This window comes from Dendronephthya gigantea, unplaced genomic scaffold (genome assembly GCF_004324835.1).
Source record: "Dendronephthya gigantea isolate DGI-Jeju-01 unplaced genomic scaffold, DenGig_1.0 000000F, whole genome shotgun sequence".
In the NCBI taxonomy this organism is placed as follows: domain Eukaryota; kingdom Metazoa; phylum Cnidaria; class Anthozoa; order Malacalcyonacea; family Nephtheidae; genus Dendronephthya; species Dendronephthya gigantea.
This window is the reverse complement of record NW_021163010.1, coordinates 642,198-881,784: the sequence shown is the minus strand read 5'-3', so window position 1 is coordinate 881,784 and position 239,587 is coordinate 642,198. Positions and strand designations below refer to the sequence as shown.

The following is a 239,587-nucleotide window of genomic DNA, read 5'->3' as shown; positions in this document are numbered from 1 at the left end:
TATACATTGTTGCTGAAAAGCCCTTCGCAGGGAGCCTCAATAAAATGTATGTATGTATGTATGTAAAGACCCGTTCACACTTGCGATTTTTGCTGCGATTTTTCTCATGCATTTGATAGATGTGCATGAAGGAGTAATTATCTCGTTCACATCTATCAAAACGGAAGAAAATCGCCGAAAAATCGCAAGTGTAAACAGGCCTTAAGTCTGACTTACCGACTGACTCTCTTCATGATGTACACATATGTCAAATCAGTAAAAATGATGCATTACCACTTGACCGATGGTGCGTAATCGCGGACATGAAATACTCCAACATATTTATGAAGATATATAAAACGTACTAATCGAATTCGGTACAGACGCTACAGAATGTTTCCTTGCAAATTGAATTAGGCCAGTTTATTTAAGAAATGTTTATCTATCGCTTTCAAACACACGTAGTGAAAGGCAGGATTCAGTTTTTTCGTGCCGTGACAACCGTGAAAAATGGAATGGTCAGTTTCAGCGGATTAAAAAACTGAAGGAAGTTGTGATGTATTTATAAATTTCCTGCATTTGAAGGGTCATTGTCTTTGGGACATAAATCTGGTCATATTTGTTGTAAAACATCTAACTTAAATATCTACGGCCAAGTTCAATGCGGTGAATTTGCATGTCATCAACTCCAAAAAAACATCTTGGCCTTGACGTTAGTCTTTGACCATGTCAGCCATGTCTACATGTTCCTGGTTGTTTAATTTCATATAATATATTACATGCTTAATGCCTTAATTAAAAGGTTACACCGCTGTCACCATGCCAGAAAAAAAGATAAAATAACCGAACACACGTCAGAGGATTAGCGCGTTTAGTGCTGTTAGCATTATAGCATTAGCATTAGGATTAAGATTAACTTTGTTTATAAATTTGACCTGTTACTATGGAAATAGTTCTTATTATATATCCATATATTGTGTATATTGGTTCCCTCTCTAAGACTAAGATGTCTTTCAGTTTTCAGGGGAGTCTTTTCTCTTTGTTTTGTTTTATTTTATTTTATTTTATTTTATGCAAAAGATACACAGAAAGCAGTAATTTTAAATAGTATGTAAGCTGCTTTTGATATGCTTTGTCCGTATTGATAGTTCCGAGTGTATATTCTATATGCTAAATACGCTCTCAGTTTTCAATTTTACAATTTTATCGTGTCTTTTGAGACTGGAAGAATAAACTAAAGCCAAGAAACTGAAGAAAGCCATGTGGTTTCTAGTAAGCTTCTAGCCAATTTCTTTCCGTATTCTTTTTATAAAATTCCTTTTTTCCCTCTTTTTGGAGGACGAAATGAAATAAGTAGAAAATAGAAATTGCGTCCAGGTATTGCTGACGAGAAAGAGCATGCGCATAGAGCGAGAGAGCATGTGATATCATGATGACACATGATGACACTGACCATGTCCACTTGTAACAACAGATCTAATATAGCAACTACATACATATCAATAAACACCAGTTAATGAATCGTGAATTGTAGAAAACAAACGGAACTTCGAAATAGATTCGGTGTAATATACAGTTGCAGTTATTGCGAGTATTTAGCCTGTATAAAGCCATAACAAGAAGATTTCTTCTGTATGATGCTGGGAAGTTAATCTGTCTGGTGCACGGAATTGTCTTTCCTCTACTCCTTCAACGTACGCACGTAAGTTGATTAGTTTAATCCTTTGTGGATACGTTTTGCAATATTCAGTAGCAAATTATTTGTATTGAATCTATATTGATCTTTCTCACATTTTTATATTGAAGTTTATATTGCTTTTATCTGTTTGCATATATGTACATATAGCGGGATCATCAAGATGTTAGCGCGTTCATACGATATTATGTTTAGAACCATCTTACGCGCAAATATGCGTGTTGACGAACGTTTGACACGTAAAATGCGCATGAATGTTGCACTGCATGGTGGTGCATGCAAGATGTATGTTCTTTAAAAACGCCTAACGTGAGATTGAGTTAGCTTAGAAGCATCTTACTATCAACAAGCTGTTATACTGTATCCTATATATGTACCTGCAGTACGTTCACCGAGGGGGAATCGACGACGTTATAAATCCTAGGAAGTGTTTGTTTGACTGATCCAATTTGATGGGAAAACAAAGCAAATTTTTCTACGCTTTTTTTCATTTGAATATATTGAACATTGCTGAAACAGTCGATGTTATACTATACTTACAAAACGTCTGGCAAAAAGTACACCTGTTTGTATGTTTATACATATCTACACTTCCATCTATGTCCATGTCCATGGTGGCATAGGTATATAATGCGGAAATTTGTGATATGATAATTGCCTAAGACACTGCCCGCACAGCATGCATGAGAATCTATATGGTGGGTTTTTGTTACCGCTAAAATACCTGTGTACTGGAAAGCTAATGATCATGTTTATGGAATGTATGTTGTAAACACTTATAGCAAATAACGTAAATATATGTGAATATGATATGAATAGATCGACGAGCATTTCTCTCAATGACAAAAATTTCTTGCATGTCTGTGCACATATCGTTAAATACTTTATGAAGGTGTTATCAAAATATTCACAAATATAGGATTGATATAAGTGAAAATATAGTAGCTATATGTGCGACTTTCCTGAATGAAAAATATTATTCTATATTTATCAATATTCCTGATCACATGCGCGTTCATTGACACTCGCGCCGGCGTCGTCAGAATAAGGGGGGAATAGTTCCAACTGACCAGTCTATATTCACAAGCGTACATGATGCACTTAGAACTTAGGAAAATAATTAGAAAGAATCATTGAGTGAATCTCGCCTACAGTGATCCTAGGATGAAGGATCAAAATGCCTGAAGCAAAACAGGTCGAGCTGAGGAGGATAATGTGTATACTTTATAAGTGGAAAACCTGAGTCAAACTTGTATCGTCTTGGTGGCGCTTACATTACGTGGTTGACAGAAAATATTTCAGTGAAAGACGCCTGCGAATTTCTCGGGATCATGCATACAGTATATATATACTATAACAGTCGGCTTATAGTATATTAGTAGGAAAGGTTTCTCTTTAATAGAAAACATACGGTCGAGCATATATATGAAAGCTTCAACTGTCTTCTGTTTCGTGATGAAATCGTTTAGAAATATAAAACACTGTATGGTATTTCCTTATTTTATATACGAACTACCATTCATAGTTTTAGTATGCCAATAGTTTAATAATACTTCAAAAGGCGCGATATATGAGCTACTAAGTATACGACCTCTTATCTTTTCATCACTGCCAAATAATTGCATAATTGTGACGAACATTTTTGGGAACGGTCCAAGAATTTCGATACTTTGATTTAAGCAGATTTTGGGAAACATATAATTTATAGCATTATATGGCTCGATCATGCACGACTTCGGAATTTTGTGATTGATTTCGAGCTTTAGTCTGAGTTTTCAAATTTTCGGAATTTAAGGATTGTACAAACCTCATTCGAACTCTATAAGTATACAAGCTCTTATCTTTTCGTCACTGGCAAATAATTGCAGAATGACGAATATTTTTGGATTTGATCCAAGGACTTGGATATTTTGATAGCTATAAGCAGATTTTCAAGGATATTTTATTTTGGCTCGATCGCGATTTGAGGCGTTTGAAATCTTTCTATACGCCTGGAGGTTTCTTAGACGATATCTATATATATATTCCATCAGCAATTAATGTATTTTTTTATTTTATTTATTGTTATTCATTCAATGTACTTTTTGCTTCATATCGGCTAGTTTGGTTTACCTTCTAGACTTCCAGTCTTTAGTACACTGGAAAACAAGGGAGTTTTAAGCGTAATACCTGATGTATGGTGTTTTGAGGTGGGCTTCTCAAATCTTTACATTTGTGAAAGACACGTAATTCTATATAGCGTAATATTTCTCTCCGAATGCAATGAATGAAAAGAGATAATGCATTAATCGCATAAGATACTGAAAAGATCCGTCATATGACTCTTCCCGCTGACACGTCGTTTTTATTGAACAATTTCAACCACTCTATAATACTCTCTACAAACAGAAGGATCGTATAGAACAAATTTGCGGATTTTTTTGCATGCAGACTGACCCATGCATAAATGATAGAAAATTCATTCACAAATTCATCATGATGCGTGATGCGTCACGCTCCGTCTCATACACCTGTCTAGGAATATTTTTCAACATTAGAATATTTTGGAACATTGAATCTTTTTGCAATAAACTATAAAATATTAATAATAATAAAATCGCTCTTTGCTTGACTCAGAAAGTCGAACAGTCTTTGGATTTCCGTAGATAATGTAGAGGTGCGAAGGATATGGTAATTTGGGTACAAGACTGTTATCGTTCATGTTTGCAAATGTCGCTATTGCATTTTCTATTGCTTTTAAACCTTCTGGTTAGTGTGGTTTGTTTCCTTAAGTAATTAAACCTATGTATAAATATATCCAACACTAGGCGCAAGTGCAACCATTTTTTACTGCCTTAGAGAAAACAACCATGATACTCTCTTCCTTTAATTAATTAATTGATGGGGATCAACTAAGATTTGCGGAACAAATCAACCAAAGGAGTTGACATATTTATTTATCTTATTCAAAGCCAGCCAGACTACCTTATGGGTCAATAAGCTCTTTAAAAATGAGCATAGCCTGAAATGGTAATAGAATAAAATCGGGCTAGATAAACCGTAAAAAACTTATAGTTCTATACATGCTCTAGCACTTTCTAGAAATTATCCAGGTATGACGGAGTTGTACCATCACAAAAGCTTCCATTGTATATATATATTGATACGGCGTGTCTGATCGTGAATTACGAACATCGACGAGAAGAATTGTGCTACATAATAGGATCGAATAATCGATATATAGGATTTCTTAGAAATATATATTAAAGAATTTTATTATGTTTGATAGACCAATACTAATATAGAAATCTATGTTAGTCAATCAGAGTATAGAATTTCATGAAGTTATTTCCTATCTTCTATTTTTAACAAGTTTTGTTGCTGTTTTTGAATGCTTATTAGATCGTGAGGTAGAGCACTTTACTATACATATGGTAGCATACTATCACCGATACAGATAGATCGGTACCAGTAAATATACCATTACAAATCAGTTCCTGTTTGAAGGAGCCACTAGATGATATCACATGAATATTTTGTTTATTTTTTTTTCACCTGACGTGATTCTGGAATTCTCTCCCGAAGAGGAATTTGTGAACAAATATGCTAACTAATTAGTGAAAAATCACTATTGTTTAGTAATTTGTCATGCTAATACTCAAAATTCAAAGGCCTGATTCTCATTAATTACCGAAAGTCGGAGATGTATTGTTTTGTCGCCGTTGACAAAAAGAATTTACTCAAAATAGCAACGCACTTTATTCCCCAGTGATTAATGCATGACTATCAGGCTTAGTGATTTAGTAAAATAGTTTTATTGTTATGTTGATTGTTATAACTTGGTATTAAATTTCGCCGCGCTAAGAACAATAGTAACAAGACAATGGTTCATCATCTCATTGAAGCAATTGACGTCATGTTGTCTGTTGATAACGCAAAGCATTTCACGATAAGAGTTTTGAGAACTTTTAAACTCATGTCAGCATGTACAGACATTATTCATCCCGTCTCACTATAGACACTATTTCGTTTTTACTGAAAAATATAAAAAAGTATGCTTGACGTGTATGTATATATAATAACTCTGTCAACGCCGGATCTACTTTAGCACACCCAAAGCCGGAATACTGAAACGAACAACCGTCGTGGGTCAGGGTCGCGAATTGGAAATCGTGAGTCGAGAAAAATAGTCGTGGTTCGTGCATGAGTAAAATGTTGTGGATTGAACCTCAAATCGTGTGGTCGTGGGTGATTTTTTTTATATACATGCACAGGCATGAATTAATTCATTAATAAAACTCTGCTGAGGGTGGTTTCAAGTGTAAACACGCTTACCCTATTAAGGTTCCTTTAAGCCGTGCAGTTTTCAAGGTATAGGTTGATCAGGGTCAAACTAACTGGTTAAGCCTGTTTACGATTGGAAAATATCCTAGCTTATACAGTAAACTCAGGTTGAGACAGAGCTTCGGAGCTTTATATCTCCAGCTAACTTATTGAAGTTGACGTGATTCGTTTGATGGTGACCATGTAATGAAAAGTGCCGACTCTCAGACCGAGTACGGTCAGCACCGTGTGACTTTGAAGAAATTAGAAAGTGTTAAATATAGGAATTATACTAAGTCTTAGCCGGAACAAGATATTCTTAACAGTTATTACTAAGAATTAATTTTCTGTCGGATAAAGCCTTTAGAGGTGGATATAGCTAGCACAAAGGGAAGTACCTCGTAATCTGTCTTCATTTCTAAACATGCAACTGAAAGTTTCTCAGCGCTAACGTTCAGAAGCTTCAGTCTCCGGTTTCTCGGAAACTATAATCTTGATATGTTGTCGTTGAATTCGTTTAATTTGAAAAATTGAAAGTACCCGTGGGAAATAATTTTTTTTCATGATAGGCGATTTTATATAGTCTAGTCATTCTAATCAAGATATAAAAGTGCTATAGAAACATTTCTGTAAGTGACCTCCTGACTCGACAACCTGTTACTTTGGAGATATATGACGAAAGGACAATTCAATCCTAGTCGCGCTTCCAGGATCTTTAAATGAAAGAAAAAGTGTTGGAATTATGCTTTGTGGAACTTTGCAGAACATCGAATAAGGAGAGGAACGTAAACTTACTTCAACGTTTAAATGCTTGAATCGTGATGAAAAAATATTCACAATGTCGTTGCACGTAAAATTTGATGTTTAAGTTAATGACCTAAGCTCTTGAGGTGCTGCGGACTATATTTTGTTTTCTGTGCCGGAAAGCAGCAGTTGCATGGGCGGTTAACTGGAAGACGAGCTTTTCTTTTTATGAATCAAGGAAACCTCTCACGGGTAACTTGATATGGGCAATTGTGACAGGAGTTGACAGCAAATGTTATTGTTTTCGGTGTTTAAAAAAAGTGCAGAACAGATTTTTTGTGTTCCCAAGTCTCACTTTACCGCAGGAGCAATTAAGAAACAACAATAATGCAAATATTTTTAGATAACTAATCTCGTCTTTAAAGTGTCCCTTTTCAGACCTAAAGCAGAGCCCAAAATATAGTTACGACTTTTGGTCAAAACATCGACCTTTCCGACAACCTATTTAAAATAGTAACTCTATATATCTGGCGGAAAACAACGCATTCCCAAGTTTGAACAAGGTCAAATTCAACTCATCAGCTCATTTTCCCATGACTTAATTTAAATTGTAATAAAACGACTATATATGGGTAGTATATTACTTGATTATACTACTCAATTACACAACTTAATCTTAAATGGCAATCGTATCCCAGTTTTAATTATACCTGAGGGAAAGTATATATATACGTATTGTTATTGTTATATAAGTCATTTGATACAATATTTTATCGGTATTATATTTCATTCATTTCTGAGAAATGAGAGGTGTCTGGATATTTGTATATGTTCGTTGGCGGAAAACGAAATTGAAACAAATTGAATCTTTGACGAGTTCCTATGTTAAAAAGTTTTATATCATCAATTTATGAAACATTTCCTTTGGCTGGCTTTAAAAAGTCCGAGCGCACATTCAGCTGAATAATGAAACAAAGGGGTATTAACATTGATATAAAGTTTTATTTTGGTAAGTTATGCTTGGTATTTAGGATTTTTTTCACAGTCAAGGTTAATACAACAATCTAAGGCGCGGATCACGCAGAGTTCCTGGTTTACTCATCGTAAATGTTACCATGTGTGTTGGACTGTATATAGTATTAGCTAAATATATATTTTACCTTATTACTGAATGTACTATACCTTAATTCAATCAAAATAATTTAATTAAGAGGCTGATGTGTGATTCCGAAGTCGTGAAGCATGATATATATCATAAGTCCATAACGATTTATATATGTCAAGAGGGGCGATCTAGTTTGGAAGCGTACAAACTTTCTTAATCTTCTCAGGTGCATTGTAAAAATTGTGGTTTCGGGAACTGAGATGAACATACTTAGGACGAACACACAGTCTCAATTTAGAGCGTAGCCACGCACTTAATTTGGATAACTGAAAAATCATTCTGTATTCATTTTTTAAGCAAAACTAGTTGGAATAAGACATTCATATGAATACCACCCCTTCCTTAATTAGTGTAATCCATTGTACATATATACATATATTCAGTTTGCCAGACTGGAAATTCGAGAAGTTTCTAGATCAGTAATATCACTCAGTATTAGCGAAATCAGTGATATAACTTATCGTGGAGGTTGGGGTAATGGTATCCTGGGTATCTGAGGAGCAAACAGGGCTTTTCATCTTGTCTCATGGCTCGAATGTTGGGTAGATCGTCGATCATTGAAATCTTACCGCCCATATCTGATATGGTTGAAAATGAAACTCGATGAGTGTGCGTTTATGATGTTTATAGTTGTTAATTAATCCAGTTTTCTTTACGATCGATAATATACACACGCTTCAAGTGATAAACCTACCATCAAGCTTTTTTTCATTGCCCCCGTGATGTACCGAAACAAGCACCGTATTTTTTTGCAGTCTCGAAAAAAATGCCAAGCTTAGAGCCGTAATAAATGGAAAACACTCAATTATCTTAACTTGATTGATTTGCTATGGCTTCCAGTTTACTTTATTGACTTTAATCTTTATTACCATGGAAGTCACTAGACCAATCAGCAGACTTTATAATGTTGAGAGTGCTTTCGTGTTTGGTGTTTGAGAAATTTGGCGGCGAGCCATTAGTCTGTCAATGCTGAAACATGACGCAGAAATGTAAAATCACATAGATAGACAAATCGCAGTATTAAGGCTAGGGTCGACGTTCTTCTATGAAAAAAGTTTCCTTACAAATTGCTACAAAACAGACAAACTCAAGGAATTCCATTGGCCGAGAGCTGCTACTCTGTGACTATGATAAACACGCCCTGATTCGTTCATTAGAAGTTGTAGTAATAGTAAGTAAAAACTATTCCAATGATTGGAATACACGAATTTCTTGATATCTCGATCCGGTAACGATGATACGACTATAAATAAATGTTACTCTTATTGCTACAGTTTACAGCTGCATTGTTTCATTTTGTTACTGTCGTCTGAATTGTCGTTACATTTGATCCGTCTAAAAGTAAATGTATTAATGTGTACAAACGTAGATACGTAATCAATGTTGGCCAATCCCTGATTTGTTATTGACTTATCGATCATTAATAGTATTTATGTATGTCTGCAGAAGATTAGTTATTGCGCTACAGTTCTGGCAGCCTACCAATTGGCTTTGGCTTTGAAAAATAGTTAGATACCAATTAAATGGCGCGCCTACACAATTCCGATAGTTCCTGTTTGCTTTCATTGAAAAACAAGTAACATTTGTGAACTCGATACGTAAGTTTTTAAACATTAGTTACATTACTATATGTAATTGTAGCAAAAGTTAGGAATTATTTTTGAGAAATGTTCACTGGAGCACTTTTCGTGCCGCAATATATTTTAACCGTGCACAGAAATAAGTCATGACTGGATTTGGCATATGCCACTTGGAAAGTATTTTTTATTTAGTACCATTATAGTTTTCTGCCCTTTGAAGTAGTATCCTTCTGGCTTTCTACCAGTCAGCTACGTCCACTTTCAAGTTAATTATGTTTGTTTGTTATACTGACGATAAGTATATATTAAGTTAATTGATCAATAACAATTTCTGCTAAGAATCACTAACTCTAACAAGCCATTTTATGGAAATGAAAAACGTATCGAAAGCACGTCCGTCATATTTTGTTTTGATAAAAATACGAACCGTGTGGTTTAATGTATTATCACATAATTGAATTAAATGGAACTTTCCAGAGGTTTATTTCTTCACGTTTTATGTGGTTGTATTTACGTGTCAGTACAAAAGAAAGGAATGTTATCTTAATATCAGTTGTCTGGCTGACCAAACGGAAGAAATACTTTGGAAAATATTTGGGTGCTAAAAACAAGCCAGGTTTTCCAAACAGATATAACTATTTAACGTCGTGATGTTTTGGAATTTTTCCTACGCATGAAGAAATATGCAATGTAATGAGAGTAGAAACACTTATAGATTTCGTTTTAATCTACCGAATTTCCTTGTTCGTACTGTGGTTTCACCGCCATGGTTATATTTCAAGTGTTTCGGCAAGTAATTATTATCATTGATTTACCTAAGTTGGCTTTGAAACAAAATTGAGCATGTCTAATAACATTTTAGCGCACATTGCTTTGTTTTTTGGGAAATGCCTAACATTCTTCATCATCTAACGCAATAAAGACAATGACAGGTGTCGCATATTTGACACACTAGGGTGCATCACGAATGAACTTGGCCTCCTTATAATCGCAGTCGCTGTCTAAATACTTCGCCAGTAAAGAGTAGGTGCGGTTGCATAGAGACAGTGAGAAATACAAAAATAAATAAATACTAAGACGATTTAGCCAACATCATACTGCCTAAAGACACATTCACCAGACGTCGAAGAGAGAATAACATTTTAGTAACTCTTGTATTTTTATCAGGTGAGAACATCAGATTAATGTCTTTCGATTTTACGTTGTTTTGACATTGTGTCGCAATAATATGTCAGCCATATGTGAACGAAACCGGAATTATTCAAAATGTACACTAGCTTTACGCTACAATGAAATGTAAATCTCCCTAACAAGCCATATAATTATTTTTTTTTTGTTGTCTGGGTGCGCAGATATTTTAATGCGCTTAATATAAATGCACTCACAAACGGAAGCGGGAAGCCACTGTATGTTCAAGTTAATCTCTATTTAAGCACAACTACAAGTGGTCGAGAAACACATGCCTGTCTATTAAATATGAACAATTTTGTTTGACCATTTCTATAGGTTTTCATTACGAAACTACGTACTGTACTGGTACTATAACCATCGGAGCACATACCAAATATCTTTGCGCTAATTACGTAAATTCCATCACGCGATATAGTTCAATTACTTCATAATACGATTCGTCAAAAGTCTTTCCCTTGCGAAAAAAGGACAGCGCAATATCAAATGAATATTGAAATGAAATTATTTAATTAAAGAGGAAATCATTCATATTTCTAAGCATCATGCTTTACAAGACCCGCGTATTTAAATTTGCGGTTGATGTCAGCCCAATGAACTATAAATATTAAACAAATACTTGTCAGACTTCACGATGAGGTGAAAGTTTTTAGTGTAATCATTTGTTAAACAATTTTCCCTTATTCAAAATACTTAAAGCTTGGAAGGCCGGATAAAATGAAATGCAAGTTGTCCACTAGCTACTATAGTCAGATAATACAATTATGATCGTTTGAATACTGGAGTTTACCAATGAAAGGTATTGATTATAAAGGAGTTGATCACAAGATTGCAATCGTGTATGCTCTGAGCTCGCGGGTAAATAGCGTGCGATTAATAGCGGAATGACTTGGGGCGAATATCTCTGTCTTTTGTTACGATGTGTTGCCCCTTGATCTTTTTTTAGCGATTTCTCTGACTTATTTAGTTTCTACGAGAGGGTTCACAGGTCATATTGATTTGAAACAGAGTTGTGATTTTAGTTTTATCGGGCGTGCATGCACTAGCTGCCAGTGTAGGGTTGGTCAGTATTTTTTATTCCGAGGCTAATTTGCGCAAGACACGCTTGTTCCACTTTTATCTTCAAATTTTCAACATAGCAAGAAATCCTATAAGGTTTCGGAACGTAGCTTCAACATCTTACGGGGAAGCACATCGTGGGAGCGTTCTCTCTTAGAGGAGTATATCAGTTCCTATACAATACTCACATTCCTGTGTATAAATATACCTATATATTGTAAAGTTATTATAATAAATTTTTCCTGTGGAAATTCTTACTTTGTGGCAATACACTCTTCAAGCTTAGAGGATCGTTCACTATACCGAATTCCATTTTTCACAAATATACCTACATATAGTACATCCAATCAGTTCAATGAGAGTAAAGATGGGGTAAAGTTGTCGTTATAGACTGTAATTAATATTTCTGTAAGCTTGATAGCAACAAAAATCGTTTGTGATTTAAATTAATATCAGAGTTCAGCGAACAACAGAATATTGACTGCAGGAGCAGGATCAGATCTTCGTGTTTGTAATGAGCCACTGTTCTGCCAACTCGGCGTGATGGGTTACGGGTTGACGGTGTTGTAAGTAGTGAATGTAGAGTTAGATTTTTTATAAAACAATTCAGGCTATATATTTATATATATATATGATTTCAAAAACAAAGTAATTCAATCTATGTACGAATTTTCATTTTCATTTTATACTTTTTTCTATTTAGGTGCATGTGCGAAATATTTTCGTGACGACTTTGTGTTTGCAGAGGCGCTATGTTTCTGTTCAGAATAATCCTCTAAATAAAAAAATAGATTTTAATCCAAAACTGCGGAGAACAACGAAAAGTATGCAGCCACATGAGGCCGCATTTTTTGTGTTTTTCCTCGCTACTATTATATATGGAAATACTATATATTCCGCGTAAGACAGATTTTTTCGCATTCCTCAATGCTGGATTAATATGGCGAATGTTGTCTACCGTATGTCTTCAAGGATAATTTTAAAACTATTTTGATTGCGTTAATTAAGTCATTACTTTCAGAATTATATACTGTAGTCTGTAGGTTTTGCCAAAAGAATACGAAGTGTCACAGGTTAGTTAAAATTTAATTTCATATATATTTATAAAACCAGCATTGCTTAATTCATTGACGTAGGTACAGCTTTCGCGTCTTTATAACCTTTATATAAGAACTCTACGTCTTTAGTCTAGTACGTAAAAATTCCACTAAATCAGTAAATGTTCTTATATTATTCTTAAATGACGATGCTTGTGGCTGTACGTAGCCACTATGGACACGCATGCAATCTTGAAAGCTCTTTACGCGGTGATGAAAAATGGCCATTGCTCAAGGCTTCTAGATGCTACAAATTGATCGTATTTCACGCAGATATTTCTCAACACTTTTATATAAATATCTTCAATCATCTTTACGAAGCATGCTTGCATGTCGTCATATCATACCTCCAGCTACTATATAACTGCAGGAAAAGCAAATTATCTTTCTATCGTACAGGTTTTTCTCATGACTTGAATAATTTGAATAACATGAAAGCTAAAAAAGTTATACGTAGAAGTCACGAAATATTTATAACGACATGCATGTCGACATGAGAAGTATTTTCTGTAACATCTTTCACGGATGGTTTCCATAGGCGTAATCATATTTCTAAGGTGAAATTAGAACGAGGTTCTTAAATGGAAAACCACTAGTTCTCCTTGGTTTGTTTTGGATACGTATTTTGACAATGAGCCAAGTGATTAACATTGTTATTCTGACCATATAGTTGAATATTTATGGTAAATTGTTACTGTAACGAACTCGTTAGGTTTGTGTTCACCGAACGAAACACTTATAGCTACTGTAATTTTGTTTGCCAGCCCAATCAAGTATAAAGACGATCCACTTATTAATCGTAACTCATTCGTATTTCTGTACTCTATAGTTTAATAGTTACCTTTTATAGATAAGTCTTAAGGGTTCGTGACACGATTTTGCTCTGTGAGGCAAATACAACAAAAGTGAAAACAATGAAATCCCTTTTTTCAATAGGCAAGAATAATACTTTTTAATAGCGAAAACAATTAAGTCATTGTCGATGGCGTCGGGAACACCGAAAGGCCTATAAAAAAAGGAGATATATGTAATATATTTGTGTCAACCTTGGCTATAGTCCTGCAGGAAATTATATGCGTTGTTTCCGGCATTTATTGGTTGTTTTGTGAATGGTGACCAAGTTTCAATAATCTATCCTCGCGCGTTTGACCAACTTCACTGACTTACGACTCTCATGCAGGCATCATATTCTTGTAACTAAAGCGCCATTGAAAGACTTATATAACCTTGATCGACACTGCTTTAACATTCTTTGCATTGCAAACGTGCATGCTCATTACTTACTCAAATGAGTTTGCCAAATTAACTTAGGCTATAGGGTCAAACGCCGCTCTTCTCAAGCGCCGAACTTAATATACCTACATCAGTTTTGATTCGACCCTTGAGCAATGTTCGTACTATGTATGTTTATACTACGTGCCCAGGCCTGACCCGACCTAAATTTGAACAAGATTTTCAGTATAAACGTCGTATTCGATCGCGGCGATGTGCTAGGATTCATTGTTGGTGATCATTGAATGGGTAATTTAGACGCCGATGTTACATTAAAAATCTTTTAGATTCAGCACATGAATAAAATGCTCTGCGAAATAAGCCTATTATGACTGATCTGATCCGTTGAGGATGTCGTATCGTATACCTTGATACCGCAAAGACTGACGATGGGAATTCATTGCGAATGGCGACATGCATAAGTGAAACCCATATCAATAGCAAACTAACTGAGCCTGGTTTTCATATGACATAATTCAGTTGTCGTAATTCACATCTCGTCATTTGTTGTAATTTGGTTTTCATATATGTCGGATTTCGCATAACAACGAGTTACGACTATTCAAAGACATTTTTTCCAAAAAAAACGAAAGCATTTTATCCGCCAAATAACTAGCAGACATGTATTGCATGAATCAACTGTGTTATTAACCAGGTCTTGATTTCGCTGATGCATGTTTATGATCAATGGAGCCGAAACAAATTTTTATACAGACCTTTTTATAAAAGCTATAGTGCTATAGACGTATCATAGTTTGTGGGCGAAGCATGTTTGTGACGATGAATCATCTCAATGGTGTCTGCAGTTGCTCAAGAATAAACATGCAGGGAATGCAGGGCTGAATTCAAACTCGCTTCCAGGCTTTCTCCCTCTAAAAGGGAATGGGGGGGGGGTATAGTGCCGAATCAAGGCACAGCGCGGTGGATATGCAAATTCACAAATGGGTCCGAAGACCTTTTTACGCGAATTAATGTTTTAGAAAGAGAACTTTAGAGGCAATGACATGTTTTATTTTATTTCAAACTAATACAAGTGCTCACATTACTTTAACAAGTTTTCTTTGTTGACTCAGACACACGAGCAAAATTTGTACTTTGCCGGACAATTTTTTCTGTGACAAATACATCAGTTCAGAATCAAATATGCTTGATTTTGAATAAGTGTACTTGTCATAGTGAACAAGTGTACTTGTCATAGAAAAAAAATGTCAAAGTTGGGCGTAGAGACGAACAATTAAAACTTGTCAGATAGAAACTTGTCATAGAAAACTTGCTCGTCTGTAAGATGCTTTACTTGCGTCGTTTGCGATTCCAGAAATCCCTTAATTTTTCTTAAAGCAATACATGCAGTTGGTTCCTTCTTATATATAGATAACTCGTTTTATTCTTGCATCAATAAAATCAAAATGTAAAACAAAACATCAGCTATGTAATTTTGCGGATATAGTGGTTTTTCAGCCGTTGTAAAAATGCTGGAAAGTAATAGAATTACAGCTTTTGAGCTAACAATTGTTAAAGAGAATTTATGACATGTCATGCATACATGTTATTTACCGTCTACGACGTCCGTAGGTGATATTGTGATCGTATATAAACGCAATTCATATACGCATAGCAGGCCTGTATAGCGCAGCGAAATACAAATCTATAGCAACCTGATTGCCTAGCCCGTACTCTCGCAGATAAAAAGTAAGATAAAATTATGAATGCGTTCCAATATAACCTGGGAGAAGCGTGGCAGCGTCTTCAAATAACTTAGCATCAAATGTGGTATAACAACTGCCTAAAATAGACAAAACACTTCTCGACGTTTCGACCTGAGGGCCTTCGTCAAGAGAGTTAGTATGACTACTAAGTTAATTAGTATGACTACTAACTCCTACTAATTTTCCTGACGAAGGCCCTCAGGTCGAAACGTCGAGAAGTGTTTTGTCTATTTTAGGCAGTTGTTATACCACAGTTGATGCAAAATTATGAATATTTTCAAAGCCATTGTAGAAAATTATTAAAATATTACATCGAGTGAAGTGCCACAAAATCTTAATTTATTTCATTTATAGGTATGAAAGACTAGCGATCGAAAGGCATCCTATAAATCACTCCAAACAATTTACACATTTATTTCCAATGTACTGATATAATATTGTTTTATTTCTATTTTAGAAAAACCCTGCAAGTAAAATGTCCAACAATACGACCGAAAAACCAGATGAATTCGCTATTTTAACAGAAGGATTTCGAAAGGATCAACTTGTTGCGTTCTGTATTATCTTTGTAATTGGTTTAGGGGCGAATTCTATGGTGCTATTCAATGGAATACGTAGACGAAAGCTGATCAAACACTTCAGTAACGACTTTGTAGTAAGCATGGCTTTTGCTGATTTTGGCGTAATCGTCTTCACAATTCCTCTGATGTTTGTTGAGTATCTGTTGGGATTTAAAGGGATGAATACTTTCATATGTACTTATATTGTACCAATACGTGAGACCTTTCAGGGCGCTTCTATCTTCAGTGTTGTCACGTTGGCCATCCTACGAGTTCGCCAAGTAACGACCCAACCTTTCAAACAGTTTTCAAAGAAGACAAGCAAAATTCTTGTTGTGGCAATATGGATCATAAGTGCTCTGTTTTTTACCTTCTCGTTGTATGATGGTATTTATATAATCACGGAGGATGGTATTTGCGATCCTAAATGGCCCAATCTTGTAAGATTGAGGATTCACATCACGATAATCAATTGCATCTTCATCTCGCCGTTAGTCGTGGCGACAATCTCGTATGGGTTTATCATCTTGAAAGTTACCAATTTGAATATTGGGTCAGATCCTGAGTCCGAAAGGTTGACAAAAAGAAATCGAAGTATTGCGATGCTGATGATTGTGTTGATTCTATCCTGTTGGATAACCTATACACCGTTAACAATTTATCTTTTTTTGGGTATCTACTCGGATATAGAGCAAGACCCGCAGATATGGCGAATTGTTTCAGTTTTATTTATTGGTGGTTCGGCTCTTAACCCTGTCCTAGTGTTGCTGACGATGCCTAAAGATTATCGTTTTGACATCGAGTGTAAACGACAACGACGTGTTGGCGTTGATGAACCGAACGCAGTACAAAATGAGATTGTAAAGTCAACTATCCGTCTTCAAGACCGAAATGGAGTCCTACCATACTGAAGACATTTATCCTGCGTGTCTGCATTTTAGTAATTGTCTTTGGGCGAACCATTTGTCTTTGGAGGGGGGGGGTTAATTCCTTAGCCAATTTTTAGGGGAGTTGTTACCTTTGCAAACAATTGCGGAAGAAAAAATGAATAATGAAATCAAAATTTCCATACTGATTCCTATACTGATTAGTGGTATTAAATTGTCGGGCTGGCTACACCACTGACCCTTTGTATAACATACAGCGTTTATCGCGTATTATTTTTTAGTATTTACTGCAAACTATTTTTCCAAAGATCACCTCCCGTAAAGAATGGTTCGTCCACAAGGCAATTTCAAAACCTGGTCCTGATTTTTTTGAATCTATGTTGAAAAAGGAACCAGGTTAGAGATTAGTTTCACCAATTTTATCACCGAAACGTTTTCACCCACACTCGAATGGTATCATTAAATTATCAAGTCCTATCTTATCAGGGATTTTGTCTGAAATAATCTAAATCAAGGCTCAGCCGGGTGGAATCATGGACATACCATCATAGTTATGAGGTCAATGTTTATTCAATTATTTCAGAGCCTTCCACCTTTTTTTCACTTTCGTATTGTTCCCTACCCATGGATGGATATGCCATTCTTAAATGCATGCATGGTGACCCAATTCAACACAAATTTTTTGTCCATTGCTTGAAAATTATATTCAATTATATTTGAAACCTAAAATCTGAAGATGAGTTCAGAATGTATCGCTATTATAAAACGTAATCATTAAATATAAATTAACCACATATAATATGTAAATATATCAACGTACACAAGTCCTAATTTTCATATCAGTTTATTGCGTATATGGACCAAACTATATATCTTGTGTATTTTACATTATATAAATATATTATAAGTGCATGCAAAAGACAACAGTCATGTATATAGAAATCTGCTTCATAAAAATGAAGTGACTATGTATTTATATCGATCTTCTTAATATATATAATATGTATAAAATTCAAACTAGACGCATACTTCAGACACACGAACAAATCTCACGCCTTTTCAACAATTATTCAATTTAAACTGGGTCTGTATTTGACTTGCATCAACAAGAACATTTTTTTCCTCTACTTCAATTAAACAAATTATTTTTACTTTCCATTTTCCTTTTGAATGTTCCGGCTCACTTTACGTGGCCTGAAATGAATGTTTAATATAGCTTGTTGGTGTCTATAACCGTAATACCTATTAAACACTAAGTTTTGTTAAAATATAATTCTCACAGCACTTATATAGACTGTGCTACAAGTTCAACTTACAGTCACACCAACATGCGACACGTTTCGAGTGACTTAATTAAGCGACAGAAAAGTAAAAACAAATATTACTCAGTATTAAATCTGCACGATTTTTCGTGTGTATGCATCTATCTTACTCAATCTCAGCAACACAGTTTGATTATAATTTGTAAATAGATTTATCACAATTAAAATTTATGAAATGATTCGTAAAGACTTGTACATATATATAAAACAAATATCTCATTTCTGTTAACTTACTACATGCTATGGCAGCAAAGTAAAGCGGGACTGCGCAAGCCACGTAGAAAGTTTTTGTATATAATATATATTTATACTATGTATAATATAGATGAGAAAATTTCTTGATGCTTGTGCATTTTATTGCAGTCTCCATTGGTTTAATCTAAGTGCAAATATAAATTGCGAGTATATATATTTTTTATGCTCGCTACTGCCTATTGGAGGTTAAACTGCCCGTGATAAGCATACTTATACTAATTGCGCTTAGTTAAGCCAATCAGCATCAAGAAATATTTAGATCTATATCTCATATATATAATTTGAATTCGTTGAACTTATATAATTTTGATGATGATATATAAATATATGAATGATATTAATAAATGTCCCTTATAATAATGTCTCTTATGCGTTTTTCATGAATCATTCGTGTTTTTATCTGCAATTATGCCAAAAACTTGAGCTCTGCTACCAAAGCAACTAATTTTGTTAAAGTTATGTGAATTTTTACGCCAATTGATCCGAGACAAACCTGGGATAGGCGTAGAAACCCCTTAATAGGTTGTGAGAAGCAATGGCAACTGGAAGGAAAATCAAACTGGAAAAAAACACGTCAAAAACTTGGTCAAAAACCAACAATATCCTGCCAATATCCATGGAATTTTGTCAAATTGTAAATTTGTATAGCTTTAAACCATGAAGTATAGCATCGAGAGGATGTAAATATACCCCGGCCTGGTTTTTCACTTGTAGAAAAAGCTCCCTTAAAACGCTGGCTTATTAACCGATTGAAAAATGTTGTTAGTTATTTTTCACCATTTGCCTTTTCCTTTACCCCAGCCCATATTCATTTACCCAATATTTTATCTTCAACCCTCGTCCGCTTATAAATATATAAGAACCTGCATGGTCAATTGTTAAGACTTGGGAAAAAATTCTTGGAAAAGATACCAAATAAAACACAAACAAAAAGTTGAGAAACATTTCTTCGTATTTTCTAATCATACATGCAATTTTCTATAACATTGGCAATCAAAGTTGAGAACACTCACAATAACTTTGCTAAATATTTTTCTACGTTATTTGTCAAAAAACGTGACTTCAGCGACTTTCGTCGTCGACTATTCTTAGTTCTACATTACTACAACCTGGAATGATCATGCACTAATATTACCTGTGCTTGACAATGTAGAAAACCTAAAACATATTTACACCAACGAGTTACGCTTACAAATTCCCATTAGGATATAGATATTTCTTATAAAAAATACACAGCTATATATGATTTATTTAAGAAAAGGTTATCCTTCAAAAACCTTCCTTTATATTAGGACTCCAAATATGGCGTTACGCGTCATCTTACCTATGGTGGCACAGACCGTGAACTCATTTTAGTTAACTAAATTAATATGACCTAGAAATTATGATCAGAAAAATGAGAAACGTAGAAAATTTGGCCAATTTCGTATCAAGTGGCACCGTTTCTGTTTCACCCGCGCAGGCAAAGTGAATGTATATAATGTAATGGAAAGCTGCATGTCTTTATGCGATGGGCATGCAAAGAGACCGCTTTCCTATTCAACCTTTCAAGGCGTTTGTGAAGGGCAACCATTTTTGAATTACTTTTTATGACAGATATATTGAAATTTTTTATGAAAATTACAAAGTATGCCTAACTTCTAGTTCTAGTGTTATTTAAACACGTATATATATACTATACACTGGCTCAGGTTGAAACTCCTTCGTGAGCTCAAATATAGCTATACTCGCTGTCTATTTAACAGTCAGATTGCAAGTGTAATTTTTCTGCGAAACTGACAGTTATAACGAGAGCGAAGCTTGAATTAATGAACATTGAAAACAGGAGCGAGTAATCTCACTGTTTCAGTAAACTGAATTAGTAGAAAACGGCATTAAGAATTTACACAGGTAAACTTTATAAAACCGTTACAAAAAGCATGTACAGCAGTATAAAACCGTTGTATTATGTACAATGTATAATGTAACCATGCAATTATACATTGTTAAAAATGACATTTACTTCGAAGCGACAGTGTTTTACAGATCTTTCATATAAAGTCTCCGTTATTACGTAGTTTGCGGCCAAAGCCTGCATTGGGCGCATTGGCCAATTAGAAACACTTTTGTCCGTTACCTCATGATTGAAATTTCAAAGTTTGGGTACCATTCGTCTTATTATATTTACTGGTACCACTGATCTGATAACAAACTGGATATAGTAACTATGTAGCTTTAATAATAAAATTACACTAGGGGCGCTTTCCATTTAGCGGTCAAAATGCATGGTCAGACCGGTCATATTTTGAATTGAAATAGAGTATTTCGTTAAGAATATAACGATGAAACTATATTTCCCGTGCTATAGGCATGTAAACAACGATATACTTGAACGTATGGAGAGTTCTTGAAACACTCTAAAATACCAGTAATCTGTCTGTACTGAAATACAAAAGGACCGGTCTGGCCGTTTTTTCTGTATGAAGGAAAGCGGCCTAAGTTTATTTCTACAAATATATTCTACCATGCAGTTTTGTATTATCAGATCAGTGACTTGTTCAAAGCTGGTTAGTTTGTAAATGTACATTACAAATGATCTCTGCAACAGTACTTTTATCAAGTTGAACCGGTTGTTTCAGAAATCGTCTCTGGCACAATGAAATTTTGTTTTCTAAGATCTTGAACAGATCTGCGTATAAACTACAAATGATCAGGAGGTTAAAATTTTAATCTGGGATAAGTGCTAACAGGGCTACGAACAAACTTCCCCTGACCATTAGGTGGGGATAATGTCACCACGTAAACTTTTGAAAAACGTTTTGCAAAATAGAGGAACTGAAATGGAATTTTTTTGGAATACATAAAGAATAACTTTCATTGCTGACAAAAAGACATTTGCATTATATGCTGACTTTATTTGTAGGCAAGCAGAAACAAGGAAATAAATCACAAAAACTGGGAAAATCTAACTAGCTGTAAAGTTTTGCAAGGCTAAGTTTTCAGTATTAACAACATTTCGCAATTATAGCTTTGCATTTTCGCTATTGCTGATATATAGAAGCTCTTTCTAAGTGGAAACGGGTTTTGTCAAGATAGAAAATTAGTCCAAACTATATAATGCAAATCATCTATTATGTGCTTATGTGTGTTTATACAACTGATTTGCTGCATGTATCAGTCTCTGGAACTGAGTCTCTACATGCATCACGCAATATAAACTCCGGTTGGCTCTGCGGTCGGCGGTCAACACGCGCGTTACGATTGCAAGTAATACCATATTCCCGAGGCATGGTCAGCAATACAAGCACAGGATTAATAACTGAACCACCAACAAAAAATATCGACGCAACTGACCAGACAAACAAACTAAGATGGACATCTGTGTGAATTGCAAGCATGAAGTAAACAGCCATTGGAACGTAGCTCATCCAACAAGATAAAACCAAAAAAAACAACAACAGTGTGACATTTTTTCTCTTTGCCAAAGTTTCGTTAAACATGTTTCTGATCTTAATCATGACGTAAGTGTAGGATATTGTAGCGACAGCCATCGGCAAAAGCAATATACAAAACAGCAACGTGATGTATGCTTTTTTAAAAGCTTTGTTCCTCCAATCTGCATCACAGCGGCCATCGGGAAAAATTTTGTAGACATAGTACATAGGCAAAGTACACAGGCAATAGCTTAACAACCATATTCCCAGCACTACTAATACGCATGCACGCTTTGACATTTGCTTTTTTGGGTATGACATCATATGGCGCGCACGGATGAGAGCCAAAAAAGATATGCTGAAAATGGCTGCCCCTTGAAATGTTTCACGCATCTGTAATATGTACTTGCACGTAAACTGACTGATTGATATTCCCAAAGTGAATTCAAAAATAGAGACAGGGACTTGGACAGCGACGACTCCGAGATCTGCTAAAGCCATGCTTATAACGAAGTAATTACTGTAATGCTTAACTGTATGACGTCTTCTTATACCATTCGCTATGACCAATATATTCGAAAAAATACCAACAACCATTATGATACAGAATGGGACAAGTTGAATCTTTCTGAAGTGATCCTTTAAACTATCAACATCATGATCCACGGTGTTGTTCGACGTTGTATTATTATTAAACATTGTTACGAATTGTCTCTGAAAGCAAAACGAATGAAAAATGTCTAGTTTCGGATTTAATTTGAAAAAATTGAGGTTATATGATAAAACACTCAAGGTAATCAATGCATAATTGGAACAATCTCATTACATATATGCTTTATTTATCGGCATAATTACTTGTCCAATATTGTTGGAGGTTAAATTTTGATATAGAGCTATGTTACAAGAAATAGGTCCATATATGGACGACAGCACACACCCAGACCAATAAAATTCTGTTTCTCTTTCAGCCAACAGGAGGTAAAATCCTATATAAAGCACGATGATATCTTGCGCCAGATACTTGAACGCTTAACGTACCTATTCTTTAGTGAACACAAAGAACCGCGTTTACCACGAATATTTTTAAAGGAACGTTTTTCGTCTGTGTTTTTGATGAAGAAGCTACAGCGAAACGCGTTTTCCATTGGAATATTTGAAACTGCGTTTACCACGAATGTTTTTAAAGGGACGTTTTCTATCAGTGCATTTGCGGAAGAATCGTGTTTCCTGCGAATTTTTGCTTCACGCGCACGGGGAGTAAGTTAGCTAAAAAATTACAAGTCAAAAACGTTTTGCATATAACATGCCGGAGAATTATGAATATACATGCCCCATGCATAGAGATTGGGGAGGCGAGCCCAAAAACCTTTAAAATTTACGTATATAATTCTGTTGTAAATTCTTGTAGAGACTGATTTTGTGTGTACTTATTTAGCAACTTGAAAGACAAGCTTCTATAGACAGCAATATCGGGAATCTTGTCTTCTTGAAGTCTCAAGATAAGTGGAGTGCTTCTAATGTTGAAGTTTCTTTTCTTTTTTTATTTTGCAAAGGTCACATGATCAAAAAGATGTCGTTTTATGAATTGATGTGTCACGCTATCCCCGGATTTCCTCCGGGGAAACCTCGATCTCATCAATAGACCCAAGGTGATAATTCAGTTATGAGATTTAAACGATCTATAAAATACTTCAATTATGCGAAAGAAACGCACGCACCAGTTATTTCAGTAACAAAACTGATTTGATTACTCAAGGGTTGAGGTTTGTTCTTGGTACATGTTGCATGAGCATCAATAATTAGTTGCATATTTAGTTTCAAACTTTAAAAATGGGTTGTTTCCTGTAACCATTAATTCACGCAGATATAGTGTTTCATTAAAAAACGTATACTGATATATTTCGAGACACTCGGACGAGCTTACATTCATCTATTCCTAAAGTTTGCAATTTTCGCTTTAGGTTGGGAATGTTTTGAATACTTGCGCGCTCAAAGGTGTTTATTTAGGAACATTTGTTGGCAACGTTATCGTTGCGAACCAGGCAGTCAAAACAGGAAAACTTTAGTCTTCTGAGCCTTCTTGATCTAAATATAATCAACTCCCCAACCCCAAGGAGGACGTTGTTCTGAACATTGCTGATATTTTGAATATTTTTGTGAAAGGAAAGACGAAACGTCAATGCACTACTCAAACATGAAAAGAAGAGCTCTAGCAGGCGTAAATACGAAAGTGAACTGACAAATACGACATTGCCTCGTGTGTCTTAAGCAATTTAATTTGCCAAAGTCATTGTGTAAAAACGTCTGGGATATGACGAATTTTTTTTAAAGAAGACAGGAAATGAGTTTCTAATTGCTCCTTCCTATGTAATGTACTATCCTATTTTTGTGACCATAGTGATCAAAATCATCAAATTATACTGCCAGACGCTTTCTATTTTATCAACTTCATATTTAACCAGATACCCACGTCACCGAAGTGCTTTTAAGTTTTTCAATTTGACGTGAAATAATAAATATAAGTCTGTAAATACACAATGCCATCGTAGCTGGAATATTGTTGGCAAATCCAGAGTGAACAAATATGGTTCTTTCTTCCACCTCAGCAAATTTTCCTTGGTAAATTATTCGTCAACGCGTATGTTCACAGTTGCAATTTCGTATTTATAAATCCAAATTTTTTGTGAGAATATATCTTTCAGAAATAGCTCCATGAAGGATGAAAGGTGTTTTTCCATAAGGAGCTGATTTCGTATAAAAAAATGCAATTGAAATATTTTATGGCCTACTTTTTCTGATTTCAGGTTCCAACACATGTCTTCACTATATGCAAATACTAAAGTGTACATGCAGCCAGTGCTGATGCACAAAAATAATCGTTGGAACGTTGGCTTCCTCGTGTTTGGTGGAAAACTGTTCTCATCATATATAGTTGAAAGACACAAGTACCCACTTACATTGTGCATGCATGACCGCATTGCATGATTCATATATTTTTCTTCTCTCGAGTCTGTGGTATGCAACCAGTATGCCAGTGACAGCAGTTTCAAGGGTGTTTATATTGCAAATATTTCTATTCTATTCTCTCGTTATTTCTTATAACGCAATATGACTATAGATGGAAGAGTCTAGAAGACAAAGTGAATACGCGCCAGTTTTTAGAAAATCGGAGAGGTATTTCTAGACAGGAAAAAAAAATTCTAATACTGTTGCAATGCGACAATCGAATTATCGGGGACAATCGAGGGTCCGGGATATTCTCCTGACGTTCTTAGTTAAACAGCATACAATAAGATGTCGGTTGGCTTCATATCTGCTTATGCAATGCAATACAATATGATTCTAAAGAGCTATTAAAACACCAACTGACCTTCAATAAAAAAGGCTAGAGCACAAATTATACGACTAAACTTTGCTAAAGACGCTTGCCTGCATGATATTCATTCTCAGACATATGAAAATATATATCATGAAGAAGTGAGAACAGCCAGCTTGCAAGCACACAAGCATTGGTGATACGAACACGTATATTTACACCGCACCTTCAGTTTTGCATTTATACCCCCTCTCCCCTCTAATTCCTTCTTTTCTGATAAAAACAAACGCAAAATATCATTAGGGGCTGTCACCGTAGCAGAGATGAATCCGCTCTTGCAAAATTTTTAGGACGAAAACTTAGTACAATATAGTACGTGTATACGTGTATTATAATATTTCGTTTGATGGTTAAACTATTTGATTGAAAAATATAGTAGTATCGTTATATAGAGATTTGCAGCTGATTTTATAAACGAATAGTTAACTTCTACCTATAATAATAAATATAATTGGGTTTTAACCTTGTCCGCGATGGGTTAGGGGAGGAGGCTGGGAGGGGATTCAAACAATCGCGGATAAAGTTTGCGATGCAAGATAAAATCTACTTGTCGACGACCTCTTATTCATTGCTTCAAAACAACCAAACAACATACCTGATAATGGACAAAAAATGATTACCTTGGAGGTCCAAAAAAACTTCCGAATTTCGTTTAGTTATTAAGAGAAGCCTTTATCCAGCAGCCGTGTACTAGTGTCATTGAAGTCGCATGATAATGCAAGTATTTATTTTGATTCTTCTTTTTTTATTCGGAAATTGTCACGCCTAATCACGTGACAAAGTGTTGCATAGTGTTGCATGTCGCATTATGAATTCATGAGTTAGTTAAAGCCGGATTTGCACCGGGACAAAATCTCGACTTACCCAAGTTGATATCAGTAAGAGATTCTTGAAATAAGATGACTGGAATTCACATGCAATATCAGTATGTAATATCTGTGGTTGAAATGAGTAAATCAATAAATATAGCCGGAGAAACACACAGTTATGCCGCTCATGCGTTGGTCTGATGCATGGTATTTGAGAAAACCAATCTATAGCGCCTGGAGATTATTCCACTATTTAGCGGTCGAAGTGAAATCGTTTGTGTCCGGCTGAAGGATGTCTGGCGCATGCTGCATGCATGCAATATCTTGTCGAGTATAAACTTTAACAGTAATACTGTCAATAGTTTGATCGGTAAGATCTGGGATGACACCACATGCTGGCATTTCTGAATTGTGGTAACTGAAAGAAAATTCATGCTTATTTGAGTTAATTCAGCGATTTTTCAACTGCCTAAAATATCTTTGGTATAAGACAATGATTATTTGGAACAAAGTTGATCCTGCGAATAAATATTTCTAATCATAATTATACAATAAATCAAATGATTATGTGACTGTAAAGCTATATAATCGAAACTGATAACCTTTGTCTTACAAATACAGGTACAGCCTGTATTCTTCGTTAAGCCTATCTATATGGCATAGAAAATGGTTGGAATACATCTTCTAACAGTTTTTGTGGCAACGCGTTGTTGGAAACATTTTTCTCGTGAACCAGGCAGTCAAAACAGGAAAACTAAAGTCGAGTCAGAGTACAGCTGAGCCTCACTGTCATGCAGGTCTTGCAAATTACGAGATCTGTCAAAATTCCAGCAATAGGAATGTTGGAAAAGTTTGGGCCAAGGTTTATTGCAGTGGTGTTCATGTAACGGAATTAAGCCATAAAATTACCTCGGGCTGTCCTAAAAGTACCCTTCACACCCTTTTTTTTATCGTAGCGTTTGTTATTCTTTTATCATTTAGTTAAATTGCCCCCTTTTCTACCTTTCCCAAATGGCCTCTAGGCCACAAGAGGTTCTTCAAAATCAATCAATTTTTTTTCTCCGAAAGCAATTAATTTTTGTAAACAATATTATAGGCCGTTTTTTTTTTCAATTCGCCGACAAGAGGAATGCATTAAACGAGTTTCTAGCAAACTTGCTGAATGTTGCATATTCTGAAAAATATTATTTCGACGCTGCATGCACGAAGTTCTACACGTAGGATGTTATTTTGAGGAATCTTTTTTATTTAAGCTGACGACTGATATTATTGACTCGCCGTTTTTGCCCATGCATGGTACCGCTGAAGTCATGCAATATTATGTTTTATTTAAGTCAACGATCTGTGTCGGCTATAATTTGATGCGGTTTTAGTAGCTATATATTTAATGACCTACGGAAATGGACAACTTATGCCAAATCATGGAAATACCGAATTCTAATAATTAACTGATGAGTTTAAAACAACAATTACAAAAGCTTAATCTTCGTCATGCAGCGTTGGTGAAGCTGGCATTCTTCCAGCCCAACAACGCGAAACCTTTAGGGGTTATACGGCCTGACGAACACATAACAAGTGACAACTCGTATATCCAAGACTAATGTGCAATGGTTTTGTGTTATAATAAAGTATTAAGCAAATATGCGAGTTTTCATGTCGCTAAAATTTAGGATACCTGTTAAATCTATTTAGGAACAACTTTTATATTTCGTCAAGCTTTTATATCAGATAGGGTGAAAAACTATTCCTAAAGTATACTTAAAGTTTTTTTATTAGCAATTAAAGCTTTGTAACGCACATGCAACCTTTTTATTCAAATTTTGCACATGCATGCATGTATATAATCACGGCTTTAATATTTTTACAGTCCTTATTCGCATTCCTTTCCGAGAAATGTCCCCCAGGATTTCTAACGTCAAATGTGGCGAAGTCAGGCTTACAGCTTACTCGATCTGGAGGTCTAAAACAGCCATTGTCGGCCTAAGATAGTGAAATAGTATTTAAACGGTGGCATGGGCATGTAAAGGAACGATCGATGATTATGAATGCTCTGGTGCTGTGGACTCCGTTTACACAAGACAAGTTTAGACACCTGAAATTTGAACAGTTTTGTTTGACTGGACGAAACTTCGGAGTTCAGTTCGGCCACTCTCAAAGTCGTATCGACTTCAAATACAATTGGGAAGTTGAGCTCGTCAGATTGAGAAAATGTTCCTGCCAACTTGCAATGGACTTCTGTTCTCGTTTGATCAAGATTTTTTGAAAATATCGTAACTTATTTCTTTGTTTCAATGGCATACGTTCTTGCCAAGTGGTCGGGAGGCAAAGCGGTCGTTATTATGAGATTGTAACAAGCTTGCGTCGAGTTTTAGGCAAACTATTCCTTGATACGTCACGAAACACAATATCTTCATCATCGTCATCATCTACGTCATTCTCATTCTGAGGCCCGCTATCACTAGCATCAGCGGCTGATCCTAACACTCTAAGGTTAATCAATGGTATATGTGCTACGGCTGAGGCGATAGTTTCTTTCGAAGGTTTCTTTTTTCGGGTACGAGCTTGAGTGTAGAGAAAATAAAAATTATTTCCCACAACAGATATCGGCAGCGCTATGATAACAACACCGCATAGTGCACAGGTGACCCCAATCAACTTGCCTAGTCCGGTGACTGGAACCTTATCTCCATAACCTAATGTTGTCATGGTTACGATAGCCCACCAAAATGATTCCGGAGCATTGCCGAACATCTCCGAATTCGCATCTCTTTCAGCAAGGTAGATAAAACACGAGAACATGATCACTGGAATAATTATAGTTCCTAAGCCAAGAATAAGCTCATTGACACTTGCCAGAATTGCCTTGAGCATAATTTGAAATGATATTGAAAGACTAAACAGTCGATATAAACGAATTGTTTTGAGCGGGATAAGCCAAACTGTTCTTGTATCTTCTAATAAGAAACTTAAAAAATACGGAAGTAGTGTTACAAAGTCTATCCAGTTCATAAACGATTTGAGGAATTTAATTTTACTGGGACAAAAGAGGACTCGAACGAGAAATTCTAGTGTGAAATAAAGAGAAGATATTTCAAAGATTTTGTCGAGTATGTACACACTGGCCACGTCGTCAAGAAATCGAGGCAAGCTACGCAGACAAAACTGTAGCAACATTAACATGATGAAGATACTAGAAAACACTGCGAAAACCTACAAGAAAAAATTATTGAACTATATTAATGCATTAAATAGGATGAAGATAATTATTTATTTATACACTGAATTATCTTAAACAATATATGGCAAATGCTTTAGACTATATAAGGCGATGGAAGCAGACGTCCTCCCCTGTAATTCTCCTTTCATACAAGGGCAAGTAATCCGAAAGTTCTCAGTTGAGGTTATTTAGTTTAGCTAGTGTAAGCATGTATGCATATAGATAATAAAATAACCTTCGATGCGGTTGTTGAGTTCGGCTTTTCCAAAACTGTCCAAGCTATTTTCTTGTACTTCTTCCACATAACAGCAACTTTATCAACACAAGCTTCAGTTGAAGCTTGCGAACTTCTTTGATGGACGTCAATTACTGCTGATTCTGTATTTTCTTGTTTTTCCTTAGCACACGACTGTAAAGACTTTTCATTTTTTATTTGATTCTTGTAGTGTACCCAACAACACGACTCCATGTTGTGTGTATTGATTCCCCAAAAGGCCAGCTCCTCCGCAAACTGCGAGGCACAAATATGAGTTGGGCAGTGGAGTTGTCCCGTGCGGTAATAATTTAACACTTCGTTGAATATCACAGAATTACGATCAAAGAAATATTCTTTATTTGCGTGATCGTACTCGGGCGAGAATGGATGTTTCTGGGCCAACCAACATAACCGTGTATGTTCTATAGCAGTGAGTGTGCCAAAATACGTCTGAAAACGTTGACCGCCAACGTTTATCACAACTCGTTGACTCAGTGCCATTGTATTCGTGGAATAGCCTTTAACACTTCGTCTTCTACCAGTTGCCGCCATACTGTGTTAAGCTGCTGTATTTCTGCTGATAGTTCAAAACAATCGCTTCATTAATTAATCCTGTCTGAAAACAATTTGTTTATCTAATTAAACCAACATCAAAACTTTTATTGGCGTTAAAGCCCAGCGTTAGCTTCAAACTTCCAACAGCGGAGCCGGAGGTAATCTCTTATTCATTTATACCATGTAGGTGGACAAAACATTAATCTTTTGTATTAAGTCTGTTAGCACGTCGCTCTTTTGTCATATATGTGAACAATGATACGTTCAAGGTTACTCATTATATACAACATAAATTGTGCCAGTTTTCGTTGATAAAATGATAAACTCGGTTGTACAAGTTTAGCAAACAATATAAAAACCCTTTGTGCCATAAAATCAGTTGATCTCATCGATATACCGTGAAAAAAAACACGCAAAACGGGTAACAGACGTCTGAAATCCATTGAGACACAGGTTGCTTTCAAATATATAGAGATAACTTTTTCGTTCGCTATTGACCTCATGCATTATCATGCGTGGGAATTACATTCGTCATTTAAAAGGAAATAAGATAAAATAAAAACTTGAACATGCATAATTTCTTTTCAAAACCAATAATAGTAAGTGTAAATTTTATCCAGAAAGATGGTAGCTATGGTAAAGAGCGACGGTATATACTTTTTTTTATCAACCTTGTCGTCATCCAAACCCCTCAACACACTATTTAACACTTCATTTGTTTAAAGAAAACACATTTGCTTTGGTGTGATAAGAGAATGCGATAAAATACCACATAAGCGGGTGAATATAGTTTGCTGATATACACTACAGCCAGACAGAAGGTTTTGTATGTTCTGCTAGTGGTGTATAGCAAGCGGTCATGCTCTAAGCGACATGTGTGGCCGTATCAGCGCATGATTTAGTATTTGAGATTGAAACGTTTATAATTCACGCATGCGTCCGCCACAGCTTTCGGCCCTTGTTTGCGCCATCGTTTAATAAACCGCCGTATTGAATTTGAAAAATCAAGCACCGAATATAGCAAGACGACAAAAAAGCGACGCAGCCCGGAGCTCAAGGTTCGTAACAGCTAGCAAACAGACATATTATACCACAAGTCGCTTTGCAAAAAAAACAAACCAGCATGATTGCATCTAAACAAGCAGCCTGTTCTTTAATTTAGGCAGATAAATCGTATCATAATACATGTTAGGAAACAATAAACGGGGGGTTAATTTCACCTAAAACAACCCGAATTAAGAACGACATATAGGAGGCATGCAATAATTGATAAAACTCTCCACATGATTAACAGTTATATTGGCGATACATCCAACAGCTTATTGTTTAACACACAAAATATCCTGTAGAGAGCTTGCAATTCTATACCAATTGAATAATCAAGCAAAGGGATGTCAAAACGGTTAATATAAGTCATTCATTTGTTCGCGTGCATGTTCAAAGTTCCTATATTTGGTGGACATATCCAATATTCCCAACTTAGGTTTGATTATTGTTTATCGGTCATTAGCAACAAAACTTCATTAGTGTATGGAGTACTGAATGATATAGTATAATTCTTAAACAAGCGATACTTTCTATTTAATCTTAAAATTATTATAAAGCTGCACGCCTATATTATTATACAGTTAAAATATCTTTAGCACTGTACCCACTATGTTTGTCACTATGAATTCGGAGTTATAAGGAGTCATTACCTCACTTTACTATATGACAACATAGCTATAAATACAGCAAATGTAAGATGTTTTGAGCAATGCCAACTGCTTCACCTTCCTTTATACGCCCCTGTATTAGAAACCTCGTGTTTTGAACCTGCCTTCTCCAACCGCATTTGATCCAGCAATGTTTGTAGATCCTTCAACCTACAAATACAAGAACACAAGCTTTTTTATTGCTTTAGGGTTGTTTAAAGATGATGTCACTAACATGATACAAAACTTACTCTGCTCCATTCAACATGTCCAAAAATGCATGAAATTGTTTGAAGGAAGTTTCAATGCTTTCCAACACATTGTCATCTAAGAGGTCTGTTCTTGAAACTGAAAGGAAATTACCATGCATATACTTTGTAGATACATTATATTTAGTTTTCTACTAAAACGTTCTTTCTAGACGTGTTTTTAACAGGTTACGAACTTGCAGCGCCACATTCAGGTGCATGTTCTGAGAGAGCGTAATCATGCAGAGAGCAAACAAACTTCCAGCCATTTGGGGAATATGCCCAAATGCAGAATTAAATACTGAACTGAATACTTACTTCGGCGTTTTCCCCATACTTGTGGTTGACGAGAAGAACCTTGGTCGTCAGAAACCTGCCAGAGAAAAAATAAATGCGTGGCATTCATTATTTAAATATTCCCAAAAAATTCACATAAAAAACATTGATTTAAAAAAAACAGATGTTGATTTGGAAATTTACCGAGCCAACAGCTTTCAAAAATTCAATTTCACGCCGAAGCCGCCGATTTTCCAATTGTAACTGTGTGTAAGAGATAATACATATATTAGACGCTACAATTGTTTCATATGCATATGAAACCATGGTTAGATGCAACGTGAACGTTTAGGAAATAGTAGCAACCTCAAGAAGTTGTTCTGATTCTACTGTCCTAGTGTGGTTCTCCTCTTTCAGACGATGTTTAAGATACTCGACCTCAATCTGAAACAAACATCATATTTGTCAAATTACAACAATAAATATTCTATATAGATGACGTCATTATGATAGAAATGGATTTGAGTCTTAATTTTGATTAAAATTTTTTAAGACGTTTTACGTTTTAGTACCTCTAATTGTCGAATTCTTTCCGGCGTATCGTCCTGTGACTTGTCTGGAAACAAAGTTATTTATATTTATGATGGTATAAAATTTTTAATTCAAATTATAATTTTTGCCTGTATGTATATTCTTATTTCAGATTCTCTGATTTTTCTTCATTTATAAGCGAAAACTAAGAGGTACAATCTTTCTTATCTTCGTAATTGACGAGGCAAGGTGACATGTACTTAGAGGTCAAAACGGGGAGTCTAAAATTTGTTGAACACAATGAAGTGTTCAAAGTCAGCATATATAACCAATCCAACCCTCATAATTATATATACAGCTTTTTATTTGCCACATATGTACCTAAGCTGCTGGTAGGTCGTTCTTCTTCAAGTTCTGATTTTTCCGCTTCTGTTTTTTCTTCTTTTTCCTTCAGCCCTTCAGTATTTCTGTCCTATATTTATGTAAATAAAAATTGATTTACGGTTTAACACATTGCTATAAAGATAATGCGCATGCGCTATCATCCATTAAACGTTAGTTATATACGCAAGTAAAAAACTTGTGACAAAACTGACACTCAAATTTAAATTAGAGCAAAATCATTGCTAAACCTGTGTTCCAGTGAACGGCCAAGTTCTTGTATTGTTTTTATGTCTAAAACATAAAAAGAGATTTTCTTTCGTTTTGCAAACAAGGATCATGGTAAAAGAAGGCAAATTTTACTTTTTTTTCAGGTAAAGATATTTTGCCAGGGAGCTAAAAACGTCAAAACATTTAACGAAAACAACCCTGATTACACAGACCCGCATGGATATGTTAAACCAATGAAACAAACAGTCAATGAGATGCATTATAGCCTACACACGTGTTTAGAAATGAGTTCAAATGATAAATAACAACAAACAAATTACAAAAGAGGAAAAGTTCTGACCTGTTTGTCCCAACCCTCGCAGCGGTTCTCCATGGAATACCATGACCTCTGGTAGTTTTGATTGATATACTGGATCTCTTAACTCTACAACAATAAAATATGTATGTTTTCTTACCAAAATTCTCGAATGGGGTCTCGCAGTTAAAAACATCAATCATGTATTGTCAGTTTTAATTGTCTAAATTGCCGTAATATACATGCATGCATGATAATCCATTCCACAGAAATGAAATCACCCCGCCACACAGTTGAACTGTTTTACGAAATTCAAGCGAAGGTCAAATAAATTACTGTTAAAAGCTGTTCCCAAAATAATTTACTTTGACACTCCAGTTTTTGTCGCGCCAGTTTTTGATCGTCTCCGTTTTGTCTTCTTTAATTTACTTCCAGAAGGACTTGTTTCTTGAACACCAAGCCAGGCATACTGTGTGGATATAGAAGATATACAGTATATGTATGGTAAGCATACTGTGTGGATATAGAAGGATATACATGTATGTGTATGGTAAATATCGTGTATTTAACCAGAGACAATTGGTGATAAACACAAATATTTAGCAGTTGTCTGATAGTTACGTACTTCTGTTTCTCCTCGACCAGCGTTAACCAGAACATGTTGAGTGATTGACGTAATCAAATCTCTTTCTTTAAATAAAAATACAGGCTAAACACAAGCTATATTATCACAACTGCAAGTACATTTTATTATCACAATATCACTTCTTATCGTAATTTGCTGTAGCAGTGTTAAACAAGATGTGACCAAAATATAAAACAATCACAAGTCAAATGCACCAACACAATTTAATCTAAATATATTTTTAATTCATCTTTATAAATCATCATCATTATGGAGCGTACTGATGAGATGATGTATATATTTGACCAGCATGCACTTCATTTGAAGAAGCCAATCAAGTTTCTCAACAGAAAAAAACTTCAATATTCATCTTACCAATCAACGGGTTTATTCTTAAATCAAGAACCGCGAGTGACTTGTTACATCTCAATAATGACTGGAGTGCGAGGGCACCTCGATTGGAAATGCCACATTGTTGCAAATCCAGAGCTGTGGAAAAGATTTGTTTACATAGGTGAGATATGTGCCACCAGCACTATTTCAAGGTGTTTATTAGTGAAACAATATAAAACAGGGTTTTTTCCCTCCTCGTACGCATGAAATGTCCATAAAATGTCCATACAGTCGTGCAGTTAAATGATAAGCCAGGTGATTCATAAAGAACTATTGATAACATCATACTGTAGCATCTAATAACATTCAGTGACGTGCGTTAATACATGCATTAATGCACATCAGTTCTACATAGTTTTCTGTCATACAAACTCATATACATACAAATCCATGCACATACCGAATGAATTTGAATACTGAATGACATTACATGTACATATTTTGTCTGATATGATGTCAGCATGGTTACCAAAACTGCTTCATAAGCATGTTTTACATATTACAGCCCACCTTTAAGCCATAGATCATCTTTTAGAGCCTCAGCAAGTGATTCAACACCTCTGTCACCCAATAAACTGTTCTTACAAACTGTAATTCTTCGCAGTCCAGACATTCTATCTAAGTCAGGCACACGATATCGTAAACTGTCTTGCCACGCCAAACTATGTTTTTTTGTTGCTTGATACTGTTTGGTAAAAAGTAAAACACATCACACGTACTAAATGCAGCGGCACAGTGTAAATTGCTAATCACACACAAAAGAAGTTCCGTCAGAATATTTTGGTACGATAGGGGTTCACGCGAGTACTACCTTAACTAAGGACTATTTTGACTAAGGACTACCTTCAGTTGGTCTAACTAGAACCTCTTTACAGTTATAGGTACAAGATACATATACATATAGTCTCCTGGTCTTAGGGAAGGACTTTCCTTCACTAAATTTATGTTAGAAGACAAGAAGACATTTGTAGAGCGAGCCACCGGTCAAAGGTGCAAACAGGGCCATGTACCAGTAAAACACAGTGTTTTGCTACGCCCTGGGCGCAAACGTTTGTGGATCATGCGTTAGATCGAGTGTCACGACCTCTCACGAGGCAACTGTATAAACTGAACTAATCAAACTAGCAAACAATGTCAGTGAACTGAAAGTACGGAGATAAGTTACGTTGAGAGGTCGTTCAGAACTTTACGCTTACGCCTTATATACCGAAGTATTCCCACACAGTGTCTGTATTTGGGATGTTCAGATGCTCAGTAAAACGTTTGCGGCCAGGTTAGCATTGTGAAACATATATGAAGCTGAACATGGAACGTACATATACGAGGTAAATTACACCTTAATAATATATCCATATATATCCATATATAGCTGCAAGAAGGTCGCACAGAGGACGCAAGATACCAGTACATAAGTCAATTTAGTCCTTCTTTATTCGTTCTCTAAATACTTCTCTGTCACTTGCAGTGAAGATTGACTGAATTTGAAAGCTGTGGTGAATATTTGTTCCTGACTGGTCTATGATATACATGACATACGTATAACTCTACCTTAATCAATTTTGCTAGCGTTTCTGCCCCACGCCATGTTAGGCAGCAACCAGTTAGATTTAAGGACTGTAAAGAGTAACAACTTCTGATAGCCAAGCTTATGACTAAAAATTAAATAGTGATTACTATAAGAAATTATCGTGTTTATTCTTGATGGGAAGTTTACTGGGAAGAAGACAATCAAACATGGTGTATTGATATAATTTCATTCCATACCTTCAAATCCATTGTCACCAATTTGACAGTTTTCAAATGAAAGATGTTTAAGGGTCTTGTTTCTAAACAGCCCCTGATGAAGGTACACAGAAAATTAGTGATATCTAATGTACATGGGAAAATTAATTTAACCATCAATGTAATCCAATACCTTGGATAAACAATTAAGATCACGAGTTCTCAAAGGAACATTTTGCAAAATCAAAACCTCTAGTTGTTCTGTTACACTCAGACAGTCCTTCAAAGACCTAAAGTAATCATGTTAATGACATTTTTACAATGGTTGCATTACTGCTCTACAATTCATCAACTTTATTTATACCTGCATAGTTTATAAGTGACATCCTTTGATCTAATTGGTGGTGCTTTTTTTCGACACAAGTTCATACCACTGACAAATTCTAAACATTGAACCACACAAAGCACATCATCCTCTTACAGTATACCTCAGCCAGGTGTACAGTAGTTTGTCAGTTTAACATAGTGTGGTAGTCACACCAGAAAGATCTTTGGCATAGAGTAAATTGGAAATATATTTTACATATAGTTAAATCTGGGCTATTCTTGTATACTGCCTAGAAGGTATGCACATTGCATTAAGGGACCGTTAACAAATAGCAGGATCTAGTGGGCATATAAATCGCTTCAGGATTTTGCAGTTGGAATCGATTCTTCATATAGAAGACGTCATGCATTTATACCTGGTTGTCCATTGTTAATTTTTTCTTGCCAATAACTCTTCAAAGCAATAACTTTCAAGTTCTTATTTATTCTAGTTGCGTTAAAGATGGGATTCCAGTCTTGCAGGGGAATCCTGTCCGCATTACAGTCAACAGATTCGTCCGCTAGGTTTGCTGTTACGATACTCAATGGACAGGAACCTTGTAAAGCACAGAGATTCTCGTAGCAGCTCTTAAAGTCAATAGCATTTCGCTGTCTTTGACGGACAGTTTCAATCATTTCCTTTGTATAAATGCAAAAATTGCTTAGTAGATCATTTCTCGATCTGGAGAAAATAAGAATACAATAAAAAATGTTTTTTGTTTTGTCAATATTTTCAAAAATGGCGCTGAGTTGTTCCCAGAGTTGTTCCTGTCGTGCTTTGAGAATGGAAACTAGTCGTTAAAGAATGATATTTCAATATGGCGGTCCGTAGAGGAGTGGGAATATACTTCAGGCAATTCTTACTTCAGGGAAGGAACAAGCGAATAAACACGACCTCATTTATTGCCGCTTGTTATAGTACTGAAAAGGACGAGATTACATCGAATCCCTTTTTTGATAAATATGCAGAAAAAATTAAGCGAGCCACAAGCAGTCAAAGGTACTAGATGTCTAAATAAATAACTGAAACTGCGCAATACATACAGTGTAAAACTATAGAAAAACAGAACTTATAAGTGTTAGTGTTACTTTTTACAATGTTTGTAAGTACATTGTTGATGAATACAAGCTGTTAATTTCATTAAACTATATATAGCGTTGAAAATCAAAAAACCAAGGCTACATCTTCAACTTTCTATGAAAACGTTTTGAATCGTGAAATTGAGGATTTTAAAGCAAAATCTCAAAAGGTATTGAAGAGTGAAGATCTCTTTTTATGAGCCTTATTACGCAGGAGACAACAAGCAGTTGGACTGCAGATTTTGAGTGTTCATCAGTTTGTTTTTTGCTACAAAGTAAATGCTTGGGTAAAAGGAGTGATTTGAATGATAAAATTATGGTTGCTTTTCAACTTATTTGCTCTGTTGATAAGAAACAACACACACTGTACATTGATTTGTTATAGAAAAGTTCGATTAGTCCAAACTCTCGAGATGGGTCACGTTCACTTTATGGGCAAAAGGTACGTACGTATAAATATATATACAACGTTTTTTGGTGTGGCGACAACGACGACGACTGGTTCAGTAACGCGTAACATCAACCCTAACACTGTTAACAATAGCGGCATCGTAACATTTCGCAACATTGAACTGCTATATTTCCATCCAAAACACTTTAGGGACTGGATGCCATAATGCATTTAGAGAAAGTTAAGGATGAAAGCGCTGGTACAATAGAAGAGGTTTGAACAGAATCAATCTTTTACTTATTGTTGTGTAGTACATACCATATAATACATTGTCAATAAAGGATTCAGACTGAGACGAGATTTTCACCAAAATTCACTGTAAAATCATTCATTTTTAGTCAAGCAGAATTTGTTTCAAGTGCTCGTAATAGAGAACCATTTGAAAAAAATAAATATATACACCCTTTTAATAATTACGTCACGAATACGTTTTGGGCCAGGTAGCCTCCCTTTCAATCGTTTAAAGACGCAAGTTGATTGGCTCACGCAGGCTAGACCAGATCCAGTAACGTGATTTTCGAAAGGGTTGCATTCCTAAAACTTGTCATTTCCTACAATTAAGTTTTAATAGCAATATTTACCTCGTATTTGTACGCTTTTAACATTGTAGCTTTGGAGAGAGCATCACAGAAACAAGGATTGTGTTTCCGCTGTTATACCAGTACGTTGAAAACATCTTTTTAGTCTATTCTCGTTGAATATTTTCTAACTTTGAATATGATCCCTTTTTGCTGTAAAGGGTTTACATTTTCTGTAAAATTCAATCTTTAACTTATTATTGTAGGCAGAAATGTATGATAAAATACAAGAAAAAGCTAGAGAATACCCAATGGTACGTGGGTACAATGCAGTATCCCCTAGCAGGACATTGCTGGACAGTAGGGGGTGCAAATGAGACGATCCCTCGTATAGTATGAGGGTTTTTTATGAAATTATAGGACGATTTCAAAAGGACTATTTGTAGGTGATAAAATACTTTGTACAATACTTTGAACTTAATTGGTTTTTTGTACAACCGTCCATGATGAGTTAACAATTTTTCAGTTCGTTTACCCCGTTCCGCGCAATGAAGGATATGAATTAATGGTTGGAGAGTTTTCAGATGACCAGTTTTACCTAACATCAGTCATAAATTATCAGGTATGATCCATACATAATCTGTTTTATACCCTATAATATTTAAATCCTCTCAAAGGCAGACTTGTAGGTGTTTAATTTATAATCTATATATGTACAGTATGTAGGATAAAAGGCCAGGTTTAGAAAACGAGGTATCCAGGTTGGTTGTAACTGAGGCTTGTTTATTCATTTCATTTTTAGACGCTTGGGGAGAATTCACCGTGGCTTGTTGCTTTTACACATTTTACTGAACTAAAAGAAAGCAAAGGTGTTCATCTTCATTTTTTTCAATACATTATCAATTCATGCAAACATGATCTATCACGAATTTGCATCATCACTATGAACGTTGACAATCGACCTTTTTTTAGACCCTATACAAATCAACGTGATTTCTAATGGAAATGAATTTTTTTCATTATAAAGGAATTGTCCTAATGGTTGGAGAAGTAGATACAAAACAACTTGTAAGTTTACCATAGTGAGCGATCCTTTACCAGCCAACACCCTGAATACATTGTATGTATCATGTTTGTATGACAACTGGGAATGTGACCGGAAAAAAGTATATCGAAACCATTGTGGACCTTTAACAAAGATGTTGCCAGTCAGTTATAAAAATATTCTTGACGCATGTTTTATTCTCCAGGCCACCCATGAAGCGATGTTCATAGCAAATCTAATCCAACTTTACTATGGCACAGATGATGGACAGAAACTGTCTTTACTGAGGACATTTAATAAAAATCCTGATCAATTTAATCACATGTCTGTGATAGAAGAAATGCAAAGAAGTACCGTCCAGTCCCCAGGCGACGAATGAGATTGACAGAACTAGTTATAAACTGTACAAAGACTGTGTTTCTGTTCACTTAACATTGAATACAGTATAAGTTATTACAACATGTCACTATAACAACTTGCACACACCTCCTCTGTTTTCGAGGTGCAAGTGAGAGTGATATCATTGAACATTTCATGATCCATGTTTAACTTGAAGATAATATTTTATTTTTGATCTCAATAAAATATTATGCATGTGCATGGATATGACAATATTTGCCCACTTTCCAATCAGTGTGTACGTTTCAAAAGGTTTTCAGTAAGTTCTACTAAAGCATCTCTTTCTGGAGTTTGTCGAAGTTTTGTGAGTGTCCGTATCGCTTCCCGACTGTGCTGTCTTGCTAAACACATTGTTCTTTCTATACCAGTGCTCTGAATGAAATTACAAATTATTAGCTCAATTCATGATAGAACCGCCAAGTGGATTGCTGGATATAGTTGTTTAAATCCGTCTCATTCAGGTTTTTGTATTTGAAACAATCCTCAAATAACTACATGATTGGTGTATGGTGCACTGTAAGCATGTGTGTTCAATAATAGCGTCGCATGATGTTCCGATTCGAGTGAAAATAAAGCTAAAAATACTTTAACTTAACTTTTAGATCTGGTACATGAAAAACCTTTGCCGTCTAAAGCGGGTTGACTTTCCAAGTTATGAACACCGGGGTTTTTTTCAGTGTGAATTAAAAAATAACGTTTGATTACCTGTCTTACTAATTCATATGTTTCTTCCACATCATGTTCTCCTTTAAATCTTCGCATTATGAATGCAGTTATCTCTGGGAACTGTTGTAAATGAAGATACACGATTGTATTAAAAATATCGGGTTGCTGTTTGAAAATTCCCGCCTTAACAGGTGAAGAATTAACTCACTTGTGTGAAACGTACTAAATATAGTAAGATTCATGTCACCTTTTTTGAATTTAAGAACCATTTAAGGTGTTGTTTATGCTGTTTATCTTGTACACGAAGTTATTATTAATTATTGTACCTCTTCGCTAGCAAATAAAACTGGTCCAGTTGCAAGACCCAAACGTAGATCTGCAGCTGCTGGCTTTCCTAGAATCTCCTGAGTAGAATTAAAATCTAAGACGTCGTCGACCAACTAGAAATAACGGGAAAAGATTGTTGAATCTGGAATCCTGAGAACTGAGAGGAGACAACTTTTGTCTTTTGAAATTAGAAGCAATGGCGGGTTACCAGTTATGCATGCACGCTGGTTACAGCGTGTTTGTCACCTCGAGCAGCAATTTAAGTATAACCTTGGGGTGATCCGCGACTTCATTTAACGAGAAGGGGTGGTGAACACCATCCCAGTTCGCATCAGTAGGTAGAGTATATGTGAAAACTTTTTTTCGTTTTATGTGGAAGCAGAGCGGTTTTAATTTTTTTCGTATATATATAGAGTAATGACCGTCACGGCTAAATGGGAATGGTGACATTTTCCCTGCACAAATAGTAAAACGACAGCAAAACATCAAACATATATTGTACATGTTATATCAAATAAATAAACCTGAAAAGTCATTCCAAGGTTTCTTCCATATTCGAAAGCAAGATCTTGTACTTCTTTAGAACCATTTGCTAGTAGAGCAACCTGGATAAAATCATCAGACAGTCATATAAGTTTATAATAGTGCTAACTCAGCAAGTAAATTACTGTTTGTTTTAGTCAGTTGTTATACCACATGTTTGGGTGTATTTTAGGCAGTTTTTATAAAACATTTAATCAGAAATTATAACTGTATTCATTCACATTCTCTGCATGATGTGTCCAGGGTGGTAAATATACTTTTACTTATAATAACTTGCACAGGAAAAACTCAAAAGTGCCATGTTGCAGATGTTATGGTCAATTTTACAAACAGAACTTACTGATTTACATGTATAGGCCAATAAACTTGCAGTTTTTTTAAAAGTTTTATCTAAATAATGTGTAAATCGTTCATTGGGATCTTCTCGTGATCCCATTTGCATAAATTCACCTGAAATACAAACTCAATATTAGACAATTACAACAGCAGACATCCTGCAAAAAAGTTATTTAAGGCTTTCAAGAAATACTGATAATAATAGAGTATAAGACACCATTGCAAAGCACTCATATTGGGTATGAAAATTTATTCATTTACAGATTTGAAATTAGTGTGCATGTCTCCCCACTATACGTACCTCTTACTAAATCATCCAGAACTTTGGACAACAGTTTAATAACTTCAGTATTTCCAAGTTTAGCTAATGCTATGGTTGCTCTTGACATTATATAGTTTCCTGCTAAAACTGCTTCTTTCTCCCCCCATATATTATGTGTTGAAGGTTTCCCCCTCCTGGATTCAGCTAAATCAATAATATCATCATGAACCAGACTAGCAGTATGGATCATTTCAGCTACTCGAGCTATTGTCTTTTGAGAATTTGATGGCAAACTGTTAAAAAAACCAACAAATAATAGATCATATTTAGGGATTACATAGCCTAATGGTTTATTTATTATCACCGATAACCTGCACAAATTTATTAATTTTGCACACCTGGAAATTCATGGTACAAAAATGAATAAATTGATCATAAATTACCACAAAAGATGTTAAAACTTTACCTTTCTGGGTTTTCATATAAATGTTTGTTGCACACAGTAGCCATAAGTAGAATTACCGCAGGTCTGAACATTTTACCTTTACTGTCGAAATAATAATGTGTAATGGTTTTAAGAGGTTGAAGCGATGTGTTTAACTCCTGTAAAAAAAAAGAGAATTTAGAAGTTGTAGAGAGACATTTTACCAGAATTGAAATTCAAGTGTGAGATCATATTTGTGGATGGCAGATAACAGTTCATTTCAGTTATAACCAGGCTGGGAATTTCAATTCTTATTCATACAATATTACTGTACAATGTCCATTATTTTGACAGTATAAATTTAAGTTATTAAGCAAAGTTATTATAATAATATTATATCCTAGTTGCAAAGCAGACACTTAGCTTGCTCCGATTATAAACACTACTAGTCTACAGCACTACTTACTTTTATTATATCATTATTGACATTTTGTAACTCATTCTTTATGAATTGATGGGGATCAAGTGGTTTTGCATGCTGTTCATAGTTTGTTTGGGAGGAAAATCTGTAAAAAAGCAAGCATGTATTTTTCTACTAGAGCCTACAGCCTACTGAATTAAATATAGGAAAAAAGTTCTTTTAAATAACTTGTAATAAAAATTTTGACTGTTGATTTCTTGAATGTAAATTATGCATAGTACACTACAATATCAAGAAAAAATACATTTATGTTGAAGAAGACTACAGTTCTCCAGGTAGTTTCTTGAACACTTCAAGCTTTGCAGTTGTACAACATCATACACACCTCAGATAATTATGATGAGATATATTTCGCCGGGGAACAGTATTAACACATTGCAAGCAATGCCCTATCCTCTGCATACTTTTACGTCTTCCCCCATATATCTCCAGTAACGTTGCCGATTTCAAAAAGTGTCCGCTAAACATATCGACCACTAAAATATTGTCATTGTTACCACCATAAAACTACCACGCACCACCACAGACCCTATCACAGAAAACTCGTGTTGTTAACTGGTGTTGCACTCTGTAACAGATTACATAACAATTTCTCGTTCGTTGACACTTACATGAAGTTTTTCAGTCACAAATTATTAAATACTTCACTTCACTTTTCGATTATTCAAAAAAAATAAAGAAAATTATTACAGTGACTATGACTGTGACTGGTTAAGGACACTCCGTAAGGCTTTATTGAAAATTATTCATATAGTATTTACAGAAATCAGTTGTAAAAAATTATTAATGAAAACTGCATCACCTGCATGTTCGTTGCGCCGCATCACTTTGTTTGTTGGAATCCCCAGGAAATCGGATTTCCCACAGGGCGAATATGATAAAACACGCCTTCTTGTGTTTTTAAAATACTACTTAATATACTACAATTTTAAAATACTACATTAAAATTAGATAAAAATGCTGTGATTATATGTACAATGTCTGTGAATGTATAAATTATAAAAATGTCATTAATTTCGATACTACTGATACTACTGTCGTCATCTTCCGTTCAGTCCACCAATGGGTCCTAATGGCGGTCGTTGCCTAAATGAAGGACATTTTAACACCACTTAGAACTCAGGAACGATCCATTTCTTAATGTAACTTAACTACATATATATTCTATAATAATGATAACTTACTTAATACTTGGTGAGACATCATAATAACCATTCTCCATCAGCACACTTTCAACGATGGCCTTCAAAATGAAGAATATTTTTTATTGTTTGAACATATACTTGAAGTCATAGTTACATGACAAAGTAAACACAATCATACCTGCATCTTTTCGTACGTTATACCAGAGTCATGGGTATCACCTTCTACCACCTCTGCTTGCATTGAATTTGCTGAAATATGTCATATTTAGAGGATCTCATGTTGGTTTTATACGCTTACAAAGCGTGACAGTGCTATCCTCGAGAAAGAATGGTATTCTTTTGCATCATAATTCTAACTGCTCACCTTGAGATACAACAGAATTTTGAGAGGAAAGATAAGAAGGTTGACCAAAACCAAAACTTAAATCAATTATTTCCTTAGATCCTTCAAGAACCTAAGAAATGATATGATATATGTCCACGTCACCATTGTTTACAACAGAATTTTAGTTAGAAAAAAATCACACTTGACCCTTACTTTCTTTATTTCACTTTTTAAATTAAAACCCGTTTGCTGGGAAAACAACGCTCGTTTAAATTTCTCAACAATCCTTCTATTAGCGTTACTCGTGAATGTCGGAGGAAGCTGGAATAAAACATGAATAAATTTTCATATTAAAATTTTATCTCAAATATTAACGAGAAACCAAGGATAACCCTCATCTGGGGACACCACTTTCTGCATATATTTTCAGTGCATTAATTATGTAACACGGACAAGCATATTAAAACTGACAGAAACATTTCTAGGGCAATCAACCTACCTGGGTAATGAATATAATTTTGTGGAGTTGGTTTAAAATCTGTAAAATTGGATCGTTGATCTGGCGAACTTTCCTTGGAGATATGCTTAAGGTGGCTGCTGCTGATGCTAATAAAAATATATCATCAAAATATAGTTAGGGGCGCGTATTGCCAACATGCATCCAGTTTAACACCGAAGAATGATTTAGGTCAGATGTTCTTGAAAAGGGAAGATAATGTGGAGAGTGACTAGCTAATAGAAATTATACATACGCGGTCTTGGTTTCGGCTGGACACTTGACTGACCACGTCGTATCATCTCCACAGAAGAGCTTTAAGAAAAAAATGATTATTACTTTCCCCAGGTTTACCATTATTTCAATGCCTATAGATATCGATAGAAAACTATACTTTTATCAAAAAGAAAGCATATCCTTAAACGCGGCTGCAGATGTTATTGCATTATTATTATACCTGGATTGCGTTCGTCGTTTTGTTGGATCTGGAGATAACGTTGGTGAGTGTAAACTAGGAACAGCAGATTTCGCCTTATTTTTTGTACTAGGAATTTCCAACTCAAGTTGTCTTCTGGCTGATTTATCTCGTAATTGCCGTGGTGGTGGATTGACGGTGGAAAAACGATCTTCAGTTCTTTTTGGTGAAACATCATTCTTTTTTTCCAACTTTTTAAACAGAAGATCTTCATTAGCATCAATTGGAGGTGTAATCTCTGAGGATGCGGCACATGATAATCCACTGTCCTAAAGAGAAAAGGCAATCGAAATTTATACAAGGAACTTTAGATAACTTAATACAGTCCTATACATCATAATCTTAAGATAGAATATCTTAATCGCAATTCGTATAATTTTCACGTAATTCAACAAATTGCATGCTGTGACTGCAAACGTTAAAACTGTTAACAATATACGTTAATTCAACAAATTTACAGAAGTTATATACAGAATATTATAGTCAACAAACAACACAGCACGTACTTGATCACTTTCTGTCATAGTTCCTGCTTTATATGCTTCCACATCATCAAACAAAATATCACTATCATCACTTCCACCGCCACTTTTCATGCTGTGGTAACCAGCACTGGTATAGACACCACTCATTTTATCTGAACGTTCTTGATTAGCCCAGAATAACCGGTGATAATTCTGCATGTTTCGGTTCGCTTCGTGGTAATGCCTACGAAAATACCAGGGTTATTAAAACGACTCAGGCAAAATGTACGAGTTACTATTGTACAGTACTCGTACAGTTTATCCGTGATCATCAAAAAGTGTGCGAAATATAAAGTATGGTTCCAGCTTTCGAACGGTCTCATGCAATCATCAGGCCACCCACTCAATTTTGTTGTAAAACTAATTGAAGCAAAGCCTAGTTTGATCTCACACGAGATGCTGAGAAAAATCTCGTAAATTATTAACATACTTTTGTGTTCTTTTTCGCTCCCGATCCAGTTTCTTTTGAAGGCCGTGCTCCTTGACGCGTAACTTGTCGGTGTATTGCATCATCACCTCGCTGATAATTGCACCGACCTAAAAATCAAGAGATAAGCACGATAATGAATGAATGAATGCAAATTCATATAAAACAAGATGTTTATAATTGTAAAATCTAATTTATGTGAATGATGGTTTACCTCAACTATATCTGGTCGAGTCTTGGGATCGTTTGTTATGCACCTGAATGTGAATCAAAGTTACAATATTTTTGTTTTTTACACCAATAAACTAAATAACCTCCAGTCCATAAAACTTGAATATTCCGCTGCAAATGTCAACAGCAAATCCTGACAGTTCCAAGCACAACTCCCTCTATTTTTATGCTACGTGATAGAACTGTCATTAATCTTGCATAAAGCAGCCATATGACTAGGCACAACGTAAAGTTTAAAAGACAGTAATTATTCACCAGCAGCAGAACGAAATATACAAATGAATTCTTTAACAAGAAAGATTTTGCGTGCAATACGTTAAACATGCAACAGCTGGTGAGACTATAACCATGCTGAAAAATATTACCTTCTGACAGTTTCAATGAGTTTCTTGGAGTACATCTCATCTGGAATTTCCTCATAGTCAGCATCGACAATCTATGTGCATCGTAATAAACAATAATACAGTATCAGATCCTCTCAGTCCAGCGGCAGAAATCGTCAACAACGGCGTTAATGTATTAACGCCCACTGATCTCATAACAGTGCGGACGCCGGTCGGAAGTAAATGACGATTATCGACATCCAGGTGCACCAACAGCAGTCAGAGTGTTGTTACTTACCTTAGTTGCAAGATGAAGAAGATTTGACGAATAAAAAGGCGGTCGTAATGTTGCCATTTGATAAAGTAAACATCCAGCAGCCCAAACATCAGCTTTTTCACCATACGGCAAGTGCTGCAGAATTTCAGGACTACAAACGAAACCACAGGACGATAAGTAAATGACTCTACAAGAACTCCCAACGTTTGTGTAATAAGAGGACCTTATAGCTTCACTATATCTGCAAACCGTGGCTACACCGCACAAGAAGAGCACACACCGTGTTAGCCCCCCCCCCCCTAGAACAGAACATACACAACAACGCTATCAGTAAATTTACTCACCACCAGTACAACATGGTACCAACAACAGACGTAAGTTCACTTGCCTCAGGGAGCTTCTGTCTCGCTAAGCCCAGGTCGGCTGTAAAGATCGAATATATTGCAAGTTAGTCATGATTATAAGCACGAAGTTTCTCAGTGTTGTAGGAACTTGTCAATAATCGTGTGCGAAGTATTCTACCAAACACATGCTATCACGCCTGTTTTTTGAGAACTTACTATAGTACTTCTCTAGCGAATGAACGCGAATATCATATACATGAGAATGCTCAATCATTGTAAAAATGATAATAGCAAGAGACAACTTACTGATAGTTACTTTATCTTCAGTTCCCAACATGACATTATTTGGTGTTAAATCACGGTGAATAATGTGTTTCTCTTTGTGTAGATATCGTAAGCCAAGCACAATCTAGAAAATCAATATGACGATTAGAACTTTCATCTTGACAGCATACGCGGTACCAGTGTACGAGGTACGCACTTCAATATACGATTTTTGGGACCTTCGGTCTTACCTGAATAAATATGTTCCAAATCCTTTCTTCTGAAAACAGGTCTTTCTTTTCTTTCAGAGAATTGAAATGTTCGGTAAGCGGAGCACCTTCGATATACTCCATTATCACATACAACGTATTCGCTAAAAACCAAACACACATTTTTGGATATGTTCATTCAGTAGGTTTAATACCATATTCATAAATATAGCAGACGTTTTGAAATAGATGGCTCACTTTGTTGAAATGCTTTGATGTATTTAACCACATTCGGATGGTTCAACTAGATGGTTCAACACATAAAAAGATCGAGTTCATTTCAAGTACGGCTTGCATTCATGAATACATTTATAAACCAATCGATATACATACAATGTCAATCTACAGTATGCATAGGTACTTAATGTCAATTTTATCACAGTATACTCTGAGTAAAGCTGCATATACTAAAAAAATCGTAATAATATATAATATATAGTACATGTACCTGTTCTTTTAAAAATTTAGTTTCTTGAATGATATTTCCACTACTTTTGTTTCTTTCTGAAGTTGTTTTTCCAAGGTTTGGATTCGTAAGTGAAATTTCTTTCATGGCAAAACATGTTCCATCTCCGTTCTTTTTACAAACCTGCAAAACATGCACGTGTTTTACACATAGTTACGTACACTTTACACACACTTTATCTCATACCTTAAAAACACTGCCAAACGCGCCAGAACCAAGCAGTTCCAAAATGGCGTAGGAACCCACTGTACGTGATGGAGCTTTACGCCTGTTTGTTGCTTCAATATTTGAACTAATCAGGGTTACTTGCTCTTCCTAGATACAAAGAAAATGGTTCAATCTGATAAAAATTTCATAAAAACGTTCTAAAAGTGAAAACACATGCAGTGTATATACGAACCGAAAGATTGTTAATCTTTTCAGCTAAGAGTTTGTAAGCGTTAAGATCATGAACGTAGTGGCCAACATCAATAAACATCTCGAAAACGTCAGGAGGAAAAAGTCTACATGAAAACAATTTTAAAACTTGCATGATTGTAAACTTTCAAGTTTTTCATAGAGCGGGTTTTATAGAAAGTGCATCCAAAGGATACATTGTTTGATCTCGGAAAACAAACTTTTCACAAGTGTTGCCTCATGCAAGTGAAGGGTCTTGATTGGTTACCACCATCCATATAATATTAGTAGCCTGCATGAAGGAGAATGACCATGGATAATATGAAACTTTAAACTAATCTAAGTTTTACGTACATTTTAAAAAGTTGTCGGTTTCTTTCCATGCTGAATAAATATCGTAGCGCTCTCAACGCACTTTTCTATAAAGACAGAAACAGAACTTTAAACTATACAGTATACAGCAGCTATCATGTCATCTCTCATGACATGAATTTGTGTTTATTCTTGTATATTCAAACTACACCAATAATATACATATATATGGTATACCTCATTGGGTCTAGTTAAACCACGTCGCCACAAATAAAATGCACGCCGCACAGTATAGCTACCTGAAGATTCTCAATTGCATTTCCTTCGTCTGAAGAAACTGTTTGACTCGTCTTTTTTTGGAGAATTAACGAACTCAATAAATAGATACCATTAGCCTAAAGACAGAACAATGTGTAAAAAAAACATGATTATCTATAATTGGTCAGAGCCAAACACTATTCACTCGCCGCAATACAGTTCACTGCAATACTATTTAACAATAAAGCTCGTCTATACTATAGTCAAAACACACGCACGTCTACGATAGGCATGCAGGCATATTACTGCACATTGGATTGCAAGCATTTTTCGCACCTGAACGATTTGCTGAGCATTCGTATCATTGAGAACTAATTCAGTCAGGGCAGTACAGGCAGCTAAATGACAATAATGAATATCAGTTTTTATGCTAAAAGGAACATAATATGGTGGATTTGCAATTACGTTTGCTAAAGTCTAATTGCAAAACAAGTGTGAAAATTATAAGACGATTTTGTCGCTCGATTCCTATTGACATTTATACGCAAGTGTACACTCACCAGATTTAAGCGAAAGCAATTCCATTTTGTTGTCAATTTCAACCTAGATATTCCAGATCATAAAACAGTATAAAAATCTGATTATCTTTCATTAAAACAGAAGCATAAAAGATAACATAAAAACGCCAATAGTCTTACGTCTGTTGCAGCTTTTGTAGCGCAGTCACTAGACATCACCAGGATGTTTTGATCAGCATGAAAAACTCGATCTTTGCTAAACACACGCAAGAAACATTCTTTATTACACAATTACTTACGAGAAGCAACACCTGGACAATAGATATAAATATAGTACTTACTGTATTAGAGACAATATGAGAGGAATACCACCAAGTAATCGAACTTCTTCGCTGGAATCCTTATCTTCTGATAACTGAACGATAACCCAAACCTGAACAGAATTGGAACACAAAAAATCAAACAATACTGAAAACGATGAAAAATTTGATGCCTTTTATCCGTGAAACGGCTGGGAGGGATGTAATTCAGGAAATGACGTAAGAGATATATAAAGGCGTCATACACACGCAGCCTTGGAGTATAACACAGAAGAAAGAGGGCAAAAAAGGTTAAAAATTATAAATAGTTTGTGATCTGTTAGCTCCCCCATAGGATCTATACGTACATCATAACTGACTTACCAAATGCCATAAAAATTTGATATTGTCAGAATCAAGCAGACTACAATAAAAGGATACAATTATTAACAATATCTAACTGCAGCTATATCATGAAGATGCCATGCACGGCACTACGAGTGCTGACTATATTTCTTCAATAAATACATTTCTACAATTGACCTTGCATGTATGTATCATCTGCGAGATGAAAGTTAGCTACCTTAAACATATTCGGATGCCTTCGTATACTTTTATTTGTTCTCTGATGTTAATATCAGAACAAAGGTTCTTCAATAAATTTGCAGCAGGTCTACAGATGAAAAAAAATCAGTTTGAAAGTCAACAACCACAGTCAGGTTATTGTTTTGCAAATATAGCTTCAGCAAACTTTTAGAAATGTTCATGAGCCATAGAGTATATTTACCAAAAACGACCCCACTTAGATTTCGTACTTACTTCTTTGAAGGTATATCATAGTGTTCTATAATATGGAGAAGTACTTCGGTACAGTTTAACTCTCCGATGGCGATTTTCGCTTTCTCGCTGCAATATGAAGACATTTTGACGTTTACTCGATCGTTAACATGTAAATGCAGATAGTAAAAACATGAGCAACGATACATAATAATAATGCAGATAATAATGCGTGAATGCAGATAATGAAAACATGAGCGACGAGCGTGAAGTACAGCATATCAACCTGGCAAACATTGCTTACCTTTGAGATAAACCAATCAGGGCGTAAAGAGAACAATGCAGTACAACAATATCCGTTGTATGAAGTAACATCACCAAGGGCTATATTATATTCCATAGATAAAGTATTCATACGACAAATAATAAACTTGAAATGTGCCGTAATAATGGAGTCAACTATAAGTCTAAATTAGGCAACAGTCTACACGCCTGTCGATTGACAGTTATAAAAGACACTGCAATCATCTTCCTTATTTCTCTATACGCTTTATGGCGTATCGCTTCACGGAGAGAACATTCATTCATTTCTCGCTTTCTGCCATTTTGGTCCGAAAAGGATAGAGCAAAAGAAAGAACTCCATGACACTGATGATTGTTACAAACATTTTTTACAAAAACTGACAAACCTTGTGGATACCACATGCGACAAGCCATTCGCGCTTTTCTTCATCAGTTGGTAACTTTTGGCAAATATCTAGCACATGAAATACAAAAGTGGATATATAAATAATAAGTAACTTTAATTTAATTAATTTAATTTAATTTAAAAAATTTCTATTGCGCGTGTTACATAGATAGATGCTCACTCGCGCATGTAATGCAGTCTTATGGTAGCTATATCTATGCATATGCAATTACTTGTCATCTCCTTCAAAATTTCCAGTGTATATTGGCCTTCTGGATCTTCCTCCGTGAAAAATTGCAAACGCTTGAAAGTAGATTGGAATGTAGATTAGTTATAATTCGTAGTTTGTAATACATAGTTTAAAAGGAGACAACAGAGATAACAACCCAATTACCCAATTGTGGCTAATGCCATGGGCTGAATTACTGTTTGTGGTGTTGTGAGTGATTTGTAATGAAATAAACTAGAAAGCTTTAAGCCTGCCACGCCCGATGACTCTACACCGAGCTGACCTATTAAATCTGGAGACAAGAGGAACTTCATGGGGTTGTTAATGTAGAAAATTGCATCTCACTTGCAATATAACTTTGTTAGAAAAGCTACATATGTTACCTGTACTAGTACCCTCACACCACCAAGTTTGAAAAATTCTTGCTGAAGAATGAAGAAGAAGTCAACTGATGAAGTAATATTTTATATATACAGTGTAATAAATAGTTCATGTTAATATCTGTTAACATGCATGGTATGGACTAGAGGGTTCTAAAAGCATATATTTCTTTACTTGATAACTTGGGTCTCTCATCAGAATACGAAGACATATAAATGCTCCCAAGACATCTTCTCTTGCAGCAATAGACACCCATTCTCTGTAAGCAAAATAAAATAAAAATCAAAAATGTTATTTGACTGTTGTTAATATACTGAATAACTATACATACTGGACAGGTTTTGTTAAGAATTTTTTGGCATGTTCTATTGAGAATTTTCCTATTGTTTTGTGTGAGAGTCAATCCTTGTAACACACTGGAGTACTGGTACTGGAGTATTTGAGGGCTTAATTTACAAAAATTTAGCTCAAATACAAAGCTTTGCCTTAAGCTCGTTCTAGTCTGGGCTCATAGACATCTAGATGTATTAGACGATTGTAGACACTACTTTATAAGCCAGTTTTAGATTATACTTACGTGCAAGCCAGTCGTTGCTTCAATAATGTTTCAAAAATCTGTGAAAGATAGATATTATTATTATCACAACATTATGTACTTTGGATACTTTCAATAATATGATTTTAATTCATTATAGATCACATCATAAAACAACACATTACCTGGCCAAAGTAATTGCCATATAAATGGGTTGAAAATATCCTCACATTGTGAAACAGAGTGCTAATGAAATGATAAAAAGGCAATATTTACTTTTCTCCACTAACGAAGCACTTTGTGTTTTGATATACATTTAAATGTCTTAACCTGTTCAGTCACAGACTTTCCACATTGACAAATAAAATGGTAAGTTTCCTATCTGCTAAAATATACAATTTAATAAAAATTATAAGTTGTACCTGAACTGCTCCAAACATTTTCTTTCAGGAGGTTGTTTAACAACTGCTGCTGCAGTTATTGGTTTAGCTTTTGTATCTGACAAGCCTGGCAGCTAAAAGAATGGCATATATTATGTACTTAAAGAACAGGGCACTCAATTTTTGAAAATTTATATTGAAGCACAGAATTTAAAGACAATGTGAAATTAAATCCATAATCCAGAATTTAATCTGGGTTATGATCATTGAACTGTAGATAAACTAAACCACTAATTGTCTGTACCAGGTTTGTTGTTCAATAAGTTTTCCTAAATAATTACTAGCTCATCATCATTGAACTGCATAGTAACTAATTTTGGGTAAAATCTATCGTAGACTTGATTGTTATGTCTTAAAAAAGATCGACCTCTACCTGTGGTTTCTTGGCAGGATGATTAAGTATGCCTAGCAACTTCCTTAATAGTTTTTCTTCGCTGCAAAAGTAAATTATTTCAATTTTAGTCTTGTCAAATATTTGCTATTTTGTCAAAAAAAAGACTATATTTATATTTTGTAAGAATAATCTAATACATGGACATTTAAGACTGCTTCAAGAAAAATTTCAGGAGAAAAGCACTGACAATAATTTTTGAATTGGTTTTAAAATCACACATAGGAATTCTCATGTACTATCATAAGCTGCATCAGAACTCTTTATGGCTGGGGATCAACTTCCACTGAAGGACCCAAGGCTTGATTACAATCCATATGTGTTTTCACGCAGAAAACAAATGCAAACACTATGAACTGATGTATCATTTAAAATTACTCTCATTCACCTGCTTGTAACTTTTGTAGGCTTTCCTGGCATCTTGCCAATGACATTGTTACTTCTGCATTGTTGCTTCTACATGAGACCTACAGCTAGTAGAAAGAAGTCTAGGTAATATTGGTATTTAGTGAACAAGCAGTTAATGATCATGAATGCAGAAAAATGATAATAACCAACAATATACAATAACTTCACAGTTCACATCCTATCATCATGATAAATGCTTTAGTTAACCAATTGGTGAATATTGTGCTAGATTAGAACCACTGGCATTCTCACCTAATTTAGCCACCCCTGGAGGCACAGGATGCTCCATTTTCTGTTCTAAAAAAATTAAAACATAGTGCTGATGATTCTATGCCAGGTACCCATGTAGTTTTAAAATTAGCATTGTTAAGCAATATCAACCATGAATCCAAATCACAATTGACACAAATAGAATTCAATAAATCCATATTATTCTGTTTTTGAACTTTGAAGCCCATTGCCCAACAAACATGTAGAAATTAGCTGAGGTGTCCCATTCGGTATGTGGTAGCAATTTAGGCATGTTAGCCCCAGTATATGCCATTGCTTACATAATAACGAGGACAATTTTAATTTAAATTAGTGTAATATTACTTGCGATCAAAAATAGAGTTCTAAAGTAACGGGCAGTGCTTTACACTATAATTCAAAAAGTGCAGGTTTAAACGCATTCATGACTAGTCTGTCACGGTTTAGGACACCGCATATTACAAAATATTTCTTTTAATCACTTATGAATACAGTTGACGACTTACCAGAGTAAAGGGACAAATTCAAGGATCTCTACCACGCAATATATGTTTGTTTAAAAACAATTTTCTCCTGAAAATCCATTTTACAACGCAGGAAAATTGTAAACAAAACGAGATGACTTCGGTCGCTGTTGACAATAAATCGCTAGTTGTCTTGAAATGGATCACCCATATTAGCCAATCAGATCGAAGAGAAGCGAAAAACTGGATGATAGCGTACGAGGCGCAAATCCTGGGAGAGACGACCTTCAAGTATTGAGGGGTTAATTTATTCGGGGGGTCGTTGTTAATAGTCGATATAAATTTTTTCGCACCAAATATATGTTTAATAACCGTGTTTTCTGTATGAAAAAATGATGTATAAGAAACAATATCTGGGAAAAACCCAAAAAAGATCATCGAGCTCTATGCCGTCGTCTCCATCCGTGAAATTCAAAATATAGCAGACCTGCAAATTCGAGATAATATACGACAGATGAAAAACATGAAATAGTCTCGCAGTAGCTGCAATGTTTCATTGGACGATGTAAAAGCCTGGAAATAGAGATTATAACATTGAACTTGATAAAAACGATTCAAAGCATGGCAGCAAAACTATCAGGGTTTGCTGATACAACGAAATTGAAAAGAGATACCGTGGAGCTACCCTTCCAATTATTCCTAATTCGGTTCTTCAATCCAGGCGTTTAAAAGATTATTATTCCTCGTTTCCTTTGAATGACTAATGTTTCAAAATAATTATTAAAAATCATGCTGTTTGTTTGCTGTTCGATACATTTTCTTACTAACATACAGTTCTGTCTTTGGATGACTTCATGGATATCCGCAAGTGCATCATTTCCTGTTATGATTTTGGCTCTATTTAGCAAAGATTTTAAACGCTCTTTTTGAGTTCGAGTATACGTCAGCTTAACTGGACCAGCATAGGTCAGAATTGGAGGATACCTCTTTGAAGCTGGTGTTACGGTTTTTGTAATGCGATTATTGCTTCTCAATCTAACACAATGTTTGTCTAGACTCAGTCAAATCTGCAAAAAACAATAATAATATACAATAGCGTAATATACTTTCTCCGCTATACGGCTGCAAGTTTCACGGCTCAGAGTTTCAAAATTCAAAGTTTCCGCTCATCGGACTCACAGAAATAAAAAAATATTTTAGTAAACTAAGCCGTTGAGTCATTTTATTAAGTTTCCTTTCGAGAATCATAGCTATTTTGATGTCAACCCTTTTCCGATTGTTTTTGAACAACAAATCATCCGAATTTAATGGTATTTACCAGGAAAAGCTTAAATACGTTAAATTTATCTTCGCTCTCAGGGCTAGCCACTGTAGCTGATTCGTCTATGACGCGCTAGGCGTGTGGCAATGCATACTCTGTTTCTCACTGAGACGTAACGGTTAGGTGCACATACATCATGGTCTGGGGGCCGTAGTGCATCTCCCCCTTAGACGGCCGTTAAGATGTGAGTTATGGGGGGGAGTTCTTCCTATAGCAACTGTCCTTGCACCTTTCGTAGTTGTAATCTATGCTGGTATATCGCAGCTGGTTGTAATATCACCGGTTAGATTGTGGCATAGAGCTGGATGATCTCTTTTGGGTGCTTTTAGGTTCTTTCCAAAATTTTTTTTTCTTTTCAAATTTTTCTTTTACATACAAAAAACACTGTTATTAAACATATATGGAACGGATATGGTTCGAAAAAAAATTATATCGACTAGAAACCACCTTAATTAACCCTGAATACTCTTCCCAGTCTCTGCATGATATAGGAGCCAATGAATTAAACAATAGCAGAGTTCATTCATAAACATCAAACTTTTACTGTATTATCGGCATTTTGATCAACCTTAAGGCAGTAAAACAGCAACAAAGACATTCAGACAGTCAACTCTGCATTCTCGTTAGTGCCTTCAGCCTGAGAACTGTCAATCAAAAGCCTGGATAAATCTCCTGGCTTTCCCTGCGAGTTTTCAAATTCATATTTCAAAATACAAAGGCAGAGTTTATAAGGCCCTGTTAAAATTTTTAATGCGTTTAACGTCCGTGCACTGTAAGTCGCATTGAGCCTTTCACTATAAGTAGAGCGGACTTCCATTGGTTTCGAGACAAATGACATGAGATATTGCACCGTGAAACAGAGTCTTTAGTACAATATTGGCATTGCATGAGTCTAACAACTTATTTGTCATATAATTTTAGCCTATAACCATTGATCTGTTGTGTACAAATTTTCTTGTTCATGTGTTGCAGAAGCTCGCTAATTTGAGAGCTAACCATAAACATGCACCCAATATAGCTGTAATCACCATTTTACTTTTAATTTGGCATAATAAGAATGTTATTTTCATACCGTATGATCAATTCAGTTCGACGAAAGTATATATATACACGTGAACGAATAATGTGCATGTGGATCTTGCTCAGGTGAAGTAAACTGTAAGACATCACGCCGCTTCGTCGCTTCCAAACTTTCATTCCTAATGGTTGGCACTAGTGGCACATCTCATCTCTGCCTATAAGTTCTTCATTCATATAGTTTACCTTCAAATTGTGGCTAGCCGCTTTTTTCCGTATCGGCCATTGACCGCAAGGTGACGATTTAAGATTCATATTGAATTTGATTTACTTTAAACCTCGTGCATGTGAGTGCATTAACAACAATGGGTAATGAAATGTCCATTGTTTATACGTGCATGCATGTTATTAGCACGTATGAGAAAATAGCTGCACCAACCTCCAATAAAATATTCTCATACTTTATGATATCGCAAGTTATTCGTATCACGATAGTAACTTGTATATAATCGCTGTTTGTATAAAGGCTGCACCTACTCCTTCAAAAAGGTTGGCACAAATACCCAAGGCTACAATAAACTGGATAACAGTCTACGGGAACTCGTGTTAAGTTTTCAGACCTTCATTTTTGTAAACTAAGCCGTTCAGTCATTTATATTGACTTTCCTTTCGAGAATGATGATTATTATTTAAAAAACAAGGATTGTTTCAAAACAATAAATTTCTAAAAGAATATCAAAACACTAAAATTTCTCGTTAAAAACACTTAAAAAACGTTTAGGCGTTTAAATCATTTCAATCAAGCGTGTGTCTTATTAGTCGTTTTCTATATGCATATACTTGTTAGGGACCGCCCCTCGAGACCAGGAAAAGCTTAAATACCTTAAATTTATCATCGCTCTCAAGGCTTGCCACTGTAGCTGATTCGTCTATGACGCGCTAGGCGTGTGGCATACAGCCCACTCTGTTTCTCACTGAGACGTAACGGTTAGGTGCACATACATCATGGTCTGGGGGCCGTAGTGCATCTCCCCCTTAGGCGGCCGTTAAGATGTGAGTTATGGGGGGGAGTTCTTCCTATAGCAACTGTCCTTGCACCTTTCGTAGTTGTAATCTATGCTGGTATATCGCAGCTGGTTGTAATATCACCGGTTAGATTGTGGCATAGAGCTGGATGATCTCTTTTGGGTGCTTTTAGGTTCTTTCCAAAATTTTTTTTTTTTAAATTTTTCTTTTACATACAAAAAACACTGTTATTAAACATATATGGAACGGATATGGTTCGAAAAAAAATTATATCGACTAAAAACCACCTTAATTAACCCCTGAATACTCTTCCCAGTCTCTGCATGATATAGGAGGCAATGAATTAAACAATAGCAGAGTTCATTCATCAGTAAACATCAAACTTTTACTGTATTATCGGCATTTTGATCAACCTTAAGGCAGTAAAACAGCAACAAAGACATTCAGACAGTCAACTCTGCATTCTCGTTAGTGCCTTCAGCCTGAGAACTGTCAATCAAAAGCCTGGATAAATCTCCTGGCTTTCCCTGCGAGTTTTCAAATTCATATTTCAAAATACAAAGGCAGAGTTTATAAGGCCCTGTTACAATTTTTAATGCGTTTAACGTCCGTGCACTGTAAGTCGCATTGAGCCTTTCACTATAAGTAGAGCGGACTTCCATTGGTTTCGAGACAAATGACATGAGATATTGCACCGTGAAACAGAGTCTTTAGTACAATATTGGCATTGCATGAGTCTAACAACTTATTTGTCATATAATTTTAGCCTATACCCATTGATCTGTTGTGTACAAATTTTCTTGTTCATGTGTTGCAGAAGCTCGCTAATTTGAGAGCTAACCATAAACATGCACCCAATATAGCTGTAATCACCATTTTACTTTTAATTTGGCATAATAAGAATGTTATTTTCATACCGTATGATCAATTCAGTTCGACGAAAGTATATATATACACGTGAACAAATAATATTCATGTGGATCTTGCTGAGGTGAAGTAAACTGTAAGACATCACGCCGCTTCGTCGCTTCCAAACTTTCATTCCTAATGGTTGGCACTAGTGGCACATCTCATCTCTGCCTATAAGTTCTTCATTCATATAGTTTACCTTCAAATTGTGGCTAGCTTTTTTCCGTATCGGCCATTGACCGCAAGGTGACGATTTAAGATTCATATTGAATTTGATTTACTTTAAACCTCGTGCATGTGAGTGCATTAACAACAATGGGTAATGAAATGTCCATTGTTTATACGTGCATGCATGTTATTAGCACGTATGAGAAAATAGCTGCACCAACCTCCAATAAAATATTCTCATACTTTATGATATCGCAAGTTATTCGTATCACGATAGTAACTTGTATATAATCGCTGTTTGTATAAAGGCTGCACCTACTCCTTCAAAAAGGTTGGCACAAATACCCAAGGCTACAATAAACTGGATAACAGTCTACGGGAACTCGTGTTAAGTTTTCAGACCTTCATTTTTGTAAACTAAGCCGTTCAGTCATTTATATTGACTTTCCTTTCGAGAATGATGACTATTTTGACGTTAAAAACCAACAAGGATTGTTTCAAAACAATAAAATTTCTAAAAGAATATCAAAACACTAAAATTTCTCGTTAAAAACACTTAAAAAACGTTTAGGCGTTTAAATCTTGACATTTCCAAGCGTGTGTCTTATTAGTCGTTTTCTATGCATATACTTGTTAGGGACCGCCCCTCAAGTCCAGGAAAAGCTTAAATACCTTAAATTTATCATCGCTCTCAAGGCTTGCCACTGTAGCTGATTCGTCTATGACGCGCTAGGCGTGTGGCATACAGCCCACTCTGTTTCTCACTGAGACGTAACGGTTAGGTGCACATACATCATGGTCTGGGGGCCGTAGTGCACCTCCCCCTTAGGCGGCCGTTAAGATGTGAGTTATGGGGGGGAGTTCTTCCTATAGCAACTGTCCTTGCACCTTTCGTAGTTGTAATCTATGCTGGTATATCGCAGCTGGTTGTAATATCACCGGTTAGATTGTGGCATAGAGCTGGATGATCTCTTTTGGGTGCTTTTAGGTTCTTTCCAAAATTTTTTTTCTTTCCAAATTTTTCTTTTACATACAAAAAACACTGTTATTAAACATATATGGAACGGATATGGTTCCAAAAAAAATTTTACCGGCTTGCCACCACCTTTATTAACCCATCTGAGTATTCGCCACAGTCCCTGCGCGGTAAAATTCAAAATGGTGGCCGGGCGGCGTTGTTGGCGGCTTTGGTGAAATTCACTGGTGAAATTCCAGACGTGCAAATTTGAGACATGCGAAATTGCGAGTGATGCATGCATGGGTTAAAGAAGAATGTTATTCATGTTTGCACATATGCTTGTAAGAGTAAAACTTGAAATCCATCTCATTTAAGGTGGTTCTAAATTTATATTAAACTGTGATATAAAAGTGGTCTATAATTTTAGCGCTGTCGTTTGTTGTCGGTAGTGGTCGGCATTTGTCGGTTGTGGTTGTTGACGGTTATTTGACTTATTTATTTCTAAATTGTAAAGTTCCAGGTCGTGATATTTCTGAAGAATTCAATGACTAGATAAAAATGAAAAATTCTGGAAAAGTGGTTGTGAACAAATTCCCTCGAGAGATCGTTTCAGGCAGTTGTAGTGGATCTAAAGTATGTCCAATATGACAATATCTTAATTTATTACTATGGAGATTGTATCTATATTTCTCTGTAGAACATGCATGTACATACCTGACCTGAGCATCCCATAAAGAAGAAAAGTGTTAATATGATTAGAGCAACAAACCAAGCTGATTTAACACTATGTTAGCTCATAATTTGGACAACCAGCTCTGAGAATGCTTTGTATGACACAATGAAAGAACAATGTCACTCGGGATGTCACATTTTTTTTTTAGCTCACTTTTTTTTCTTTTCTATGAATGCTTTCCTATAATGGTGCAGTCAAGGTCTGTTTTGAATGCAGTGGCTTTGCAGGATCATTTGGTCAGGTCTCTTTCTCTTCAAGATCCAATCAAAATAAGAAATGAACATGTATCAAAAAGCAATACAAAAAAGAAGGCAAATTCAGGAAGAAAAACTAAGACACACATGGATGGTAATAGGGAATATGTTCTTGATGCAAAACCGAAAGCATTAACATTAGGTATTTACCTTGAGTACAATTCAATTAACCTAAGTCAAATGTCCCATAGTGTACCTCTTTGTTTGAAATATTTGATACTTCTATTGACTGGTTACAAAACAGAGAAATACACTTTTGTTAGATACAATTGTAATAAAAAAATGCGTAATTTGTTGTCAATGAAAACACAATCATTTCGCTGACACTTTTAATACTGTATACTTCATATATTTAATGACACAATTAAAGCTCAAAGGCTTGGGCTGGTTGATGCACCCTCTGAGCCACTAAATGACAAGGAATGGCAAGTTGTCAAAAATAAATCAAATCAAAGGAATGATTCCAATCAACCATGTGTTATTTGTAAAGAAGAATTTGGAACACAGCATCAGGTGTGATTTATTGTTAAGTTAAATGTCTTACCCAGTACATTATAGTTAACTTATGTTGTACAATGTACCATACTATCTTAACCTGTTCACAACCAAAGATGTACATTAATGGGTAATATGGTGGGTAATATGGTGGGTTTGTCTTAGCTTTGGTAGTGAACAGGTTAATGACAATACAATTTTTCAAGAAAACTCCTTAAATTTTTGCAGGTATTGTTATCATGTTCCCACGTTTTTCATCGGGTAAGTTTTCATTTGGAGAATGAGCATTTTAAATTAAGAACACTTTAAACAGCAGTCATGAATAAACTCTATGAATGCCTTCATAACAACTTTCTATGCTTCTTCAAGGTCTGCCTTGAAGCATTTGAGAAATTTTCTGGTGGAAAAACCTGTCCATTGTGTCGAAAAGAACAGTACGAAACACGAGTTATACATGAGGGACGGAAGATGTGGCAACATAAATGTGCTATAAAGTAAGTTGTTATATTTCTGATAACGTTATTGTTTGCAGTCAGTGTCATACGTAAAGAGTTCTTCGTTGGCTGGTGAGTTTAGGTCGCCTATGCAAAAGTAACTAGCCTGAGTTGCAGCCGCTTGTATGACGGAAGTGCATGTAATTAAAAGTAACATGCTTGCCGCCAACAAACAATATTTAGACCCATTTGAGCTGGTTGAAATTACACACACAGCTGGCATCGTTTTAGAGAACGTCTTTGACATATAAATGTATCCTATTTTTGCGTGAAAACGCAAATAAAAACGCGCAAAAACGTTTTTGTGTGTAGTAGTAGTCCAAGGACTCGGGGCAGGTGGATCAAAACAGTTTATGTTTAATAATTGCCTGTGGTTTGGATGTCAATGTTTACTCATCACACCTGTATGAAGTTTAAATATTTTTGTTTGTTTTTTGTTTGTGATATTTATTTTAGAATCCAAGCAGCGTGGCGCGGTTACGTTGTAAGGTCCTGGTATCTAAAGCTCAGAGAAACAGTTCCCCCAAATAATCCAAGGTTAAGGAGAAAGTTTTATGAAGAGAAGGTAAACACAGTATTCTGATGAATACTAATTAATCAGATTAATTTTTTGAACTGAATTATTGTGTTCCAAACAGTTTAGCACCTTACGACGCTAAAATGTAGATTAGTATAGATAATATTTATATGTTGTACACTGTCTTATAACCAAATTAATCTTATTTTTTTTGTTTAGCTTCGTTCTATCACAGACCGATTTGTTACTTCAATGTCAAATGCCGATGTTGACTCGTTTCTTGCGCAAATTGACGAGTCGGTGGAAGAGAGTCGACGAGTGATGAGGTTAGTAATTACTGCATGTAGAGATCCCCTCGTCTAGAGGTTTAGTGGAGTCGTGCTTGAAGGTTTGTTGCTCTGTTTATAGATTTGTGGGAGAAGATAGTTTCAAAACAATGTCCGACGCGGATTGGGAATCTGTTTATGAACAGGTGTGAGACTAATATGAATTATTTTAAGGTTGAATCCACAAAAAGAGAAACAATTACAGGCAGAATTAGTTATTTTGTTGGGACACTCTAGCCTGGTTGCTATATTCTTTATTTTCGCTTGCAGGCAAAAGATCGACTTTCATCTGATTGTCCAATATGTTTTACAATATTATGTTCTGGCATAACTGCGCCTGAGCTCCTGTCACGACCTGATGTTCGTCCAGTTGTGTTATTGTCGTGTTCTCATGTTTTTCACAAGAATTGTGTCGATTCTTTTGAACAACTTTCACTGAATTCATCGCCCATCTGTCCTGTGTGTCGATCACCATATTATAAGAAAGATATATAAGTTTTGATCGGTGCGACTTCTCCGTTCAAAGGCTGCAGCGATAATATGTCATTTTTGCAAGTGAAAACATGCAGTGTTAAAAGGGTTGCGATGCGTTTTTTATTCATATATAATGTCAATGATTTAAAAATCCTTCTAATATTTTTTCCCATCGATTTTTCGCTTGCTCCTTTCTTTTGGCCCCGCAGTTAGTCGCCTGAAACAAAAGCAATCGAATCTTTAGTATTTCGTGAAGTGCAATATATTCCAATCCAAGGACGATGGAGCCTGTTTAAAAGTGGATGAAACAATTCCTCAGTACAAGTCATAGCACAGACTCGCGGTCCATTGCACAGACTAGTTCAAGTTAGCATTCCTTTTGGATACGGACTGGAGTACGATAACACTGCCCTTAGATGAAGTTATACAAGTATTTTAATCGGCATTTTACAAACCAATGTTTTGAAACAGGTGTATCGCCTGCTTGGCTTGCAGTATTGGTTGTCATAGTGACCTAAAAACTTTCCGAATTCATACAATGCATGGATGAAATATTGCTTAGTCTATAAAAACACTGTCAAAAACAAGAAGTTGAACTGCAAGATGTCATTGTATGCAACAGGGTACAGGTACGAGGTGATGAAATCACAACCAGTAACGAGAACGTTTTCTGACAATCGAGACGCACAACAGGTATGTGAACGAAGACTGTGTATCTCAGTGTCACTAGAAGAAATTATCTACGCCCATACGATGATGTTTGCAAAATTATCTAGTACCTTTGGTCGTCAAAATGAATTGTTAGTCTCAGTGCATGTGCTAAAGTTTTTTGAAACGGTTTGTGTTTAGAAGTGTCCAAACCTTCCAACGGGAATCGAACCCATGTTTCTCCATTGCCGGGATAGATGATTGTTCTATAACTTTATGCTGCAAAACTACAGGGTTTCAGTTATATTGAAATGAAACCTGATTCTCATTATTGATCGACGATCTTAGGTGATGATCTAGTGGTAAAACAACCTAACCAGCATTGGGGAGACACTGGTTTGATTCCTATTTTAGGGAGATACCACACACTGTCAGTCTGTCACTGCATGGGGTACACATACACATTTTCACATATACACATTTTCAGGATATACAAGTATATATAGATTATAGATCAGTTCTTAAATACAGCAACTGCATGTTCATATTTCGTTTCTCATGTTCAGCTAAAGAAAACCTTTCACATATCTTTATATTCTAGCATGAATGGAGCGTAAAGACCGCCAGGTAAAAATACTATTAACCGTCCACAATTGTGAACCCAAGAGTGGTTGTTATTCTGCATTTAAAACACAAGCGTTTTAAATGACGAAACGAGTGATGTACCTATCTATGGATGTGCCTGCTATACGTTTTATGTATGACCTCTCTTAAATCCATCTGCTTAACGTGAAGTCACGTACTAAGACAAACACGTTTCATCCCCTATAACTAATATCAGTATATATCTACTTATCAGATAATATCGATAATTGGGGAAGATTGTTTGATATAGAATAGTAAATAAAAAATGTTAAATGAAAAACACCATTTGCCTAAATCGTGCATTCCGGCGTAATTGTGACATTTCTCCATAACAGTGATCACGCGATCAGAGAAAGAGAGAAATGGAATGAACGACTTGACGAGGTTCGTCAGCCAAAGAAAATATAAGTTTATCCTCGCATGGACAGATCAATGGATTATTTGCATCTTAATTTGTGACGAAAACGAAAACGGCTTTCATTCGCATTTTTCTTTAATCACAGGTTTGGTGGAGGAAAAGAGTTAATAGAGACAACAAAATAAAACAACAAGAAATGACGTTGGCGAACCAGGAACTTTGTTTGGTAAATATTATCTAGTTCAGGGCATTCGTATAGTGCAATACTGCATGTATATTAAACCTATGTTTTATACTCAATATCAGGTGCGTCAAGAGAAAATGAGACAGTTATATAGAAGTGAATATTTGGAGTATGAGAAAGAGCTCAGTGAACGACATCAAAAAACATTTTATAAGAAACGGATGTAAAAAATATATTTAACACAGGAAAGTTGATCAATTACAAAACATTGTCATTGATTTTCATATCTCATAAATAATATGATGATTTGCTATGTCATTTTTTACAGTATTCATGTCTTGCGGTATCGTTGAGAGACTATCACAAGCAGCGATACATTTTGAAATAAATAATTTTTAGCATATAAATATATCTTGTTTACTGTATACACGAGCGTTTACTCGTTTAGTTTTTTAGTTCTACTTGACCTTCTTGGACTTGGCGAATCAGGAGAATCAGGAGCTGGTTGATGACGACGTAGGCCTTTCGAAACCTACGAAGAACGCATTAATAATCATGAGCTATGCATACACTTCAGACATGTTCCTGTTTATGGAAAAAGGGGGATTTGACCCGGCGTAAGTCGTGAGGCGTAAGGCACCCTAAGCACCATTTATAACAGTGAACCTGTTTAGGCTGACAGTTAACTTGAAAAATCTTATTTAATATACATCAGGTTTTTATGTATTTCGTTTGACATTGCAGTCTGAAACGCAAACGACTTCAACATACTTGCACGACTGTTTTAAAGGATCGCTCTTTTATTTCTTTCACAACCTGGGATCTAGAGAAAGACTGAAAGTAAAACATTCTTTAAGTTAGGATCAAAATAACATGCATTTGATATAAATGCTCGGCCGCTAATTCCATATTGTACATAATCAACTTGGTCTAATCTATACTTTATCTGGTTGACTAACTTCATCATCTTGTCCAGATTGTTGTTTTTTAGACTCCATTTTGCGATCTTCAGGTAAGCCAAGTTGCGGACGACGTTGCATGTTTTTCACCTTCGAATTCTTCTGTTCCATCTATTATCGTATCAAAATATTGAATATATAGTATATAAGTATCGTACTAAATGATAAGTTAATCTTATTACACAAATGGTATGAACTCCTGCAACTCGTTGCAACTCCACTCTACAACTTGTCTATAAAATTTAGTCAGCGAAAAACTGCTTTATAATACCGTAACAGCAAAATGTTATACCTCCTGTGCTTTCCACGTTTCAAAAGTTTCAACATCGCTTTAGGGAAATAAAAAAAATACAATTGTACTGTATTTAGATTGAAGTGGATTGAATCTGCCAAACCCCTGTGGGGGAGGGAGGAGGGTGGTGATGGGTCAGGGGAGATCATACTGGGAAAATTTTATCTCAAGGTTTGTCGTATTGATTCTGCATGTGATCAAAACTTACCTTTGTAAGTTTGAGACAAGATCATTAGAAGTCACTCTTAATGTGACAGGATCGACTAAACGTTCGCCTTCTTCACGTGAACAGAGTTCCATCTTTGCTGAATTATACAATGCATCAATTTCATTCACTTTCTAAAGAGAAGTAGTTATTGTAAAACGCAAGGGTCAGCAACCAGTACTTACCCCTGATACGTCTGAAACCTGTGATGAGAGGGGTTTAACATGATAATATTAATAATCAGCCTGCCCATGTTTGCCAGGCATTGAGAGACTATTTTTTGTAAACAGCCCTAACAATTAAGGCATGCCTAGGTAATGATGTTCTGACTACAAAGACTTTGCTTGAATAAATGTATGGCCCTCTTGCAAAATGTGTTCATGTAAGTATGATAAAAGAACGAACCTGGATAATTTCCTGTGTATTTTGTACAATATCACTAGATCTGGTTCCTTTTGCCTGATCTCTTTCGTATAAGGATATAGAATCACGTGAACCACATGCAAGCTGTAAAAACAACTAAATTAGCACTGACTGCTGGATACTGTCATAAGCTAAGCACAAGCAAAGTGAAATGTGTGCAGTTTCAACTAGGATTGAATTCAGTCAAATGCTCTTTGCATTGCTGAACATGTCACAATTTAACTGAAGAGTATCTACCTGAATTGGCATGGCCACAAATAGAAATGCTTTGTCTGCTCTTAATGAAGTCATCACATAATAAATATCATAATGCTACAAAGCAAAACATAATCATAATTAAATTATTATACATAGAGTATCGATGTGATTATTTTATATATAAATAAAGCATTTACAAACACTTGAATACAGTGACAGTGTTAGCCTAACAACAGATGGAGGATTAATTATTATACCTTCTGCTCCCTAACATATTCTTGAAGTTTTAAAAAATCATTCCACATTGACAATGTCATTCTTATCTGAAAAATATAATTGCCAATTATAATATTTGTCATTAATTAGAAAAAAGAAATTTGAGACATTACGAGGTTAAAGATGCTTTGATTACATGATTATATTGATAATTTACATTGCATATCCTATGGGATTACATTTATTCACCTTGACTTTAGGCTTCACATGCTGGGTGTGATAAACTGAGTAAATAGAATATATTGCACCAACTTGATATTGCAATGGACAACTTGGTGTTAAATAATGCCCCAAAATACGATAAAGACTTTCAACAATCTAGGAAGCAAGAGGAACCACCAAGTGGTGGTTTGTCATTTGTACCATACTATGAATGGGAGAATAATTTTTTCTTTTCAGCCAACTGAAACAATCCAATGGCTGTGTTTGCTATGGTAAAAAATTGGGTATAATTGTTCAGGAAAAAAAGGAGGAATATTGGTAAGGATGAACAGGATGGATGGTGGCCCAGGCCCCAATTAAACCATACATCTTTCTAATTGCAACATTACATCACCTGGATTTTTTGCCATTCGTGCTCTCCGGCGCTAAAAAACATAGGTAGACATGTGATATTCTTCATAGGTAAAATAATCTCAATAAATCGAGATATAATTAATCCATATTGTTGTCACGGATTTTCAATGAACTCACTGATGAATAAGTGAAAATTTGAGTTCTTTCCAAACTTCACAGAAAGTTTCAAATCGAACGTTCTGTTTCTCTTCAAAACGCGCAAGCAACACACGACAATCTGATGTCAAATCATCAATAAATCATCATGTACCTATACTAATGGTTGTAACGCCACAAATTTCATTGTCAAAGAAAACAGATTATAAAACTTAACGATTATCATTTCTGTAAACGTATTTATACTTCATGTAACACTACATAGAGTTTTCATGAACTTGACCAGCACTTGCTTCACTTGCATACAAAAACTCAGGAAGTGAGCCGGTTTTAGATTTTCTTTGCCAAATTTATGTTAAGTCCGGGTGATTGGGGAACTTTTAAAATCTGTTACGGCAAATGCATTTAGCGAAAAGTTGAATGCTAATTTCAGTTTAACACTAGAGCAACGTCTGGTGTGGTCGCGTGGAAAGGGTGACAAGGGACCACAGCGTCTTCGTGGTGTTGTGGTAGCCTAAAGACGTGCCTCCGTTCACAATTTTGCTATCCACACGAGAAGGCTTACTTTAAAAAATGCAAATTGTATTTGTCAGAGAATTCCGGATTTCTCTAATACAATACATCCGATTAATTAATACAATCTAGCGTGACCGTGACGTGTCAGTCTAATGGCCTGACTAGGGGTCAAATTAGAAAAAGTCACAAAAACGTGATGACCCCAGCGAAAGTTTAAACAGTGAATTAACCAAACACGCCTTTTCACCATGTTATAGCTCAAGACTGATATTGCTGCAAGTCTGCAACTCATTTTTCTCTTCACAATTTTTAAAGAAATTTATCACAGCTGACAAATGATCGAATGCTAATTTTTTCATATCAAAGATAATTTGCCAAAGATAATTTGCTTGTGTATTAAAAACGGGCTTTACTTTTCCTGAGGGCAAAGAACTTTTATTCACCAATGATAAAGCACAATGGTATGTTGTTAGAAGCATGATAATTATCTGACGCTTCCAAACGATCGCATAAACAATTTTTGAAAGCTAGTGAGAGCAGGCGCCCTGATCACAGTTGCCCTGATAGAGAGCGACTTTAAATATACGACAGAAAGAATGTGAGGAATGTCGTGCTCGTAAACCGGAAGCCTGTCGGAAGTTCACGCCACGACAAGTAAAACCTCCCCCTTGGGTCAACTAATTATTCATTACTAGCAAAGGTTAAAGATCTTAATATTTCTTAGTCATTTTATAATTCCCAAAGTTAAAACTATTAATCGCTGTTAATCTTTAAACATGCGTACGTCAGACTATCATGATGCACCACAAATGCAGAATGTCGCGTCATTGTGTTGTCAAGGCGTCCCGAGTCATTGGCGTCGTCTAGTCTTTTCTTATTGGTCCCATCAATCACGTGATCGTATTTACATTACATTGTACGATGAAAATATTTCAAATAATATTGCCAGAATTGTATACTAAACGCTGCAAACTTACGAAAGTTTGTGGTATATTCTCACCGGTGTTTAGTTCAGAAAGATACACCGTTATGGTGGAGATGTTTATAGCGCATGAATGCTCGAAGATATGAAAATTACAGTGTGTTTTGGAACGACCAAAATTATCGTTCCTTGTGGAAGTGAACTACCTGTCCGTGAACTTGTACAGCAAGCTATTGTCCGGTACCGAAAAGTGACAAATAAAGTAAGTATCCCCAAGTTGAAATCACTGAATGTTTTATTGTTAATGAGAGACATAAATCTTGTCAAGCTCTTACACTCACCGATCCTCTTTGTGTACTGAAATACGAACTACGAAGTATTTCGCAAGCTATACATATCTATTGTTTGCCCATACTTTGTTTGACATAAATGTTAGTCACTTGGCTGTCGGATTTAACATGAAGCTGTTTAAAATAAATTTTAAGAAATTATAGACCAGGATGTCTGTGTAGACTATTAAAACTTTTCGATTTGATATAACAACAGCCAACTCCATACACATGTTACAACTTTGATTTTAAGTTTATTTAAAATGCGTTAAAAGAAATAATAAAGTTTTTTGCATATAATATTATGAGAGCGTTTAGGCCACAAGATGGCATTTATTTCTTTAATGTAACGATTTCCAACAAGTAAAACAGAAATTTGAAAACAGCCTTGAGCAGTGTATCGCTTCCGTTTTGTTTACTGGCATCTAAGTCTACGTTTTACAAATTATAGCTATCGCTGATTGATAAACCTATTTGCAGGCAATATTTTCGATTATAAAAGGCAACAGTAATCTCCCTATCTTTCATTTATTAGCAAAATGTTGATAAAATAATATACTTTTCTCTGTAGCATACGGATGACTATATACGCGTGCATTGTTTACAAACATGTGATGAGGGAGCCATTTTAGACGAAGATGATACAGTCGGGGATGTTCTTGATGATAAAGACAAGGTAGTTCTTTTTTCCACTTTGGTTTGATTTAAAACAAACCTATAGTGTTTTACATGAAATTTACTATTTCTGAGCACAAAGTTACAATCTAAAACAAACTTGAGGTTATTATTGAATTCTAATTGCAATTTACAAAGTGCGAATTTTTTAACCATTCGTACGAAACGGTATGTGCTGTTATCATTATTCCTTTTCTTTAGTATATTTTATCCTAAATATCTATTACAATGAAACAAGCGCGTATAATTTAAAGTCAAGTGGACTTTTTCATATAAAGCACTGTAATAGTTCTGAAAAATCTTTGAAGTTGAAGTACCTACATCAAAGGAAAAAACTTTCTCATGTTACTTTGGCATTATTGTTATCATAACCAACAAAATATGCAGCTCAAGTTTCAAATATGCCCAGCTTTCCTTTAAGTGACAAGTGTCAAATTTCAAGCCTATCAGCAGATATATCATCTCAAGGAAATTCGCATTTTTTGAAAGTTGCAAATACATTTGGAAATATACTGTGAAATAACGTAGAATTCATGTGTTCGGTGATCTACACAAGTGTTTGATGTAATGCTTCAGTTGACACACATATTTTAGATATTCTACGGTGTTGTTTTTATGCCCTTGCTTTATTCTCCTTTGCCAAAACAAAGCTGAATATTTACTTAAACAGTCTTCTGTTGCTGTTTGGATTTTATTTTCGTATGAGTGTCGTATACAAGGTAAGAAATGCTTTTCATAACTGATACGGTTGATACGGTTTAGTATTTGCGCCTCGGATTAATCTTATTCAGTGAATTTCTGGCTTTTAAATTGTTCAGAAACGTGCGCGATGATGTTTGCATGCTGTCAAGGTATACCTTGCTTGCCGCTAATTATCCGTATTTTATGATATTTCCATGTTGTATCACACTTGAGAACAGGATATATTTGATCCTGTGTCACAGCAACAAGCCTATCTATTGCTTATTGTTTTTCTTTAGCATACTTCAGTCCCAAATAATGCTCATACAGTATTCTGTTATAAAATAAGCATGGACCAAAAATCTATTATTACAGCTACATGCTACAAAGTTTACAGTGTGCAGTGCAGTTCATTGCTTCTAGAATGTAATTGCTTCATAGTAATTGATTAGTGTTTGAATCCAGAATGAATAATTTGAAAGTGCTAACTACCTAATTGACCTTAAATTTTGGGAGAAAAGTGTTGAATTGTATTTGGATTGTCTCATATTAACTATTGTTGGCAGCATTTGGCATTTACCAACTAGAGTGAGATTTTTGCAATGATTTTTGCAGATATATATATTAGAAGATATAATCTTTTTGTATTCTTTTAGAATAAATCTACAATCAGATTCCCATGCATGAGAAATTTTGAGCTTGCAAATGATTTGAAGAGATAGAATGAATAGATGGGTAATGAGAAGTCATTAGAATTGACACATAACATTCATCAGAAGACAAAACATTCATCAGAGTCTGCAACAGGATTATATTGACCCTTTCTACTGCTTCGGTGAAGCCCTTGCTTTGTAATAAACATTGCAAAGTCTGTTCTACAGCAGCAAAATATAAGAAATGTTGTTTAAAAAATTTAAAAATTTAGAGCTATTCTAGGTTCCCTGACAGATTATAGAATTCAAGAACCTCTTATCAGACATCTTTATTGCCTCCTTAATATATAATACATCTTACCAATCTGCCATTCATCAATACAGAACACTAATGTTGGTTGTAAACAGTACCAATGTCATCTGTACCCCCCAATTCATGTTGGTCTTTGCTATGATAGAGCAGGGAATGTATTCATTGTGGTATTCAACCTTTGTAGTTCATTAATTTGAAAAACTCACAAGGGTTAAACTCATTTCTCCTAACATCAAGTTACTTGTGAGATGATTTCCAAGTTCCAAGTGATTTCTATTGCATGTCATAATAAATACTGGTCTCTAGGAAGATACAATCTTACTTTTCATTTGTATTTTATTGATGAAATCGATGGTGTCAATCAAATGACTTACCCTAGCAAGCAACTTCAGGTTGAAATCATTAGTGGCAATTACTCTTTTGGGCTTGGATGGTAAATTATTGCACCCAGGGGAGGTAAAAGAGTTCGAGGGGTGAAAATGCTGACTTTTTTTTCGTTCTTCATAAGAAGGTGAACAATGTATGACTAAAATGTCTATAACATAATTAACATTTCACTGTCATTTCAGTGATGTCAATTCATGAAGAGCTTAATTCCTAGCAATCATTGGCGGTAGAGTTGCAACAGGGGTGCAGATAAAACAAAAGGAGCGATTTTGCCACCAGCGTTCGGCCTTTCTTTTCTCATCTTGTACCTTCGCACTTTGTTTTACCCTCTTTGTTTTCTTAATGGCCTTGTCAAAATAATTCTTAGTCTTTTCTGTTGATCTTATCAAAATGATAATAAAGCTTTCTTGTCATACCAACGAAAGCCATGATTCTTAACAGATCAAGCGGTGAAGTTCCGCACGACCCGGGAACTTGCGGAAATCGATTGTGTTGCTTGACCCTCACTCAGTCTTGCCGTCATAATTCGACAAAAACCTCTTCCTAAATGCGTCATTGCTCGTACGTGCCGGAGAAGATGATAATGTGATTGATGATAACTGACGAATTTACATTGTTGCACCGTCAGGTGGGGTGAATGGTTTTGTGCGAATTTGATATATGTCTGACTGTGACCAATATACATACATGAATAGCGTAAGGGCGTGAGTTGCCATGACTTGACTACTGTTATCACCAGTCCTGGCAATTAAATATTGTGTGTGTGTGTGGGGGGGGGGGGAATTTACAGCGGAAACACTCAGTTGAGCTGGTTGTCCATTATCTACTTCTCGAGTTCCATCCATGGTCTTACTCTCTAGAAGTTAGGCCCAGGCTGCGAACGGTTCTTACGAAATGAACTTGGCTGCTGCCTGCTAGGAAGGTCGTTTTCTTCCTATAAAACCGTCTTGAGCGTCTTTTACAGGATTAATGCAACGTAAAACTAGCGCTTATACTATCATGTATTCATTACATTGGTTAAAACTTTGTATTTGTCAATCTCATTGCCACCTTGTCAAGTATAAAAGAACGATTAAAATAACAGTGTAATTTTCATATTTTATTGTGAATTATCTTATTTTGTTATTTTTTCCCAGACCCCTCGACCCGAGTTGACTGTAGGTAGTGTGTCAGCGGCGTCTACAGCACTACATCTTGGCAATACTACTGTCGCTACAACATACTGAGATCTATGTAGTTTAACGTATTAAGAATAATTAAATGTAATTTCATGCAAGCTTTCATCATTTTAGGTAATCGCGTCTTTTGAAGAGAACCCAATAACTCGACCGGGGCATAATGGTGGTGATGGAACAAGTACATCATCTGTAGGGACTGCAAGCCCTGATATATTTCAAGGAGACACTCGTGGGCCCATTGAAGGCATCCCAGTTACCAGCAACCTCCATTCCAACGACAGACAACCACAGAAGATACTAGATGATTATAAAAACAAAAATCCTTTGCAAGTAAAATACGTAGAAGGCTTCTCACCTCACAGCTCACATTCAACATTAACTGGTGAAAGTCATGAGTCTGCAAGAGAAAATGGATGTCGGCATTTGGAAGGCAGATCGTCAGGATCAGATATCGAAGGTTATGAAGGTGTTGTACATGACAATGATGAAACTCAAGTAAAAGATGATATGTCTGCTTTTAAAAGAGAACCTGCAAGAAAGTCTTTGAAAAGTGATCATTTGGATCGATGGATTAACATGCAAGAATTGTATTCAGAGGTAAGTGTTTGTGGAGCAAAGTGAATGGAAATTGTGGTGCTTCGAGAGCTTTACAGAATTTATACTCAATTTTGTTTTATATATTTATGAATATCAATTCGTTTTATTGCTGCTAACAATAGATAATATTTAAAGCAAGATAAAGATTCCCTTAGATAAAAAACAAGATCAATAATCGGAACATTTGTTCTTTGGTATTCATTCTTTTTATGTTTTTTAGTACAAGAGACATGAACCAACCGGAGCTCCACCATCACCAGTTGAGAAATATACCCTTCCTGATTCTAATGCAAGAATTAACAGACAGATATCCCTGACTTTATCTGAACCTGAGTAAGTCAAGTTTGTTGTTTTTGCTGTAAAGATTGTCTCGATTTTCTGCAAGGAATAAACGGTGTTTATGAGTGAAATTTCCAGACAAAATTTGTAAACAATTTTAAATCCATCCACAGTTTAGCTGTTTGTGTTTTTGGAACAAAATTAGGTGTTGATGACAGGTTAAGAGTGTGGTGGGACGCGCCAAGTTATTTTAAGATCAAACCTAGAACGATACGGAAAATGCCACTTCTTCTGCACTTCTCAAAGCTTCATTAACCAACGCCTTTCCTGTCGGAGGTGTAGGTTTCGCTGTCGTAAAATGAATATAGTCACACATCGATAAAACCCAGACATAAAATTATTATAAAAAAAACAATTGCACGACATAATCACTTGTGATCACGATATATCGGAATGCGAATTTTGAAAATTGGTTTTCAGTAATTTCTTCCATGATGCTATTCTTTATTAGGGACTCCGAACATGTCAATGTTGTTTTAAAGCCAACTATGGGGGAAAATCTTGGAATTACGGTTCAAGGATATAAAACTGCTGATGAAAGGTAAAAATATAATAAAGTACATGGGATGTATGTGCCTCTCACTTTATAGTTATGTAACGTTGCTATTGAGTATCAAATGTGGTATAACAACTGCCTAAAATAAACAAAACACTTCTCGACGTTTCGACCTGAGGGCCTTCGTCAGGAGAAGAAGTATTTTGTCTATTTTAGGCAGTTGTTATACCACATTTGATGCTAAGTTGTTTGAAGACGCTGCCACGCTGCTCCCTGGTTATATTGTTGCTATTGAGTATTCTACACTCTATGAATTAATGTACATGGAAAAATTTTCAGATGATGGACTTTTAGTTTTATCCCTGAACATATTTATATAGTTCCAAATAGTTTCCATTGTGTTAATTAATATACAGTAGGCAGTAGTTGCAGGTTTCTTTGTTTGCGGAAGTATCACCTGCTTTTATTCAGTCAATGCGGGGTTCATAACAAACTCATGCACTACATGCATGCGTGATTGCTATAACACACCCATGCAAACTCATGCAAGAATGCTTACACAGCTTGATTTCCTCGTTGTTCTACAAGTCATGATTCCGTCGAATAATTTGCTGAAAGTTTCATTTTATTTCATTTCTCCCAGTCAAGAAGCTTTCATTTCTCCCAGCCAAGAGTCAAAACCCTGTACTGCATTTCATTACTGTATAAATATATATGCCAGACGAAGAAATATGCAAAGATTTCGCGTCTTTGCAGAACTACATATGTCCGACATGAGATATTTTTTTTCTGCAGTGAACTTGGTCTCATTGTGTTTGAAATTGATCCTAAAGGCTGCGCTGCCCGGGATGGTCGTGTCCAGGTAGGAGATTATTACATTGTGTATTGTATTGTGTACTTTGGTATATATGTGTTCAACTAATTTGAAATATCGAAAAATGAAACTTAATAAACGTCAGAAAAGGAATCATTTTGTGCATTTTACTGCATGCATGTACAATTTTACAACCCACGTTGTGTGGGCGAATTCGGCAGTTTGGACAGAGCCAGCGTTTCATTTCCTGCCGTTGTTCGTCGTCAAGTAGACAATACAATCATATTGGCATTCTTGGTTGCATAAATTTTCCTAAGTATTGTTGCACGAAACGTATAGTTTTATATAAAGAGGAGTTTTTTAATGTGATGTCAAGTAAACATAAACAATGTCATTTGTCTATTATCAGGTAGCTGATCGCATTGTGGCTGTAAATAATCAAGATCTCACGAATGTTAGTAACGAAAGGTGAGTTGCTGGGATACTTGTTTATAATATACTCTAATACACTGCAGTCAGTTGCCGTTCACCGTATTAGTTGATTATATTTTATACATGTGCATTGTTTAAATTTACTTATTGTAGTGATATTCAAAAGAAATGAAACTGTTAATTAAATAAAATTATGCAATTTCCTTTCGCTTCTGACCACAAAATCTGCCATTTGATGATTTCTTTTATAAATACATATACGAGCAGAACAATGTTTAAGGCAAGGTTTTGACGTACAATTTCCGTTAAATTATATATAATAACGCGCGACAATAGTTTTACAATCTTATTAAACAATAGAATCATCGACGGGAAGTTTTTCACTCGGAATATAATGCATTAAATTACGGATATCGTCAATTATACGAAGAAATTCTTCAAAGATGAACGTGACTATTTTTATTAAGCAAACTTTGTTTTTTTTATATATTGAAAATTAATTTTTCGAGAAATTTTGCCTCGTCTCTATTAAAATCTTTCTAGTTTTGTTCGACAAAGTCTCATGCAGGATGTTCTTGTGGCTTACGATATTTTTTGAGTATACGCAGTTTTACGGAGTCCTGTGAAACACTAGTATTTTTTGCTAATATTTATTAGAATGTATACATGTAGGATATTAAACAATCGAGATGAATTATATAAAATTAGACGGAAATGCCTCGTAAGTGGCCTGCATCGTGTAATATGATAAGGAGCATTATTCCCACGTAATATCCTGCGATCTTTTACTGATAACCGGAATTATGCATGCACGTTTCCTTACCCAATGTCTCCTTTAATCACCATATACAGCCTTATTGTGCAGTATTGACGTGTGTGTGAATAATGAATATAAATTGTGCTGGTATCGCTCAAGCTCTGAATGTCGAATCTTGTCAGTCAAAGAAGTAACAACTCAGTCGATCATGTTTATTGGATAGTTTGAAGATTTGAGTTAGAATTAAGCAAAAAAGCCCATGAAAAGACTAAAAAGTTAAAATAGTACATGTGAAATATCACGGCACTTGACTCTTAATAGTTCGCCGCCCTAATTAACATAATACCGCAAAGCACTTATTAAGCATACCTGTTTCGCCCAAATCTTTCTCACTTCATCATAAACCTTGGTCGCGGTAGTGTCTGGCGAGCCATCAGAAATTTGTTTTTTAATATTGTTTGTTTCTTTGAATTTGTTGTTCAGAAGAAACGTTATGAGGATGTTGTTTTAAATACTGGCTTCACAAATTTGAAACATTGTTATCATTGGATATATTTTGAAAATATGTTGTATGATATTCTTCCTATCAGGGCAGAGGAAGCGTTTAGTAAAGCTCTACAGTGTGACACCATTGAACTAAGTATTTCAAGATCTCATTCCTTTCTACCTGAAAGTCAATCTTTTCGCGTGATCTCTGGAAATGGTACAAGTTCACCGGCTGAGTCCAGCATTGATAGAATAAGTGATGAAGGTCAGTCGTCTTATTTTACGAAACTGTAAAGGGTAATAACACTAGCCTTATTTATGCCGGATTTTAAAAGACGAACTATCCGTCTGTAACGGAATTGCATGGGCAGTGGGTTAAAATAAACTTCTTATAATTATGAATATATCACTATGATCATAGTGACTTAAACCAGTCGGGCAAAATACACATGAATTGTTGTCTTGTCAAAGATATTTCTCTAAGATATTACGCTGGATTAAGCAGATATTTGTGAAATTATTGTAAAGATATTGTTGCCGCAATACACAGTGTTTATTTCAGTTATAAGGTTATAGAGGCCAGTCTAAGATTGTAGTTTAGTACCGATGTAAGAAAATATTTTATTCATTTATTTTATTTGAACCTTTCAACAGATAAAAATACTTTACCGCCTTTGCCAACCTTCACATCTCCAGCATACAAAAAATCAAGTCAAGATAAGACTGATGTCGCAATCCCAAGAATTGTTGAGAAGACGATTGTTATCGAGTTACAAAAAGGTTAGTATATAAATACAGTTAGACACATTTCTATCACAAGTAAACAGCTAAAAATAATGGATTTTTACGATTTACACTACGTTTTTTCAAAATTAACTTATACCAGAATAAATTCTCAAAAGGTTTGCTAATGTTTTATGTGACTTAATAATACATGCAGGAATGTATTTTGGTACTTTAAAAAACCACGTTGGCCAGGAAACTCGGCCCACTTGATTATATCTTTGTGCATAATTCTTAAGGACTGCTTTTATTAACGCTAATGTAATAAAACAACTCGTTATAATGTAGCCAGAGTATGTAAGAGAGAAAACCAGGCAGTGATCACACGGTGCTTTCATTTCGTTCATAAAAGTAGTTTTGTTGCGCATCTGAAGTGATAATACATACATTTACTTGAGAACAAAAACAATATATTGTATCTCAGTGATCATTAATATTTCTATTATCAAAACTATGCAAAAATGTCGGAATAAATCACCGAATATTTTCAACCTGATAATTTTTTTGAATAGAGATGAAATGAGGCGCATGATGTTGTGCCAAAGATAATTATTCATATGTAGAGAATGTTGGAACAGTTGATGATTAATCCGTTGGCAAAAACAAGTTAGGTTGACACAAGTCATCGCTGCAAACAGTTGTTTTGTTTCTTAAAAAAAATACCGACAAAAGAAATGAATCAATTTTGGCAGAGTGTATGGGAGAGTTACACAATCGGCTCTCAATATCTCAAGTCTCAATATATCATCTCTGTTTATTGTCACAAAAAATTCCAAATGAGAAATCTCGACGAACAGTAAACATTATCATGCATTATGTTCCCGTCTGCGACAAAACTTCACTGCCTGCTTCTTATCTGACATATTTCTTCTCTCTGTTTTTGGTAAAATCATGTTCGAGTTTTTCAAATCGATTGAGGTCACTCAATTATAATTATGCTGATATTAAACTGAACAACCATGACATAATGAATGGGAATAGATTGCTTTTCCCAACCGAACCTGCGTCGGTGTTGTTGTGACAACAACCTTTCGGAGACTGAGGAGTTTCTTTGATAATCTTTATTTAAAGAATTTTAAGATTTAGATAATAAAGACATGTAAGGTATAATTTCTTTGATAGAATATTTGATATTATTTCATAACGGAAAAAGACACAAACTGATATGATACTATGATATAATATTGTTGTAGAATATTATCTCACATGTTCGTGTCGCTTTTAAGTATAACGGAAGTTATAGATACCCACTAAAGCGAGAATTGACGGGATTTAGAAATTCTAGTCCAATTCTGGTTGACAAACGTGAATAGCCAATTGAGACAGGGCGTGATTGATGTCAAATTCTACGGATGTTATAATTTTTTAGGGAGTGATGGTTTAGGCTTCAGTGTGACATCACGTGATAATCCTGCGGGTGGCGCATGCCCTATTTATGTGAAGAACATTTTACAATATGGTGCCGCAATACGTGATGGTCAGTTGCAAGCTGGTGATCAAATATTAGAGGTGTGTGGCTGCTACGTGTACATACTAGTGTTCTGTTCGCTCACCATTCACCACGATTTTGTATATCCTCCCCCTTTGTGTTGACTGCATATTAAAAAGTTTAATTATTGAGACATCTTCAGCTTTCCCATTACGCAGTAAACAGATGACTTTTTAGTGATTTACTGACAATAAACAATCAGTATCATTTTGGGAATGAATCAGTTCCTTGTTATCTTTCTAATATTCACTAGGTCAAAATTGTTATCTTTTTAATATTCACTAGGTCAAAATTGTTATCTTTTTAATATTCGCCAGGTCAATGGGACAGAAATGACTGGAAAAAGCCAAGAGCAAGCTGTCAACGTTCTTCGAAGTACTAAAGGACAAGTAAAACTGTTAGTTCAAAGAAAAGTCACCGTAACATCTCCTATCGGCTCTAAGAAACTCGTAAGTACAGTTAACCAGTAAAATTTAGGCACAAGGTTCCTATTTACCTACCTGATGACGGCAGGTGATGAGGAAAGCCAAGTTTTAAGCGGTCAAACTTTGTTTAGAAAAGAGCTTTAAGTGTAAACGTGGAAATTCGATTTACTGGTAGATATCGAGATATATAAGAAACGAGGACCTGTTATTTGGTGAAATTTATTATGCAAAGTCAATGTAAATATTGTTTTTTAGATTAAAGACCTAGAACGAGCTCCATCAGACAGTCGCGGTAATAAAATCCTCACCTACCAGATACCGCTGCCTGTTTCAGGCACGGCGGGACTGGGCATCACAGTGAAAGGCAAATCAAATATATCGGAACAAAATGAAAGTTCTGGAGATGATCTTGGAATTTTTGTTAAAACAGTTGTACCTGGAGGTGCTGCCCATCAGGTCAGTACGATGGATTGATTGATTGATTGATTGATCGATGCGTTGTAATATACTGAGAGACATTCCCATAATTGCTGCCTTGTGATTTTCTTCTTGATATCATGTCTACATTTTTACCAAAGATGAAAGCATATCAGATTCTTGTGCTGTTTCTTCTTAGAGACCCTTTCAGTTTCAGGTTATTTTAATTTTTTTTTCTTAAAGCAATTTTTTTTATTCTAGGATGGTCGCATGCGACCAAACGATCAATTGATTAGTGTTAATGGCGTCAAACTAACTGGGATGTCAAACTCGTCAGCAATGAAAACACTCCGTTCTGCTATGGAAAAAAAGATCGTAGGATCTGTAGAAGTAACTGTGATACGAAGTGTTCAAGAAATTTTGGACAACGTGAGTGAACTGGAAACTATACAGCAAAAAAGAGACACAAGTGATCGGGCGATTGACGTTGGAAGGACTGGAAATGAACGAATTGATGTTCCTGACGGAGCATTAGCAGATATCAAAGAGATTGGGTCAGATTGTAGCGATGAGAAAATCAATCACCAAGGTATATTTTAAGCCTTAATTATTTTTATAAGCCTCCTCCCCCCCTCCCTCCTCCCTCCCCCTCCCTCCCTCCCCTCTCCTCCCTCCCTCCCTCCCTCCCTCCTCCCTCCCTCCCTCCCTCCCTCCCTCCCTCCCTCCCTCCCTCCTCCTCCCTCCTCCCTCCCTCCCCTCCCTCCTCCCTCCCTCCTCCCTCCCTCCCTCCTCCCTCCCTCCCTCCCTCCCTCCTTTAAGTCAACGCCATCCAGAGTTAGTAATAAGACGCAGGTGATCGTGCCGTTGAATACGCCCGGAACACTGGTGATCACTGAAAACCGAACTTCTGCCCTTTGTCCATCCCGTCTATCCACCAGTGCTCCCGTCTATCCACCGACTAATAAATTGCACATATTCTTAGAAACAAATATCAAGGAAAATTCTCGTTCTAAACTTGACGAGCTCAAACCGTCGAACTATTACGTCAAGCCTGCCTCAGATGACGAACTGCGCCGTGGTGTGAAACAAAATAATATTTTCAGTGATAAAGTACGCCATACTTCACCTCAACGAAGAACTGTTTCAGATGATGAAGTAAAACATCGTTCTACTGACCGTAGAAATCAAAATGAAGAGATGAAGAAGCTTTTTGCTAAACCAGTTCTTAATGAAAAAACTAGGGATGTGATATCCAGTAGCAATCGTGCTTTAAATAGTAATACTGGTAGTAAAGATGGAGGCATATCAAGTAATCATCATGCTAGCAATAAAGATGAAGGAAAATTGAACATTAACACTCCAGTAGAAGATGAAGTCACTGAACTTAGGCCAGGTCGTGGACGAACGGCAAAGTTAGGTAATGGTATTCACAGAAATCCTTCATATTATATTGCTATGAATAGAACTGGACAGCGAACTGAAAGATTGCCTAAAGCGAAGAAACATTTGTCCAAGTCACCGTTTTACCAGCCAAAAGACGAAACCCAAAATAAGCCAGACTCTAGCAAAGAAGAGAAGCCAAAAATAGTAATTGCATCAATTACGGATACTGCAAGGGTATGGAACACCACTCATCCAATGGTTATCACTAATAGACCAACCAGTACAGTCGCTGAACCAACATCAGCATTAAGTACCTCTGCACCAGCAACAATACCTAGGTCATCTGATCACTCACGTGCCAATCTCTCCCCACCACGTGAGAGCAAACGTCCTCCTACATCCATTAATATACCTCGAGGTACACCACCTCCACCACCACCTCGAACACAAAGACCATCACCCTATACAAAACAGTTTCCTAATTACTTATTAGCGACTGCACAATCTCCTCGGAAATCTGATAGTAATTACTCGGACTATTCTGATGGTAGTGATGTTTCCTCTCAAAGCCCGAGAAAGAACTCAGCGACGGTAAGCTCGGCTAAGGTTGTTTCAGCGACCGAAGTTAGGCCTGAAAATAAAAACGAAAAGCCGATTGTATCCGCTCAGGGCTCGAACGAGTCTAAAATTGATGACGTGATAGATTACTTGACGGATGATGACGAGGAAGGTACTGGGGATCACTTTGTCCGAGAAGGAATGGGGCGACAGTCAATGTCGGAAAAGAGATTTAAACTAGCACAAGCTGATATCACTCAGACGGAGTTTTATAAACAGAGAGTTACACGGTCAAGAAGTTTAGAAGGTTGGTGAGGATTTTGTTGCCATCGTTTTGTACAGTTTTCTTACCTTTCCCAGGCAGAGATATGTTTTAAGATTAACCTTTTATCTTCTTCCTCTTTGCAGGCGCAATCAAGGAAAATAATGACCCAGTAGCCCTTCAAACAAGTAAGTTTTCTTAAACAATGTAAAAAAAAATAATATAGTAAAGAATTGTGTATAGACTCGAAATTAAGATCATTACCCCATTAGAAATATCCCCCAACAGAAGCAGCAGGTTTATTTCTTTCCGATCTTCTGTTCTTTTTTAACTATATGCATTCATTCTGTGTAGAAACTCTGCCCAGGCCTAGCACGACGCCAATAGAAAAAAGCCGAAGACGGAAATCTGATGACTCTAATGAAAGATTGATTGGTAAAAATTTTCATGCCATGCTAATACTTGCCAACGAATGCTGATTTTCCTTGAATTAGGAAAACAGAACTGATAACTGATCTTTTTATATTTTCACAGATTTCAACCCTCCAATTCCCAAAGAACGCAGTAAGAAAAATGACAAGGAATCGCTGACTCTTGGTAGTTTTGATCCAAATAGCGTGAGGGGTCAATGGAGAACAAGTTCTGACGGTGTTGTAAAGAAATATGGTCGGCATGGAAATTATGTTAAAGCTTCTCCTTTAGCTTCAATGTAAGTAAAAGTTTAATAAATTTATCGTGTTTCTCGTTTCTTATGCGCGAGTGCAGCTTTAACATGCTGTGTTTAAGTTCATCATGTTCATGTAAAATTGGTTCACATTAAATGTATTCAAGTAGAGAAAGTCAGGAAAAAGAGTTTCCAGTAGTTGCATTAAATATTGATAGTTTTCTTTAAATGTATCGGCGGCTTATGTGATGTGGAGATATTGATTCATATTATTTGAAGGTAGTTATAATTGTATTCCATAATTTCAGGCCTAACAACAATTTTGAATCATCAGTTCACCCTGATGGCTCGCAAGTGAATAGTGAAGATGCTATACCAATCACAATGCAAAGCAATGCTGATTATAATTTAGTACATCCAAAGGTCAAGAAGAAATCAAGTGGTTTCAATCTGAAAAATTTGGGGGCAGCTCTTAAGTAAGATATTTTTTATGTATTTTGTGTGTATTGTTACAGCTCTGCCGATAAAACAATCAAATTGCATAATCTGTAACAAAAATATTGTCAACACGGGGACATAGCTATACAAAAATAGGAAATACACAGGAAATATACAAAACAACATGCTTTAAAAGAAACTAAAGAAATCTTAGGGGTAAAGTTCAAGAGTCAAGCTCTGTTAACAGCGATAGAACAGACATTTCTCATAATGACGTCAAGCGCGTGCGTTTGATACTACAAGATGTTTCATTGGCTCGTTAGTTTTGCTGAGCCAATCAAACGTCTTGTATAATATCAGACTTTCCGCGTTTGAAGTCATTATGGGAAATGTCTATTATTCTGAGGGCTGTATTGTGAAATGTGGTGTCAAACATTCGACAAATCAAAAAAGTTGTCGTGAATGACTTTTTACAATAATCTCTTTTTCTGTGAACTATAAGTTTCCTCAAACCTAATTTCTGTATTATACTGATTAAATTCCTCCTTATTTTATATCCTTGCATTCTATTCTCATGTTTTCCCTCCAAAATTTTAGATATTTTAAAGGCTATTAATTCACAATTATAAAACACTAAAAATAAAATTTAACCGTAGCACTAACAAATTAACCATTAATATAATATAATATATATAGGGAGAGAGTAATGCACAATTCGCAAGCAAACTGTGTAATGTATTTTTCTGACTTTAAAGAATCGTGCACCGAATCAGCACCGTGCTTGAGCTGTTTTAAATGTAATCCAGTATTAATATGTTTAAATTTTTTTCTAATCCAATGAATAAATATGATTTATTTGTTCTTTAATCCCCAGCTTCTGGCACAATGGCAAATAGTGAGCAATAATGGATACGATGAACAAAAGGATGAACAAGAGACGTAGCTAGACTTTTCAATTCCATTTTATAAATTCTGTTTACACAACAAGACGATTAAGAAATCCTCGACATCTTTTGTAAATGGATAGAGTTTTAAAACCGAAATATATTAATAAAATAATTATAATAATAAATTATAAATTAATAAATGTCTGTAGTAATATTTAAAAAATAAGCATCAAAATAATAAACTAATCCAACTAATTAATCCATATCTTAATTGCAAAACATTTTAACCCAAAAATGACTCAAATTACATAGGGTAAGTTTGAATTAATATATTTCAGGCAAACCCACTAAAAATCAGGAAAATAGGAACATACATATTTATATGGCCATGCAAAATATCGCAGCCTTCGCTATTTCGAACGAGATATATTTTGGTGGAGTGTTCAACAGAGATATTTTAGTTTGAGTCTTTTGCTTCTTGCACTCGCTTGCAAAAAAGAAAATTCAAGCAGCGAAAGACTATGTTTGTCAATGTGTGCGAAGGAAGAAGGGCAGAATAACAAGCTCTGTGATTTGACAATATTTCTTTGTTAAAATTTGTTAAGAAGAACAGCAATGTTGAACTGGTCTGTCTTATTAATATGAAGTAATTATGTTAAACTATTTCTATTCGTAGACCAAAAGCGTACAAAGGTAAATATGACATGCAATCTCGCCAGGCGCCTGAATCACCAAGTGAGCCCCCGGTTGATATGGATGAACAGCGTTATCGTCAGCTAGTACTTGGTGAACCACGAGAGCGAAGTCTCTCTGAAACATTGTACACACGTTATGTTTCAGTTAACGATTCTCCAGAAAGCACTCGCAGTCGAAGAAAGAAATCGGAACAAGCTGAGAGAAAGAAATCGGAACGACCATCACCTACTTCACTACAAGACATTTTGAAAAAAGGGAGCGGAGAGTACTCAATTACAGAATCTGCACAAATATAGCCCCTTCTCACTGTCCCAGTTGATTCTCATATCATAACCAATTGAGATATCCTATGGAAATTCACCAAGCGCGTTATCACAGTTAACAACTACGTGTAATAATGACCAGGACTTAATTCCTCTGAAGTTCTTTCCCCAAACATGGTACTTTGTGCTAATATAGGAATTTGTTTTCTCGAAAACATGTCTCTTAATCTGTTCAAGTCAAAACACGAATCCCTCTTCATAAGTCTTATGTATATAAATAGCATCTCGTGTCTCTCTCGATTGCATCTTTCCGTTTTTCGCCTGATAGTTATATCATCACTCGTCATCACAAAGATTGATTAGGTTGCCAACTTGACATTTACCTCTGATCTGTTCTGAGTTGGATGTTTAATTCCCTAACTCTTGGTATCAAGTACTGAAAATGGAAGAGTCAAGTGTGGGTTAAATGTTTTAAATTGTGTGTTTCGTTCACAATTAAACTTTTCATAAAGTACAATTTTTGTTACTTGGATGTGAAGAAATACGACAAACGAAAATGTCTTATAACTTGCGGAGATTAAACATAATTTAAATTCATTTATATTCGATTTGAAACGTAAAATATCTTTAAACGTGTCCGTCTAATATTCTTTATAATTATTTGTCTTCGGCCAAGTCAGGATATTTCCGTTGTTTAAGTTTCTTCACTCTGATGCCAAGGAATGGCAAGATCTCAGAGCTTTCGTGTTTTATAAATATGCATTTACAGTGAGAAGTCTTGCTGACTTTGTAATTTACGATTTTTAAGCTATAAGTAAATATCTTCTTCGACCAAATAAACAATTTTGTATATGTACATTGATATTTTAGTTGATTAATGTAATTTTGTATAATTATATATGATATTAAATAGGATAAAGATAATAGAATATAGCTACCCACAATAAATAAAATATATTTGATGGCAGGTTATTGCCAGAGGAATATATTATGAAAGAAGTATTCATTCTCATTCATGGCCCTGCAACAATGGTGCCATTGCCTAGGGCGCTGCCTGCGTTGACGTGTCCAACGACACTATAAAATGCACTGTTTGAACCCCAGTCGGGTGCTAGCCTGATGATGATCATCGCTGGAAATTCTAAATAGCTTTCACAGTAAATGAATTGACCCATTTCGTCTGTCTGGTTACATTATGCTGGCTACAAAAGAATCGCAACTGTTGAAATCACCCGTCAGTTTTAAACGCGGGATATGCGTGAATACAGGGTGAGGAATTGACTGATGCTTTTTGACAGAAGTTGCCAGACATGCATGAATTATTAATTCCTTTGAAAATAAGTATTGTTCCCTTCGGGAATTAAAATGCATCCCAACCGCGATATTTAGCATTCTGTTGGACCGACCAAATTCAAAAAGGTGTTAAAGCAGGCCAGTCATAAGTTTGCAGCAAATTTGAATAGGGCGGCGGCCAGCGCGTTAGTTTTGCCTTGCGGACAGTGTCTGCAGGTACATGAGCAAAATAACTATTACAGCAAGCTTTATACGACGTTATACACCGCATTTTGGTCGCGTCGAATGCAATCCAAACAATAGATAATGAGATGATAATGAAGCTAAATGAGGTTTATCATCTCATTATCTATTGTTTGAATTGCATTCGATGTGACGAAAATGCGACGTATAACCCGTGGTATAACCTATAGGTCTTAGCTATGTGTACTCGTAACCCACCAGGCAACAATGTCATGGAATGCAGGGTTGTCAACCAAGCCTATTGCTTATTTGTTCTCCTTTATTCCTATAACTTTAATTACTCCTCTACTAGTCAAGTTAGTCAACCAACCGTCAAGTGTTCTCGCGAGTCAAATTATTAATTGTGGAATGTCAGGATGTATTTATAGGATTCTACAGGTAAAACTTTTCACATCGTCTCAACCTTTTCCCACAAGAACGTTCTCATTACGCCATTAGACGACACGAATTGACGAAACCGGCTAGAATAACACCCAGCTATCATTGCCCAATTAACGTTCACCTAGCTTGTCGTGGTCGTACATGCAGCTGAAGCAGTTACCGTGCTGCTCAATCATATTTGTCTTTCAAGAGTCGCGAGAAAGCAGTTTAATTGAAGGAAAAGAAAGTCATCGTTCATCTCTAGGTAACTTGTTAATTCTTATGCTTGTATTTAAAAAACTCACTCATACTCATTGACTGCATGTGACATCTATCCGGTGGATTGCGCTATCCAGCCTTTGTACAATCGACCGTTGGCAACTTGGCATTGTTCCTATAGTCTTGGGCGAGGAATTAAATAGTTATGTAATTTTTTTGTCTTCTTATGAGGCCAAATTCCCATGCTTAATATAAGCAATAATCCACCATACCTCGAGTGCTTTAAAAGAAATGAAATCTGTCAGTATACATGTGTGGGATGATATTAAGACGTGAGTTGGAACCTGAAATGACGCCTAGTTGAAATTACGCCTGCGATATGGACAGTTTTTTAGGAATGGCGCAGTCAAAAGCAAATTTCGTGATCTATATATTTTAACGTTATTGAACGCTTGTCATGCACGATCGCCTGCTCTTGAGGCAAAGTACCATAACGTATTTATGACTAGACTTCAGCCCAAAAGATAACTAAAAAAACTATACTGATATTAGTGATATACGGATGTTTAACTGATATAATCTTTTCCCATCTTCCACTGCTGTTTCTTTTTCAAATTGCTAATTCCAGGATTTCAAAACGTTTTATAGATATCATAATGTAGCTATTATCTTAGCATCTATAGCTATATTGGTAGCATTAACTAGCTATGCATGCATAAAACTGAATAGAATCTTTTCTAATCGTTGAATCATTTTGATCATTGATCACACCATTGATCAAAAAACATAATCTAACACTCTTTGTCGTAAAAGAACAATCTAGATATGGTCAGTTGTAGTATCTTTTTAAATGTTATCATTATCAATGACATGCATACAAGCTTAGAAGTTAGTTCAACTGAACGATTATTACAAGTATCGAATATCACATGCATGCATTATACTCATGCAATTGTAGAAATACGTACGTGAATTCCTTTTTACAGTCTTATAGACGCTGTCGCGTCTTTTATAAGCACGTATACACACGTTCGTGAAAGTAATTTTAATTTATATCATTAATCAATATATATGATTAGGAAAAACATTAAAATCATGCATCTACAGTGAAGCCTATATTCACCTTCAATAGATTTAAACATTTATATATATAGGTGCTTGTCTATAAAAAAATAATATTTTTAATAATATTAATAAAATAATATTATTAATATTTTTGGGTACATAAGGATGATTTTGATACAGTAGGGAATGTTTTTGCAAGTTTATATATTCCACTAGACTTCCCGGCTGTATACCTGATATAGAATCGTTCAAAGCCTTCAATAGCTACATAATTGGTCGGGGTGGGTCAGTTTTGTTTTTTGGGTGTATTTATCTCTAACAATACTTGATTACAGGTAAATATCGATGAGCAACCATATTCTGGCCCTTTAAGGAAATTAGATTTTAAAAAACCCGGCGAAACCTTGCCCTGTTAAAATATACGACAGCGCTATAAACATCCGCTGCCTCCTAACCCCCTGCAGCTGGTACTGAAAACATTTGACCAGACTTTTTTACCATAAATGTCGAGCTAAATTCTAATATTTGCGTGGTAGTATATACCCAACATAAACGTGATATTTTAATTCAGATTATTTTATTATACCATCTCATAATTACGTGTCTTGGGAATTACGTACGTAGAGTTTTAGGGTATTTTTGTTTCTGTTTGAATATATTAAGTTCTGCAAAGCTTTTTTAGCGATGACAGTTTTTTATCCGTTAAAATAACTTATCTTAGTGCTCAATTAATGATGGCGGCTGATGCATGCTAACTTAATTTGTATTAACGTACGAGTCTTGTAACAGAAGGATATTAAGAGCCTCCTTGAGCAGCCACCATCTGGTTGTGACCTCATCGAAAAAAGTACTTTTATTTATAAATATTTTTATGATCAATGACTCAGTATTCCTTGCTACATAGGACGATTCTATACAAGTATTAGACTAATAGGACCACCATGCATGGTTAGTAAAAAGCTTTGCCTCGAAATGCGAGCCATCTTGACCATATTTGGACAGTGTTTAACTACGTTTAACATGCCCAATGAGTCTTTGTAACAGCACAAGTGATAATGTATCTTAAATAAAGTACATAGTAACCGTTTCTAACCTCACCAATGCAGTTATGATAGCAACATGTGAAATGTGCTTTCTAGAACATCCAGAATGAAGCCCCTAGAATCCTGAAGTGTTCTCAAATACAGGAAACATGCATTCCTTGAACTCGCGTTTATTTTGGAGATAGAATGTTTAGGTTAATAATTTTTTTAGGTAAATTGTTGTCAGTCATATACAGAGTCGGCCTGGGACTTGAGCTAACTTGACTTTTTTGCTGTTGAGTAAAATTTATTTTCAAAATTACGCTTTTATATAGTATCTGTCGGTACTGATTAGAGAAAGTAATAATTATCAAAATGTCAAAATGTCAATTCTCCCCAAATGGGGTGTATATCAAACATCATGCGTTTCTATGTAAGACCTTGATTATATACTTACGTGGGTTGAATAGGAAGTACTTGATCAGGTATTTGAAAAGTGAATATATTAATATCATTGCATTCATGTATATATAACAAAAAGTCAGTCTATACTCACAAAACATCCTGAAGTTACAATTGAGCGGACCAACGTCAAAGATAGAGTCATACTATTGGTAAGACTTTAATTTTTTTAAAATATTAATTGCGATACAGGTTTTACGATATAGACTAATCAGGTTTTATGATACACAATTGTGGCAGAACAGCAAAAAAATTAAAAATTACGAACATACTAACTACTATGTAGCTATAGAATACTGATATAGATTACTATAGAATATCTGAAAATGAAATGCCGTTAGATTGACAGGCCACATGACGTGGCCTTTGTTCAATGGTAGCCATATGGATACAGAATGGCTACTGCATTTGAGCCGATTTGTGGCCTCGGTATTTAACCGAGGCCACATCGGCGAGGTAACACATCATCTTTCATTTGCCTTCGTAAATCGATGCCATCTCAGACTGATTGAGAGATCTGACATATTTTTACCGCTGGTTGTTTTTCAAAGCTGCTTGAAGATACCTGGTATACTTCAAACACGTTATCCTGCATGATCAAGACGATTGTAAAACAGTAAACGCGAGGCGCTATAAATTTATTTATTAATTACGCTAATTATATGCAGCTTCACCGGTTTGCCGGCAAACTCAATCAGGAATCATCTCACAGAGGCAATATTTCTATATCTCCAAATACACGACTTTAATTTTAGAAGGGTTCAGTGTATAGCATGCAGTATTAAGGCATATATGTTCAGGTTAAGGATGAAAGTCCGAGATATCTAGTCCTTGACGATAATGTTCTTATCTTTCTGACTTAGTTTGTGATTTATTCCAATAAATTTAGTCAGATAGAGTTAAAGCTTCTTTATATAATGAATCATCATAATCACAATAAATTTACAAATGATGCAACAATATAGAGTTTCCTGCATTGCATTTCTCTATGTGCTGTTGGTTCTCGTTTCCATTCAGTTCATCATGATCAGGTATTTTCTAAATTCTAAAAAATTCGAGGATCTAAAGTTTTTTTAAGTGCACGTACGTATATGCAGTGGACTTCAGCCTTCCGTCAGAATTTTGAGGGAAGTCGAAAGTTAAGGTGGTGACTAGCTTACCTACGTCACTCTGCTTACTTCAGTCTTAAAGGAACCTTTCTTAAGCTCTCGATTAACTTTAGAATATCACAAACATTGGCTCTGACCTCTTTTAAAGTTTATTTTTTAGGACGCTTATTGTTTATTTGGTATAGTCCTAAGTCCTTTCGGCGTACATGTCTAAAGCCTGATCCAAACGCTAAAAGAATGACTAGAAAATCATTCTTTGAATACTTTTAACGCCCTAGTAGTACACGTAGCTTGGATCAGCTAAACTTTTTTCAGAGAGAGAAAACATATTAGATTAACTTTTTTCTGTTTAACGCGTGGGTTTATGGGATTAAGACACTTGTAGTACTTGACTGGTTTGGCACACGACAGATCTATGTATATGTATGTATGTATTGTCTTGTACTGTGTGACTGCGAACAGATATAAACACACAGAGATATGCGTTTCATGAGCAGTATGTAAGGTTAGTTTTTTCCTCGTCCAACCCTCTCATCTTAGGGTCTACTATGGACATAGGTGGATCACCGTGGATGATATAGGATCACGGAAGCACTCAGTTAAAATGTTATAAATGAAATGTCACTAAGACACTGATGCAGAATATTTACGGAAACATGCATGTCAAAAGCTCGTTTAAAAATAGGTTGCATGTGCATTGATATTGAAAATATTGATTTAGAAAACTCGTCATCAAGTCATGATGATTGGGCATTCACACAGATTCACGTTCAGAATATTGGAGTTCCAAAACCTCGGTTATATTTAGAATTTCTCTCTCGGGCAAACTTTGATTATATTTTGCAAGGAAAACTCGATGTTTCGATGCACTTCTCGGTACTTCTTCAGTGTATATTTCTTCAAGCAAGCATAGGCAACTTACAATGTACCGTTGATTAATTACTTTAGCCACCTCTGGTGTGCCGCACGTTCTCACTTGTTCTATATGGTTGCTATGGTAACAAACATTCATTACGGAACATTCAATAGAGCATTGATTGTTATAATTTCATGGAGCATTAAGGTGTATTTTGCCGGTGAAAATAAATCGAAATAGCGGATCGAATTTTATTTATCCCAACTCCGAAATACGTCGATACAACAGTATGGGTGTTGCCCTGTACCAAACGGTAGCATGTGGGGTTAAACCACATCTTCCTTGTTTTACAAACTGACTTTCTGTTGTCATACAGAGTCGTTTACGTCATTTATTGCTGCATACGCTCAGTATGGAGTTTATATTACGTTAGTAACGTAGTATGAGGTACATAAATCAAGCCAAAACTAGCCTAAATTTCACGATTGAATGATTTAGCGATTGAAGGCTCTACGACACGACTTCAAGAAGTTACTCCAAAATATACTCATTTAATAGAAAAATAAAACCATTAATACGTTTATCAGTAAACCGGCATTAGGAAATCGGTTAAGAAAAGTGGGAATGAGTGAAACAAGAAGTAATGCGTGATGGCAAATCTTGAAGTGGTCAAATTGAATGGAATAGTTAGGAAACAACCACTTAGCAGGTATATTTTTTGTCTGAAATGTTATAAATCCTGCCAGTCAACTAGGACACCTAGGTCAGTGAAATATAAATATATATAAGATAGCATAGTGATTTATTTCTGTACGTGGTAGTAACCAGGCATGCGAATATATATATATATATATATATATATATATATATATATATATATATATATATATATATATATATATATTTTGACTATTCATTCATGATGACTGGTAGTCACGAAACTGCAGGGTAACTTTAGGCTAAGCGCCTATGGCGGTTAGAAAAAATATGGTTCATGATAATTGTTTTAAGGCATCACTTCGACGAACCGAGTTTCGTGAGTGAACATCGTTTATACCAACGTGTTTAAAATTAGCTATGATTATTACGAGCCCGTATGCCATAGAGCGGGTCTTATAACTCATACTGAGAAACAAAAAGTGAAAATATCCTGATAATAACCTGACCCAGTCCCCTAAATAAAATGATTGCGCCAGTTTTTGAATCAATCAATTTACTTCCACAATAACAGTAATAATGTTGGTTTTTGTCCTCCATTCCTCGGTATATTCTGTAACTACAGCACGTGTTCATGCCTACCCTTTTTGACTTTGGAGATAATCACTAATCTTATTAGATCAGTTCAGGGATTATCATACTCCGATCAGATCAGGGATTATCATACTCAGATCAGATCAGGGATTATCATATCAGATGAGTGATTATCTCCTAACACAGTGGCTTAGTTTTCTAGCGGACGTGCATGAGATCAAAAACCGAAAAGATTACGTTCGTTATGTCTCAAACACTGCTCTTAATTTTAAGTAAGATGTCTACTGACAATATTGTCCCTACGAGTTCCACTGTAGAGGTTCGACTGCTTTAATCATCGCGGCGAAGTGCTATTGTAATTCCATCATGCAGCTTGTGGTATGCTCCAGGTTCCTTCTCATTCAACTGGTTATTCTCCTAGAGTTAATATCATCCTCACTCTAGTTGATTTCATTGTAACAGTATAAAAAGCACCGCAGTCAGTACAAACTATAGAAAGAAAAACTGGTCCCATTCACCCATTGGCGATACCGCACACGTCGTCAACACTACGTCTTTGACGGAAACTTAACTATTTAACTGAAGATTTAGGGGCCTTCATTTGCGTACCCTACACTGCGTTGCAACGTGTGGGCATTGTTATTTATCACACTGCATGCAACCTTTGGTTTATAAATATAATTTGCCACCCAGTTCACAAAATAAAAACTAAACGAGCCAAGTGCTGATCAAACAAGAGTTTCATGCATGTAAATTTGTAATCAAGCCACCTAAAAGTTGAACGCAATGACGATAGTACAGATAAGTGTCGGTCAAATAATGGTGAAGACTGAAGACTGACTATACACAATGTAAGAGTTTGTTCATTGTGTGGAATATCAAACGCCATAGGAAGTGTATATGAGATTTGTATACGAGGCGCTGATATAAACAGTAAAATATATTCGAGCTTAATATTAGGTTTTGTCCAGGGTCATGCATTCGGATGGACGTGATCCAAAACTGGATAACGTCAATCAAGTGTTAATCGAAGCTGATTTGCCGGGCTGAACTGATTAAATTCTAACTAAACTAGACTATTGAAAAGACTACTGATATACATTGACTGAGCCATAAGATGAAACTGTCTACTGTCCTGGTCAGGAAAGCAGCAATATAGCTATAAGACTAAGTCCTGAATTATATCCGGATATCCTTAGTTACAGGGGAAAACACTTTTGCCGTTAGGCAAAATATGTTCAAATATTTTCATCAACGAAAACTCAACACAGATGCTGTGATGAACGTATTTGTTGTTTGTTTTACAAACAAGCAAAATCAAAGTTGAAGGTTGGATCATTTTCATCCACCACGAGTCATGATTGTTTTTGCCCTGCAAGGACTTCGATCAAACCATGATATCATCAATATATATATATATATTTATAAAGGTAAACAGCGAATGAAAAATAATAGCCTTTTCGGTTCAGTAACTACACTTTATATAGTTATGTATAAGAACGTCTTCTGTCATAAACATTTTGAGGTCAATAAAGACAATATTATTTTTGCCTCACTCGTATCTGCAAGGCAGGATTACTAATTTTAGAATAGGCCGTCGTGTCATGCATGGTGAAATAAGAAATGATGCAAAATTTACACCAAAGGCGAATAGACCGAAATACATGACCATGCATGATCAATAAATACACGACATTACTGCATGTATGTACAAAATAATGTATAGTTACAACTTGGCATGTTGGTATATATGTATAACTTCTTTTATTACAAAATGACTGAGAAATGAAAGCGAAAACCAATCTATGCAGTGCGAGCACCGACTTTCTACGACAGTATACGACAGTTATCTATAACATAGTCATGTAGACGGGCATTTTCATATATATTATAAGTGATATTGCTTTGAAACTAGTTTTCACATAACTACATGCATCAAGGATGGGGATATAACTTTCTGCCTGCCACTGGATTAATTCTCACGTCTTATAAGGTCCCGTCCCAACAAAAACGGCCTAATAAAGTGATAATGCCAAGAATAATAAACGAAAAAGCCGGCAATCACATCACATCTGGATCCTTTTTATGCAGCTATAATTTAGACTGCATGGTTCGTATAAATAACCCCGTAAACAACCATATACAGATTCCGTTCTACTGCAGGAAACTGAGACTGCATGTACCTGAATATTCATTGCATGTTTGCACTGAAATGGCACGTAAATTTGGGTCCACTTTTAAGCATACACTGCATGTGTTCCTGCTTAAAAAATGCTGAAAATGTTTTACATTGGAATATTACAGAATATTGTCAGAAAAACCTTGGTGATTTTTCTATTAGTTTAGTTGACATTATTTATTAAAAAGCGTGCATGTGGCACTCTCTAGTTTCATCTGTATAAATGCATGCGACCCGCATTTGCTAGAAATTTCTCAACAAATTAGTAACGAGGAAATATAGAATGTTGTCGAAATCAAAGTCATTATTTGCTTAAAAAACGTAAATATCATCCGTATATCGTCTATTTCTAAAATAGCACTTGAAGGACTATAGCACTGGGGAACAATTGGACACATTGCGTTATTTTTTGCCTTACTGACGTGAGTGTTTTGGTATTTGACGCGGTGGTTGCACCTTTGATGATGAGCTAAAATTGAGTACTTTTAAAACTCTGCGTCGGCTATTAATTTTCATTCATGCCACTTCTATAAAAAGAGACACAAAACTGGCTGAAATTCCGTCTGATGAGAGGGTTCAATTTTATCGTTCGGGCTGCCCGTGGACCATAACCAAATATAGTCTGAAGTATTTAAAATCTCATTTTCAACCCAATAATATAGTTGAGAATGTTATCTATTTAGCAGGTATATTTCTTTTCCAAACAAATTTAGAAAGCGGCGGAATCATAAGGAATGAACTTCGTTAACAATTTATGAATGGTTGTGTCAACAAACCGTCGTTTAGTTTTTAAACAATACAAAGTGATGAACTTCGTACGTGGGAGGTCAAATACTACATCTAGACCTAGCAAAACTATGATCGTGCAAACCAGAAAGGCGGCGTGCTAATTTTACGCCAACACGTTTTGAGAGAAAAACGTTTTTAAACAAAAGATTAATTCTTTAAGGTTCCGTTCAACATCTTAAATACAAGCAGATGTTGTAGTTATAAAGAAAACTTTGTCTAAACCTTATATGCTACCTTATAGTTTATACACAAATATTATAGTTTGGCAAAATTACTCGCTTTAATGAAAAACATCCGGAATAGCCTCGAGAAAGTGCTTAACCGTAAGCCTTTGGCATGAACGTAGTCTGGAAATTTTAAAACAATTCTTAGTGATTACACGAAGCTCAACCATGTCTCTGCCGGCTCTTGTTTAAGTTTTATAAACTTAATTTGTATATACAGAAAAAAGCGTCTTTATATATAACCTCAAGGCGTTTTAGTTTCAGTTGGGTATAAATATTCCTTATCGTTTGTACAGCATATTATACTGTTGAGAAAATTTGACAGCATGTGAATACTTTAAAAATTTTTAATAAAATTAGAATGATTTGACACTGGCAAAACTCAAACTGACATCTTTTGACTACAGATTTATTAACCATAGATAGTTAAGTAGCTATATAGATATGGTCAGTTGAACGGTGCCGAAATGCAATTTGTGGCTCGAGAGTTCTAACCAACAAACAGGTGCACAAAATAAACTTAGCAAGTGTTAACATTTTGTTAAACCTCAGGAAAAACAAACAAAAACGTAACCTTGGAATTGTAGCAATTCGAAACTGGTAATAAAAAATGCACAATTTTTGCATGAAACTTGAAACCTGGTTGAGGGAAACGACCAGTGCCGTCTAAATTCGCTCGAGATAAACCAAAATTTTAATTAAGCAAAGGTCATCACATGAGATATGTTCTCGTGCTGTTTAAGTGGAATTTTTTACACAAAGCCTGCTGACATATAAGTAGTATGAATCACCAGGAAACTATTTTTTTATTACATAATTGCAATGATTCCTGACATCTTATTTAGAGTATGACACTATAATCTACGTGCAGCTACACGATCGAACACTGGAATAATGCATGCCTAGTCAAAAGCTTACATATAAAGTGTTTATAATGCAATATTCTTATACATTTTTCATTTTTGCGCTGTTCAAACACGTAAATACGGTGTAAAGTTGTTATGATTAAGCTTTTCCTAGTTTGAGAGGCTACAAGAGTTTCTTACGATGATGACGCATGAGAACAGGGTGGAAGGCCATTTTGGTAAACACGAGGAGTTTCTTAAAACAAGGTTTCCCCCAGTCCCCGCACACAACCTCTTGGCGGCGCTGGAAGGGTTATATACTAAATGCTTTGCTATATACTTAAATATGGGCAATTTAGAGGTGAATTGGAAGGCCAAAAGATGCGATTAGATTTTCGAACAAGTTCGTAAACGTATATTATCGCGTAAAATTTGTGCAGACCTATATGGGCCAATATTCATGCATGAATGATTTAATAGACTTAATATGGTAAAATACACTACTTTATTTCAGCATGATACTTTCCGGCTTTTCCACAACAATGATCATTCCATTGAATTCACATTCCTCACAAGAGTGACAAAACAACAATTGACGGAGGATTTTTCACATTAACACATTCAAGGGAATGTTGATACAAATTTAACGGATAAAGATACGGCAGAAAATATAAACAAAAACATAGAAAGGTTACGAAATTTGGGCTATTTAACCTATGAACTGACTCATATTTGGTTAATTTAGGTAAATTCGATAATTGGTAACAGTTAGGGTGTGAAAAATGTTTCAATTTAGCTGCCTGAACATGCCGGGCAGGCAATCTCTATTATCTTTAAAGGAATGCTGGTAAAAAAATTGTAAAAATTAACTTCAAAACTTCTTAAACATGCAGTGGATATTTAATATACACACTGAATCATGCCAAGGGAGGGTTTTCTCAAACAGTTTTCTTAAACCCAAGTGATTTACTGGGTTAACTGATTAATACTTTTACTCGTTTGCATATAATGTTGGACAAAGAAAGACAATTGATCAATGCCCATCGATCTGCGCACTACCGCATGCACACATTGTTTCAGTAGCCATTATTGTCAGTCTTCGCTGATGTTTGAAGAACTTCTCAAAGACGTTGATGTGAACTTTCTACATATTGCAAAGCAAAAAAACCGTGCTTAAGCCTAACAAGCTTAGTGTGGGCGTAAATTACATGTACTTTTAAAGTGTTTAAGCTTTATGTGTTGATAATTTTGGACAAATATTCAAGTGGTTGAACTAAATCTGTAAATTGCTAATATTTGACTGGGAACAAATTTTCATCGCATATATTCACTTGGCTACACTTGCTCTCCTGAGAAATTGATGAGTTTCATAATTTAGATTATAGTAGGCAGCAATTTGACCTTGTCGTAATTGGCTTACAGCTTTGAATTGCGGGGTGTATATGTAAGTTGGCGCGAGATTAGTGCAATTATACAGCGATATGTTGACAAAATAATAACATTTTTGCCAGTCAGTAAAAGCTATTCATGTCGGCGTTTAATGGCTAGAGATTTACACTTATCAACCTGTACTTTGAAATGTGTTGTTTGTATTCTGTATTCTACCACAATTACTTAAGAATATTCTTTGCGGTTTCAGGTGCTTCTATCTACAGCTGTACTCAAGGATTAGTGAAAATCTTTCAAGGAAGGAAATCAAACATTGGCATAAGAGTTGTTCCCGACAGTGTCTGAGCGTGTCAGGAAGTCTCCTAGTTTAACACTGTTTTTCCACATGTCATCAAATCATTGCACAAGGAGCACTGGGTAACAGCATGTGCTTGGAACACCACCCGTTATAAATATACCACAATTTGTCCTATTCACTTCAGTCAAGGCTAAGCTGCTCTGTCGTCAAGATGGACAAGTTGTTCGCTGTTTGGTGCTTATACGAATATCAAAGTCCGCGATCGACGCCAACTGTACGAAGAAAGCAGCGAGTAATAACGCCGAAATTCAAAGTTCCACCGAAAGATGAAAATCAACGACAAGTTAAATTTCGACTTCTCACAAAAGATGACATCGAAATTGTGCGTGAAATCTACCAGCAAGGTCATCAAGGAAGAATTTTCCCTGCGTTTAAAATTGGCTTCGCTCGCTCGTTATCACTACTAACGATGCTAATACTGTTTGCACTGGTTTACCTCGCCACGAGATCACTCCTCGTTTCTGTCGCTTTCGAAATATTATACAATTGCACCGTGCTGGCATCATTTCATAAACTATTCAATGATCACATCTCCAACAGTCTGAGTAAAGATTTGGAGGACATGACAGAATATTATAAAACTCAAGAAACATGTACGAGATATAGTGACTTTGCTAAAAATGGTTCCAGCATCTGGGTAGCGGTGAAGGAAAACGTTGTCGTGGGTTTCGTTAGTTTCACCCACCTGAACGAAGAGACTATCGAGCTCAAACGTATGGGTGTAGCAGAAAAATTCAGGCGGAACGGCGTAGGAGTAAGTCTTTGTCAATTCGCGATCCAGTTTCTACAAGCAACGAACTATAAACGAATTCTCCTTGAGACGACCGAAGCCCACCAGCCTGCAATTCGTCTTTACAAAAAGTTCAAATTCCAGTTAATAAAAAGACAGCAACGCAGTTGTGGTTTAGCGTCCATACATATTGAACATTATGAACTTCCAATCAGTGTAGCAAATACACTAAACATTGCACCTTCACAGGCCATCAAACCCGACTGTTCCCATGCTATTCCGAAACATCTTATCAATTATATTCATTAAATTTAGAAATTAATATATTCGAATTTTGAAAAATAATATAATGTATATATAATATATTTCATGCAACATACTAGAATATCTATATGATAGAGATGGACGATACATTGTCATTATTATATCGAGATTCAATGAATAAGTAACAAAGACTATATCAAGTCGCATTAATAATTCTTAACGTCTTTTATAGATGACATAATATTGTTTTAGTTACGTCGCGTAACAAATACTATTTCGACCATAACATTGTTAATACAACATACTGATATAAATGGCCTACATTAGGTTAATATGGAATTTATATTTATTCTATATTCATGTTCTTTTTAAGAACTTGACTTTTTAACACCTATATATGTTAATAAATTTTTCTAACAAAATTGTGTGTGATTTATTTGAAGGGCAACCGTGCATTGTTTAGTAAATAAATAAGTTTCATATTGTCACGTCATATAATTTGCACCTGATGTTAATGAAACTTGTCCCTGATGCAAATCAAAAACCAAAATTCAAACGCGAAGTAGCTAGAAATGAAGTGATGTCTTTTGAGAGGAGCTAAGAGTTGGGCAAAGATTGTTCATTATAAAGATTAAGGAGTTAGTCTTCGTTAGTGAAAATGTTACGCCTACTTTTGTCTATAGCAACGCAGCATCAATATACAAACTCAGAATCGCAAAGCAGATCATTGTCATACATCATTAAATTAATATAAACCTTGTGGTTTTGTTTTAGAGTACTTGTTCGGCCAGTATGATAAAATACTTCGTCATACGTACAACGACATCAGTCAATATACAAATGTTGTAGAACACTTAGTTTTACATGTATGCATGGTTAAATAGCGAGTATTTGAATTACCAGGAAAAATCTCGAAGAAATTCTGTAGGAGCGTCTTTGTTTACGTTTTTTATCCTTGTGAAGTGACTTAACCCACGCAAGAAAATTAACTTAATTTGTTTCAAGACCATGGCCATAGACACTTGACTATCATTGCAACCTCGTCTGTTAAACTTGTATGCTCCACTATGCATTCACTTCACTGCACTCTAGAGCGGCGTCTTTGAGTCCAAATTCCAATATTATATTTGTCATTGAAGACTCTTACCATGCAGTTTTTTTTGAGAGAAATTAAAAATGAATGCGTCACTAATGATTTTCTCCTTTGTGTCTTTCCGATTGATATAGACCATGGTATGCTTCTTTGTCTATGGTACCATGCAGTCATATATATATATATATAAGAGACTCCTCCAAGATTTCGCGTGCAAGTAGTAAAATGGTCATCATCTTTTAGTTTTAAAATCAATTAATCTTATGTATTCTTCAAGATTACGTAATCTCAGCCATATCAACAAGTATTCGCATGAAACCAGACGAATTCCCGAGATCATAACGAATACTGAACTTTTGAAAATTCAGCTAGCATTGACAGAAATGTTTTGCGAATTTATTTAAGTTAGCGAACCTTTCAGCTTAGATATTATGCAGTGTCAGCATGGATAAAGTATCATGGCCAAAAGAAAGAGATCGTTTCTTGGTAATCTCCTAAAAATAGCTGTAAAAATAGCCAAAATCTCCTTGTTCGGAAGTCAATGAGTATATTGAACTACACTATAAGTTGTCTGTTTACAATAATCATGGCCAATAAACCAAATGCCCTCAAATGTTACAGCGGGAAGATTTCCGTTCCCGGTTGCAACATAAACACTAACTATACACTGATGTTTTTAATAAGAAGGTTCTGTAGTGTGGCTGGCTCATTAAATGAGGAGTATTTACCTCCAGACAAGAAGTTGAATACTGTTAATTTTATAATCCGGAACTTCGGTTTGGGTGAAAACATATTTTCTCCGCAGGTCACCAACTTTTCAATTCGTCTGAACTACCGTGAAAGAATTTTCATGGTGGTCGTTAAACAGCGCTGAACTTCACGAGCAAACCATGATGCCATTGTTTGCACACCATGATTCATTTACCGACATGATTCACGGCATTTTGCAACCCATTTATCAAGTTCTGCGCGCTCTCGATAGGCTGCAATAAGATATCATTTATATCCAGAACTTATAAATCATCAAGATCGCACCATGCAGGCGCAAGCATATAGCCCAGTTCCCTCGTGCTTTCGCGTGCCTTGCAGGTTTTGAGATTTACATTAGAAAAAGAATGAATTTGTCACACATTTGTAAATGTACAGTACATGCTTTATTTTTACACTCATCATTTTGCCTTATATCTCAAAACGGCGGCAAATCTGAGGCTGAGCCTGTTATGACATTCTGGAATCTGGACGATTTCTTAATGAACTAAGTTGTTTGGTATCCATAGCTTCACAAATTAAGGTAATGTTACATGAAACAACTTTCAACATCAACTCGCAACGCAACAATGTTTTGAAAAAGGTTTACGCGTTGAATGTGATATGTATGAGCTAGTTTGTAACACAGAAATTGTTTTGGAAACAAGTTGAAAGTTTATGAACTGTTTTTATCCCACACACAACATTGTTTAGATTTTTGCTTATTGTCGCGTTGCGAGTTGATGTTGAAAGTTGTTTCGTGTAACATTACCTTTACTTCGGTTTGCTAAATCGTGTTTGATTTTCAAGGGCTTCGTGTTTGAAGACGATTAAGTTCACTATGTTTGCCTCGCCAGAATTAACAAAAAAAAACCTTCAAGAAATCACGCTTAATTGTCCTCTCGACCTAGAAACAATTTTAAAAATTTTCGTCTGTCAGTGATATTGTTACTAGTTCCAAAATCTTCGCACGTAGCTTGTTTGAGTTTAAAAAATACCATTCAGCCTGCGGAGAAGACGGATGACATAATCATGTTAATTGGCTTACTGGATTCTCTTCATCGCAAAACAACGAATACGCACAATGTCTCGATAGGCACAGTTTTTCTCGACATGCTTCCATTACGCTGTCTTCCATTTCTTGTTTTTGCTGAAAGTTTCTAAACAGACGATGTTTATTGACACGAATGGACACGTATACATGAATTGAAGGTCAAAAACGGCGGAAGCTGGACTCTTAATTGCGCGAGAAAACAACAGAAGAACTGCTGCATAATAATGTAAGCAGTTTACTGTGTTCGTCAGTCGTCACAGCATGCATGACTGCATTGTTAAGTAAGGACTAAAGATCTTTAGTCTGACATGCTGCATGCATGAAGAAAAGGCACCACGCAGATTAGATGAGTTATATCAAATTATCCATTTTGAATAGGAAAACTCCACGTTATTATACTGTGCTATTCAGTTGTGGTTATACTCACATCTGTCTCTAAGATTTACGTCACTTAACAGCATGCTTGTTTTTCAACGAATCCAAGATGCTCTGCAAACTCACTACTGAAATATCCACCATGCAACGTTCATATACAGTGTGTATCAGATACTAATTCTGGCGGTGGGAATTATGCTTCACTTAAATAAGGGCCTAGCATAACTGAAGAATAAGAACGTTAATTCTACCATTTCTTTCTCTGACTCTTCTACTGTAAATGTGGTTGTACGTGAACAGTTGGACCAGACATAAATCGCTGTTTCCAAAAGAATTAACTGATTATCTCCAGTTTACTACTTCCAAGTAGTTCAATTATTTTTGACAAAGTAGTTCAATATATTTGACCATGGTCGAGTACAGTACCGAAAAATGGTATATTCGACGATGGTCGAGAATACCGGAAAGTATCGAATATATCTGAATATGGTATATTCGACCATGGTCGAGTCTTCCGGAAAATGTCGTATTCGACCATGGTCGAGTCTTCCGGAAAATGGCGTATTCGACCACAAATTCCACAGTCCGCCGGAAAATGGCGTATTCGAGCATGGTCGAGTCCGGCGGAAAATGGCGTATTCGACCATGGTCGAGTTCGCTGGAAAATAGCAAATACGACCATGGTCGAGTTCGCCGGAAAATGGCAAATACGACCATGGCAGAGTTCGCCGGAAAATGGCAAATACGACCATGGTGGAGTTCGCCGGAAAATGGCAAATACGACCATGGTCGAGTTCGCCGGAAAATGGCAAATACGACCATGGTCGAGTTCGCCGGAAAATGGCAAATACGACCATGGTCATATTCGCCGGAAAATGGCAAATAAGACCATGGTCATATATTCGCCGGAAAATGGCAAATACGACCATGGTCGAGTTCGCCGGAAAATGGCAAATACGACCATGGTGATCATATTCGCCGGAAAATGGCAAATATACGACCATGGTCATATATTCGCCGGAAAATGGCAAATATACGACCATGGTCATATTCGCCGGAAAATAGCAAATACGACCATGGTCGAGTCTGCCGGAAAATGGTGTATTCGACCATGGTCGGGTCGCCCTACGCATTTTTCTACGCAACCTCGTATCCAGGGTAATCTCGCCCTACGTTCCCCTACAAAATACCTGTTTTCCGGTATCCCGTACCCCTTACAAGAAGCAATAAAACCCCCTACGCGTATTAGCCACTGAGGTAGCAGCCTGGATTATTTTTCAATAACGATTGACCAGACTGAGTCTTGGGCCCGCTGTGGCGTATGCTACGCATGCGTAAAGGACTTCATCCGGGTATTTCAAACGTTCTTGATTCTTTGCTATTATTAATTTTTTCCAATCATGGCGACGTCTTTTGCGAGACCAGCGCTTACTCGTGAAGGTTTTTATCATGTTTTTGTCACTTATTCTTTTTCCAATCTAATTGTAAAACGTAAATTGTAAACTATTTTATTTCTCAATAGAGATCGAGAGACAAGCTCAAGATATTGTGGATAAAAAGGCTGGGAAAGTACCAACGGACGACACTGACTTGGTAAGAACGTGGAACGTTGATTACGTTAGATTACTTTCAATAACATTTTATATTTTGGTCACAAAAGCTGAAAGAGTTATTCATTAAACAGCAGCATTTAAAATCATAATGGTTATTTCTCCATTGAGTATTTTTCACCTGTAAAATGGAAGAAGGCATGTGCATAATTTGATGGTGTACTCTGGAAGACTTTTCAACTGGAAATGTATATTTAGTTTTTAGACAAAATGAACAACAATTTTAAAATATCTGGATAATCTATCTTCATGAAAGTAGAAATAAGCATATAATTTTACTCTCACAAAGTCTCTAAGGTGTGATGTTGAGAAATCTTTGTATTTCCTGATGCCTCCACAATGAAAGTTAATGACCACCTATGCCTGTCTGAAAATGTGTAATGCATAATTGTGCAATCAATTCTTTCCATATTGACCCCTATGCCAATGGGTTGTATACTTCGATGGCTTTTTTCAAAACACGCTACTTTGTCAGGAGAGTAAGTCTGACTAATGCTCCTGATCATTCTCATTCAACTCTTTTGATGAAGGCCAAAGAAGTTTTATGTAGTTTTTTACCACACTTCATGCAGAAACTAGCTGCAAAAACATGCATTTAGCCTCTATTGACTTCATAGTACGTAAACAACACTATTTATATTTATCCTGTGTCAAAAAATTACCTAAATGCATACTTTTACAATTATGTATTCAAAATGCTACATACAGGTATCCACTTTGGGACCTGATAAATATAATCTATCTTTTTTTGCAGGTTGGTCTAACATCTCAAGGTTATTTTGATACAGATATTTATGGTTCAAGTAAAAGCAAGTGAGTATGAAATTTAATGGCCTGGTCTGTCTGGCAACCAGGGCTCAAATTCCTTACCTATTACCTACTACTCTAATTATAGAGATTAAACAATGTGTTCTTCATAAATGTAGGTTTGAAGGTTATGAAGTATCGATTCCAACCAATGAAGCAGAGGAGGTAAAATCTTCAAACTTACGTGAAGTTGTTTGTTCTGTTAAATGAATATGATTATTGAGATTTGTAGTTGGCTCACCATATTATGGATTTTTTATTTGACAGGATGAAGATGATTATTCTGCCCTTAGCCAGACGAAAAGAGCCACATACACAGCTCCTGTTTCTTTACTTAACGATATTCCTCAAGGAGAACAGGTATGCACATTTTTTACAAAACATTTATCAATCAATTTAGCAACTAACTTATCAAATGTTTTCTTTAGTACAATGCATTTGCTGAACACAAACAACCAACAATTGCTGAAAAAGAAGATGAATACAGAGCCAGAAGAAGAAAGATGATAATTTCTCCAGAAAGAAATGATCCATTTGCTGATGGTAGGTGAAGATTGTGTAGGCTAAATATGAATGGTTGTATTCATTAGCAAGAAGGCAAATAGTTGGTGCAGGTTTTATCCATTTGTGTCCATATATTTGGAAAGTCAGTTTTAAAATATTTATGCGGACCAGCTTGTTTATTTTGCCATTGTTTGAATGGTGGTAAAATGAGACAGTCTGTTAAGCCCAGTCAAGCATCAGTGTTTAAACAGTGCTGAGAAATTTAAAAGTTCAATCAAAATCAAAGTGTTTGTTTAATGTTTTCTTCAATCCCATGGCTGACTAAGCCAAACTAACACAAATAGAGAGAAATGTGCTTGTCTAAAAAGGTTTCTTGCTTGTGTTTCTAACCATGGTTTAATACTTTATGTACATTCTATTTTGTTGTATCATTGACATATACATTACCAACATACAGACCAAGGGAGGAAGAAATATGGTTAAAATTTGGCAAGCACTTTACAAATCTATTGCAAAATCTATGCCAGATTATTCTATATTTTAATGTGAATGCATTTAAAATCTAGCTAGCTATTAAATACTTACCTGATCAAAACAGACAAAACATCACATGAACTCTACTGATAAATTTGTATAAATTTTTAAGCAAAGTACTCATTTACCAGACCTTTTTCTTCTATGTAGTGCTTATGGTAAGGTAGGTTGCTTTGCGATAAAGAAAGAACCTGGATCTTCCAACAACTTGGCAAACTATGTGATGAGAAAACTCTCTTTAAACAGCTCTTCAATGATTCCACAGCCTGCGAACAATAATTTTATAATGTCTTCTGTTAGGGGTTTCACACAAAGCCATTTTAATTATATTTAGAGATTTTACAGAGCTCAATCCTTTCTTCTAATCCATAGTTTGCATATTTCAAATCCAAAGCTTTTGTATACCATACTTGAAAACAAATGGTTTATTTTTAAAATCCATACCCAATTAGGATTTGTCAAATTATATTATTATCTATTGGTGGAAAAAGTTTTGTTTAAACATGCAATAGGCACATTGTTGCTGCAGCAGAATATATTGAAAATGCTGCAAAGTCTATGCACAAACATTTTGGTTTAAAGAATATGTTTAATAACTTATAAAAGAATGTGTAAATTGTTTGTTAGGAAGTTTGAAAATGTGTCTCGAGGGAGAAAAATTTGTTTGCAAACAAAATTTGCCAGAAAGGGAGATATTCCTTCCCCAGTTACTGGTAGACTGATATGTAAATGATAATTTATTAGAAATCTTCTCACTAGTTGATTAACATGGACGTGGAATGGCTGTGGAGCTCTTCAAGTCTCATCAAGTAACTCTGCTCTGCTGGGTTCGTGTTAGCAGCGAAATACCAATGTTGTCTCCATTTATGAATTAGCAATACTTGTGTTGAAATTACTCTTAGCAGGACATTGTAAAAACCTTTGTACTCAGAATCTAACAACTTCGAGTTTTGGGAAAAATGGAACTTAACGATATTAACATGAAGATACATGTTTACGTATGAATTTTTGGAAAGTTGTCGGAATCATAAGATTTTGGTGCAAATTTTACATTGTCCAAACCTCAATGATGTGTCCCCACTGCCCCCCCCCCTCGTCGCTGTTAAATATACTAATTTCTGGTGTCTTGTGTAGAGTGTGTTTTTATGGTAAGATGGTTTGTTACAATCAATGAACGACCAAGCCAGTTAGGATAAGCAATAAAAACAGGACACACGATGTCGGGCGATCTTATTTATTTCCATATCTTACAAAGAAATGTACTTTATTCTTACGAATTTGAAATGTCGGCGCAGCCAGCCACTTAAACCTGCAATGGTGTACATGTGTATCTCCGACATCATATCTTGTATTTTGTTGCTTATTCTCCCACTCTGCCAAGATATCCCTCGTTGTATTTACCTGCCACACTTCAAGTATTCTTGCGTGTCAAAATCTCAAGAAATTATTATAATTTAAAATGGTAGTAAGATAAGTTACGTACTTTCATTATTTTGATTTTACTAACAAGCAGAACTTATTCTGCTTTTTTTTCTCCGTAGCTATGAGTCTAAAGACACCAGACCCGTCTCAGAGGTTAGGAAGAAGCTATGCAGAGATCTTAATGGATCAACGATTAAGAAAAGAGGAGGTAAATTTTACTGTAGATGGTCCGTCTTAGGAGAGACGTCGCGCGAATGATTTTAAGATAAAATTCACCTGATTTTTTATCCTTTTTTATTAGGTTGAAACCAGGAAAGAAATTATGGAGAAGGCTAAATCTGGAGAACTTCAAGTTCAACCTCAACCAAAACCAGCTGCCGGTAAGTTGACCATTTCATTTTCTCGTTCGCACGTAATGAACTTTAGTTATCAGAGCACTGCGCTCTTTACACTCTTTTGTGATGCTTTTCAGTAGTTATCTCAATCTTGCAAACTTTGTTTTAGAGAAGAAAAGACGTCGTTGGGATCAACAAGGTGGTGATGATCCTCCAGCAACAAAGAAGAAAACTTGGGATCAGAGCGAGGTAATGTATTATGTAATACTATAGTTGGATCTATGAATCATTCTCGACACGACTGCTTCTCTCTTTTTTTTCAATGACTTCAGTAATTACGAATATCGTCGTCGTTTCTTTAGGTAGCGACACCGTCTGCCAGTCGGTGGGATGAAACTCCGGGTCGACCTAAGGGTGGTGAAACACCGGGTGGGGGCACACGATGGGATGAAACACCCGGGCGTGCCAAAGGAAGTGAGACACCAGGGGGGAGTACAACGCCACATAAAGGTTCCGAGACTCCGGGTGCTACACCTAGTGCACGAATGTGGGAAGCCACGCCAAGTCACGCCACTCCTGGCTCAGCAACACCTGGTAGTATGACTCCTGGACATTCAACACCAGGTATGAATAGGGGGCTGTTTACATGATTTCTTCTTAGCTGAGATTTAACGACGCGTGAAATGACTTTGAGGTATTGAAATGAATATATATATTAACATGATCCTGTCTGTAGTCAGTCATAACAGTAACATGTGCTTGTTTGGTTTCAAAAATACTTTATTTAATACCTCCAAATCATCTCAGGCTTCTTTGAATCTCGGCTGACACCGGGTTCGTGTAAACAGCCCTAAGATATGAAATATAACCTGACGTTATGGTGTAGTTGCAAAAGCAGAAATCCGTTAATTTACGTTGTATAATGTCAGAATGACGTGTACGGTGGAAATGCCAAGTGATGATAGCAAAGATAGTTTCTGAGTGAAGAAACAGTGACATATTAAACCAGGGTTGTTAACATCTGTAAATCTTGGTAATTCCTTTTGAGATAATAAGGTTTTGCTGTAATATCAGATGGAGAGTAAAACTCATCTTTAGTTTTAATTTTAACGACAGATCTTGAGATCTCTGTTGTGGACTGACGATGAGAAACACGTGTCTTTCGCCCGTCACAATGATACTGTTTATCTTTAGTAATCTGATGGCAACACCTTGCATACTACTGAGTTATGAATTTACAATTATTCTCAACACGATAGAGAGGTTGCTTTTACTTACGTTGCAAATTTTAATAGCTGCAGTTAGCTCTTGGAGCCGACACCTCAATTGAATTACTGTCTGGCCAACACCAAGGTTTCACTGTACGGAATTTTTATATGTGAATGGCAATATATTTTATCAGTCCTCTCCTCTTCTTCATTGTGAACAGGTTTATCAACACGTCGTAATAGATGGGATGAAACACCAAAGACAGACCGTGGTACTCCTGGGCATACAACACCTGGCCAATCTACACCAGGCTGGGCAGAGACACCAAGAACAGATCGCACCGGCGCACAAACACCAGGGGCAACACCTACTCCTGGGAGTAAAAGACGATCAAGATGGGACGAAACACCATCAACCCAGATGGGTGGGGGGACACCTATGATTGGTACTAGTGGAGTTACACCTGCAGGAACAAAAGCCATGCAAATGTCCACACCAACACCAGGTACTGTTCTTTAGACTTTACTAGAAAGATATACTTCTTGAACACAGTGAAAACCTGTTCTTATTTTAGGTCAAATGATTCCAATGACCCCTGACCAGAGGCAAGCATTCAGATGGGAAAGAGAGATTGATGAAAGGAACAGACCATTGACAGATGATGAATTAGACGCTATTATGCCTAAGGAAGGATACAAGGTATCAGGATGCTTCTTCACTACATGTATGCGTAGACACGCTTACCCGATCGCTTTTGTCGGATGTGATTCTGTCGCGTTTGACTTTGCTTAGAGTTGATTAGTGTTCTGTTATCAGTGTGTTATTTATTCTCTATGAATTAGTTATTCCATACTATATAAGAGTTTTGAATGGGTTACGGTACTTGGAGGGTTTTCTAAATATTTTGTATGTTTTCAAACTAAATATATTTCATTCATCAGGTATTGGATCCACCGCCTGGATATCAACCTCTCCGTACTCCGTCACGTAAACTAACTGCGACGCCCACGCCGATGGGTTTCAGCGGTTTTACTATGCAAGTATGAATCTTAAAATATTTTTATTAGGATATTAACAACATTATTGTATATATACCTAACTCTTGTTTGTTTGATTGTTTGTTTGTTATTGTAGACGGAGGACAGAAATGCCAAACTTGTGGAAGATCAACCTCCTGGAAATCTTCCTTATCTTAAACCAGACGACGTTCAGTATTTTGACAAACTTTTGGTAAGCCTGTTTTTCACTTACTGTATGTCCCATTCACGATTCGTATACGGGAAAATGATCTCGGAATAAAAATAACGTTGAAATTTCAGGTGCAATTTATAATTCTAGATAATCTAACATTGTGGGAACATGTGGTGTGTTGTAGGTTGATGTTGACGAAAGTACGTTGAGTGCTGAAGAACAGAAGGAAAGAAAGATCATGAAATTGCTACTGAAAATTAAGAATGGGACGCCTCCTATGAGGAAGGTAAGCGTAAAGTCACAAACACAAGTTTAAGGGGAAAATTAATACCATGTAAAAACCGTAACCGAAAAGGTGGCTCGAATTGTACCATTAATATCTTCCTTTCTTGTAATGTGTTTAGGCTGCTTTAAGACAAGTGACTGACAAAGCTCGTGAATTTGGGGCTGGTCCATTGTTTAATCAGATTCTACCTTTGTTGATGTCACCAACTTTAGAAGATCAGGTAAAGATATAGTTTTAAGATTTGGACTCGTTGTTGGGGGGGGGGGATCAGTTGTCAATACAAAGGTCTATGAGTAGAGTAACGAGAATTACTGCGAAGGGAAATTACAGTCGAGTAATGTTAGAATTAAGAGGTTGTCGAGAGTTCGTACAACCCGTCTCAGACTCACTTTTTCTTTGAGAAGATCATGTCGGTTTATTAACCTTCTGGTTGAATGAAATATTTGTGTAACAATTCCAGGAACGTCATTTATTGGTTAAAGTTATTGATCGCATTCTTTATAAACTGGATGACTTGGTTCGACCTTTTGTACACAAGGTAGAGAACTACGATTTTTTATTTTCTGACCCTTATTGTCTGCTATATCTAAAGAATTTCATGGAAATAAACGATTATTTTCTTGGTATTTATTTTAAGATTCTCGTCGTAATCGAACCTTTACTTATTGATGAAGATTACTACGCCCGAGTGGAAGGGCGGGAAATCATTTCAAACTTGGCGAAGGTAAGCGGGTATTGCCGTATTTTAAAACAAATCAAATTAAACTCCAAGATTCTATTCCACGATAATATTCGATAATCATATCAGTGATACGTGTACTGTGTCATTCATTGCTATAAGTATTTTCAAGATATCCTTTTACGATTTTTTAGGCAGCAGGTTTGGCGACTATGATTTCAACAATGAGACCTGATATTGATAACATTGATGAATACGTTCGTAATACAACAGCCAGGTATGTTTACGTGAATTCTGAAGCATCGTGTTAAACCTCCTTGTGCATTTTATCTGCAACTGAAATGGTGTACCAACATTGCACCAAGGCTCATAATTCCTGTAGGAGAAAGCCGATCATGTTGCAACGTATGTTTTCGATTTTAGAGCTTTCGCCGTGGTAGCTTCAGCCTTGGGCATTCCGTCTTTACTGCCATTCCTTAAGGCCGTCTGTCGTAGCAAGAAATCATGGCAGGCACGTCATACTGGTATTAAGATCGTTCAGCAAATTGCTATATTGATGGGTTGTGCCATACTTCCTCATCTACGTAGTCTTGTTGAGATTATCGAACATGGTAAGTGCGGTGTTTGACACGTGCGTTCAAAACTCTGGTCCACAGGGTGTCAACGTAGTTATGCGGATGCTAAATGCAGTAAATACTTCTGCCTGCATAGTTTTCTTGCAATGTTTTAAAAGCTAATGAATTCAACAATATTTTCGTTGTTAGGACTCGTCGATGAACAACAGAAAGTGCGAACAATTACAGCTCTTGCTTTGGCCGCTTTGGCTGAAGCAGCAACACCATACGGTATCGAGTCATTTGACAGCGTCCTCAAACCTTTATGGAAAGGTATTAGACAGCACAGAGGAAAGGTAAGCTCAGCCTTAATTCTCTAGTTTGTGCTTTGATGTTTATCATTCATATCATGTCTCTATTCATGCATCATCTATTTCCGTGCAGTTCCTCTGACACCTGTTCACTCTCTCCCAGGGTTTGGCTGCTTTCCTTAAGGCCATTGGTTATCTTATACCGCTGATGGACGCAGAATATGCAAACTACTATACCAGAGAAGTAATGTTGATTTTGATTCGAGAGTTCCAGTCTCCTGATGAAGAAATGAAGAAAATTGTATTGAAGGTAAAATACTTGTTTCGAAAAATTACATACCGGGTTTTATAGGAACTCTAACCAATGTATACACCTGCTTTAAAAATGTCAAATGTTATACCATATGATTGTCTTTGTAATTAGGTAGTGAAGCAATGTTGTGCAACGGATGGTGTTGAACCACAGTACATCAAGGACGAAATTTTACCGGAATTCTTCAAACATTTCTGGCAACATCGTATGGCTTTAGATCGACGGAATTACAAACAATTGGTGGACACAACGGTAGAGCTGGCAAACAAAGTTGGTGCTTCAGATATTATTGGCAGAGTTGTTGATGATTTGAAGGATGAAAATGAACAATACAGAAAAATGGTCATGGAGACCATCGAAAAGGTATTTATTATAATTTTGTGAAACACTTTATGTTATAAAATCCTCAGGATATCAGTTGTATTTATGTCAATGTGTTAAATATGCAGAAGAATGATTGCAAACCTAAGCAATGTCTACTAAGAAAACGAGGCTGATTTTTCTTTGCATTTCTAGATCATGGGTAATCTCGGTGCATCAGATATTGATTCTCGTCTGGAAGAACAGTTGATTGATGGTATTCTGTACGCGTTTCAAGAACAGACTCAGGAGGATATTGTCATGTTGAACGGATTTGGAACTGTTGTAAACGCTTTGGGTAAACGTGTCAAAGCTTATCTTCCCCAGATTTGTGGTACAGTGTTATGGCGTCTGAATAACAAGTCCGCAAAAGTTCGTCAACAAGCCGCGGATCTCATATCACGTATTGCACAAGTCATGATGACGTGTGGTGAGGTAAGATCATCTTTGGTATATTAAAAAGAATAATTTTTTGCCGTAAATTGTAATGCGTTGCTATTTTACGATGGCGTCTTTTTTTATGAAAGAATTGTAATTGGTCGAATTGAACCTGTTTCCCAATTACTTACATAAAATCATTTAAAATTTCGTGTTTACAGGAGAAATTATTGGGCCATTTGGGTGTTGTATTATACGAGTACCTTGGTGAGGAGTATCCTGAAGTCTTAGGAAGCATACTTGGCGCTATCAAGGTTGGTTGAATAATCTTGACCATATCTTTCGACTTATTCTGTTCTATCCCTGTTAGTAATTGAAAAGTTATTAGATAATATCTGTATGTTATAATATAGGCGATTGTGAACGTTATTGGCATGAATAAGATGCAACCACCAATCAAGGATTTATTGCCAAGATTAACTCCTATATTGAAAAACAGGTACATCTCCATTTTTTTCAACATATACAGTATACAAAACATTTTGAATAAATTGTCATGTCCTTACAGTGTTTGTGGGCTGCAATATTTAAATCACTTTAGTTGTTCGATTAAATTCTAACAAAAACGTACCAAATTCCTGAATGCGCTTATATTTATGTAGACATGAAAAAGTTCAAGAGAATTGCATCGATTTGGTTGGTCGTATTGCTGATCGAGGAGCAGAACACGTCAGTGCAAGAGAATGGATGAGGATCTGTTTTGAGCTGCTGGAATTATTGAAAGCGCATAAAAAGGCAATTCGTCGAGCTGCTGTGAACACGTTTGGATACATTGCCAAGGCTATTGGGTAATTTTGATATATTTTAATCAGGCAAAATGGAACTATTAATTGTTGAATTGAGGGTTGTTTATACGATCCAATTCACCTGTACTATAAAAGTCGTTAACCGACACTGTATGGTGAATTGCCGCATGATTACCTTGACGATACTCCTCCTGAGTTTCAGTGCAGCAAACAAAATATTTATTCTTTACTACGAAAATAATTACAAAACCATCTGTTTTACTGATTTATATAACGCTCTATTTTAGACCTCAAGATGTATTGGCCACATTATTAAATAACCTGAAAGTGCAAGAACGTCAAAATCGTGTTTGTACCACAGTTGCCATTGCTATTGTTGCTGAAACATGTTCACCGTTCACTGTGTTACCTGCGTTGATGAATGAATACAGAGTGCCTGAATTGAATGTTCAAAATGGTGTCCTTAAATCATTGTCGTTCCTGTTTGAATACATTGGTGAGATGGGGAAAGATTATATCTATGCTGTTACGCCACTTTTGGAAGATGCGTTAATGGATAGGTATGTTTAGTTATGCCTTTTTTGCATATCCCTTTCCTTTCACTGTTCATATCGCAGTAATTTTAATGGTGATGCGTATTTTAATTAAACAGAGACTTGGTACACAGACAAACAGCCTGTTCAGCAATCAAACATATGTCATTGGGAGTTTTTGGGTTTGGTTGTGAAGATGCGCTTGCTCACTTGCTAAATTATGTTTGGCCAAATATCTTTGAAACATCGCCTCATGTTATAAACGCTGTGACTGAAGCAATTGAAGGAATGAGGGTGGCACTAGGTGCCCCGAAAGTACTGCAATATACACTGCAGGTGAGCTCTCCTGTCTATTATTACATTAAAAATATTGAAGTATTGCCTCAGGCGAACATACGGAATGTACAATTTTGCTAACAATATTTTCGTGTCAATTAAGGGTCTTTTTCATCCCGCTCGTAAAGTTCGTGATGTCTACTGGAAGATCTACAACACACTCTATATTGGTGCCCAGGTAACGCATATATGTACAGTATAAGCCTGTCACATACGAGGACAGGTGTTCACCACAGCAGGTTTTTTAGTGTGCATGATAGTTCTTAGTCGTCTTCTTAGCTAAGAATTCTTATGTTTGCCACGCCAGGTTTTTGTGCAAATTTCCAGACGTCAGAGCTATACGAAATACATCAAGTTATAATTCAGAAAATCCTGTTACAATAGGCTTAAATCTTTAATCAATGCTTGATAGTTTGACTACGGGTGATGTTAATTATTCATTTCAGTACCTCAAAGTCATTTCACGCTAAGCCTTAATTCAAACATGTTGTGTTTTGCAGGATTCTCTTGTTGCTGGTTACCCTACTGTCGCTGATGACGACAAACATACGTTCGCAAGAGGAGAATTAATGTACTTCTTATAGATGCATCAAAGAAACAATGTAAAAAGTAAATGATATTGCCAAGATCAAAGTTGCATGTAATCCATGAAAGGGAGCAATTTTTAATAAACTAAGATTTTAAAACCCGATGTTCTTGCAGTGTTCACATGTAGAGTAGTCTAAAATTTCTTGTGTTCATTTATAAGAATTTAAGTGGACAAGTGCACTACATACATGACACTGTGTGAAAATATTGGTAATATTGAAATGTAGGTTTGTTCCTAGCATGTTGTTGCTCAAGATAACTATATTTTAACGTCTTAACGTGCAATGGATGCTCCCTTTGACGTGGACGTAACTTCAGTATCATTTTATACAAATTTTTCCTATTTCGCGATGTGCTTATACTGCAGGTTATAATCCAGACAGGTGTTTCCGTGTAATATTTGCATAGTATATCCGTATGTTCTTGAAAGTTGTATCCATAGTTTTGATCCATAGAATGAAAAATTCGCTTTTAATTCCTACTGTTGTATATCTTTTTACTTTCTGCTGGCTGCCTCAGGATACAGTAATAAAATTAACAAACAAAGTCTATTTCTAACACAGTACAAGCATGATTTTAAAAGCCCACTTTCCCCCCCCCCTTTTTCCATAACATCCAGTTGTAATGTAGATCAGTGACTGAGAAAGATCGCTGTTACCAAGCAACTAAAAACATCGCGTTTCCAGGGAATTGTTGCTTGGTAACTTTATTTGGCTGTGTTATCAGGAGGTCATCTGGTGTTTCTATATAAAGGAAGACGCTTTGAACGTTGACCAGTTTACACGTTTATACAGCAACAACAAGTTACGAATTGATTTTTATGTCTGAAGAAGTTCTATAGTACATTTTTATCCAACAATGTCTACCGCGTTAGCAATGGGATATTATGGAGCAAGAAATCATCAACAAGAAGAAAGCATTTACAATCTTATTCCAACAATCCCACCGACCGAAGCAAAGCCACCAAGGTTTGAATTTTCATCATTGTCGAATAGGTTTTGCGCTTATTGAAATAACTCGTTATTTTTCGTTTCTCTTTTAACGATGCCCACAAAACACGTTTAAACGTATTGTGCTTGGCCTGTTTTGATATACTTTAAAGCTTTAAATCGAAAAAAGCTTTGTCAGTCCTATAGCTTCCCTATTCAGTCTATTCGTGTTTTAATATTTGTCTCTACTTCAATAGGTACAAGTCAAAGTTTGCTCAAACTGTCCGCTATGATATAAAGAATAACAAAACTAATGCAAAGACTATGGTATGTGACACTTCACACTTGCTAGACTGTGGGCCTTGAATGATCGAATCCTCATCGATCAATAAAGTAACAATGATACATTTTATTCATTTTAACATGCATTTTTTTTTTTTTTCTTGCAGGGTCCAGCCAAGGTTCAACTTTCAAAACCTAAAGAATTTCTGGAAAAGCATTCCAAGGATAAAATTATACCAGAAGGTAATGAAAGTGCATTAGATGAAAATGGTTTATTTTTCATTAGTTACATTTATTGCAAGACATTTTTCCTCAACTTGAAACATTTTTTTACAGGAAACATTTCATACAGGAAATCTTTAATTTTTTATAATTCTTATTTCAGGAAAATCTCAATTCCGATATCCTGATGCAGACAGCAGAAAACCAGCAGTGCCAAAACATACGGAAAAACCATCAATCATGGCGGTTAAATCAAACAAGAATTTTGTAACTACAAATGCTGTTGAGAATATCATGTCTATACCTAAAAAGCCAGAAAAGAAATACGCTGATACAAAGATGGGAGCAACACATCAGCTGGAACCCTCAGGACTGACTCCAAAATACAGAAACAAGAAAGATTTTGGCAAGACACCAGAGTATCTAGAAAAAAGGAAAAAAGAAATCGAACAAGCCCAGATTGAATATGACACATATATTAGAGAGAGATTTAGACAAGGAGCTATGAAACAATTATCTGAAAATGAAAGGTGGGTTAAATTTTTTAATTTAGATGCTTGGTAGTCAATAGAATATTGTACTCTGGTACAATCTAGGCTTGTCACAGTCAACCATTTGATATCACTCATTTTATATTGATTATATTTTTAGGGAATCTATAATTGATGGATTGAAAACAAACTGGGAAGAGCTACATCATCAATACCAAGGACTATCGGTTGTCACAGATACAGCACCAAAGAAAGCAAGAAAAGAAAGTCTTGAAGCTCAAATGAAACAATTGGAAAGAGATATTGAGACGATGGAGAAACATAAAGTCATATATATTGCATCTTAACTGGATAAAAACAAAGCAAACAAATATGGATATTATTTTAGTAATAGATTGTCATTCACTTTGAATACAAAAAATTGTATATATATAAATAAATTCTATTTTCCAAAAGTGCTAAATTATTGTCTTCATTGTCTCCGTTCAGAGATTTGTATATTACCCCCTTATCTTCAATCGTTGGTAACAGAAATGAAGTGATTCAGAGATAAGATTATTCTAGTTTTTCATCATCACTATTGATGTAATTGATAAATGGTTGACGACAGAATTTGAGAACAATAAACATGGTGACGGAGATGAATAAAACTAATTTCCAAGCGCTCATTGGAACTCCAGCATACAACTGTTCTACAACTGAAATAAAAATTAATTTAGAGTAGCCTATTAGTGGAAGAGATAAAAAAATTGCATGCAACCAAATCAGTGAACTGTTTTATTCTGCCTATAACCTTCAGATGATTCTGAGTTCATTTACATAAACTATATGTACACTTACCTACATCATATGTGACTGTGAGGTCTTTCAGGTCTGAGTTATTGGGAACACGGCCAGTATGAATAGCTGTTACTTCAACATGCCTATCCTGCAAATAGATTGTGCAGTAATAATGCATTAATTACTGCATAGTTTGTGTTAGATGAATAAGATGATCAAGGTATTAAATAAATTTTGCATAAATCCCGTATTAAATATTGCAACTGTGCATGAAAACATAAAATGTCATCTGAAAAATAGAGAATAAAATACTTTTAGGTGTATTATAGTTACCTCTCGCATATCTGTCCAGAAGACAAACTTTTCTATGCTTAATAATTTTCTTCCAGTTGCTGCGGTAATGTTAAGGTCTTTTATAACAAAGTCAGTGGGTGTCTAAGAAAGTATTTTGGATTTTTCGTATATTTCAAGCAATTTCTTATAACCTCCATGCTTAAAAGTGTCAGTGTCATCTGCATTCATTGTGTATAAATTAAGAAATTAAATTCTCTATGAATATTCTGGTTGATATGTATATCTATGCTCCACATTTTAACTTATCCACTTTATAACCACGTAATCAAATCATTAGTAAGGAACAATAACATATGATGAAACTAAAATTACATTATTATTACCACTGCAGGGTAAGATATACGAAACTCATATCCTGTATTTCTTTGCAGCTTAGTTAAATGATAGAGAGCACTTTCACCACTGGTCAGTTTCTATCAATATATGAATGCATGTACCAAATTAAAAAAACAGAATAGTGATAATTGGCAATCGGTTATATTTGGTGATAAAATTTGGCTTGAAATTATTGTGAGAAGAGAATTCTGCTTAATAACTTTGCCTTCATCCCATTTTTTTTAGCAATACTCACATCACCTTTGGCAAATCATTGTTAATTAATTAGACTTACCAGGTTACAATAAAGTTGATTGGGTTGGATGCTACAATGAGATCATAATTATAACAAAGTCATTAATAGAGAATATGGTGTTTTTAGTTTTAGATAATTAAGTTATGATGGAGAGTGTAATATTAAGATGAACCTTAGGCCTTCAATTTTAGATGAGATATAGGATAACAAGGACTGTTTTTTGAAATATATAAGCAAGACTTTGGTTGCTTGTATATTGAAGAGGTGTTTCAAGGGCAGAACACAGTACATTCTTCCAACAGAGCTTTTGCAACTTGCAGAATGTTGTCAGCCATTTGTTTTCCCTATTATTGCAACAAATTCATACTCCACCCATATCATACGACAATTCATTTATAATTTCACCTTATCTCATACATACGCGATTGTTGCACTGTGTTTAGTAGGAGTTACAATGGTTATCCAGACAAATAAAACAATTATATCACAAAACAAAAACAACATATTTTAATTTCTTTCATTTATTTCCATGAACATTCCCGGGAAATCCTCGCTTCAAACGCCTCATACCCAGGAGATGCTGTCGCGCGTCATGGTGAGTGAATGAAAAGAACTTTGTATATTTACTAGAGTTTAACAAATAAAGTGCACCGAATATTTGGTGTGATTTTGGTTTACGGAATCTTTAAATGAAAGTAACTGATTTACATTGTATAATTGAAGACAGCGACGAAATCGTAAAAATACAAATGTGAACAATGTGAGGTACTGGGTATACCAACTATGGATGTCGAGTTCTGAGTGTTCTGACCATTTTAATAGTGATGTTTGAGTCGTTTTGGATTGTAAATGAATGCTTAATGAACGTTTATCACTTGGTATTGTTTAAATTCAAAGCTACAGTCTGAAATGGCATCCAATTGACGCGTCTGTTATTGTAATGGTCGACTATTAACGACACACTATCATGAAACTTTTAATAATATGTGAGTGTTATTACCAAAGATTTGTCTAGTTCTGGTCGAGCTAGCATTCACTATTGCAGTCGGAGCAATTCATAATACCTCTTCGGACAAGAAAGGACAACGTATGAACGAGCATTGTTTACACAACAAGTTTACACATTGTTTACAAGTATTAAATTATATTTCTGACAAGTTTGCTTTGAAGTAACAATGGCTTTGCAATTGTGGTAAACACTGCGAAAATACACCAAATACTACAATTTCAAGAGAGAATATCATGGCGAGTACTAATAGGGTAAGCCAATATGTCTGTTTATTTTTGTTTTGTATTCGCTCATAATAAACTTACATCACATGCTTTCATTGTGCACAGCATGAGTTTATTACATGTTCTTACACAATGAAAAAAAACAACATCCGACTTCATTTAATCCAACAGAATCTGCATATAGAGTGTTCGTTCCTCAATTATATTTCATTTATATGCTTTCAGATCTGTCCAATTCATAATTCTACTATATTTAGTTTTTCCTCACTGAACTCAATACTATAGGCATGCACTGCTCTTCAAATGAAGTCTAATGTATCAAATAGTTTCAATAAATGGACTGTGAATGCATTTTAATGATCATGCATAATCAAGTTAAAGGACCCTAAGGCTGTTAAAAGCACTCATTAGCCAAATATATCTTGGGACACATTAGTAAAAAAAGAATGTTAATGTGAGGAAGGTGAATATTTTTGAGTAATCGTGGATGTTGGATATTATTTTGTGATAACTTGGTATGAATCTCCTGTTGAGTATGGAATGTCAAAATGGTTTCATCATATTGATTTTGGTAGGCTCATTCCTCCTTTAACCAATCATATGCTCTAAAATGTGAACAGTAGGTTAAGTTACTTGACAACATGTTGACCATACTTTAGCCTGATTTTTGCTTGAAATCTTTGTTTTTCTGGATTGAATTATGAAGATTTCATCTTATACATTTTGATGATCAATGGCATCTAGTTGGTCTTTTGAAAACCAATTGTTGAAAGTAATTTGGCAAAGTATGGATTGGGTAAGGAATGCTATTAGCCTTTGATGCAATAAAATAATGCATGTACAAAGGCACATTCAGTCTTATCTACCAATCTTATGGAGTTATGCTCACAGTTATTTCAGGACTTGACCACTTGGAAATGATGTTATACAGAATGTGTTCTTAGCTTTTAAAATGATCTTCTTAGTGGATATAGCACTGCACCTAGTGAGCAGTATTTAGACATAATCCAAATATAAACATATTGTAATTTCTGGCTGGTAAGGGACATAAAATTCATGCCGTTATTTCAATTCCATTTTGTTGTCATTGTCGAAAATAACTATTGAAGTTGTGCTTGGGTTCTTATTCTTCTTGGGTTCAAGAGAGATGTTTACAATCATTGAGATGACAAGGAATATCTATGTAAAAGTCATAAAACATGTTATAACCTAGATGCCATAGGACAATCCCTGAGTCACACGACCTGTGGAAGTTTGGTTTCGTAGCCTCACAGACATAACCTACAACAGATGCTCAATGGTTTCATTACAATTGGTTATGAACTTACAATAAATAAGTAATAAAAATGTATAATTGCTATCTTGGATTATTAGAGCAATCAAACAGAACAACCTTTAGATATGTGAGAGAAATTAATCTAAACAAACCTAATTAATAACATACCGTTTTGCTAAATTTATGATAGCTTGCTATTCAGACACTTTGCAATTCAAGAGTTAATTGCGAAACGGTAAAGCATATTGGAAAGCAAAGACTAAAGTCTACGGTTTTGAGTTTGTATTCTGATTAGCAACATTCATTCGTTACATTTTTTTTAAACTTATTCAGTGCTTCAATGAGAAATTTCTGCCAAAAGTTCCAAGTAGTGACAAGCTTATGCAGTTAGTGGTCATTCTTTATGCAATTATGGTATTAGGTTCATTTTACCATGTCATGCAATTCGACATGTAACTGTGTTTTTGTGCAATACTTTTGCCTCAACTTCCTAAAATCAGATTAAACACAATTTGGGTTTTTTGGCGTTTAAAACTGCTCCATCTTCCAAGAGGCGCTTTGTTCATGGTTGTATTGACCTTATGAGGAAGTCTGAGGTGTCAATTGTAATTAATCTTTTCATGCAACAGTTTAGAGCAATGTAACCTTTTCGTTGATGTTTTTGTTCATGAACGTTTACCCGTAAATATTGTGTTGATGGAATGTTCGCTTCTCTGTTCGGACTTCGGGTATGAACCATATCGCATATCAAGCTTTTTGTGCATGACGACTGGCGCGTGGATTTGTCAGTCATTCTTTATTTTTCATAATATTGCTGTAGCATTACCATAGTGAAAGGTGTGCCTTTAGCGGGGTAGTCAAGCCATAACTGAAAAGAAAAGTGAAATAAGTTTTGAATCTAATTTGGTATGCATATTTGGGAGGTTGAACGAAATGAAATAAGGTGACAACATTTAGGTCTGGAATTTATATTATGCGGTGTCAAATATCAGTTATATAGTCTGGACTAAGAGATCAGTCCTTTTTCGTTTCCCAGAGATTGCTAAATGGTACCTTAACCTGGCTGTAAGAACCTCTTTTCCTCTCCATGTTTTCGCAACGCGTAATCTTGTGTATAAGATCTTCAACTAGAAGGTAAGCGGGATAAATTGAAAATGTGGCATTTCTTTGCTAGCTGGTCTAAAATAAGCAGCGTATCGTTATTAAATCTTCCGAAAATTGGACCTGTTTTCTTCTGCTTCTAATCTAAACTATATATTGTGATGTAATACATCCTGGTTTAGTAATTATTTATATATCTCTTATCATAAGAACTTTATTTTGTATTACTGTCCATATGCTCTCTGTAATTCTGCTGTGTTTATTGTTTCCAACTTAAAATGTTGTGAAAGAATGCTCGGAATGAAAAGCATCTAGACAAATGCTTTCAATAGGCAACATATAATATTCGTCATCACTTTCTCTTCTCATAATTTCATAGATTACTATGGAAATGCTTCTAGTTATATACTCTATGTAATTGCTAGGAGTATTCCCACACTGCATGCGCTCAGCCCGAGGTCATCCCGAGCAGCATTATTTTACATCGATTATACAATATTTATTATAAATACAGTATTTTAATTATTATAGTTGATTTAACTTGATAAACGTCTACTATATTCACCAGAATTTGAACATAATGGTATGTTTGCGTCTGATTATTGTAAAAAGGCGCGGAAATTCTAAAAGGTTTAAAATAATGGCGTGAAATCGTGGTTTTAGTTTAGCAGTCAATTATCGTGTGTATATTTAGTTAATTCTATTAAACTCCAATTATTTTTTACCATTAGCAACCTATTGGTTTTTGCACAGATATAGGAACAACTAGGGACAATTTCATATTAGGTTTCATTTTTTTGTTACTATTTTTTTTCGCGAGGAACGTTCATATCTTGCATTGTTACCGCTCTGGAGATTTTGAGTTGAAATGTCTGCTTAAGTCTATCGCAGGTGGTGGTCTGGCCGTGAAGACGATTGTCTTCCAAGTGGGCAATTGAAGGGCCATGTTTTCTGATCACGAAATATTTCTTTTAACCCTTTGTCGAGGCCTAATCTCTAATACTAAGCACCTTTTTCGTGCGAAAGATGAACTTTGCAGCATCCAATGACCCCAAACAGGATATTTTAGCTTATTTTACGTCATATTTGCGAAAAAAAAATCATTGGTCTGATAACGATTTGACATTAGTCCTGAATGTCGTTGCGTTTGTGAAATAACGAGATAAATGCATGCAATTTTACTGGTCTTTAATTTAACATAAAAATCGGTGAAATTCAGTGAAAATTCTTTGTTTATGACCACCTCTTTTTAAAATGTTGTCATCTCATTACTGTCACTTTAATCGCGCAATATGTCAAGATATGTCGCTTTGTTATAAATATATCGTTGATTTGTCACCTGGTAAAGTGCTATTCAACCGTCCACCGTCGGGATACTACTGAAAACTGATAAAATGTTTATTGAAGCTAGGTTACACTTTGTTTTCTAGAATGCTGGAAGGCAAGTGATTGCCAAACATATCGTCAATACAAGCAATACCCCAGTGGTGTCAAGTGTAAGATGTGTGAGAATTTATAGAAGAAAATATGGTTTTGGGTTAAATTTCAAATATTTGTACCGAACTAACACAATTATGGAGAAGGTGAGGACGTAAATGCATAAAAACATCATTAATGTTGGAGACATACGTGCATGGTATTTCAGTCGCAACTATTTAATCTCGAAGACTGTTCACCAGGCTGGGTATAGCGTTCGGGAGCGACAAACTCGCAAGCTTTCAATTAAATGGGAATATATATGAATTTGCTATAATGGGACTGAAAGTTTCTCTTTCTACTGAATAAGGAGCTTCATTTTCAATGTCTATGGTTCGTATTTTATCGGATGTTTTGAGACATACTTTATCGTGCCTAACGGTTTAATATACATATGTATTTAATTGATCGAACTGAAGGTTTTTGACATACATCTGCCGGAGAGATTTAAGAATGCAAGCATTAGTATCAGAGTACGATGACATGGACTGCGCCCCGAATCGAGATCCTCCATAATGCCAGATTCAGAAAACTTATTTAACGGGGTTCCTTTTCGTGCGATCATGTTTCGTTAAGAATGCGCATGAGACGTCGAAGAGAAAAAAATATTTTATTTGTTATGGCCACCTGATACTATAAGTGTATACGATATCTATATGTGGCCGCGCTTTAAAGACAAAAACTTAAAACATTTCATTGTAGAATACTGAAGAATAGGGTGAAGACAGGCAGGCTTTGTTCGTAGTGTTACATTCTTGACTATTTCTGTAAATGGTATTTAGACCGTGTCGTAGTACACAAGTGGAAGGGAGGGAGGGGTGGGGGTGTGTTGGCATGTTTTCTGGGGTACGTTTTAAAAGAAATCTTAGATAGCCCTTTTCCTCTCATTTTAAAGAATGGAGTAGGCGTGCTCCTAGAAGGAAATGACAACAAGCGCGGCAGTATATTGGCCTGTTATTCAATAGTTTTGTACATTCACGAGGTTAACAGAGTGTTTGATGAATTATGTAGCGAGAAAACAGAGGATGTGAAAATTTGGGTGATGAATGTGATGTAAGTGGAAGCGATGCTGATATCAGTGGTGAAAGTAGCGATACTTCAAGTAATAAAGATGAAGATGATAAAGTGGATAAAGTATTCGTAAAATGGGTGGCTCCTGGTGGACCTGCAAGTCAAGCTGGTTTAATGAAGGGTATGTAACTTCAGTCGTTCAAAGTTCAATTTGTGAAGTACATGGGATATTTTATTTCTTGGATGTTTGATGAGTTGGTCGTTTAGTGAGTTGGTTCGTTGATCATTTCGTTGATCATTTCGTTGATCATTTCGTTGATCAGTTCCAGATGTTAGGTCGTTAAGTTTTTTGGTTAATCAGTTATAGCTGGTTAGTCATTTGGTTGATCAGTTGTAGATGTTGGTACATCTTTTTGTTGATCGATTAGTTGATTGGTCATCGGCAACCTCGTCTTCGGGCTGTAGACTCTAGAGACGAGGTTTGGTCAATTAGTTGGTTCGTATATCAAGTGATTATGTCATTGCAGTAACCTCTCCCATATTTTATTATCCATTCATTGAAGTTCTTGTGCGTTTCTTAAGGTGACGAGGTGATCAATATAAACAATTCAGCTGTTTACGGAAAACACGCTTCAGATATTGACAATCTTCTGCAACACAGGTAATATCTTCAAAAAGTTATAAATAAAAAAGCCAAACATTGATGGTAGAAAGATATTCCAACTCAATATAGGATAGGAAAAATATTGGGAAACTTTCAACTGCATTCTAGATTTTGCCATCAGACAGACTCGCCGTCTGCAAAACCTAGCCCCTTTTAACCATAAGTACTCACTCAATGGTGCCCACTTAAAATATTATGTTATGACAAAAAATGGTGGTATTTTAAAAACGCAGAGATGTTTGTGCGTCATTTATATAACTTTCATTAAACATTAAAAAAAGATTCACAGGAAAAACGTTTTCACTTTTCACCACCTCAAACTAGGTGGATTTGAACTACGAACTGTGGGTTAATTGATTGGTAGCCAGGACATGCACGCCTTCCATTAACAAACCCATGCAGTAAAGAGGACTTTGAATTTTAACAAATAGATGTGGGAATATTACCAAGGTGTATACACGACAGCAAGGCTACATGCATGATAGGACCATAGTTCATAACCCACGAGCTTCGTTTCTATTCTCTACAATCGCATTCATGCGTAGACCATCGTTGTTGAAGTAACCAGCGGTTCCTACCACAGCTAGTTACTAACGTATGATTGAAATACACGCTGAAAAATATGCATACTGGATCGCAGTAAATTTTTTTCTGTCATTTGTTTCATTCCGATATCTTCCCGTTATTTTAGTAACGCAGTTGATGTTGATGTTGTTGAGGACCAAACCAAACGAAGGGTATGTTTTCTATATTTTGATTCTTGTTTATGTGTACTGACAGTATCCTAGGTACCCCAGAAGTGCTTGTCTCTCGAACGCAGACATATTAAATCAAATTATGCTGAAATTAGTAGGACCTATGCGTGCGTCATCGACCATGATTTGAAACTTCATATAAATGTTTTTAGCTCTGCTTCCCCAGGGCAGCACGCTACTGTAAACTGTGACAATGCGCTACAGTTAAGAGGCGATTGGATTCCTAAATGTACGCACACACACGTATATTTAACTAATTATCCAGCATTTGCATGTGTTTGGTTGTAGTAGCCGGTAGTTGGCCTAGCATCAAAGATACCTGCTGTGTGGCAGAAAACGAGCAAACAATAGCGACTAGACTTAGCGACACTCCGAGCACAGTGTGCTCTGAGTAAACAGAAAAATTGAAATAGCAGAGCATTTTGTTTCCTTTTTTGGTGTGACGTTCCAAACTTCTTAATGCTCTATATGTGAATACCCAATAGCCTTCTAAAGATTTTTTTCCAACATATCTCAACCTCATTTATAATCCGTTAAAATACAATCATCAAATCCGGATTTTTTAATTAAGATCTTTGGAGTATGGATTTTTTTTCGGCGTCTTTGAGGCAACGGTGTACACTTGTTAAAATAAATATGAAATATTAGAATCCAATTTAGATTATATATATTTTGAAAATGCAATCCTAGTGTTGGGATGAAATCCTAGTAAAGGAAAGTAAAAGCAACTCTAAGCGTTTCAAACAGTAAAATATTCCTAACTATTGTTAACAATACTAACACGTTCACTTCTTCTTCTCTTGGGAAACTGATTGCACAGCTCATGCAGTGTCTAGGGCTTTCCACTGAATTCCTTGAGCCAAAAGTTTGAGATAAAACATCTTATTTGTGTAGGGTAAACATTTTCAAAGATACCGGGAAAATGGTTATGAAGTACGTGTTGTTCATCGCGGTAGTCAAGATGATCTTACTGATCATGAATCATCAGATAATGACAATCATTCAACAGGCACAGGAAATCAGTATTTTGTTGTCACATATGGTAAAACGTCTGAAACTAAGGGTAGCAAATCAAAGCTACATCCATTTTTACGGCCAACTTCGTATTCCGACGATGAACCACTAATGGAAAATAAGTCCGTGAGTATTTCTGGGACGAAATCGGAAAATTCGACGGGAAGAATAAGTCGTTATAACCAAGAAAGCGCGTCCGTTAGAGGAAGTAAAGTTCCTGGTAAAACGTCTTCTCTTACCAACTCCATTTCCAGTTCTGTATTAGTTGAAAGTCAGGATCCGAAACCTGATGTGCCTGTTACTGTGACTACTGCTACGTACAGTACGTTAGCTGAGCCGCAATCCACACGAAGTGATATCAGCATTCAGATTACAGACAGCAATTCATGTAATAATGCATTATTGGTATCTCAAGAGAATGGTAACGTATGGGAACTGAGGGTGCCTCAGGCTACTCATATACGCCCCCGATCACCAAGTCCAGCTGCAAGAAGGGTCTCATACTTAATGGCAACTGAAGGTAATGGATCAGGAAATTTGGAATTCAGGTCTATCTCTAACGGAGAAACAAGTGACGATGGTTTATCGCCTTTCGAAGATGAAAATAACGGCCAACAGGTAGGATGTGATAAAAATAATATATTAATAACAATATTATGATATAATAGTATAGTATGGCATAATTAATCTTTAGTATAAAAATGATTTGGTCTCATGCTGCAGCATTAGTGAAAAATTTAAAAAGGTGTCTTGTTTATCATCGTTTTTATGCTTTTTAGGCAGGCAATGAACAACACAGAACAACACTTCACATTCCTAGAAAAACGAGTTTACAGGAGGACGATAATAATGCACAACCCAACGAGGACACAGAGGTATAAAGATATTTATTATTTTAGCATAGATTTGAGTAAGAAAGTTTGAGACGGGGGCTCATTATTGACGCAGTGAAGGAATATATTCTGGACAGGGCTGGCAAACTATTTCTTTATGAAATGGATTCTCCTAAGAGGGGGGCGGGCAGATTTCATTTGCAAGATATCAAACTACCCAAACCAATTGATGCAAATGAAAGGAAACGCCTTCAAGTATTCACATATTTCTAACCATCTTTTTGTTGTCATTTTCGTAGGATTTAAATGAGGAGAAGCGACATAGTTTGAAAAGAAAATGTTCAGCTGATTATGTCGAGGTAGGAGAAAATATAAGTATTGTATTACCGAAAAATGGCTGGCGTCTTGTTATTTCTAGGAAAAGTGCAATTTTCGATAGATCTACATCATCTTCTCAACGAACATCCCCCCCCCCTCCGCTCCTCCGCTGTCGTTCCTTAATTGAAAACATTCTTGTTGCCCTTATCTGATGTTGTTTTTTAAGGTGGATAAAGAAGGTTATCTTAAACGAAAATATGGAGCGACTCATGGACGAGTAAGGATACTGTAGTTATTATCGATTTTGCGTCTAACACTTAGTCTTACCCCTCACAGAGAAAATACTATACAGAGAGAGTAAGAGAGTACTTACCGTTCGAACGATAATAAATATAGTTAATATATAGTAGCTTGCTAAACATGGGGCATCGCTGTAGTATTTCTGTGTGATTTTATAAAATGACCATCTTGTGGATAACAGGCTTACTTGACGTATATAGTATAAGTATAGTATTTAAATTGCTGATTAGGATTAACCAAATGTCAGGCTAGGATATGCGTTATTAGAATTATGCGAGAATAAGGGGACAATGTGTGTGTGTGTGGTAAGTAAAATGGTTGGGATATCAATTTAACTTCATCATTATTGCTTCATTTCCATAGCGATCTTGGAAGCAGGTCTACGTTGTCCTCAAAGCTCATATCATGTATATCTATAAAGAGAAACGAGATCTGGTAACTACACATAAATTTTATATGACTCCCTATTGTGGTAAATCATTCCAATACCTGCACTCAAACCTTCATATCTAAATCCAGCCGGTTTGTATGACTGAGTTGAGAATTGTGACAAAACTTGATAATTATACGTAAGAAAAGTAATAAAACAACTCATATACACTGAATAGAGACTGCGTTTAACGGACACTTCTGTACTGAAGGATTCCTTAAGAGTGTTATAAAGGATAAGACCGCCTGCGGCAAGACATTTTAAATCGATTGACTTCTTCCCTATAGCGTTTGTTTTTGATCGTGAAATTATTGAAATATGTCTGAGTGATACGTCCATCAGTTGGGAAAACAGGCAAAAATATATAAGTTCGATATGGCAGCCATGCATGCATGCAGCAATGAAGAATGAAATTTTCTATTTATATTCATTTATCATGTTCTTTGTGACCACGTGTTTATTATTCCTACAGATGATCTCAAGTGGACAGGATGAGAAACCTATCAGCATAAAATCCTGTATTGTTGATATTGCGTACGACTATCGCAAGAGGGAAAATGTCTTCAAATTTACGACCTACAATGGATCACAATACTTATTTCAGGTAATCTAAATCCTTTTTACCATTCAAGAAATATTATAACTTACGTAAATTGGTTGAAAAGATGTCCTTTTGAGGTATCTCGTCGGAACTTGAGAAGGCTTTGAATAAAATATCATACAGATGACTGACATCACTTTTAAGACGAAGATGTTTAAACAATTTGCTCGGGCATGAATATTGTTTTTGTATTATTTTATTCCTGGTTTGTGCCATAAAATTGCTAAATGTGGTCTATTACAACGGATTATATTCGTAATTATTGCTTTATGTCTTTTGAGAAAGATTCGAGACTGTCTAATTTCGTCTATGCGTATATAATACTGTTGTAATTGTTATGCATGGGTATACATTACGATTACGGCAAATTTGAATACCTGGCAGTCCAGAAAGGACAGTAAATACAGCAAGGTTAAGTACTTGTATCGATTCCTTCGTTTCGCCTTCAAGTTCCTCATTTCATGCATTCTTATCCAATCTTACGTTTTCTGTTTCGAATTGTTATTGTTTTCAATAGCACTGAAACACGCTGTAATAAATTTCTTATGAATGTAGCATGTTCACCCAGAAAGACCACTCAATCGCCAATGCATCGTGCCTTTTTAACAACTATAAAGCTTGTCAGTTTAAGCATATAAACTAGAGCGCTGGCTTGTTGCTTTACGTGGCTACATTTAGTATTCCATACCACCTATTGATAAACAAATACTTATTTGGTAAATGAAACTACATGGTGAAATGATCGAGTTGTTGTTTTGTCCAAACGACACACGTCAACTTAAAAGATAAAGCACTATATATTATCGCGACTGTTAAAAAAATTCGCAGTAGGCAATATGCAATGAATATCTGTCGCTTGACATGTTTGCAACTTTGAAATATGCCGGTAATTTGTACTTTTTATTGTACGAGTCACTTTATTATAATAATTGCAGTAGTAACGTCGCTTTGTTGGGAAAGGGAAGAATACCGAAATACAAAGAGAAAAACACTTGAGCTAGCACAGGAAAGAACGTAAAACTGGATTTAAACACACTTTAGGGTCACTAAACTAAGTTGTTTGGTTGACCTGATGTTAGTGAGGTGGGAAGATAGTGCATTATTCTCATACATGCATGATACCGTCGACCACAGTCAACATAGCGAAGATAACAATGGGTCTTTGGCTCGATTCTTTGTGCATGTTGAATCATTAACATTTATAAGTACAATTTTACGTAATTTGCACAAATAGGAATTTGTTAGATATTAATGTGACCAAATCATGCTTTGAATAACTCGAATATCTGCATACTTGGGGGGAAAATTTTTGCATACTTCGGGGGTAGAATACTTTGGTATATACTTTATTTGTACATATAGTATATACTTCTCAGGAGCCTCGCGATTTGCAATCATGTCTAAAAATCTGAAGCAATGCGAAGTATATGACTTTAAACTGCAGCAGATTGTTAACTTACCAACTATAAGGGAGCAACTAAATTGGATATAGTTCGCGCGCAACTTCGCTGGGTTTCTTGGCGTGTCGCCTGAGCTCGGGCGGAAGCTTCAACCTTACACGTGTATATCATGAACACTGGACAAAAGGCATGCATGTTGTCATACGACTACTCGAACGGTTTTTCTTTGTGAAATCCCATTAAATCTCGTGATTAATCCCGAATGCACCTGCGGACAAAATCCGGATTCTGTAAACACCTGTATAAACACGGAAAGAGTTCCACGATACTAAAGATAAGGATGTTAAACAAAGTAAACGTAAAGACTGGTCACGGTATAATTAAGTTATCCTGTATCAAGCCCATTTACTCTCATAGATGTTGCATGTGAATGATTGAGCCTGCATCTTGTGCATTAAATATATACTTCCATTGAAAATTAAACTATTTACATCGAAATATTTCAGCTCAGTTGTTCAATAAATAGATAATTTGGTTTTCCATTTCGAATAAGTTAAAAATGGAAAATCAAATTATCTATTTATTGAACAACTGAGCTGAAATATTTCGATGTAAATAGTTTAATTGTCAATGGAAGCACATATTAAATGCATAAGATGCAGGTTCAGTCATTCACATGATGTATGAGAGTATTTTTAAATTTTGGCTTATCCACCGTTTAAGCTAAACGCCTTTCGAACAACCGGCCTTTGGACTTTACGTCATTCAAACATGCGGAAAACTTTGTAATTGGAAGATATCCCAAACAGAGTCTCAGACCATAATGAAATGTATTCATTATTGCTAATCAATACGGGTTTATACCAGGATCAACCAGACAACTACTATATTTGCTCTAATCTCCTTCATTTATCCTTTGCCTGGAGAAATTTATAAAAGGTTATACGCGGAAACTGAGGCGGAACCCTTCGGTTGTTAATTGGATTACAGACTTCCTGCGGGAAAGAAAGCAAAGAATTTGGTTGAACTCAAAGTGTTTTTACTGTAAAAAGCAGTTAATAATGCTATACATGTTTTCCACCAGGAACAAAACTCTGTCCATGGATATTTTTCGTAATGATCAATGATCTCAGATAATCAGTTTACAGGCGATATGATTAAATATGCTGATGATGCATGCTAATATTCAGTCGAAAACCTTTCTTATCAAGATTGTGCATACATGGCCATTCAGGAAGTGAATTCACTTATTCTTTTATGAGTTGGTCGTTTGTGATAAATTTAAACCTGACAACCAAAAATGCAAGGAAATGGTCATTAACTTCCAGGTGAATCGGCCTGACTTTGCAGTTTAGATAAAACCTCGGTAATGCACCCCAGGCAGATTTATTAACTTATATACTGGCGTACTACTGCATGCACAGACAGTTGCTTTTTTAAACGTTGTGAGTGTTGTGTGTTGTTTTTATCTGGACCATCCTCTAGGAGGCTGTAGACAATTTGAGTATTATGTGCTACAAGCAACCTACATATATATGCTCATTGCTTTAGAGGAAAAGAATAAAATTGTGCGCTATGCATTTATTCGAAAGCCGGATAGCGAGGAGAATAGAGAATGTGTTTGTTAATTACGATTTTGTTACACTTCGTTCGATTTAGGGTAATTTTGTTGGGTAAAAAAGGGTTGAAGGGTCTTAATCTCGGGTGGAAATCATGCACAACTCAAATTCAAGCCAGGAACAGTTGAGAAAATTGTATCAAGTATCGCTCCTCTGGCAGGAATATAGAAGCTACGTCTTTGCGATGCTTGTTCAATGCTGATGCTAAGTGTAGTGTTTATTGTATTTAAATAGAGAACGACTCTATGTGGAAATTGTAAAAGAACAGCCCCCTCCCCCCCCCCCCTTCGATCGTTGTGTTCTGACGTTCCTGCGCAAGATTATTTATTAATTGGTTGGTCTGACCCAAATTTCGGGAAACCAGTGGTATGGTGTGACGTGATGATTAGCATCGCTGGCTTCATCGCTAGGAACTTATAACTAGTTACACATTGATCTCATCTCTAAAACTTTTTTTCTTGCAATAAGCATGCCAATGTATTTAGCGAGATTACTGTGTTTGTTTTCTTTAATCTATACATACCTATTTTTAATTCAAATGATTGCAACTGTAGATAACTGATTCTGAGGCATGCTTGACTTAATTACGGTGTATGAATGAATATCTTTGATTTTGTTGCTGTGAGATACAGTTATGCGTGGAAGGCCTGGATCACGCGATCTGGGACCCAAATATGTCAAGAATTTACGAATAAATTATTTATATTCTCAACTCCTTGAAACTTCACAGTCTCCGTGTAAGCTTTAAGAAAACATTGCATTTATTTGGCGGTTTTCATGAAGAAATGTAAGTGTTGGCATTTCACCCAAGTAATAGACTCCCTACTGAGTATCTCATATTTTTGACCATTCTCAGCCCAGAATTTTTTGTGTATTTAATTCGTAATTTGTATATTTCTCTCACATGTACTGATGTAGTCTGCAATAATGCTTGCTGAATATACTTTTTGCGCCGCTCAATACTCTCTAGATTTTGCTGGATATTAGCCCATGCATGTGCGGCGATTGTGTTCGATGTATATACACAACTGCCTTGGTCAAATCAATATTTGATTTTGTACCAATAAATCTTTATTAGTAGAAGGTAAACATATAGATCATAAAACATAATGGTAAAAATATTCGAATTAGCACGTACCGGCCATTCCTGCGCATGAGGTATCTCTGATATAAAGAACTGTGCAGGAAAGGATTCTTTTAATCAGTGAAGAACGGGAAGTATTAACGCACTTCCTTTTCAAGCACTAATAGGGTATTCTTGTTCGGTTTATAGTCGAGTTTATAACTCACAATGGGCCTAATGTTGCGGAGAATGTGACAATGTGGCGCTATAATGAAATGTGACATGAACAATATTAAGAAACGACACTACCCATGCTTTCATTATTAGAAATGAAGGAGAAAACGGCGAAGTCTTCAGGAGTGAAGCTTTTCACACCAAATACTCTTTTACAGGCGAAAGACAAGGATGATATGATGTCATGGATTGAGGTTATTCAGAAGAACAACAATCCGGATGAAGATGTAAGTTTGTGTTTGAAAATTTTTGAATTCCAACTAGACTTATGCCGATAGGAGATTTAAAGTTACAGCTTCCTATAGTATATAGCTCTGACTCTATTTGCTTGTGTCATGCACGCGAGCTAGGTCTAGGATGTAAAAGTGGCTAATGTTATTGAAGGTCGATAGATTTTATACAACAACTATATATGCAGATATTGAGCAAGTTAGATACTGATTATTATATCGGTATGCACCGGTCGCAAACGTAATGAGACAGAGCTAGAGTATACTTATATTTTTCAATCCTAATGCGTATAAAGAAAGTTCCTTGACAAACCTGCTATGTCTATGACCTGTGGCATGTCTATGTCGTAACAATTTGCGGATTATAATATTGCGAAAAGCCCGGAGCTAAACTGCCAACCAAGACGTGGTATATATTTATGTATTTTTTTTTATATTCAAAAGCAAAACAAAGCACCAAAAAAGGTACAAAAGATGCGGTTGTGCATGCATTGTGTGATATTTCGAACAAAATGTGTCTCGTCCTGCTAACCTTTTGCAATTTGAACATTCATGATTTTCGTATATTGCAGACTCTTGGACGACTTTATTTAAGCCAAATTAAACAAACAGACGGCATAGTTTTACCCGGAAATTTGGCGAGTATCAGCGCAGAGATCACGAAATGATCAAATATAAAAATATATATGACATTCTCAAAACTATGGGTTTTACTAAATATTTACTATTTAGTATTAGACAGTGATTATAGACAAGACCGCGGTAACAATGGATAAAGCGCTGGGCTATATCATATATTTAAACGACAATGGCAATTAAACTGGTTTATTTTACCCGCGCTTGACTCATCGTAAACGACTAACCACGATGTACACTCACATAGTTTGTTGCTGATCAATCTGTCATCTCAAAGGAAAGCACTCTTATCGAATTTTAACAAGTTCAAGTTGTTGCGCAAATTACATATGCAATCTCGTTTATATAAATATGAAAATGTTGTTTGCGATGTTGTAACACCTCAGGTGATATAGGCCATGCAATCTTCTGAATACATCTGCTAGTAACGTTGGAAAATTCACGCGATCAGCGAATTTAGTCGTTCGTAGCACGTTTATAGTACACGGGTTCATGGTATAAACATGTACACATGACGTAGACGACCACTGCGCGGTGTTCCCTGAGCAAGTATTTATTGCGGATTGTGTTATCTGATACATCGTTTACCCTGTGTCGTGGATGACATCAAGACAACCGCTTCATAACATTTTGGGATTGATGTAGTTTTTTTCTTGCTCACAGTTACCGTATGTTCTTGAGGTAATGGAATTGAATATTTCCTGTGCGATCTTAATGTTTTAAACATTTTCTTTGTTTCATGTGTTAAATGTTTGTTGATAGAGTGATAGTATACAAGTCTACATAGTTGTTATTATCGCGTCAAGTGTGCTACTAGAGCAACACGGGAAGTGTTAATATGTACTGTTTGAAAATCTGTCTTCTTTTTTCTTCAAAATCATCGTTATTCAAAGAGTTGATAAATAGTGCATGTGTATGAATGGGTTGAGGCAAATGTCGTCTGTAACTCTTGCTGCCGCGGAATATCTGAATGAAAGATCTGCGGGCAGATATTGGAATTTTTAAAAATCCTGAGCCTGAATATTCTAGAGTATACTAGTCGCATATTTGGTGATACAAAGATGAGTCCATCATTTCTTTTTCCGGATCATATTTTGTGTTACAACCATTATCTAAGATTCTTCTCGTTTGTTTTAAGCTATACTGAACCGGGTCACGAACTTTCGCTCGCCGAAAACAATATTTCATTAAATTTAAAACTGATTATTTATTTCCCAGACATTCGGACGTACTAGCGAAGACCTTATAGTCAGACGGAAGAAGAATATGGATATTGAAATATCAAGGTATATTGTTTTGTACATATGTAGCGGTTTTGTCTAGAGGACAAAGTTAATAACTTTCTTGACATATGCCTTGAGTTGAAATGTCCGACAGCATGCTGTAAATTGATATCTTTTATTAGGAACGTTTGTCTAACATGGATCGCTAATATGGTATTATATTTTTTACCATTGGTAACTTGTATTTATTCTGATAACATGGAGCTGACGTAAAAATCAACAGCGCATGATTATTAAAATATTGATCATAGATCATTCATCTCTCTAGGACTGCTGTGATTTGTGTTATTCGAAATTTGAGGTGGTTTCTGTTTTAGATTAAAAATATGTCGTTTGTTTCTAATTATTTATCTCATCGCTCGCAATTATCAAGTACTCTAACAGACCATAATCTTTTGATGCGCGTTAGCAATTTATTCCCAGGGGTTTTACGTGTTAAGAAGGTTGGGTCAAGTATTCGTAAACTATAACTATTTTACCAAATGTGCGCAAAGAATTAGAAACATAGGTTTTGGTTTTAGCAGCGGATATGTTTCGTGTCATTATGTGTGTCGGTTCAGAGATCAGGACAGGAAAGATGAACTGGCAAATTTATAATATTTATCAGTGGGGTGATCTGATCATTGGATCATAGATCATTATGGCTAAAACGATTGTCAGGTTTTGATAAAATACTCAAACATTTTGTGGCAAGTCTAGACTTCCTATCAAAATATCCATACAATTACCTGCTTGATAACACTCCATATGTTGTAGCATTCGTGTAGCGTTAGGAATTGTCATTTCCGCGATAGAGAAGGTATTGAGCACATAATTGAATAAAACGATTAGTTTCGTGTTTGTTAAATCCGGAACTAATTTCCTGTATCGCTACAAGTTATTGCACCGTCGGGTTTCTTTATGCTGTAGTTTCTTCAGTTTATGCTGTAGTTTCTTCAGTTTATGCTGTAGTTTCTTCAGTTTATGCTGTAGTTTCTTCAGTTTATGCTGTAGTTTCTTCAGTTTATGCTGTAGTTTCTTCAGTTTATGCTGTAGTTTCTTCAGTTTATGCTGTAGTTTCTTCAGTTTATGACCAGATTTTTCTTTGTGAAACGATTTACAAAACTGAATTGAACCAGGTATCAGGTAACCACCTTAAAATCATTGTAAGCGCTTCAACAAAATCGTATACGTCAAGAGGAGGATAGCAGCCAGCGGGTGTACAGACAATAGAAAACCAGTATAGGGAAATCTTTTTACCCCCTGGAAGATGGTGGTATAAAATAAGAAAAATACAGTACAATACAGTACATGTAAACATAAAATACAAGTAAAAATACAAGTTCAAAATCAACCATTGTTCGGACATTGGGTTTGGTGCAAGTTTTTATTTTCGTATTTTTGACAAAATTTAATATTAATATTCTCGTAATTTCCCATGGTAAATTTGTTACGTCAATCATCAAGTTTATTTATTCGCTGGGCGAATATTGTTAAAAGAAATCCAGTGAAACGGATTTAAAAAATTTGAATGCAGAGAATCCATGTTTTCTTTTTCATCGTCTAACCAACTCCTTCGTTACTTTTACTCAATAATTTTATAACATTTTATACCTTTCGTCAGGTGTTGATGACTTCTAATTTAAGTCTTATCCCTTTATTCCGTTTGGTCTGTGGAAGACGGAAAAAAATTTCCTTTTCAGTTTAGAACCAACTTTCAAATCACTCGAACTTGTTTAGGACCGACACACTTTGTTTGCTTGAAAAAGTACAATCACTTGAATAATCTGACGCCTACACAACTTTAATCCTCGGAGCCTGCACAGAAACCCATTTTCCAACACTTCTACGCGTTCTTTTTGAATTTTTGAAGTAAAAATAATTTGCTAAGAGGAATTTACGTACGTCAAGCAGCCAAGATGAGTCTGAATTTCTGCACGTAATGCTAATTAGTAATTCGATAATAATATTTTATCGCAAGCATTTTTATAATCTCGTAAAAACTCGAAATTCATAATCAATTAATTTATAATGTTATTAAATCTTCCCGCCGCCCATACCATTTTTAAAACTTTTTTTAAACATTCAGTCTCCTTCATTTCTAGTCAAACAAACAATAAAGCCATTCCTCCAACATCGTTAAAAATTGGTGGCTTAAAAAAAAGCTTGTCGTTTAAAAGTAACTCAGGAAGTCAATCTTCGTTTAAATTCAAGAAAGGTTAGTACCAATGTCACATTGTTTTCATCTCTGACATTTCTTCCTGTTTTCAAAGTTTTTGCATAGTCTTTAGAAAATATTGGTGTATTGGACGTGCATATAAAGGCTGGTCGACTTTCATGATCTCAACTCAAAGTATTTTTGTTACTTGGAGTAATACCGTTACCTCTAAATTGTTTCAATAAAACACATCCTCTTAACTTTGAATTCAACTTTTGAACTTACACCACTTCTGTCTTTGTTCCTAGTTTTCTATTGGACCGAGTATAAAATTTTAGTCGTTGTAGCACTTGACAGTACGGTTTAAAATTTACAATTTCAAGCTTTAATCTAGATTAAAGAGTCAAATTAAAAACTGCGCAAGTACTTGAAAATGTTTCATCAAATTTTCCACACAATCGACTATTGATAACAAGCTGAAGAGCCAGATATGTCATTTACAGTTTTCATCCCCCTCGTGCTCATGAAGGGGCGCAAACCCACCCCCCTCATACTCTCAAGTACAGATTTGATTTCCGTTAAAAATATTGCTTCTGTACATCATAATGCAATCAAGTTGAAATTTATGCTGACATTTTTCTCCCTTTGGTGTGTAAGGTCGTAAATTTATTCACACTGGCCAGAGACCCCAGAGGCCCAGACCGAAATATTCCTGTCACAAATATTCTAAACATGTGATATTATCAAGGGATATTCATATTTTACATAATTGTACACACGAAAGCTCTCGTTTCTTGTTATTATCACAAAACCCAAAGTATTGTGCTGTTGATTATGAAGTTGAACTGACCTTGATATTTAGTCGAAACGACGGAAGTATAAAGGACATGTTAAATGTTTTGGTTTGTCACCTTTCTACAGACATATTAAAATGATGAATATTTGAAATATTGTACAAAACACGCTAGGAATGTAACTTTACACGTGGCCTAAAATTTCTGTAAAGTTATATATAGATTGTAGTTTCAGAATAACTTGTACCCAGGCTTAGATTTAATGAACGTTTGATTTTATCAGGTAAATAGTGATCATATGGAGCTAATCTAGAACGATTGCAACCAAGTTATAAAATATCAGACAAATTTAGTTACAAAGGATGTCTAGTTTGATGGCTAGTCTTCATTATTTATGCGCCAATGATGACAGTCAAGTGAATAGTATGACGGATCATTTGTCCCGTATTCTATTCAATATATTTCACGGCTTACTCTGTACTCGAGAAATATTCACTTTATTTCTTCGTTTTCAAATTAGTAAGCTCTACTGATCGTCCATCTTACTTAACAGTGTCTCCAAGCATGATATATTCCTTAAATTATTGTGACTGAAAGTAAATTGTTAATATATTTCAATTTTAGATTGCGGTCGTTTTAGCTAGGTGTTCGTTTAGTTATCGTTGCTATAGTTCTTGGCATTAGGTTTTGCTTGTTTTTTCTTCATTTAATATTCCTTATTCCAACACTTTGCAGTGTCCTTCAGGAACAGATAAATATGCTGTTGAATATATATATATATTTTGTTGTTAGTACCCCCAACAGAGCTAGTCGTGTTGTTTTGAGATGTTCTTTTATAAACAATTGACCCATGTTGATTGGATCAGCTTGAGTGATTGTTGTTCTTCATTCTTCGCTTTTTTATCCGAGAGGCCTGCATCATCTGTCCTCTCTTGTGCCTTTGAGATATGTCTCCTCTTAGTTTGGTTCCAAAGGTTTAGGATCGTTACCTGTGTAGAGTAGCTCAACCGGATTCTCGTGGTCACAAGATTGCGTCTACCGCATTATGTACAAGAGAACATTCTAGCCTGAAATTATCGACACAAATATAATTATGATGTATCCTATAGAACAAACCATCAGCGCGAACTGTCAGACTCTAGAGTTTTTCTAGCTAAAGATGTTGCCTTATTATCCAAAGTAATCTTGTCATATTTAAGACTCTATGTGGACATGTCTTTCACATCAGTGAGATCATTTTGGAATACTGGTATATAGTTGTATTAACAAACATTCTCGGAGAATATTAAACTCATTGGCGCTAATGGCTTTGTTTTTCTCTTCCCGCATAGCGATCGACAGCGATGGCGGCAAAGCAACTTGGCATAGTAAAGTCGTGAACAAAGTGAGAAGAATTGGAAATACTACAAGCAATCCTATTCCTCAATACCAATCACAAGGTAGCCTACATATGTTTGTTGTTTGTCGTTTATCAACTCTCAAACAGAGTGAACATTGTGAATGGTGTTCATACTCGTGTTTTGATATGACTGTATATAATTCTTTCCTGTGATTATAATTCACAAACAGAAATATACAGCATGCACTTGTTTCTGTTGCGAAATCGATCGTTTAATTCTAGCTTGAAAAAAATATTGTAAAGGGATCAATTTGCAACATTTATATACCTGTCCGTGGGCAGACAACTGATCAAATATTATGAAATATATATACATAGATTTCTTACTGAGACGTTTTGTTGATATCACACAACTGGCACGATACACCGTTCTTTAGTAACTTGACCACTTCAACAACCTTTCATCATGATCATGATAGCCCTTCAACTACTTCATGTCTTGTTTCTGAACTGGTTGGTTCAAGGACATCTTGTTAAAAGATGTGATCATGTGAGATGTTGCTGCAGTTGTTGACATTGTGCCCAACCAGCTAGTGCATTGTTTTTGATATAACACAGGAATATCTTTCTAGTTTTTATTTCTCTTCCGACCGTGGAGCGACGTCTCTCTCTCTATGCACGTCACCTTTGACTTGGTTTTTGTCCTAATTTTGTTGAAATTACATGTTTATGTGAAAATCTCAATTATTTTTCACAATGTTTTATGAATATATAAATTCAGTTAATTTCCGTTAAATCGGACATTGGCCTTTTTAAGAACTGTTAAAAACGAAACGGAAATGTTCGGTTTTTTATTTGCACGACTTAATAAAATTAATGTAAACCTGGCTAATAATTTTCTAGTTTCTGATAATTTGTTTATAAAATACAACTAACCAAAGTTTTTAATGAAAACCATGGTTTTATATAACGAACGCAGTTTTGCAATACGTTTAATTTTTGTCTACGACGTCCACGGCATTATATTTTAAAAGTGATTTCACTACATGCAAATATATGCCGTCTCTTATTGTTTTACTAAACTTCTTCATCTTTGTCTTTTTTAGCATTTTCAGCTGTAACTTCATTAGAGCGATGCCCCAAGTCTAAAACGAACTCGGTAATATAGTAATTCATTTTTGTTTATTGTAGATATTAGCACTTTATTTTTGCTGCATGACTAACGCAATGCATGATATAGTTAAGTATCTTGTTGATCATTAAAACTATTCTTATAGTCTCTACCACTTCTTGTTGAACATTGCTGTAATGTCGTGGAGAATAAGGCCTTGGAGTCTATCGGTATTTACAGGTAGGTGTCCGACTCGTGACTACGTGTATTTATCGTATTTTCCTGGTGTGTAGTAAGATATTTCTACAGAACAAATGGTATAAAAAGTTTCGGATTTTGTTATAAAATGGTATAAAAAGTTTCGGAGTTGATAAAGTGGCATCTGTCTGCATTAGCCTTTCCGATCTATTTTTATTCATCACGGAAGTACATGGGAAAATTTTATTTTTAATTTTGTTATTTCCATTTATACCACATTTATCGACCAAGATTGTGTTATTGACGGAAGATATACGGATAGTCGCTATTGTTTATGACTATTTATAAACTACCTGATCTTTTTCATTAGCGCATGCATGCATTGTCTGAAAACACATTAAATACTTAACTGTAGCCTTCGCCAAGGTAGAATTTATAACAGTAGCTTTGCTTCAAACTATTTATATATAAACATCCCATGCAATGATCTATAAATATTACCATTAAAACCATAGGCCCATTCAAATATGCGGTTGTGATTGATTGGCTCGCGAATTTTCTATTTTCTTTGTGTAAAATTATATATCTTTAAGGGATAAAAGCATTCTATAAAATAACTCCCCCACAAATCTTTACCCTTAGAAAGTATAACAATATAACAATAGCATGCGAGTATAGCATACGCCTAATGCTGTTTTAGACTTCCTGCCAACGAGATGAATTTGAGCAAAAATATATATTCTTAAACAATGGTAGACCGTTTTGTCCTCCCAGCCCTGGTATACACACTCATGCACGAGTAATATTCTTTAGGAATCCCAATCCATTTTCCAGTTAACCAGTAATGTCCACTTCTTATAAGTTCGTCAAAAACCTAAATCTTGTGTTATGTTTGCGGTGAATATATACTATAACCTCCCTGAACGATTTACCGAATAGAGCGCCATGCATCGTGGCAAAAGATGTAAAAATGTCTTGTGCAAAAACAGAAATTTACAGGTTACTTTTCTGTTTCTGCAGGGTACCAGGCAATAGTGCTATGGTAACAGCTTTAGAAGAAGAATTAAATATTAAAACACCAGAAGATGTCAATTTTGATGAACCGGTATGAAGAACTCCTGTCAATAATCGATATATGTACAGATAAGCAGTTGTATAGGAATACTTATATTTTAGTCACTTTTGATAAAAACGATTCCGTGACAGTCAACACCATGCACAATTTGGCTGTATTTGTGAATTATAAATTATTTCATTAGGTTATTTGTTCCATTGTAAAGTGAAAGAATATTTTGTTTTGTAGAAATGGAATGACGCCAACAACATGGCCAGCCTTTTGAGGAATTTTTTAAGGAAACTTCCAGAGGGACTGGTCACGTCGGGTAAGACAACAATTGGTCTTTTACCAAAACAGTTGACAGTCACTCTGTGATGGATTAGGGGAGGGGAAATATAATGACAGGCAACAAATATAAAATATTACAATTACACAATCAAAGAATTAAATATCTCGGAATCAGCGTCTAAAATATACAAAACATCGAAAAATTTTAGTATATTTTAAGGCGTTGCTTGACCGTATTCCATATAATTTACAAGTTATAATAAACTTGGTTATTTATTTGTTTATTTATTTATATTTATTATTGATATATTGTATACAACAGCAGGCGTTTCTTCATGAGAGATGACTGATTGACTTGATTGTCTGATAAAAGACTGATTGTTCTCTTGTAGAACTGTATGCTAGATTCATTGATGCCAATCGTATAGAAGGCGACGATAGAATGTGGTCACTAAAACGTCTGGTAAGTAATTTCCTGTTAATTTACTATACCACAAAGATGTTTTGAAGTCAACAGACGTTTCTCCACCTTTCATAACTGGAACTTTGCAAAGACTCTTGATATAGGCATGGAAATAACATTAACTTTATCTTGGATATGAATAGATTGGATAATTGTTATAATCATTTGTAGATCCAACAACTCCCTTCTGCCTATGGTGAGACATTACGATTCATTATTGCACATCTGAAGAAAGTCTCTCAACATTCCGACAAGAATAAAGTAAGTTGCAATACTTCATCAGTACGTTTTGTTTTGCATGTAACTTTCGCTGTGTAGTAAGTTAGCATGTATAGTAAGTTAGCATGTATAGTATTGTTTCGTGATAATAATATCTCGTATTTTTATTAATTGAATAATTTGTTTCATTCAAACGTTTTTGATCTCTTTTCAAAGATGGAGGTTCGAAATCTTGCTATAGTATTTGGACCAACGATTGTTAGAACCGGAGAGGACAACATGTCTACTATGGTTAGCGATATGACTGACAGATTTCGGATTGTGGAGAGTTTTATTAATAACGTAAGTTGATAACTTGTTTCTCTTCCCTCCTATAAGAAATGAGAACCCCAAAATGATTCGACTGAGAATACTTCAACTTTGTTGGGGAGAGAGTTTGAGCTTTAAGTAAATATTCGCCTTGTGTATCTTTACTGTAGTCAGCGATGATTGGCTTTATTTAAGTAACTTTCCCGATCTTAAATTTGGGATACTTGCTGCAACAGCTGTTACCAATCTTGCGGATACTCAAATCTTGTATCCAAGGCTTGAGGAAAACCCCTGAAACAAGGTTGCAGATGACTATTTCACTGCTTATTTAAGCTTTCTTCATGCACGTGTCGACGTCAATGGATCAAATGCAATGATCTCTGCAGCAAAATTACCAACTCGTATTGCGCATCCTAAATTGTAACAACGTGTTTATTTAGTTTGATTGGTTCTTTGACAATGAAGCTGTCTCTGAAGGTGATTGTTCGTCCTCACCGGTAAGGAACAAGCTTGTCTTTACACTTCGATATCTACTGTTGTTTAAATTAGAAGAATTGCTTTTTTGACCTGACAAAAAGTGTGCTAGATTATGATATTAGATCTTTTCTTCCTGTGTTTTAAAAAGTCACATTTTTTTGTTCAGATATCTCCACCTGCGGAAATAACATCTCCTTTGCTTATGTCCAGTAAAACAATGAACTCGATTGAACAAGCGGCTGTTAATTATGGTATGTGATGTAATTTGATTTGATGTAATGTGATTTGATGTGATGTGATGTTATGTTATGTGATGTGATGTGATGTGATGTGATGTGATGGGATGGGATGGGATGGGATGGGATGGGACGGGATGGGACCCATGGATGGATGGATGAATGGGATGGATGGGATGCGATGTGATGTGCATGCTATAGTTATCCATTAACTATCAACTTTTTAATTTTTGCAGATTCAGATCAACCATGGAAAGCCAAGGTAATTATATATCACTCTTAGTTATCCTTTTTAAGATTTGAGGTCTGGATTGTTGCCGACTTGCGGTCATTCTGTGTTTTTTACGAACTTAAGTAATTAAAAAATCTTTAGCGGGATCTTGTCCAACCCTCAGTCTCGTATATTTTTTCAGGGTGGAAGTATGAAATTACCAATGTTTAAGAGTTTCCTAAAACCAGACAGTTCCAAGAGTTCAGAAAATAACAAGAAACATGAATTTAATCCGGAACGAGCAGCAATTCCAGAACCAGTGGATAACAAAACCTCTCCGGTAAACCTCTCTCCTCGCTATGGAGGTAATTCTGAGCCAAGTTCCCCGTCGACCAATCGACGGAAATTCATTAAAAGACATCATTCCAGTACGAATATTTCGATGGACGTTTACGAGGATTTTGATCGATCAAAGTCGGAAGGTGAAGATGAAGAACACGCGTTTTATCCGCGGCCAAGTCATTCTACAAAAGCGTATTCTTACGCTCGTCCTCCGCCGCCATCATATCGAGAATCGCGAAGCAAAGTCCGTGCACCAGCCGGTAGCAACACGCAATCATCCAACAAAGATTCCGTTGTCCCGGAATCGGCTGGTTTCAGTCTTTTGAGTGACGATACAAAAAGGAGAATTTTAAGTTTCAATTTACGAAACAAAGTGAAGGAAAAGAAAAAACAGCAGGACGAAACAGCTCCACATCCAACTACACAAAATGGTGTCGTGGAAAAATCCCGGACGGACTCTGTGACGGTGACTATTCCCAGGAAACTGTCAAACTCCTCTCAAACTGGCAGTAGTACGTCCGACGAACAAATTGTTGATCAACAGTTATCGCCAAGTGAATCGAAACAGCAATTTGAACAACGTGAGAAAGATAACGAGTCTTCTCCTGTTAAGACGTTTTCAAGCGATGCCGTAAGGCGAAGAGATGGATCCAGTTCTGCCTCATCAAGTCGAAATTTTAAGATATATTCCAAAGGTGATGTAACTTTTAGTCAATGCCAGCAACATCAGATTAATGAGTGGATGAGAGATTTAGGTATATCACCCAAGGCTGGTAATGAACGTGGACGTGCCCTGACTAAAACAGAAGATTTGGGTAAAACATTAAGACGATCATCTAGTGTCGCTAGAACATCATTTACACAAGATGACGAGGAGATCATTATGAAGCGAAGAAGTTTATCCTGTCAGAATATAAATATCGGAGACGAAGATGTGACTCGTGGTAGATCTTCAAGCAAAAGTAGTGAGTCGTCTGAGTCATCTGACGAAGAAGATAAATTAGAAAATTCCTCGGAAACATTTGATGAAAAACTCCGTGGCTTAATGCAAAAATGTAAACTGGATAGTAAAAGTAAGACTGAACTTCAACAGGGTAGAAAAGGATCTCTTGCCAGTCGTCCATCAAGTTACCGCATGAGCAGGACACCTGTGCAGAAAATGAGAGATATGGATCCAACTTCGAATATTCAATCCGGAGCTGTAAGTTCAATGAAATCTCTATTTGAAACAGGCGTTGCTCATCAACAAGTGGTAAAATCAAGATCCTCGTCAGTAAGCTCTGCTTCCTCTGGTTCACTACTATCTAATGATACCAATCGAAAGTCGACATCTTCTACATTAAGTGATGCGGATGTCAAAAGACGTGTTTGGGAGTCTGGTGATGGCAAATCAGGAGAGGTGAAGAAACAATGGAAAGAACCAGAGTGGGTTGCTAGAGAAAGAGCGATGAAAAACCTGAATAGTGGAAGTGAATCTTCTTTTAAGGAACAACCAGACAATAATAATAATTTACCAAAGCCGAGAGATTCAAAAATGCAATATTCTCGTAGCACATCACTTCCAATGAGGGATAGTGGTTATGTCGTTAAAGATGTTGTAGTTGAGAGGAAACGACCAGATCTACCAAAACCACAACTGTTGAGAAAATATTCTGCTGATTACTTTAAATCAGCGAATGGAAGTCCAATCATTCAACGTGCGTCAGTGAAAAATGGACCTACAATTAGTAAAATTACTCCTGCTTCCTCTGTGCAATATAAACCTGAACTTAAGACTCAATTAGAAAGTGACACAGCACAAGTATCACATGTACAATATAATCCACAAAGACCTCAAACAGAAAATCATCCAGTGTCTGTATCGTCAGTGAAATATAGACCGGAGCCAAACACACAGGCAGACTATCGATCAGGAGACGCTGACAAGAGGAGTTCTCCTCATAAGATACTAGGAAGAGCACAGAGTTCTCCCTTACGATCAAGGATTTCATCCCAGGAAAGTACCCCACCTGCAAGCCCGACAGTCGTCAATTACACTCCAGATAGTCCAGGCTCCTCAGTTTCTTCTGCGGTCAGCCCACCTACAAAAGATAAGTCGAATCGTTCTCGGCGAAGACTCGTAAGTGATACAACCCATCGTGGCCAACCAGAAACTCGACAATCAGGACGTACTTTCACTGCTCCGATACTTGGCACGATTGTCACTACAACAACTGCATTTGAACTTTCCGCGTTTCCTAATCCTAATCTCAATCCAAATCCTAAAACCAGGTGTGTTCGACGTTCAGAGAGACAGGACAGTGGAGGGTTACAAGGTAGAACGCGGTCTTCTAACGATATGTCAACTATACCACGAGCAACACTCACGATACCAAGTACGTCGTCGTCTCCGTCTCCGTCTCATTACGGAAGCCCGAGTGTTCGTCGAAAGGCGGCACCTGGATTAACAGTGCCAGATATCGACGAATCAAAGCGATTATCAACTGATAGAACATTACTGGAACAAAACGCGCTGCATATAAAAGAACTACTTGACGAGATGAACACCGAACACTCGTTGAAAATGGAAAGACAAAAGTCTGATACCATTTCAATCGACGCACAAAAAGCGGCGAGAAATAAAGCGAGAATGCGAAGACGTTCCCTCGGACCGGACAGAGAAAATGGGGTGGTTGTTTCATCACGCGTTACTTCATCTGGAGCAATCAATGATCGAAACAGACCAGAAACTCAAGCCACAAGAAACGTTAGTACCGTTGAATGGGTTGGTGTAAGTAGTTAAGAGTTTTACATCAAATAATTTCTGTATATTTATATATTTTAATATACATTGTATAGTCGTTTTATATAGTTAACTTAAAGATGAAAAGAGTACTAGATTATAAAATTTTAAGAATTCTTATAAAATGTTGTTGTATATTACTATATTATATACGTTGTATGTTGTGTTCTGTACATAATAAATATTTTTAAAATATTCTCTCTTTTCGTCTTCGTGCAAGCGCACTTTGTCCAACAAACCTCAAATATCTTAATTGCATATTGTGCAACTTTGTACGTTTATAGGATAACTATATTGCCCCAGGTTGATTTCTTTAGACTGTGCATTATTCCCATAGACTGAAAACATCGACAATATTATTTTATTTATGAATAATAACAATTACATGCCCAAGAAACCCAATATTACGTCTATTTCATCTTTGTTGATGACTGTGGTTGATAATTATGGGCTTGTTTTCGGTTGTTGTCAGTTTTTGACGTATTTTGTCGGTTCCCAGTAGGACTGAATTTTTCCTTCTACAATGCTGATGCTTGACGATTATCATCCTTATCCCCAGGGCCTAGCTCCGTTGCTCTCCACAAAAGTTTATATAATCTATTGTATCATCCAAAAGTTAATTGTGAGTAACATAGTTTTTTTTGAGATGAGGCTTTTCCAATAAGTTACGACATAGACTCAAAGTGGAAACAGTTTGTTAATTTAATAAATATCAGTTTATATACATGTCAGCGTACAGACTCTGTACGTGGCAACGCATGCATCAGGTCGCGTATGGTCGCGTGGTGAAAGATTGTAACGCATCCCTTAAATGTGGGAGACGTGGGTAGTCTCGATCTAAAGTCTTTTGTGATAACAGTCTCTCCTATGCAGTCCTATTGTTTAATTATACGAAATATTTCATGACTTTGTTTAACCATCTTTGAAGGCCTTTGAAAACGGCGTTGTCTTAGAAACAAAGACAGAAAATATTCAAATCAGAAGTCAATGCATGCAATGCGCGAGGAAGTTATCCCGTGGAGCAGGCAAACCGATTTTGATTTTTTTCTTTATCCACCCTGAGCCCTTTGCGGAAACTGAACTGTGAGGTTATTAAAATTTAAAAAAAAAATCTCATTTGCATTTCTTAGCCGCACATTTCAATGTTTGTCATTTAGGCACGTATTGTCATACACGACATCTTACGGCGTAAAATGATATCTTGTCATGATAACGATTTATAGCATATGGATAGCAGTATTGGCTTACCGCTCTCTACAAGCACAACAAAAACTTCACTAATCATGCATTTTCCGTATATTTGACGAAAAGAAAGCAACAGATATATCCCAAATTATGGATATTTTGAACCTAATCAAAATCCAGTGGCGTCGGTAGCTACCGTGGCTTTGTGCTTGTATGAAAGTTAAATCATTCTTGGTGCCCCTTCCAGCTGATATAATTATAATACACAAGGTAATTGTGCTATATAACGTTGTATTAATTTAATTTAAACCTTATTACTAGGCCTGCTGAATGTTATCGTTGCAATGCCAGTTTCAGAACAATTTATAGTTGAATTGTTAATTTGAAGCATATCACTTATGGATTATCCAACCTGCCATCTACATTTAATTTGTTTATGTATGATATTTGTCATAGGATAATGCTTTATCTGACAAATCGTTAAAAACAGAGTAGCTTTTATTGTACTTTATGTACAGATTTGATACCGTTCGTTAGAAGATGCATTCATGTTAGATTAGTCAGCTGGCTTGCTGAAGTGTTAAATGCCTCATCAAAAAGCAGTATGAGAAATTAAACCAGCTCTGTGTTTAGCAATGATAGCTGCCAATATGCAATCAAGGACAAATATAAAGTCATATATTAAGTAAGTATCGATCTATTCTGGGTCCCCTACTGGTTGTTATATCGTCAGTGCATTATACTGCATGAGTCTACATTTGGTACAGTTGAAATTCAGGGGAATTCGAAGTATAAGCCATGCCGGTTTTTGCATGCATTGAAGTAATTTGCAATTTTTTTCACAGCTAAAGTTTTAAGTGCTTTTCATAATATCATAATATCGAAGACTGACGGAAAACAAGATACTGCATGAGTGAAGTTTATTATTTGTTTAACAAAATAAATTAAATAATGATCGCTATAATTTCGCTGCACAATGCACGTATTCACTAACATTTATAAGCGTCTAGTATGCGTTGTTTGAATGGGCAATCCTATTCAGTTATAATTGTTTGTTGCATCGCCAGCTTATCTTCTCGAAGGTGACTATTTTACAAGCGAGGTTATGGCTTATGCTAATCAATAAGTGCTTGTATAAGTTGTTTCGGATGCGGATATCTCGTTAGAGAAATACGTGTCGAGAAGTAGTCCACAACTTTCCGGCATTTGTTATGTTATTGTCTATACGCGTATGTTCGTAAAACAACATGTGAAGAGAAGAAATAATTTGTTACTCTTTTGTCACCATAGGTAGCTACTCAGCCATAAGCCAAATACCATGCGTTATCCAGCGCTGTGCTGTGTGTCTCTCTTCATAAATTATTGTCTGGTTATCGCTTTACCTGAGAAAGATTGGTCAACACAGTACAAGAATTATAACAAGGAGTTTCATGTTCTCCTTGAAGCTGAAGGCAAGTGTTAAATTTAGTCATAAATATTTAACTGAACAAAGAAAGTTTACTTGAAAAGGTTTAATCGAGGTTGGTAACAAAAATACACAGTATGTGGTATTCGTGTGAACTTAGTGCCTCGATTAAATTAGTATAACTGACGCCAACATATAAAACAGCTGACATAACTTCAATAGTATGTTTTTCCGTTCTAAGATTAGTCAAAAGAAATTTTAGCTTCAAGTCAGTAAAATACTGAACGACATTTCTGGATAACGTTTTAATTTTGTGGTTGTGCATTTCCCCGTCTCTTCAATATTGGACACAGTTCACAAAGTTTCTGAATGAATTATATATATGTCCTGCTGATTATCCCGACGACCAATCTAAATTTCATGAAGACTTGAAAATTAATACAGCGGTTATTTCTTTATATAATATATATTATATATAGTATAATATATATTATATAATATATATTATATAATATATATTCCAAAAGGTCATTTTAATTATAGTGATCCAGAATATATATTCTCTTATTTTGCTGAGCTACCACATGTTAAATTTTGAAATACATTAATTACTTCCACTGCTCATATATAATCCTAATGTATGTTCGATAATCTAAAGGTCTATCAAGTTCAGATTTATAGGATTTCCATACTGTTCGGTTTGAATGCGGTTTCTGGTTGACCTTCACAGTGTTGGTGTTGTTGCTCTCCGTTGTTCAATTCTGTTGTTGTTGCTTCTCGTTCGACGAGGTCCTCACTCTCATCTGATTCTCTCGCATCACCATTCATCTGTTTAAAAAAGGATGCATTCCTTGTGACTACGTGTCTTCGACTTTCAGCTGTTATCTGAATTCCTTTCCGTTCGATTATTATTTATGGTTCCAGTTCGAAATACTTGTTTCTCTTTCTTTGTCTAAGTATGACTTTGTCCCCCACTTTTAGTGCCGATGGTTTTGCATGGCTCTTTTCATTTGCGTTTTTTCTTTCTTTTGTTTTTGCTTTTGCATCGTTCGCCTTAGTTCCTTGTGTCGGTATCTTTCGGGTTTAACATCAGCAACGTTCCTCGCACAAGTCGGTTGAAAAGGAGTTAAGCTGTTGGAATGTTCGTTGGGCAATGAGGTGTGGTCCAATAACTCAGAAAAAACCTGGAGAGTTCTTGTTGTTCTTCCTTGGCGGTGTCCTGGTGTTAGACGCATTTAACGTTTGATCATCTAAATTTCCTTCGTCAGGATTGAATGGTGGCATTGGAGTCACCGAAGCCATTGTCGTTTATTTTAAATTTCTGTCCTAGTCGCCATTGTTAAATTTTGAAATACATATATTCTCCGCCTCTAACGCGATGTTGCTCTAACGCTCCCCCTAACACAATACTTATTTCCTTCTTTCTATATTTAGCCCCCTCGCCTGACTGTCAATCAGGAGGCGTGTCTACAACACTACACCACACATGCATTCATGTGCGTGGGATTAAGTTATATTGTTAGTTGATGAAAGGAATATTTCTGTCTGGGTGTTTAGTTATTTAGTTTTATTATTTCCTGGATAACAAAAGTTCTTCTAAGGGTGAATTATATAAGTGGGTATATAATTGAGTGAAAAAATTATGCCTTCAGGTATATTTTATAAGAAAAGATCTTTAAACATCAAAACAACGCCTATCCGTGCATGCATGGTACAGCCACTTAAATGAACAATATGATTTCAAGACCTACAAATGATCGGGGAAAATACTCATAATAATCATTTATATATTTTTTTCGTTTTAAGATTTGAAAATGTATGAATTCAATTCAGCTTCAATCAGAAATTTCACAACTTTCAAATTTTACAATGGTTCTCTTATTGTTGGTGCGCGGTAAGTTAATTCCTAAACCCAAGTTTTGTCTTAAACCAAACCAAATGTAATGAAGATTGAAGATGAAGATTCAATTAAAAAATGAAATTCAAGCTTATCAACATGTAATTTATTTCAGAAATTCAATATTAACCATGAACATCACGGCAGCAAGTATTCAGAATGTTACGGTATATATTTTTTCCATTCCAAAATATTTACGCATAGCCACATCAGTACATTTGTAAACTATAACCAACCTTACACCTTTTGGTCTTTATGTTACCATAACTATATATATATATAGTTGTAAAGGTCGATACACCGGACGCGATCAAATAGAATATTTCTAACTTATTTTATGTCAACTTAGGAAATAAATTGGACGCCAGCCCAATCTCAACAGAGAGATTCTTGTATCCTTTCTGGTACTCCGGAGGTACACGTCTTAATTGTTACTAGAAATTTTAAAAATTGATCAGACTATGTAAAATTCACATTTAATTCAATGTTTAGGATGAATGCCACAATTTTGTCAAGGTTTTAGCTTTCTCTAAAAATAAGCTACTCACTTGTGGTACAAATTCACATTATCCAACATGCATGTGGAGAGAGGTAAGCAATAAAGTAACGTTTTCTTTCAAACTACGGGAAGGTCATTGTGCATTTAAACTTAATAGAAGAGTTCTTTGCATGATCCTTTTCAAAAACTGGGTTACCTAACTTCGACAGTTGAAAACTAGCGTTTAGTGACAAGATCCCACGACTGCTTGCCTCGTACTGTACTCATTTATGACTGGTCTAATATTTTAGATCGACACTCTTCAAAAGGTCAGTGGGACGATACCTTTTTCTGGCCAAGGACTTATCGACGCCAATCCCCATGCGAAATCAATATCCACATTTTCAGGTTTAATAAATATCATACAGTTTTTGTTAGAAATATTAAACGTAGAAGTTACTTTCCACTGAAAAGTTTTTTGTTGAAAAGTTTTAGATGCCGTTCTGAATCGGTCTTTTATGTCCATCAATTTCTTTTCAGACGATGGAAGATTGTTCTCTGCTGTCCCAATGGGGTTTGGAGGAAATGACAAACGAATTTTGAATACAGAATTTGACAGCTTTCAGAGTTTCCGAGTGCTCCATACTAAACAAAATAATCCATACTGGCTGGATGGTAAGAGAATTAACGATTAAAAATCTGCCGATTTGGGCGATTTCCTCCGATAGGGCCTTTCTTCGTACTGCACTCCCGCGGAAACGAATGCCAAGTGTTTATATAGATCAGTAGTGAGTAAATACAATAACCGTGTTCTAGATGTTGTCTTCCATCAAAGTTTTTCAATTGGGAAATACGTTTACTTTTTCTTTGATGAATTTGGCTTGGAATGTGCTGACTGTGATCCTCTGCGGTTCTCGAGAGTTGCAAGGATTTGCCAGGTAATACTGAGACTTCCGTCACCTCCTGATATTGTCAACTCTCTGATCGTCTGATCCTCTAACAGTAACTAGAAAACTGCAATCTTAATAGTTTGCATTAAAAAAAATTGTGATCATTTTTGTTTAAATATATTTTCAGGGTGATGATGGTGGAAATACTGTATTGAACTGGGTGAATTTTGTCACTTTTCAAAAAGCAAGATTAAACTGTTCATCAATAGGAAAATATCGATATCAGTTTAATTCTATGAGTAAGTTGTCCAGTTGATTTTTAAAATTATACTCAGTATCATTATTGCCTGTTGGAGAGACGATGATTCAAGACAAAATTTTAAATTTACCTTCTCAGAATCTAAACATCCAAACCCACCCATGGATTCACGCCCATCAAAAAAGAACAATCGCACCTACGATCTGATTTAAGAATGCAATTAAAAATAGGCCTTACCAGCTCTTTACTTGCTTGTTCAGCAAAATCTCTTAATAATTTCTTGCATTTTAGGAGATATATACTGGGATGCGCAAAAAGAAACATTTTATGGGATATTTTCAATGGAAAATAGGTAACTTGTCTATAATATCATCAGTACGTGTTAAGGCAATCCCATTTTTTACGCTTCAAAATGTAGACGTGTGACCTAATTAGAAATGGGATGATTATTACGAACTTGAATCATAGAAGCAAATCTTTGCATATCTAGAAGAATAGAAATTTAAAGTCCTTAGAACCATATTACCATTATAACCACCATGCATATTTCATATTACCTTCAGTCCTGAACAAACGATGTCAGCGGTTTGCTCGTATTCATTGAGCGATGTTGAAAAAGTTTTCTCTGGAGAAGTCAAGTACAAAGATGGGAAGGTTTGGAAAAAGATAAAGAATCCGAGCCACATAAAGGAGGTTTGTAATGTTTTAAAGCCAGGCCTGTTAAACTATAATCTTTACTAACATTAAAAAGGAATTTTTTCTCTAGTGTACTGTAGATCAAAGTGCCCTTAGATCGTCGTTTTCGTCCAGTAAAGATAGAATGAAGACACGGTCGATGACTATGAAAGCCCTAAAGGACCAAAACAAATGTATCTTGGCCTCGGATGTCGTTCAAACACGAACAAAAACAACGCCATTTTATTTGGACAATATCAGGTGAATGATTCTCTTCTCTATACCTACTAAATTTCTACTAATTTAGTTTCTAATTGATTAAATGTTGCTCTATTAGCTATTATAATAACTATTAAATTACTATCGCAGGAAACGGTTACTATATATTCTTTTCACTTTACGCTATGCAATGTATTGCTTGTTTTTTCTATAGTTTTGAAAAAGTTGTTGTTATAACGATTTATCCACCGAGTCCTAACTCCAGCAGGTCAAATAAGACAGATATCTGGTATATAACAACAGGTAGTTATTCTTTGCATGGTAGCGTCGTATCAGTCTCACCCGTTGTGTGCGAGTTACAGGTCCAGTCCCCAACACACGAGATGAACCGAAAACATGACCAAGAGTCAAATTTATTCGGTTTCGTGGTTTTCGTGTGAATTACGAATAGCCGAAACTGAAAAGTTCTAAACAGGTTCCGAAATCGTCCGGTACATGGTGTAAACGTAGCGATAATGTGACATGTTTAGTTTACGTTATATGTCACATAATTAGTTTAGAATATTGAATATTATAATTAACAAATAATTTCATTTTTCTAGATCGAGGGACTATTTTAAAACTTGGAAAAATTCCTTCTGTTGGTGAATTTTGTATTTTTGAAGAGTACAAACCATATTCGGTACGTGTCTGCGTAAGAGAATTAATGGACAGTAAAGTTTAAATATTCTGTTCTGCCCGACGGATTTGCCCCCCAATTATGGCATCCAGTTTCGGTCATGTACTACGCCATTGTCTAATACTTTCCCATTGCAGGATAATGGAATGAATAAGACAGAGCAAATAAAGGAAATGATCCTCTCTCCTGAAAAGGTAAAAGGATATTTAGTGTAAAGATTCACCTGCATGCCGTTCACCACATTTGGATTTTTCTGGTTTACAACCGCGGCGCACTGCCGTGGTGTAGTTATTCACTCCTGTTTCATGTAATATCTATATTTTTAGAATTATCTTGTCATTGGATCAAACAACAAGTTAATTCGTTTATCATTAGCAAACTGCGACAGATATTCAAGCAAAAGGTTTGTTTCCTCTAATTCTAGGGAATAATACGAAATAACGTTCCGGGTCCTAAATAAGTTCCCAAATAAATTGATGACTCATGCAGAGAGTGTTGTTCTATGGTTGTAAACTTTTAAATTGTCTGAAATTTTAGATCGTGTCTAAGTGCGCAAGATCCTATTTGTGGCTGGAGTGCGATCGACAACAAATGCCTCAGCTGGGATAAGGGGTTATATATTATTCTCTTTTAACTTTATGGACTGTTTACGGACGTGTTTTTTTAATTGAGTGTGACTCTGAATGTGCGTTATTTTTTCTTATTAGGAAAGCAGGTGACTGGGAACAAAATTTTACGTCTTGCAAAGAACGGATGCAACGGGAAGGTAACAATTTTGTCAATTTTATAGTAAAAATAAAATTGTGATTTATCAGGCACAGTCATTTGTATCATTTACGGTACTAACTATATTCCTGTTATTTTAGCTGAATGGTCAGCATGGTCTGAATGGTCTGAATGTGAAAATTCTGATGGTAATTTATGTAAATGTCGCAGAAGAACTTGTTTATTTGCTCGATTATCTTATCAATGCCAAGGAGAGGATAATGAACTAACAAACTGCACAGGTTTGTTTTATTATCTTTATTGATTCGTTTGTTATTTCTTTCTGAGTCGCTTCACCGCTACCATCCGCGCGAGAAGAAACGCTTGACACACAGCAAAAAATCATTTTCTTATTTCAAGAAAAAAAAAACTCATTTCAAGAAAATTTTCTTAAAATAAGTTCAAATTTTCTTGGGAGAATAATAAGAAAATTTTCTTACTTTTTTTCTTAAGAATTTTTTTCTTAAGAAAATTTTCTCAAAATAAGAAAAGTTGCACACAAATAATTTCTCATTTTAAGAAAAACTTTTTCTTATGATAAGAAAGTGATATCTCTGATATTTTCTTGAGAAATAATTTTCTTATTTCAAGAAAATGTTTTCTCAAATTAAGAAGAAAAAAATCTTAAGAAAATATTTTCTCAAAATAAGAAAATTATTTCTTGAAACAAGTAAATATTTTCTTAAAACAAGAAAATTCAATTTCTTAAGAAATTCATTTTTTGCTGTGCAGTGCAGGGGGGGGGGGAGGCAACCACCGCAGCTTTCGCATGGTTCGTAATTAGGTAATTGCAGTAAAACTGTAAAACTAACACACATACATTCAAGTATGATAAATTATTCCAATATACCAATATTAATCAATGTAAACCAGATAATTTATGTAAACATTTAGATGTTTTTGATTAATAATTAATTCCGTAGCTGATATATCGACCCTAACAAATAAGAATCAATGGTGGGTATATGGTGCTATACACGGAGGATGGTCAAATTGGTCAGAATGGACTGAATGTTTGCGTGGGTATAAAAATAGAACAAGAACTTGTTCGAATCCAGTGCCGGCCAATGGGGGCTTACCATGTACTGAAACTAACATGGAGTATGAATTATGTGAGCCTACCAGATGGGATGGTAAGTATAAATTGATTATTATGAAATATCACATGTGATGGATATCATGATATGTATGACATGCATTCTTATATTTTTTACACGCGTTTTAAATAGAAATTGAGGTTTTGTGATTCAGTTTAAAACTTGATTAACAATGAACCTTGCAACTGTAGAAACTGAAACGAGTCTCTGGACAAGTTGGACAAGAGTTCGAGGTCCGGAAAGAAGAATCACGAGGTTTAAAATATCTTGTAATTCAACGTCAGTTGTTACGAAAAGTTTACAACTGAATGTATTACGTAATGAAACAAAGAATTGCACCAAAGAGCTTTGTATTGGTAAGTATAGTAAATTTGGTCATGCTGTACCACTTGGAATTTATTGTTACTTTTATTATTTATTATTTTGAAAAAATTCACCCAAAGGCAAGGTGTAGCTATAACAGGACACGAAGTCCTTTACAAGATACTGCGCCTTAATTACGGTATAATAAGAATAGTCTGTAAGGATTATATATAAACACATAACAAATTAACGAGGACATATAGACATAATATTTATACGTAGACATTTAGGACAAACAATTGTGTTGGGCACTTCTGAAGAATTATCTTTTAAAAATGAGCCAGAAACTACATTTAGAAGTTCTAGACTAGTTTTACAACAGAAACATGATTTCTTTGGTGTGAACTATGATTATAATACTGATTCTACAACAGATCCTCCTAAAGTGAAAAAGAGACTTCGTGTTCTTACAAACTGGAGTTCATGGTTGTATTGCAATGCAACAACTGAAAGACTTCGCACACGTCATCTTTGTATTAAAAATATATCAAATCACTATTGGACATGCAATGAATTTGGCGTGGAAAGCATAGATCGACCTGTTACAACTAGAGCAACATCGACTTCCAGGCCTACAACGGATCCATCAACACTTGATTCCACCACTACTACTAAACAAGTTAGTTCCGAATCTACCACAGTCGAAATAACGACAAAATCTCAGACAAGTCCTACAATAACTACAACAAAACCAAGTACATTACCAAATACACCAAATATTGAATGCAAGACAACTACGCCTGGGACAGATCCTACTGGTTCAAAGACATCTAAAGATGGCGGATCCAGTACGACCTCAACTACGCTAATTACAACAGAAAATGCTACCACAAGCTCAATTGAAGATACTACTGGTTTGGTATCAACATTAGCTACTGAATTAACAACTCCTTCAGGTATTGTACCTTCTCAGGATTAAACATCATCAAGCTGTGCCCTTGTCAGTCACTTACTGTATACTAAATACTCATGGTGGAATATTTCTCCTCGGTAGTAGACTACATGGGTATGTATGGCTAGGCACAGAGGCACCCGCAACAGGATGGTATTGACTGTTATTATTTGGCGTAACTTAACAACAGAGTGGAAACAATTTACTCCCCTAACAGAATGTAACAACAATCAATATCAAATCTTGCACAGCCAAATAAGATGATTCTGCCAAGAAGTAAGCGCAATATGTTCAAGTAGATCTCCGCCACTTAGTTCTGGAAAAAATATCAACCTTCGGCCTTAATCTAAGTAACACACACATTTTGACACTTCCACTCTTCTTTCAAACTGGAGAATAATTATTTTGTGTTCATTAAAAAAACAGCCTTCTCATTCATAAAATGAGAATATTATTGTTTTACAGGTAAACCAGATATTTCCACAAAATCACAGGAGTGGTCCCCCTGGTCAGTTTGTTTGTGCAGTCATGACGTCATTTTATCGAACAGATCGCGTGGTTTGCAACATAGAACTTTAGGACAGAAGACTGAAAATTCTCATGCTCAATACAGAAGTTGCCCATGCGAAGGTAATTTTTGTCTACATGAAGAAATGCATATTTATGTAACGATTATGAACATGACTAATGCCGCCAGTAGGGAAACTTTTCCTTAAATTTGCTAAAACTTAACCACAATGGAAGTGTTACTTGCGTTCAGCTTTTCTTACCGAAATTAGATTTGTCTGGAAGCTCGCTTTAAAAGGAGTGTCACCAAGGTTCTCTCACGGTTTTTAGGGTATACCTGGGTTGAGATAACAACATTCGCGACATATGATTGAGCGAAGTATTATATTAACGAATTTAATAATTAAATCATTAACAACTAACCAAAACTAACCTAAAAATAACAATCCGTATTTTAGATGAATCAAATTAACTTCAGTCTACTAATTCAGGTAATGAAGAAGCTATCACATAATTCATAGAATATAAATTTAACCATATTTTTGAAATAACTAAGTCTCCATTTTAAATTATGGCCATTAAATGACACCTTTTAACTAAAATATAACGATAAATCTTAAATTAATTATATCTTTAAAATTATATCTTGTAACCCCCAGGTCTTATGCAGCAATTATGCGCTGTCAGACTAAAAGACACTAAAAGACTTGTAAAGAGAGTGCATGTCGTTTGACTGTCACAAGAGCGCTTTCGTTTGACGTTATTTGTTTTTGAGGAGCTTTTTTATATTAGTAGCTACGAGCGATAAATCACCAAGTTAGTTTTTTGCGGTCGTCTAAATATGTCTAGAATGTAGCTATATTAGGCCAATACTATCAGTATTGACGTTTAACTAGGTATAGCGAAGGCTAAGTATGTTGTGGTGCCTTGACGTCTGGTTTTGTGCATGTTACATATAGGTAAAAACGTTACAATGAATTAAATCCGCCTATATTCAACCATTTTCAGACTCCTTGCATTAAAAGGAGTTGTTCATCTTTGCATTAAAAGGAGTTAAATCAATCAGCTTATAGCCTTAGGTTCATCGGGCTAAATTTACTTCATTTTTGTTCTGTTTTTTCATCAAATTTCTCTTTTTAATTTTAGCTGTTCACGCTACAACTACAATTGAACCAGATATTAAAGTCAGACACAAAGACTCTGGTGAATATTCCCTTACAATGCTAATTATAATTGTCAGTATTTGTTCAGTCATCTGCATTATAATCACTATCGTCCTTGCGGTTGTTTGGCATAATAAAAGAACTAAAAGTAAAAAGCTAAATAACAATCGCAAATTTGGCAGAACAAGAGACAAATATGTACCAGTAAATGGTTATACAACAACTGGCGTGTGACCAAAATATTCCTATAGCCTCATTTACGACTTGTTGTTGCTTCAAGTTCACACCAAGAAGATTTTATCATGTAGAAACTTTTATCTATAATGCACTTGTATAAATTAGCAGGTTTTTTATATACTACTAATAACTGAGTTTCTGTCGGCCAGACTATTCGCTAGATAGCAATGACAATGCCAATTTTTTAAAACCTAATGACAATGTTTTAAGACCTAAAAAAACAATATACTCCTAATATTTTAGGTTTATAGATGGTATTATATTGTATGTAATATGTGAAATCTTCTAAATTTAATTTAAGCTAATTCAGTTTTCTGTTTTAAGAATTTTTATTGTACTTTAGTACAGAATGCATGATATATTTTAAATGTAAATTATGAACAGTTTCCATACAACAGTTTTGTCGCAAGACAATGTATATATTAGTTACGATAAAAATGAATATAATGTTTCCCTATGGCGCCTAGCTCAATATTTATCATAAAGGTAGCGTTGCTGTATCATCATCGTCGTAAAACACGCCAGCCTGAACAACTAACCACCCAATTTTTCATCACGGCTGTCGGGCTGTGTATACAGTACATAGATAATTGATAGGAGATGTTTATTTGAGTTTATATATCAGATTCCCTGGATGGACGAATATCGCCTATCACTGTTTTTCATAGTAACGCTGGCCCTTCAGCCGGCATCTCACATTAATATTATACAAAAAATACACAATATAATATCGCATTATTTCATTCTTTGCATTCCGATATAAGAATCTAGTGTTTTGTAGATGCACCATATTAAACGATCAAGTAAATCTGTTGCAGCATTTAGTAAGGTCATTTAAAGAAGAGTTGGTTCTGGAGATATTCCATCACTTTCAAATACAATAACAAATTGATTGAGAATGAAGAGTCCTTGTTTCTACGTGATTTTGATTTTCCTGTACAAAGGTGAGGTTTTCATTATGGAATGTGGTTGTTCTATAATAGATCGTTTCCCATACAATGAAATCCGCGAGTGGCCAAATCACATGCCCAAATGTTTTTACTGATGGCAATAGGTAATACTTGAGCAAAATGCAATGGTTTGCCAGTAAACTCATCGAGTATTTCATTTATTTGTGGTTTTTCTCACCGTCGATAAAAAAAACAACAACGTATAAAATTATTGTTGATATGAGACCTGCGGCTTTTTCACTCTTTTTGACAATAAATTTCATAGTACATAAAGAATTATTTGTCATGTTTTCCAAAATAATTAGCTACGGTATGCATGTGCTCATACTCATAGTTTATATTTGCTTATAATTTTTTTATCTTGGTTTATTGCCAACAATATAGTCATCTTTCGAGGCGCCCACACAAAGAAAAAGTAACGCCACAGGCACAGAAAAACAAAACTGACAATCGTACAATCGTGCATAGCCGTTCAATCCCCTTTCTTAGACTTGGTAAAATTGTACACTCGAAATTCATGCGATTTTTTAAAGAATTTTTAACCCTAAGGTCATCTAAATCTAGGTTTCGTTTCCTATTGTTTAGCGATCACAGTTTCAGAATCTTTCTTCCATGCCCACCATGTTCACGCATCTTGTTGTGGTGCAAAGATCAACCCCGACCCACATGCCGCAGTTTGCTGTGGAGGAGAACTACTGTACAAGGGAACTGGCCTAACTTCTTGTTGTGGGCAAATCAACTATAATAAAAAGACTCACATTTGTTGCGGTGGTAAGATCGAACCACGGTTACTATTTGAGGAGACAAGCTGCTGTGGAACCAGAATTATCAATCCAAGGGAGAAGGTTTGCTGTGGAGGAGAAATTTTAGATCAGATTTCTGGCAGAGTTTCATGTTGTGGTGGGGTGAACTTCAATCCCAAGACCCATATTTGTTGTGAAAATGCTGTCATAGAGCCATTTATGCACGATAGATCTTGCTGTGGACAAACGAACTACGATCCTTATTTTTATGTGTGTTGTAAAAGAAAACTTCTGCCAATTTGGACTGGTTTAACCGCTTGTTGTGATGATAAAAATTACAACCCAAAGACCCATGTGTGCTGTGGTGGTGTTATTCACGCAATAATTGCAAATCGTACAGCCTGTTGTAATAATAAGCCTGTGAATCCTGCCATAACTATATGTTGTCAAAATAATATTCTTAGTCCGGCCGGAGGAATGACAGCGTGCTGTGGTGGAACTAACTACAATCCTTATACCCATGTCTGCTGTGAAAACACGATTTTGGATGCAAAAGATGGTCGAAGATCTTGCTGTCTTAACAAGAATTATAATCGTTTTTCTGAAGTATGTTGCGCTGGGAAAATCACCTACGTCGGGTATGGTGGTGCAAAGGCTTGTTGCGGAGATATTCCATACGTACCCAGAGCTCAGATCTGTTGCCATGGCAATCTCCTGAGCACTCACGGCGGCTTTACAAAATGTTGTAATAACAGAAATTACAATCCTCACACACATGCTTGCTGTGCAGAACAAATATTGGATAAGAGAATGCGTTATTAGACATTTATGCTCATGGCTTCTCCTTAACCACAAAAGCAATAGAATGTAATCTATAATTATAAAAAAATGAGTATATATAAAGAGAATTTCATTTTACCTTCATTTACGTACTGCTCAGTAGGTCTGTACGTCTGTGCATTCCAGAAAGTTTCGTAATGTTTCATTGAAACGAGTTGTCGTTGACGTTTACTATATATACCACTATTGGTCGGCCAAATTAGGATATAGGTTGGTAAGGTTGCCACTTTTTCATTAATCTTATGTTAAACGTGTACAACGTAAAAGATTTGCTTCAGATTTCATTTCCCTTTGCGATGCACTATTATGCCCATTGCAATGATAAATTCACAATTCAAATGAATTTATTCAAACAGTTAACCATGAAATAAGAAGTTCGCTCCAACCCCCGCACGGGCTCTAGCGGAGTAATTGAGTGCTACAATAATGTATGCATGTTGAGGTTATTATTCTCATCGAAAAGACGCAGGTGAGAACGAATAAGGACAAATAAACAAATGATAACGAAAATAGATGTAAATACAATAGTGGGATAAAAACCATACGCTGGTTGCAGTCTTAGCCTCTTTGGATATTTCACAACCGTCTCCCACTCACCAACCCTGTGCATTTCACGACTGTCACCCACTCACCACTCTCCGTTGCACTCACTCTTGCATTCTACATATTTTATATTGCTTATTTATTACTATTTGTTCGTCATTTATGAAGTAACTCTCCATATTTGTCTTTCCTTAAACATCCATGCAATATGACTTCCAGCTATTATCCCCATTATTTAGAGTGGAGATTTGTTTTGATATAACTCCAAACATTAGTAAATCGTTGGCATCTTAAAGTCAACCCGATTGCCAAACCGGCTGAGCGTACCGGTGACGGTGACGACACGGATATCGCATAACGGCATAACCTTGTATTATTGTTTGCAAAAAAGAAACCAAGTTTGTACTCGTTTTATGAAATTGATAGGAGATGTTTATTTGAATTTATATCAGACTCCCTGGATAGACGAAAATCGCCTATCACTGTTTTTCATAATAACGCTGGCCCAATATAATATCGCATCATTTCATTCTTTGCATTCCGATATAAGAATCTAGTGTTTTGTGCATGCACCATATTAAACGATCAAGTAAATTCTGTTGCAGCATTTAGTAAGGTCATTTAAAGAAGAGTTGGTTCTGGAGATATTCCATCACTTTCAAATACAATAACAAATTGATTGAGAATGAAGAATCCTTGTTTCTACGTGATTTTGATTTTCCTGTACAAAGGTGAGGTTTTCATTATGGAATGTGGTCATCGTGTACACTTGTTCCATAATAGATCGTTTTCCATACAATGAAATCCGCGAGTGGCCAAATCACATGCCCAAATGTTTTTACTGATGGCAATAGATAATACTTGAGCAAAATGCAATGGTTTGCCAGTAAACTCATCGAGTATTTCATTTATTTGTGATTTTTCTCACGGTCGATAAAGAAAACAACAACGTATAAAATTATTGTTGATATGGGACTCGCAGCTGTATCGCTTTCACCAGCCGACTTTAAATAAATTGAAGTATTAATTAACTTCCGTGAGATAGCTACCACGCAAATTTGTAAAGAGTTCGTTGTTTTCTCAACCTGCAGACTCTCCAACAGTACAACTTGTCAAAAATTGCGATAACAAACCCTGCATGGAGCTCAGTTTTGAACCACGGCATCGTAGCTGCGCACTGTTGGGTTTTGCGGCTTTTTTACTCTTTTTGACAATAAATTTCATAGTACATACATTAAGAATATTATGTTTTCCAAAATAATTAGCTACGGTATGCATGTGCTCATACTCATAGTTTATATTTGCTTATAATTATCTTGGTTTATTGCCAACAATATAGTCATCTTTCGAGGCGCCCACACAAAAAATAAGCCGGTAACGCCACAGAAAAACAAAACTGACAATCGTACAATCGTGCATAGCCGTTCAATCCCCTTTCTTAGACTTAGTAAAATTGTACACTCGAAATTCATGCGATTTTTTAAAGAATTTTTAAGCCTAAGGTGATCTAAATCTAGGTTTCGTTTCCTATCGTTTAGCGATCACAGTTTCAGAATCTTTCTTCCATGCCCACCATGTTCACGCATCTTGTTGTGGTGCAAAGATCAACCCCGACCCACACACCACAGTTTGCTGTGGAGGAGAACTACTGTACAAGGGAACTGGCCTAACTTCTTGTTGTGGGCAAATCAACTATAATAAAAAGACTCATATTTGTTGCGGTGGTAAGATCGAACCACGGTTACTATTTGAGGAGACAAGCTGCTGTGGAACCAGAATTATCAATCCAAAGAAAAAGGTTTGCTGTAGAGGAGAAATTTTAGATCAGATGTCTGGCAGAGTTTCATGTTGTGGTGGGGTGAACTTCAATCCCAAGACCCATATTGTTGTGAAATGCTGTCATAGAGCCATTTATGCACGATAGATCTTGCTGTGGACAAACGAACTACGATCCTTATTTTTATGTGTGTTGTGAAAGAAAACTTCTGCTAATTTGGAATGGTTTAACCGCTTGTTGTGATGATAAAAATTACAACCCAAAGACCCATGTGTGCTGTGGTGGTGTTATTCACTTAATAGTCGCCAATCGTACAGCCTGTTGTGATGATAAGCCTGTGAATCCTGCCATAACTATATGTTGTCAAGATAATATGCTCAGTCCTGCCGGAGGAATGACAGCGTGCTGTGGTGGAACTAACTACAATCCTACTACCCATGTCTGTTGTGACAACACAATTTTGGGTGCAAAATATAGTCGAAGATCTTGCTGTCTTAACAAGAATTATGATCCTTTTTTTGAAGTATGTTGCGGTGGAAAAATCACCTACGTCGGGTATGGTGGTGCAAAGGCTTGTTGCGGAGATAGTCCATACGTACCCGGAGCTCAGATCTGTTGCCATGGCAATGCCCTCAGCACTCACGGCGGCTTTACAAAATGTTGTAAAGACAAGAATTACAATCCTCACACACATGCTTGCTGCGCAGAACAAATATTGGATAAGAGAATGCGTCATTAGACAATTATGCTCATGGCTTCTCGTTAACCACAAAAGCAATAGAATGTAATCTATAATTATAAAAAAATGAGTATATTTAAAGAGAATTGTACCTTCATTTACGTACTGTTCAGACCTCAGTAGGTCTGTACGCCTGTGCATTCCAGAAAGTTTCGTAATGTTTCATTGAAACGAGTTGTCGTTGACGTTTACTATATACCACTATTGGTCGGCAAAATTAGGATATAGGTTGGTAAGGTTGCCACTTTTTCATTAATCTTATGTTAAACGTGTACAACGTAAAAGATTTGCTTCAGATTTCATTTCCCTTTGCGATGTACTATTATGCCCATTGCAATAATTAATTCACAAATCACAATTCAAATGAATTTGTTCAACTGACAGTCAACCATGAAATAAGAAGTTCGCTCCAACCCCCGCACGGGCTCTAGCGGAGTAATCGAAAGCTATAATAATTATGTTGAGGTTGTTTTTTTTCATTGAAAAGACGCAGGTGACATCATAACCGACAACTCACTGGGATCAACTCATAGGATCAACTAAATAAAATTTCATTTAAGTTTTGAGTTAAGTTTAATTAATATTATATTCTCTATGTCTGTACATATATTTTCTTTGAACGTTTATCATTTTCCATATTCGGTCATAAAATAGTTTTTATTCTGCATTTGCATGCCATTTTTCATCTTCCATTTCATATGGTTCAAATTCCTTTGCTGTCCTAGTGCCCATTTTTCGACTTTTTTGTAAGAATGATGCAACACTAAAAATTGAGAAGACTGGTATATAATTATTATATAATAATGCATCTATGAAAAAGAGCAATAGTATTTCTATAGCAGTTCTGTAGAAGTATACTTGGTGCTTCCGTCATTTTGAATGAGAAAATTTAGGAATCTTGTCTTACGTAGGTAGGGATATCAGTCACGAGAAATATTTAGAGTCAATAATATTTCAGATAGAGTAAAAAAAATTCAACGCGCACCCTTTTGACTTGATGTTCAATTTTGAAGGAATATTTCTTCGTTTTCCCCAATCCTTGCCATTCCCCCATTTCTCCCAAGAACTGATTGACTCAACTTGAATAACAATCAAAACGATAAGAAATATATGCAAAGTATTTATTAACTTTGGCATCTCGTCTTTCAAGTTTTGAAATCTAAAATGAAAGGTAACTGGTTAAACTCACATGAATGCATATAGGATATGTGTGCATGGCCGCTTTTACAAAACATTTATAAGGCTAATTTCATTGCAAACTTTTTTATTAAAACTTATTTCATTGCATGGAATTCTATCTTTTATATGGTACAAGATACATTCAGTAAACCATTTTATAGTCCATGTGTTAGTAGAGTTAGACAACATAACTTTGAATGAAATTTCAGTGTAAAAAGGATGACGGACATTATCCGGCGCAGAGGGTAGAAAAGTTAACGCTTTGCCAGTTTTGTTCTAAAAGATCCTACTCAGTAAAGAGCATGCAATTTAGAATTCCGAGTAAACGGCAAATTTTATTAGCTCAAGGAACTGTAAGCCCGCTGTGCGCTTATTTTTTTAAGGGGCTTTGTTTATTAAATACTGGGCGTTTATTGCTTAATTCTGATTGCGTTTTTAATTAACCACGCTTTTGTTTGCATCTGTACGTCAACTGCCAACAACTGATAAGAAATGTTATAAGTTATAACTATATATATGACTTATATATGACGTATCCATGCCACTAAATTCCACATGCAGGACAACACAACAAACTAGATAACACCATTACCAGAATCAGTGTTCTTTTGTAAGAATCGTTTTTGCTTTTAAATCACAAATTTATTTGTAGTTCCCTCATTCCTGTTACGGCCCTGTGGTTTGCAGCCGTTGCGAGTGGGCTCTATAGTTTCACTGTTAGAATGTGGGCAGAGTCTAGCTGCCAATGGAAAACAGGAATGCCAGTCAAATTCTTTGTGTCATTTTGAATTAGCCGTACTGAAATTTTCTGTTTTCTAGTGCATTCAAGAGGATTTGTTTGCAGTTTGGCATGCAATTAAATCTTTTGGCAGCCAAAATATCTCATAATTAAATTTCATATAAATAAGAATATCTAAGAAGTACTTTTCTATAATGAAAATCCATGTCTGAATGGGTAAATTTTCAAAATTAATTTTCAAATTGTTTTTGAAGCCACAGTTCCTCTTAATCTTAAAGAGTTATGTTATTATTTGCATTTTTATAAACAAAAATATATTTTTGCAACTTCTTCAGCCTGTTCCCAGTATCACACAGCAAAACCAGGCATTTACGTACCTATTTTTTAGCTCAGTACCGTCAGTACGACGTACCTGACGATACAGAATGACGCATCATTAATAATATCACTGACAAGTTAATGGCTATTTTTGAACTAAAACACGGACTATACCGGCGAATTTAATGACCGAAGTATATATATATATATACTTTTTTCCAAGCAAAATAGTTGAATTTGGGAGGGAATGGGTATATGAAACATTTCATGAAGAATCAGATATTCGATCCTTAATTTGGGTCTGACCAACGATATAATGTTTGGCAGAAATTTCATTTCCTTCCTTGAAGGGAAGACAATATTATCCGAGGCACTCGAAATGCTAGATATTATTGTGTTTTATAGTTTAAGTCGAAACTGTCGAATCAAGAGATCCTGCAGAACTTTTTTAAACTTTAATGAAATACAATAAAGCTAGCGCAACAATTAGGAATGGTTAAGACTAGATTAAATCATTTGCTTTTAAAAAGACTGGAGGCTAAACAGAGACAATCGACAACTTATTTCATTATTGTATAATATTTCTCGGCATATTATTTTTCTAAAATGCCTCGTCTAAAAAGTATGTTGACCGTAAATGTGAATTTTTTTATCATCATGAAATAATATTAACGCAACTTACCTTAAAACCGGCGTTGCCGAAGTCTAAGAAGAGCATCAACGGTTGGTTCTGAATGAAAAAAATCGTGTCTTCCTGCCCACCTTAAATAACCCTTCCCATACTAAATTACAATATGTGCATGAGTTAATGTTTCTGAGTTCATTTCAACTTACATGTCAAATTTGATCTATTAACGTTAATTATATTGCGCGACATTCGCAATACAATATTTCAGTTCATGCATGCATGCATGCAGTATTAAAATATTAAATATAGCAGATAATATGACATGATAATATGACACGATATTATAAGTGATATATTTGCGACGCTAATCCATTAAGTCAGTAAATGTTTTCGTTATTACACCTATGATGATTATACGAAAAACGTCATATTTAATAAAGGCTAAAAGTGACATTGGCAATGAATCGCGATCAGGGTTGTATGCTGCCTGCTACGATAGCAGTTTTTTTTACTTATCACCTTTATGTTATGTTATACAGCCACCCTAGTTCTTTCGATAAAATCTGACTTTTTAACAATGGATTAGATTGACATTGTGTGATTTGGAGCCAATGGGTTCCAAGCAAATTTAGGAAGTATACTATGACGTTATACTTCAAACAGCTCTATTCTTGCATTTGCCCATCACTGAAAAGCGAACAGAGAAAGGCGAATATTATTTTATTAAATCAATTTAATTTGAAGCTGACGTATCATTAAATATACGTATTTATAGTGAAGGCAAATATCATGTTTTTTAGTTCAGGACAATAATTCTCCTCAGTAACGAAGTAAAATTCATTCCTATATAACTATAAGTAAGTACCTATAGCTTCAGAGCAGTTACCTTTTTATATAAGTTGTACTCGAATAAATTCTAGAATACACAGTTCATAAAACAATGTAATAATATAATATACAACCATGCAGGAGACAGATGTTAGCGCTATATTTGTCCAATAAAGTTAAAACAACAAGTATAAATGGAATATTCGAAAGTGCGTTTGTCGAGCGTAATTTTAGGATGTTTTGACGGAAAGGGCTTTGCTCAATCCATGCACTTTACCGAATTGATATATTCTAGATTTTCTGGACTGATAATTGCAAAATGAATAACATGTATATTGATTAGATATTATTATTATGATGTATTATGATTTATAACATGGTTTATTGCACGCCCTATCTGTCCGATAAAAGCATAATGACCGCTCATTACGCCTTGTTATTATATACGCTTGATATGATGAAAGATAAAAGTGATTTTTACTATCCTATAAGGCCTAACGAAACAATTGATAAGAATGAGTTGGATATTTAGTTTCTGTCGAATGTATTTTGTTCATCAAAAATGCCATGTAATGAAATATTTACACCTATTAAGGCAGAGGAGTTCCATTCACTAGTATATAACCTTTTTATTATCATTCAAACAACCAGGAACTTTAGTATAACTGAAGTCCCCAAAGACGTTTTTTTTAAAAATGCAATCACCTAAATGAAAAGCGATATTAGATTTACGCACGATATGAAAAGCGAAATTATTTGCACACGATTCCTCTGGATGAACTAGGAGGCCCTTTTCCGTCTGCCCAGAAGTGCAGGCACGCGTCCATTTTGGAGGAATAAAAATGTTAAAAAACATTTCGATAAAGTCGGGTAAAACTGGTTAAACACTTACAGGATGGTTGAATGAACGCTTCGTCATTGAAGCGCTTTGGGTAAACTGAATTTATGATTGTAAAAAGCATTATTGCTAAAGGGAGTAGTTTCGCTTTGCTTGTGTTTGTCGTTGATAGAATGATGTTATATGTCTGTGCATTTAACCAAAATTCAATTGTCACTTGCAGATGTTTTCATTAGTTTTAAATTTGCCATGCATCAATGTCAGTTTAGGAACCAGCTAAGCCGGGATGGAACCCACGGGAGAGAAAGACATGTTTTCACCTGTTTTATAACTCAGCAGGATAGTATCGACGTAGCTTTCATACATGAGGCGTGTTTCATACATAAAATATATGACCAGAATCCATAGTACCTGTTCGCCCACTAAAATTTATAACATGCATGTGAATTTACTGGCTTCTTTCGTTGAACAAAATGAAGAAAAATTAACGAGACTTCAACATTCAACAAAACTGTACGAAAGTTTTTTCAGAAAACATAATTTCTCAGTCATTTCATTTAAATCCTCTTTCCCGGCAATTTCCGACACGCGCGCTCCCTGCTGGGATGTGAAACTAAAAAGACGTCATTGTAGACGTCACTGTTTCAACGACGGCTGGCACCGAAACATCCAACTATGTGTTTATCTCAATATGTTTGAAGAACTTGTGAACTGCTGGGTCATATCCAGGTATAACATACATGCAGCCTGTGATTATCTTCCTATTCATACGCTGTGGTATCATTTCATAAAAAAGTTAATGTGTAAAAATGTAATTTCATGGCACGGTTGACGAAAGGCCGTAACACAAATAATTTTACGACTCGAAGTCTCTAAAATCTCATGGAACTTAATTCCTTCAGACACTGCGTATATACTGTGGAAACCCCGAAGAAATCTCGGGTTATTTGTAAGAGAAAGAAATCAGAGATTATGCACTAGGCTCGTTTTATATGCCGTATTTTACTCTGTGGAATGAACATTCAAAACAATACAACTTAGTAACCATTACCAGCCAACAATTTAAAAAAGTAAAGTAAAAAACAAGATGTCTTGTTTATTAATGTCGACCTCATGAATTATCTCAGTGGCGTGAATAATCATCCATTGTACATATGCATAGTGTACCAAAAAAAGTCCCCCCATTGAAATGAAGCTTTTGTTGGAATTTGAATGCATGATCAACGCAGTAGTGTGTAAATAGCATTGTTATTAGGTTGAGGCATTCAAATAGAGCGTCTTGCTTTCATGATTATTATTCTAACAGGCTCAATTGGGCTCAATCAGATTCTAACAAAGGCTTGATTTCAACAGAGTTGTATTCAATCATGATTATTATTCTAACAGACTCAATTGGGCTCAATCAGATTCTAACAAAGGCTTGATTTCAACAGAGTTGTATTCAAAATTTCAAAGCTTTTATTTCTAATTCAATCTATCCCGGTTCAGGAGGAGAATTAATCATATTATAAGATTGTCCAATCAGAAGCATTGTTGAGGTGTCAGGCCGGGCGTGTTTAGCCAATAGGCATGGCTTATTTTCCAACACGAGGAGCGGGTAAAATGAAATATTCACCTCTAATTTCAATTTGAAGCATCATTTGGGCACTGGTTATAGAAGAGTAAAGACATATAGCTTTTACACTTGAGAGTTAAACCTGAAATTGCTAGCAATGTTCCTATCCTTTGCAGAAGAGATGTTTAACATCTCTGACGCTCTGTTGTTGCTGTAAGATCAGGTAATTTGCCTTTCTTTTTAGGATTATCTACTTGCTTTATTGAGAGATTTAGGCCACGAATGTCTTTGTGAATGTTGGCCACGTGCTGTGTCTAATTTCACCTGGTGTTGTAATGCACCTTGAGTTGCGTTTGCTTTGAGTATATTCTTTTAACACTAAAGTGTTTTTTATTCATTTCACGCCGGCAGAGTTGTGACGACTGAAGGTCAAACTAGACGATAAGCTTCGTGAATAAGAGATCAATGATGGCTGGAACGGCTGAAAATAACTCCCCTGAAGAGAGAGCACGACTAGCTTTTTCTCGAAATTTATTGGCGAGATGAAGAAGGTAATATAGGCTAAAACATATGTGAATTTAGCTACAGGAGTTTGAATGTCGCGTAATCCAGCCCGGCATTCTGGCATGTAAATTTCAAGCAAATTAAAACTTTGAGTAAATTTCTAACGTTAACTTATCAAAATACTATATATAACGACGCCTTTTGTTCTTTTCAGGTGGAGTTTAAGGGAGTGGAAATCTAGTGGGCAAGAAATTCGCCAGCGAAAATTAAGGCTGAAATTGCCCGAGATAATTGACTCGCATTTGAGGAGACAGCAAGTCCAAAGCTGCTCTTCGACACTTGATCCTGAGACGAACAGGTAAATTGTGTTTATTTGACTCACAAAGGGATGGAAAAGTTTGATCGGGCTGAACTAAGCTTGTTCTCTTAGGGACCGTTTTAAAATCACTGTCGTCTAACAATCATTACCTTTATTTTATTTCATGTAGAGATGTAGCGACTAGCGAGTCAAAGTCATTTGAAACGACGATAAACCTGTTCAGAATAAAATGTAAGTATTAAACCAATTGAACATTTTAAATATAGAACAAACTTTTAATGGGGAGCGTATTCCTTAATAATAGAGACCTTAGCTTGACGTTTACGACAACCCTCTAACGGCAAACAGAAAAATTCATTTCGAATTTTCAAAACAAATGCTAGCTTTCTGAGGCTGAGAAAATTGGTGCATTATTTTCAAACATAGTTGAACTACTAAAACAAATTGTGGCCGAAAAAGTGCCAAAAATCTAATTTTAGATGTTATTTAAAATTAGCGGTTTGCTGTTCGCGGTTTGTCATATTGGTTAAGCTAAAGGTCTCTAATACTAGGCCGGAAACGACAACTGCTGGTATTTCAATAGCTCACAATTCATATATAATAGGCATAAAAATAAATAAAATCCCTGAGGCATTTTATAGACGCATCATTTATGGTCTGCATATACTCAACAACAACAAAGAATGCATAAATAATCGCACATTTTATTTGCCAAGCCTGATACTCTGAGAGTGAGAAAGTGCATGATATGTAACGTACGTAACAATACTCCAAAGCATGAAACTCTCCTTAACCAGTGTAGTTCTCGATTTCCCTGAACCGAACTGTATTAGTACGACTATAACAACGCAACTATAGTATATAGAAGATTGTCTGCAAACTTTATTGAGGTTCGTTTTGTTGCATAAATATACTCAGTCAATTTTATCCCACGTACGTTATAATAAAAATAGTTTGCTTAAAATCATACCCCATATTAAGAAATGCGATATAAAAATCTAGATTGCTTATTTTTATCCTAAATCTTTCTTTAGGTTGATGAAATATTATAAAATCAAAGTTCCGACAAAGCAAAGCGATGCAGAACGAAGCCAAACCATCGCGGGGTTAAAATATACGACAGTCGACGGCAGCGAATAACGACCACAACGCCGGACAAGGTTACAGGTTAGAGTAGCCTGGTGGTCAAAAAATGTGCATGCAGGTGTTGAATGTGATGGTACGTGTAGGGGATAGAAATTCGAGCTCTATATGTAACGGGACTGATTAGTCAATTTACATATTGAGGCGCCGCAGTAACGCTCGCGATGTTTTTCAACCTTAACGCTATTCAGTTACTTTAGTTGTGGCCACCAGGAACATAATTAATGCATGTTGCATGTTGCATGTTCAAATAAACTTGCATGCGAGTAAATAAGTTTCATAACGGTTCATTATAGGATCCGGATTTGTGCTTAGGGCTGCTCTGCTCGCTTGCGCTTGGGCTGCTAAGGTTTAGGTTTATAAATTGTTGCATGTTCAAACTACACTTAATATATATGTCAAAACGTACTTATTTTATACATAAATATTACACAAGAATTTGGCTAAAAGCTATGCACATTAAAATAAATAACAGCCTCAAATGGCAGACATGATCCCATAGGTTCTTCCTTGTTCCATTTCTCGGAACGCTATTATTTCGCGGCTCTGAATGTATAGATTGTAAAATTTATTGCACAAACATTTTGTGTAAATATATAACATACAAGTCACAGCCTCAAATGGCAAACCTAACCCCATAGGTTCTTCCTTAATTGGTTCCATCTCTCGGAACGCCTTTATTTCGCGGCTCTAAATGTATAGATTGTAAATGTGTAGACAAAAATGGGTGTGTACATGCATAAAATACAAACAACAGCCTCAAATGGCAGACATGCATGATCCCATAAGTTCTCTCTTGTTCCATCTCTCGGAACGCTATTATTTCGCGGCTCTAAATGTATAGATTGTAAATGTATAATAGACAAAAATGGGTGTGTACATGCATAAAATACAAACAACAGCCTCAAATGGCAGACATGATCCCATAAGTTCTTTCTTGTTCCATCTCTCGGAACGCTATTATTTCGCGGATCTAAATGTATAGATTGTAAATGTATATAATAGACAAAAATGGGTGTGTACATGCATAAAATACAAACAACAGCCTCAAATGGCAGACATGATCCCATAAGTTCTTTCTTGTTCCATCTCTCGGAACGCTATTATTTCGCGGCTCTGATTACCTCTGAATGTGTAAATTGTAAAATTTGTTAAATAAACATTGTGTGTAAATACGTAACATACAAACAACAGCCTCAAATGGCAGACATAATCCCATAGGTTCTTCCTTAATTGGTTCCAACTCTCGGAACGCTATTTTGCTATATTCTAAATGTATAGATTGTAAATTTTTTAGACAAAAATAGGTGTGTATATTATACATAACATACAAACAACAGCCTCAAATGGCAGACATAATCCCATAGGTTCTTCCTTAATTGGTTCCAACTCTCGGAACGCTATTATTTTGCTATATTCTAAATGTAAAGATTGTAAATTTTTTAGACAAAAATAGGTGTGTATATTATACATAACATACAAACCACAGCCTCAAATGGCAGACATAATCCCATAGGTTTCCTTAGTTCCATCTCTCGGAACGCTATTATTATTATTTCGCAATATTTTTGCTAGGGAAGTAAACTTGAATATGGAGGGTGAGATGTGGGTGATTTAGCTATGACACCGATTGAGACAAACATGGGCAGTGGCATTGTAACTTTATTATTTTTCCAAGTTCTCTGTGAGACTTTCAATCGTTTAGCTTAATCGAGCAGTGCTTATGAAAAGAAAGGCGCCACTTTTCGTCTGTACTGTTTGACCTTGCTGAGTGGTTCGAAGTGTTAGCAGGTATCTTGGGATATCTAATAACGTTGCAGTGTTATTTTCATTGCTGTTACTATAAGGACAGCTTGCTTTGGCTATATGCCTTGGCTCTAAAAATGTTTAGTAAATTTTCAAAGAAAAAGATTTCATCCTGTTATCGCTGTTTCTATAAGGGCAGCTTGCATTGGCTATATGCCTTGGCTCTACGAATGTTTGATGAATTTTTCAAACAAAAAGATTTTGTACTGTTATTGTTGTTTCGCCCTTGGCTTAAAATGTTCAGAGAAAAATATAATTTTTTACTTTGTTGTTTCGTTACGTGTGCAGCCTTGGAGCTTGGGGCTATAGTATAGGTCTTAGCCAAACTTTCATTCCTTTGGAAAATATTTTTAAAGGGCTTGCAGCTTACTCCGGTTGTGCCCCAAAAAATATGTGCGTTTTTCGAAGAAAGCTTCTACTTCGTGCTGTTTCTATAAGAGCAGCTTGCATTATACATGCCTCGGGGTTTTAAGAAAATTGTTATAAAATATTTGAGTTAATCCTTAAAATACAGCTGCACACGTTAACTAAAAAATGAAACTCTTAGGAACACTGCCTATGAATTTGTCAGCGAAATAATTTTGGTTTTTGGACGAAAATCAAAAAATTCCCCGAGCCAGGAGTTGAGAACTCTACAAGAGTTAGTTTGTTCGACTTCGAGATGTACGACTGCTGGGATGTACTCAAATAGTCCCTTTAGAACAAATTATACACGATTGCATTTGCATACATATTCTCATGAATGCATGTATGCATAATTGTTCTACGTACTGTACAAAACAAACAAGTCTAACAAACAAACAAGTCAAAACAAGCAAGTCAAACAAGTCAAACAAAACAAACAAAATATACAAGGTTTATTAGAGAGGGCCGGAGAGAACGGTCGATATTTCTATATTATATTTGCACATATACGTTTAATGAATTTGTCTTAAATATTAAGAGGCATACTGCACATACTGCACATTAAAAACACATACACACTTCATAAAACATGCAAAACGTAACCTGTTTTTCTGTAAACTACAGTGTTATATAGAATTATCCTAACGCACCTGTTTTGTAACCGGTCTTAATGTAATACCCATCAAATCTACATAAGTTGTATTTTAGTGTTATATCTGTATACCAATGTACCATGTAGAGCCGGAAAATAATAATAAAAGTAGGAGAAAAAATAATCGTTTCCTGTCTTGTGATTTTCATAGCTAAAAACACACAAGTTTTGTAACACATGAAAAGACGCACCAACTTTGTAATACAATACATGACGTTGTGTTAAATAAAATCTCAAAATCTTGTGTACTTTGTGTTTGATTCCGGCTTTCGGTGAGGGTTTTCCTCCAGGATCTCTGGTTTCCCTCGTAATAAAAACAGCGTCCGTGTGTTCGGGACCGCGTCTATGGTTGGGTTTCCATTCAAATATTAAATTCTGCAATTAATAAAAATTTCTTCATGAAAACGGAAGTCATGTTAAGCATTTCTATCACTTGATACGTCACGTTTTTTAGGCAAGCTGTGTCCTCTAAAACGTGAACGAATATTTCGCCTAGCAGTTATTTTCTTACTCGCGAAGCCGGTAAAATGCCAACGAATAAAAAAACATTGAATTGAAATTAATGGAATCTGACTGTACACACGGTTATTGGGTTAAATTCCTAATACACTGTTATTTCCGAAACTAATTAGAAAATTCGTCTAAGAAAACAGACGAAGAAAAAGTATCCAAAATCGGCGTGAAATATAGGTACTCAAAATAGTTAACTGAACGGCAGACGGGATACAACCATGAAAGTTGCAATACAGATTTCAACAATTGTTTCGGAGGTCGACCGATATCGATATGCCGCATGCCGCACCAAGATCGCAAACAAACTGTCACTTCTTGCCGACGGCATATGTGGTCCTTCGTTAACAACATCTCGAGGATTTTTTTACAACACACGGGAATACACACGGATCTCTATGCAAAGAAAAGATCTGGGCGAACACTCCTCTTTTGAGTCTCAATCGTCGTTTTCGAAAATACAAACGCTGCCTGACACCACATGATGCCATCTCATCTCATTTGTCCAAAACTTTTCGTTGAATGCAACAGTGCAATTCTACTTAAAACAAAATGCCATCTCATCTCATTTGTCCAAAACTTTTCCTTGAATGAAACAGTGCAATTCTACTCAACTATTTTTAAGTATTTTGACCAAAATTTGCAATTTCCAAAAATTGACGAAAATCAGGGTTTTTCCTTTGGTCTACCGATACTGATTTGCAATAATTTCGAACTTCACCAAAGTATGATTTTTTGCGTTCAAATATATTGTTTTCCATTTAAAGAATAAAATTTTACTTTATTTTGAACAATTTCGATGTATTTTGAACCAAATTTTAAAATTTCAAAAAATTGACGAAAATCAAAATTTTTCCTTTGGTCCCCCGTTATTACCGATTTGCCTAAAATTTTGAAATTCACCAAAGTTTGATTTTTGGTGTTCAATGTTTTTGTTTCATCAAAGAATGCAATTTTACTTAATTCTAAACCATGTCGAGGTGTTTTGAATCGAATTTTGAAATTTCAAAAAATTGACGAAAATCGGGATGTTTCGTTTGGTCCTCCGTTACCGGATTTGCCTAAAATTTTCAAATTAACCAAAGTATGATTTTTTGTGTTCAAATGTTTTGTTTCATCAAAGAATGCAATTTTACTTAGTTGTAAACCATTTCGAGGTAGTTTGAAACGAATTTTGAAATTTCAAAAAATTACCGAAAATCAGGATTTTTCCTTTGGTCCACTGTTGCCGATTTGCCTAAAATTTTGAAATTCACCAAAGTTTGATTTTTGGTGTTCAATGTTTTTGTTTCATCAAAGAATGCAATTTTACTTAGTTCTAAACCATTTCGAGGTGTTTCGAACCGAATTTTGAAATTTCAAAAAATTGACAAAAATCAGGATGTTTCCTTTGGTCCCCCGTTACTGATTTGCCCGAAATTTTGAAGTTCACCAAAGTATGATTTTTGGTGTTCAAATGTTTTTTTTTGATGACAGAATGTAATTTTACTTAGTTCTAAACCATTTCGAGGTATTTTGAACCGAATTTTAAAATTTTAAAAAATTGATGAAAATCAGGTTTCGCCTTCGGCCCCCCGTTACCGATATATTCCTGAAATTTTGAAGTTCACCAAAGTATGATTTTTTGTGTTCAAATGTTTTTGTTTGATGAAAGAGTGCAATTTTACTTAGTTCTAAACCATTTCGAGGTGTCTCGAACCGAATTTTGAAATTTCAAAAAATTGACAAAAATCAGGATGTTTCCTTTGGTCCCCCGTTACTGATTTGCCCGAAATTTTGAAATTCACCAAAGTATGATTTTTGGTGTTCAAATGTTTTTTTTGATGACAGAATGTAATTTTACTTAGTTCTAAACCATTTCGAGGTATTTTGAACCGAATTTTAAATTTCAAAAATTGACGAAAATCAGGATGTTTCCTTTGGTCCCCCGTTACCGGATTTTCCTAAAATTTTGAAATTCACCAAAGTACGATTTTTTGTGTTCAAATGTTTTGTTTCATCAAAGAATACAATTTTACTTAGTTCTAAACCATTTCGAGGTAGTTTGAACCGAATTTTAAAATTTTAAAAAATTGATGAAAATCAGGTTTCGCCTTCGGCCCCCGTTACCGATATATTCCTAAAATTTTGAAGTTCACCAAAGTATGATTTTTGTGTTCAAATGTTTTTGTTTGATGAAAGAGTGCAATTTTACTTAGTTCTAAACCATTTCGAGGTGTTTTGAACCAAATTTTGAAATTTCAAAAATTGACGAAAATCAGGATGTTTCCTTTGGTCCCCCGTTACCGGATTTGCCTAAAATTTTGAAATTCACCAAAGTACGATTTTTTGTGTTCAAATGTTTTGTTTCATCAAAGAATGCAATTTTACTAAGTTGTAAACCATTTCGAGGAAGTTTGAAACGAATTTTGAAATTTCAAACAATTGACGAAAATCAGGATGTTTCCTTTGGTCCCCCGTTACTGATTTGCCCGAAATTTTGAAATTCACCAAAGTATGATTTTTTGTGTTCAAATGTTTTTTTTTGATGAAAGAATGTAATTTTACTTAGTTCTAAACCATTTCCAGATGTTCTGAACCGAAGGAATTTTGGTGTATTTTCGATTGACAAAGAAAGGCAGTATGGTGTTTGAGCATTGATTATGGAGCACTTCCGACTGGAATTTTAGAGTATTTTTAACTGTGAGTTATAGGGAAGATTCAAATATTGTTCCAGAGCAAGCAACTTGAACTTCTTTGGAACGATGCAGATGTTATTCATCATGAGTTATGGGGCACTTCCGAAAGGAATTTTGGTGTATTTTCGATTGACAAAGAAAGGCAGTATGGTGTTTGATCATTGATTATGGAGAATTTCATCAAAGAATGCAATTTTACTTAGTTCTAAACCATTTCGAGGTGTTTTGAACCGAATTTTAAAATTTCAAAAAATTGACGAAAATCAGGATGTTTCCTTTGGTCCCCCGTTACCGGATTTTCCTAAAATTTTGAAATTCACCAAAGTACGATTTTTTGTGTTCAAATGTTTTTTTTGATGAAAGAATGTAATTTTACTTAGTTCTAAGCCATTTCGAGGTATTTTGAACCGAATTTTAAAATTTTAAAAAATTGATGAAAATCAGGTTTCGCCTTCGGCCCCCCGTTACCGATATATTCCTGAAATTTTGAAGTTCACCAAAGTATGATTTTTTGTGTTCAAATGTTTTTGTTTGATGAAAGAGTGCAATTTTACTTAGTTCTAAACCATTTCGAGGTGTTTTGAACCAAATTTTGAAATTTCAAAAAATTGACGAAAATCAGGATGTTTCCTTTGGTCCCCCGTTACCGGATTTGCCTAAAATTTTGAAATTCACCAAAGTTTGATTTTTGGTGTTCAATGTTTTTGTTTCATCAAAGAATGCAATTTTTTTTAATTCTAAACCATGTCGAGGTGTTTTGAATCGAATTTTGAAATTTCAAAAAATTGACGAAAATCGGGATGTTTCGTTTGGTCCCCCGTTACCGGATTTGCCTAAAATTTTCAAATTAACCAAAGTATGATTTTTTGTGTTCAAATGTTTTGTTTCATCAAAGAATGCAATTTTACTTAGTTTAAAACCATTTCGAGGTAGTTTGAAACGAATTTTGAAATTTCAAAAAATTACCGAAAATCAGGATTTTTCCTTTGGTCCACTGTTGCCGATTTGCCTAAAATTTTGAAATTCACCAAGGTTTGATTTTTGGTGTTCAATGTTTTTGTTTCATCAAAGAATGCAATTTTACTTAGTTCTAAACCATTTCGAGGTGTTTCGAACCGAATTTTGAAATTTCAAAAAATTGACAAAAATCAGGATGTTTCCTTTGGTCCCCCGTTACTGATTTGCCCGAAATTTTGAAATTCACCAAAGTATGATTTTTGGTGTTCAAATGTTTTTTTTTGATGACAGAATGTAATTTTACTTAGTTCTAAACCATTTCGAGGTATTTTGAACCGAATTTTAAAATTTTAAAAAATTGATGAAAATCAGGTTTCGCCTTCGGCCCCCCGTTACCGATATATTCCTAAAATTTTGAAGTTCACCAAAGTATGATTTTTTGTGTTCAAATGTTTTTGTTTGATGAAAGAGTGCAATTTTACTTAGTTCTAAACCATTTCGAGGTGTTTTGAATCAAATTTTGAAATTTCAAAAAATTGACGAAAATCAGGATGTTTCCTTTGGTCCCCCGTTACCGGATTTGCCTAAAATTTTGAAATTCACCAAAGTACGATTTTTTGTGTTCAAATGTTTTGTTTCATCAAAGAATGCAATTTTACTAAGTTGTAAACCATTTCGAGGAAGTTTGAAACGAATTTTGAAATTTCAAACAATTGACGAAAATCAGGATGTTTCCTTTGGTCCCCCGTTACTGATTTGCCCGAAATTTTGAAATTCACCAAAGTATGATTTTTTGTGTTCAAATGTTTTTTTTTGATGAAAGAATGTAATTTTACTTAGTTCTAAACCATTTCCAGGTGTTCTGAACCGAAGGAATTTTGGTGTATTTTCGATTGACAAAGAAAGGCAGTATGGTGTTTGAGCATTGATTATGGAGCACTTCCGACTGGAATTTTAGAGTATTTTTAACTGTGAGTTATAGGGAAGATTCAAATATTGTTCCAGAGCAAGCAACTTGAACTTCTTTGGAACGATGCAGATGTTATTCATCATGAGTTATGGGGCACTTCCGAAAGGAATTTTGGTGTATTTTCGATTGACAAAGAAAGGCAGTATGGTGTTTGATCATTGATTATGGAGAATTTCATCAAAGAATGCAATTTTACTTTTTTCTAAACCATTTCGAGGTGTTTTGAACCGAATTTTAAAATTTCAAAAAATTGACGAAAATCAGGATGTTTCCTTTGGTCCCCCGTTACCGGATTTTCCTAAAATTTTGAAATTCACCAAAGTACGATTTTTTGTGTTCAAATGTTTTGTTTCATCAAAGAATACAATTTTACTTAGTTCTAAACCATTTCGAGGTAGTTTGAACCGAATTTTAAAATTTTAAAAAATTGATGAAAATCAGGTTTCGCCTTCGGCCCCCCGTTACCGATATATTCCTAAAATTTTGAAGTTCACCAAAGTATGATTTTTTGTGTTCAAATGTTTTTGTTTGATGAAAGAGTGCAATTTTACTTAGTTCTAAACCATTTCGAGGTGTTTTGAACCAAATTTTGAAATTTCAAAAAATTGACGAAAATCAGGATGTTTCCTTTGGTCCCCCGTTACCGGATTTGCCTAAAATTTTGAAATTCACCAAAGTACGATTTTTTGTGTTCAAATGTTTTGTTTCATCAAAGAATGCAATTTTACTAAGTTGTAAACCATTTCGAGGAAGTTTGAAACGAATTTTGAAATTTCAAACAATTGACGAAAATCAGGATGTTTCCTTTGGTCCCCCGTTACTGATTTGCCCGAAATTTTGATATTCACCAAAGTATGATTTTTTGTGTTCAAATGTTTTTTTTTGATGAAAGAATGTAATTTTACTTAGTTCTAAACCATTTCCAGGTGTTCTGAACCGAAGGAATTTTGGTGTATTTTCGATTGACAAAGAAAGGCAGTATGGTGTTTGAGCATTGATTATGGAGCACTTCCGACTGGAATTTTAGAGTATTTTTAACTGTGAGTTATAGGGAAGATTCAAATATTGTTCCAGAGCAAGCAACTTGAACTTCTTTGGAACGATGCAGATGTTATTCATCATGAGTTATGGGGCACTTCCGAAAGGAATTTTGGTGTATTTTCGATTGACAAAGAAAGGCAGTATGGTGTTTGATCATTGATTATGGAGAATTTCATCAAAGAATGCAATTTTACTTAGTTCTAAACCATTTCGAGGTGTTTTGAACCGAATTTTAAAATTTCAAAAAATTGACGAAAATCAGGATGTTTCCTTTGGTCCCCCGTTACCGGATTTTCCTAAGATTTTGAAATTCACCAAAGTACGATTTTTTGTGTTCAAATGTTTTGTTTCATCAAAGAATACAATTTTACTTAGTTCTAAACCATTTCGAGGTAGTTTGAACCGAAAAATTTTAAAAAATTGATGAAAATCAGGTTTCGCCTTCGGCCCCCCGTTACCGATATATTCCTAAAATTTTGAAGTTCACCAAAGTATGATTTTTTGTGTTCAAATGTTTTTGTTTGATGAAAGAGTGCAATTTTACTTAGTTCTAAACCATTTCGAGGTGTTTTGAACCAAATTTTGAAATTTCAAAAAATTGACGAAAATCAGGATGTTTCCTTTGGTCCCCCGTTACCGGATTTGCCTAAAATTTTGAAATTCACCAAAGTTTGATTTTTGGTGTTCAATGTTTTTGTTTCATCAAAGAATGCAATTTTTTTTAATTCTAAACCATGTCGAGGTGTTTTGAATCGAATTTTGAAATTTCAAAAAATTGACGAAAATCGGGATGTTTCGTTTGGTCCCCCGTTACCGGATTTGCCTAAAATTTTCAAATTAACCAAAGTATGATTTTTTGTGTTCAAATGTTTTGTTTCATCAAAGAATGCAATTTTACTTAGTTTAAAACCATTTCGAGGTAGTTTGAAACGAATTTTGAAATTTCAAAAAATTACCGAAAATCAGGATTTTTCCTTTGGTCCACTGTTGCCGATTTGCCTAAAATTTTGAAATTCACCAAGGTTTGATTTTTGGTGTTCAATGTTTTTGTTTCATCAAAGAATGCAATTTTACTTAGTTCTAAACCATTTCGAGGTGTTTCGAACCGAATTTTGAAATTTCAAAAAATTGACAAAAATCAGGATGTTTCCTTTGGTCCCCCGTTACTGATTTGCCCGAAATTTTGAAATTCACCAAAGTATGATTTTTGGTGTTCAAATGTTTTTTTTTGATGAAAGAATGTAATTTTACTTAGTTCTAAACCATTTCGAGGTATTTTGAACCAAATTTTAAAATTTTAAAAAATTGATGAAAATCAGGTTTTGCCTTCGGCCCCCCGTTACCGATATATTCCTAAAATTTTGAAGTTCACCAAAGTATGATTTTTTGTGTTCAAATGTTTTGTTTTTTTTTGTTTTTTTTTCAATTTACAGTCTTTCGCTAAGGCCGAAAAGTCTTTTAACTGTTTTAAACATTCCAAATCACACCGAAATTTTTCAGGCTAATTTTGTTGCATTGCCAGGAGTTGAAACGTTTGTCCTCGAATTGAGAGACGAACGTCTTAACCACTAGACCACCGCGTCATTTGTCGAAAGCTATTGTTCTCTATTTGACCTAATCCTTTTCGATAGATTTTAAATTAAATAGTAATTTCGGCGGGAAAAATCGAACCTTTCCCATGCAGGATTCGAACCTACCCTTACAACCTGGTAGGCCGTAGCCTTAACCACTGGGCCGTAGGATTGGTTGTTGATAGCAGTCTTAATATATATGTTATTGAGGTAGCCCAGTGGTTAAGGCTTCGACCCACCAGGCTGTAAGGGTGGGTTCGAATCCTGCATGGGAAAGGTTCAATTTTTCCCACCGAAATTATTATTTAATTTAAAATTCATCGAAAAGGATTAGGTCAAATAGAGAACAATAGCTTTCGACAAATGACGCGGTGGTCTAGTGGTTAAGACGTTCGTCTCTCAATCTGAGGACAAACGTTTCAACTCCTGGCAATGCAACAAAATTAGCCTGAAAAATTTCGGTGTGATTTGGAATGTGTAAAACAGTGAAAAGACTTCTCGGACTTTCCGAAAGACTGTAAATTGAAAAAAAATTTGAAATCAAAACACTTAAAAAAAATTATCGCGTTCAAAAGTACCTGAAAATTAAAAGAAAAGCACAAGTAAAAAAGTTTTAAAAACACGTGTCTTCTAAAAAGCCTGAAAATGAAGAAAGTCAGACGGAAAAAAATTAAACAATTTCCCGCTTTTAAAAAACTCATGTTTACTTAACTTAATTTTTTTTCACGAAAATTTGACAGGGTGATTTTCTCGAGAGTGAAAAAATTTAATTTTTTTCACTTTTTTGAAATTCTCTTAGATTTTTTTTTGACGAAGAAGTATTTTGTCTTGGGCTACCTGTGTCTGTCTTGGGCTACCTGTGTCTGGCTTGACACAGGTAGCCCAAGACAAAATACTGCTTCGTCAAAAAAAAATCTAAGAGAATTTCAAAAAAGTGAAAAAAATTAAATTTTTTCACTCTCGAGAAAATCACCCTGTCAAATTTTCGTGAAAAAAAATTAAGTTAAGTAAACATGAGTTTTTTAAAAGCGGGAAATTGTTTAATTTTTTTCCGTCTGACTTTCTTCATTTTCAGGCTTTTTAGAAGACGCGTGTTTTTAAAACTTTTTTTACTTGTGTTTTTCTTTTAATTTTCAGGTACTTTTGAACGCGACAATTTTTTTTTTGTTTTTTTATTTCAATTTTTTTTTCAATTTACAGTCTTTCGCAAAGGCCGAAACGTCTTTTAACTGTTTTAAACATTCCAAATCACACCGAAATTTTTCAGGCTAATTTTGTTGCATTGCCAGGAGTTGAAACGTTTGTCCTCGGATTGAGAGACGAACGTCTTAACCACTAGACCACCGCATCATTTGTCGAAAGCTATTGTTCTTTATTTGACCTAATCCTTTTCGATGAATTTTAAATTAAATAGTAATTTTGGTGGAAAAATCAAACCTTTCCCGTGCCGGATTCGAACCTACGCTTACAACCTGGAAAGCCGTAGCCTTAACCACTGGGCCACCGAACCGTGTATTACTGCTAACTTTATGTTATTATTTATCGTTGCGATAAGTACACAAAGACAAAAAAAAATTCAGTGGCCAGTGGTTACGACTCCAAGAAAGAGTCGATAGCTTAGTATATATGACATTGCTCAATGTGGTGATTTTTAGTGTTCAATGTTTTTTTTTCATGAAAGAATACAATTCTACACAGTTCTCAACAGTTCTCGAAAGGAATTTTGGTGTATTTTCGATTGACAAAGAAAGGCAGTATGGTGTTTGATCATTGATTATGGAGCATTTCATCAAAGAATGCAATTTTACTTAGTTCTAAACCATTTCGAGGTGTTTTGAACCGAATTTTAAAATTTCAAAAAATTGACGAAAATCAGGATTTTTCCTTTGGTCCCCCGTTACCGGATTTTCCTAAAATTTTGAAATTCACCAAAGTACGATTTTTTGTGTTCAAATGTTTTGTTTCATCAAAGAATGCAATTTTACTTAATTCTCAACCATTTCGAGGTGTTTTGAAAATTGACGAAAATCAGGATGTTTCCTTTGGTCCCCCGTTACCGGATTTGCCTAAAATTTCGAAATTAACCAAAGTACGATTTTTTGTGTCCGAATGTTTTGTTTTATCAAAGAATGCAATTTTACTTAGTTCTAAACCATTTCGAGGTAGTTTGAAACGAATTTTAAAATTTCAAAAAATTGACGAAAATCAGGATTTTTCCTTTCAGGTCTCCCGTTGCCGATTTGCCTGAAATTTTGAAATTCACCAAAGTTTGATTTTTGGTGTTCAATGTTTTTGTTTCATCAAAGAATGCAATTTTACTTAGTTCTAAACCATTTCGAGGTAGTTTGAAACGAATTTTGAAATTTCAAAAAATTGACGAAAATCAGGATGTTTCCTTTGGTCCCCCGTTACTGATTTGCCCGAAATTTTGAAATTCACCAAAGTATGATTTTTTGTGTTCAAATGTTTTTTTTTTATGAAAGAATGTAATTTTACTTAGTTCTAAACCATTTCGAGGTATTTTGAACCGAATTTTAAAATTTTAAAATATTGATGAAAATCAGGTTTCTTCTTCGGGTCCCCGTTACCGATATATTCCCAAAATTTTGAAGTTCACCAAAGTATGATTTTTTTGTGTTCAAATGTTTTTGTTTGATGAAAGAGTGCAATTTTACTTAGTTCTAAACCATTTCCAGGTGTTTTGAACCGAAGGAATTTTGGTGTATTTTCGATTGACAAAGAAAGGCAGTATGGTATTTGAGCATTGATTATGCAGCACTTCCGACTGGAATTTTAGAGTATTTTTAACTGTGAGTTATAGGGAAGATTCAAATATTGTTCCAGAGCAAGCAACTTGAACTTCTTTGGAACGATGCAGATGTTATTCATCATGAGTTATGGGGCACTTCCGAAAGGAATTTTGGTGTATTTTCGATTGACAAAGAAAGGCAGTATGGTGTTTGATCATTGATTATGGAGCATTTCATCAAAAAATGCAATTTTATTTAGTTCTAAACCATTTCGAGGTGTTTTGAACCGAATTTTAAAATTTCAAAAAATTGACGAAAATCAGGATTTTTCCTTTGGTCCCCCCTTGCTGATATGCCTAAAATTTTGAAATTCACCAAAGTTTGATTTTTGGTGTTCAATGTTTTTGTTTCATCAAAGAATGCAATTTTACTTAGTTCTAAACCATTTCGAGGTGTTTTGAACCGAATTTTGAAATTTCAAAAATTGACAAACATCAGGATGTTTCCTTTGGTCCCCCGTTACTGATTTGCCCGAAATTTTGAAATTCACCAAAGTATGATTATTGGTGTTCAAATGTTTTTTTTGATGAAAGAATATAATTTTACTTACTTCTAAGCCATTTCGAGGTATTTTGAACCGAATTTTAAAATTTTAAAAAATTGATGAAAATCAGGTTTCTCCTTCGGCCCCCCGTTACCGATATATTCCTGAAATTTTGAAGTTCACCAAAGTATGATTTTTTGTGTTCAAATGTTTTTGTTTGATGAAAGAGTGCAATTTTACTTAGTTCTAAACCATTTCGAGGTGTTTTGAACCAAATTTTGAAATTTCAAAAAATTGACGAAAATCAGGATGTTTCCTTTGGTCCCCCGTTATTACCGATTTGCCTAAAATTTTGAAATTCACCAAAGTACGATTTTTTGTGTTCAAATGTTTTGTTTCATCAAAGAATGCAATTTTACTTAGTTGTAAACCATTTCGAGGTAGTTTGAAACGAATTTTGAAATTTCAAACAATTGACGAAAATCAGGATGTTTCCTTTGGTCCCCCGTTACTGATTTGCCCGAAATTTTGAAATTCACCAAAGTTTGATTTTTGGTGTTCAATGTTTTTGTTTCATCAAAGAATGCAATTTTACTTAGTTCTAAACCATTTCGAGGTGTTTGGAACCGAATTTTGAAATTTCAAAAATTGAAAAACATCATGATGTTTCCTTTGGTCCCCCGTTACTGATTTGCCCGAAATTTTGAAATTCACCAAAGTTTGATTTTTGGTGTTCAATGTTTTTGTTTCATCAAAGAATGCAATTTTACTTAGTTCTAAACCATTTCGAGGTGTTTGGAACCGAATTTTGAAATTTCAAAAATTGAAAAACATCATGATGTTTCCTTTGGTCCCCCGTTACTGATTTGCCCGAAATTTTGAAATTCACCAAAGTATGATTTTTGGTGTTCAAATGTTTTTTTTGATGAAAGAATATAATTTTACTTACTTCTAAGCCATTTCGAGGTATTTTGAACCGAATTTTAAAATTTTAAAAAATTGATGAAAATCAGGTTTCTCCTTCGGCCCCCCGTTACCGATATATTCCTGAAATTTTGAAGTTCACCAAAGTATGATTTTTTGTGTTCAAATGTTTTTGTTTGATGAAAGAGTGCAATTTTACTTAGTTCTAAACCATTTCGAGGTGTTTTGAACCAAATTTTGAAATTTCAAAAAATTGACGAAAATCAGGATGTTTCCTTTGGTCCCCCGTTATTACCGATTTGCCTAAAATTTTGAAATTCACCAAAGTACGATTTTTTGTGTTCAAATGTTTTGTTTCATCAAAGAATGCAATTTTACTTAGTTGTACCATTTCGAGGTAGTTTGAAACGAATTTTGAAATTTCAAACAATTGACGAAAATCAGGATGTTTCCTTTGGTCCCCCGTTACTGATTTGCCCGAAATTTTGAAATTCACCAAAGTTTGATTTTTGGTGTTCAATGTTTTTGTTTCATCAAAGAATGCAATTTTACTTAGTTCTAAACCATTTCGAGGTGTTTGGAACCGAATTTTGAAATTTCAAAAATTGACAAACATCAGGATGTTTCCTTTGGTCCCCCGTTACTGATTTGCCCGAAATTTTGAAATTCACCAAAGTATGATTTTTGGTGTTCAAATGTTTTTGTTTGATGAAAGAGTGCAATTTTACTTAGTTCTAAACCATTTCGAGGTGTTTTGAACCAAATTTTGAAAGTTCAAAAAATTGACGAAAATCAGGATGTTTCCTTTGGTCCCCCGTTATTACCGATTTGCCTAAAATTTTGAAATTCACCAAAGTACGATTTTTTGTGTTCAAATGTTTTGTTTCATCAAAGAATGCAATTTTACTTAGTTGTAAACCATTTCGAGGTAGTTTGAAACGAATTTTGAAATTTCAAACAATTGACGAAAATCAGGATGTTTCCTTTGGTCCCCCGTTACTGATTTGCCCGAAATTTTGAAATTCACCAAAGTATGATTTTTTGTGTTCAAATGTTTTTTTTTTTATGAAAGAATGTAATTTTACCTAGTTCTAAACCATTTCGAGGTATTTTGAACCGAATTTTAAAATTTTAAAATATTGATGAAAATCAGGTTTCTTCTTCGGGTCCCCGTTACCGATATATTCCCAAAATTTTGAAGTTCACCAAAGTATGATTTTTTTGTGTTCAAATGTTTTTGTTTGATGAAAGAGTGCAATTTTACTTAGTTCTAAACCATTTCCAGGTGTTTTGAACCGAAGGAATTTTGGTGTATTTTCGATTGACAAAGAAAGGCAGTATGGTATTTGAGCATTGATTATGGAGCACTTCCGACTGGAATTTTAGAGTATTTTTAACTGTGAGTTATAGGGAAGATTCAAATATTGTTCCAGAGCAAGCAACTTGAACTTCTTTGGAACGATGCAGATGTTATTCATCATGAGTTATGGGGCACTTCCGAAAGGAATTTTGGTGTATTTTCGATTGACAAAGAAAGGCAGTATGGTGTTTGATCATTGATTATGGAGCATTTCATCAAAGAATGCAATTTTACTTAGTTCTAAACCATTTCGAGGTGTTTTGAACTGAATTTTAAAATTTCAAAAAATTGACGAAAATCAGGATGTTTCCTTTGGTCCCCCGGTACCGGATTTTCCTAAAATTTTGAAATTACGATTTTTTGTGTTCAAATGTTTTGTTTCATCAAAGAATGCAATTTTACTTAGTTCTAAACCATTTCGAGGTAGTTTGAAACGAATTTTGAAATTTCAAAAAATTGACGAAAATCAGGATTTTTCCTTTGGTCCCCCCTTGCTGATATGCCTAAAATTTTGAAATTCACCAAAGTTTGATTTTTGGTGTTCAATGTTTTTGTTTCATCAAAGAATGCAATTTTACTTAGTTCTAAACCATTTCGAGGTGTTTTGAACCGAATTTTGAAATTTCAAAAATTGACAAACATCAGGATGTTTCCTTTGGTCCCCCGTTACTGATTTGCCCGAAATTTTGAAATTCACCAAAGTATGATTATTGGTGTTCAAATGTTTTTTTTGATGAAAGAATATAATTTTACTTACTTCTAAGCCATTTCGAGGTATTTTGAACCGAATTTTAAAATTTTAAAAAATTGATGAAAATCAGGTTTCTCCTTCGGCCCCCCGTTACCGATATATTCCTGAAATTTTGAAGTTCACCAAAGTATGATTTTTTGTGTTCAAATGTTTTTGTTTGATGAAAGAGTGCAATTTTACTTAGTTCTAAACCATTTCGAGGTGTTTTGAACCAAATTTTGAAATTTCAAAAAATTGACGAAAATCAGGATGTTTCCTTTGGTCCCCCGTTATTACCGATTTGCCTAAAATTTTGAAATTCACCAAAGTACGATTTTTTGTGTTCAAATGTTTTGTTTCATCAAAGAATGCAATTTTACTTAGTTGTAAACCATTTCGAGGTAGTTTGAAACGAATTTTGAAATTTCAAACAATTGACGAAAATCAGGATGTTTCCTTTGGTCCCCCGTTACTGATTTGCCCGAAATTTTGAAATTCACCAAAAGTATGATTTTTTTGTGTTCAAATGTTTTTTTTTGATGAAAGAATGTAATTTTACTTAGTTCTAAACCATTTCCAGGTGTTCTGAACCGAAGGAATTTTGGTGTATTTTCGATTGACAAAGAAAGGCAGTATGGTGTTTGAGCATTGATTATGGAGCACTTCCGACTGGAATTTTAGAGTATTTTTAACTGTGAGTTATAGGGAAGATTCAAATATTGTTCCAGAGCAAGCAACTTGAACTTTTTGGAACGATGCAGATGTTATTCATCATGAGTTATGGGGCACTTCCGAAAGGAATTTGGTGTATTTTCGATTGACAAAGAAAGGCAGTATGGTGTTTGATCATTGATTATGGAGCATTTCATCAAAGAATGCAATTTTACTTAGTTCTAAACCATTTCGAGGTGTTTTGAACTGAATTTTAAAATTTCAAAAAATTGACGAAAATCAGGATGTTTCCTTTGGTCCCCCGGTACCGGATTTTCCTAAAATTTTGAAAAGATTTTTGTGTTCAAATGTTTTGTTTCATCAAAGAATGCAATTTTACTTAGTTCTAAACCATTTCGAGGTAGTTTGAAACGAATTTTGAAATTTCAAAAAATTGACGAAAATCAGGATTTTTCCTTTGGTCCCCCCTTGCTGATATGCCTAAAATTTTGAAATTCACCAAAGTTTGATTTTTGGTGTTCAATGTTTTTGTTTCATCAAAGAAATGCAATTTTAGTTCTAAACCATTTCGAGGTGTTTTGAACCGAATTTTGAAATTTCAAAAATTGACAAACATCAGGATGTTTCCTTTGGTCCCCCGTTACTGATTTGCCCGAAATTTTGAAATTCACCAAAGTATGATTTTTGGTGTTCAAATTTTTTTTTGTTTGATGAAAGAATATAATTTTACTTAGTTCTAAGCCATTTCGAGGTATTTTGAACCGAATTTTAAAATTTTAAAAAATTGATGAAAATCAGGTTTCGCCTTCGGCCCCCCGTTACCGATATATTCCTAAAATTTTGAAGTTCACCAAAGTATGATTTTTTGTGTTCAAATGTTTTTGTTTGATGAAAGAGTGCAATTTTACTTAGTTCTAAACCATTTCGAGGTGTTTTGAACCAAATTTTGAAATTTCAAAAAATTGACGAAAATCAGGATGTTTCCTTTGGTCCCCCGTTACCGGATTTGCCTAAAATTTTGAAATTCACCAAAGTACGATTTTTTGTGTTCAAATGTTTTGTTTCATCAAAGAATGCAATTTTACTTAGTTGTAAACCATTTCGAGGTAGTTTAAAACGAATTTTAAAATTTCAAACAATTGACGAAAATCAGGATGTTTCCTTTTGTCCCCCGTTACTGATTTGCCCGAAATTTTGAAATTCACCAAAGTATGATTTTTTGTGTTCAAATGTTTTTTTTTATGAAAGAATGTAATTTTACTTAGTTCTAAACCATTTCGAGGTATTTTGAACCGAATTTTAAAATTTTAAAATATTGATGAAAATCAGGTTTCTTCTTCGGGTCCCCGTTACCGATATATTCCCAAAATTTTGAAGTTCACCAAAGTATGATTTTTTTGTGTTCAAATGTTTTTGTTTGATGAAAGAGTGCAATTTTACTTAGTTCTAAACCATTTCGAGGTGTTTTGAACCGAAGGAATTTTGGTGTATTTTCGATTGACAAAGAAAGGCAGTATGGTGTTTGAGCATTGATTATGGAGCACTTCCGACTGGAATTTTAGAGTTTTTAACTGTGAGTTATAGGGAAGATTCAAATATTGTTCCAGAGCAAGCAACTTGAACTTCTTTAGAACGATGCAGATGTTATTCATCATGAGTTATGGGGCACTTCCGAAAGGAATTTTGGTGTATTTTCGATTGACAAAGAAAGGCAGTATGGTGTTTGAGCATTGATTATGGAGCACTTCCGACTGGAATTTTAGAGTATTTTTAACTGTGAGTTATAGGGAAGATTCAAATATTGTTCCAGAGCAAGCAACTTGAACTTCTTTAGAACGATGCAGATGTTATTCATCATGAGTTATGGGGCACTTCCGAAAGGAATTTTGGTGTATTTTCGATTGACAAAGAAAGGCAGTATGGTGTTTGATCATTGAATACGGAGCATTTCATAAAAGAATGCAATTTTACTTAGTTCTAAACCATTTCGAGGTGTTTTGAACCGAATTTCAAAATTTCAAAAAATTGACGAAAATCAGGATGTTTCGTTTGATCCCCGGTTACCGGACTTGCCTAAAATTTTGAAATTCACCAAAGTACGATTTTTGGTGTTCGATGTTTTTGTTTCATGAAAGAATATAATTCTGTTTAGTTCTCAACCATTTCGAGGAAGTTTGAACCGAATTTTTAAATTTCAAAGTATTGACGAAAATCAGGATTTTTCCTTTCAGGTCTCCCGTTGCCGATTTGCCTGAAATTTTGAAATTAACCAAAGTTTGATTTTTGGTGTTCAATGTTTTTGTTTCATCAAAGAATGCAATTTTACTTAGTTTTAAACCATTTCGAGGTGTTTTGAACCGAATTTTGAAATTTCAAAAAATTGACGGAAATCAGGATTTTTCTTTTGGTCCCCCGTTGCCGATTTGCCTAAAATTTTGAAATTCACCAGAGAAAGAAAAAAAAATTGACAGGAAAAATTTGGACACAAGAAAAAGAATTAACCGGAAGAAAAAATATTTTTTGACACGAGTAAAAAAAAATTGACAGATTATGGCGATTATTATTTGTAAACACCTCGAAATTTATACTAAAACAATTAGTCGCCTCAGGCTCGGTGATTCATATTTGTATACAACCCTATACAAATATATTCACTTCACCTTCGGGCTTCGGTTATATACTATGTCATAGAAATATTTCACTGAACCTTCGGCTATATACATGTCATTTAAATTTTTTGCATATCTAGCGACAGCACGAAGGATCCGCCATGCCATGTTTCTTGCCAAACATTTGGAGGATCAAGTCCTCCAGGATTATTATATAGCTCAGTGTCTGTATCTGAATGGTTTGGATTGTATGAGTTCAAAGTCCAAAGTGAAAATGGAGGAACTTCGTAAAAGAGAGTTTCTTACATTGTTTTCTTCTTTCCAATCTTATCTCGATAAAGACCAAGATGTTCGCGAGGTGCGTAATGTGGATAATTACCATTAATGATCATTGGTGTTCAAGTTGGCTATTTCAACTTTGCAACGGTTCGATAGATTTAATCATAGATAATCCGAAAGTCTTTTGGATTGTCAATGATTTAATACATATAAAGTTTGTAATTATCATTCCACTTAACTAGTCATGATTCATGAACTAGCCAACAAACCCCTTTACCCTCTTATGGTTGTTCAAATAGAAAATTAATGGTGCTGTCCGTAATTTGGAAAAAACAACAAGATGTATTTTGGCCATATTGCAAGCTGTTCATCACAGTCCACAGAAAAAAAGTAAGAATAATTAAATTTTTTTCACAGCAACATTTTGACTGAACAAGATGTCGAACATGCTTATCATGAACATGTGTGATGCAAGCTTTTTGGGTTCCACTACTCAAACTAGGAAATGCACTCTATTTGGAATCATGTTCACAAAATTAAAATTGTCAATCAGAGTGGTCTATTCAATTTGAAATAAACAACTGATCATATGACCTAGTTTCAATTTATGTCCGGTATGAGGGAATATGAATTCAAAATTACGCAAACAACCTTCACACACAGTGCCAGGTGTGGGGTTTAACCAAATATAAATATATATATAATTAACATTTAGCAATTTTCAAAATCCTTTCAAAAATCGTTGTGTGAAAATACACCTAATTGTAATCCATAACAAGTCAAATTGGTCATTTCTTGCATGTTTAACCCTTTTGGGAAAAACCTTTTTTCACTCCATAGATATTTCTGCTATATGCCAACAGGCAGAGGAAATGTTTGGAACATTAAAATCACAATTTTCGGAGCTGATATTATTGATACCAGCAGGACAATATTACAGGTACTGAATGGACCAATTGCATAATAGACCAACTTGTGATATAGGTAACAAGAAGGAAATAAATCACCACAGTTAAAAAGAGTGTATTAGAATTAGTATATAATTGCCATGTTTGGCTGCAAAATGTTAGTAGTATGGGAAATATAGCTATGCCAAGTAGGCATTTTTTGTATTACGGGTGGAAATTCTTATACATGTGCAAAGCAGATTAATTTTAATCTATTCCTAATGTGGTCATTTAAAATTCAAGGTTTCATGATCAGTGGAGGTTTGTCAGTCAAAGGGCAGCTTTCCTTGCTTCGTTTCTTGTGTATCTTAAGTCTGATAAATTGATAACGCGAAAAGAACTTGCTGGAATGCTTGGAAGTAGGTTATGTTAAAAACATTATTTTATATCATGGCTATCTTCTATATTGTCAGTTTGTTTTTTCTGTGTCGGAAGACCAGTACAAAACACAGAAGGCTTCAATCTAATATGTAACCCAATTCCAATGATTTAATAATTCATTTTGAATAGTCAAGGTGAATCGTGAAGAAGGATTTCATATTGATTTGGATGATTTTCTCACTGGATTATTGTTGCTTGCCAATGAACTAGTAAGTCTACAAAACAGATTACTAAACGAAAATTCTTGTCCAAAGCCTCATAAATGGACATGGTAAAAATATTCTCGTAAAAATGTATAAATCTGAGACCTGCACTTTTTGGCCTTTTTCATCTGAGTTGATTACAATTCAAACAAGACATTTAAAATGAAAATAATAATGAGTGAAGTTCATCATTTCATAAACTAATCATCTTGTTTCCATGCTATGCCAAATTCGAGGTATAAACCTGGCCGGTTTTGCAACTGGTATTGTATATATAAATATTCTATTATTTTCCTTGTAGTCGAGATTGGCAGTCAACTGTGTAACAGCTGAAGAATATGAACGCCCTCAAAACATTTCTTCGTTCGTCTCAGAACTGGACGCTGGATTTCGTCTGTTAAATCTTAAGAATGACTTTTTAAGGAAAAAATTCGATGGATTAAAATACGATCTTAAGAAAATTGAAGAAGTAGTGTATGATATAAAGATAAGATGTTTAATAATAAAATCTTAATATCTCTTAATTTGTCTACTCCATCAGTAAAAAAAATATTTTCCACACCAGATGCGCTCTCCAGTTTAAGATCAGCTAATGAAGCTAGTAGTGCATATAGCCGGTGTCACGCGAAATTTATGATAATTTAAATATATATATCGGCATAACCATTGGTAATCTTACCTAATTTCAAGAACGCAACAAGCGGTTTTAGAGCATCTCGTATACCGCGCTAATATACGATGCAAAAATGCATGGTTTAAAAAACACGTGATTTTGAAATGTGTTGAAATTTATTTACACGTACGTGAAAAAACCTTACACCACCACACACATTTAGCAGTGTTGGATTGTGTTGGATTAAAATTTAAAAATGTTGGATAAAATGTGGTTAACTGCAAATTAAAGTGAAAACAAACATTTGATAACCCCGAGTCGGTGACGGACAATGTACCATATACATTGTTTTATTAAGATATTAAAATTCGCGCTCATTATGAGATCATAAATTCATGAAACACACGAAGTTTGTTTTTTTTCTTATTTAATTTCATACATATTAGTTAAACATATGAGGTAAATACAAACTGATCATCCATGGAAAGCTCTTTAACATGCACAGTTTTCTTTACAATAACTTCATTTTGTAAATCTTCTTTTAAAACAAAACTCAATTCAAAATTACCAGTTTCCTCCGCTCTTGTTTTAAACTGAAGATAACCTTCGTGAACATGAACTGCCGTTACATCAATGTCTTTATCATGAATTAAGTTAACTTCGCAATCTTTATGTATTCTATTTCCATATTTATCAACAATGTTAGCGCGACATATCATCCAGATACCTACGTACATCATATCAAATTGAGTTTTATAGCGTTTTACTTGACGCAAATCCTCGTCAAATGTGAAATTTGAAAGAGAACATGCTGCTAATGGAATAACGTTTACATAGAACGGACCACCTGGAACCGGTTCATCATTGATAAAAAACAACACTGTGAAATCTCCACTCTGAGTTTTAGTCAATTTAAAAACAGTTTTGCGTGTAGCACCAGAGAATATCGCCTCGCCACCTAATTTGACCATCAGTTCGAACTTCGTTCGCTTAATAATTGATTTTCCCTCATCATCTTTCATCTTCACCTTGAAATGTGCCGGTGTCCCTGCTTGTATGATCCCAATACCATCAGGTAACATGGCGGCTTCAACCGAACTATGATGAGCTGAAACTTGGGCATTTGACAAGTGATATGACGTAATCCTTTGACCTTTCCCGGCTTCGTAATCTGAGAATGAAAAGGACGATTCTGTAGGACTAGGACTGGGTGATATATCAAGTTGAGATACAGGTGATTTAGTCAGGTCTAAGCGGGAAAGTTTCGGTAGCCTCGGGCCATACTCATCGCTGCTGCTCAATACACTGAGATCTGGCTTTGAACTATTTCTTGAGGGTACTGGACTTGACAATGAGTTGCCTGTTTTTATCTTCAACTTAATCTCGTTGTCAGCAAGTCTGAATTTCCATCCAAGATCTAATTTCACTTTGGTCAATTTAACAACCGTTGTTGTTGAGACATTAATGAAAATATTGCATTTCTCCCGAGAAATAAGCGATAGACAGCAATGAGCAACATTTGGTTCCACAACACGACTGCTTCTGGCAAACAATTCGTACTTGAGGCGAATATCATTAAGGCTTGCACTCGTATCTTTAGTCTTCAATTCTAATGCACATAACAACGTTTCTTCACCTGCTACTACGACTTTAGCTTTGTTTGAAATGACCAATTGTCTACGAGTTAGGTATGGCAGACAACAAGCGATGAACATTTTTCTCAGACGACTGGCAAACCGTCAGAAGAGATCATCAACTATTTTTACTGTACGTGTATCCCTCTTTGTTTTTGAAACTAATTCAAATGACTTGATATTCAAGATTTTTGGCGGTCTGTTGTGTTTCTTCAAAAATGACAGGCTCCTTGCTGTGTAATTAAAAAAATCAGTACACGTAACGTGATTTTAAGGGCCTGCAACAATGATTTTACCCGGTAAAACTGTCCGTGAAATAAAATAAAAGGCGAAAAATAGGCTCTTTATCATTTGTAATCCTGATTTTCTTTGCAAAAGTCGTGTTCCTTGAAGTGTAAGCTGATGGTTATGATAAAAATATATATGCAAAATAGTTACGGCTCGTGATTCGCTGTGAATTAAGTGCTCACAGAATTTTAAATAATCTACTCGAAAGACAAACGAGGTATTTCCTGTTTGTGAATCACATCATTCAAGTTAATTCTTTTCAACAAACAACGATGGAAATAAACCAACGGCTTTCGTCAGTATCATTTTAGACCACGCTAAACACTCAATGTAGACCTCGTTCCCAGGCTCTTCTATTACTCTGTAACCCACTCTGTGGTTCACTAACCTGATCTTTGTAAAATCATCCGAATATATATAGCTAGGTTACAATAAAGCAAGTCGCCCTTGAAGTTGAAAAACTTTGTTTCAATGGACAGGGTGTCGACTAAATGATAGAGTTACTTAAAGTAATTTTATTTCACACACACTGCCGGGTGGGATGCCTTGCTCGCCCCTGACCTTTAATAATTCCACATCTCTCATCACATACATTGCATCCTAAACTAAAACTTAGTATTTACAAAACCCTACAATTATAACTGAATTACTGCTCATTGATATTAGGTCAGGCCTGCTAGCAAAACAAAAACTGACCTTCCCCCCCCGACCCCCTGTAGATAAGCCTTCCCCCCCCCAGCAGTGTGTATGAAAAACATTTTCTGCCTCTTTCGTGCCTCAGCCAGCAGAAAATCACACTCAAATGTGGATTGAATGAATCCGTGGACGACAAGCGAGAAATAAATTCTAGTAGCGAGCACTGTGTGTTACATACAAACGCTAACAGTGGTGAAAAGTAAACTCCAGAACCAAGAATGGAAGCAAAAATATAATTTAAAAAAATTAAAGTAATCAAAACATTAATAAAAGAGGAATCGATGTTGCATCTATAGCTGATACATGATTTACTGACTCTAACGCCCCTCTTATTCTATAAAAATTTAACTGCATGTTAGAGTTTGATCTCAATCATATATTTCGAATCTGGTCGTTCGAATATATAGTTCCAAAATATGTCTTGTGTTTTATTAGTTTCGCACTATAAATCTTAATTAATTACTGTACGTATCATATAACTGAAATTAGATTCCACTGACCTCATTTTTTTCTTTGTGAAAGTTGAGTTTTCATTGTTTCAATTTTAGAGACGAGTGTTCTATTTGTTCCACAACGCCCCAACAAACTGTTCAAAGCTTCTTCATTTTTCTGATTGAATGCAACATTTGCCGCTTGTTCAATATTTCTGCGAAACAAATTTCAAGACAAAGTTAACGAACGATTTTGTCGTAGCTGCATGAGAACGAATGCTGGCAAGAATGAATTCCTTCTAATAACAAACTTTCCCAAAAGAGGTAGCTGAGTTGCTATGATCATTCTTAGTCAATTATGTCGCAAAGCGAAATATCATCTTACCCAACTCTGATGTAACAATTCATTCTTTCCTCAAGGGGAACGCGAGAAATATATTTTTCAGCTTCCTTGATGTTATCAAATTGAAAACACGCCTCAAAGAACGGCTAGAAGAGAAATAAGACGCAGATCTTTAATCTTTAAAAATGAAAACTAAGTTTGGAAAAGTCGTGTTCAACGTAGGCGCCAGGCAACGGGCAACAGTGCCATAATTAACTGCTGATTCAGCAATGTCATAAACGGTTAAACGCAGTCAGTAACCAACCGCGTCCCTGGATACAGGGTTGGACAGCAACGTGTTTTCATAATTGCTGCTTGCTTTACTTTTCTTTTATTTTCTTCCTACCTCGTAACCTATGGGAGACTTTTTACTTTTACTAAATTCTTCCAGTTTCATCCATTCACGGGCTTTAGCAAGTGCTCGAAGCTTCAGCCAATAATATCTAACGTAAAAATAATATTCTCACTAAGACATGGCAAAAGACCAACCAACCGAGTCACAAGTTGTTTCAAAAATTATTCCCGTAATGTTTCCTTGGCTATGAAACAATTTATCGACACAATCGACATTATAAACTACCATACTTCTAACAAAAGCAAATGAAGCTTGGATTGATTCTCACCTTTTATCAGGAACTTTAAATTCTTTCTTTAATTGTTCTGCTTCGTTGTAATGACCTTTGTGAACACACTAGAAAATACTTCATTGGTTATTAACAATGCATAAAATTATATTTCGCGCGGTAAATAAGCTCTCAACTCACCTGAGATATGGTGTCACTAACTGATAACCCATATAGTCCTGGAAGTCTCAACTTTTCTTCCAGCGATTTCTGTTTCTCTAGTAGCTTAATTTGTTCTTCCACCATCTGCAAGAAAATTGATACGATAATGCTGAACAAACATAGGCGTAACACGAATGCATGCTCTTCAGCGTATAACAGGAGGGATTGTAAATATTCAAACGTAATTCCACATGCACATACATTCCAACAGGCACTTGGATTTTCTAAAACTAGCAGATCAGTGACTGATCAGCTGAGCGGGAAAGCTGTCCCATGTGGGTCCAGTCGTCCAGATGCTGGCTGTCAAGCAAGTTGAAAATTAACATCTATAAATTCAAATAAAACCAACCTGTTTTGGAAAGAGTAGGTTGCCTTGGGTAAAATATCCCAAAGATTTTTTCAAACATTCTCTTCTCTCATCTGATGTCTAAATAACAAAAGCTTAGCAATTGATACACATGTTGCAAGAAAAAGATAAAAAATGTTACGTTAATGAGAGGACCCACTGCTGTATATAATGACATCTGGTGCTCATGCATTCTGCTGACATCAAGTATTTACTTACAGTCTTAGTGAAGCTATCGTGCAAGTAAAGATTGCCCAGGTTAAGAAACTGGTCATCTATCGTGTAGAGATTTTCCAACGTTTTTTTATCCTGTTCTTTACAAAACTAAATTAAATTTAAAAATTCCACGTTAGTTCGCATGATAGTTCCCATCATACTTTGGAGGTACAGCCACGCTTAATGTGTGCAGTACGTGCTAAGCCTATATTTTAATCAGATTATCATCACACCTCAAGCTGACATTACCAAAGTGTAAACTAAAAGGTAAAACATCGTCCCAGTCATACCTTTACAAAAAGACTGAAAGCAACTGGAAAATGCCTTAAAGTCATCAAAAATTCTTTTAGTTGTTTTTCTTCTTTAAGGTCCATCACAACCAAATACACTACAAGGAAAAAGAATCAACTTCGACATCATCATCATCATCGTCATCTCATAAGAATTGAAACCTTATATTGTTTTGTTAACTGAAAAAGCCCAGAATTATTATATTGCCGCTTAAGAAGGCACATGCAAAACCACCGGTCGCAATGGGCTACGACACTTCAAGGAAGAGGCGCTTTTTAAGAAGTCCGGACTGGCTGACAAATAAAAGTGACAAAGTTTAAAATTCATATAATTATAAGTACCTAAGTCGGTATCTCCACTTTCTATTGCTTTCTCCAAAGCGAGCTGGTTGTTTTTCATCCTGATTAGTAACGGAACTTGGTCTGCTGCTTTTGATTCATATTCTAAAAGCTATTAAGATTTCATTACAACAAAACATCTGAAAATACAAGCTTCTGTACTTTTCATACTCACCCTGAGAGCAAGCTGACCTCGACCACATTTAACAGCTTGCGATGCAACTGCAGTGTATGAAATACCAGGTGCGTCTCCGAGTTTGGTTGCAATGGCAAGAGCAATATTTTCCTCATCTTTGTTCATTTGTTGCACCTGATTTAAATAATAATAAATTATAGCGATGCCAGCTGCCGCCAGCAAGGCCTATATAAGCACGATACAGCGACCATTGTGTGATCTGTTCACTTGAAAATTACTTTCTCTTTTCTATATGTGGTTTAACTAGAGAAAAACTTCTCTTCTCTTTTCTTCTCTACTAAATGTCGTTTAACTAGAGAAAAACTTATCAACGTTATGAACTCTATGAACGTTATGAACGCTGTGTCTATAACTCGCTTGAAGAAGGCCGTTAGGTCAAAACGTCGAGAACAGTGCATGCTCTCACAATTTAAATATGCACATTTTTTACTGTGGGAAATCAATTGTTTATTTGATAAATTGATAAGTTATTCATTGTGCAATTATCAGGTTTCTAAATGGTAAGTTCGTCGATTACCTCAAGTTTAGGATATTTACCTTATAGCATGCCCAATGTGCCAGAATTCTACTTTCGCCGTCACTTTTTGGAATTTTCAAATAATTACTAATTCGCATTGCCAAACAATATTGACGTCGAAGCATTAATCTAGACAAATAGTGACGAAATACGTAAATAAAACTTACATAAAACTAATAATAAAACTTATAATCAGTTAGTCTACGTATGCAAACTGGATGGGCAAATTATGAAAGTCAGAGATTCAGTCCAATCAAACACGAACAAAAATCTGCGAATATATATTGATAATATATGAATATCGTACCTTTTAATAAGCACATCCATTGACAAAGTGTCCAGTCTAATATTAATTAAGGCGAAATAGGTTTTAAAAGCACATAAAAAGGATAATTTTTCTAAAGCAAGGAACAACCACAGTTCTATGCAACCAGCGTGGATTCTCTATTCTTCACTTTGTATCCTAAGTGTATTATTATTCTAAGTTGAAATGTTATCGTTATATACACCATTTTAGCAAATGAATTCAAATTCTCATCTTAATCATTTTTACTGTCTAATTTTACTGAAAATGATATCATTTGATGAATTGTAAAATAATCATAGTTTTCCTACTAGAATTCACCTAATCAAAGGATACTGCACTAAGGTTAAAGGCACGCCTACAGTATGTTCTCTAACAGCATTCAAAACTCTTAATATTTGACACATTTCCACATATTTCTTATGAGTTTCTAGTTCATCAACGAAACTCTTTCCGAATGATGCCGCCTATAAAATATTTAATTTCCTTGTTAATAATTGATCTTTAAATATTTTAACATTCTTGCGGAACAGATGAATGCACACAAGTAAAATAATATATATAGACTCACTCTTAATAAACTTCTTTGTAATGTTGGCTCAAATTCCGAACCCGCGGCTTGCACACACTGTCTGACTGCTTCTGGTAACTTGGGTTTTATTAAACGAATATATTCATCCGCTTTAGCGCTCTTTTTCTAATAAAAAGACGTAAAGTAAAACAGAGCTCAGTGGCGTAAGCATACATACAATCTAAGATGGCGGTAAACCCGTGCACTAATATCAGTTTAAATATTTCAAAAATTCGCAACCAGGAAAAACGTGAAACACTAACAGAGTTTAACATTATTATATACAGTTTTAGGATCTACAGTTCCTTAAAATGCTTCCAAAACTTGCATCGTTAATTTGTAGAAACACCACACGTAAAGATCAGTTTTAATTTGCACTGCTGAACGCCCCGGTTGACGCGGAGCGAAAGACGTGGTGTTGCTACAAAATTCTTATTTAAGTAATTCATCATCAAAATTTCAATCAATCTTCTCAAAACAAAGCCTACCTCGAATTCTTTCATTGCTTCATACAACATGGCTCCAGACTCCACAGAACCGATTTTAAAAACATTTTCAACAACACCTTAAATGAAAAATATTAAAACGATAACGACCACCGTCTTCTCAGTTGTTTGTCAGCGTATAAGCTACAGTTTTATTGTTATAAACTCGAAAACAATTTACTCACATCAATTTACCATTATTTGCCACATTAATACAACTTACTTGGAACTTTTTGAAGGAACTCGTGTTTCTCGTTACTCACAATTCTTATACCATCTATTTCAGGCACCAGATAAACATCGTCTTCGATAAAACGATTAAAATATGTTAAAGAAAATGAGCACGATAGATTTGTCTTACATGTTTAAATAAAACAACAAGGATTAATCATCTCCTAGTCAGTGACTCTGTGAAGGTATGGCAAGTTAAACCAGTCGGTCCTATGTTTGATTCAATCGCAGGAACCCAAAAATTTACTAACACAACCAGCCAGGGGCCGGTTGTATCAAGCCCGTTTAGCTTAAACGGTGAATAAGTCAAAATTAAATAACATTCTTACATCTCTCTGGAATGAGTTAACTTGAATATTATGCACTGAATATGTAGTTGTAAACAGTATCTTTGTATTAAGGTTAAAACAGTGTTTTAGCACTTTCATCTTAGAGAAAGGGTATTATGGTTTTTAAAAATTGGAGATTCCAATGAATTTCCATAAATACGGCATGTTACAGTAAAAGAAAAAGATATGTGTCGACATCTTTATCAGGTCCAATCATCATATATTGATATTGCCAGTAACATATCACAGCACCATTTCCACACCTACATTCAGGGAAAACGGTATGGGAAGGGAATAATGGGATATATTTATACGGTGTTGCTAATGGGGCGGAGCAAAATATAAAAAAGTAGTATAGCGTATACCGGTATATTATAGTGGATTGTGGTGAACTCGGTACTTTTTACATAACATTTCACATATATCAACTATATCTAAGTTATAACATTTCGCATTAAATTTTCTTACCATGCTAGTTGCTCAGGACGGGATGTTTGTCGAGTATTAAACTCACAATAAACCGTCTAGATCGTACGGAAAAATAAGTTGGCGAGGAAATCATTCAATGACTGTTTCTACAATGCATCAACTCACTTTCAAATCCGAAGATCCAATCCACACTAGACCAGTGTCCGCATACAGTGCTAAATATTTATGGTTTATCGAGAGAGCCATCTCTGTGAATGCATTTACTTGCTCGCTGATTTCTGGCGTCTAAAAAAACAAACCGTGATAAAACGAAAGGGTTTTGTCTTCTACTACCTATACAAAACACCCTCTCTTCAAAGACGAGAGATTGAATGACTTGTATTGAAAATTTACATCAAAATGAAGAAGTCCGACTAATTTTGGAAAGTTTACTAGTTACAGAAAACCATTGAACTGTAAACAAACTGTTGTATAAGGTTCACTGCAGAATACTTGATAACTGGTATTATACAAGACGTACTAATAAAACAACATCTTCACTTGTAACGGAGTAAAGAAAACTCTCCACAGCAACCAACACATGAGATTTTCTTTCTTCTGGAATGGTAATCCAGCTGCTTGGTGGAGCATTTAAACCTACAATGTAAGAAACAGCACGATTGTAAACAAGCCTACTAAAATGTTAAACAACTCAACTCATATGTGGTAACATTTCATAATTTAAATGCTCAGAACAGGCTGTACACTAACAATAGACCCTTTCGATAATTACACCTGGTTAACATTATCATTTTAAATTCAGAACCACCTTAAATGAGATTAATTTTAAGTTTTACTCTCACAAGCTATGTGCAAAGGTGGGATGCATGCATCTATTAGGATTGATTGGATTGCTTCAGACCAAGAAATACAAAAGGAAAATCAGTGGTTATTATGGTTATTTAGGATGTTGCATACAACTAACCTGGAGGAGTAGCTAACTCCCGTGTTTTTTTATCTTCCAACTTGTTTATTGTATAAAAATGGTAGCGACTAGTTAAGATGGTAATACCAGATCCCATTGAACTGGAGAAGAATCTACAATCAATCACTTTAAACTCCTTTCCCTCCTATAAGAAGATGAGGTATGAAAGACAATTATACAGCTTTTAGCCATAACATATTTTGGAAGTTGGTAATTGTATCATATCATATATCATGTGTGTACTGTACCTGTCCTGTTGTCATCACTTTTATAAAGTCCCCAGAAAGAGTATAGACATATATTCTTCCATCTTCAGCAACACAGAACAAGTCTTCACTTACAGACCATCCCATTTGAACAAGGTTTCCTCCTTCCCACTAAAATAGATTCCAGAACACCATATGCAGTTACCTTTGTTGTTGTAGACTTGTAGTTAATTATATAGTATTAAAGTTTGTTATTTTTGTGATAAGCATCCCTATTCATTTAACACCTTTCCTTCAGGGGAGATGGTACATAATACATGTTATGCAATAAACAGCTACAGTATAACCATAGAACTGTGTATGTACAGTAAGTATTGTTTAGACTGAGCTTACGTTTATATCTGCCATTAATCTTCCAGCTGCAGAATATATAGAGATAAGAGGTTTTGCCCCGGACATTCTCATGTGTTTCTTTGAAAGAGCTAATGAAAAACATGACATGAACTAAACATTTCAAGCATATAATCTAATGGGAACTACATAAATACGTCATTTTCACTTTTTAATATGGACTTGCTTAGAGTTCTATAACATTATTATATAAAAATTATATAAAAATTAGCTTAAATGCACAAATTCTTCCATAATCTAAAGGAGGCCCAAAGATGAAAGGTATGCTATTTGGTCCTTAGATTCTTATAACAAATATGTTGTCATCATATTATTCTCCATTTATCATTCCATTCAAATATCATCATTTACCTATTGGTCCACCATAAGGTGCTGCAGCAATATGATATTTTGTAATGTCAATTTCACCTTTCCAAGCCATATCATACAATTCAATTGTCCTACATGAAAAATTTTTTCAGAGTAACTGAGTATAGCTAAAGTCCACTCAGCTGTATTCTCTGCTGTGATCTCAGGCCAGACTGCAGAGTTAGGTAGTGCCGCACCCGAGATATTTTTCAACAAATATTTTCATGCATCGAAACAAATTTTGCACATGATATTTGGCAGGGATTGTGAGTGGCAGTGATAAATTGTCAATATTCTTAGCTACAGCACACTTGGGTGCGCACCTCAGCCTATTTCGCGCATCTGCACTTGGGCTTGTCATTATTTCGCACCCGAAATCTCGTCGAAAACTGCCATACTCTGCAGTCTGGATCTCAGGTGTGCTTTTAAAGTATTTCTTGCAGCATACATATTAGAGCTCTAGGCATGGATTTAAAACTCTTCTATTTATAATCATATTCATATATAACCAAAACCAGTTGCCAAACAGTGCTTGTGATATCTGTTTATTGCAAAAACTTTTGAATAATGGTTTTCACAAAGCAAGAAAAATTTGTACCTGTAAAATACATCACCAAGAGGTGTCCAATCTGCTGTCACATGACCCATCACTTCTCAAATGATAAATTTCCCACAAAACGAAACCTTCAAACTTCTATTCAATTAAAATATTATCACAACAATTAATTTACCATTCTCTGCAGCAGCCTTTATAAGGCACTAGTAAATTAGAAACTGCATGATTGCAACTCTTAGGTAGAAATCAACCATCCAGGAAGGATATACCAGAAATATACCACATTGATATCACCAGCTTCGTCAATTGACAATTGCAGCTTCGTTTATAGCTCAGTGGATGAGCCTGCGCATAACAGCGTAATTTCCGATTACGCGATGTAAGATTGTTTTTATTGTGCTTAAGATGGCGGCTTTTCCTCCAACTGCAAAAGGATATCGTCCAAGATGTTATTTTGACGTGGAAATCAATGGCGTATCTGGTACGGTTTGTCATTCAGTAATAACTTCAATCAATTGAACTTCGATATATATTTTAAATACGACTTCTTGAGTATGAAATAAAGATACTGCCTTGAAATAATTCATTTCCACGACTGAGGATTCTAATTTGGATCCACTATTAAACTAATCACAATGCTTCAATTCAAAGTTGTTCATAAAGTGGTTTTGCCCTAGAAGTCCATTTGTCAAAATTCGTAGTATACCCTTTATTAAATAGACGATGCAAAATATTAGCTTGGTTCCCGGATACACGTGACGTGCGCTATAATTGTCATTAATAGACCTGAAGGGTCAGAAGGAACAGAGTACAATGAAATATCACTCCCAAGGAATGATATGTCCAGAGCGTTTTGCCCTGGAGATATATCATCCTGGAAGAGTTGAAATTTTATTAAATTCCCCAGGAAGATCTATATATGATATATTGTATTGAAATATAAATATAAAACATCTTCAGCTTTCTTTGACAACAGTGTATAAAGACACCCATGCATAGCAAACACGAGCTAAATTTAACTTTATTCTATTTGTGGGTCAAACTGAAAAGTTGTTGATTAGAACAAGGCTCCCAGATGATTTTTCAATTGCTTGAAAACATTAGTATACTCGACTGTACTATATTCCTACCCAAAGGGTATAATATTATATCTATAGTATAGGGTAAATCAATTATGATTTTTGACACTTCACTCGATGCAGGTAAATTCTAGAGGTTTAAAGGGTCTTAATTTTAAATGGAATTATATTTCTATCCTGTTGTCCTGTGCAGTTCTTCCAGAGGTATATAGCATCAACCAATCATTAATTTCGCCCCTTACGTTCTGTTAAATAATTGCTCCAAATCACTGAATTGAAAAAAGCATTACAGAGGTCTTCAACAAGTTTATTTTTATGTATCTTTTTATACTAAAAAATCTGCTGACCAAATATAGATGCGTAGTGTGATTAAATGAGGTGAATTGATTAAACAATCCATGATAGATAAAATATTTATTAGATTGTGACCATGACATTGGTACAAGCCCAGTATGAACATCATCTTGCTTTTATTATAGTGAAAAACACAGGAAATAACCAATAAAAGTCATTGAAGCTATTTAAAAAAAAATAGCTAAAATAACATAATTATTACATTAATCTATTTATGACATGAATAAAGTCCATATTTGTTCAACATTGTCAAGAATAGCGTCTGCATAAAAGGAGAGTTCATTTTTAGTTCCAATGCCCGTTAGAACCCCAACAATAATACCAACAGAGGCTGATTTTGCCATCAACATATCCGTAGTTGTATCTCCAACAACTATCGTATGGCCAGGGTCAACACCAAGGTCAGTACAAATTTTTAAAACCCCACATGGAGATGGCTTTGGTTGCATATTTTCATCATCAGAACAAGCTATAACATCAACCAACTCTCCAACGCCAAGTTTTTGAAGAGCAGACTCTGTACTTGCTCGGCTATCTGACGTACATACAGCGACCTTTACCCCGACCTTTCGAAGATTTCCGAACAAGTTTGGAAGATTTGTTGTTGGCAACGGCCTGCACGTGTTGTTCACATGACACTCTCTCCAGCAATTGCGCAATAAACTGTCAACAGTTTCATTCCTAACTCCATTTTCTAGTAACATGCTTTTTATCTTTTCTTTTATAATATCCATGCTTGCGTATGCCAGTAAACTTGAATCACTTAATGTTTCAGTTTTACGACAATAGCCCATAATGTCGTAAAGCCGGCTTGACACATCAAAATTACAGTCGGACTCAAGACGTCGACCCAATGCAGAGATCCACGGCATCCAAGTTGAATTGAAGTCAATCAATGTTCCATCCTTGTCAAAAATGATCAACGCTGGGAGCTTGGCTTTATCAACTGCCTGTACCGACATCTTTCTAATATAATGCCGTCGTATTATTCATTTCAGTTGTTAGAAAACATCGTTTGTGACGTCATTGCTCACTTTAGCACGTCTAACGCACGTGAACAGAAATTGAAACAGTAACGCAGCGACATCTACCTCTTTCCTCTGTTTCAGTTTATATTCTTTTAAAAATCCTAGAGCTAAACTTAACCTAGTACTTTCTTAGACGTGAGAATTTAAAATTTCTGTGCTGTTGTCATGCAGTAAGCACGTGATCATATGCGCTCATTAATGAGCTCAGCCCCAGGGGTACAGGAAGCGGGGACTCCTAATAATACAGTGCTTTGAAAGAAAATGTTTTGAAATTCAAACTGAACGTTTGAAATTGTATATCAGTTGTAATAACGCATTTACCTGTGCTTTAAAATGGATCTAGAGCAATCTTTCTACCCCCACCTCCCCCCCCTCATTAAAATTTAAATGAATGGCTCATTACTGAACCTACAGATTGTATAAAATAAGTAAACCTTTCAAATTCAAATTTGCTATAATTGTGGAGCTTTACACCTCTAATCCCTCGTCAAATTAATATACGTAAATTAAACACGATTCAATTGCCATAATCATAGAGAAATATTATTCTCTAATTCAATTTCAGTCCCATAAATACAAGACTTTGTGTTCTTACCCACCCATTACTTCAAAATTATTAGAACTGTGAAATTACTACAATACGTGAGCTAATTTGAATCTGAATTCACCCTGAATTACCTGCGTAAGCACAATCAAAATTAAGTCTGATTTTCACTTGCGACATACTGAGCAAAGCAATCAGGAAAGATAATAAAAGACAAAACAATAAAACGTGCGACATAAGCACATACACAAGCATGCACAAATCTTCAAGCATTAGCATGCTCTGCTCCACACACGGTGTGTTAAATCTCAAGTAAGTTATTTCTCTGCAAATGGAAATGCATCTTTAATGATAATACCATGCATTTGTTGGCACCTCAAGATAAATAACTTTTTAGTGTCCCATGCAAGTGATGCAACTAACGTGGGCTTGTTAGCCGAGTTGTTAGTGGCTTTTTCCTGCCTTTAGATTTTCCTGGTTTCAATTTAATGATTTACTGTACCAACTTTTTATTTTTGTCTTTTTTCTTTCTTTCTTAAAAATTAACCCTTCTTAGACGAAGTTCTTCCAATGATTGTTTCTTTTGTCTCCGTTTTTTTGCATCATATTTTGTTAATCAATAATTCCAAACAAAATTAGGATAAACTCTGCGCATTATTTTCCCGCTTGCAGGAAATCAAATTGCACAATGTACATATGTTTTCTTTCTTTTTTAGCTGGGAGGATTGTGATGGAGTTATTCGCAGATATTTGTCCAGATACATGTGAAAATTTTCGAGCATTGTGCACAGGTATAACACAGGTTCACTGCTATACGAAGATTAAGCAGTTGATCAGTGTGCTTCACTGCTCAGTGCATAAAGCCATAATGATTCTTTTTCGTTTTACACGTTTGTCTACTTTTCGCATTTAACCAATCATTTTTTTTCAAGGAGAGAAAGGCGTCAGTAAACTGTCAGGCAAGCAGTTACATTATAAAGGTGCTCCGTTTCACAGAATTATCAAGGATTTCATGATCCAAGGAGGAGACTTCACTGCAGGTATTTACATTGAGATCAGTTGACCCACTGTTTCCTGGTTACTTTTCAAGTGTGTGTTATATATAGCCAATAATAAAAATTAGCCAAGAATGCACACAAACCACGCACAAATTAGTCCACAACACAGTATTAGACGTTATTTCATTCCTTAGTAAATGTAACTATATGAAATAACGAATATTAAATGCATTCATATAGGAAATGGTACAGGCGGTGAGTCTATTTATGGAAAAACATTCAAAGGTAAAATATCAACCCATCAGCTGTGGACGCTATTATTACACGTATAATGTGGTATAAAAATTATTTAAAAATATGAGATCAACTTTTATATCAATACTAGATGAAAATCTACAATTAAAACATGAGCAACCGTTCATCTTGTCCATGGCTAACCGAGGTCCCAACACAAACGGCTCGCAGTTTTTTATGTAAGTATTGCAATGGAGCTTCACGCGCTAAGAAACAAAAATTCTCCTTAATAATGGAGGTGTTGTCATGTCTAGCAAAATTTCTTTTTCCTTTTTTTAGAACAACAGTCCCGTGTCCTCATCTGGATAAGTAAGTATTCAATAGAAGCTGTGTGAGATCACACTATCCTTGCGCAGTAATTTGTTTGGTGTAAGAAAAATTAAATAAAACATTCTCTTCTAGAATCCACGTTGTTTTTGGTCATGTTCTTCAAGGTCAAGATATTGTGAAAGAAATAGAAAATCAAAGAGTTGACTCAAAGAGCAAACCCAGCAGTGATGTAAGAATCGCTAATTGTGGGGAATTGATACCGAAGAGTCGTTTAAAAGGTAATTTCTGTTCACTTAGCTATGGATGCGCCCAGAGACGACAAAGACATGTAAACTTCTTTATTTGTTTACAGCAAAGAAACAGAAAGCAACTAAGGAGTCCGCGAGCTCTGAGTCCAGCAGTTCTGACTCTGACTCTTCATCTGAGAATGATAAGAAAAAGAAAAAACAAGAGAAACGAAAGAAAAGGAAGGAACGAAAAAAAGAAAAGATTAATAAAGCAAAACTCAAGGCTAAGAAGAAGAAAAAGTTGAAAGAAAAGAGGTAAAAATCACGTAGAGAGAAATACATCTCGTTGAGCAATACAACAAGTCATTGATTTGCTGGCACATTATTTTTAAAATTTTAAGCCATGCACTCTTAACTAACTTATCATTCCATTATTAACCTACACAAACCCTGGCTTGTTTTCATTGTACTTGTAATAAATAAGTACCGATGTTTTTAAGAAAAAAAAATGAGGAAATGAAAGAAGACAAGAATGATGAAGTGGAGAATGAAGAAGACGAAACAATTCCAAAAGTTCCGAGTAATAATTTCTTAATGAGACGAAGTCGTACTCCATCGCCAGTCAGAGAGAAACGTGAAAAAGCCAGGTACAGTGTCAAAGATGTAAGATTTGGTGGCGTTCAAGTTGTTGTTGCGATGACCTCTAAGCAACCATTCCATTCTACAGCCAAAGCCATAGGTTTTGCGATATGAAGTACTTTTACATATGATCTTTATTACTTATCAAATCAGTTACAATGATGACTAGCATTTAGTCAACTGCGCATATGAAAAGATTGCATTCTATTTTACGCAGTCGCTCTTCGCCCCCCGGCTACAAAGCACCAGACGACGAGAGAAAAACAGAAAAAGTTGATCAAAAGAAAACCGAACGCGTAAGTTTAGAATATTCACAATGCTTTTCAATAGTTATATAATTTATAATTTTTAATATAATTTTTAATAAAGTATAATTTTTAAATAGTTATATATAGATTGTTTGTAGTGTTTGTCAATGTGTTTTCATTTCAGATTAGCTTGTAAATACGCAATTCAGTCTTCGAGCTGCCATGTATTTTACAATTTTTACAATTACAATTCACAATTCTTTAGCGGCCTTAATGGAAATTTTTCTTTATAGGTTTCAAGGTCGGGACATATTTTAAAAGGGCGCGGCAGAATGGTGAGGAATTGTGAAAGTATAATTTATTGTTAAGCACGGGTTGTAAATATTTGATCATATTTGTTCACATGCAGCAACTGTTCTGCGTCACTACTGTACTATCACGCTGTTACATATCATGTAATTACAACAACCTTGTTCAAGTGTTTCTTGAATTTTTTTAAAAAACTACCACTTCTCTTTGTAGATGTATCGCACTCCGCCAAGATCTCCATCACCAAGTGATCGCAGAACTTCACATCGAAACAATCAAAACCGCTCACCGCGCCGCAGGTCGTACAGAAGATCAAGAACTCCAGAATATAGAAAACAAAAGCGAAGTAATGATAGGCGTAGATCTCGTAGTCGATCAAACAGCAAGAGTCCATCAGACCGACGCAAGTATAAAAGATCAGAGGAGAGGACTCGGAGGGACAGATCGTCACGTGAGCAGTCACATGAGGAGACTGACGTTGCTGCTCCCAGTAAGTGGGATGATCCAGCCGAGGAACAAAAAGATTCTTTTGGTAAACGTTACTGGAAGAACTCCTCAGAAAACACGAAAAAATCTACAGAATTAGCAGCAGCCAATCGTTGGGATGATCGACTATCTCCGCGTCGATCAAGAAATATTGATGATAGTGATCATGAAGACGAAAAAGATGCAAGAAAGCGTAGAAAAAGAAGATCAAGTTCATCAGAAGATTCAGATAAAAACAACAAATATAAACATGTTACAAAAGAGACTGGTGCTGAGAGAAGAAAGTCAAGATCCAGCAGTAAAGATAGTGATTCAAGAGAAAGACGAAGAGAACCGGAGAAAACCGATCATGGTAATGAAAAAAGACACTGGTCGCTCAAAACATTGGTTGCATTATCATCTTAACTGTTAGTCCATGCAGTCATTCCTCACGCAACATTCCGTCAGCTGTACGCGAGAGTCGTGTTTTAAACATTACCCACAACGGTGAAATGATACAATAACGATTATAATGCATCGTTATTTAACACGTAATTTTGTACATTAATCAGGTGGAGATTAAAAGTGCAAGATATAGAAGTGATATTTTTACGGTTGTGCCGTTTAATAAATTATTCTTAACTTTTCCATATTTACGCTGTATGAAGTTGTTTTACTGTTGTTCAGTGAAGTGTTGAATTGATAATTCAAATATAAAATTGTCCCGTTTGTATGCTGTTTTCTACAAACGAATCATTCACACGATATTCTATCCTTGTATTGGACAACAGCCGTCCTTGATTCATTGTGGATGCTATTTCAGATCCAAATTAATGGCATATGAAACATGAAGGTAATTCACTGTTTCTTCTCACCTATTTTCGTCTTCTTGTTCAATTGAAGACGGTTTTTCATCATTCACATCTGCTGATTCTAAACCACCTTGGTTCCAAACAAGATTGTAGTTATCTTCCATATTTTTTTGTCTCTTTTTCTCTTTCAATAATTCTTGAGTTCCACCCTGCATGCAAATGATCCCGAGAGTCAATCATATCAAAACGAGGCAGAAACGCAGAAACACATCATAATGAATAAAAAATACATTTCATAATGGCATTACGAAGAGATCTTCCTGCTAATGAATGAGCAAACTTATGCAGAGTATATTTTATTATGCTAATAACAAAGGTAACTATTCATGGAAACAAAACACTTACCAACAGATTAGAAAGTAAATCTCTGAATTGGTTTGTTTCCTGCGATGTAAGAATCTGAAATTTATCTTCTCCACCAGCAACACGTTGTAATGCTTCTTTTGATGTAATTATTTTCACCTTAATTTTCCCTATAAATTTATCAAAAGCAGAAATCGTATATTATCTTCCTTCGTGTGTTTGTTGTTGAAAAGGAAAACAAGATCGGGTAAGGTAAGGGGGGATGATTGTACGTCAAGCAAATTCAAGGTGGGTAAAATATTCAAGGGCCCGAATGAATATTGAGGTTTAACAAAACTTTACAAACCTTCAGGTTTAACCCCTGCATCTTGGAGTTGTTTACGTACGATACTCTCCATCTTTTTAGTTGCTTCTCTCATTTCTTGATTCTCAGTTATCTCGTCCAATTGATTTTCATCTTCATCGCCAAGAAATGATTTGTCAAGATCTTTATCGTCGTACAAATCTTCCGACTTCTCCCTGATCTTTGCAACTCTAACGCTAATACGGTCGTCTTCAAATTGATCCATGTCTTCATTATTTTCGTGTGTCATTATTTTCTTTAATTTCGAAACAACCTTATCCAGGTTGGGTTTCTCCATCTCAATGCCCTGAGTTTTTTTGTCACTTTCAAAAGTCTCTTCTAAAGGTTTGAAAGGTTGCGACCTTTCTTTATTATCATTAATATCAGGAGGAGTATCATCATCAGGTTCTAAAGGATCAGACTTTAGGTTTACGTTGTCGACCAAACCAAACAAAGTTGATCTTATATCAGCAAGTTCTTCATTCGCTTTCAAATAATCTCCATCTTCCATAAATGCATCGTATAAATCAGTAAGTCGCTCCATTGCGTCCTCGGCAATTCTATGTATAATAATAATTGTGGCTCAGATAAACAGCAATTTCAAACACAACAAGATTGTTCTATATCAACTGCGTTAATAATAATAGGAGTATGATTTAACCAGCTTAAAAAGTTAATACGAAGATAGGGTAAATATCTGCATTCGACCCACAAATAGCTAGGTAGTTGGAACATTAAGCTTGAAATTTGTGCTCGCATTGTGCTTTGCAGGTTTAGAGTTCAAGGTTTGTAGAGGACATCCTTTTTGAATGCATGAGCTGTTAATTCCAGGTCTAAATGATCGTTTAAAGTCCATGTTCTTATGAAGGCCTAAAGGATGGTCGAAATCATGCAGGGACTCCAATAATTCGTATCTTAGATAGTCAAGGCTGGTTATATAAATTTCGTAACTGCATTTTGAAGCAGATAAATCGGGGTTAACTAGTTTAGTACATATAAAATACTTTCTGGTCCATTGTGGACACCGCTAAGTTTCATCCCTAGTTCGTCGGTGTGTAGTGCAAATTCAAAAAATTCATAAGAAATACGGTACGATACCTCTGTTTATTTTCTAGTCGCTTGATAGACTTTTGTATTGTGGTGATCAAAACCTTTACTGCTGGATTCATAGAACCAATATTCGTCTCCTGTAATCTCCTAATCCTTTGCTTCATATTATCTATGAGAGCATCAAGCTGTCCCTTGAAATAACGATATTGCAGCTTCAGATGATCGATTAGCTCTTCGTAGTGATCACCTTTATTCCCCTTTTTCCCTTTTTTAACTTTAGAAATAAAATTTTTGAATATTCCATCCATCTTGAATGGAGTAGATGATCCTTCAATGTCCATATTATCATCATCTATATTATCCCCATCCCATCCTACATCATCATCTCTATCAGTGTCTTCAACTGGTTCATCATCCCCAACCAAGTCATTCATATTTCCCTCCATCGCCTGCCTCTTCATTCTTGAAGAAATCTGTGTGGTCTTGTACTCTTTACCAATATCATTATCAATGTCATCATCATCATCGTTATCATCAACATTGTCATCAATATCATCATAATCATCATCAGGATTTTCTTCTCCATTATCTAAATGGAAAGTTATGAAGAGATGTGGTTAAATGCCTTATTGATATGGATCCAAATCTCCAGTCATTTAGTACATACTTTCATCTTGCGGTAATTCTCTCAGTTTCTGCTGCTTAATTCTTCCCATTAATTTAGTAACAACATTTTCCATCATCTTAGAAAAATCACCAAATTCAGACTTTATTTTGGTTTTTCTTTTGAGGTCACGATCATGTTCTTTAAAAGTACCCTCATTATCCAAAGTCCAGCTGTTGTCCTTTTGTTCACCTTCTGCTCTTGATTTCTCTATTTCAAAACATAAAAATATTTTTGTGAAACACACAGATTCAAACAAAGTCAGTTTAACTGCATGTCCTAATTACAGTATGAATATGTGGACAATACCTGTCTTCTTATTCTGAGCTTCTGTGTACTTTTTGTACTGATCTTCTCTAAGAGCAGGTGAACATGTTATACTGTGTTTCTTAGGTGGTGATGGAGGTCGGAATAAGGAGTGGCTACATAGTTTGTCTGTATATACATTGATGATGTAATCACATGTGGAGTCCTCGTCAATTCTTGATATAAAATCATTAGCTTGTGAACCACAGAAAAACTAAAAAAGCATGTACTAAAATTTTGTATAGGATATTCTACTAAAAAGTACGCTATTTATCATGAGTTAAGTACCCTGACTTCTGTCTTTCTTGGGTTTCCGGTAATATCACAAACGGTACCATTGCTATAAAAATGACTGTGATATCTTTGGCTATCTTCCATTTCTTCCTAAAGAGGAAAAAAAGGTGATACATAATACTTGTTTAAAATTCTTTGAATTCAAACAACTGCAGAAAATATCCATTACTACCTCTACAGTAAATATTGACCAATTAGTATTTCCAGAAAAATGACCGAGACTAATATTATCTTTGATTTCATGACCTAATAAAAATAATTAAACTGAGGAATATGGCTAAAAACAATTTTTAACTAAAATTAAGCAAAGTGTGTTTTTTCTGTTAGACTGTGCTCCTCTTTGGTATGAGATACTATGTGGAAGTCAATACGGTTACCTTCATCATGATATTGCCAAACAGATTTTCCAATACATACTTTGTATGACCACCAACCATTTATCTATGTACATATATCATGAAATGTCTCAAAATATGTAAAATATATACATGTATACCGGTATAGAAAAAAAGGAGATTTATATATAGAAATAGAAAAAGAGGAGACTATGTTTATTTTGATGTTTGTAATAATTCTAAAGTTTCTTTTATGTAAAAAATTGTTTATATTTCTGTAAATACTTTTTGAAAATAAATTTGTAAATAAATGTATTTTTGTTAAAACAAAAGTTTATCTAAATTAGTAAAAGTGTATATGAGGGAAGTATAAATGGAATTGAACTTGTACTTCACAATAACCAACAATCACTTTTTGCTGAACAGTTTCAAAAAGTGTCTTTCAAATCCAATGATATTTTAAATTCATACTGATTAAAATAAACCCTCTTCCTCACTCCACTGAATGGAATTTACTAGATTCTTACCTGGATGATACAAGTGTTATTCAGTGGCTCCAACAGTTTGTTTATTTCTTCCGTTGTGACATTAACTGTTTTGTTTTTCTTTGTTTCAAAGTGGACAATAGGAAGGACACATTGATAATGTTGACCATGTTTTGAAGTAATCTGCATGACGTTACCATTCTTATCCTGCTAATATGTTGTGAAAATTATTAATGGTAAACAAAGCAGTAACTTGATTTTTTATCAAACATGCAGGTTTTCTATTATTTCACCATAATGTTGCAGTTTTATAAAGAATAAAACAAGCGTACATACTGTACGTACCTCGTTCATGTCTAAAAGCACTGGTTCTGCAGATATGTCTACACCATATTTAGATTTTTGTAATTCTTCAATATTAAGAAATGTGGATTTGATTCTGAGCACAAAACATAACGACACAAAAAATATATAAACGTTTGACGTAAGTATTTTTAAGAACACAAAAGTAGCCATACTAAGATTTGTTACTAAATACTAATATTCTGTTGTTGTTGTTGTGATGATTCATGATTTACGACAATTCACGAACAGCTACGAAGTATTACGTAAAATTCCGTAATCATGGCGAAGGCGGTATACGCCCGGTTTTGCAACTTTTTCTCTAACACTATGACTTCTTTTGTAAAAGTTAAGCCACAGATGAGATATATAGCTCATCTGTAGTTAAGCGTAAAGTTAGGAAGGAACATTAAAACCTTAAACATACTGTTCCAATTTCCCGAAATTATCGTTTAACTTTAGCCATTTTTTAAGTCAAGTGTCTCCAATGCCGGCAGAATATCCCCCAGGGCAGAGACCCCACTACCCTGGAGGCCGATGTCTTTACTCCCTACTATAATAGAATAAGAAGCTTATGTATAAAAGATATTCTTGTGGTAATTTATGTTTATACAAGGTATCATATATCAGTATGAATCTCGAAGCTACACACAAGGAAGCCGAAAAAATGTCCTGTTCCAGACGCGGCAAATCTGACTTATCATTAATCCTTCCGACGTCAACTTTAAACGAGTTGGTTCGAACGTGGCTGTCTGAAGACCTGCCAAGCTTTGATTATGGTGGATCTGTTGTTGGAGACCGCGAAGAGAAAGCTGTATTGCTATGTAAATCTCCCGGGGTATTAGCTGGTTGCCCTTTCTTTGAAGCTGTATTTAAACATCTCAATTGCAAAGTAAAATGGTTGGTAAACGAAGGAACCCGGTTGGTTCCAGTTTGCACCGTGGCCGAGGTTACTGGAAAAGTAAACCGATTGCTAATGGGGGAGAGAGTTGCATTGAACTGTATTACCAGAGCTAGTGGTGTAGCAACCAAAGCTAAGAGATTGGCTGAAATGAAACAGATGGCATCATGGGCAGGTGAAGTTGCAGGCACTCGGAAGACCACTCCAGGCTTTCGATTGGTTGAAAAATATGCCTTACTTGTAGGTGGAATTTCAACCCACCGTTATGATCTTTCATCAATGATTATGTTAAAAGATAATCATATTTGGAGTGTTGGAAATGTAAGCTCCGCAGTAAAATCTGCCAGAAAAGCTGGAGGATTTTCAGTCAAAATTGAAGTAGAATGCCGAAATATTGCAGAAGCAAGAGAGGCAGCCTGCTCTGGTGCAGATATAATTATGTTAGATAATTTTACATCAGAGGCTTTGCACAGTGCTGCAAAAGTATTGAAAGATGAATTTCCTCATATTATTCTTGAGGCAAGTGGTGGTATTAATGAAGGCAACATTACTGGTTATTTTGGCCCTCATATTGATGTTGTGTCACTGGGCTCTCTTACTCAAGGATATGAATGTGTTGATTTCTCTTTAAAGATCCAAAAGGAAGGACATGATCCAAAGAACCCAATAGTGAAAGAAGACCTTCTTGAACTGAACATTTAAATCAGTTTAAATTTGATTAAACAAGAATAAGAATTTTATCATCTTGAAATATAATATTTGTATGCCTTTGTCTGTGCTAAATGTTTCTTTTCCTTTTTACAAAACTCAGTGCCTGGTGTTTGATGGTGGCCCTGGTGGTGCACCCAGAGAGGGATGGGCAGGGTAATTTCCCTAGGACTGAGCCCCATTTATTTGGTTCTGGGTGCAAAATAAGAAGATAAACGACCAATAAACTAAGATCACCAAAAGAGGTAGAAATGCATACAATGACCCAACTGCACAAGATCCTACTTAAGTAAGCCAACTGAAATTCCCTCTTGTCATCAATTGCTCTATATATAACGCTGGCGGTCCGTGTCACGATTGTGCAGCAACTCTGTCAGCTGATGCAAGGGCCATCCGCAATAAATACTCGTGCTTCTCGTTTCTTAACGTAAACATTTTTAAAAACTCTTTTCTATAGTATCTATATTATATTCCTGGTACTATCCAAGTGGGCTTTAAAAATTTGCTCATGCGCGCGTCATTTGCTCAGGCCCCCAAAACAAAGCGCGCTTCGCCAGCGAAACCGTACGGAGATGATGGAGAACTATGACAATGATGTGACGGGCGTTGTACGGCATAAGTCTGACATTGCCCAAAACACAGTTAATACGCAAATCAATGACACATTATTAGATTAATATGGGATTTTTCCCAGGCAACGTATGGTATGGAAAATAACTAATATTTGTCATGGTTGTTTGTTCAGTAGTTTTACTCAGTAACATGATCATGCCGTGAAAATACGGTCTGCATGTAGTTTTCCAAATCCCAATATACTATGTTCTATTATCTCAAATGTAAAATACCACAAGGTGTTCACGTGCATGAACCATCACAGATTGTAATACAAGAAGTTGTGTGTTGTAATAAAGTGAATAAATATGAATTGCTTTAATTTCTGGTCACTCATCAGTGTCATGTGAAATTTACAACGTAACGTGGATATCAGTCGATAAAAGATGTGTTTTTTTACAAAGAGAGGACACACCAAAACACTTGAACCCTGGAAGTATCCGGGTTCACATGATGCAAAACAGCCTGTTCCGACTTTCCTTTCAATAATTTTATTACAATTTTTGCACATATCAATCACATATGAGAGTATTAATGAAATGTCCACTTGTATATGTAAAATCCGGTAACATATTTTTAAACGTTGTACTACATAAATCCTGTTTTATCTACTAAACAAGATCAAATGAAAGGTAATCTATATAGGACTGCTGGTGCGGGGTCGACCAGAACCAGTTGTTGGCCGGCGTATCATTGTGTTTTTTGGAATTTCCGGAATAGAAGGTAACTGATTGACGTGACCTTTATAAACATGGCCATCATATCCAAGGATGTCGACGATGCTCAGGTCTTTTTGAGAAAGTTGTGCAATAAAATGCAAGTCTTCTCGATAAGCTTTGTTCACTCGTATGGTTGTGCGTTTCTCCGGGCATGTGAGAGTGTGATTACCTCCACACGGGCGGTTCGCTATCTCTTGGAAATCATCACCATCTTTGATCGCACTGAACGAAAATTTTTAAATGCATTAACGGAGCGATAACTATACTTTAATCAATACGTAATATCCAAATAAAGCAACACACGGAACGGAATTGAAAATATACATTTGCCGAGTAATATAACAGTAACATACCCTAACTTTAAGAGTTCATTTTGAACTTTAGCCTGACCCAACGATTCAGTTTGGTCTACTTTTCGTTGTTTTTGCAAATCGTACATTTTCTGTCGTACATCATTGAGGTCACATGATATGTAAGGTCGATTAGACTTGCTGCAAGGTAGTGGTTTGTTCAGAGGTAACGAGGGTAGTTTTGCACCTTCACGGTAGAGATGTACTGGTCTATCACATGAAATACAATTGGCTGGTTGTAGCAACATACAGCGACTTGCGGCGGCTTGTGATTTATCCTCATTTGGTTTTCGCTGTACTTTGGAATTCAGGTCTTTGAGCTTTCCTTCAAAATAATTCTTTACTGTATCCATGTCCATTTTATCGAGTTTGGTATTAACATCTGATGTGATGTGGTTTATCGCTTGTTTCAATGTTGCTTCCTGGAATTTCAAGTAAAAAAATTATATCCATCTTTTACTGGCAAAACAAGACCCATTATTTTAATCTATCATAAGATCTATAATCATGATTCGAGAAATATATTTTGATCAATGTCTGATTTGTCGTTGATCTACTCACATGGCCAACCAATTTTTCCAAGAGATCTTGCACAGACTGGTCCAAACTACTGAGACTGTTCTGAAACTTATCCTGACTGACTTTTGTCTCTAATTCTTTACGATCAGCTTTCACTTCAATTTCAAGATTAATTTGTTGTCTATCTGCCTTGATGTTCTCAAGTTGATCCACGTGTCCATACAATGCCTCGAGATGAAGTTGTTTCTTGTTCTGATCATCGATAACTTGAGACATTGACGTGCTCTGCTTTTCAATCTCATTTCTCATTTCCAATAAACTGGAGCGGATGTTGTGTATTTCTTCGCTATCAATGGCACCATGAGAGTGTCTGCGTCCAACAGAACTTTCGAAAACCTTGCGAGCCTCTGGACAAGATGAAGACAACATGAATTATGTTTGTATTTTGAGAGTTCTATATTTGTCTGAAAGAACATGCGGAAGTATGAGGTTTTAAAGATTTGGTTGAAGATGTAAGGCTGTTTTCTACTCACGTCACGACTAGCAGTAGCTATATCCTTTTTTTGTAGGGACGTTTATTTGCAGAAGTGATTGTAAAATCATGGACATGTTTTTATCACGAGTCGCCAAAGTTTTTGGGAAAGAAGCCGCAAGCTGCAAAGGAGCTGCTGGCTAATTCAAAAGCCATACATGTTTTCCTTGAATAACGAATACATGTTTTCCTTGCATTTCTTGCATGTTTTCCAAAAGGAAAACATCGGGAGATGGAATAAAAGCCCAGGTGTGTTTATATGCATGTCTCATAATGAGTAAATATCAGTTCGGCTCCGACTAAATACTGTCAGCTCTGTTGTTGATACATCTGCATCGTACAATTATTTCAATACTCTGTATTTGCTCATATTTGACAAATATTCTCAAATACAGACGCCTTGGTGTCAGTTGTTAAGTAAATATAACCGCTTAAATAGCAAACTATCAGTGGCAAAGACCATAGTTATATGCAAAGGCTGATATCCTACAAGTCAATCTGTGGCCATGGCGCGGTTCCAACGGTTTTAAGACTTTCATTTTTGTGCATGGTAAAATGAAAAGGAAAATCTGTTGATTATAATTTATATACAAACGTTTTTACAACAAACAACTCTATTCATTATTGAAATTAAATTTGTGTCTTATGTCAACATGGGTGCGTGCAATGATCATACCTAAAAAATCTTGTTTGAAATATCCATGAATCTTACTTACCTTGTTCATCTTCCAGTTCTTTCATAATCTTCAAAAGCTCTCTTCGGATACTTTCAACATCGGATTTGATAAGTTCTTCAGATTCCTTGAGACCCCCGACACTCTCCTTCATTTCGTACAACTGAAAGAAGTTTTGCTTCATTTCTTGTATATTTTTATTCAAAACTTCCATTCTTCCTTCGACAGACGTCTCCAACTGGCTAAGGTCATGTTGTGAAGCTATTGGCTGAAGTACAGGACGGTTTTGAAATTCTGCGAGCTTTTTTAATTCATCTTTGACCAGTTGTTGACTCTCCTTTAACGTCGACTGAATTCCTGCGAGATTGTTTAATTCCTGCTTTAAATTTATCATGGAATCTTTATCAACCGTGTTTAATAAGCGTTCTTCAAGATCATGTATTTTCTGAGAAGCTACTTCGCGAAAGTCGCCCCAATCTTGCATTGTCGTATAAAGTTCCTCAAAAGCTTCAGTTGTCACACTACCACGCCGCTCGTTTCCATCAACTCGTTCTTCATCTCGTAGTGTTGTTTCATCTACACTTTCAATTTCCGAATATGCCCGTCCGTCGTAATCCGCTTGTTCGCTTTCAGCTTTTTCACTAAAAGGTGTTGTTGCTGTCGTCCCCGGCGCTGCTTGTTCGCTACTTGGTGTCTCGGATTTACTTGGAGCTTGTTCATCGCTTGTTGTAATAGCCTCAATTTGTGCTGGAGAGTTTGCTGTGTCAGACTCTCCTCGATCTTCGATGCTTTTCTGTGATGTCGCTGTTCTTGCACGACCACTGCCAGTTAATGTCGGAGACGTTTGTGCTGGCTGACTGCTAACTTCTATCACGTCCGTTTGAGCGAGCTTACTGCTTATTGTTTTCTTCGGGCTCTTTGGAACAGTTGGGGAAAGCTGCCTATAATTTTGCAATTTATAGTCCATCATTTCATTCATCTTCTTAACTGTTATAAAGGGTTTCAAATCAGTTTTGATCACGACGTTCTTCAACTTCCCGTCGATGTCCACCAGCTTGGATTGCAATTCACCAGATTTTGTCATAGTGTTACTCAGCTTGTTCGATAAGTCATCAGGCCAAGCCTCTTTCATTCTTTTTAGTTGTTTGCAGATATCATCCAGCATGGCTGTAATACCGTCAATACCTCCTTCAGCTACTTCAATTCTACGAACAAGATTCATTGCCTGCCACATATCGCCCGCTGCTGTCGTGCTGCTGTCCCGGCTCTGTAAGTCTCGGGCTTGTTGAACAAGTTCCAAATTGGTTGGACCTGCAGACAAGGATTCAAACTTGGCTTCGAGAATTGAAATCTTCCTTTCCAGTTGATAGAGACCTGGAACCATGTCAATAAAACTTCGCTTGCGTATGTCGGTCTTACTTGAGGCGGGTGATGTACGTTTGCTTTCCTTTGCCACAGAAGATCGTCCTGCGAGGCTGTGTAATGCCGATTGAGGTGAAAGGCTTTTAACCACAAGAGAATTTTGTGACAGAGAAGATTCAGCTTTAAACTGAACTCTTTCGTCTGGGCTGCGTTGTTTTGGATCATCTTTTGTATCTTTCCCGTCAGCAGTTTTGATTTGACCTGAGGGGAAGCTCGTACTGCCATCCATTTCACCAGTGCTACGTTTTGTTTGCATGCTCTCTTTACTTTCTCGTGTCTCAATCACTTGTCCTTTATGACTCTCGCCTGTCAATAAATAGATATATCATTGATTAGACTATTGCCCAGCAGCAAAAACCTTACTTGAAAGTAAAAAAGCTACGATTACGAACATATTGTTGCAAGTTTCAATGCACCTGTTTAGTGACATTGCCATTTTACTTTCCCGTCAATAACGAACATTTAATTTTGGTTACTCGTGTGGTCTTGGATACGGTAATTTAGGTCGTTTACCTGGGGCTATGGCTCCTTTCACTTGCACGTTTTCTTTGTTTCCTTGCGCTTCTTCTATTCCTCCAGCCTTACCACTTTCAACAGAGCCGCGCTTCATTTGCAAATTCTCCTTACTTCCCGCAGACGTTCTGTCACCACGTTCTCCTGTGCCGCATTTGGTTTGCAATTCTTCTTTGCCCTCCTCCATCACTTGCTTTGTATCCTGTCTGGTACGACTACCACCTTCGCTAGATTCTCCAGATCTCACCAATCCATTGATGTTATCAGAACCTTGTACTCGACTGGTCGCTGTATCAGGCTTCTCTAGAGCACCGACACTATCTCTTGATCTCGTTTCACTGGCGAGTTTTCCACTGCTAAATGTTGTCGGACTGTCTTGTGCTCTCAATTCATTCAAACGTTTGCTGTCACCTTGCTCACTGAGACTGCTGTAGGCAAAGAAATGAGTTTGAGACTTTGCTCCGCTCAACATACGTGTCTCTTCCAAGGCAGATTGTATGCTTATATCATCTGTTATGTCGATCTGTTTTCTAGCGATTGAAAGATGTTTCACCAACTCCAGCAAAAAACGATGAAGAAGATTGAAGTTAACAGCTCCTATTTCAGGAGTGCCCAAGGAAAGATTGAGAAGATCAAGTATTGTAACAGTATTTTCCTCACTCATTATTTTCCAAAATATTTGCTCAGTTTATTCTACAACGACTGCGTTTATTAATGAAACATTTCGTCTGTTTAGTGCTAATAACACGTCCATAATTATGACGTAGTATTTGTTGCGTTCGTTAATTACTTTCTCGCACGCATAATTTTCATACCCAATTATGATCACGTCGAGCCAAAGTTGGAGCACTTATAACGAATGAGCTTGTCAAATTGTTTGCTACCTATATAAAACAGTTTACTGTGTATAACCAGCGTTTACACTGAAAAGCAATATGTCAAAGTATAGAACAGCTCAAATCGATATTTCAGTTCAGAAACAATCAACGTGTTTAAATATAACTCATATTCTGGTATTGTGGAACCCAATAAGAAACGGCAAGGCCCTATCAACGTTACTGTCGTTAAACTAACGTTATAAACTAAGGTTAAACACCCAATCAAAACACGACATGATCACAACGGAAATGAACCCGCATTGCAAGAATCGGAAAATATGATGAATTAGACTCAATCTCGTTCCCATGCTTTTGCTCCTACTAATATTTGCATAACTTTAAATCTTTTCTGTCTTATTAAACATGCAATTACTGATATATATCTTTCCTTCTCAAAACGCATGCCGCAACTGAAGGCCAAACATACAAGTAACCTTTAAAGATTTGAATAAATTTAATGTGTTAAAACTTCAGTATGCAAATACTATAAACCGATTTTCAGGCTGTAGGAAAGCAACTTTATTTCTAATGAAGTATGTGGGAAATCCAAAAAGACATGTAGCTACACCATAAAGAATGTATATATTTATCAATAGTTATATCACAAAGTGAATTTCAAAGTTAAAAGTAAAGGAGCTCGTCTGTATCTTTGTTTATAATTTTGGACAGGTTGTTTGTAAATTTCACGTCAAGGAACACAGTGCAACCTGCTTCAGTAAATTGCTATCATATTGCGTAAGGTAGGATCTCAACCTATGAGCAGTGAACTGTGATTGTCGAAGAGTGTTGTAAGAACTGCTAGTCCGTACTAACGTCTATTTTGTTCAGGAGCAACCGATATTCGGCGAGTTCAATATAGAGGTTAGTCAACATTCTTATTTACTACCATAGTAATGACTTAGTAAGTTTTAACAATGTCTAATAAAGAATTTTTGCGTTTTACTGAAGTCGAAATTTGAGTTTAGACAAACACAATTGCAGGTGGTAGTTTTTAAATGTCAAACTATGGTTAGCCATATCTATGTTGAACAATTATAAAATTACATCCTACACTACCATTTAACTATCATTGGACAAAAGTCTTTTTGTTAAAAGGTTCAACGGAATTAACGCTTTTCTGTTGTACCCCCCTGGCACTGTGTCTGTGGTTTCTTAAATTCCAAAAAGATCCTAATGATTAAAGATCATTTTTATGTCAATGATCCCACGCTAACGAAAGCGCATTTTACTGATTTTTTAATACACGAACGTCTGCCTGGCGATGATAATTTTAATGACTTTTGAGATTCCTTCCGTCGTTGTGCTTTGTGATTTTCTGTGTCTAATACGAGAGAACTCGAATAGACAAAATAAGGATCACTTTCACAGTTGAAGAAATCGGCCGGCGATGCTGATTTGAGAAAAAATGCACTAATCTGGGGTCGTTCACCGCACGATATTGTATTAATATTGTCATTCCCAGATTAAAAAGAAAACATACAGCAGTCACGTGACAGTATACGACGTTTGCTTGACCTCAATTTTCTGAGTAACCACGTCTCTCTTACAAAATGTTACTGTTCCTTACCTAAAACTATATTTCATTTGAAATTGCGAAAAAAACTTCCATAAGAACTTCGTTTTTAACATTTTTGTCCAGCGGTAGGTCAAATTGTTATTGTTGTCACGCTGGGTGATTAGAAGGGCAGGTTGTGAAGAGATTTACGCATTCCTGACTTAGATACTTTCTCAATGTTTTGAAGTCAAACGATTTTTCTCACCCTTGAATTAAATCACGTTAAATACATCGAAATATATTTTTTATTCCATACTCTTCAAGCCACGTACATCTAGTTCCCCAAGAAATCAAAATCTGACTCTTTTTGTCTTTTGGCAAATACTGCAATTTATTCATTACAATAAAATTATATATATATTCTTCCAGGATTAAGGAAAGTTATTACGTTTATCAATAATCCCGCGGGATATGATAATAAAATTGTGCCATTACGCGAGACTAGTTATGTGCGCGCAAATGCATGACGCAATTGTAGTACCAGTTAGACACTCTCTGATTTTGCTTTCATTTATATTGTTTTAGAGCTCGACCTAAAACAAGATGGACTTAAGGATTTTAGTATTGAGTCTCTTAGCAATAACTGTCTCGACGTATGCGAAACGAGGTAAGCCGTGAGTTTTTATTTTTTTCCCTTCGTTGGTCAGATACGGCAAGAATATTTAATAAACGATAATTAATGCATGTGACAAATATTCAAATTTGAAACTAATTTTACACATAGAAAATATTGTAAAACAGTTTGGTTCAGTTTTGCCTTTCTCATCACAATGGGTAAACTCCACAACGCTAAGTTAAATCTTCACGCCTGGCACAGAAAGGAAAACTCTAAAGCCAGATCTCCGCGCGCGCTAAGCGCCCCAAAATAAACTATACGATTTGATAGTCTTGTTTTTATAACTTGCCTAATTTGATTATAAATTACATTTTCTCATAGTATCATTTTAATTCTCGTGGTATCATTTGTAAGAGTACTATTTAAGAAAACTCGAAGTTTGATCAAAATTGAACAGCTAGCCCTAGGCCCCTAAACACCAGCTCTAAAGTCACTAACAGACTAATGTTTTAACCATGTGAAATTTGCCCGAACATTTATGCATTTAATTTTATTTGTAACTGTATCAGCACTAAATTAAAAAAATATGATTTTTTTTTCATCTTTATTAGTTACCGAAGCCTATCTCCATCATGGAAAAATAATAAGGATTGTAAAAGATGTTAAGAGTGGAGGTACGCTGATATACGAAATTGTGTAATTAGAATATTTCTATAGATCTTCATGATTTGTCTCGTAGAGCAGGTATTACCTGCCATATGCACTTCCACATAAAAATTAACTTAAAGCAGAGATTTCCAGATGCGAGTATTTCTAGATTGTGAAGCTCATTTATCCTCCTATTGCTTCACTGTCCTTCTATTTAGTAAGGTAGTAGTAAGAACGCATTCATCTTAGATTTTGTTCTGACAGAGTAACACACCATGTTTAGAAAAAAGAATCTAATACTTTACACTACGTTCCAGATATTGCCAAAAGAAGTGCTAATCCCAGCATGTGTGGTGGAGGATGTCAACCAGCACAACCCCAATGTTGCCCACCTCCTATGCCCCCACCTATGCCAGGACCTCCCGGTATGATGGGCCCTCCTGGATGCCCGGGTACCCCAGGACAACCCGGTTGTATGGGACCTCCAGGTCCTCCAGGATGCATGGGACCCCCAGGACAGCCAGGATGTGCGGGACAACCTGCACCACCTGCAGCTTGCCCACCAATTTGTGTGCATCATTGTATGAAGATCTGCCCACTGCCATGTTGTCAACCACCACCACGTCAATGCCCATGCCCTGCCCCACCACCACCAATGGGATGTGCTCCTCCATCATGTATGCCACCACCACCACCACCCCCATCAGCTGGATGCTGTGGAGGCGGTATGGCACCACCAATGGGAGGTATGCCTCCTCCAATGGGAGGTATGCGCCCACCAATGCCACCAATGGGAGGTATGCCTCCACCACAAGCTGGTGGTTGTTGCGGCGGTGGAGCACCACCAATGATGCCTCCACCAATGCCACCCCCAGGCGGTGCTGGATGCCCATGCCCTCCACCCCCACCACCACCAGGATGTGGTGGACAACCATCATGCATGCCACCCATGCCACCACCATCACAGGCATGTTGTGGAAAGTAAATGTGTAAATAAAACGAAATGAACACGAAAGAGAAACAGTGTAAAAATTTGATGTTCCAGTTTCTTACAAAACAAACAAGTGAGCATTGCCTTTGATAAAAAGGAGTAACATAATAAAGGAGTAACATAAACGCGTTCACCAGCGTTTAAACGCCCCATTGTTATTCAAATCTGTATTTATTCTTTAACCCCAGATTTATCGGAACTGGTGTACTGAACTAATAATATAGTTGGACTACTCTGTTCAATATTTTCTTACTGTAAACAATAAATAAAATAGTATATTCCTAGATGGTTATGTTCTGATTTGAAGTTGTGTTTACCTAATTCTGAGAATCACATTCTTCTTTTTTGAACTAATTGAGCACATGGCACATTAGCATGTTTCGAAAACAATTATGTCAATCAATAATGTAATTACGATGAAATATAACGAACTTCTTCACTTTCTTTGATCCACAATTTCTTATAGTACCCATTATTACCATATGAAGAATAACTTTAAATGTTGTATTATGGCATTAATAATATAGATATAGACGTTATATGAATTTTACTGTTTTAGAGCATCCATCTCTAATCAGGATTACAGTTTTAATGCATTGTTCCTGTTCTAAAATGATTAGTTTGAACTATATTATACTGTATTTAATGTGTAGCGAACGATTTCCCAATAGATATAACAGTGTATCCTGATATTAAGAGCAAGTATGCCTGAAAAGATTATCTGTACGAGATTATCTGTACGAGATTATCTGTACGAGATTTTAGCACAATATTTTCGATAACAAAACCGTCAAGATCTACGCTGCAGGCATGCGCAATACTATGTCAATGGAAATGCATTGTAGAAAGTGTTGACACTGAAATAGCCACTGCCATTGTTTGCACACATCATTGCACTTCACCAATACAAAGACAAGCATTAGTTCCTCCAAAGCCAAATGAATTAGACAATGCAATACGTTGTTTACCTTTATCAACTACCAATTCTTCGCATTTGTTGGGCACGTAATTTAAATTAAACTCAGATTTTGAAGATACCTCGTGTAAGTTTAATGTCGGTGGTGCTACACCCTAAAAACAAGAGATTACTCCAAATAATTTGTAGACTTTTATCTTTTTTGTTATACTTTTATACTTTCTACAACGGAAAGGGACACGCATGCTTACCTCGTGTACAGCCAAAGTTGTGAAGACTGCTTCAAGAGCTCCAGCTGCGCCAAGCAAATGACCAGTTGAACCTAATTATATAAACGTCAAATTTATAGAACACTTTTTTCCCGCGCAATTAAAAAGAATTAATTTTAAAGTCGGACCAGAAAGTTAATATTTTCCCCACACAAAACAAAGATTCTTAATATTTAAAAATAAATACCTTTGGTTGAAGACACTTTAATATTTCTTGCATGATCGTTAAAAACCTTTTTTATTGCATAGTTTTCAACTGCGTCACCTTAAGTCACAAATATGTATCCATCATGTTCTCCACTTTAACTTTAGAAAAACACCTTATATCGAAATTTAGGACAGAATGCAGATTCCTAATTGCATGGGGGGAATGTATTCGTATCGCGTCTAGAGAGGGGTCTGGATAGCAAGAGATCTTACCAACTGTGACGTCGCGAATGGTTAAATTACAAAGACCAACATGATGCTTCACCAGAATTAGGTTTAATTGACACATAATAGCCCCGTTTACACTATACAAACCTCATGATGGATAAGGCCGCTTGCTTATATAGAATTTAAAATTTTACCAACGGGAGTGGATGTCGCATGAGCATTGACATAACAAATATCCTCTGGTGTTAGGTTCGCATCACGTAACGCTGACCGCATTGAACGTATTGCACCTCGGGCATCATCGGGCGGTGACGTCAAATGATAGGCATCCCCTAATAAAAAATGACGAAGGAAAAATATAGGCCGTGGGGAGAGGATTATATATAAAGTAGTAGAAAAAAATCTCTTGAGATCGAAGATTGCTTTATAGGGTTAACCAACCATACCTGACAATCCATAACCTAGAATTTCAGCATACATAGGAGCATTTCTGGCTTTGGCATGGTTATATTCCTAAAAAACAAAACCTGTACATTATCAGAGAACTTTAGCACGGCCGAATACTGTACCCATCATGCACACATCATGCACACATCATGTACCCATCATGCAGACATTGCATGCAGCTATACCTCAAGAATTAATGTTGCAGCTCCGTCTGCCATAACAAATCCTGATCTTAATTTATCAAACGGCCTTGATGCTTCTTCCGGATTATTATTGAATTTTGTTGTCAAAGCTTTAATTCTAGAAAAAACAGGGACGGGTTCTATGAAATCTATTATAATCACCCATTGTTAGATTTTATGCTTAAGTGCACTACACGAATAGGGGTACGTTCTATTTACGCAGCAATAGGCTCTTTTGGGCACTTTAGGGCTCGATAGTACATGCAAGGTGAGGAAAAGATATACTTTTTCAAATGTGAATTAGGTACGTCCTACGCATTAAAAACTAACCTATGTCTATGCAATTTCCAAACGCTTCTCTTGCTAGTGAGTTACGGAGTAGGTTAAAAGCTATAAACAATATAATATGAAAAATTACAACATGAAAAACTGCGGTAAAATTACCTTGAAAATGCAGCGACTATGAATGAGATGAGAGCTGCATCCGTACCTCCCGTAACCATAACATCTGTATCACCATTTCTTATCAATCTAAATGCTTCACCAATAGCGTGAGCCCCTGCAGAACAAGCTGTTGAAGGGGCTAGATTTGGTCCCTGAAAAAGAAAATAATGTTAATTAGTGTAAATCAAAGCATAACCTCACAATGCATTTAATTTATTCTCTATAATATATATTATATAAGCAAATTACCTGAAAACCATACTGCATACTAACAATTGCAGCTGGTGTATTTAATAAAACCTTGGGGATGACAAATGAACTAATCCTCCGGGGTCCCTATAGAGGACAGAAAAAACACAGTGCCATTTCATAATCCTCCAGTTCAAGCATGTAATGTTTGTTCCATTCAACCTTGTGATATTATTGGCCATTACCTTTTCAGAAATTACTTTGGTTTCCGCAAGAACTTCATTTATTGCCAATATACTGCTTCCAATACACACCCCCTAAAAATGAACCTATTTGAATCATAACACATTTTCCACGATATCCTGATCTGAAATTATTTTTGGTTGGAAATACACATCATCTGTCACATCATACAACTTACTGCAGATTCTTTCGCTTGAATGTTCTCGTGTTTTGCATCTTCTAACGCCCGACTTGAGGCAGCAAATGAATATAAAACCTCTGGTGTATCGACTCTCTTTTCCTATAAAAGACATGCAGGGATGTTTTGTCCAGAACGTAAAGTTCACCGGCCTGCCTTGCCAAACTGTGTCAGACTAAACGAAACATGAAGACATGGCCAATGGGTGAATGCAACTGAGATATATTAGTGTGCAGAATTTCATTATATGACATCGTGACGCATAGTAAAAAGAACCTCACTAAAACTAAGAGCAAGGAGAAGTCGTTTCATATTTTTTCACCTTCAGTTTTGAAAGCCATTCCTCAGAAACAAATCCTGAATCCTTTGACACGGGTGCAGCTAAAAAACAATATATACTGAATGATGCACAACTGTAGCACTACAGAAGAAAAAGAACCCGGCCCATGTATACCTATACTTTTAAACCATAATAAAAGTACTTGGACCTCGCTACGTAAATACGCGAATTATCGCTAGATATACTAACCTATTTTAACAGGAACGTTCTCAAAAGCTAAAAACAAAAATTACAGTGTTACATACTGCAATATTTTTACTGCATTTTTGTCCAGTGCATTTTCTCTTTATTCTATTTAAAAAAACGCTTTAGAATTTAACTTGTCACTTTTTGCGTTTAAATTCCCTTTCATTCGTCACGATTGCTAGCTTGTTTTCTATTTGCCTGTTAACCGGCTTTCGGAAGAACGCAATTTTTTAATAATTAAGCCTGGTTCTCTTCACAGACAGTCGGCGATGCACTGGCGTATGTAACTTGAACGATAATTGGGGGGAGGGGGTATTTATTTATATATTCAGTTCAACCGACGGATTTCTTTTGTAATTGAAATTGCAATGTATTGTTTGTGGCCGCTGGCAAAGAAAATCATCACATGATCATAACTCAACCTTGTCATTCTAATTTGCAGCTTTACTACCTTCCATTTTTCTTTAAATATTTATTCCTGATCATGTCAACATTCCTTGTACTCAGGGTATAAGAATATGTTATATTTTAGGCAGTTGTTATTGATATCACATTTAATAACACATGATTTAGATTACTCAAAGTTGATGCTGTCCGAATAATATCTGCTTGATGTGGTACCTGGGCTCTTAACATGGGTAATTCCACATTTTCCATCAAGAATCTTTTTCCAAACTGACCGTATATCATTACCAAGAGAGCAAACAGCACCTTGATAAAAGTATTAATGATCTCATTAACTACTTAACTGGCAAAATTCTTTCACTGGAAAATCTAAAACTGTTTGGTGTTAGACAAAGTAGAGCCTGCGAAAAGGTCAACTAATGAGCTTACAATACAAATACCAGCAAGGATCTATAACAATGATCTAATGGTGAATGGAAGTGATAAAATGAAGCAATTAAAATGTTGGTGAAAATTCCTTTGAACTGCTGGTATAAAATTCCAAACTCCCAACAATCATTTCTAGCTTGTAAAATATATAAATCCAAACTGCATTCAAATTTTAAATCAGGATCTCCTGCCTTGGCCTTCTCCATCCAATGTTACATGGAATTGCAAGTATAGGCTATAGCCTACACACAACTGTCACAACACTGAATGGGAGGAAGAGGGGCAATGGGCACTGGGTAGGGGTGGACATTTTCATATCAGCTTCAACTTGCATTATATCTAAACTGCTTTGCAGTAGCTAATTTGCAGTAATGTAGACCTGACATAAAGCACTCTTGTTGGTGCAGAGAAGAAGTGAAGAAACACAATTTTAAGTAGTGGGATGCAACCCTCAATACTAATTTATTTCTATATGTGTTCTAATCACAGTGGTCATGAATGTAGTTATAGATGCACTGATTGTTAACTATTTTATTAATAAATAATACCATATATCATAATTTCCTTACCCAGACCTGTGACAACAACTCTACGCTTACCACTTGACATCCTCAACTTAAATAAACTTCTTACTGGCATATGACAGCAAAGGTCAGTCAGTGTTGCTCCGCCTCATTAATCTGTGACGTCTGTGACTAGTTTAGGCATAGGGTAGTGATTGCTGCCTGAGGTGCGCTGGCGTTACATACGAAACCATCAAATCACACTAAGGGCTGTTTTCCACTGTCGCGTTTTTCATACGCACGTACACGCACGCAAAAGTCTTAATACTTATTTAAGTTATCTTTAAAAAAACGAAATGAATAAATCGAAAGAACTTAGTTTTCCACGTAGTTTAGTATGCATTTGCTGACCTGGATGTTAAATAATAGAAATTTAAAAGCATTTAAACTTTTACGTGCAAAAACGCGACAGTGAAAAGCAGCCTTAAAGCTATCAGCTATGTTCTTAGCTACGCAAATGTCAGGCGTGCCCAGTGGCGAAAAGAGATGTGCCTTTAAGAACGACTATTGTCATTCCTGCCACGTATGCAAATATTCAAAGACAGTTCCTGTAAAGTTACATGTTTCTGTAACTTTCGTTCGTCACTGACACACGGAAAGATTTTAGCACGCAAGGCAGAGATTATCAACCATGTTTTAACGACAAAAGTCGTTAACGAAAAAAGGCAGCCGCACACGAAAGTTATCTCATTTTGGT

General features: G+C 35.5%; 25 protein-coding genes and 1 long non-coding RNA gene across 49 annotated transcripts; 14 read left to right on the top strand and 12 right to left on the bottom strand.

Annotated features, from left to right (window-relative positions):
• The first annotated feature begins 8,367 nt into the window (after positions 1 to 8,367).
• Positions 8,368 to 19,125, top strand: LOC114536203 (neuropeptide SIFamide receptor-like). 3 transcript variants are annotated; one of them, XM_028557561.1, is made up of 2 exons: positions 8,368 to 9,057; positions 16,246 to 19,125. In XM_028557561.1, the coding sequence occupies exons 1-2, from the start codon at positions 8,932 to 8,934 to the stop codon at positions 17,257 to 17,259; spliced, it is 1,140 nt and encodes a 379-aa protein (XP_028413362.1). In that variant the 5' UTR covers positions 8,368 to 8,931; the 3' UTR covers positions 17,260 to 19,125. The 3 variants fall into 3 exon arrangements, with proteins under 3 accessions (XP_028413362.1, XP_028413513.1, XP_028413431.1); XM_028557712.1 differs by lacking the exon at positions 8,368 to 9,057 and adding an exon at positions 9,079 to 9,484 and having other exon boundaries at positions 16,246 to 19,124; XM_028557630.1 differs by lacking the exon at positions 8,368 to 9,057 and adding an exon at positions 9,557 to 10,633 and having other exon boundaries at positions 16,246 to 19,124.
• Positions 19,126 to 28,150: 9,025 nt separating this feature from the next.
• On the bottom strand, positions 28,151 to 30,552 carry LOC114518328 (potassium voltage-gated channel subfamily C member 1-like). The gene is made up of 2 exons (XM_028538308.1): positions 29,863 to 30,552; positions 28,151 to 29,620 (listed from the first exon to the last, which is right to left on the bottom strand). Exons 1-2 carry the CDS (start codon positions 30,433 to 30,435, stop codon positions 28,748 to 28,750), a joined length of 1,446 nt encoding a protein of 481 aa, XP_028394109.1. The 5' UTR covers positions 30,436 to 30,552; the 3' UTR covers positions 28,151 to 28,747.
• Positions 30,553 to 31,605: 1,053 nt separating this feature from the next.
• LOC114516997 (centrosomal protein of 78 kDa-like) lies at positions 31,606 to 37,944 on the bottom strand. Its single transcript, XM_028536632.1, has 18 exons — positions 37,578 to 37,944; positions 37,199 to 37,277; positions 37,028 to 37,124; positions 36,877 to 36,949; positions 36,661 to 36,764; positions 35,623 to 35,797; positions 35,095 to 35,208; positions 34,720 to 34,784; positions 34,460 to 34,563; positions 34,140 to 34,223; positions 33,820 to 33,862; positions 33,569 to 33,659; positions 33,229 to 33,272; positions 33,023 to 33,100; positions 32,861 to 32,920; positions 32,699 to 32,753; positions 32,384 to 32,480; positions 31,606 to 32,303 (listed from the first exon to the last, which is right to left on the bottom strand). Exons 1-18 carry the CDS (start codon positions 37,834 to 37,836, stop codon positions 32,207 to 32,209), a joined length of 1,719 nt encoding a protein of 572 aa, XP_028392433.1. The 5' UTR covers positions 37,837 to 37,944; the 3' UTR covers positions 31,606 to 32,206.
• Positions 37,943 to 40,691, top strand: LOC114517013 (ATP synthase mitochondrial F1 complex assembly factor 1-like). The gene is made up of 10 exons (XM_028536656.1): positions 37,943 to 38,200; positions 38,357 to 38,450; positions 38,666 to 38,722; positions 38,882 to 38,944; positions 39,342 to 39,392; positions 39,516 to 39,563; positions 39,776 to 39,871; positions 40,052 to 40,118; positions 40,277 to 40,317; positions 40,500 to 40,691. Exons 1-10 carry the CDS (start codon positions 38,019 to 38,021, stop codon positions 40,671 to 40,673), a joined length of 873 nt encoding a protein of 290 aa, XP_028392457.1. The 5' UTR covers positions 37,943 to 38,018; the 3' UTR covers positions 40,674 to 40,691.
• A 212-nt stretch (positions 40,692 to 40,903) lies between these two features.
• LOC114517003 (decaprenyl-diphosphate synthase subunit 1-like) lies at positions 40,904 to 44,305 on the bottom strand. Its single transcript, XM_028536645.1, has 9 exons — positions 44,058 to 44,305; positions 43,718 to 43,817; positions 43,294 to 43,430; positions 42,867 to 43,120; positions 42,570 to 42,679; positions 42,211 to 42,291; positions 41,686 to 41,799; positions 41,399 to 41,479; positions 40,904 to 41,065 (listed from the first exon to the last, which is right to left on the bottom strand). Exons 1-9 carry the CDS (start codon positions 44,198 to 44,200, stop codon positions 40,925 to 40,927), a joined length of 1,161 nt encoding a protein of 386 aa, XP_028392446.1. The 5' UTR covers positions 44,201 to 44,305; the 3' UTR covers positions 40,904 to 40,924.
• Positions 44,306 to 44,441: 136 nt separating this feature from the next.
• LOC114517581 (serine/threonine-protein kinase Nek10-like) lies at positions 44,442 to 56,323 on the bottom strand. Its single transcript, XM_028537370.1, has 41 exons — positions 55,686 to 56,323; positions 55,183 to 55,227; positions 54,911 to 54,995; positions 54,505 to 54,565; positions 54,114 to 54,205; positions 53,877 to 53,937; positions 53,734 to 53,771; positions 53,331 to 53,415; positions 53,159 to 53,200; positions 52,780 to 52,849; positions 52,548 to 52,615; positions 52,163 to 52,242; positions 51,901 to 51,987; positions 51,665 to 51,754; positions 51,466 to 51,505; positions 51,124 to 51,215; positions 50,963 to 51,038; positions 50,825 to 50,867; positions 50,601 to 50,662; positions 50,306 to 50,401; positions 50,049 to 50,113; positions 49,699 to 49,801; positions 49,485 to 49,613; positions 49,281 to 49,421; positions 49,031 to 49,076; positions 48,815 to 48,936; positions 48,606 to 48,708; positions 48,300 to 48,378; positions 47,977 to 48,106; positions 47,721 to 47,791; positions 47,339 to 47,381; positions 47,128 to 47,234; positions 46,680 to 46,881; positions 46,156 to 46,442; positions 45,955 to 46,013; positions 45,702 to 45,808; positions 45,416 to 45,523; positions 45,242 to 45,332; positions 45,056 to 45,126; positions 44,917 to 44,975; positions 44,442 to 44,818 (listed from the first exon to the last, which is right to left on the bottom strand). Exons 3-41 carry the CDS (start codon positions 54,940 to 54,942, stop codon positions 44,773 to 44,775), a joined length of 3,384 nt encoding a protein of 1,127 aa, XP_028393171.1. The 5' UTR covers positions 54,943 to 54,995; positions 55,183 to 55,227; positions 55,686 to 56,323; the 3' UTR covers positions 44,442 to 44,772.
• A 4,913-nt stretch (positions 56,324 to 61,236) lies between these two features.
• LOC114518453 (RING finger protein 32-like) lies at positions 61,237 to 66,405 on the top strand. 3 transcript variants are annotated; one of them, XM_028538461.1, is made up of 14 exons: positions 61,237 to 61,383; positions 61,557 to 61,675; positions 61,970 to 62,171; positions 62,400 to 62,542; positions 62,753 to 62,785; positions 62,894 to 63,018; positions 63,475 to 63,583; positions 63,755 to 63,861; positions 63,944 to 64,007; positions 64,132 to 65,028; positions 65,585 to 65,610; positions 65,964 to 66,012; positions 66,132 to 66,212; positions 66,293 to 66,405. In XM_028538461.1, exons 2-10 carry the CDS (start codon positions 61,601 to 61,603, stop codon positions 64,354 to 64,356), a joined length of 1,083 nt encoding a protein of 360 aa, XP_028394262.1. In that variant the 5' UTR covers positions 61,237 to 61,383; positions 61,557 to 61,600; the 3' UTR covers positions 64,357 to 65,028; positions 65,585 to 65,610; positions 65,964 to 66,012; positions 66,132 to 66,212; positions 66,293 to 66,405. The 3 variants fall into 3 exon arrangements, with proteins under 3 accessions (XP_028394262.1, XP_028394244.1, XP_028394253.1); XM_028538443.1 differs by having other exon boundaries at positions 61,377 to 61,417; XM_028538452.1 differs by lacking the exon at positions 61,237 to 61,383 and having other exon boundaries at positions 61,426 to 61,675.
• On the bottom strand, positions 66,386 to 69,335 carry LOC114518065 (snRNA-activating protein complex subunit 1-like; the record flags this gene model as incomplete). The annotated part of the gene is made up of 11 exons (XM_028537980.1): positions 66,386 to 66,702; positions 66,942 to 67,004; positions 67,130 to 67,240; positions 67,422 to 67,458; positions 67,630 to 67,760; positions 68,032 to 68,133; positions 68,287 to 68,361; positions 68,505 to 68,570; positions 68,713 to 68,841; positions 69,080 to 69,110; positions 69,217 to 69,335. Coding segments are annotated over 11 exons (960 nt in total), but the record flags the coding sequence as incomplete, so codon positions are not given.
• Positions 69,336 to 70,637: 1,302 nt separating this feature from the next.
• LOC114540716 lies at positions 70,638 to 87,971 on the top strand. Of its 3 annotated transcripts, none has more exons than XM_028560865.1 (19): positions 70,638 to 70,895; positions 71,534 to 71,638; positions 74,964 to 75,446; positions 75,667 to 75,779; positions 76,237 to 76,326; positions 77,077 to 77,143; positions 77,505 to 77,563; positions 78,875 to 79,035; positions 79,425 to 79,550; positions 80,923 to 81,062; positions 81,360 to 81,491; positions 81,723 to 81,923; positions 82,146 to 82,473; positions 82,867 to 84,132; positions 84,234 to 84,275; positions 84,442 to 84,522; positions 84,622 to 84,796; positions 85,060 to 85,227; positions 86,753 to 87,971. In XM_028560865.1, the coding sequence occupies exons 1-19, from the start codon at positions 70,767 to 70,769 to the stop codon at positions 87,066 to 87,068; spliced, it is 4,182 nt and encodes a 1,393-aa protein (XP_028416666.1). In that variant the 5' UTR covers positions 70,638 to 70,766; the 3' UTR covers positions 87,069 to 87,971. The 3 variants fall into 3 exon arrangements, with proteins under 3 accessions (XP_028416666.1, XP_028416722.1, XP_028416675.1); XM_028560921.1 differs by lacking the exon at positions 86,753 to 87,971 and adding an exon at positions 86,064 to 86,705; XM_028560874.1 differs by lacking the exons at positions 70,638 to 70,895; positions 71,534 to 71,638 and adding an exon at positions 72,024 to 72,356.
• An 808-nt stretch (positions 87,972 to 88,779) lies between these two features.
• Positions 88,780 to 101,988, top strand: LOC114516641 (N-acetylaspartate synthetase-like). 3 transcript variants are annotated; one of them, XM_028536188.1, is made up of 2 exons: positions 88,780 to 89,196; positions 100,592 to 101,988. In XM_028536188.1, the coding sequence occupies exon 2, from the start codon at positions 100,851 to 100,853 to the stop codon at positions 101,736 to 101,738; it is 888 nt and encodes a 295-aa protein (XP_028391989.1). In that variant the 5' UTR covers positions 88,780 to 89,196; positions 100,592 to 100,850; the 3' UTR covers positions 101,739 to 101,988. The 3 variants fall into 3 exon arrangements, with proteins under 3 accessions (XP_028391989.1, XP_028391972.1, XP_028391981.1); XM_028536171.1 differs by lacking the exon at positions 88,780 to 89,196 and adding an exon at positions 91,772 to 91,851; XM_028536180.1 differs by lacking the exon at positions 88,780 to 89,196 and adding an exon at positions 94,293 to 94,373.
• A 4,339-nt stretch (positions 101,989 to 106,327) lies between these two features.
• On the top strand, positions 106,328 to 118,172 carry LOC114525998 (splicing factor 3B subunit 1-like). 3 transcript variants are annotated; one of them, XM_028547515.1, is made up of 31 exons: positions 106,328 to 106,402; positions 106,485 to 106,555; positions 107,327 to 107,385; positions 107,499 to 107,544; positions 107,647 to 107,739; positions 107,808 to 107,922; positions 109,959 to 110,047; positions 110,141 to 110,219; positions 110,344 to 110,423; positions 110,537 to 110,798; positions 111,604 to 111,888; positions 111,958 to 112,082; positions 112,325 to 112,423; positions 112,518 to 112,613; positions 112,759 to 112,860; positions 112,979 to 113,080; positions 113,321 to 113,398; positions 113,498 to 113,584; positions 113,734 to 113,816; positions 113,963 to 114,150; positions 114,304 to 114,449; positions 114,568 to 114,714; positions 114,829 to 115,080; positions 115,234 to 115,512; positions 115,677 to 115,769; positions 115,869 to 115,954; positions 116,118 to 116,303; positions 116,549 to 116,821; positions 116,914 to 117,130; positions 117,234 to 117,308; positions 117,631 to 118,172. In XM_028547515.1, the coding sequence occupies exons 1-31, from the start codon at positions 106,363 to 106,365 to the stop codon at positions 117,712 to 117,714; spliced, it is 4,017 nt and encodes a 1,338-aa protein (XP_028403316.1). In that variant the 5' UTR covers positions 106,328 to 106,362; the 3' UTR covers positions 117,715 to 118,172. The 3 variants fall into 3 exon arrangements, with proteins under 3 accessions (XP_028403316.1, XP_028403385.1, XP_028403452.1); XM_028547584.1 differs by lacking the exons at positions 106,328 to 106,402; positions 106,485 to 106,555; positions 107,327 to 107,385; ... (1 more) ...; positions 107,647 to 107,739; positions 107,808 to 107,922 and adding an exon at positions 107,929 to 109,565 and having other exon boundaries at positions 117,631 to 118,171; XM_028547651.1 differs by lacking the exons at positions 106,328 to 106,402; positions 106,485 to 106,555; positions 107,327 to 107,385; ... (1 more) ...; positions 107,647 to 107,739; positions 107,808 to 107,922 and adding an exon at positions 107,929 to 109,244 and having other exon boundaries at positions 117,631 to 118,170.
• A 280-nt stretch (positions 118,173 to 118,452) lies between these two features.
• Positions 118,453 to 120,058, top strand: LOC114522493 (enkurin-like). Its single transcript, XM_028543189.1, has 5 exons — positions 118,453 to 118,686; positions 118,905 to 118,974; positions 119,097 to 119,172; positions 119,315 to 119,681; positions 119,803 to 120,058. Exons 1-5 carry the CDS (start codon positions 118,577 to 118,579, stop codon positions 119,987 to 119,989), a joined length of 810 nt encoding a protein of 269 aa, XP_028398990.1. The 5' UTR covers positions 118,453 to 118,576; the 3' UTR covers positions 119,990 to 120,058.
• A 33-nt stretch (positions 120,059 to 120,091) lies between these two features.
• Positions 120,092 to 122,144, bottom strand: LOC114522503. 6 transcript variants are annotated; one of them, XM_028543226.1, is made up of 6 exons: positions 121,520 to 122,061; positions 121,387 to 121,417; positions 121,100 to 121,189; positions 120,756 to 120,857; positions 120,487 to 120,570; positions 120,092 to 120,340 (listed from the first exon to the last, which is right to left on the bottom strand). In XM_028543226.1, the coding sequence occupies exons 1-6, from the start codon at positions 121,636 to 121,638 to the stop codon at positions 120,335 to 120,337; spliced, it is 432 nt and encodes a 143-aa protein (XP_028399027.1). In that variant the 5' UTR covers positions 121,639 to 122,061; the 3' UTR covers positions 120,092 to 120,334. The 6 variants fall into 6 exon arrangements, 4 of the variants coding, with proteins under 4 accessions (XP_028399027.1, XP_028399001.1, XP_028399011.1 ...); XM_028543200.1 differs by having other exon boundaries at positions 120,093 to 120,340; positions 120,483 to 120,570; positions 121,520 to 122,056; XM_028543210.1 differs by having other exon boundaries at positions 120,095 to 120,340; positions 120,483 to 120,570; positions 121,769 to 122,053.
• Positions 122,145 to 122,159: 15 nt separating this feature from the next.
• LOC114522471 (rho GTPase-activating protein 21-like) lies at positions 122,160 to 150,954 on the top strand. Of its 3 annotated transcripts, none has more exons than XM_028543177.1 (26): positions 122,160 to 122,607; positions 126,388 to 126,540; positions 127,445 to 127,625; positions 128,027 to 128,105; positions 128,800 to 128,845; positions 129,758 to 130,495; positions 130,657 to 130,752; positions 131,010 to 131,069; positions 131,255 to 131,305; positions 131,692 to 131,763; positions 132,231 to 132,362; positions 136,834 to 136,902; positions 138,760 to 138,827; positions 140,909 to 141,021; positions 143,087 to 143,194; positions 144,201 to 144,253; positions 144,372 to 144,445; positions 145,424 to 145,508; positions 145,707 to 145,785; positions 146,141 to 146,211; positions 146,383 to 146,472; positions 146,647 to 146,772; positions 147,180 to 147,236; positions 147,383 to 147,467; positions 147,689 to 147,714; positions 147,866 to 150,954. In XM_028543177.1, the coding sequence occupies exons 1-26, from the start codon at positions 122,590 to 122,592 to the stop codon at positions 150,785 to 150,787; spliced, it is 5,652 nt and encodes a 1,883-aa protein (XP_028398978.1). In that variant the 5' UTR covers positions 122,160 to 122,589; the 3' UTR covers positions 150,788 to 150,954. The 3 variants fall into 3 exon arrangements, with proteins under 3 accessions (XP_028398978.1, XP_028398970.1, XP_028398961.1); XM_028543169.1 differs by lacking the exon at positions 122,160 to 122,607 and adding an exon at positions 123,049 to 123,151; XM_028543160.1 differs by lacking the exon at positions 122,160 to 122,607 and adding an exon at positions 123,251 to 123,376.
• A 997-nt stretch (positions 150,955 to 151,951) lies between these two features.
• LOC114517951 (semaphorin-5A-like) lies at positions 151,952 to 164,425 on the top strand. Of its 4 annotated transcripts, none has more exons than XM_028537822.1 (26): positions 151,952 to 152,242; positions 153,263 to 153,423; positions 155,184 to 155,271; positions 155,390 to 155,441; positions 155,624 to 155,689; positions 155,767 to 155,865; positions 156,064 to 156,160; positions 156,293 to 156,427; positions 156,569 to 156,690; positions 156,830 to 156,941; positions 157,193 to 157,253; positions 157,465 to 157,594; positions 157,668 to 157,837; positions 158,010 to 158,098; positions 158,398 to 158,477; positions 158,612 to 158,668; positions 158,801 to 158,877; positions 159,012 to 159,086; positions 159,182 to 159,240; positions 159,341 to 159,481; positions 160,163 to 160,372; positions 160,528 to 160,692; positions 161,074 to 161,595; positions 162,057 to 162,221; positions 163,245 to 163,301; positions 164,317 to 164,425. In XM_028537822.1, exons 2-26 carry the CDS (start codon positions 153,291 to 153,293, stop codon positions 164,334 to 164,336), a joined length of 2,982 nt encoding a protein of 993 aa, XP_028393623.1. In that variant the 5' UTR covers positions 151,952 to 152,242; positions 153,263 to 153,290; the 3' UTR covers positions 164,337 to 164,425. The 4 variants fall into 4 exon arrangements, with proteins under 4 accessions (XP_028393623.1, XP_028393615.1, XP_028393631.1 ...); XM_028537814.1 differs by lacking the exon at positions 164,317 to 164,425 and adding an exon at positions 152,606 to 152,657 and having other exon boundaries at positions 163,245 to 163,946; XM_028537830.1 differs by lacking the exon at positions 164,317 to 164,425 and adding an exon at positions 162,557 to 162,589 and having other exon boundaries at positions 163,245 to 163,320.
• LOC114517980 (galaxin-like) lies at positions 164,360 to 166,080 on the top strand. Its single transcript, XM_028537841.1, has 2 exons — positions 164,360 to 164,442; positions 165,034 to 166,080. The coding sequence occupies exons 1-2, from the start codon at positions 164,397 to 164,399 to the stop codon at positions 166,011 to 166,013; spliced, it is 1,026 nt and encodes a 341-aa protein (XP_028393642.1). The 5' UTR covers positions 164,360 to 164,396; the 3' UTR covers positions 166,014 to 166,080.
• A 3,570-nt stretch (positions 166,081 to 169,650) lies between these two features.
• LOC114516990 lies at positions 169,651 to 172,093 on the bottom strand. The gene is made up of 3 exons (XR_003686343.1): positions 172,009 to 172,093; positions 170,076 to 170,249; positions 169,651 to 169,853 (listed from the first exon to the last, which is right to left on the bottom strand). It is a non-coding gene; the product is annotated as an uncharacterized LOC114516990 (long non-coding RNA).
• Positions 172,094 to 180,271: 8,178 nt separating this feature from the next.
• Positions 180,272 to 211,007, bottom strand: LOC114516209 (vacuolar protein sorting-associated protein 16 homolog). Of its 3 annotated transcripts, none has more exons than XM_028535639.1 (26): positions 210,740 to 211,007; positions 210,145 to 210,233; positions 209,776 to 209,864; positions 209,425 to 209,553; positions 209,177 to 209,321; positions 208,733 to 208,848; positions 208,378 to 208,497; positions 208,252 to 208,307; positions 207,972 to 208,046; positions 207,447 to 207,541; positions 207,227 to 207,303; positions 206,739 to 206,864; positions 206,504 to 206,634; positions 206,171 to 206,206; positions 205,884 to 205,992; positions 205,326 to 205,460; positions 205,154 to 205,262; positions 204,812 to 204,909; positions 204,525 to 204,629; positions 204,309 to 204,386; positions 203,939 to 204,043; positions 203,798 to 203,865; positions 203,521 to 203,617; positions 203,178 to 203,281; positions 202,862 to 203,007; positions 180,272 to 180,379 (listed from the first exon to the last, which is right to left on the bottom strand). In XM_028535639.1, the coding sequence occupies exons 1-25, from the start codon at positions 210,787 to 210,789 to the stop codon at positions 202,863 to 202,865; spliced, it is 2,487 nt and encodes an 828-aa protein (XP_028391440.1). In that variant the 5' UTR covers positions 210,790 to 211,007; the 3' UTR covers positions 180,272 to 180,379; position 202,862. The 3 variants fall into 3 exon arrangements, with proteins under 3 accessions (XP_028391440.1, XP_028391432.1, XP_028391423.1); XM_028535631.1 differs by lacking the exon at positions 180,272 to 180,379 and adding an exon at positions 200,249 to 201,610; XM_028535622.1 differs by lacking the exon at positions 180,272 to 180,379 and having other exon boundaries at positions 202,421 to 203,007.
• LOC114518055 (translin-like) lies at positions 197,581 to 199,644 on the top strand. Its single transcript, XM_028537967.1, has 6 exons — positions 197,581 to 197,678; positions 197,899 to 197,989; positions 198,440 to 198,539; positions 198,790 to 198,905; positions 199,057 to 199,136; positions 199,432 to 199,644. Exons 1-6 carry the CDS (start codon positions 197,595 to 197,597, stop codon positions 199,642 to 199,644), a joined length of 684 nt encoding a protein of 227 aa, XP_028393768.1. The 5' UTR covers positions 197,581 to 197,594.
• A 95-nt stretch (positions 211,008 to 211,102) lies between the features above and the next one.
• Positions 211,103 to 217,601, top strand: LOC114525342 (peptidyl-prolyl cis-trans isomerase cyp11-like). The gene is made up of 12 exons (XM_028546643.1): positions 211,103 to 211,178; positions 214,419 to 214,493; positions 214,635 to 214,742; positions 214,941 to 214,985; positions 215,086 to 215,173; positions 215,274 to 215,303; positions 215,397 to 215,542; positions 215,617 to 215,806; positions 215,992 to 216,138; positions 216,348 to 216,426; positions 216,672 to 216,713; positions 216,901 to 217,601. Exons 1-12 carry the CDS (start codon positions 211,103 to 211,105, stop codon positions 217,576 to 217,578), a joined length of 1,704 nt encoding a protein of 567 aa, XP_028402444.1. The 3' UTR covers positions 217,579 to 217,601.
• On the bottom strand, positions 211,978 to 213,141 carry LOC114525484 (putative pyrophosphatase PpaX). The gene has a single exon (XM_028546891.1). The coding sequence runs from the start codon at positions 213,090 to 213,092 to the stop codon at positions 212,343 to 212,345; it is 750 nt and encodes a 249-aa protein (XP_028402692.1). The 5' UTR covers positions 213,093 to 213,141; the 3' UTR covers positions 211,978 to 212,342.
• A 181-nt stretch (positions 217,602 to 217,782) lies between the features above and the next one.
• LOC114525190 (protein OS-9-like) lies at positions 217,783 to 222,450 on the bottom strand. Of its 2 annotated transcripts, none has more exons than XM_028546449.1 (11): positions 222,150 to 222,450; positions 221,847 to 222,014; positions 221,362 to 221,425; positions 221,157 to 221,230; positions 220,979 to 221,074; positions 220,694 to 220,904; positions 220,388 to 220,594; positions 219,769 to 220,309; positions 218,674 to 219,230; positions 218,370 to 218,497; positions 217,783 to 218,173 (listed from the first exon to the last, which is right to left on the bottom strand). In XM_028546449.1, the coding sequence occupies exons 1-11, from the start codon at positions 222,318 to 222,320 to the stop codon at positions 218,024 to 218,026; spliced, it is 2,367 nt and encodes a 788-aa protein (XP_028402250.1). In that variant the 5' UTR covers positions 222,321 to 222,450; the 3' UTR covers positions 217,783 to 218,023. The 2 variants fall into 2 exon arrangements, with proteins under 2 accessions (XP_028402250.1, XP_028402326.1); XM_028546525.1 differs by having other exon boundaries at positions 221,847 to 222,011.
• A 206-nt stretch (positions 222,451 to 222,656) lies between these two features.
• On the top strand, positions 222,657 to 223,812 carry LOC114525406 (nicotinate-nucleotide pyrophosphorylase [carboxylating]-like). The gene has a single exon (XM_028546774.1). The coding sequence runs from the start codon at positions 222,721 to 222,723 to the stop codon at positions 223,747 to 223,749; it is 1,029 nt and encodes a 342-aa protein (XP_028402575.1). The 5' UTR covers positions 222,657 to 222,720; the 3' UTR covers positions 223,750 to 223,812.
• Positions 223,813 to 224,876: 1,064 nt separating this feature from the next.
• LOC114536415 lies at positions 224,877 to 230,787 on the bottom strand. The gene is made up of 5 exons (XM_028557802.1): positions 229,097 to 230,787; positions 227,204 to 228,889; positions 225,998 to 226,362; positions 225,440 to 225,858; positions 224,877 to 225,308 (listed from the first exon to the last, which is right to left on the bottom strand). Exons 1-5 carry the CDS (start codon positions 229,758 to 229,760, stop codon positions 225,005 to 225,007), a joined length of 3,438 nt encoding a protein of 1,145 aa, XP_028413603.1. The 5' UTR covers positions 229,761 to 230,787; the 3' UTR covers positions 224,877 to 225,004.
• LOC114536610 (basic proline-rich protein-like) lies at positions 230,732 to 234,010 on the top strand. Its single transcript, XM_028557994.1, has 4 exons — positions 230,732 to 230,835; positions 232,055 to 232,136; positions 232,697 to 232,759; positions 233,051 to 234,010. The coding sequence occupies exons 2-4, from the start codon at positions 232,073 to 232,075 to the stop codon at positions 233,716 to 233,718; spliced, it is 795 nt and encodes a 264-aa protein (XP_028413795.1). The 5' UTR covers positions 230,732 to 230,835; positions 232,055 to 232,072; the 3' UTR covers positions 233,719 to 234,010.
• A 100-nt stretch (positions 234,011 to 234,110) lies between these two features.
• LOC114536511 (3-oxoacyl-[acyl-carrier-protein] synthase, mitochondrial-like) lies at positions 234,111 to 239,009 on the bottom strand. The gene is made up of 14 exons (XM_028557887.1): positions 238,897 to 239,009; positions 238,115 to 238,204; positions 237,497 to 237,523; positions 237,290 to 237,348; positions 236,968 to 237,069; positions 236,792 to 236,863; positions 236,607 to 236,693; positions 236,358 to 236,509; positions 235,917 to 236,031; positions 235,731 to 235,797; positions 235,479 to 235,616; positions 235,097 to 235,174; positions 234,892 to 234,962; positions 234,111 to 234,795 (listed from the first exon to the last, which is right to left on the bottom strand). The coding sequence occupies exons 1-14, from the start codon at positions 238,964 to 238,966 to the stop codon at positions 234,613 to 234,615; spliced, it is 1,311 nt and encodes a 436-aa protein (XP_028413688.1). The 5' UTR covers positions 238,967 to 239,009; the 3' UTR covers positions 234,111 to 234,612.
• Between the last annotated feature and the right edge of the window lie 578 nt (positions 239,010 to 239,587).

What these genes read in the sequence shown, in the direction of transcription:
- LOC114516997 (XM_028536632.1), bottom strand. Translation starts at nt 37,836, where the DNA reads ATGATTGAAACTGTCCGTCAAAGACAGCGAAATGCTATTGACTTTAAG. An exon ending in ATCTTAATTGTTTATCCAAG is followed by an intron (nt 36,950 to 37,027) that starts GTATTGGATTAC and finishes TACCTTCATCAG; the next exon opens with GGGCTGTTTAGAAACAAGAC. An exon ending in GCGAGGGTTGGGACAAACAG is followed by an intron (nt 33,863 to 34,139) that starts GTCAGAACTTTT and finishes TTTATGTTTTAG; the next exon opens with ACATAAAAACAATACAAGAA.
- LOC114536610 (XM_028557994.1), top strand. Translation starts at nt 232,073, where the DNA reads ATGGACTTAAGGATTTTAGTATTGAGTCTCTTAGCAATAACTGTCTCG. An exon ending in CTCGACGTATGCGAAACGAG is followed by an intron (nt 232,137 to 232,696) that starts GTAAGCCGTGAG and finishes CATCTTTATTAG; the next exon opens with TTACCGAAGCCTATCTCCAT. An exon ending in AAAAGATGTTAAGAGTGGAG is followed by an intron (nt 232,760 to 233,050) that starts GTACGCTGATAT and finishes ACTACGTTCCAG; the next exon opens with ATATTGCCAAAAGAAGTGCT.
- LOC114517581 (XM_028537370.1), bottom strand. Translation starts at nt 54,942, where the DNA reads ATGCCAGGAAAGCCTACAAAAGTTACAAGCAG. An exon ending in CGTTTGGCAGTGTTTTTAAG is followed by an intron (nt 49,422 to 49,484) that starts GTATGAGATAAA and finishes CATGTTTTGCAG; the next exon opens with GTTTGTAAAAAGAACGGAGA. An exon ending in TGAAGATAAAGTAACTATCA is followed by an intron (nt 48,379 to 48,605) that starts GTAAGTTGTCTC and finishes CGATCTTTACAG; the next exon opens with CCGACCTGGGCTTAGCGAGA.
- LOC114517003 (XM_028536645.1), bottom strand. Translation starts at nt 44,200, where the DNA reads ATGTTTAGCGGACACTTTTTGAAATCGGCAACGTTACTGGAGATATAT. An exon ending in TCTCATCATAATTATCTGAG is followed by an intron (nt 43,818 to 44,057) that starts GTGTGTATGATG and finishes GCTTTTTTACAG; the next exon opens with ATTTTCCTCCCAAACAAACT. An exon ending in CATATGAATTAGTAAGACAG is followed by an intron (nt 41,066 to 41,398) that starts GTAATCAAACGT and finishes AATTTCATTCAG; the next exon opens with AGCACTGGTATAGAAAGAAC.
- LOC114536415 (XM_028557802.1), bottom strand. Translation starts at nt 229,760, where the DNA reads ATGAGTGAGGAAAATACTGTTACAATACTTGATCTTCTCAATCTTTCC. An exon ending in GAAAGGAGCCATAGCCCCAG is followed by an intron (nt 228,890 to 229,096) that starts GTAAACGACCTA and finishes ATTTATTGACAG; the next exon opens with GCGAGAGTCATAAAGGACAA. An exon ending in AATGAACTCTTAAAGTTAGG is followed by an intron (nt 225,309 to 225,439) that starts GTATGTTACTGT and finishes ATTTTCGTTCAG; the next exon opens with TGCGATCAAAGATGGTGATG.
- LOC114516641 (XM_028536188.1), top strand. Translation starts at nt 100,851, where the DNA reads ATGGACAAGTTGTTCGCTGTTTGGTGCTTATACGAATATCAAAGTCCG.
- LOC114522503 (XM_028543200.1), bottom strand. Translation starts at nt 121,638, where the DNA reads ATGTACTGTGTTCTGCCCTTGAAACACCTCTTCAATATACAAGCAACC. An exon ending in GTATATCTTACCCTGCAGTG is followed by an intron (nt 120,858 to 121,099) that starts GTAATAATAATG and finishes ATACTTTCTTAG; the next exon opens with ACACCCACTGACTTTGTTAT. An exon ending in CACAGTCACATATGATGTAG is followed by an intron (nt 120,341 to 120,482) that starts GTAAGTGTACAT and finishes TTTTTATTTCAG; the next exon opens with TTGTAGAACAGTTGTATGCT.
- LOC114536511 (XM_028557887.1), bottom strand. Translation starts at nt 238,966, where the DNA reads ATGCCAGTAAGAAGTTTATTTAAGTTGAGGATGTCAAGTGGTAAGCGT. An exon ending in TAAAGTGTCTTCAACCAAAG is followed by an intron (nt 234,963 to 235,096) that starts GTATTTATTTTT and finishes TTATATAATTAG; the next exon opens with GTTCAACTGGTCATTTGCTT. An exon ending in CAACTTTGGCTGTACACGAG is followed by an intron (nt 234,796 to 234,891) that starts GTAAGCATGCGT and finishes TCTTGTTTTTAG; the next exon opens with GGTGTAGCACCACCGACATT.
- LOC114525484 (XM_028546891.1), bottom strand. Translation starts at nt 213,092, where the DNA reads ATGTCGGTACAGGCAGTTGATAAAGCCAAGCTCCCAGCGTTGATCATT.
- LOC114522471 (XM_028543160.1), top strand. Translation starts at nt 123,314, where the DNA reads ATGGCATCTAGTTGGTCTTTTGAAAACCAATTGTTGAAAGTAATTTGG. An exon ending in AGGACCAAACCAAACGAAGG is followed by an intron (nt 128,846 to 129,757) that starts GTATGTTTTCTA and finishes TTATTTGTGTAG; the next exon opens with GGTAAACATTTTCAAAGATA. An exon ending in ATGGATATTGAAATATCAAG is followed by an intron (nt 138,828 to 140,908) that starts GTATATTGTTTT and finishes CTTCATTTCTAG; the next exon opens with TCAAACAAACAATAAAGCCA.
- LOC114517013 (XM_028536656.1), top strand. Translation starts at nt 38,019, where the DNA reads ATGGCGGTCCGTAGAGGAGTGGGAATATACTTCAGGCAATTCTTACTT. An exon ending in CGAGCCACAAGCAGTCAAAG is followed by an intron (nt 38,201 to 38,356) that starts GTACTAGATGTC and finishes AACTATATATAG; the next exon opens with CGTTGAAAATCAAAAAACCA. An exon ending in GTTCACTTTATGGGCAAAAG is followed by an intron (nt 38,723 to 38,881) that starts GTACGTACGTAT and finishes AAAACACTTTAG; the next exon opens with GGACTGGATGCCATAATGCA.
- LOC114517951 (XM_028537807.1), top strand. Translation starts at nt 153,291, where the DNA reads ATGCGTTATCCAGCGCTGTGCTGTGTGTCTCTCTTCATAAATTATTGT. An exon ending in CAACATGCATGTGGAGAGAG is followed by an intron (nt 155,866 to 156,063) that starts GTAAGCAATAAA and finishes CTAATATTTTAG; the next exon opens with ATCGACACTCTTCAAAAGGT. An exon ending in GAGTTGCAAGGATTTGCCAG is followed by an intron (nt 156,691 to 156,829) that starts GTAATACTGAGA and finishes ATATATTTTCAG; the next exon opens with GGTGATGATGGTGGAAATAC.
- LOC114522493 (XM_028543189.1), top strand. Translation starts at nt 118,577, where the DNA reads ATGTCTACCGCGTTAGCAATGGGATATTATGGAGCAAGAAATCATCAA. An exon ending in ACCGAAGCAAAGCCACCAAG is followed by an intron (nt 118,687 to 118,904) that starts GTTTGAATTTTC and finishes CTACTTCAATAG; the next exon opens with GTACAAGTCAAAGTTTGCTC. An exon ending in GGATAAAATTATACCAGAAG is followed by an intron (nt 119,173 to 119,314) that starts GTAATGAAAGTG and finishes TTCTTATTTCAG; the next exon opens with GAAAATCTCAATTCCGATAT.
- LOC114525406 (XM_028546774.1), top strand. Translation starts at nt 222,721, where the DNA reads ATGTATAAAAGATATTCTTGTGGTAATTTATGTTTATACAAGGTATCA.
- LOC114517980 (XM_028537841.1), top strand. Translation starts at nt 164,397, where the DNA reads ATGAAGAGTCCTTGTTTCTACGTGATTTTGATTTTCCTGTACAAAG. An exon ending in TTTGATTTTCCTGTACAAAG is followed by an intron (nt 164,443 to 165,033) that starts GTGAGGTTTTCA and finishes CCTATTGTTTAG; the next exon opens with CGATCACAGTTTCAGAATCT.
- LOC114518328 (XM_028538308.1), bottom strand. Translation starts at nt 30,435, where the DNA reads ATGGCGGCAACTGGTAGAAGACGAAGTGTTAAAGGCTATTCCACGAAT. An exon ending in ACTCAACAACCGCATCGAAG is followed by an intron (nt 29,621 to 29,862) that starts GTTATTTTATTA and finishes TTTTTCTTGTAG; the next exon opens with GTTTTCGCAGTGTTTTCTAG.
- LOC114525190 (XM_028546449.1), bottom strand. Translation starts at nt 222,320, where the DNA reads ATGGCTACTTTTGTGTTCTTAAAAATACTTACGTCAAACGTTTATATA. An exon ending in GGTCAATATTTACTGTAGAG is followed by an intron (nt 221,075 to 221,156) that starts GTAGTAATGGAT and finishes TTTCCTCTTTAG; the next exon opens with GAAGAAATGGAAGATAGCCA. An exon ending in AGCTCAGAATAAGAAGACAG is followed by an intron (nt 220,595 to 220,693) that starts GTATTGTCCACA and finishes GTTTTGAAATAG; the next exon opens with AGAAATCAAGAGCAGAAGGT.
- LOC114518453 (XM_028538461.1), top strand. Translation starts at nt 61,601, where the DNA reads ATGAAAAATTCTGGAAAAGTGGTTGTGAACAAATTCCCTCGAGAGATC. An exon ending in CAACATAAATGTGCTATAAA is followed by an intron (nt 63,019 to 63,474) that starts GTAAGTTGTTAT and finishes TATTTATTTTAG; the next exon opens with AATCCAAGCAGCGTGGCGCG. An exon ending in GAGAGTCGACGAGTGATGAG is followed by an intron (nt 63,862 to 63,943) that starts GTTAGTAATTAC and finishes CTCTGTTTATAG; the next exon opens with ATTTGTGGGAGAAGATAGTT.
- LOC114516209 (XM_028535639.1), bottom strand. Translation starts at nt 210,789, where the DNA reads ATGGGTCATGTGACAGCAGATTGGACACCTCTTGGTGATGTATTTTAC. An exon ending in GTGCCTTTAACCTTAGTGCA is followed by an intron (nt 206,207 to 206,503) that starts GTATCCTTTGAT and finishes AATTAATATTAG; the next exon opens with ACTGGACACTTTGTCAATGG. An exon ending in GAGGTCAGCTTGCTCTCAGG is followed by an intron (nt 205,263 to 205,325) that starts GTGAGTATGAAA and finishes AAATCTTAATAG; the next exon opens with CTTTTAGAATATGAATCAAA.
- LOC114518055 (XM_028537967.1), top strand. Translation starts at nt 197,595, where the DNA reads ATGGAGGAACTTCGTAAAAGAGAGTTTCTTACATTGTTTTCTTCTTTC. An exon ending in AAGACCAAGATGTTCGCGAG is followed by an intron (nt 197,679 to 197,898) that starts GTGCGTAATGTG and finishes TTGTTCAAATAG; the next exon opens with AAAATTAATGGTGCTGTCCG. An exon ending in ACTTGCTGGAATGCTTGGAA is followed by an intron (nt 198,906 to 199,056) that starts GTAGGTTATGTT and finishes CATTTTGAATAG; the next exon opens with TCAAGGTGAATCGTGAAGAA.
- LOC114525342 (XM_028546643.1), top strand. Translation starts at nt 211,103, where the DNA reads ATGGCGGCTTTTCCTCCAACTGCAAAAGGATATCGTCCAAGATGTTAT. An exon ending in GGAAATCAATGGCGTATCTG is followed by an intron (nt 211,179 to 214,418) that starts GTACGGTTTGTC and finishes TTTCTTTTTTAG; the next exon opens with CTGGGAGGATTGTGATGGAG. An exon ending in TTATGGAAAAACATTCAAAG is followed by an intron (nt 214,986 to 215,085) that starts GTAAAATATCAA and finishes TATCAATACTAG; the next exon opens with ATGAAAATCTACAATTAAAA.
- LOC114540716 (XM_028560865.1), top strand. Translation starts at nt 70,767, where the DNA reads ATGCTCGAAGATATGAAAATTACAGTGTGTTTTGGAACGACCAAAATT. An exon ending in TATAAAACTGCTGATGAAAG is followed by an intron (nt 76,327 to 77,076) that starts GTAAAAATATAA and finishes TTTTTTCTGCAG; the next exon opens with TGAACTTGGTCTCATTGTGT. An exon ending in AATTTGGGGGCAGCTCTTAA is followed by an intron (nt 85,228 to 86,752) that starts GTAAGATATTTT and finishes TTCTATTCGTAG; the next exon opens with ACCAAAAGCGTACAAAGGTA.
- LOC114525998 (XM_028547515.1), top strand. Translation starts at nt 106,363, where the DNA reads ATGGCGACGTCTTTTGCGAGACCAGCGCTTACTCGTGAAG. An exon ending in AATGTCCACACCAACACCAG is followed by an intron (nt 111,889 to 111,957) that starts GTACTGTTCTTT and finishes TTCTTATTTTAG; the next exon opens with GTCAAATGATTCCAATGACC. An exon ending in GTTCGTAATACAACAGCCAG is followed by an intron (nt 113,817 to 113,962) that starts GTATGTTTACGT and finishes TTTCGATTTTAG; the next exon opens with AGCTTTCGCCGTGGTAGCTT.
- LOC114536203 (XM_028557561.1), top strand. Translation starts at nt 8,932, where the DNA reads ATGAAAAAAGTTTCCTTACAAATTGCTACAAAACAGACAAACTCAAGG. An exon ending in CATTAGAAGTTGTAGTAATA is followed by an intron (nt 9,058 to 16,245) that starts GTAAGTAAAAAC and finishes TTTCTATTTTAG; the next exon opens with AAAAACCCTGCAAGTAAAAT.